Source organism: Amphiura filiformis, chromosome 13 (genome assembly GCF_039555335.1).
Source record: "Amphiura filiformis chromosome 13, Afil_fr2py, whole genome shotgun sequence".
In the NCBI taxonomy this organism is placed as follows: Eukaryota; Metazoa; Echinodermata; class Ophiuroidea; order Amphilepidida; family Amphiuridae; genus Amphiura; species Amphiura filiformis.
Window position 1 is genome coordinate 25759657 of NC_092640.1, and position 202959 is coordinate 25962615.

The 202959-nt window shown below is 36.6% G+C and overlaps 4 protein-coding genes across 4 annotated transcripts; 2 read left to right on the forward strand and 2 right to left on the reverse strand.

The window, feature by feature from the left end:
- The first annotated feature begins 8430 nt into the window (after window positions 1-8430).
- LOC140167530 (uncharacterized) lies at window positions 8431-11385 on the forward strand. The gene has a single exon (XM_072190835.1). It carries the CDS (start codon window positions 8431-8433, stop codon window positions 11383-11385), a length of 2955 nt encoding a protein of 984 aa, XP_072046936.1.
- An 18773-nt stretch (window positions 11386-30158) lies between these two features.
- On the reverse strand, window positions 30159-39995 carry LOC140168165 (ER membrane protein complex subunit 10-like). The gene is made up of 7 exons (XM_072191494.1): window positions 39882-39995; window positions 36752-36833; window positions 36117-36232; window positions 35233-35334; window positions 33372-33553; window positions 31796-31892; window positions 30159-30701 (listed from the first exon to the last, which is right to left on the reverse strand). The coding sequence occupies exons 1-7, from the start codon at window positions 39960-39962 to the stop codon at window positions 30621-30623; spliced, it is 741 nt and encodes a 246-aa protein (XP_072047595.1). The 5' UTR covers window positions 39963-39995; the 3' UTR covers window positions 30159-30620.
- A 4257-nt stretch (window positions 39996-44252) lies between these two features.
- Window positions 44253-201097, forward strand: LOC140167531 (tetraspanin-18-like). Its single transcript, XM_072190836.1, is given in 11 exon segments — window positions 44253-44539; window positions 84583-84628; window positions 128953-128998; window positions 169442-169546; window positions 172970-173179; window positions 174126-174252; window positions 174255-174322; window positions 189765-189914; window positions 190422-190505; window positions 193056-193070; window positions 193072-201097. Coding segments are annotated over 8 exon segments (759 nt in total). The 5' UTR covers window positions 44253-44539; window positions 84583-84628; window positions 128953-128998; window positions 169442-169483; the 3' UTR covers window positions 193114-201097.
- LOC140168163 (tetraspanin-18B-like) lies at window positions 47363-80007 on the reverse strand. The gene is made up of 7 exons (XM_072191487.1): window positions 79830-80007; window positions 56252-56336; window positions 54350-54571; window positions 53549-53737; window positions 53081-53203; window positions 52290-52373; window positions 47363-51549 (listed from the first exon to the last, which is right to left on the reverse strand). Exons 2-7 carry the CDS (start codon window positions 56309-56311, stop codon window positions 51490-51492), a joined length of 738 nt encoding a protein of 245 aa, XP_072047588.1. The 5' UTR covers window positions 56312-56336; window positions 79830-80007; the 3' UTR covers window positions 47363-51489.
- Window positions 201098-202959: the final 1862 nt, after the last annotated feature.

Here is a 202959-nt window from a genome sequence, read left to right on the forward strand (position 1 = left end):
AAGTAGTTATCTACTGCTGATACGGGAATTGATGAAGTAGCTATATATACTGCTGATACGGCAATTCATGAAGTAACTATCTACTGCTGATACGGGTATTGATGAAGTAGCTGTATGCTGCAGATACGAAAATTGATTGATTAGCTATATCTACTATGCCCCCTGGCTACGTCACTACGGGAACGAGTATTGATGAGGTAGCTACCTACTGCTGATACGGGTATTGGTGAATTGGTTATATCTACTGCTGATGGTAATTGATAAAGTAGCTATATTTACTGCTGATACGGGAATTGATGAAGTAGCTATCTACTGCTGATACGGGAATTGTTGAAGTAGCTATCTACTGCTGATACGGGAATTGATGAAGTAGCTATCTACTGCTGATACGGGCATTGATGAAGTAGCTATCTACTCTTGCTGATACGGGAATTGTTGACGTAGCTATCTACTGCTGATACGGGTATTGATGAAGTAGCTATCTACTGCTGATACGGGAATTGTTGACGTAGCTATCTACTGCTGATACGGGAATTGATGAAGTAGCTATCTACTCCTGCTGATACGGGAATTGTTGACGTAGCTATCTACTGCTGATACGGGTATTGATGAAGTAGCTATCTACTGCTGATACGGGAATTGATGAAGTAGCTATCTACTGCTGATACGGGAATTGATGAAGTAGCTATCTACTCCTGCTGATACGGGAATTGTTGACGTAGCTATCTACTGCTGATACGGGTATTGATGAAGTAGCTATCTACTGCTGATACGGGAATTGTTGACGTAGCTATCTACTGCTGATACGGGAATTGATGAAGTAGCTATCTACTCCTGCTGATACGGGAATTGTTGACGTAGCTATCTACTGCTGATACGGGTATTGATGAAGTAGCTATCTACTGCTGATACGGGAATTGATGAAGTAGTTATCTACTGATGATACGGGAATTGATGAAGTAGCTATCTCCTGCTGATACGGGTATTGCTGAAGTAGCTATCTCCTGCTGATACGGGAATTGTTGAAGTAGCTATCTACTGCTGATACGGGAATTGATGAAGTAGCTATCTACTCCTGCTGATACGGGAATTGTTGACGTAGCTATCTACTGCTGATACGGGTATTGATGAAGTAGCTATCTACTGCTGATACGGGTATTGATGAAGTAGTTATCTACTGATGATACGGGAATTGATGAAGTAGCTATCTACTGCTGATACGGGTATTAGTATTGAAGTAGTTATTATATCTACTGCTGATACGGGTATTAACGAAGTAGCCATCTGCTGCTGATACGGGTATTAACGAAGTAGCCATCTACTGCTGATACGGGTATTAACGAAGTAGCCATCTCCTGCTGATACGGGAATTGTTGAAGTAGTTATCTACTGCTGATACGGGTATTGATGAAGTAGTTATCTACTGCTGATACGGGTATCGATGAAGTAGTTATCTACTGCTGATACGGGAATTGATGAAGTAGCTATCTACTGCTGATACGGGTATTGATGAAGTAGTTATCTACTGATGATACGGGAATTGATGAAGTAGCTATCTACTGCTAATACGGGTATTAGTATTGAAGTAGTTATTATATCTACTGCTGATACGGGTATTAACGAAGTAGCCATCTGCTGCTGATACGGGTATTAACGAAGTAGCCATCTACTGCTGATACGGGTATTAACGAAGTAGCCATCTGCTGCTGATACGGGTATTGATGAAATAGTTATCTACTGCTGATACGGGAATTGATGAAGAAGCTATATTTACTGCTGATACGGGTATTAACGAAGTAGCTATCTACTGCTGATAGGCTCTGAAGTAGCTATTTACTGCTGATACGGGTATTATTGAAGTAGCTATCTAATGTTGATACTGGAATTGACGAAGTAGCTGCTGATATGAGTATTGATGAAGTGGTTATCTACTGCTGATACGGGAATTGACGAAGTAGCTATCTACTGCTGATACGGGTATTGGCGAAGTATCTATCTACTGCTGATACAGGAATTGATGAAGTAGCTATCTACTGCTGATATGGGTATTGACGAAGTAGCTACCGTAAAATGGGGTAACTTTGGGCACTTTTCAGAGTTTTTAAATCACTGCTTCCAAACAAAACCAATTACATTTCTAATTAACTCTTTCTTGTGACATTAGGGTTCCCTTCTACACCTTGAAGTTGAAAAAGATTTTAAAATAATTTTGTAAGGGTGCCCTAGGGGTTCAAAATAGCCTGACCAAAGTTACCCCGCATTTGGGGCAACTTTGGTCAGAGTATTACATTCCATGAAGGGAAAAAAATCAAAAAAATTGATCTCCGTTGTATATGGGCAAGTTGTTGTTTTTTGTGACATTTGACCCCTTGCAAAATTAATCAAGCACACATCCTTGCTCACTAATATCGATTTTTATACGGGAATTGATGAAGTAGTTATCTACTGCTGATACGGGTATTGATGAAGTAGTTATCTACTGGTGATACGGGAATTGATGAAGTAGCTATCTACTGCTGATACGGGAATTGATGAAGTAGCTATCTACTGGTGATACGGGAATTGATGAAGTAGTTATCTACTGCTGATACGAGAATTGACGAAGTAGCTACCCAGCAAACACAAAAACGTTTTAAATAAGTTATATTTTGGCTTTTGGTTTAGGTAAAAACGTTTTAATAACATTAAAATGTCGGGTTATATAAAGGTCATGATAACGTTTTAAAACGTTTTGTATGAAAATGCTCATTTTTGGTCAAAAATCATGATTTATTTCGTATATTTCGAGGAAATTGGACATGAGCGACTATTATTTCTTCCAAATATATTTTTTAACAAATTGACACCAAATATGACTAAAAACAATATTGCTGTACGAAAATATGACCATTTAAAAAAATATATTTGACCGACGCTGTTACCCCGCTGACCGAAGTTACCCCATTTTACGGTATCTACTGCTGATACGGGCATTGTCGAAGTAGCTATCTACTGCTGATACGGGAATTGATGGAGTAGCTATCTACTCGTGCTGATATATGAAGTAGCTATCTATTGCTGCTGATACGGGAATTGATGAAGTGGCTATCTACTCATGCTGATACGGGAATTGTTGAAGTAGCTATCTACTGCTGGTACGGGAATTGATGAAGTAGCTATCTACTCCTGCTGATACGGGACTTGTTGACGTAGCTATCTACTGTTGATACGGGTATTGATGAAGTAGCTATCTACTGCGGATACGGGTATTTATGAAGTACCGGTAGCTATCTACTGCTGATACGGGAATTGATGAAGTAGTTATCTACTACTGATACGGGAATTGACGAAGTAGCTATCTACTGCTGATACGGGAATTAATGAAGTAGTTATCTACTGCTGATACGGGTATTGATGAAGTAGCTATCTACTGCTGATACGGGAATTAATGAAGTAGTTATCTACTGCTGATACGGGTATTGATGAAGTAGTTATCTACTGCTGATACGGGAATTGATGAAGTAGCTATCTACTGCTGATACGGGAATTGATGAAGTAGCTATCTAATGTTGATACGGGAATTGACGAAGTAGCTATCTACTCCTGCTGATACGGGAATTGTTGACGTAGCTATCTACTGTTGATACGGGTATTGATGAAGTAGCTATCTACTGCTGATACGGGTATTTATGAAGTACCGGTAGCTATCTACTGCTGATACGGGAATTGATGAAGTAGTTATCTACTGCTGATACGGGAATTGACGAAGTAGCTATCTACTGCTGATACGGGAATTAATGAAGTAGTTATCTACTGCTGATACGGGTATTGATGAAGTAGTTATCTACTGCTGATACGGGAATTGATGAAGTAGCTATCTACTGCTGATACGGGAATTGATGAAGTAGCTATCTAATGTTGATACGGGAATTGACGAAGTAGCCATCTGCTGCTGATATGGGTATGATGAAGTAGTTATCTACTGCTGATACGGGAATTGACGAAGTAGCTATCTACTGCTGATACGGGAATTGATGAAGTAGCTATCTACTGCTGATACGGGTATTGATGAAGTAGCTATCTACTGCTGATATGGGAATTGATGAAGTAGTTATCTACTGCTGATACGGGAATTGACGAAGTAACTATCTACTGCTGATACGGGTATTGATGAAGTAGTTATCTACTGCTGATACGGGAATTGATTAAGTAGCTATCTACTGCTGATACGGGTATTGATGAAGTAGCTATCTACTGCTGATACGGGAATTGATGAAGTAGTTATCTACTGCTGATACGGGTATTGATGAAGTAGCTATCTACTGCTGATACGGGAATTGATGAAGTATTTATCTACTGCTGATACGGGTATTGATGAAGTAGTTATCTACTGGTGATACGGGAATTGATGAAGTAGCTATCTAATGTTGATACGGGAATTGACGAAGTAGCTATCTACTGCTGATATGGGAATTGATGAAGTAGTTATCTACTGCTGATACGGGAATTGACGAAGTAGCTACCCAGCAAACACAAAAACGTTTTAAAAACGTTTTAAATAAGTTATATTTTGGCTTTTGGTTAAAAACCGACGTTTTAATAACATTAAAATGTCGGGTTATATAAAGGTCATGATAACGTTTTAAAACGTTTTGTATGAAAACACACTACAGCAATATTTTTAAATGTTTTCAAAAAATGTGAATGTAAACTATGTTTGCAAACATTTTTGCCAAATATTTTGTCAATACTTAAATAACATTATGTTAAAATATTTGAACCCAGCAAACACAGAAATGTTCTTAAAATGTTCTTTTCAAAACCTTTTAATAACATTTAAATGTCGGGTTATATAAAGATCATGAAAACGTTTCTAAAACGTTATTGAAAATATTTTGGGCAACCCCAAAATAACATCATGTTTAGAATGTTTTGTATCAAGTTTTCAAGAATGTTTTTGGAATGTTATTAAAACGTTTTTATACCCTTTATATAACCCGACATTTAAACGTTTTCTGTAAAACATTTTTGTTTGTTGAGCAGTAGATTATCAAAAAATGTTTTTTAAGGTTATGAAAACGATTTATTTCGTATATTTCGAGGAAATTGGACATGAGCGACTATTATTTCTTCCAAATATATTTTTTAACAAATTGACACCAAATATGACTAAAAACAATATTGCTGTACGAAAATATGACCATTTAAAAAAATATATTTGACCGACGCTGTTACCCCGCTGACCGAAGTTACCCCATTTTACGGTATCTACTGCTGATACGGGCATTGTCGAAGTAGCTATCTACTGCTGATACGGGAATTGATGGAGTAGCTATCTACTCGTGCTGATATATGAAGTAGCTATCTATTGCTGCTGATACGGGAATTGATGAAGTGGCTATCTACTCGTGCTGATACGGGAATTGTTGAAGTAGCTATCTACTGCTGGTACGGGAATTGATGAAGTAGCTATCTACTCCTGCTGATACGGGACTTGTTGACGTAGCTATCTACTGTTGATACGGGTATTGATGAAGTAGCTATCTACTGCGGATACGGGTATTTATGAAGTACCGGTAGCTATCTACTGCTGATACGGGAATTGATGAAGTAGTTATCTACTGCTGATACGGGAATTGACGAAGTAGCTATCTACTGCTGATACGGGAATTAATGAAGTAGTTATCTACTGCTGATACGGGTATTGATGAAGTAGCTATCTACTGCTGATACGGGAATTAATGAAGTAGTTATCTACTGCTGATACGGGTATTGATGAAGTAGTTATCTACTGCTGATACGGGAATTGATGAAGTAGCTATCTACTGCTGATACGGGAATTGATGAAGTAGCTATCTAATGTTGATACGGGAATTGACGAAGTAGCTATCTACTCCTGCTGATACGGGAATTGTTGACGTAGCTATCTACTGTTGATACGGGTATTGATGAAGTAGCTATCTACTGCTGATACGGGTATTTATGAAGTACCGGTAGCTATCTACTGCTGATACGGGAATTGATGAAGTAGTTATCTACTGCTGATACGGGAATTGACGAAGTAGCTATCTACTGCTGATACGGGAATTAATGAAGTAGTTACTGCTGATACGGGTATTGATGAAGTAGTTATCTACTGCTGATACGGGAATTGATGAAGTAGCTATCTACTGCTGATACGGGAATTGATGAAGTAGCTATCTAATGTTGATACGGGAATTGACGAAGTAGCCATCTGCTGCTGATATGGGTATGATGAAGTAGTTATCTACTGCTGATACGGGAATTGACGAAGTAGCTATCTACTGCTGATACGGGAATTGATGAAGTAGCTATCTACTGCTGATACGGGTATTGATGAAGTAGCTATCTACTGCGGATACGGGTATTTATGAAGTACCGGTAGCTATCTACTGCTGATACGGGAATTGATGAAGTAGTTATCTACTGCTGATACGGGAATTGATGAAGTAGTTATCTACTGCTGATACGGGTATTGATGAAGTAGCTATCTACTGCTGATACGGGAATTGATGAAGTATTTATCTACTGCTGATACGGGTATTGATGAAGTAGTTATCTACTGGTGATACGGGAATTGATGAAGTAGCTATCTAATGTTGATACGGGAATTGACGAAGTAGCTATCTACTGCTGATATGGGAATTGATGAAGTAGTTATCTACTGCTGATACGGGAATTGACGAAGTAGCTATCTACTGCTGATACGGGAATTAATGAAGTAGTTATCTACTGCTGATACGGGTATTGATGAAGTAGCTATCTACTGCTGATACGGGAATTAATGAAGTAGTTATCTACTGCTGATACGGGTATTGATGAAGTAGTTATCTACTGCTGATACGGGAATTGATGAAGTAGCTATCTACTGCTGATACGGGAATTGATGAAGTAGCTATCTAATGTTGATACGGGAATTGACGAAGTAGCTATCTACTCCTGCTGATACGGGAATTGTTGACGTAGCTATCTACTGTTGATACGGGTATTGATGAAGTAGCTATCTACTGCTGATACGGGTATTTATGAAGTACCGGTAGCTATCTACTGCTGATACGGGAATTGATGAAGTAGTTATCTACTGCTGATACGGGAATTGACGAAGTAGCTATCTACTGCTGATACGGGAATTAATGAAGTAGTTATCTACTGCTGATACGGGTATTGATGAAGTAGTTATCTACTGCTGATACGGGAATTGATGAAGTAGCTATCTACTGCTGATACGGGAATTGATGAAGTAGCTATCTAATGTTGATACGGGAATTGACGAAGTAGCCATCTGCTGCTGATATGGGTATGATGAAGTAGTTATCTACTGCTGATACGGGAATTGACGAAGTAGCTATCTACTGCTGATACGGGAATTGATGAAGTAGCTATCTACTGCTGATACGGGTATTGATGAAGTAGCTATCTACTGCTGATATGGGAATTGATGAAGTAGTTATCTACTGCTGATACGGGAATTGACGAAGTAACTATCTACTGCTGATACGGGTATTGATGAAGTAGTTATCTACTGCTGATACGGGAATTGATTAAGTAGCTATCTACTGCTGATACGGGTATTGATGAAGTAGCTATCTACTGCTGATACGGGAATTGATGAAGTAGTTATCTACTGCTGATACGGGTATTGATGAAGTAGCTATCTACTGCTGATACGGGAATTGATGAAGTATTTATCTACTGCTGATACGGGTATTGATGAAGTAGCTATCTACTGCGGATACGGGTATTTATGAAGTACCGGTAGCTATCTACTGCTGATACGGGAATTGATGAAGTAGTTATCTACTGCTGATACGGGAATTGACGAAGTAGCTATCTACTGCTGATACGGGAATTAATGAAGTAGTTATCTACTGCTGATACGGGTATTGATGAAGTAGCTATCTACTGCTGATACGGGAATTAATGAAGTAGTTATCTACTGCTGATACGGGTATTGATGAAGTAGTTATCTACTGCTGATACGGGAATTGATGAAGTAGCTATCTACTGCTGATGAGGGCGCTACAATCAGCTGCCAAGACATAGGAAATTTGGTTCCTGCATTATTGAGTTATTTTACATCATTTTACACCATTATTTTCTATTCATCGTGTTGTGGCTGCTGTTTTTATGTGTTTGTGCCTCATCTTGCACCGTCATAGTAACTATAGAACTGCATCAATTGTGTAATTTTGCTGATAATCTTGCCGCTCTGACTACTAGGCTACAGAACTCGTAAGCTTTACCGTGTACACATATCTGACTGTGTTGTAGCGTATTATTTAACATAAGGGTGACATTACTATTTCCGTATCTATAAATTGGAATCCACGTACATCTATAGTGGCAATAATGTCAGCCCTGTGCAGAACGTCGTAGCCCTCGCCTACATGCTTAACATTGTGTATACGTACTTTCAATACATGACTTAATATGGCCAAGTTATCATACACACCCAGTTTCCTGAAAAGCCTGAACAATTCCAGTCTAATCCCAAGCCCCGATATCCAAGAACAATGTGATGACATCCAGAAATATCTGAAAAGAACTAAACGTGGTTGTCGGGGAGGACGCTTTCGCCAGAAACAAATCACTATCATTGAGGGACACAGACCCTCTAAAACTCACCATATGCCACGCCCCCCTTCTGTGCTGACCCCAGTTCGTCCAGAACTGACAAATCCATTACTGACTCAGAAAACTTATGATTATTCTACCCTACCTGGATTCTTCCTAACCAACACCCGATCAGCATTGAACAAAACAGATGAACTGGATATTCTTCTCCATCAGACAGATTTCGACCAGATTGACATTGCTGTGTTAACAGAAACCTGGCAGTCTGGCATGATCCCAGATGAATTCCTAGCACTGGATGGTTTTAATCTCTTCACCAGAACAAGAGCTGTCAAACGTGGAGGTGGAGTCGCAGTTTACACAAGAGACAATATCCCAGTAACTGTTTTAACTGATATCAAAGTTCCTGATGAGCTAGAGTGTATTTGGTTGTGGGTTCGCCCTTATCGATTACCACGTCAAGTATCGGGAATAGCGGTTTGCGCAGTCTACATCCCTCCTGAATCAGAACATCGTGATATGTTGGTCGACCACATAATTACAACTCTAGATGAACTCAAAATTAACCATCCTGACATGGGCATTGCCCTCCTAGGTGACTTCAATAGGACTGACATTAACCCCATTTGTCGAGCCCACTCTCTGAGTCAGGTTGTAAACAAACCAACTCGTAAGAATGCAATCTTAGACTTGATAATTACCAATGTTAAGAACTTGTACAAAATCCCTACTGTAAGTTCTCCTGTAGGTCTTAGTGACCATAACACCATCTACTGGTCTCCTAGAAATAGTAGAGTGATAGGAGGTAGAGTGCAAAAAAGAAATGTTAGACCTTTGCTCAAATCTCGTATGCATGAATTTGGGAGATGGATCACTGATCACACCTGGAAGGAGGTTCTTAATGCTAAAAGCACTCAGGACAAGACTGATGCTTTTTACTCCACTGTTAGTTCAGCCATTGATACCCATTTTCCATCTAAAGTGGTCAAACTCCACTCTAGTGATAAACCATGGATCACTCCTGAGATCAAAAACCTCATTAAGAAACGTCAAGCTGCTTTTACAGAGGGCAAAACCTACTTATGGCGTTTTCTTCGCAACAAAGTGATTCGTACCATTAGCCAAGCCAAAAAGTTCTATTATAGAGACCGTCTCCAGAACCTCAAAAACAGTGATCCATCAGGTTGGCACAAGGGCATCCAAATGATCTGCAACAAGAACAGGCAGCGCCCTATTATCTCTGCTCCTGGCATTCCCCAGAATGACGAGAAAGCAATTGCTGAAGCAATTAACCTGAACTTTGCTTCCGTTTCGCAAAGTAGGCCTCCTGTCAATCATGGCGAATTACCTGCTTTCTTGCCTTCCAAACCTCCACCTCAAATTCATGTCTGGGAGATGTATAGAGAATTGAGAAAATTGAATGCTAAGAAATCAGCCGGTCCTGATGGACTGCCAGGTAAACTTTTAAAGGAGTTTGCATGTGAGTTTAGTACCCCCGTTGCTGACATACTTAATGCATCCTTTGCTGAGAGTTATGTCCCCCAAATATGGAAGGATGCCACTATTGTGCCTATCCCTAAAGAAATGCCAGCAACAAGTGCTAAGCTCAGGCCTATCTCCCTAACTGCTCTTCTGGCTAAGGTCAGTGAAAGTTTTGTATCCAGATGGATAGTTGAGGATATTTCCAGCTCAATTGATCGTAATCAGTATGGGAGCATTAAAGGATCCTCAACTACTCACTGTATGATAGAACTTCTCGATGTGCTCTACAAGGGTACTGATAAAGCTAACACAGTCGGTACGTTGGTGGTGACGGACTTCTCCAAGGCTTTCGACTGCGTCGACCACACTCTGGCCATACAGAAGCTGTATAACCTTGGTGTTAGAAGTGAGCTCATCCCATGGATTGCCAATTTCCTCACATCCCGGCGTCATAGAGTGCAATATCAATCTGCACTATCTGAGTGGGAGACTCTTTCATGTGGCGTGCCACAAGGCACCTTACTGGGTCCCATTATTTTTATTGCTCTTATCAATGATGCTTCTGAAAATGCCAAAGCTTGCAGCTTCAAGTATGTCGACGACCTGAGCCTTGCGGAAGTCCGTCCTGCCAACCAGCCTTCTCAGATAGATTTGGATGTCCAGAGCCTGGATGATTGGGCCAACATGAACCACCTCAAGCTTAATCCCTCCAAATGTAAGGTTATGCAAATCTGCTTCAAAAGGCAGCCGCCCAACCCACCTGATCTTGTTATTGCTGGAAAAAAGCTTGAGTTGGTGAATGAAACCAAGATTCTAGGCCTTACTGTTCAGTCAGACCTATGCTGGGACTTACAAGTCAACAGTATGATTTCTAAAAGCAGTCGCAGAATTTACATGCTAAGCAGACTGAAGCGTTTTGGAGTACCCGTGGAGGACCTTGTTTCTGTGTACGTGGGATATGTTCGTCCCACTGTTGAGTATGCTTCGCCTGTATGGCACGGCAGTATCACCATCCAGCAAACTCAACGGATTGAAAGAATCCAAAAAAGGGCCTGCCGCATCATTCTTGGTTCAACATATACCTCGTACACAGATGCATTGTCCCTCACGGGTCTCCAATCGCTTGAAGAAAGGCGTCACCACCTTTGCTGTCAATTTGCAAAGAATTGTACCACCTCTGAGAAATATACTCACCTGTTCCCTTTCAACAAGAGTTCCCATGGTATGTGTCTTAGAAGATCCAGCACTTACCATGTCCCAAGGTACAGGACCAATAGATATGGTAACAGTCCCATTCCTTACCTCACAAGGCTTCTTAACCATCAGTAATCAGTGTTTAAATCATCTGATCTTCTCTTGGTTTTTCTGATGTCTGTTGACTAAGTTGCTTTAATTTTTCTGTGAGGTGGGGGGGGTTGTGCATTAGTGTTTTTCATTGGCGGTGTGTTTTAATCATGATTATGTAGCAGCATTTTTACCTAGTTTTATTACAATTTGGCTGGTCCAATCTATGTGCAATATCTTGTTTTTCATTGAATTGAATGTAACTTCATTGAATGAAGTTCTTAATGCCTGTGTTTATTTGTGTGTGAGGGCTGATAATCTGAATGTTAGAGTATATGAGCGTTGTAGAAATTCGATGGGTTGTGCGGAAGTGGGGTGTGGGGGTGTGGGGGTGTGTAGGGTGAGTCTATGTATGCACATGAGAGAGCTTATATTTGGAGTGTTTGCAGGGACGTGTGGATATAATTGAGTTTTGTGAATTTTGATTTATAATTCAATGTAAATTTAATATGTGTTTGATGTATTCAAGTGCTTCAGTAAGTGCAATTAATTTCTTTTAATAATCCTATTGAGTTTTTCAATGTAATTTTTTTATGTTATTTATGTCATTATAATTGTAATATTTCATGTAATTTGGCCTCCGGGCCACGAATTGAAATAAATTTAATCTGAATCTGAATCTGAATCTGAATCTGATACGGGAATTGATGAAGTAGCTATCTAATGTTGATACGGGAATTGACGAAGTAGCTATCTACTCCTGCTGATACGGGAATTGTTGACGTAGCTATCTACTGTTGATACGGGTATTGATGAAGTAGCTATCTACTGCTGATACGGGTATTTATGAAGTACCGGTAGCTATCTACTGCTGATACGGGAATTGATGAAGTAGTTATCTACTGCTGATACGGGAATTGACGAAGTAGCTATCTACTGCTGATACGGGAATTAATGAAGTAGTTATCTACTGCTGATACGGGTATTGATGAAGTAGTTATCTACTGCTGATACGGGAATTGATGAAGTAGCTATCTACTGCTGATACGGGAATTGATGAAGTAGCTATCTAATGTTGATACGGGAATTGACGAAGTAGCCATCTGCTGCTGATATGGGTATGATGAAGTAGTTATCTACTGCTGATACGGGAATTGACGAAGTAGCTATCTACTGCTGATACGGGAATTGATGAAGTAGCTATCTACTGCTGATACGGGTATTGATGAAGTAGCTATCTACTGCGGATACGGGTATTTATGAAGTACCGGTAGCTATCTACTGCTGATACGGGAATTGATGAAGTAGTTATCTACTGCTGATACGGGAATTGACGAAGTAGCTATCTACTGCTGATACGGGAATTAATGAAGTAGTTATCTACTGCTGATACGGGTATTGATGAAGTAGCTATCTACTGCTGATACGGGAATTAATGAAGTAGTTATCTACTGCTGATACGGGTATTGATGAAGTAGTTATCTACTGCTGATACGGGAATTGATGAAGTAGCTATCTACTGCTGATACGGGAATTGATGAAGTAGCTATCTAATGTTGATACGGGAATTGACGAAGTAGCTATCTACTCCTGCTGATACGGGAATTGTTGACGTAGCTATCTACTGTTGATACGGGTATTGATGAAGTAGCTATCTACTGCTGATACGGGTATTTATGAAGTACCGGTAGCTATCTACTGCTGATACGGGAATTGATGAAGTAGTTATCTACTGCTGATACGGGAATTGACGAAGTAGCTATCTACTGCTGATACGGGAATTAATGAAGTAGTTATCTACTGCTGATACGGGTATTGATGAAGTAGTTATCTACTGCTGATACGGGAATTGATGAAGTAGCTATCTACTGCTGATACGGGAATTGATGAAGTAGCTATCTAATGTTGATACGGGAATTGACGAAGTAGCCATCTGCTGCTGATATGGGTATGATGAAGTAGTTATCTACTGCTGATACGGGAATTGACGAAGTAGCTATCTACTGCTGATACGGGAATTGATGAAGTAGCTATCTACTGCTGATACGGGTATTGATGAAGTAGCTATCTACTGCTGATATGGGAATTGATGAAGTAGTTATCTACTGCTGATACGGGAATTGACGAAGTAACTATCTACTGCTGATACGGGTATTGATGAAGTAGTTATCTACTGCTGATACGGGAATTGATTAAGTAGCTATCTACTGCTGATACGGGTATTGATGAAGTAGCTATCTACTGCTGATACGGGAATTGATGAAGTAGTTATCTACTGCTGATACGGGTATTGATGAAGTAGCTATCTACTGCTGATACGGGAATTGATGAAGTATTTATCTACTGCTGATACGGGTATTGATGAAGTAGTTATCTACTGGTGATACGGGAATTGATGAAGTAGCTATCTAATGTTGATACGGGAATTGACGAAGTAGCTATCTACTGCTGATATGGGAATTGATGAAGTAGTTATCTACTGCTGATACGGGAATTGACGAAGTAGCTACCCAGCAAACACAAAAACGTTTTAAAAACGTTTTAAATAAGTTATATTTTGGCTTTTGGTTAAAAACCGACGTTTTAATAACATTAAAATGTCGGGTTATATAAAGGTCATGATAACGTTTTAAAACGTTTTGTATGAAAACACACTACAGCAATATTTTTAAATGTTTTCAAAAAATGTTAATGTAAACTATGTTTGCAAACATTTTTGCCAAATATTGTGTCAATACTTAAATAACATTATGTTAAAATATTTGAACCCAGCAAACACAGAAATGTTCTTAAAATGTTCTTTTCAAAACCTTTTAATAACATTTAAATGTCGGGTTATATAAAGATCATGAAAACGTTTCTAAAACGTTATTGAAAATATTTTGGGCAACCCCAAAATAACATCATGTTTAGAATGTTTTGTATCAAGTTTTCAAGAATGTTTTTGGAATGTTATTAAAACGTTTTTATACCCTTTATATAACCCGACATTTAAACGTTTTCTGTAAAACATTTTTGTTTGTTGAGCAGTAGATGATCAAAAAATGTTTTTTAAGGTTATGAAAACGATTTATTTCGTATATTTCGAGGAAATTGGACATGAGCGACTATTATTTCTTCCAAATATATTTTTTAACAAATTGACACCAAATATGACTAAAAACAATATTGCTGTACGAAAATATGACCATTTAAAAAAATATATTTGACCGACGCTGTTACCCCGCTGACCGAAGTTACCCCATTTTACGGTATCTACTGCTGATACGGGCATTGTCGAAGTAGCTATCTACTGCTGATACGGGAATTGATGGAGTAGCTATCTACTCGTGCTGATATATGAAGTAGCTATCTATTGCTGCTGATACGGGAATTGATGAAGTGGCTATCTACTCGTGCTGATACGGGAATTGTTGAAGTAGCTATCTACTGCTGGTACGGGAATTGATGAAGTAGCTAAATACTCCTGCTGATACGGGACTTGTTGACGTAGCTATCTACTGTTGATACGGGTATTGATGAAGTAGCTATCTACTGCGGATACGGGTATTTATGAAGTACCGGTAGCTATCTACTGCTGATACGGGAATTGATGAAGTAGTTATCTACTGCTGATACGGGAATTGACGAAGTAGCTATCTACTGCTGATACGGGAATTAATGAAGTAGTTATCTACTGCTGATACGGGTATTGATGAAGTAGCTATCTACTGCTGATACGGGAATTAATGAAGTAGTTATCTACTGCTGATACGGGTATTGATGAAGTAGTTATCTACTGCTGATACGGGAATTGATGAAGTAGCTATCTACTGCTGATACGGGAATTGATGAAGTAGCTATCTAATGTTGATACGGGAATTGACGAAGTAGCTATCTACTCCTGCTGATACGGGAATTGTTGACGTAGCTATCTACTGTTGATACGGGTATTGATGAAGTAGCTATCTACTGCTGATACGGGTATTTATGAAGTACCGGTAGCTATCTACTGCTGATACGGGAATTGATGAAGTAGTTATCTACTGCTGATACGGGAATTGACGAAGTAGCTATCTACTGCTGATACGGGAATTAATGAAGTAGTTATCTACTGCTGATACGGGTATTGATGAAGTAGTTATCTACTGCTGATACGGGAATTGATGAAGTAGCTATCTACTGCTGATACGGGAATTGATGAAGTAGCTATCTAATGTTGATACGGGAATTGACGAAGTAGCCATCTGCTGCTGATATGGGTATGATGAAGTAGTTATCTACTGCTGATACGGGAATTGACGAAGTAGCTATCTACTGCTGATACGGGAATTGATGAAGTAGCTATCTACTGCTGATACGGGTATTGATGAAGTAGCTATCTACTGCTGATATGGGAATTGATGAAGTAGTTATCTACTGCTGATACGGGAATTGACGAAGTAACTATCTACTGCTGATACGGGTATTGATGAAGTAGTTATCTACTGCTGATACGGGAATTGATTAAGTAGCTATCTACTGCTGATACGGGTATTGATGAAGTAGCTATCTACTGCTGATACGGGAATTGATGAAGTAGTTATCTACTGCTGATACGGGTATTGATGAAGTAGCTATCTACTGCTGATACGGGAATTGATGAAGTATTTATCTACTGCTGATACGGGTATTGATGAAGTAGTTATCTACTGGTGATACGGGAATTGATGAAGTAGCTATCTAATGTTGATACGGGAATTGACGAAGTAGCTATCTACTGCTGATATGGGAATTGATGAAGTAGTTATCTACTGCTGATACGGGAATTGACGAAGTAGCTACCCAGCAAACACAAAAACGTTTTAAAAACGTTTTAAATAAGTTATATTTTGGCTTTTGGTAAAAAAACCGACGTTTTAATAACATTAAAATGTCGGGTTATATAAAGGTCATGATAACGTTTTAAAACGTTTTGTATGAAAAACACACTACAGCAATATTTTTAAATGTTTTCAAAAATGTTAATGTAAACTATTTTTGCAAACATTTTTGCCAAATATTGTGTCAATACTTAAATAACATTATGTTAAAATATTTGAACCCAGCAAACACAGAAATGTTCTTAAAATGTTCTTTTCAAAACCTTTTAATAACATTTAAATGTCGGGATATATAAAGATCATGAAAACGTTTCTAAAACGTTATTGAAAATATTTTGGGCAACCCCAAAATAACATCATGTTTAGAATGTTTTGTATCAAGTTTTCAAGAATGTTTTTGGAATGTTATTAAAACGTTTTTATACCCTTTATATAACCCGACATTTAAACGTTTTCTGTAAAACATTTTTGTTTGTTGAGCAGTAGATTATCCAAAAATGTTTTTTAAGGTTATGAAAACGATTTATTTCGTATATTTCGAGGAAATTGGACATGAGCGACTATTATTTCTTCCAAATATATTTTTTAACAAATTGACACCAAATATGACTAAAAACAATATTGCTGTACGAAAATATGACCATTTAAAAAAATATATTTGACCGACGCTGTTACCCCGCTGACCGAAGTTACCCCATTTTACGGTATCTACTGCTGATACGGGCATTGTCGAAGTAGCTATCTACTGCTGATACGGGAATTGATGGAGTAGCTATCTACTCGTGCTGATATATGAAGTAGCTATCTATTGCTGCTGATACGGGAATTGATGAAGTGGCTATCTACTCGTGCTGATACGGGAATTGTTGAAGTAGCTATCTACTGCTGGTACGGGAATTGATGAAGTAGCTAAATACTCCTGCTGATACGGGACTTGTTGACGTAGCTATCTACTGTTGATACGGGTATTGATGAAGTAGCTATCTACTGCGGATACGGGTATTTATGAAGTACCGGTAGCTATCTACTGCTGATACGGGAATTGATGAAGTAGTTATCTACTGCTGATACGGGAATTGACGAAGTAGCTATCTACTGCTGATACGGGAATTAATGAAGTAGTTATCTACTGCTGATACGGGTATTGATGAAGTAGCTATCTACTGCTGATACGGGAATTAATGAAGTAGTTATCTACTGCTGATACGGGTATTGATGAAGTAGTTATCTACTGCTGATACGGGAATTGATGAAGTAGCTATCTACTGCTGATACGGGAATTGATGAAGTAGCTATCTAATGTTGATACGGGAATTGACGAAGTAGCTATCTACTCCTGCTGATACGGGAATTGTTGACGTAGCTATCTACTGTTGATACGGGTATTGATGAAGTAGCTATCTACTGCTGATACGGGTATTTATGAAGTACCGGTAGCTATCTACTGCTGATACGGGAATTGATGAAGTAGTTATCTACTGCTGATACGGGAATTGACGAAGTAGCTATCTACTGCTGATACGGGAATTAATGAAGTAGTTATCTACTGCTGATACGGGTATTGATGAAGTAGTTATCTACTGCTGATACGGGAATTGATGAAGTAGCTATCTACTGCTGATACGGGAATTGATGAAGTAGCTATCTAATGTTGATACGGGAATTGACGAAGTAGCCATCTGCTGCTGATATGGGTATGATGAAGTAGTTATCTACTGCTGATACGGGAATTGACGAAGTAGCTATCTACTGCTGATACGGGAATTGATGAAGTAGCTATCTACTGCTGATACGGGTATTGATGAAGTAGCTATCTACTGCTGATATGGGAATTGATGAAGTAGTTATCTACTGCTGATACGGGAATTGACGAAGTAACTATCTACTGCTGATACGGGTATTGATGAAGTAGTTATCTACTGCTGATACGGGAATTGATTAAGTAGCTATCTACTGCTGATACGGGTATTGATGAAGTAGCTATCTACTGCTGATACGGGAATTGATGAAGTAGTTATCTACTGCTGATACGGGTATTGATGAAGTAGCTATCTACTGCTGATACGGGAATTGATGAAGTATTTATCTACTGCTGATACGGGTATTGATGAAGTAGTTATCTACTGGTGATACGGGAATTGATGAAGTAGCTATCTAATGTTGATACGGGAATTGACGAAGTAGCTATCTACTGCTGATATGGGAATTGATGAAGTAGTTATCTACTGCTGATACGGGAATTGACGAAGTAGCTACCCAGCAAACACAAAAACGTTTTAAAAACGTTTTAAATAAGTTATATTTTGGCTTTTGGTTAAAAAACCGACGTTTTAATAACATTAAAATGTCGGGTTATATAAAGGTCATGATAACGTTTTAAAACGTTTTGTATGAAAACACACTACAGCAATATTTTTAAATGTTTTCAAAAATGTTAATGTAAACTATTTTTGCAAACATTTTTGCCAAATATTGTGTCAATACTTAAATAACATTATGTTAAAATATTTGAACCCAGCAAACACAGAAATGTTCTTAAAATGTTCTTTTCAAAACCTTTTAATAACATTTAAATGTCGGGATATATAAAGATCATGAAAACGTTTCTAAAACGTTATTGAAAATATTTTGGGCAACCCCAAAATAACATCATGTTTAGAATGTTTTGTATCAAGTTTTCAAGAATGTTTTTGGAATGTTATTAAAACGTTTTTATACCCTTTATATAACCCGACATTTAAACGTTTTCTGTAAAACATTTTTGTTTGTTGAGCAGTAGATTATCCAAAAATGTTTTTTAAGGTTATGAAAACGTTTTATACTCTTAATATTATACCCTTTATATAACCCGACATTTAAACGTTTTCTGACAACCTTTTATAACCTTTTGCGAATGATGTCGAAAACGTTTTGTGTTTGCTGGGTATCTATACTGCTGATACGGGAATTGATGAAGTAGCTATCTACTGCTGATACGGGAATTGATGAATTAGCTATCTACTGCTGATACAGGAATTGATGAAGTAGCTATCTACTGCTGATACGGGTATTGATGAAGTAGCTATCTACTGCTGATATGGGAATTGATGAAGTAGTTATCTACTGCTGATACGGGAATTGACGAAGTAGCTATCTACTGCTGATACGGGAATTGATGAATTAGCTAACTACTCTTGCTGATATGGGAATTGATGAAGTAGCTATCTACTCGTGCTGATACGGGAATTGATGACGTAGCTCTTTACTCGTGCTGATTACAAATCTTACGAAACCTTACTGTCTATTTAGTCAGCATGCAAAATGTGAAGTTCCAGCTGAAAATATCATTTGGTCGACTTTATAACTCTAGCACCTATACGCAGAGAGTTAAATTTACTGAGGAAAAAAGAACAAAGTATTAAAGATCAAGTAGCTACTCCCATGTCTATATGATGACTATATTATCTGATAAGAGCTAGCGGCAACTTCACGCGACAGAAAATAAAATTGAACATGATGTTATAATACTTGCGGGTATTTAAACGCCGAGTTTTTTGGATCAAGTAAATGGTTTTCACTTCTGCTATTCTCCCGAGGAGACTTAACACCCTTTTTTTTATGGGTGTCGACTGCAGACGACAGATTCCAAATTTTATTTAAACTTAATATTTTCAACATTTTACATTTTCATGACCATATTTGGAATCAGCATGAAAAATGCATTAAAATGAGTACAAACAAGACCAGTATTGGTTCAGTGGTTCTTGATATAGCCCTTGATATTTTGAGAAAATAATCTCAAAACTTTGCCTTTTTATGTTGAAGCTTATGAGCAGCACGCCAAGCATTCTAATTGTTCAATGCATAGTATCTTTACCCCAATCCACGCGCCGATTTTCATCATTAAAAAACCATTCAAAATTCCAAAGTCTGCACGAAAATACCTCAAATGAAGACTGATAAGCCATATAATATTGGTTCAGTGGTTCTTGAATAGTTTGAATAGAATAATATAATTTGTTACGGGTTTAAACCTAGTCTCCTCCGCAGCCAGTTTGGTTACGCTCCCTCCACACAAACAGTCTGCCAATGGCCACTTATAACGCCGTTTCTGATTGGCTACACAAATGTAGCCGTAGAGCTGTACATACGGGAACTTGATTGACCTCAGTCAGCTGGCGAGATGGCGGGTCAAACTTGCTCATGAATAATAAAGCAGCCGTCTAGCCGATCGACCAATTGAAAGCTTTGTTTGACGTCAAGCTGGATGACGTCGGCAGAAAACCGTTAGCGAATCAAAAAGGACCAGTTCGTGACCATTGGCAGACTGTTTGTGTGGAGGGAGCGGAACCAAACTGGCTGATGTGGAGACTAGTTTAAACCATCCTGGAAACTGAGGGCGGGCATGTTCATTGACGTCTCTATAATGCAGATGGCTCGGAGCCATTTTCACGACGCTGCCAGCAACCAATAAATCAATGACCAAGTTAACATGGTTAAGAATAATCAAGAGCGGGAGCTTTAAGTTTTTCAACAAGGAGGAGATACTTAAAATCTGTTCTACATGACGTACATCCGCCCCACCTATTGTATTGTGTCCGGGGGGGACTTCAATATAAAATGGATATAGGTGTAGGGCTGACACTTTCACAGTAAGGGGCATTCGGTGAGAGCAAAATGTCAAAAATATGGGGTCATTGAGTGAGAGCATGATTTTTGGCATTCGGTGAGAGCAAAATGTAAAAAATATGGGGTCATTGGATGAGAACATGACCCTTTTTTAGTGGAACCTTTGGTGAGAGCCGAAACAGTGCCACAGAAACCTCAGGGGCGTAGGCAGCTTTCTTGGTCAGGAGGGGCAAAATAAAATTTCGGGGCATGATACATATACAATACATTTTTAGAGAGGCTTTATTGGGACGATTTGCGCGTGTAGCGCAAACAAAAATGTATTTTGCACTATTTTCGCACATGATTAGGGTGAAAATGGCTTTATAGTGATAATGTTCGCGCGCAGCGTGCATAATTTTTATATTTTACAATATTTAGGCCATGATCGGGGTGACTTTTGGTAGAAAAGTGCGCTCCTTGCCCCTGTTCTTTTCCTTTGCCCTCCAGATTTTCTCATTCATTTTTTGTCAGGGGCACTTTTTCTTTCATTTTTTGTCAGGGGGGCACTCTGTCCCCCTTTCCACCCCACTGGCTACGCTACTGAGAAACCTTGAACATTGAATTTATAGTTCTAAATGGCTTCAAGTGTCTAGAAACGAAAATTAACGATAAATCAAAATGTATGGCCTGAAAGATACCACAAAAGTGATTACGGACCCGTCCGGGTTTTCGCCCCATTAAAAGTGTCATAAAAATAGCATTCATGTGTCCAGAAACGAAAATTAACAATAAATCAAAATGTATAGCCTGAAAATTACACGAACTTTGTGCAATTAACTTATGTCTTATTTTATGAGCAATTATTTAGAGTTTTAGCTGTAGTGATGGGCGGTACCAACTTTTACTGATACGAAAAAGTATGGGCGATACTCGCAATCCGATACTGATACCATTTTCCTTGTGTTTCACTATTATATCATGTATATTGTATTTACACCTAAATCATGCAAGCCTATTGCAAGGAAATAACAATTTTACCCAATGAATAAGTTCAATCAGACTTTTTGTACAAATTGCTAATAATGCATTATAAATGCATAAACATTTTAATGTTTTCTTTCAAATTGTTAACACAAGTTCAACATATGTTTAAAATTTTCAACTTTTTTTGCAAACAGTAAACCCATGGCTAAATCAGTTCCAAGTTATTTTACAACGATAAGTTTAGTTTTTTAAATCATCACATCTAAGCCTATACACCAATCCGAGAAGCGTTTACTGTATTTGGCCCTCTATTGACGGCAACACAGATGTACCAGAGCGGGAGATTTAATTCGTAATTCAATACTCATGATTGTGTATTGAATATCACTGTTGTGTACAATTCCCGGGTACAATTCTGTATAGCACACAATAAATAATGGATAGAACCCCCGACCTCGGGACACCGCAGTTTTACATCGGGGACACCGCAGTAATGGCGAAGTCGGATAGGTGTATAGCAGGCTATCTTTGTTTGATTAAACTTAAATATTTTGCTTGATTTGTTAGTTTTTGTGTTAAATTAACAGGCTCATATCATGAAATCATTCTACATCTTTCGCTACGAGGGTCGTTCAAAATGTTCTACCTCCATCATCGCATCTCTGTTATCCTACGTGTCAGGATATTGAAATTACCTGTGATAATACTCTTAAATCTCGGCTACAAAATAAAAGTTATTTGACGAAAATGTGATTTTTGGTTGTTTAGATATGTTGGTTAAAGCAAATACAGATTTGGTACGTCGAAAACGGTTAAAAACTGAAGCCAAAAGTTTAGTAAGCATCATATTGTAGCTTTGACTAATCTCCATAAAACTGTTTTTAAGATGCAGTTGTCCAACTCCTTACTCAGGATAAATATTTTGTTCCTAGTTGAGCTCCATGACGTGCCTCGGGACTTCAAAACAAAATAAAACACGTTTTATATGAGAAGAAATCATCGACGGGTACAACAGACACACAGATGTTAGTGAAATTTGCCAGATTTCGGCTAGACCATGTTTAAGGGCAATTCGTAATTACGTCCTTATTTTAAGCAAATGGTGCATCTTGACGTGGAAATAAGATGAACAATTTGTTAATAACCTTGTATAATGTATATACTAACAAAATACAAAAAATGTGCATAAGACTTATTTGATTTTAACCTATGACCCAATTAATACGACTTGAACCAACAAGTGCTCACCTGATCGAAGTCAACAACCTATGGAAAAGGGCCAATATGAAGGATATCCTGAACATGTATCGGTTTTGTTGTCACAAAAACACTATATCCAGTAAAACTGTACTACCTGCAAGCATTAGATATTGATTAAATTATTTGAACAAAAATAAAGCAATTTAATCATTTTCAGAAATAAATCTGTAATGATTTCCACGTAGATGTGGCATACCTTTTTAATCAAAATTATTCTTTCTTTTCAGACCGTTTCCGACGTATATCAAATCTGTATTCGCTTTAACCAACACATCTTAACAACAACAAATCACATTTTAATTAAATAACTTTTATTTAATAGCCAAGATTTAGTATAATCATGAGTAATTTCAACTTCCTAGCACTTAAGGTGGTATACACCCCTTGATAAATTTGTGACTATTTTTGCATTTTTCTCAAAAAAATAATAACACACTGGTAACAAAAGTTAGGTGTATTTATAGGGGCAAGGAATCCAGTTACTACAATGAAATTTCAGTGACTCAAGACAAGCAGTACGTTATTTATGATAAGGAAAGAGGTACCGCTAGAATGTACCTTATTTCTTAACATTATATAATGAACCACTTGTCTTGAATCACTGAAATTTCAGTGAAGTAATTGGATTCCTTGTCCCTATAATAAACATGACTTTTGTCACCAGTACGTGTGTAGTTATCACATATTATACATATTTAAATCAAACAATTTCAGAGCACAAAGACTACATTACACAAAGCATTACACTATACATATAATTATACAAGTATAACGAAAAGCCTACGAAATTAAATTGATCAGTTTGGTACATTGCGAAGTTTGAGTTCATGGCATTATCAACATGATCAAACAAAAAGAGAAGATTGGGGTGGTTACCATTGCTTTGTTAGTTGCTGAATGCAGTATGGTCATGAACAGTATGGTTAAGAACAAATCCATAGCATTATCATTTGGAATCAACAGAAGATATTTATGTCCGAAGTAGGAATATGTAGGCCTATCTGAAATAGCATCAACAATGGTTTAATACTAAGCTGGTTCACCGTACGGTCTTGACCAGGGAACTTCGATATCCAGGAATACTTGCGACTGCAAAAGGTCACGATTCACACAAGTGGTATATCATCTTTATGACCTGAATTGACAAAAAGCAAAAAGAGGTATAGTATCATTAGTTTCACTATTTTTTGTTCACGCCAGTGAACGTTAATACCACTTGCACCCACATCTCATATGCACAGTTTATCCCTTACACACTCTGTGTCTTGAATAGGTATTGCAACCCACCAACCATGTGGTTAAGAGGCTAGGAAATAATTCCTAATATCTCATACCCTCGTTTGTATGCTTTTATCTAATCCGGCTTCCCATGACAAGGGCTATTTAGCATATTTAATCTGGCAGTGCGTCTGTTCAGTGTAGGAAATTTTTAGCCTTTTTTATTAAACATGTTTGCAAACTTGGTCACATTTTTATCAATATGATAATATTAATGCAGTAAACATGTTATAAGAAATATTCTATAATAGTAGGCCTAAATCGGTTATACCAAGAAACTGAGGGATATAAACCATCTTCCTGAATACTATGGTACAGGTCACTGGCGTGGCTGTATGGTTCCGCATGGTGATATATCTCTTCTCGAACTGTGGCCTGTGTATTTAACCCTGCATGCAGCGTCATCCTCCTGTCTTAACTAAAAAAGAGCATGGAAAGTTGAACTGTTTTTTGGAGCAAAATGATATAAAATGGATAACAAAAATATTTGTTTTCAGTGAAAATTACGTCAGTCATTCATTAGGCCTACACTACAATTTTTTTTTACTCCAAAAACGTCTTTGATTTTTTAGGCATGCATGAGAATTCAGGCAGTTTTGTTGTCCAAATTTACGCATTTTTATTTTTATTTTCAGCCTTTTTAAGGCCGAATTCACGCACTTTTTCAGGCAGTTTTCAAAAAAAGCCATTCTCATGCCTGATTTTTATAGAGTGAATCCTCCCGACTATAATACACTGGAGTTTGTAACCTCAAAACTTTTGTGGCGTTTTAACGCGGTGTAGCCAAAGGGAGCCCTCGGTTCTACTTAATCATAACGATTTGTTAAAATTGTTCACACGCAAGTCAAAGAGTGCGCACTTCTTCGTACCTAGATCCTGCCTCTCAATGCAATGGTTTACAGCACAATGCTACATGGACCACGAGAATTATGAACACAGTCCCCATATTCTAGCATTTGCCTTCCTTCTTTATGTTTCACTAGCTTTACTGCAGTGTAGTGTACTCACATCTTCAAATTAGTGAAGGAAGCATTTTTATTTTCATAAAAACTCTTGCAATTCTTGAGATAAGGCCAATAATATATAAAATGTTTCCTTCCCTACAAAAAATCATGCAACATGGGGGATTGGGAATATGACACCCGCGCCCCTTCCTCTTGTGTGTCAGCTTTATTTGTCTCAATATTTGAGTGAAAACTCAGCAAGGTCATGCTCCTCTCCGACTCGCCTTAACGGCCTATATAAAGCGTTCGATCCAAGGATCTTTATACAAAGTAATAAAGGAAGCAGATAGAATTCTCGCCACTGTTGGAGCAATATATAGGCCCTACTGGTCTGCTCATTTGGAATTGGGCAAATGAACCATGAGAGAAGCTCTTCATTTGGAGGGGACTTTAAGTTGTCGGTCCCCTAGAGCCATATCCATGCGTGTATAGGCCTATATGCAGATAGGGGTTTGGGAGCGCGACCCCTGGGGGGGGGGGGGGGGGAAGGCGGGGCGCCAAAAATGATGGGGTGGCAGAAAGAATTATTAAATAAAAAAGGGTGGAAAGTTGTCAAAAATGTTAAACAATTGTGAAAAAAATTGAATTATACAATAAAAAAATTTGTTTTTAGATAGCTAGCGCCTACTATTAAGACTTATCCTTCACTTTTAATCAATTTATAAACAATTTTAATATTTTTACACTTCTGCTGGGATCACTGAATGGGACTTTAACTCTAAAATAAATAAGATACACAGTGCTACTAAATTTGTTCATTCCATTTATTTCTTATATCTCACTTACCATATTTTAAGTATTTTTCACCCATTGACACAAATCACACAATAAGTTTCAAACCGTAAGAACTTCTGTAATGGAGATAATAGACTTGGACCATATACCTTGTCTGGAAAAGTTCTTTTTCCATTGTCTAAGCTTGGACTTTGCCATAATGACGTCCCATGTCAAAACCAGACACTTTTGGGCAGGATCGTAAATGGAGAAATAGCCAAAAATCTGCTCACGGGTGAGTTTTTCACAATTTGGGTTTGTTGCGAATTCATGATGTTATTAATGTTTAAAATATTGTCTGATAGTTTCAGATCGGAATATAACTGGCATCTTGTATTTTTTTCAAGGTAATTCCTACTCTCAACATTGTCAATAATATTTTTAAAGGCCGATATCTCAATTTCCAATTTTATAATACCATAACTTACAAACTCAATATCTTCGCTTAGGAATGTCCAATTTCATTGGGGAAAACGACGTTGTGGAGTAAAATATCTCTATATTTAAGATGTGTAAAAACCTCAAAATTGATAACCTGCCCAAAAGTGTCTGGTTTTGACATAGGACGTCACATATTATAAAGCAGTATTTAACATTGATCTCTTCCTAGCAGTGCAAAAGAACTACTGCGTAGAGTGAAGTTAGAGCCATAATATACGATATCGTCGCGAGTCAAATTAATTTTGTCATTCTATACCAAAAGTTATGATATCATATTTGTAATGACAATCAGGAAGAGTTTGTCTATTTAAAATTTGCTTCAAAATCTTAAAATTGAAGATCATTGTACAAATTTCACATTCCAAATCTAAAAAATCCAAAACTTCTTACATCCAATAGCTGCCTTGAATACTTATGGTTGTGAAATGTGAAGTTGACATCTTCACTTCAATCACTGACTTGGCTTGAATTTAGGCATTCAATTAAAAAGTTTCAAATAACAAATATTCAAAATATTATAATTATGTAATATGTAAATTGATAATTAATATTCAAAAATATTAATAATTACAATGATTCACTATTCAAGGTAGCTATTAGACAAAAAAACCTAATAACACAAAAACATCCGAAGCATACCTTTACACATTTAAATGACCTGATAACCATGATAACACAAAATTTTGCTAGCACAGAAATAAAATTTGAGACCATGACAATTTTGAGTTAACAAAGTTTCACTATGAGTGTTCCATTCATATATTAGAAAAGTGGTTGCTGTACAAAAGATGTGATTTTTACTTCTTATTGCAGTGATGCTATAAAATCAATTCTTAAACACTTGAAAAAGTTCCTGCAATCTTGTTGGCTCTTACCTGTGTGATATGAGACGATATAATGTACCACGGTTCAGAGCGTCACCTCGACGCAATATGTGTGCTTGCTATTTGAAACAATCGGAGGCGCATTGCAACTATGGGACTGATCGATTCTACAGGTACATCCTTGTCAAATGTAGGATTTAAATTGGTATATTTATGACTAATATTTTTATTTGAGTTAAATTATGATGTGTCTAAGAAATGAGAATAAACCTATTGTTGTTAGCCGCTGTTGTGCATTTATCATCTCATATAACACGTATGACACCATTACTTTTGGCATTAATAAACTTGGCTTGTTCTACTTAAAATAATGATGTTGCTTGTGTTATATGAGACAAAGAAGCACGACAGAGACAATAACAATACATTTATTCTCTATACAGTGATGGTTGACCAAAGAGATTCAACTCAGAGCTCTGTGCATAATGCTATGGTAAATCAGCCATGTAGGATTGTCCCATCCAGGCCACCAGCATTTATTGGCAAAAGCCAGATATTCGCTGTGGAAGTAGTGATGTTACAGGATAAATTACCAAAGCGATAGGTCAAAATAAGTTTTGAATGTATAGCCCTGCACTATAAGCAGGCTGCATACATCACTTGATGCCTGTGTATGTGTAATCATTGATTGAATACAATACCGCTCTTTTCAAAGACCTACTCGTACAGGTGCGAGTGAAACGTACACTGACTCGGCATAATGTGAAATTTCTATAGAATTATGATCGAGGTCTTTATGCCTACTCTTTGACAATCTATAGTGCGATGTAGAGGTACAGCATACGTCTAGTGCAGGGCAATACATTCAAAAATAGTTTTGACCCATCGCTATTGTAATTAATCTGCTGATTGATTCTCGTAAAAATTTTGTCTGTGTAGAATGTTACAACACCCGTACGGATATGTAAATGGTGGAAAAAGTATATCTTTGAATGAGATTTTAAAAATCCACCTCCCTACCGTATTTTTGTTCATCCCATTACACCAATACAACCATATCTTTGGCCTAAATGTGACCGTAGCATTTACGAATGAGCCGTAAATGTCCTCAATTGTATTCTGAGTTACAGTGTAAAATGGGCATGAAGGTCGTATTCATAGGTACCTCAATTTGGTGCTACGTGTACCTCATTTAATGAGATACACGTAGCACCAAATTGAAATACCTATGAATATGACCTTCATGCCCATTTTACACTGTAACTCAGAATACAATTGAGGACATTTACGGCTCATTCGCATCTGTACGGTCACAAATATCAAAGGGTCTGATAAGGTCAAAGTTTGTATACAAAATTATTGAAAAAAGAAATAAAAGGCATCACATCTTACAAGTTCCTTGTGTATCTTCCATGCAGCAGAAAAATTTATTTCCACTATCTGTGCAGTAACAGAACAGCACCTGACTTTAAAGCCTGCAAAACATTTTGACCTGAAGAAGTCACAAGTTACATCTGATGAAAGCTCAACAACCTTTTCAATCTGATGGTGCACCAGTCGGTTGCTTGTAACATTTTGACTGATAAGATAATGAGTTTAGCTAGTTTGTTACCGCAAATTAAGAAAATGAAAAATGCTCAGTACTGTCAATATCATGCAAAACACTCTATAGATGAGTTGACCTCAATGTTTATCAACAAAGGCAAGGGACCGGTATATCGATATGCTTGAGTAAACCGCATGCAACCACTGCACTATTCAATAGACTTATAGTGATGTGGCGGGGAAACATGAGCCCTGATCAAAATATGATGCGTGCATACTGCCAGGAAAAATACAATGAAAATAGTGATAATGCATGCCCATACTGCCGGGCATTGACGTCAGGAGTCAACTCATCTATTTGAATATTCTGCTGCATATAAAGTATAAAAACTCCTAAAAAGTTTTGATCAAGATAATCAAGAACGCAGAGAGTTGATAATGTGCTATTCCAGTTGAAATCCATACACCCCTTGTGGAAGACATGACCTTCTCCCATACTATTGGAGTCACCCATTCAGGTCACCCCATTTGAAATTCACACTCCTTGTGTGGAAGATTAAGGTCATGTCTTCCATAGCGGGTGTATGGATTTCATGGCCCAATAATTGCTTTACACTTCCTGTATAACTTTACAATGTAAACAAAACTTAACCCCCTGGACACTACTGGTCATCTAACAGCATTTCTGATTGGTTGATAACTTAAAATGCTCATATCAATTGCCAATTATGACTAGGCTTGAAACTATTTATGGAAAAACGTGCACATGCACAGATCTTATTAATACCCTCCTTGATTGGTTCAAAATTAGACACAATATACATTTTGGCCAATCGGCAGGTAGTTCTCATAGGGTTAATAAGTTGTCAATCAAATTATCTATAGTCTTTGCTGAAACGTACACATTTGATAAATAGTTATTAATCCCAAAGTTACTGGCAATTGTTTGAATTATAATTAATCCAAAAATTATTGCATTACTACACCATCAGCCATGGAGGAAAATATGGAGTATTTGGGTCCTTGCTGGAAACAAGCAAAACAATTTTGCATCAAATCTCATGATAAATATGCCTCTTTATGCTGCTTCTTCAACGCAATCAGTGCATAACAACAAAGCATTTCTAACTGTGCCTAAAGTGAATTTTAAAATTCTTCTGTTGTCTGGGTACGCGCTAGTGATCATCAATCACGTAAAAGAGGCGAGATCTGCACCCCTTCTAAACAACGTCATATATGCTCGACGCACAGTATATACCACGGAAGAATGACAAAAATTTACTATAGTCTGTAGCAAGAGTTGCACACAGAAGCAGCGATTCATGGCTTCAAATGCATTCCAAGCAAAAACACAAATACCTTCAAATTTTCATCCATGTCTGGACAAAGTTGACAGTGAATCTGGATTCTCGTTATATATTCACTTTTCAACAATCTAGGCCTTTTTAACTTAAATTAAAAGTAAAAACTTTTGGAGTTAAATTATGTTAGAGGAGAAATTGGAAATTGTGATGCCTTTTTACTGTATAAGTGGTAATTTATTTTCGCGGTTGGAGCTCTAATTGCGAAAAATAAAACCCTCACGAATATATGCAATTTAATGTATTACAAGTATAGGGAAGGACTGGGCAATCGCAAAAATAACATTCGCAAAAATGTGTCTCTCACTCCAAATCGCAAAAATAACTGTACGCGAAAATTACCACTTATACAGTATATCAATTATTGCAGCATTTTGATCAACTTCCTCCACCTCCACCTCGTTGTTCGCCTCCACTTGATAACATGACAAACAGCATTATGGGTACTATGTACATCCACTGAAATGTAAAAGAAAAGAAAAAGGGCATAATTATTCATATAATATTTTGTGGGCCAGCAAAATCTTTGGCACAAGACCAAAGCGCAGAGCACAATCATAACAGGGTAGGGGACATCTTATGGCCCCAGGGGGCTTTTAATAAAATTCAGGCATGAGAATGATCATCCATGAAAAACCCTGAAAAGTTTGAAAAAGCCTGGAAAAGCATGTGAAATGAGGCTTAAAAAGACCAAAAATGGGCTGAAATTAAAAGAAAGTGAGGAAATTTGGACCACAAAAAAGCAGGAAATCCTGCAAAAGCAGTTAAATTCTCATGCCTGAAAGTTAAGGTTGAAAAATGAAGCCACATTTTGATGGGGGAGAGACATTTTCAGGACTTTTATGAAAAAAACACGGATCACACATGACCATCAAAAAATATTCAACCAATCAATTCCTGGACCTGGTGATTTGTTTATGTATTCGCCCACGCAGTGGACACCTCATTCAATATACTGTACAAGGCAAAAAAAAAAGGTTTGTCACAAAGCTTGCGCGCACGTTTGTAAAATCGCACGATTTGACAAAAAAGAAATGCAGAAATTTTCTTTATTTCAAAAATTTTTTTTATAGTTTTTCCATAAAAATACCATGAAAAAAGTCGGGAATAAAAAAAAAAAAAAAAAAATCCCATTTCGCATTTGTTTTAAATTTCTCGTGAGCAATCAAGTGAGAGCAACATGGTACACGATATTTATGAACATTCATACCATGCCACCCTCTCATTGCTGCCAGTGTGCGATTAGTCGTGTTTTTTGTTAGCGCATGTACCATCTTTCTCAACTAATTTCTGAAGAATTTTGATCAGCTGCTGAGAAAGTATGTTTATTACTACACTACCAGATTCCTATTGATGCTGCCCCAGAGGTACACTGCTGCCCAGCTACTTTATTGGTACTCCAGAGTACCTGTGTGGGTACTTAGAGTACACACATTGGAATCATGTGTACAGTATACAGTCGTACTGAATTGGTACTGCACTGGTATGCTAGAGTAGCTGGCGTAAGTGTACCTCTAGCAGCAATAGGAATCTAGTAGTGTAAGTATACTTACATATTTAGCAAAGAAAGACCTATTATCAGTTGTATTGCCTTTTGCTTTGGCTATTTTTTCTTCTTCTAATTTTTGTACAAAAGCTTGAGTGTCAGGTCTGCAAAGAAAAAAAAATCAAAATCATGAGTTATCTGAAAATACTGTGTTTGTGTATAGACTAGTACATGTCACAGCAGCTGGAGGGAGTATCCCATCATGCATTGCAGTCTATCTGCTTGCTCCATAGCAAATACATACAAGTAAGAGCCGCTTAAATATTGAGAGCTATGGATAGTTTCACAATACTTAAAAGATCATATTTTTTCAAACAAAAGTCGAAGCTCCTCTGATATAAATGAATAATTGAACGTTGAAGTGAGGCATTTTGTGTACACTTTCTATGGCATGTGCAGTTCTACTATGGTACCGCAGAGCATGATGGGATACACCTATCAGCTGCTGTGAGTACATGTATATAGTGTGGCTTTCTTTTGTTGTGACAGATAGTGTATTTTCGGTTCTCTGCTCAAACATTCAGTTCTCCACTACCATTGGGCTATTCCAGTTGAGATCCATATGCCCCCCTATGGAATACATGACCTTAATCTTCCACATAGAAGGTGTAGATCTCAAATGGAATAACCCTTCAGGTAATCCCATTTGAAATTCACACTCCCTGTGTGGAAGATTTGGTCTTCCATAGGGGGTGTATGCATTTTAACTGGAAGAGCCCATTTCTGTTGTCAGCTGTTTTTTTCTGTGCAAATGATCAGCTTTTTTCAAGTTTTTTTATTCTTCTCTCCATTTTCCGCAGCCGACTTCAGTGGAAAACACTACAGCAAACTTGTTGCCACCTTTGTCGCAATGACAAAATAAACATAGAAGGAACACAAAACATTGATCTGTATTCTGGCCTTGTGACAATCAATTTCTAACAGATCTTAACAAACAGAAAAACTAATGTAGTACACACTTTATATTTTAAGTAGCCTTACAATGCAGACAGTGCTTGGACAACAATATAAAACAAAAAATTATTCTTGGTCAAGATTTTTTTCTAGAAGAGGCAAAATGACCCTAAAAAACACACTTGAAAGAATTCCTGATTTGTTTTTCAAATTTCATGTGTCAAAATCAAACAACTGCAGCCACAAAACCGCTGTTTTTAATCTCATACAGCTGAAAAAACCCTGCTAAATATCATGGGTCAATCAGACCCGTACAGCAGGGGTTTTTTGTCGCTTAACAACTTTTATTTTTGAGTATAGGAATAACAACAAAATTTGAAATTATAGAGATATAAACTTGGGATTTGTTTTGTTTTTCATGTTGTTGTTTTAAACAAATCGACATTATGCACTTCAAGACAGTTCCATATTTAGGAACAATAGGGCTATTTCTGTTGAAATCCGTACACCCCCTATGGAAGACATTCATATGACCTTATCCTTTCACATAGGGAGTATGAATTTCAAATGGGACTACCTGAATGGGCAACTCCATTTGAAATCTATTCCCCCTGTGTGGACGATTAAGGTCATATCTTCCACAGGGGGTGTACAGATTTCAAATAGAATAACCCAAGTTATTCACTTACACTGGCCCTGGTACTGTTGTAGATAGTGACACAGTTGTGTTGAAATAATTTAAAGATGATGTTTCTACATCTTCCATATGGCAGGATCCTTCTAAAGGTACTATTGATATACCTAGTACATTATTAGCTTGGTCTAAATGAATTGTGATTTCATCTGACAGTCTTGATTCAACTAATGTACACTGAAAAGAGAAAATATTACAAAATATTATCCAAATTAGCAACTTAATTAGTATATTTTGCGACGAAAACCAACTGGAATTTGAAGACCGTCAATTGCCACCCTTCTGCCAAATCGTATCATTTATACACCTTACCAGTTCCTAGAAATTGCCACCTCAACCTCAGGCGGATGGACGGAAAGACAACCAGGGAACAGAATACTTTGGGTGGAGCCATACAAATTAGTTTTTGCCTAAGAAGCAGAACTCAGGTCTATAGTCAGGTCAGTGTGGGTACAGAATTTCAAAAAAGTGGACTTTTTTCCTCAATAAATTTGCTTGCATCCGAAAGTAGAATTAACCCCTTAAAAATTCTGCCTCATTTGAACAGTTTAACATTAAAAAAAAAGTGGTCCCTTTGTTATTTTATTTTCATAATATTGGCTTTCTTGGGTACAGTTTTACATCTTTTTCTCTGAAAATGGGGTATTTTGATAGGGGGGGCAAAACAATTGTGGAAAATTTTTTATGCAGTGCGAAGCGTTGCCCGTCAAGGCGCTTCTGCTGACGCAGGGGGTGTCTGAGGAGGATGTGCCCCCTCAGAATTTAGAAATTTTTCAAAATGAAAGCACAAATGAAGATATTTGATGCACCATTTTCACCCTTTTTAGGGTTATTTAATTATTTTCCAACCGCATATTTTTATGGATTTCATTCACGTGCCCGAGTTTCAGCCCGCTGGTATTAGGCATGGACCTACTCAATTAGTAAATCCAGCACCTTTTGGCAACACAATAAGTTCATGGTACAAATGTGCACGAAGTGAAATATGGTGGAAACGTTAAATAAAGTCGCGTGAAGCGCGAAAAAATTTGGCACTTTTTAGGCCAAAATGACCAAATATGAGGTTACTTTGGTCAGAAACCCACATACAGGCGTCAACATTGGGGAATGATTGTATGGACCATCTACCCTATCAAAATATTGGGGGATTTAGGCCTATACCCTACACCCCAGGTCGGAACTACGCCTCTGGTCGCAACGTGGTGTATGTTAAGTCAGGTACATTGTATATGATATGCGGGTTTTTAATAAATTGGCACGATATAATGATATGAATGGGGAGGGGTCTTGAGGTTGGAAATATTTCAAGTTGAAAGTCGCAATCAAGAGCATAGGCGGGAGGTAGTCGCCCCTATGATGATCACTAAAAGCGAAAAGGTCCACTTTATGAAATGTGGCGAGGGAAAAACCCATTTTTATGCTTTTTCAGTCAGAAAAGGGACAAAATTAGCCCATTCATGAGTGTAGCGAAAATGAAGTAGTTGGAAGAAGGCAAGAGAGGCCATGTGACTTTTATGGGGGAAAATTTGCTGAAAATGGGCCCAAAATATAAAACCAACAACTTTAAAACCGCGTAGGTCAGCATTCCACAAGGGGCAAGATGTCCGAAGGGGGAGTTTCCTCCTTCTAACCATGGCCAGGGAGGGGAATTGCTCCTTTTCTTCTTCTCCCGCCTCTCTTTTTCTCCCCTCCCTTTTCTCTCTCCTTCTTCTCTTTCTCTTTCCTTTTGCCCCTTTTTTGAAAATCATAGGGGGGCAATTGCCCCCCTTTGCCCCCCTGTAGCGCCGCCCTGGGTGAAACAGACCACCGAAGAATTCTTTATCTGGTACTCAAATGATTGTATTTGTGGTACTTACAGCTTTAGTAAATGTTGATACATAATTAGTCTCTCCGGGTACTTGATCCCCAATCGTAGTTGGTACTCTTATTCTGTACAAACCATTGCTTTTAGCTAATTCCTGTGAAGAAGACCAAACATAACAAAAGTTGAGATTAGAAACTGATGGTGAAAGTTCGGTAGTGATGTACGTGCATGCCGCAGTATTGAATCGCGTGTGTGAAGTTAAACGCCCCGAAGGTTCAGGGGCCCCGAGCAAAGGCGAAAATGACATAAGTGCTGATAAAGGATATGTCAAAGGGCCCGCACTGCTCCTTATCCATGGCCCCGAGGCTCTTGCTACGCCCCTGTATGAAAGGCAAAATGGAGTACCTCTAGCATTACTTCACTATGCACTCAGTAAACTTTGATTTAAATTGTGTTTATTCAAATTAAGTACCAAGTGTAATAAATATTTTTGTGGGGTTAAAAATTCGAGACTGCCTGTTAGACGGCAAAAAGCGCAAAAATTAAACCCCTGCAAAATTTCCCACTATACAGTAACCAAAGTGGGTCAAAAGACAAAATAACACTGATGTTTTTTTAACAGCATAGGAAAGACCCCTCCTTGCCTTCCTAACTAAACAAGATTTGTTTGTAGAACATAATCAATCTTTCGGGTTGATCTCTTAACATTTGCAGCAATAACTGGATAATCATTGCACTGACTGGAAAGTATACAGTGTACACATACCTCCGTCTAGAATTTCCACAGGATTCTTAATTTTATCTAGAACAGAGGCTAAAGGTTGACTCAAGTAAGGACTCCAATGACTCAAAAACTTGGAACTTGGGGAGTCGCTGGAATCCCCATTGGACACACTATGTATACATTCATGTACATTGATAATCACTACATTTTACCTTTAGTTTACGTTTCTCCCCTGCATTTAAAGCGCTTGTTTGTGTAAAAGATCCAACTCCATGCTTGAAAGATTTGAAACTGAGAACACCCCGCACAGTGAATTTACCTGCTGGCCCTGTATAAGAAAACAAGATGGAAACAAAATTGAATAATTAACTTCCATCTACATTCCTATATATGCCTCTAAACTAAACGAGAGTGTTTTTTTGTTGACAAAAGAGACAAAGGCAGACACCCTCCACCAAAACATTTAAGGGGGTACTACTCCATCTACATTCATATATATGCCTCTAAACTAAACGAGTGTGGGTTTTTTTTGACGAAAGAGACAAAAGGCAGACACCCTCCACAAAAACATTTAAGGGGGTACTACACCCCTGGTCAATTTTGTGCCTATTTTAGGGGCAAGGACTACAACTACTGCACTGAAAATTCAGCAACTCAAGGCAAGTAGTTATCCTATGGAAGATATGACCTTTTATAATCTCCCACATAGGTGGTACTGGTATAGATCTCAATTGGAGTCAGTCCTTCAGGTAACCTCATATGAAATTCACACTCCCTGCATTGAAGATTATGAAAGGTCATGTCTTCCATAGGGGGTGTATGGATTTCAACTGGAATATCCCATTACCTGTATCAAGTGAGTGTTCTACATCTAGAGTCAATCCAGAAGTGAATTCGGCTACGTCTGGAGCAGATCTTGCATCTGGATTCTGTAAGATGATTTGCAAAATTACTGTTAGCGGCTTCTTGCTACACTGACTCTATGTTTAATTCGGTGTTATGCATTACATACAGACTGCACATGTATGCATAACACAGAATTAACCCTAACCGAACCTGTGGTTTTTTTGCTGTTTGAAGGGAAAGAAGAAACGAAAAAGGAGAGAAGATGAACACGGAAGTCACTTGGTACCCCCGAATTTGTACCTCAGACCCCTAGCATGCAAAGCAGAAGGTCACCGACCTGTAGCCACAGAGATTACACTGCCCGGGCAGCGATTTCCTGGGTATATATGACTTAGGCTGATAATCTGTGGGCTGATTGCATCATCAAGTCATGTGGAATGCATGCACGCACAGTGGTTTTAATAGTGAGCTTTAGTTAGACTTGGTTCGGTTAGGGTTAAACCAGAGAACCAGGACTCCATATACTGACACATACAATAACACGGTCAGGTATGGGGAGAAACTTGGGGTATTTGGGTCCTTGCCGACGGTATGCTGAAACAAACGAAAACAATTTTGTGTTAAAATCACGCTTAAACGCATAGCGTCGCTCCTTTGATGCAGTGCATCGTGCCATGAAGCGTATCCAGTATCGCGCACATTCCGCACAACCAGGCTTCCCGTTAGTGTGCGTCATTGCGTCCAGACGCGTATTTTACAAATTTGGACGCAAGTTCACATGGCTAATCAAGTATTTTGCGTCCATGTGGACGCAGACAAAACTTCGAAATTTAATCATTAATTGATGATAAAAATAAGAAATTGTTTTATTTTTACGATAATAAAAGCCCCAAAATTTTGACCAACCTGCTAAGAATTGAAGTAAATTCTGCAATATTTGTAAATGCAACGTCGGGAAATCGTGCACTTTTTGCATGCTTTCCGTCGCGATATACTAAAATGCAGCAAACCTTTTACGAGCGCGACTACCGTGATGTTGCAAATTCGGCGCTAACAACGCGTACGGCGCACAGTTCATTCATAAATTTCCACTCAGCAACAATATATCGCCTTAGCAGCCAATCAGAGACAAGTGCGTGCAACGCAGTATATACGCGATGTATCCTTACAATACGCGCTCGTCTAAGGTTTTCTGCATTTTAGTATAGCTGTTTGATGGGGAAAGTCCCAATTGATGCAATTGTTTGTTTACAAAGCATGCTGAACTGACGACGTGCAGTTAATGTTTATTTAGTTATTTATCACAACCTGACAATATTCAGTTTTTAATATTTTAAGTTTATTTTTCATAAATAATCTACGTTTCCTTTATTAGTATTATTGTTACGATGAATAAAAGCAATTTTAAAGACAAAATCCAAATGATAACCTTTTTTGTATTATTTGTGGCAGCGCTGTTTTTGTGTTTAGCTTTTATAGCATCATCAACAACACGTGGATCGAAGTAAAAGTAAAACCCGGAAGTAAAAGTACGAAAATTTGCTAAAGATTGACAGACTTTGCGCATGTTTTTGCAGCTGTTTCGGACCATGTTTCGGACAAAAACTGATGCAGAAATGAGAAAAATTATCATTGCGACTGGAGGTGGAATATCACGGCGAAAATTTTATTTTAACAATCAACATTTGATGAGGTAGACCCGGGCCGTGTGTTAGCAACGAGGGGTTGCCGTTGCGTTTCCGTATGATTGATCGTGAATTTCAGATGGGCGCTTTAAAAATCTGTCTGGACGCAAGTTTTTTCAATCTTGTCAGCAAACTTGCGTCACACATGACGCACATTTTAAAACCCTTAACGGGAACCCTGCGCACAACACTGATGTGGTCTCGGGTGCATTTTGAGTCAAACATAAATACCCCATTTTTTTGCCCCATGGTGGTCGATTCCTGGTTCTTTGGTTTTAATTCTAAAGAATAAACTACTACTATTTTATTAAAGCTATCAGTATCAACAACAAATTTTTATCACCATTCCGTTGGTTTTAAAGAAAAGCCTTTGGGCCATAGTCCTATTTCATGTCCTGTTTTCTATCTTACGATTGACACTGGACATTATTAAAGCTGATTAAATGCAGGGCAGTTTGGGTTTTTTTCTCACCAATTCCCGGGTACCCGCCTGTTCTTGGCCTAAGAAGTTACAAAAGTTAAAAAATGGCTAATTTTTTTTTCAAAGTTGGCTTTAAGGTTGTACATTTTAATACTTTTGTTTCTATTGAACAGCTACATTGTAGCAATGCATACTAATTCAATACATGTGTCTCTGCCTGTACAATAGAACTAACAGAAGTAATTAAAATGTACATCTTTTTTATCCAACTTTGAATTAAAAAAATAGCAAATTTTTTTTTGTTCAATACCGTAATATACATGTAGGGCCTATATGTCACACACGCTTGAAAATGCATGATACTCTAGTGTAAATTGCTGTGAAAACATGTGCTAGCCTATGGGTAAAAATTCCGAACGGCTCGCCAAAAAACTATTGCCCCCCCCTCTCGGCCCGCCAAAAATCGCTTGCCCCCCCCCTCGCTCGGCCCGCCAAAAATTCTTTGCCCCCCCCCTTGAACATGCCAAATTTTTGGGATCCCAAATTCCAAACTTTAAATGGTCAAGAGGTATGTTGCGAACGCAGCGAGCAGGAAAATTTGCATATTTAAGCGTTTCCTTACCGTTTTCCTAATAAGCCATTTTTTAGAGCATTTTATTAAAAAGGCGCCTGTGGCCGTGAAAGCGTGCCAAAAATCGCTTGCTCGGAATGCTCCCCCCTCTCGGCTTGCCAAAAATTGCTTCCCCCCCCCCCTTTCGGCTCGCCAAAAATTTCTTGCCGGCCCCCAATTTTACCCTCCCCCAGGGCTCATAATTATTGCACAGCCCCTAACATGTTAAAGACTAAAGTTGCATAATTATGCAGCCATGCACACACGTACTCACTCGTCATCAACAATGTCAATGACTGTACATGTACGGTACTTGTTCTGACGATTTAACACGCCAAAGCTTATTTTTCTACTTTCTAAAACAAAACAGCCAGTGAAATAAAAGCCTAAAATATTAGATAAAGTGTACACTTACCTTTCTAGTACCGTAAATAATGCAGAAACAAGCAAAAATCGTAACCAGCGTAAGCCACAATTTTTCTGCGTAGTCCGCCATTGTGTCTTTTCCCTGTGTACGAATTCCTCTTACGTATTGGAGCACCAGTTTGTTTGCCTGAAACTGCGATCGGTTTCCCCCCCTCGCAATCAGATACCGGTATTTTTGCAAAATATAGGTCACAAAGACCCATTTTCCCTCTATTTTATCACAATTTTGTAAGTTCACCTAGGATTATTGGGGGGGCTGAGGTACGACACCAAAATTATTGAGGGGGCTGAGCCCCCCATCAGCCCGGCCCCCGATTCCAGAAGCCTGTGTATATCTACCCATTCAAAACTTAAAATACTTATATTCTAACCATAAACACCAATAAATACCCAAATTAGGGTGGGTTACCATGTACAAGTAGATGGAGGCTGCCACGGTTTTAATCAATTATTTAAAAAAAAATCAATTTGTTAGGCCCTTTTGCCATGGGAGGGCAGAATTTGCTTGAACCATAAAAATTTGCATAGCCTTTGAAAGCGTTTTTATATAAAAGGCGCCACATAATTGTGTCCCAAAAATTGCTTACCTGCCCCTCGACTTTAAAAATTGCTTGCCCTTTCGGGCTGGGCAACAAATTCTTGTCCCCCCTTTACATTTTACAGTCCCCCATATGCATGCAGGGCTCATGGTACAGCCCCTAACTTTAAACAAAAATACTTTGCATAATTTCAAAGTTAAGCAGTGACATATTAGGCCTATAGGCCTAGATTTCTTTTTGACATTGGGGAATGGGGTTGAAAAAATTTCTTGAAGAATCAGTACCTACCTTTTGGCGACAGAATAAGTTTACAAATATGAGCGAAAACTTTTGCCATGATAGATTCATATTATGCCCGGGTAAAATGGTGCAAAAGTGAAACAAATCTTGTGTGAAGAGCACACAACAAAAATAGGCACTTTTTAGGCTACAATAGCCAAAATTATGAATTTGGCTACCGTCGGCGTCTTACATTGGGGGTGGGGAGGGGTGGAGAATGATTGTATGGATCCCCCTTATAGGCCTATTATCAAAATATTGGGGAGGGGATTCATCCGCATGAGATAACCAGGGTCATAGTTAGAAGTCACTAATTATGCCCGTCCCAAGAGCAAACACCCATCTAAAATGACGGGCAGACGGGTACGTATACGGTGGCTAGCTTTATAGACACTGATAGGATCTACACCTATGAAGGGGGGGGTTGGCAATACTATATGAACCCTGTGGAAGGTAGGCCTAAATGTGTCCCTTTGTAATTATGATGCATTAGATTAGAAAATCTTTGAAACAAATTGAATAATTAAGCTATATAAATACTTTCATTTGGTATACCAGGAACAAATAAATGTGTATACATTTTAATTACATAGTGGTTGGACAATAAACAATTTTGTGTGCACTGCTTGTGCATGCATGAACAAACAAAGAACATGTCGTCCCAATCTACTTGTTGGAACATAATATTAAGTGAAATTTTGCTCTGCTTCCCCCCCTCGGCCTACCCACTGGGCTAAAAAAAAGAAAAAGCAAAGCGCGAAGATTTTGACACCATTTTCATCAAGATTGGAGCAAGTTTAAAATTTTGACTCTTTAGAGGTCAACGCTTGACCTTTGACCTTTTTCTCAAGAACGGTACATCCTTAGATTATTAATACGAAGAATAAAAATTCCTTTAAAAAAGGGATGTGGCGCCCAATGTGAGCTGGACGGGATATGGTGAATTCCATGGTGATTAGATTTGGTATTATAATGATTTTTTTAGGGAAGAGTAGAAGATGATCAAATACGAGAGAAATGCTTCATGGAATGAAGCTTTCGTGTCAATTTGCGATTATGTGGGGTGGGAGTTCTGTTTTGGGGCCGTTGTAGTGAGGATATTGCTTTGGATATTGAATATTGTTGAATTTCGTTATCAGGGCCTAGGGTATATGATGGATAACTAGAAGACACAAATAAGTAAGCTTCCCCCTAGTCATCTATACACTCATTCTTGACACACGACGAATTTCGACAAAGTCATGTAAACGTAATTTCGTTTTTCACCCGACCTCCGTCCAGAAACAATCCTGAAATGTTGAAAACTTGGGGTCGGCGCACTCATGCCAGTTTATAAGGTATAGGCTACTCTGTGTCTTTTGTAGCCAACCATGTGGCTAAGAGAGGCTAGGAAATACTTAAACTAATACAAAACAATCATACCCTCCTTTCATATCAAACAATACCAAGAAATTGACAGGCCTGTTAAATCAAGGGTAAGATCGATCGTTATTCTTCATGAAACGGGCACAGCCCATTTTATGTTATTAATTCTGCTAAAAATTAATTAATAAATAACAAAATTACGTCATAATTATGACTTTAAGTCGGCCATAGAACTCTATTTTAAACAGACAAAATAGCCATTGGGGTTTCTTTCACTTTACCTTGCTAGGAACCCTTCCCAGCAGTTAGGCATATTACAATAAATATTATTTTTGCAAATAAACTTCTGACCTTCAACACAGTCATGTCTTCCAAATTTATTCCTTTCTCTGCTGACCAGGATTGATTTTCGTTAATTAATGTTTTGTTTTTATCAGAGATAGTCACCACAAAGATACTGAGCTGTATTCAAGCACATAAACCATTAGTGATTTCATGTTTGGTCAGTGGATGTGTTGGTCAACTATAATTAATTGGTGTTGGTTTAAGGATTAGGTGCACTGTGTGCAATCACTATATTATCAATAACCTCAATTAAACAATCATAGTGCAAAATTTGACCTTAATTTGCAAAGTATGAGTTGTTGTACTCACATTTTCAAAGGTCATTCAATGAATGCACAAATGTATTGGGGTTAAAGAACTGTGCCCTGATAGATGAGCATGTTGTAGATTCTTCACACTGTAAACAACTAATTCATGTGCAAACATGTTCAAAACATACATAATTAGAATGGTCAAATGTCACCGTCTATCGGGTTCTAAGAGGCGGTAAACTGGTTTAAACCATACAAAGGTCACGGGTTATTTGGTGTTTTTATAAGTCCATTAATTTTGTATTTTAAACAAAGAATATACACACATCATTTTATCCCGTGCATATCAGAAAACAATAATAAAATAAAATCCTAGCATATTGTGGTTTTATTTCTGAGCTGGGCATAATTTTAGCAAAACAATTAAGGAGTAAATCTAGCAAGAGTGAAATTAGAAGCCTTTCACAAAGTACATGCCTATATGTGGCCCCTCCGTAGAGGGCGCCACAAAAATACCCTGATCTGGGTGCATGTGAACAGTAGCTGGGAACCCCACTATATAACTCAATCTTAAAAATGTAGTTTTTGTCATAGATCCCGGGGGCCCACCCACTATTTTGCCAGGGGGTGCTCCATACAATCATTCCCCCAATCTATGTGGATTTCTGACCAAATTAACCATGTTAACCTTACGGTTAGCCCCGTGCAAAAGTGCAAATTTTCTGGACCCGGGCCCATCTGGCCCAATGGTAAATCCGGCCCTGCACTCCATCATCAGCCCTTATTTAATAATGCTCGGGCCCCTGAACCCTCTGGGCCCCATGAACTTCGTCCACCCTGTTCCCCCGCTTGCTACGCTCCTGCCGGCTGCCCCTTAAACTCAATATAGCATGTAGACCCTACACTTGAGTTAGGTTTAAAGATCAATCAATCGACATTGGCGGCGGAAGCGTTACAATTTTAGGGAGACGAGCATAAGTTTTGTGCAGATTTGAGGACATTTGCACACGACACGCCCGGAAAAATGTCAATTTCAGACTATTTTAGCCCGAAATGAAGGTGAATTTTGCTATAGGCCTACAATGGGTGCAAAGTGCGCAAAATTGAGCAATTTTACCCAATTTTGCCCAAAACATGGTGTTTGTCGGGCTAAAAAGGCCATGCAAAGGGCAATTTTGGGGCCCAAAGTTCTTGTATAAGTTGTCCGACCAACTCGCCCTCGTTAATACTACACATAGGGGCCTATGCCTATGCTTATTAACGACATTTTACGGCACTACAGTTAGAATTACAAGTTAGACCTTTGTGTGAACATTTTACACTTCCCAGGTGAAAAGTGGAGTTTTTGTTTAATTTTTAGGGGGCGGCGACCTCCCCCCCACACACAAAAATTTCAAGAACAAAAATTTCAAGAACTATTTCTATGGCTAAATTGAAAAATGCTGTCAGATGCCCTCTGAGTCACGTCTCCCCATGATTTTCTGCCCGCATCCCTTCATCACTCATCTTTTAGCATCTGTGAAAGTCAAGTACATGAACAGGGCGAGGAGAAACATTTCGATTTTCGCTGCATATATGCAGCGCGCCATCTTCCTCCTATAAAATTCATATTATTACAAGGAGAAAACGGACTGTGTTCAAAATTGCCTTATGCCACACCCGAGCACAGAAAACGACGAAAACCGTGCAGTAGTGATTCCAAGTGAATGTTTACATCGACTGTGTTACGTTGTCAGCATATTGGATATTACACAGCGCTGCAGAGATCTCAATATTTGTGTCATTCGTGGACAAATTATTAGTCGGAAAAGCTGTATTGGAAAATTTTAACAGGATATAACAGATTGACTTTGTAGCATAATTACGAGGTGAGTAAGCTCAGCTGTGATTTATAAACTGTTGGCATTGTTTAAAGCTAAAATTAGTGTAATTTGAAATATTGTTTCTACTGCTAAAATCATCTTGTTTTGTATGGAATCCGGGACCCAGTGATCCAGGGTTGACGCATTGAAAATACTCATCTAGTATGACGTACGTGTTATGAATGGGAAAAGATGTTGCATCGTTTGATCTGGGATGTTTTGAGAAAATTTGATATTTAAGATATTGCAATGTGAATATAAGCATGGACTAATCATACCAAATTGCAAAGTCACTTTGTTTACACTTACATGCTTAACAAGTGTAAACAAACAAAATATTCTTGCCATCAACTTCAAGGGTATGTGCAATAATTATTAACCCCCTCCCCTGATAAAATGTCCAAATGCTTTTTCCTAAGCCTCTTATTGTTTAGGTGCCCTGCCATGTGTGCCGAAATTCGCTGCCCCCCATCTTCTTGGCTTGCCAAAATTGCCCCCCCCCCCATTTTTGCTGGCCAAAAAATTTCTTGCCCCCTCCACTTACCCTCCTCCCCTGGCTCACAATTATTGCACAGCTCCTATGATTGCTATCAAGATTGCATGAACTTAAGCAAGGTTGAGAACCCTGCCTTTTCTTTCAAAATGGGTGGGGAGAAATACTGGCAAATTTACGGGGAGGGGAGTGAGAGGCTATTGGCTGATACTGGGCTGATTTTACAAATTTATTGGGGAAGGGGAAGGGAAGGGGTTTAGGCCTACTGATATATCTTCACTTCTTGGATCTGCCAATGAAATGCCACAATTCCGGTTCCTGAATATGCCATGAAGCCTACACCCTCCACATCATCAGGAAACATGCAGACTTTTTAAAAGTTATAAAAAAATAATAAGAGCAATTTAGTGACCAATATAAAAGATCTATATAAATGAGGGTATAAAATTACAGGGTCTTTAGGTGAAAATTGCCTAATATATGACAAAACTATGAGATCTTTAGTTGAGACTGAAGTATTACCAAAATCTCCACATCCAGGGCTGTCAACTCTCACGCATTGGCCGTGAGTCTCACGCATTGGGTCACTTTCTCACGGTCTCACGCCAAGGTAGTATAATCTCACGCCACGCCAAGCAATTCCAAAAAGTTGACAGCCCTGCCACATCTCTCCAGATGTGATCCATAGCTTGTGAAGCTTGTGGGAGAATATTACTTCTTTCTGGGTACCCAGTGGTGCAGCTCTTGGGGGTGGGGTGGGGGGAAGGAGGGGAGGATTTTTTTTAGCAAAGTGTCACACAGCGTCTCAGTCTGTACCACTCCATTCACTTTATATAGTTCAATCATGGTTCAACGCACAGTGAAATAAATGCATCATGCTGGTATACATTCACACACTCCATTTGAAGCTCTAGATCCTTTTGACCTCTAGAGCAATTTGTATCAGGTTCAAGTTTGTTGATGCAGTCAAAGACAGTATGCATACCTCTCAATGACCAAGATGACCTTACTTCAATTGCAGACATGGCCAAGAATAAGATCTTGTTCAGAATACTTAGTTCATACCAATACTCCAAAACATGTTCCTGTGATGGGCTTATAGTAGACTGTTATATGAAATTTTCCTTCAAGAATAGGCCAATTTCAATATTTTTACTTTAAAAATTGGACCTTTGGTGACTTGTTCCTTCAAAAAAGGGCTGATTTTCAATGTTTACAGGAATTTTGATTTACATGTGGAGGGTGGGGGATGCATCATACATTTTGTGAGCGACATACCCGGGGTAATATGGATTCGCAAAATTTTCATGTTCGCAAATATCTTTTTCTAAAGGCCTATGACGGTATCAAATGTGTGAAAATTCATGCAACAAAAATGGTTATTTTCAAATCTTAAACATTTTTTGTTGCAAAAATATTGTGCCTTACAGTACAGGTTCAATCAGTGTCAGGGGCGACTTTTTCGTTGCACTCCCCCAGTTTGCTACCCCTAGTCAGGACAAAAAAAAAATCACAGAAAGTCCACTATTTTGGAATAGCCCAAAAAAATTTCACTCCCCCATTTCCCCCAGTTAAGTATTGCTGGTGCCACCAAGTTCATAAAGTTCTTTTGTATGCATACTTTTGGGTTCTTGATTTTGGATTGGGTAGGGATATAAATCAGAGTGACGAAAAATAGAGGCTTAAACATATATCTAAAAATGACTGGGAAGTGATTTCTATTAAAAGTGATGCAAATTTGCTCCCCTTCCCCAAAACATTTTGAAAAAGAACCCCTTTTCTGAAATCTGCGAGCTAGAAATGCAAACCGAGTATGCCACACATCACCGTACCCACCGTTCAGCCTTTAAAAATGTTCACAATTAGTGGGATTTAGTGGAAAGAAATATGTGGTGATGTTGTTGGGCGTTTTTTTTTTTGTGGAAGATAAAGCTATAAAATAGTTATAATAGAGGCATACAATGGGCTATTCAGAAAATAGGTGCACACCCCTATAGAGGAGTAAATTTTCAATCAAAGAAATGTCCGGTTTCCAAGTTTGCTTTCTGAAAACGACTGGACTTCCAGTTGCCAATGTTACTGGAAAAAGCTTGGAAATCCAATAAAATGAAGGAAAAATCACGGAAATGTTGAAAATGAGCTCTCATATTGAGGATTTCTGATTTTAAACTATTTTTCTGCGGATTTTTTTGCCTTTGGGCACTTTAAAAGTCTGGATTTCCAACAGTCACGACTGGACAAAAAGTCCGGATATCCGAACTCCTCTATAGGGGGTGTGCATCTATTTTCTGGAATAGCCCAATCAGTCCAGTACACTGGAACCAGTATCATAAAACTTACGTTCATCACAGAGAAACTTACATCTTCCAATTTTATTTCCAATACTTAAAAAAAAATTATACAATACATTGCATTTGAAGCATATATAAAAATACTAGAACAGAAAATGTAAACATGGTAAAGGAAAACATGAAAATGAAAATTTACTCTAGGGTTGGAAAATTTTTATTAAATAATACATATGATGAATTGTTAATCCTATATTAATTGGTATTGTTAATTATAGCGCTAAAGAGAAAACACATTTAGCTACGCTCCTACTCTCTTTATATTGTATTGGTCTAATTGGTAATTTTTTTGCTTTTTTATTTTCATGAATAAAGGGGAGGTCACAAATTTAACAGTATGCGAATATCATGATCTTCTCTCCTTTCCTCCATTACCTGAAGGAGATGGGAACCACCCTGTGTGGTTAATGCTCATTATAAAATGGGCCTTTAATGACATACGAAAGCATGGTTCCCAGTGTTTAGTTGTTCCACATTTATTCCAAGGGATGAATAAAAGAGAGGCAGATCATTTGCCCAAGTGGTTGATTTTGTTTTCTCTAGACCTGTAGTTTATGTTTATTTATATCAGTAGTTGGAAATTTACGTGCTCTAATTATAAAAATAAGATTTGTACAATAAACAATAAAATACAGTATCATTATCAAGCCTTTCAAATTCAAACAAAATATTTCCGCATTGTTTAGTTTTACAAAAAATACTGATTCTCATGCAGTTGGTTCTTTAATAGTAACTTTAAAATAAGTGTAAAAAAAGTTAGACTTTTTAATAGTATTTGTAAGGCTTGATAAAGAAAATAACATATTTAAATGCAATTAGTAACATTCTGAATTCAGTATACACTGCAAAAAGTGGTGGTAACCGTGGTAACACTTTTTAAACATTTCAACATGTTGGTTTACTTGACACATAAAAGTATTGCATTAAATATGATTAACACTATATAACACAGGGATTATCAAAGGGTGGCCCATGGGCTAAATCTGGCCCTGATATTTGGTCCATGATACAAGCGGAAAATTAAAAAACCAAAGGTGTTTTTTTGGCCTATCTTTGAAATGCATTTGTTTGGCCCCTAACCAAGTAATAAGTTGAGAACTCAGTTATAACACATTTACAGATATATAATTGGGATAATAATGCAGCATTATTTTAATTTCACCAATATCATCATGTAGAAGTGTTAATATTTCAAACACAAATACCTAAAATAAACATGTGATAGTGTTTCGAGTATTCCACACTTCTTATACTTTTATGCGTAAAGTATAGCAATAAATGCCTTATTTGTAAACAAAAGCGTTGTCCATCATTTTTTGCAGTTAAAGACCAACTTTCTGTACATCAAGATCAAGATAAACTGACACTGGGCTATTCCAATTGAAATCCATACACCCCCATGGAAGACATGACCTTAATCTTCCACACAGGGAGTGTGAATTTCAAATAGGGTTACCTGAATGGGTAAACCCCATTTGAAACCTATACACCAATTGTTCTCCTGTGTGGAAGCTTAAAAAGTCCTCCATAAGGGGTGTATGTATTTCAAATAGAGCCCAATCAACTGATTATTTTACATCAAAGCAGAACTTTTACTTTGTCAAATTAAATTCCCCCATACTGCACACACAAACAGGCATTTCCCAATATATACATAGGCCTACATAAGGCAACTATAAATTTACACAAAATATATTCCTTCAAAAATACCAGTTTTTAAACTCACTTTCAATTACAATTTGTAAATAATCAATCAGATAGTTTTGGCAATTTATTCTAAAGTAAAATAAAGTCAGTTTTACAGAAACTGTACAAAAAGACTAGTTTTTGTGCAAAATGGATAATAAATTAATGTTCATATTTTGCTTGGATCGAAATCTACTAAGCTTCATAAATGCAATTTTCATAATACATTTAAGCAAATTTCACAAAAAACTAAAAATATAAAAAAGTAAACTCACAAATAGGAACGAACACTGAACAGTGGTGGCGCCAAGGGGTCACTCCACTCAATATTGGTATTTGCACCCCCAGTCAAATTTGAAATTTGTAAAATGTCATCCCACATGCCAAGTAATTACCCCGGATAATTACCCACTAAAGTTTTCTTGCCCCTCCCAGAAAAAAGGTTGGTGCCACCACTGAATACCTGCATCCTGAAAATTCCTACCAAATTTTTACTGTGTAAATATAAACGTACCGCAGTCAAGTATTTTTTATACGCCATATATTATAGAAAGACAATGGGTTAACAGTACTACCCCTAGCACTAGCGCTCTTTCTTTTTACAGCATATTATTACTTTTATCATATATAATGTACAGCAGCATTAATACCTCCTACAAATTGACGACTCTGCAGCAGAAAGACGTATCTCCATTAGCTGCTGTGTTCACAGGTACTGTGCATATTGAATTTATGCACAGCCAATGTGGCAGCTATTGACTGTACATAAGCACTTCTGCTGTTAAGCCAATGAAATAAGGGCTATGCTATTAGAGCACAGTTTCGTTAAAGAAATTCAATTAGAAATGTTGCTTTTTGTCAGTGTTAGGGACCGAGTAAACCCGTTTATCATAATTCTTGATGAGATTATGTTGATCTAAGCTATAGCCTTTCACTGGAATGGCTAATTATGCTTAATATTCACAACCATCCAATGTTGCAAATCTTGGTAGCAATTTTGAAAAGAACTTGATAAAATAGTGTAATCAGTCAGAAAATACTTTTTTATGGATTATTTTGTAGCATTAAATGGAAACAATCACACGCCTATGCTATATGAGTTTAGTACTGCAGTATATTCTAAATTTATACAACAAAAATAATTTACAAAAAGACTGGTTAGTTACTACCATACAACTCAAAGAACATTGTTAAGTCCTTCCAAATATCCGCTGTCTCATAGGGCTGACATTACTTCAGCATGATCAATATGTAAGTGTATAGTGATGTCAGCCTCATGTTGGCAAATTTGGAAGACATTTATAATTGGCATTCTTAAAGGGGTCAGTCAAATATCAGGGTTTTTTTTACAACTGTTGCTATGACATTGACATGCAAATAAACATGTTGTGCCACCATTTGTTGACTGACCCATGCAAGAATATTGCCTATAATTTATTTAAACATTTCATTTCGATCCCCAAGCGCTTTTCAGCAGTTTTGGAGTGGATTTAATTTGAAATGAACAGTGAAAAGAACAAACTAACAACACAATGGGCTATTCGAATTGAAATCCATACACCCCCTATGGAAGATATGACCTTAATCTCTCAAAGGGGGGGGGGGTATAGATTTCAAATGGAGTCAACCATTCAGGTAACCTGTTTGAAATTCACACTCCCTGTGTGGGAGATTAAGGTCATGTCTTCCATAGGGGTGTATGGATTTCAACTGGAATAGCCCAATCTGGACGATGGCTCTAGCTTAATTTCTGTGGCATCACTTCCCCCTGATTGTTGTCCTTCTTATTTTGCATAGTTAGTACAGTATCATTTGTTAAATGTTTCATCTTTTTTACATTACAACAAATAAACAAAATGCTCACAATAAGCCAAGAGTCTCACACAAATACATACAAATACAAAAGCTACAAACGCATAAGCCAATTTTTGACCTGCAAAGTACTTTTTTGTGATAATTTTCACAAAAGTAATGGTTTTGTTTTCAAATTTGCGACTTTGTTTTTTACAGTAGTCGCATTGATCACAAAAGTGCAAACATTAATGTTCCGTGAAAATTTACACTAATATACATGTACTCTTGAAACTTTCTTCACTCACCAACTCACTCACTCTTAAAAATAAGTTTATATTCACACCAGATTGGTCATACCATATTGTTCCTAATAAACGCCTAGGGGTATGTATGTGTGTACGTAGCCCGAAAATGTGATTCCTTTGTCAAACTACCGAATCTGCAAAAAGCTTACACACTCATATGTAGTCCTAGTTTCTGATGATGTCAAAGTTTCAACTTTTTGGAGTAAGTTGTGGGATGAGGCTGTGGATTCACCTTTAAACTGAAAGATATTTTTCCAATAAGATTTTTGAATAATTTGGTGTGAATATAACCATGATATTATTATGTACAACAAGCTGACTAGTGTGTGTTTAATCATCCTCATCATCAATGTTTCTGCACAGGCAAATTGCAAACAGCATACAGAAAAGCTGCAGAGGGAGAAAAGACAAAACAAAAGGAATATTTAGATGAGCTGAACGTTAGTGTTCAAAAGATAAGATTATTACCTGCATATATATGAGACCTACCCAAAATGACTGGTAACCCATGGCATTGTTTTGGTGTTTATTGTAAAGCCTACTTCTTCCAAATGCAATATATGATCCTCGATCTTGGAATGGCCAGAATTGTTGGATCCTATGTTGTATTTGATGAGGCAGCCTTGTCCATAATCACTGAAAACTAATGGGTACCAATCTTTTTGATACACCCTGTATTCCCACAAAATGAGAGGAAAGTTGCAAATTTTGATTTTGGTTATGTCCAGAATCTTATTGTCTGGATCATAATGATATGACTTGTTAGGGTTGCTCCCTCACTTGCTTTGCAAAAGTCAACATTTCAATGAAGAATTCTTTTGTTTTCTGACAGGTACAATCATAGTACAATGAAATATCTCCTTTTCTTCCCTGGTGACTTACACCGTACATCGTACGGCATGGAATGAACGGTCCTCATTAATGGGTGATGCTGAAAGTTTGTCTGTTAGCAAATAGTGTGTAATAGTCTGTGGTAATGTCAATATCGCTAATTCTAATAGTTTTCTACCCAGTTGTTAAGCTGGCCTGCCCATTATGAGCCATCTATCTATGGGATATTCTTCCCCCTGTCCCTTGTGTTGCATGGCAACCCGGGGGCAGGGGGAGGGAAGGGGAGGGAATTAGCTTACCTCAAAGCATGCCACGCCCACAGCAGCAGCTGCCAATATCGTCTCATATTCCTCTACAAGATCTTCAAGTGTTGCTTGACAACCCTGATTTAAAAATAAAAAATGACAGAGAAACATTAAAAGCATGACAAATTTGTAACATTTGAAGTAGTCAACTCTCTAGACTTGCAGAAAGAATGACAAAAAGGAATACACCCTCTTCTTTCATCAGATGCTGGAATCTGAAGTTCTGAAAAAAGACAATCCTGCTTGTATTGTCATTAATTATTTCAACCTTGTAAATCCTGGAGGATGGGGATAATTCCCCCAATATTTGATGAGGGGAGAGGGTGGGCCAAGCAAACTTTATGGAAATGCATGTCTTTGACCAAATTTAAGTTGATGCTTGCACCATTTTAGCACAAAAAATTGCCAATTTTCATGAAAACAGCCAATTTTAGCACCCTTTACTATACATGTAGTTTTTTCCAAGAAAGTTATTCTGGGAGCCCACATTCACTCTGCTTCACAGATTTTACACCAACATCCATCCTCCAATGTCATAAAGAAATCTATGCCACTGTAGTCAGTTTAGTCAGTCAGACAGTTTCAGTCAGTCAGTGGGAGCGAAAAACAATACTATTCACTCTGCTTCACAAGATGTAACACAAACTTCCATCCTCCAATATCATAAAGAAATTTATGCCACTGTAGTCAGTTTAGTCAGTCAGTCGGTCAATCAATCAATCAATCAATCAATCAATCAATCAATCAATCAATCAATCAATCAATCAATCAATCAAGCAACTTACAGGAACATATGCTGTGGCTACAGTTCCACAAGTGCCTTCTGTGTAACCCTCTACTTGTTCACAGCAGCTATCTGGTACACCATATACATAGTCATCTTTGTCGTCTACACCACAACATTTAAACTGGATAAATAGAGAAAAAAGAAATACATTATATACATGGTGTTTCACAAAAATGGTATATTCGGAAACTTTTTTATTCTATTTAAAGAGGCATTGTCTTATTTTTCGTGTTCTGATTTCTGTCCGAGATTGAGACCTACCATTTAAACAATGTTTCCAAAATTTGAGTTGTATTGCTAAAGTGGTTTTGATATGAGAAGCAAAAATCTGTATAACAATACGCATACATAGGCCTACACTTCCAGTGTGGTTTCCACAAATCAATATGTTATTGTTCACACCATTTAAAAAAAAACGAAAAATATTTTGCATTAAATTTCACTGGATAATCAGCTCCAGACTCACCGTTTCTTGGAATTGATCCCAGGCTTCTGTAACAGTTTTGTTGACACCAGTTGCATCTTGATCGTATCCAGTTTGTAAGAACTCTTTGCCCTCTGTTGCCAGATGATCTGCAACTTCCCCACCGTAGATTGCGGCAATGATTCCAGCGGCTAATTGCGCAGCGAAAATGATCATCAAGAAGACAAAATACTGCAAAGGAAAAAAAGCATTTGATGATGATTACTACATTTTCAAATACTGTGGTGATGAATAATTACATTTGAATTGAAAAGTGAATAGGCAGAGGTGCTTATAGTCTTCATTTATTGTAGAAAATTTGTAAACCCAACATTTTGACAAAAAAGGTCCAAATTTTGGGAAGAGAGTCCACTTTTCACCAAATCGCCCCCCCCCCCTTTTCAAAATCAGCACCCCCCCAATGAAATCCTGCATACGGGCCTGATTATATAATGTCTTCTTTCACAGGGTGTGAATTAATTGGAAATCAGATATCCTGACATGGTGCACCAAAAGCAATCCTATTCCAAACCCCACCCTTCATGAGTTGAATTTCAAGTTTTATTACTTGAACCATTTAGTTTTCTGACTCACCGATATACCCAAAGACTGGTATCAAATAAACAAAAACAAATTGACAGTTCTTACAAAATTGTTGACAAACTTTAAAAAAATAAAGACCCATCCTTAATATACCAAAATGGACCTAAATAAGCGGTACTTTTTGGCCCAAAATGTGACCTTTGGGTCATGTCCCCTTATTGTTATGTTCTTTGTACCCCCCTCCCCAAGATTATTACTTACTAATGCTAATAGGCATTTACTGCTGAGAATAGCGCCAAGACATCCGCACACAGCAATCAGAAACACAAGACCACCAGCGCCTATCACGATGTACACCGCACTGCGTAGAAGTTCGTTGTCTAGGATCGCAGCTACTGTGTCAATGTCAATCCATTCTACGACATCGTCTTGTAACCCGAATATAAATAAGCAACCGATTACGACTAAACCAAGACCGCAAAGCTGTTTAGAGAAATTTAAATAATAAGAATTATAGGAAAATCAAATCAAGTACATAAAACACAAAAAAATTATAAATTGGTATTTGGATGAGAAAAAGTTTCTTTACGGCAGTGTGGATGTATAAATTTGAACCAGAATAGCTCAATGTGGACACACACATTGGACTGTCATTTGCCTCATATAATTTGGTTCACCTCAAGTTCGGTAGTGACGTATGTGCGTATTTTGCTTGCTGCAGTATCGAATCGCATGCATAAAGTTAAAGGCGCTGAATGTACACGCATGCGTTAAGGGGCGGTTACTTCGAAAATATTGATGTCACTACCGAACTTGAGCATTTATTGCTATTTTGGATCAAGTAACACTGGTAAGCAAACATGGACAACCCTGGGATGGGCACGGTGAAGTTGGCTCGAGATTCGAGATTAGACATTCGTTATTACATAATTGAATATTAACACTTTTAATTATATTTCTGCATTGATCAAGTGTACTTAAGTAATATCAGACATATTTAGACATTCAACATTTTTGGCCCAATTTTGGCCCAAATTTTGAATTTTAAAATTTCTGGGCCAACATTTTTGAAGTCCAAAATGGTGTCAAAATACTCTAGAACACTTGATCGATACATGAAAGTTGTTTTTAGGCCAAAATTCGGTCAAAAATCGAAATTTTCAAATTTTCAATATTTCCGGGCCAAAATTTTTTAAAGGCCAAAAATGGTCTGAAATTTTCTGAAATTACTCCCGTACACTTGATTGATGCATAAAAACGATTGAAAGTGTAATATTCAACGTTATAACGAATGTCTAATCTCTAATCTCGAGCCAACTTCACCATGCCCTGGGATGACCAGCATTCCTGTGTGTCTCCTATTACACAATGATTTATCATCGTGTCTTTGTATCATCATTTGACAATGTTTACAAATTTTTAGCACACAAACACATATGTGACGTGTCATGTCAAAAGGAGGCACTTTTGGGCAGGTTATCAATTTTGAGGTTTTTACATATATCTGAAATAAAGAGATATTTTGCTCCACAATGCCGTTTTCCCCCAATGAAATCGGACATTCCTAAGCGAAGATATTGAGGTCGTAAGTTGTGGTATTATAGAATTGGAAATTGAGATATCGGCCTTTCAAAATATTATTGACAATGTTGGGAGTAGGAATCACCTTGAAAAATGTCTCAAAAATACAAGATGCCAGTTACATTCCGGTCTGAAACTATCAGACGATATTTTAAACATTAATAACATCACAAATTCGCAACAAACCCAAATTGTGAAAAAATCACCCCGGGCAGATTTTTGGCTATCCATTTACGATCCTGCCCAAAAGTGTATCCTTTTGACATGACACGTCACATATCTCTAACCACATTTTGATGAAGGATTGTATTAACTAGAATGCAAGATGGCGAAATGCTTTAAAAAGGATTTTAAACAAATCATGCTAACTCACTTGCAAGGTATAACTTTCTTTGTTTGATATATGAAACATCATTTATTCCCAAGTTGCCCTGGAAATATGCATTTAATCTATTTTAAAGAGGAAGAGAGAGACAGACAGACAGAAGAGAAAAAGAGATGTGGGAAGAGAGGGAGAGAGAGAGAGAAGAAGAGGCAGAAGAGAGGAGGGAAAGAGAGATAATGTTGTGGATGAAGACTTACCGCTATGAGTAAGTTAAATACGAAGAGAGTATATTTAATACACTGTACACCGGCACCCATTTTGTTGGTTGATAATTTTCACAATCTGTAAATAAAGAAACAAAAAAGCAGTTAAACATTATGTCACACGCCTTTGATAATCTAAACAGGCATCCGCAAATAGCCGATTCACGAGAGGCGCGCAGCACTCTTTGATGGGGAAAAAATCGGGAAAATTAAAACTTTTTAAAACAAGTTTAAAGGTGCACTAACTAGTAGTTTGCTGACCAGAGGGACATGGAAGTCTGGGTAATGTAGATTTCTTTTTTCACAACTTGTGTATTTTTTTTTTCTGTAACAGCTTTCCTTTAAAGCGATTACCTCCCATCAGTAATGTGTAATAAGCGTTTAACATAGCAGTCACATGCTTGACTACAATTGTCATCAGAGCAATGTGTTAATCGGTGAAATGGGTTCCAGATGTGAGCAGTTGTCTTCTAATATGTTCCATGGAGCTATTGAAGGTCAAATACCAAACATGCTCCTCATGCATTCACATAGAGCTCAAAGCTTACAAATGTGTTGGATGTCACAAACCGCATGTGGAATATGTGTGGTGGTGATCGACATGAGTTTGTATTTCAGGAATAAATGTTCAGCATTAATTATGTAAAAGTACAATAGTTGTGAAGTATCAAATGGCATACATGCATACATTGTGTGTGTAGGAAACATGAAACATCGAAACCATTTGCCTGGCAATTAAGTCATTATTTGCGCTTCATTGCCTGATCATGAAATCGTGATTCAGAGGCTTAGAATGTGGGGAGTGCTGTGTATGAATATGTTGTTGTTGTTCTGGCGTGGTAGTGAACTTGGTCAAATTCTAGCATTGTTAGCTTTGAGAGATGCAAAATATAATACTATCTTCATAAGATAGCATGAGCTATGTACCTTCAAAAGATAGTTTTGAGCAGTTAATAACGCTATCTTCATAAAATAGCTTGAGCAGTTGCAGTTGATATTGCGATCTTCATTAGATAGCTTGAGCAGTTGATAATGCTATCTCCATAAGATAACATGAGCAGTTATAATTATACTATCTTCACAAGATTGTTAACATGAGCAGTTGATAATGCTATCTTCATAAGATAGCAAGACCAGTTGATAATGCTATCTTCACAAGATACATGTAGCTTGAGCAGTTGATATTGCTATCTTCATAAGATAGCTTGAGCAGTTGATATTGCTATCTTCATAAGATAGCAGCATGAGCAGTTGATAATGTTATCTTTACAAGATTTAGCAGTTAATATTGCTATCTTCATAAGATAGCTTGAGCAGTTGATAATGCCATCTTCATAAGATAGTAAGAGCAGGGCATAATTTAGTCGGTATCGCATCGCAGTTTGCTACTCAATCTAGGTCACTTGCGATTCATTATTTTCGATGCATCGCATATTTTGCGATGCAAAATGTTACCACTTACAAAACATGACATACTATAAACTCACCTTGTTGTCAATAAGAGCTAATAAATTGATATGTGCATGCAACAAAATTAAGTTTGTGTTAATTATTTACCATGTTTTCTTGTTATTTGCCTTCAGGGGTCATAATTTTGGCAGTATTTTGCCTTGTATTTTGCCGTGTGTGCACACAGGATCGCTATGAAAACGGCCATCTTTGTTCTTGAATTTTGCCGATGTGTTTCTAGATATATTTTTTAGGAAAACTTTTAAAATATTCCTAAAATCGGGAGGGAATTAAATCTGCTACTCAAACTTGAGAAACTGCTATACAAGTAGAATTTTGCATAGCACTTTTGCTACGCAAAATCTGATCACTAAATTATGCCCTGAGTAAGAGCAGTTGATAATGCTATGTTAATGCTATCTTCACAAGATATATGTAGCTTGAGCAGTTGATAATGCTATCTTCATAAGATAGCTTAAGCAGTTGATATTGCTATCTTCATAAGATAGCAAGAGCAGTTGATAATGCAATCTTCACAAGATTTAGCAGTTGATATCTATCTTCATAAGATAGCTTGAGCAGTTGATAACTTCATAATGCTATCTTCATAAGATAGCTTGAGCAGTTGATAATGCCATCTTCATAAGATAGTAAGAGCAGCTAATAATGCTATCTTCACAAGATACATGTATGTGTTGCTTTAGCAGTTGATAATGCTATCTTCATTATAGCCTGAGCAGTTAATGATATCTTCATAAGATAGCTGCGTAGTTGATAATGCTATCTTCATGCTATCTTCATAAGATATTTTGGGTAGATGATGTTATCTTCATAAGATATTTTGAGTAGTTGATCATGCTATCTTCATTAGATAGCTTGAGCAATTGATTACATGGGGAAACAAGTAAAATACAGACTAGACAATACGCAGAGGGCGACAACAAAAACAGCAAATATAGGCATTAGAAGTAGGTAAAGTTTGATAGCAAAAAATGGCCAGTTCCAAGGCCCGCAGAAGTGATAAAGCAGCAAAGACAACATGGGTCAATGGGGATACAAAAGTGCGCTGGAACAAGTGAACATGAGCAGTTGATAATGCTATCTTTGTAAGATAGCATGAGCAGTTGATAATGCTATCTTCATAAGATAGCCAGAGTAGTTGATAATGTGACGATTGTGATATATGTTTAGTAACAATAATGATATTCCAATGTTTGCTAATAAAAACATTTTGTTTTTCTAGAGTAATACATGTAGTAGCATAATCATAAATTATTTATTACTTTATTGCCTGACAATAGAGGTTGTATGTATGAAGTCAGAAAACAGATCTGATATACATTTGTACATGTAACAACCATGTCATTTTCTCAATTAAAATTCTGTTAGATATTATATTTTTCGGCAGAAAAGAAAGAGAATGAAATATTTATGGACTCCTTCACTTTAAATACAAGTTTATTCATGCTGTCAACAGCCAATTATTGCATAGGATTATTTATTTAGAAAGAAACCCATCCAAAAACAACACAATTTGTCCGTACATACTCAGCGTTGAATGCTGATAATTGCGTTCTTTCTTACTCGGCTCAGTTTTCTCCACCTAGACCTGTCTGAACAAGCCACAGATGGGTAGACTTAACCCAAGTCTTGTGGTAAACTCATGTTATTGTAGTATTTGACGGTGGGTAAGTTATATAGGAGATAGAAGTTCTGCTCAGTTGCGTATGTGTAGAGAGATTTGTCATGGCAGATGTTTTATAAGGGAGGGGGAAATGTTCATTTTTTTTTTCCAATTTTGAAGGATGATGTGACATGATACTGGGGTCTAAAAATACACTGCAAAATTAACACAGATCTGTATAATACAAGGTACATCATGTATATGCTCAAAATTTAATGAGTCAATTTGGGATGATTATATGTGACACGATCAAGGGAAATGAGTCGGATGTCTCTAATATTGATTTTGAGATATTGGCAAAGAAGGTGTTAAAATTCTTTTGTTTTATATTGTTTTTGGCGATTGATAAATTGATGTAACTTTGCAAAGAAAAGTCGATTCAACATGGAGTTTTCAGTTTCTGACAGCTCTAAATATCCTCTTTAGAAACATGTGTAAAACTCATTTTCGACCAGGGTTGACATGTGACTCATTCCCCTTGATCATGTATACTCAATTTCCGTGACCTGAGATATACTTCATTCAACTCCTAATAGCCATTTTGTGTGTGTTTGATTTGGTTAATGTGTAATTCAGCATTAAATGTCATTGACCCCATTTTTCTTCATCAAAACTGAGATTTTGGTATCATAAGAAAGCTTATGTTTTTCTCATTACCCCAGAAAAATTTGACACATACTTGTGATATTTTTTTTTGTTTAGATGGTGTGAACAAAAATGTGGTGAATTGTGGTAACCACACTGGAAGTGTATACATTCTAGGGGACATTAATTTTATGCATGTTTTTGCTTCTCATATCAAAACCACTGGAGCAATGAAACACAAAATTTGGAAACATGTTGTTTCAATCGTAGGTCTCAATGTAAGATAGAAAACAACATGAAAAATCGGACCATGCCTGACACAAACATGTGTACATTTGATAATTCTATAATTCATTCACAATATTTTGTGTCGAGCCCATTAAATACATTTTGTAAGTATGTGTTACATGCAGCACAGGAAAAAGATTATGTACAGCAGATTTTTTCATTCATGTAGTTTCAAATTTTTAAAGTCATTCAGGTAAATAAATGTTTGTGATTTGTTATGGCATTTAATTTTTCATCAAACCAAAAGTAAAAGGGTTTTTAAAATTGGAACCAATATACCACAGTAGACTTAATCTATCAGTTAATATAACTATTAATGCAGTCTTGATCTATCATGTGAAAACATGTGGATAAATAGAAAGATCTACTTGGAAATATATGTAGACCATCCTATAGTTACCGGCTAACAGGGTTAGAAAATGTGGGGAAACCAGCATCTCCTTGGGAAATTTGGAGAAATTCAAGAAAGTTTTGCTATTTTTGGTGCATCTTTCCTAGATATGTTTTTAGGCCTGCCTACAGGAAATTCAAATTTACCACTGGAGTATTATAGGTCTGCAAGTCTAATAACAATATGTAATACTTTGCACAAGGACAAACATGCCCACCAGTATGGCTGATTTTATTGTAGTGCAACCTAGTATTAGGCATGTCCACTAAAAATTGAAGTACTTTTAAATTGATTCAGACCTAACTTATTGGATGGGAATTGATGAAAGAAACATTTTGGCGTTTAAATAATCTTAATCGGACGTTTCATTCCAGAGATATGGCCTTTCGAGTGTCACGGTTTTATATAGGGCTGCTAGAACATGTTAAAAAGTTAAAGTCCAAAAGGAATACTAACAGAAAGTGCAACTTTAAGGTACTTTTTCTTAATGTATTTATTAACTATCTTATCTGGAACATTATATTTGCTTATAACAACATGAAAATAAGATCATCCTGAAAATTTAATCGATTTTGTTGACATACAACAAAAACTATAAGACCTCAAAACCCATGGTTTGTTTGTTGAAACCTCAAGCATGATCATAGATGGCATATGGAAAATATCTCCATAGAGGAGATGAACAATAAGTGCATTATTTCAAATGAAAAGCGGTAGTCTTAAACATTGTTCAATCTTTTAAGGTCAGCACATTTTATCTTCAAAAATTATTATATTTCATCATGGCATAAGTTTGGTAACATTAATCACTACCAATTTTGAGAAATTTGCTCCAACTCAAAGGTTATCTTTACTACATTGAGCAATACACTGTGTGCATGGAAGCCATGATGGTCCCCGGTTTTTATACTCCCTATGAAATGGACATGGTAGTGAGAAGTGCACGGGGAAGTGCATGATTTGAGATGGGCCGTGGTAGGCTTAAACATTCTTAAATTTCTTAACATCCTACACATTTTGTCTTCATAAATAGTTAAATTTTATGAGTATGTAAGTTTGCTTGTCTGATTCACTCCAAATTCGGAGATAATTGCGTTTGAACACCTGATGCACGGAATGGTGTCACTTCAACCTGTTGTAGTTCTCATCTCATTAAATTTTTCATTAAAAAAAGTTGATCTCTTCATGCAGGAAGGTCCTCTCTATTTACTGACCAAACAGGAAAAAGTTTGGTGAATGTTTTCTGGTGGAATCAGGAATTTCTTGAAACACCCTGATATAGGCCTACATTTGGATCAAAACAAGTATGTACGCCATTTAACATGCCTGAGATTTCTTGTATCGATCAGTTTCTCCATAGACAATACGTGTGTGAGTGCACGCACACAGTAAATGAAAAATCGTTCTAGTGGAAACTGTATTGAGAGTGGGCATCCCTACTAGTATATTATAAGGGGAGTGTCATTGTAAAGTTCCAATTAAAATCTATCCACGGAAAAAGCTTCAACAATATTGATAATTAATAACAGTATACAAGTAAGAGCAACATATACCAAATATATTTCACTAACGACAAACATGCCTAGCAGTGGTTTGCCTGATAGCACTTAAAAGAAATCTCAAAATATTCTACAACCTGTAGCATTCAGTGCAGCATATTGTGGTTCAAGTCTATCCACAGAATACAGCTATATTAATAGTAAGAGCGTTTATAGACGAGATACATTTGGCGTCGTCGATGAGCCAAGGTTGTTAATATCCAGTAGGCACGTTTTATAATGCCAAGCTCTCATGCTTAATGCTCTGCCTGCTAGCCATAGGCTTCAACATAAAAAGTCCAATTTATGAGATTAAAAAAAAAAAATATCAAGAGCTATTTAAAGAACCACTGAACCAATACTAGGCTTGTTTGTACTCATTTTAATGCCTTTTTCATGCTGATTCCAAATATGGTCATGCTAATTTACAATTCTGAAATTTTTGAATTTTTGAAAAATATTGAAACTTGTTGCCTGCAGTCGACACCGCGTGGAGAGAGTTAAGTTAAGGTGTCGATGACCTATTCAGATGGTTTGTAAATGAATTGTCATGTAACTTTTATGTGACTTTTCTGTGCCAATCAAAAATCTTGTAAAATAGTTGGGACCTATACATGTACACTTAATGCAGGGATTGCACAATTTTAGAGACTGTTTTTTTTACAAAATTACATTGTTTTATGAAAATATAATCTGAGATTGAAAGAGTTAAAAATGTTGAAATCAAATCAATAAATAAAAAAATTAAAAAACAAATTGGTATTAAATAAATATGCCTCGATGTATGGATATACTAATGTGAATATTAATAAATAAATGATAAATGAAATGAAATGAGCTTAAAACATGTCAGTAGCACCTGAACACATTGAGTCAAGTACATGTAATGCATGCAGGCTTTATAGCCTGATGCTGTGTATGCCATCCTCATAGCAATAGTTGCCGTGATGCGACGAATCACCCTCATGCAACTAACCTGTAGTGTTGGGATTAGCTCGTCTAAAGAACACCTAGAATTGGTGTTGCCATGGTAATGAATTATCAATCACTGTGATACCTGACATGAAGCAAAACATGCAACTTGTCGGATAATTGATTTCGAAAAAACCGGCTCACTACATGTAGGGTCCATTTTCTTATTTGTTTTACTCTTATTGCAAGATGACTCTATTTATAACTGAAAAGTTTCAATTCTCTAAATTTGCTAGGAATTACAGCATAATTGAGCTTTTTGAATGCATGAGTGTAAGATAGATATGATAGCATTGCATATGCTACCATTTTTGTACAGTACATGTACAATGTAAATGCAGCTAGTTAATGTGCAGTGCACATTGCATCTCATTTGGTGGGTATTACCGACACATTTACATTTCTCAGCAGAAAAGTTAAATTTGCTCCTATCTATTTTTCCCTGCGAGGTGTTATTTTGAGTTCAAATGATGGTACATGTATGGAGAAGTGCTGTGAACATGGATCATATTTTTCTGCCTTGGGTATGTATGTCCAAATAGAGCTGGCAATGGGGTTCAATCAAGCTTTAGTAGTAAATATATGTACCCAAACCAAACTTGAGTACCACCCCTCTCTCCTCAGTTTGTTTGAACTAGTACAGGTAGATACTACATGTATGAGAAAAATACATTCTTCTGTTCTCTATCTCAGTACTACGGGTGCAGAAAGAACCCACTTCAGTTTAATACTTATTTAGTACCACTTCAGTTTTACACTATATTTGAAAACAACTTGAAATACATTCAAAATCGTACAGTTATTTGCTTAGTATTTTGCTGAACCCTGCTTGTACATTTTAAACTTGTTAGGTCACATTCGAATCATCCGAATGTTTGTTCTTTTTAATAAACTTTATTTACTGCACTTTCTTCTATTGATTTTCTGCACATAAATACTTTTATTTGATAAGTTTTGTTGCTTCAAGATTTTTGTCATCTACATGTACATACATATTATGTATGTATACATATCTTAATTTTCTTTTCATTTGAAATGAAATATTATCCAGCAAATGATTGTTGCCTATCTGTTTTTTAGTTGTTGCTTTTTTGTGTGTTTTTTGGTGTTTTTGAAAGGCACGTAAGCCTTTTCCAAAATTATGCACTAGATCTACTTGAAATGTCCAGACTTTATACTTCAATACACTTGATAAAGTCTTGTCATAATTAAGTGGATTCAATGGTGCACTTGGAAGAAGCAGAGTTTTCAAAAACACCTAAAAAGTGGAGAACAATCATTTTGATACACCCTGTATACATGTATACATATTGTCATGTAATTATCTCTCAAAGGTGCTTGTATTGAAATCAAATGAATGAAACTTGTGATATAATTAGAGTTTAAAGGTATATTGGGCTATTCCAGTTGGCATCCATACACCCTCCTATGGTAGAAGACATATATCTCTCACACAGGCGTGTAGATTTCAAATGGTATCACCCATTTAGGTAACCCCACTTGAAATTCACACTCCCTGTGTGGAAGATTAAGGTCATGTCTTCCATAGGGGGTGTATGGAGTTCAATTGGAATAGCCTATTTTATCAGAGTGCAGATGCATTTTAATGACAGTCTTGAAAAGACTCAGCAGCTTGTCAGTGAGTTAGGCAAACAATAACATGTATACTAATTGCTTATAGTGTCATGTTCATGACAGCTTCGAAAAATAATCCAAATTCAATTTACACTGCATTCAATGAAGAAAATGTGTTTTGTAATTCAATGTGTTATGTAATATATTTTATATTCATCTAATAGATAGAGTTTCGGAATAATCTTCTTTCCTAAAATTTGATATTTTCTATGTTCATCAGTAAAAACAACATCTTATTAAGATTGGCCTTAGCTTACTTGTCATAGCAGTTGTTTGCTATCTTCTGAAGATAGCTTTAATACATTACACATCCATTGGAGTAATCTACACTTTTGCACAGGTTACCTTTTGAATTGAGGGGCTCATTAACTCCACATTGAGCAGTAGTTTTGCATGTGTGGAGTGATCAAGAATACTTTTGATATTTATATTGTTCCTATTACAAGTATTAAATGGTAGAAGTCCAATGCCAGTGGCGTACCGAGGCCGCTCCTACCCCGGGGGCTGAAGAAAATTCAATTTTGCAGCCCCTTCCTCAACAGCCCGAAAAGGTTGACCCAATATACATATAGTACCATTTTTTCCACTATTTTTTATACTTTTTCAAATTATTTTTTCCTGCCCCCTGCTTTTACCCTGGGGGCTTGCCCCCCCAAATGAATGTCCTCTAATCTTTTCCCAGTGTTCCAATATAAAATGGAATCTATTATGTACATAATGTTATTGAGCTTTGCAACAGTTAGTCTTTATGGACTTTTTTCACACATTTTATAATTATTTTTACCTTAGGAATATTCAGTCTATACTATTGGTTAGGTCAGAACTATAGGTCATCACCAATTATCAAAATTATACATATAATATTTCTATATACTTGTTTACAAGTGTTTTGTACTTCCCTCCTATTACAATCAGGGTGTATAAAATATACCGGGGTATTTATCCTTTCATCTCATTCAAGCCCACCATACTATACATTGTGTCTTCCCCACCTTTCTGCCATCACTGCACTTTGCTCTTTTATAGAGACATCACAAAATGACAAATTATTTTCATATGTGTGAACTATAATATCACAAACTGAAGACACTGACTGAGTAGGTGGGAATTTATTCATTGAAAAGATGAGCCAGCTTCTAGCATCAGGGTCCCACAGAATGCGCATTTTTTAAAAGTGTAAAGACAAAAACGATCTGCAAACCTCAAAATGTTTAATCTTATGCTATTACATCTCATGCCGTTGAAAACTAATTCATAAAAACTGCAAAAACTATCCTGATTTGCGTTACTGTTCTGGAAATTAAGCAGAGTGTATGAATCATACAGCACCATTAGACTTCTAAAAGTGACCCTCAAGAGGTGAACCTTGACCGTTAAAACATCTTAATGTGGCATCTACCAATTAAAATAGCTTAAAATGTATCTTTTAAACTTGATAAAAGCTTGGTAATATAATACAATTTGTAAACAATATAAAAGAATACATTGTGAACCAAAAATCAGAAAAAGAGAACAGAAAAATCAAATGTAACTGTGCATTCTGCAGGTCCCTTTTAGTAGTAGTAGTACTGCTCCTTAAATGGTATGTTAATTTTAAACTGAAATATCAACATTAGAAAATGTCATCTTCAATACACCTGAATAATTGATTAGCCAGTGCAATTATGATGTATATTTGCTATCACTGACAATGGTGAATAGCTAGACAGTGTATGCAGCGTTGAAATATTGTAAAGAAATATGGTTTGCTGGGGGATCCGTCTCATACGTGTGTGGAAAGCAACAGAAATAAAAATGATATGAATTCATATTGTACAACATGTAGCAGTAACACATATTTTGTATGCAGTACACACAGTAGATATTGTATAACCATCCAGTGTAAACATTTCGTAAGTTGGCCCCTGGTCAATTTTGTTGAATTTTTCAAATTTGTATCATGATGTATGTTATCCCTGGGATGTCATCAGCTTTAATGAAATAATATCATCTAACTTATGCTTCATTGATTGTTTACTTTCATGCATATTTTACACTTTAAGTTTTGAACTAGTAAAATCCAATTTGCTGATTTTAGGCCTACATGTACAATGTACTATTGTACATGTATGGGAGCTGTGGGAGGGCGAGTTAGCGCAGTAGTAGTTCCCTCGCTTTGCACCACTGAGGTCCCGGGTTCAAGCCCCGGCGCGGCCCAAGGACTCATGTGCATTTGGTTTATCCCGATCCATGCTCGCTCTCGCAGGTTTTCTCCGGTTTCCTCCTGCTTTCAAAATCGGTGATTAGTTGTTTCGTTATCAAAAACTTCCTTCACCCAATGGAATTTGGGGAGCTGCAGAAAATGGGTGGATGTTACAATCTAAGTGCGGATAGGTTTGCGCGGGGTTCGGCTGCAACTAGCCTAGTTGATGCGATCTGATTGTGATGATTCACCACGCAGTGAAATTACAGCGCTTTGAATCCTCTGGAAAAAGCGCTATATAAATTCCGAAATTTATTATTATTTATTTATGGTCACATGATGTAGTATATACCCAAAATACTACTAGGACATAATTTGTGGAACATTATGAACCTTTATTTATTCCGAAATAAAAAGTACATGGCATATGTGGGACAATAAAATGAATTCCTTCCCACCTGTCTATATTGTGTACATGTCAAAGGGATTTTCTTGTGACTATAGAAAATCCACACCCACACCAAAATCATAGCCATACAATTTCAGTTCAAACAATGACATAACTGAGCTTTTAAAATCCAAGATTAACATATTTTTTGACCATTTTCTTAGGTCTGAATCACAGCAGCTGAAGGGAGTATCCCATCATGCTTTGCAGTACTATAATAGAACTGAATGTGCCATAGAAAGTGTACACAAAATCCCTCATTTCAACTTTAAATAACCCGTTTAAATCAGGGAAGCTTAAGAGTTTTGTTTGCAAAAATATGACCCCTAAAGTATTGTGAAACTATCCATAGCTCTCAATATCTAAGCAGCTCTTGTTTATTTTTTTTTGCATACATTTGCTACGGGGCATCCAGATATACTGCAATGCATGATGGGATAGTCCCTTCAACTGCTGTGGGTCTGAATAACTATGTTATCTGGAATTGAGTTATTGAAATGACTATTGATACTTGTACAGACCATGAGAACATAATTCAGGAATTGCTAATGAAATTATCCCATGAAGTTTGTAAATAAAACTATATGTGAAACTTGAATACAGTTTCCATAGGACTTAATAATATTACCATGGATGATTTGCCATTGTCAATACCCTATCTTTGAACTTAACTCCACAACTTCATGGTTTGTTGATCAAATTGAATTTGAAGCTACATGTAGGAACAATGGAACATCTGATTGATTAAGCAATTGTGTATAGATGAAAATGACTAATCAGTAATAATTCATTTATATCATTCAGTGATCAATGGGATACCATGGATGGCTAGTTGGATACACAGAGTTGCCAAAACTGTCATTTAGTAGCCCAATTAGGCAACTTTTGAAAAATGTTCTGCTTATGACTTTCGATAATTTCCTGTCCCATAAATATCAATGGTTAAGAAAAAGATTGGGCAACTTTTCAGCATTGGTTCCCACCACATCCGGTAGTTTCCTGTCCCGTATAGACACCAAATTGGGTGACTTTTTGATTATTTGACTAACCATTTTGGCTGAAAATTACCCTGACAGCTGAACATGTTAATAGATATCCCAGTGACATGTACAAACTTTCAGTCAATGTGTTGTTGTTTGGAACATACATTTAAATTTAAATTTTTGGACTACACTCCCAGACACTACTTGTGAGCCTTTTGTACATAATGCATTTTTACTTGTTTGATTATTACAGTGAAGCTTAGTTTTGATTTTCAAAAGGCTAAGCTTGTCAATATTAGCATTTTGATGATCAATACATCTTCTCTGGTTAAATATTACAAATTTCATGTTAGCTGTTTCTAGATACAATGGACACTCTGTCATCAATATTTGAGGTTTGGGGCTTGAAATCTCATTATGCCACCAGGTAGTATTTTGACCTAAAAAAATCACAGGTCGTCTACCAAGTTGATATTAATTGTGTGGTATACATATTTTTAAATTTTAACTGATATGTCATTTTTACATTACATTTTCATGTAATTATTACATTAGAAAAAATACATTAGAGTTAAATTTTTACCAATAGAATATTGCTTATTGTATGGGCGGAGAGCCATACTTTAATTTTGTTTTGCAATATTTGTTCGCACGTTTAAGGGTTTATCTAGCCACTGTGTAGATTGAAAGTTGCAGGGTATACAGTATGTAATCGAATGAAGAAGTAGATAGATTTTCTATAATAATATGTGTTCAGGAGAGGAGATATTTAACAAAAACAAAAACACCCAAGTCCGTCAAATGCACGAATAAGAATACGTGTATAGTATAGGCCTATCCACCATTGGGGAATTGCCGCAGCTGATTAGAGTCGTTCATTTAAATGCGGTACATGATTAGAGTCGTTCATTTAGTCGCGGTAAATAACGGGCAATGGGTGTATTTTTTGTTTGCTTTTGTGCTGCTTTTGAAACACTACGCGTTAAGCTATAAAGTCGTTAATTTGTTTGCACAGACCTAGTCTCCTACACAGCCAATTTGTGTCGGGCGATCCAAACAAACATCGTGATAGCCACATACAGTCTGGCCCGAGGCACAGACTATCAAGTGTTTGTTTACCAGTGACCTTCAATAAAATCGATATTGTAGTACAAACATGCTATATACAGGGTGTCCCTGAAAGAACTGTATCGTCAGAAACTTAATTGTTTGGGTATTTTAACGCCACAACTAAACAAAACTAAATACTTGGTGTGGTTGAGCAATAAATCAGCTATCACATACTTTTTGAATTTGGACAAAAAGACGAAATATTAAGATTAGAAATTTAATAACGTGGCATAATCACTGCGCATCATAATTTTTACTTCATTTACTGTATAAAACATACATCTTTTGACTCATTATGACACCAGATTTTTTTTCTTTTTTTGAGAAACAAAAATCCTTCCAAACTTTACATAGAGCCAAAAATTTGCAAGATTAAATTTTTTATTTTGGCATAACAATTTAGGGAATTTTGTTTTTGTTTGTTAACGTTTGTTTTAATATGCAATCACTCGGGCACACCCTTTCCAACGAAAAATGAAAACTTTAATCTCAACATTTAATTTTGAGCATGGAGAAAGGAAATCATAATTTCCCTCCTGTTTCTCCCCATTTTCCCCTTCTGCTTTTCTTCTCTTTTTTTTCATTTTGCTTTTCACCTTTCCACATTTTTTCTTCTCAGACAACCCTTGTTTACCAAAAGTAATAAATTTTATTTAATTAATGACGACACAGCATTATCCCTGTCTATCCAAAGGTTTGACCTGGTTGTTAAACCGGCGCAGGCCAGATGTCAGAACTGCAAATCAAATGCAACAAGGTAGAGGTTGTAATATCGTGCACATAGCTACATATACCTTGCTGTGTATAGTGAACAGAGCACGTGTATTTTGCTCACTGGCAATTGATACAAACAGAAGGTATCAATAAATGGGACAGTATGAATGGATCATTGTCGAAGTTTATGTTGTGATGAAGTTTGGAAGTCAACATGTGCGATGATGCCAAGTATTAGGGAACAAACCAAAAGATCAATGGCGTCCTATAAACGAGTTTAGTTTAGGGGTGAGGGGTAAAATACTCGATTACGTTTGTACAAAACCATCGGTCTGAAGAATGTGTCATTATTATTATTATGTCAAAATTTTCAACATTTCATTATTACGTTTCTGGCAGGGAGGGAGGGTGGCTGAGAAATGAAACTAGTTACGTTTATAGGACGTCATCGATCTTTTGGTTTGTTCCTTATAGGGTCTACAGGGGTTTTAACAACATGGTGTATCGCCTAAACTTGGTGAGTTGTATTTGTAGTTGATGTTCTTACAGAGCTGAATAGATTTTGGGGTCATCCAAGGTCACCCAGGGTTCATCTGAGGTCAAAATGACTAAAAACTGTCATATGGGCACGAAACTTGGTGGGTATAGTCAACACTTAAGAGTAAAATTTTGGAAGGTCATTTCGGGGTCATCCGAGGTCACCCAGGGGCATCTGAGGTCAAATTACTAAAACTGTTATATGGGCACGAAACTTGGTGGGTATAGTCAACATTTAGAGTCAAATTATTGGAGGTCATTTCGGTGTCATCCAAGGTCACCCAGGGGTCATCTGATGTCAAATTACTAAAAACTGACATAACAGCATGGAATTTGGCGAGTACAGTCAACATTAAGAGTCAAATGTTTGGAAGGTCATTTTGGGGGTAATCCAAGGTCAGTTAGGGGTCATCTGAGGTCAAATGACTAAAATCTGTCGTATGGGCATGAAACTTGGTGGGTACAGTCAACATTGCTAGGAAACTGTCTATTCATACAAAAACTTCCAACACACGGCTCGGGTTGTTTTGGTAAAGCAATACCAACACCTGTTGTGAACTCGACACCACGAGGGGATATCCCATATCCCAACCCGTGCTCTGGGCATCTTGTAAAACATAAACATTACACAGCTGTGCGGCCTATTACATTTCCATATTATTTCCTTCTTTAATCACCCCACACTCCCCATCCACCATCCAGGCTTCGCCCATACAGGGTTCTGAAAAGAAACTCACATCTAAACACAACCACTACCATACCATCACCCAACAACCTTACACACCAACCGCGCATGCCGAAAACCGCGCAACCCGAGAACCGCTCTAGTTATTATTAATTATGATGTCATAAAAACTAGTGACCAATCAAATACCAAGTTGGACAGGAAGTTCTTTATACTTGCTGTCAACTGTCATCGTCATTCAATAAGTGGGAGGATGAGATGGGTTTGGCACCTTTCTGCTTTTGTTCCCGCTTTTGTCTTCCATTTCCAAGATTTAAAACAATGCATATATATGATGTGTTTTGATTACAAAAGTAGGATGACCTTAGATAATGATGATGCTGGATAGTGGATAATGACTTGAATATTATCTACATCACTTGAGCTCAGGAATGCATAGCACAAACATTATAAAGGGAATCCAGTAGCTTCCAGTTTGATGTCATAATAGTAATAATCTCTTTCCAAGGAGAAATGATCAAAAGGACAGAACTGTCGTCACTTAAATTTGGGTAGTTATAGTATTTTTATAAATAAATAAGATTAAATGCCAATTTTTTTCTTGGTCATAATAAACATGAAAATAAAGAAACTTACATCATTTCTAACTTTAGAAAAAATAATTTGTTTTATGGATTTCTCTTAGATCTCTAAACACAAAATAACCATTTTGAAATACCAAATTGATTCACTATCAGTTGCAAAATTATAAAAATATAATTAAAAACCCTAAAACTACAGATGCAATCAACCTGGGCAATCAAGGTAAATGAGCTGAAATTATTGAGATGTTGCCTAAAAAGTTCTTTAATTTCTCTTGCATGTTGTGCTTCTATAGCATGACAATATATCGCAGGAACCACCAGTCCAATTTGATAAGAGTTTCAGGATATTATATATGGCCAAGAATAGGAAATGAAATTCTGCTTTATTGAATCACATTATAATTGAACAGTGACATTCTATGACATTATATTTGAACAACATAAAAGACATGACTTGAGCTAACAAAGTACTTCAAATTCAATCTGGCAATGCAATGCAGTTTCAGTACGTGCATGCATTATTTATGAATGCTTCCTCTCTCGACTTGAAGTACCATGGTAGCTCTTCAGTGCTCATGATGAACATTTGGGGATATCTAAAATATGCATAGAGAGCTCTGAATCTGCATTAATGCAGTTTCATGTGTGGTAAGCAATTGGTAAATAGCCATTATGTGTTCATACAGTAGGTGTTGCCAAGGGTAGCAATACAAGTGAGGAGGGGACCGGGTGACCGGCCATGATACATTGGAGGGGGACACCCCGTCAGTCCGAAACACTGTCAATCCGAATCCCAGTCAGTCTGAAAAGCTGTTAGGGTTAGGGTTAACCCTAACCCTTATCCTAACCCTTACCCTAACCCTAACAGGTTTTTGGACTGACGGGGGTTCGGATTGACGGTGTTTCGGACTGACAGGGTGACCCCCCCCCCCCCATTGGAGGCTCTCTCTTGACATCACAAAATCCACCTGTTCTTTGAGGGTGCTCTAAGGCTGCTTCGTGGTGGTGCACACACACCCCTCAGGAACTGGAATCTGATCCACCCACAAGAGATCTCAAGATGTTCCTCTTGACTTGTGGTATTATGTGCCTTTATTTTGTGCAAATGACATGCAGGGGAGAAATCAAGATTCTCACTTTTGCTACTACATGTATAAAGATTGATTATCACAACATCTTGGATTCAGTGACACTTTTTTTCAGATCCAAAGTGAGGGGTATAGTGCAAAAAGGCCCTATTTGCAATAGCTGCCCTGTGTCATTTACAATATAGACCACTTGACATCATTGTTTATCAACAAAGGCAAGGGACTGGTGTATCGATGTGCTTGAACGAACTGCTACACTGTTCAGTGGCTTGTACTATATATGAAATGTAGTGGGCGATTTAAAATACACATGCCCTGAGCAAACTATGGGGGCAAAGAACAATGGAAATTGCCATAATTTGTGCGCATACTGCCGGGCAATGACGTCATATGTCAAGTGGTCTGATAGAGTGCAGAAATTGTTAAATGTCTACAATCTATTGTAGAATGCAGAAATTGTCAAATTTTCTATAAGGCAGCTCTTGCAGTAACCCCTCAAAATGCAGAACGGTCAAAGTGTAAACTTATGTGGATCAAATCTTGATGAATCCAAATGAATGATCCAGATCTTAGTGCTCTAAACTGGATCAAAAAGCATTGTGTAGACATCCTTTAGATGCTCTTCTGGGGTGTAAATATCTAGCATGAAATTTTCATGAATATGTACACCCTTGAACTTCATAGCAGCCCTGTAATTAATTAGGCACCTGGTTATGTTGTCTTGGTTAGTTTATTGTTCTGAAGCCTTTGATGAGCAGGAAAGGAATAGTGTGATTACACCAGGCTATACAATCAGGCACAGATCTAGGTTTTGTAAGGGGGAAGGACTCAGTATAAAATTTGTTCACCCATATATTTCATCAGGACCAGATGATACTGGGGGTATTCCAAATATGGGGGGTCAAAATCGGCAACTTACACCATATCTGAACAGATTTATTATATGTATAAAAGCAATGATCGGGGAAGAGGGATCCTAAATTATTCAACATTTATGGACCAGCACTTTAATTCTCGCTATTCGCAATAAGGGCGCCGCCAGCGGTTTGCGATGTAACCGTGATGTATCATGGGAAAAGGTCGACATCCAAGTCCGCGCAATACGAATATTACCATGCTATTACATAGGAACATGTGACAATATTTTTTAGTTTGTCAAAATAAAGGTGTTACACGCGAATCGATACTCAATAATACTTAATAATGTGATTTGAAATGTGCACAATTAATTTTTTCTCTATCGATTTGCGTAATACCGTTATATTGACAAACTAAAAATATTGTCACGTGTTCCTATGTAATAGCATAATATTCAGATTATGGCTGGACTTGATGTCGATTTTCCCATGATACATCACGATTTTCCCATGATACATCACGATTACATCGCAAACCGCTGGCGCCCTTATTGCGAATAGCGAGAATTGCAACCCATTTGTAATCAGAATTGACAAAGGTCATGGGGCTCCTTCACTCTAGCCCGTCTAGATAGATCCCTTACTTTGTGCTCTCACAAAAACTGCTATTATCTGAATCCGAGAACCGCACAGTTCTCAGTTTATATTGGTTTCTAACACTACACACTAAAGTATTAAAGAAGGGGCCTACATCCACTCCAGCTCCAACCCAATTTTTCTTCTGCCGATGCATCAGGGAATATACATGTTTCATAACTTCTGCACCTGTGCATGACTATGCATTTTAATTTTGTGAGTTTTCTGTATATATAAAATTTGATATTTCTGTTGAATGATTTCAAACATATATAAGGCAAAATAAAAAAATAAACATGTTTCACGTCCCCTCCCGCTTCCTTTTTTGAGGTTTCTTCAAATATATTTTTATTTTTTGAAATTCAGTTATAACTTTTCAAAAAATATGTCTAGGAAGTTGGAATGCTTTCTATAGCCTTGTTTAGATATATGAAACATTTTAGGAAGGTTTTGTGATCATTAGAGGGGGTGTAACTCTCAGAACAAGAAATAAAAAAGGGCCTCCTTCTTTTTCCAGGCATTATTGTATACGCTAAAACAGCTCTAAGTATGGGTATTTACACCAATTTTGCGATAAAAAATAGAAAATAAAAAGCCCCTCCTCCTCCTATTTTTCGAAAACCCGGACGTGAAACATGTTTTATTTTTTACTTGGCCTAATAATTGTTTCTGGGCTCTTGATTTCTGTATTTTCCTATATGCAATATACACGTACATGGTTAAATGTTTGCATTAGCTAGAAAGTGTTAAAAGCAATATATTAACATTGGGCTGTTCCATTTGAAATCTATACACCCCTATGGAAGACACACCCTTAATCTTCCACACAGGGATTTTATAGGGAGTCACCCCGGGAGTCACCAATTCAGGTAACCCCATTTGAAACCCACACTCCCTGTGTAGAATTATACTAAGGTCATGTCTTCCATGGGGGTGTATGGATTTCATCTGGAATAGCCAGCACATTGCTTCTGTATGTAGATCAATAAGATCATTATCAAATTGCTTTGTTAATAACAAAAGCTATCAAATTAAGGTATGTTACAAATGCATGAATTCTATTATCAGATTGCAGATTCCCTTTAGCAAATTGTCTTGTGGATGGATATTCAAATTGAAAGAAACATTTACGATGCCATGTTTATAATGGGTAATTTTGTCAACAGTAACATTTAATTTGCGAAGTGTTTTGTCCATAATGAAGTGCAATTCACGTCTCTCCGCATCCCTACGGATTACGAGCAGCTCAAAGCGGCGCCAAATGTACAATTCAATGCGAGTTGCTTGAACTCTACTGGCAGATGCTGTATTGTTTATCTGTGACATGAATTCATTTTTCTTGTAAAGCTTTTGACAATAAGAATTTTGAGTTCGCAAATAAGACCGATTGCATAATAGTACCTGTACATGTATGTAACAAAAAATAAATCAGAAATAGCCAAAATATGTGACACAATCAACAGGGTGGGTCTTATGTCGCTAACATTGATTTTGATTGTAGCATAATGCATAAAAGGTGCTTAAATTCTTTTGTTTCTTAATATTTTTAGCAACTGATAAATTGCCTTGAATAAAAAAGTTGTGAAAGGAGTATTTTGTGAGTCTAGCTTCCCCTTTTTATGACATTTTCAGTGATCTGTATACAATGTAGGCCACTGTGTTGTAATTTCATTGTGGTGTACCAGAACGAAATACAAATTTTACGATATTTTTACTTAACAAATTAACCTGCTAGAATTTTTGTATATAAACATTACATACTTTTTTTGTGAAAAGTGGGGGGATGAGGTGGATCATGAAATGCCCCTTTAACCTAAGCTAAAGCCCGTTTATTTTCATGGGTGTGAAACAATTAATGTAGTATTTTTGAAGGGCTAGTAAATAAGTGATGTAAAAAAAAATTAAATTTACCATGTACGTTATAAAAATGCTGGCTTTTTAAAGCTCACTAGTACCATGCATGTACAATGTACGGTGTACTGCAAAAACAGCAGAGCAAATAAAAAACACTTGAACACTTAATGGCTCAGGTTTGTACAGTGAAGGTATAAGGTGACTGTTAATTTATTAACACTAAAATGTGTGAAAATATGATATGATGTTTATGTTTATTTTTAATTAACACAAGATAGTGTTAAAAAGCACACATTCAACACTATCTTGTGTTAAAAACATAAACATCTTCACATTTTTACATGTTTTAGTGTTTATAAATTAACACCCCTATACATGTACCTTCAGTCCTTCAAACCTTAGCCATTAAAGTGTTCAAGTGTAATTTAGTGTTGCACTGCTGTATTATTGTGCTAATTTACGCTTCCCTGATTTCTAGAATCCAAGTAACAATGTGATTGTTCGCCATGCACATCAATGTTAGAATTAATTGTACATACAACATTTGGTACAATTGTTTATTTGGCTGTGAGAAAAATTAAATCCTATATCAGGAACTATAACAATAACTAATTTGATTGCATTTTCAGCATTGAAATTTGTGTTACATGTAGAAACAACTCATTTTAATAACAGGGCAGCAATTTATTCAATTGTCATTTTACATTAAAATTTAAATCTACACCAGTGGTGTGCTAAGGGGGGGGGGGGGCATGTAGGGAAAATTTGTTCCCCAATATCTTGGGCTTTTCCCCCTCCCCATTAAAATAAATGCAGAGAAATGTCCGCATTTTTGATCAAATTTATTTTGTATTTTTCAGATTCCTCACACCCCAAATCCCATTCCTGATCCAAAACAATTTCTGTGCATATTGCGATGGTGATTTTTGCATGAACTCCTTGAATTGTGGTGGATAAAACTGGACAAACTGTATTTTTCTAGCTAGACAAAATACATCCAACTTCAAGTCCATTTTGTAGAGATGTTGACTGTACATAGTACAAGTAGAATTCCCAGGTACATATGCCTACATCAGTCGTTTCTGAATGCCACAGTTCATTGGCATTGGCTAACTGAAAATCGCTGAAAAGATGGAAAGTGACGTCATATTTACTTGCCCTTCGGTACATACATTTTACATAATTATGTGTACAGACTTTTAAATATCAACTGTATTCTTAAAATATTTCCTTATTATTTTCCCTATCATTGTTTCAATTTTTGTTCATGTACAATTTAAATGGATGTACAAAATATGCAGGATTAATTGACCTTTTCGGTAAATCCCATAAGCCTTTGCGACTTGCGAGTACACCTGAGATGTCGTCATTTGATGACGCCGACTTGCAATGCGCAGTAACGATGTTCACTAAACAATGTGCGCAATCTGTGCATTGGCACAGATCGGCGTGACGACAAATGATGACATCTCGGATGTACTCGCAAAGGCTTAATGGGATCTACCGAAAAGGTCAATGGGGGGGGATGTGGACTGTCCAAAAGTGGACCAGATGGCTAGGAGATTTACTGAGACTACCGGAAGACACACCAATCAGAAAAGCCATAATATAGGCCTAATATCTGTGCAAAATACCAAAAAGCCAAGAGGAATGCCAAAAACTTCTTGGATGTCATTGATCCAAGAAGAACTGATACAAATGTACAACTTATATGTGACCATCCTCCACAACTGAGCCCGGATGTCGCCAGTGCCACTATTGAGATATGCTCCATCGAACTTAACAATAAACAATAGGAAACAAAGGATTTATTGACTGTTTTATTGATTTTCACTACTTAAATGTCAAGTACTATAGACATGATATACATCATTTTAAAGCTAATTTTAAGCAGAATATTTTGGTTGAATATCTCAAAAATGATGATTGGCGACTTCAGGGCTCAGTTGTGCTGAGGGTCACACATTATAACTCTGTCAGCTGAAGCAAAAGTTGCAAATCACACTAGCGGGCACAAAAGGAGAGGGCATACTTTGGTTTAAGTAAACCTTTGTATGCTTCCTCAGCTGACAAAGTTTACTCAAACCAAAGTATGGACGGTGTATGATGATGATCTCTTCTCTCACCCCATTAGCATTAATCAGCCTTGAAATGTGAGGGGGCATTTGGACGGAAGTGTCAAAAAGTGGCTGAAAAGAACAAATCCCCCAGGATTGAGGCCCATTCCTCTGTGCATACTTCACCCCCATAATACATGTATGTGCCTACTTTGCCACAGAATAACAAAATATATATCGGCAGTGGCTATACAGTTCATGGGGACATACATTTACATGCACTTTAGATGAAGGAGATGGGGGGGGGGGATGACTGCAAGACAAGTAATACAATGACCTACATTTGTGTTGACCTATATGTGTACTTGTTACAATTACAAGTAGTGAATTTGATACAACACAAAATTCCAATGAAATCTAGAAAGAAGACAGTGTTTTGTAAATTTTTCGAAACAGTTAGGCATATTTTGTACCAATTACTGTTTCATTGATGAATTGGAAGTTTTTTTGACAATTAATTAGAAATATTTGAAATACATGTAATATACATGTAGGCCTACATGGAGAATCAAGTAAACAGTGAGTAATCCGCAAAACTTGACAGGAAATATGGAAGATATTTTGTTTTAATACTTTGAATTATTGTTACTTGAGAAACACTATAGCAACAAGTTTGCTCACGGATGCCCTCGCGTTAGAGAATATTTCGAACAAAATTATTGCTGAAAATTAATCGGGGATACATAAACTGTGTAAAAGGATGAATTCAGGTTGACTGTTTTTTGGTACACAAACATGGTCAGGATTAGTTTGTAATTCTCCTACATGATTATAGATGACAAAACATCTTTTGTACCACATGAGTCATAACATGTATAATATTATATCATTCACTTTTTTTACATGGATCATGAATTGGTACAGATCAACTTCCATGAACAAAAAAAAAAGCCTATTTTGAGATATAAATCATATACATATATGTACATGTACATGCATCAGGAAATACAAGTGAAAGAACCAGTAGGCCTACAATATTTTGTTTTTCCAAACTTCCCTGCCATGATTCCAAAGTTCCACAAAGTTTCAATCAAATATTAAAATACATGTAATGTCCTAATTGCGTGTGTCCGGTTCATGAGAAAGAAAGACGTCAACGTGTACGTACATGTACACAGGTCAATAAGCACAGTCCATCTTGCTTGTCAAACACCAAACAGTTCTCACAACGTATGCGTTAGTCTGTTTGCATATTTACCTTACACTACAAGTAGAAAGTGGTTCAAATTATTTACCTGCTTCAAACAGTTAAAAACTTCTGATAAAGTTCACTTAGAATATGATGAAAAACTTGATGAAACTTGCAGCTACTGGGCGTAGTAGTGGTGATCTCAATGTGGAATAGAGTGTGTGAGTGTATGGGAATAATAGTTGGTAAACTGTATTGGTTCCTGGTTTAATGGCCACACCTATTCTTCTATTCAAACTCACAAGGGGGTTACACATCATTGGAAGAATCAATACTTTCCCACAATGCATTGTTCAATTCAGCACAAGCTAAGAATTAACACTTTCAACTTAGTGATTATTATACTTTTTTTCATCTAAGATTGTCAGTTGTTATTACTTGGAAATTGCACCATTTTTGTAACATTTTTAATGTTCTCAGTGGTTGTAAAATTATGTTGAAATTGGTATTGTTTAGTTGTGAACTATTTTGTAGTGGTGCATTATGGGAGCATTGAAATCAACTCTTGCTTTCACATATTACAGGTAGACTTGGCATGCAGTGTTGCTAGATGGTGAGCAAACAGGTAGAAATGAATGGGAATTAGGCACCCAAATTGGGTGGGAAAAGTTGAGGATTATTTTGCTGGAAAAATTAAGGGTGAGGAGTGATGATGATGCAGTGTAACTATGTGGAGAATTTGTGAATTAACAAATTTATATATATCTCTATATTATTAATTGACTATATAATGCTAAAGAAGGTCTTTGCTAAGTAGATAACAATATATAGTATGGTTAACAAAATTATCAGTAGATTAAAATTGATGTTTGTCAGTTTGTCATTTTATTTTTATTTTTACTAATGGTTAGATGACATCAGTGATCATCATTGCAATATTCAGGCCAGTTACCCAAAAAGTCCCATTTGCAAGCATAGCCTTGGACTGTTTCTGTTGACAGAGTATAAAATTACTTTTTTACTATCTACAGTAGATAGTAAATATCTAATAATGATCAGGGATCATTAAATGAGACTTTTAATTCTTTGCACCATGGAAATTGACTCTTTATCTACTATTTCCAGGAGATGACCTGGATCATTTGTACTTGTTCTGTGAAAATTACTACTAAAATACCTTGGCTCAGTGTTAGTGGATTCCAATTACATCCAAAAACATTATTACTTTTGTTTCAATTGAATTGTGTTAGTATTAATTGAGGGATTCATTTTTATGCATTGACAGTTTTACATGGAAATGCAATCAATATGAGGCTACACAATTTGCACAAATTCTTGGGGTGTGGGTGGCTTTTATGGTGTATGTGGGGTGTGTGTGTTATTCAGATTTTTTCCCTGAACTAACAAAAATAATACTTGGATCATTTGTACTTGCTCAGTATTAGTGGAAAATGTGAGAATGGTATTTTGGCCAACAGGCTGGCTCTTTCCTTTGCAGGATGCAAAGATAAATAATAATGGAGAGCTGACATGGCCCATGATGGGGGTGGGGGTGTTGTGGGAGGTAAATGACAATTCGGATAGAGATAGGCTTTGTTTTAACTTTTAAGAAATGCATGCAAAAAAAAAAGTAAAAAAACAAACAAACAAAGCACACACTAAAGTCACCTCCCACTTTAGAATATCCAAGAGTTGATTTCTTTTAAAATTTGCTATTTTAAATTTATCAATAAAACCATCCATGAAATTAAAATCCCATGAAAAATTGTCCCGTAGTAATGTTATTATGTAACCAAATACTTGCTCAATGGCTTTCACTTGCTATAAATACTTTTGGGTGCCTTGGGTGGGAAAGTAGTAACACTGGCAACTCTGGTAACAGATCCCACAGAAAGAATTTGGTTCTATTGTGTTTGTGTGTTGAACATTGAAGGAGAGCAGTGTGAGTCAGCCACAGTCTATTGTCTTCAAAGAAAACCTATACTTTTATTCACTCAGGCCGGTTAACACATTACACTGACTGTTGCCTTATTGAGTTAACATAATAGCTATTTGGTTTGATGATTTGGCAGTATTGTTTCATCTGCTATCTACTGAAGATAACCTTTCTGGCATTGTGTTAGTGTCTGGCATAATAAGACTTTGATTTTAAAATTGTGTTTTAATTTTAAAATTTTGGTTTGATGATTTGGCAGCATTGTTTCAACTGCTATCTACTGAAGATAACCTTTCCAGCACTGTGTTAGTGTTTGGCATAATAAGACTTTGATTTTAAAATTTTGGATTAATTTTACAATTTTGGTTTGATGATTTGCCAGTATTGTTTCAATTGCTATCTACTGAAGATAACCTTTCCGGCATTTTGTTAGTTTATGGCATAATAAGACTTCAATTTTAAAATTTTCTTGCTTAGTGTTTTAAAATGTGAATCTTGTATTCTGTAAGAATCAATTCTTTTTATACTGCAAGGTTTTGTTTGAGTCTTTGAGTATTAAATTTGTAACTTACGATCATTAATTTAGACCAGTGAATCATAACTTTACAAACTCAATCATAGCAGTAAGGGCACCTGTGACTATTGTTTCTTTAATTTTGGCATATCTCCCTTTATTGTCCTTCGTCATTTTGTCATTTGGCCGCATTGGTTTGGGACCGAATTGGCATGTGGCCGAATTGGTATGGGACTGGAAAAAAAATCATAGCAGTAAGCTTTGACTTTGTGATTCTTGGGTTCATATATCAGTCTGTGGTTCACTCATGGTCAACTGAACTGGGGATAAAATGAAAAATTTAAAAAAAACTTCTTCTACCATTCTTTTATTATTATTTATTTAGTTATTTATTAATTTTTTTATTTTTTTTTTTGGTAGGAGCGGCAATCATTTTAAAATTTATTTTCCATAGAATTTCAAAATGTATCCAATTTGGTTGTGGTCAAATTATATTCAGACTTTTATTTTGTATGATCATGGCAAGATAAAATAATAGTGGGTTTTGTGGTTCACCTACTAGTGACTTGAAGTAAACCACCCAGCAACACTTACCAGTGCAAACTAGAGACCTCTGTCACTTTCTTTTGTGAAAGGCGCACACTGCAATCAATACCAACGGATGTACTGTGCAAGAGACTAACCAACCAAGTCTATTTTGCTAGGGAGGTTCTATTGTATTGTTAAAATTCAACTAGGTGTATGTGTCAGAGGTTAAACTATATTTTATATGGGAGGATCTGTGTGGTATTGTTATGATTAACATGCAGTATTGGACCGTATACTTGTTATAGGAGAGAATATCTTGTTAAATTAGTCGGACTGTGCAATAAGTGAATATTTTTGATCCCGCTGGGATAATTAGCCTGTGCATCTTTGCTTGATTATTTTCTGTGTAAGGTAAGTAGGGAGTGTGAAATATCAAAATGAATAATTGAGTAAATGAAATTATATATTGACGTACATACATGTGATACTGTCTGTACAGATGTATTGTACGTGGAAGTTGTTTTTTCTGAATGGAATTAATAAAATTATTAACTACATGTAGGCATGCGTCTAGTGGTTGTGAAAGAAGTATGCATACCCAGGAATATGTGATCCCACCCAAAAAATTAAGAAAACAAATGACACATACAATACAGCCTTAGTACAGTGTGTTATGCTTAACATGCCCTGTGACCATGGGTGTACTAAATAAGTACTTACTTCATGTATTGTAATATTTAATCCATATTGTGTTGATGAGCTGTACAAACATGTATGCATAAGCCATGCGTAAGTCATGCATGGCAATGACTTCGGTCATACATGTTTTTGTAACCCAAGTTCCGAAAAAATAACCTCAAATCGTACTGGACCCCAACTGATTCAAACTAGGGGGCTAACGTATATACACAATATAGGCCTACATGTATACAATTTAAATTTTTGTACACTTCGCTGGGATCACTGAATAAGGCAGAGTAAAAAAATAACATGTTTCTCGTCCCCTCCCGCTTCCTGTTTTGAGGCTGCTTCAAATTTATTTTAATTTTTTTAACTCAGTCATATCTTTTGAAGAAAGATGTCTAGGAAGTTGAGCTTTGCTAATATAAAAGAAACGCATCTGGAGCTAGGTTCTGTGATCATTAGAGGGGGCTTACCTACAAGAATTAAAAAAAGGCATCCTCCTTTTTTCAGGCATTATTTTATACGCTAAATACATGGTACTTACACCTGTTTTTAATTTAAAAAAATAAAAAGCTCAGTTTTTTGGAAAACCCGGAGGAGAAATGTTTTTATTTTTACTCGGCCTAAGCCTTGAAATTGTAATTCTAGAATCCCATAAAAGTTTGCCTCCACTTCCTAGCCGAACCTGAGTTTCAACCATCTGTTTTTATGGTTGAAATGTTCAAAACACAAATAACCATTAGTTTGGGTTAGGCCTAATTGGCCATTTATCAAAAGCTTTGATGTTTATATTGAAAAGAAAGGATATTATTAATCATATTATAAAAAAAATTTCAAACTTCTTCAGTGTCATAATTATAAATGTGCAGGTGTGAACAGCATTGTTCTCTGTCTGTGAAATAATTAGTTTTTGTGAAAATATAACATAGAATTTTGTTATTTTTTTGTTTTCATACAACTTTTCATTTAACTTTTCAATGCAAACAACATAAAAGAACAAAACAAAGAAAAACAATTACAAAAACAATTTTTCGTGCATACTGTATATATAATATTATAATAAAAGGATGCTAGGATCACAAAATACTCCTTTAATAGGCAATAAGGGTTATAAGACTTGATGCATGTTAGCAAAATGTGAATATCATATTGAACTTTTAATTTACTTGATTGTTTCCTTTTTTTATTTTCATACAGTTCCTGTATTGGATAATATATAAATTCCTGCTCATCAGAAGACCAGGTAAGATGACTAATGGAAATACAAAGCTTACATGTACTTTAATTTAAAGAAGAAGAAAAGCATTATAACAACAAGGAGTCGTAAAGTAAAAAAAGTTTGGAAACTTTCCAAAATGGCTATATATCAGAAATATTTGAAATTTATATCCATATTGTTTCATATCAATACGAACATTGTTCTTTCCTATCAAAAATGACACCAAATTTGTGACCATAACTTATTCCATGGTTGAGTAACTGTCTTTGAAAGACAAGGAGGTCCCCGGTCTCAACAAAATGTGCCAGATATGCCATTGTCTGCGCCATGAGTAAGGAATATTACACTTTTTCATTAGTCTATGGTTTCGAATTGCTGGCAGCCTGATGTATCCGTCTTCTGCAGCCGTTGTTTTTTGTGGACAGCCTTTTTTGGGTCTGTCTTTGACATCTCTGGTCTGACGAAACTTGGCTTTTAGCTTGGAGATCATACTGCTGTAAACTCCAAAAGTTGCCACAACTTGATTCTGAGGTATGTCAGCCTCAAGCTGAACAATAGCTCGAGCCTTATCCAGATCTATAATCGAACCATGGTTGATTAGATCTTTCTTGCAAATGACTACTATGAAGAAGTGACCAGCAAGAGAGCAGATTGACTTGTCATTCAAAACGATATACTACAAACAACTTTTTTCATTCATTCTTTTTCTTTTCATTGCAATGAGATGAGTGCAGACAATGGTCAGTTTGGCACATTTTCTTTGAGACCTCTCTGTCTTTCAAAGATAGGTACTCAGCCGTGGAATAAGTTATTGTCACAAATGAGGTGTCATTATTGACACGAAAGAACAATGTTTTCACTGATATGAAACAATATGGAGATAGATTAAAAAAATTTCTGATATACAGCCGTTTTGAAAGTTTAGCTTTTTTTGAGGAGTTTACAAATGTATTTCAATTTTGATACAGCCTGTATACAGTGTACATGTACACACTTAAAACTACGGGGTCAAAAAATGACCCAAACGGGGTCATTTTTGACCCCAGCATAGTTATCAACTAAACACCATACCACTAACGGGGTCATTTTGACCCCATTGGTCGGGTCATTGCAATGACTACGTATTTGGGTCAAATAGTAACCCCATTGGGGTCAAAATATTACCACATTTCGGGTCAAATGAAATGACCCTTCAAAAGGGTTGCCTTATTGGGTTACTTAATGACCTCATTTCGGGGTCAAATGAAATGACCCATTTGAAAGGGTTGTTTTATAGGGTTACTCAATAACCACATTTAGAGGTTGTTTGGATTTTTTTAGTAGGCCTATGGTCATGCTGGTCCCACCAGGACATAAGTGTGTTTCTGCACAGAGAAAGCATTACATAAACAGCAACTGCAAAATGCATCTGTGTATCACACTCACACACAGTCAGTCATCGCCTATGACAGTTCACGTATTATAAGCTTACATGATATAAGCTTATAACAACTGCAGCCAAGACACCAGCCACGACAGCATGAAATTGGAATGAATCTGCGTGCATAGACAAGGGTCTATGCATCCTTGCAGTCTCACTTTTCAACTAACTTTTCATATTCCATCATGCAGACAAGCACACACGACAATCCGCTGAGCTGCACAATCAGAACAAATATGGCGGCGCTGATGTGACCACGTGAGCCGATGCACACCGTGTGTGCAAATAGTTCAAATGCAAGTCATTATAAAGTTGACAAATTTGGTAACCGGTCAAAAATTAGTTTTATTTATTAATCAACAAACATTAATTGCAGCTCATGTTTAAACTCATTTATGAATTGAGATTTTCAAAGCGGAAGATTGAAACTGATATCAATGCGCGACGGTATCGGCAAAATGACCACTAAGTTTTTGACCACGTTAAATGCGTGGCTAAAATGACCTCGTGAATGTGGTCAAATTAAAACAGTACAACCCCCTTGAAGGGTCAAAACAACCCCAAACGTGGTCAATTCAAAATGACCACGGAAAATATAACCCCGTAGTTTTTAGTGTGTATAAAGTACCATACTTACATTTGCAAACAACTTTATATTGGAGAAACTCTCCCTTCACTTTTCAGTCGTTTCTAGTGTCAGTCCCAAGCTATTTAAGAGATGGTTGCTGTTGTTCAATACACCACTTCCATTTGCTACGAAATGTTTTTTTCCTCCGCATTTCCAGTAAAAATTCTGGATTGTTCACGTAAAGAGATTTGGCTTCCTATATCATAACAGTATGGAGTAGCTAATGTTCATGCAACGTAACATTCATCAACAATGACAAAAACATCCATCGGTCTTGTGGCTGGCGACAGGCTAGCAACGACCCTAGAAACGACATAATACTTGAATTACATAATGAGTAGTGGCACCTGTTTTGTGGAATGAGCTCACATACTGCAAGCATGTTTTCCTTGTCTTGAGGAAAACTCTTTTATTTTGCATAAAATAAGAAAATAGCGGTATAAAAGCATTTAAAGCATGGATAAACCATTGCTTGGCACCAGCAGATGGGAAAAGGGAGGGGCTTGGACAGGGACTTAGCTTGGATTTTGAAGTTGCCCGTTGTTTTGAACAACAGTGCCCGTCGAAAATGGTCAAAATCGCCCAAAATGGCCTAAAAAAGTGTAAAATGGTCCAAATTTGCCATTTTCCCCCGTCTCAAATGACAATTGCCTGTCGAAAAAGACGGGCCGCTAGCTAAGTCCCTGGGCTTGGAGGGGGCACTGAGTGGCATGGGCACTGAGTGGCAGCAACGGGCATTGGTGGGAAATGTCCCCCAGTTAGAGATATTGCCCTCTGCCAGTTGCCTCAATAAAAATCATGAAATTTCATGATTTTTGACCCTCCCCCATGCTCCTGGGGAAAAATATTTGTTGCTGCACCCTGGGGGAATGGTAATCCAGGATTAAAAAAGGAGGTGGGGAGACATTAGAGGTAAAAAGTGTAAACTTCAAATAAAGAAATTTGAGAAATTGGGGGTAAATGCAAATGCCCGAGTAAACCTGAGGAGGAGGAACACACCAAATTTTGTTTGTGAATACCATGGTGAAATAAAGGAAATCAGGAATTGGCAAACTTGCTGGAAGTCTCCTGCAAATGTTATTATATCATTCGTGGATGATTTTAAAAAAATTACAAAAAAATTGTAATTGCCTGTCAATTGTGGTTGACTGAACTGTTTTCTTGTCACCAAAAGACCCCCTTTTCAAGAATTTTGACAAACTTCTGTTAATCTCTCACCAAATGACCCTGTTTTTCATTATTTTTCTTCAAATTTTGATGACTTCTTGAAATTTTTGTGTCAACTTTTATATTTTGACCCAAAATTTTTCCAGTCTCACAAAAGACCTCCCTTTTTTTGGTAAGATTTCCCCAGTCTCACAGGAAGACCCCATTTTTTTTTTTTTCTCACTGAAAGACCCCCTTTTTTGGTGTCTAGGCGCTTACCGGAAGATCCCCTAGTTTCGAACTGCTGTCCGCACATCCCCGTCACTTAAAGTCGAGTGCCCCTCCCCACAAATTTGGCATATGTCAATGTTTCATAGTGTTTTATTCAGTAGGTGCCCCATAAAATGCCACAAATCTGTAGCTTTTGCCCCCTTTCAACAAAACAAAAATTACTTGCCTCCCATTTGGCTTGTCAAAAAATCTTTCCCCACTATTAATTCCCCTCCCCCTTGGGCTCATAGGCCTAATTATTGCACATTCCCTCAATAAAAATCAATGTTAGCTTAGTTTAAGGGGCGGGGTATGAACGCTTGGACAGTATTTATTGTGGGACATTAGAGCACATCAGACATCGAAATAGAAATATTCGCAGTGTAATACACATTTTAAGGCAAATGATTAAATCATTCGTGGATGATTTTAAAAAAATTACAAAAAAATTGTAATTGCCTGTCAATTGTGGTTGACTGAACTGTTTTCTTGTCACCAAAAGACCCCCTTTTCAAGAATTTTTGACAAACTTCTGTTAATCTCTCACCAAATGACCCTGTTTTTTCATTATTTTTCTTCAAATTTTGATGACTTCTTGAAATTTTTGTGTCAACTTTTATATTTTGACCCAAAATTTTTCCAGTCTCACAAAAAGACCTCCCTTTTTTGGTAAGATTTCCCCCAGTCTCACAGGAAGACCCCATTTTTTTTGCCTTCTCACTGAAAGACCCCCTTTTTTGGTGTCTAGGCGCCACCGGAAGATCCCCTAGTTTCAACTGCTGTCCGCACATCCCGTCACTTAAAAGTCGAGTGCCCTCCCCACAAATTTGGCATATGTCAATGTTTCATAGTGTTTTATTCAGTAGGTGCCCCATGCCACAAATCTGTAGCTTTTGCCCCCTTTCAGCTTGCCAAAAATTACTTGCCTCCCATTTGGCTTGTCAAAAAATCTTTCCCCACTATTAATTCCCCTCCCCCTTGGGCTCATAGGCCTAATTATTGCACATTCCCTCAATAAAAATCAATGTTAGCTTAGTTTAAGGGGCGGGGTATGAACGCTTGGACAGTATTTATTGTGGGACATTAGAGCACATCAGACATCGAAATAGAAATATTCGCAGTGTAATACACATTTTAAGGCAAATGATTAAAAATTGATATTTTTGATATTTAACAGTACTCGAAGTAAACTTTATAAATCTGATGATTTATACCTAAAGTGTATGTACATGTAGGTGGGATGAAAAGCCGACGATCAATTGAAAATTTTGACCTTTCGTATTGAAGATATGGATTTTTTTCCCAAAACACCAAAAAAAATTAGGTCTTTTGGGAAAAAATCCATATTTATGAAAGGTCAAAATTTTCAATTGATCGTCGGCTTTCCTCCCAGTTACATACACTTTAAGAATATATCATTAGATTTATAAAATTTACTTCAAGGACTGTTATATCAAAAATGTGAAAAATATCAAATTTTAATAATTTGTCATAAAATTTGTATTATATCGTGAATTTCAAAAAATGAAAATTATTTGTTATCAGAATGACATTCTTCATATTCAGAATGCAATTCGATATGTCTGATGTGCTCTCATGTCCCACAAAAAATACTGTAGAAACGCTCAAAACGCTCATTCCAGATCCCTTAAATACCAAATCAAAACATTTGATATTTATTTTGATAAATATTTGATATTTCCACCAAGTTTGTTTACAACTCATTTAAATTTTGCTGTAAAAATATCCATAACACAATAACATAAAACCCTAAAATGGGAATTCTGCAATTTGATACCATTATTTATAGCATGCTTGCATACTAGTACACACAATAATAGGGTACTACCAAGGCTGCCAACCATGACCCTGACCATTTGAGCTATTCTGAATGAGACTATAGGAGGCACACTGCACAGTGTATTGATGTCATGGTGTAGCTGTGTGATGTGAGTGAGAGTGTACGAGATACAGTGAACTCTCTCCCGTTTATAGCATTGATGATATCTGCTGCTTTGTAAACCACAGCTTGCGTTTGCGTACTGCCGGTGGAATTATAGATCAACCCGCATCATTTTAGGAGGAATTTGTAAACCCGGTTATTAGCCTTGTGGATATATTTACACTCTAATTGTTGGGATTGCTATATTTTGCGGTTAGAAGTGGATTATCGATTCTGTGGTTTGAGGAGTCTGATTAGGAAGTACAAGGTCAGAGAAAAATGTTTGTATTTTGAGAGGATTGGTGTGTTTTTTGTGTGGATGATACAGTGTGAATAGTGATGTTGTGGTTGTGTGTGTATATACTGTGTGTATCATGCTGGTTGAGGGAAATATGTCATCAGTTTTAAAATATTGGTGAACAAAACATTGTGTTTTAAAATGCTATACATGTGTGTTTGCTTTACATGTAATGGTAGCGTACACACAATGTTAAATACACAAGGAAGTGAATCTACAATTGTATACCATATATAAATCATGATGTAAGGCAAAATAAAAAAATAAACATGTTTCACGTCCCCTCCCGCTTCCTTTTTTGAGGTTTCCTCAAATATATTTTTATTTTTTGAAATTCAGTTATAACTTTTCAAAAAATATGTCTAGGAAGTTGGAATGCTTTCTATATAGCCTTGTTAAGATACAAGAAACATTTTAGGAAGGTTTTGTGATCATTGGAGGGGGTGTAACTCTCAGAACAACAAATAAAAAAGGGCCTCCTTCTTTTTCCAGGCATTATTGTATACGCTAAAACAGCCCTAATTATGCGATTTACACCAATTTTCCGATAAAAATAGAAAATAAAAAGCCCCTCCTCCTCCTTTTTTTCAAAACCCGGACGTGAAACATGTTTTATTTTTTACTTGGCCTAATAGAGGAAATTTGATGTGTATTGTTGTGTTGCCAATGTGAATTCCAAGGTTTCCCATTATGGGGATGCTGGTTGCCATGTTGATGTGTTGTTGAAACAACCATGTAATTGTAAATGTGCATTTTAATAATCGCATTTTATTCAGTGTACATGTATAGACATGGCCACAATAAATTCAAATGCTGGTATTAAACTTGCCAGGATGGGTAGGGTGATTTCGGTGGAAGCAGTGGGAGCTAGCACATTATGTAGAGTGTGTTCACGGACATGCAGATATGTGCCACCACAGAATCCTGGGGCCTCACCCACATACGCAGAGTGAGCTTCGGCAGCAGGCCATAGTAAGCGGGCAGCAGGGGGGACCAAAGCCACGCCACTTTTTGAAAAATTTGTTTATATTTTTATTTGAATTTCAGTGGCTAAACATTTTGGCTGCCACACATTTGTGATGGCTGATGGGCTGATCCAATTTGCCAACCTTGCTGCGTCCCTCAAGACCTGGCCTCAAGAGTGCTGGATAGGGGGAGCCCCCAATTCGTTGCCCTCCACTGATGATGAGCATGAAGTTGTTGATAGTACTACTTTGAATCTTGTCAACCCATCATGCAGTGGTGAACAAAGACGTAGTTCACTGCCATTTTGCTGGAGGGCTATTCAACACATGGGCAGGTGGATCTGCCATATAATTGATCATTTCTCAAATTTTCTTTGTTTAATGTACAATTTTAATAAAGCTTAGCACTAGCAGTATCTACATGTAGAATACATTTGAATATTCCAGATTCAATAATATTTGCATATAAAACAGGATTTGAAATGATGAGTCAATACGTAATTTCTCCTTTTTATTTATTTTCCCCCTTTAATTTCCATACCGGTACTTTCATATAAATTTGTTTCTTGATTTTACTGCTGGGTGTGTATATTTTGAAGCTATAGAAAAAAACAACACTTGTAACAAAAACACATGGCATACATACATATCAAGTCTATTACAGTATTTTCATAAAAATCATTTGTTTAGCATGTTGTCCATTTAAGTGTCTGCACCAGTGGTGCATTCCACCACCCTTTCCCAAATTTGGTGCTTTTGTCCCTTCCCCCCCGGTCATAAACAATGATGGAGCTGCCACTCTGTCCAAAATTATACTTACTTTTTGCTGTTTTTGCTACCCATTGGCATCAGTGTCTGTAGGCCCCTAACAATTTTCAACAAAAAGCACCCAAAATCACCCCCTAATTGTGCGCTTTTAAGGGCACTTTTGACAAAATTTGCCCAATTGGGTGCATTGGTCTTCACTGAAAACCCACCCATCGATATACCAAAATCGCTAAAAGGTACATGTACCCCAAAACCGTGGCACATCCCTGTATACCTTCAACCAGGAGAGACCCCCTCCCCTGGGTTATGAATGTGGTTTAAAACATGAAACACCAAATCTGGGCATGCATGTACAATATACACACCCAGTAATCATGGTGATGTTTTCCAATAACCATAAAAAATAATATTATGGGTCATGCTAATATTTTTGATACATATCAGGGCCCAGGGGCTACTTGCCATAATGGGTTTTCATTTCAATGATGAACTCAATTGATCTCAGTTCTACCTTGACTCTGGAAAAAGGATATTGGTTTCACTAGGAAACATGTTCATCTATCAGGGCACAGTTCTTTAACCCCAATACAGTTGCATATTCGTTGAATGACCTTTGGAAATTTGAGTACAAAAACTCATACTCAGCAACTTGAGGTCAAATTTTGCACCATGATGAATGTATCTTTGATTGGACTAAGCCATCGGGATGAGGCTCTTGTGGTCCATAGTGTTTTGTTCAAGTTATAAAAATACAATCATGCAAAATTAGTCTTTCATTGATTGAATTAATTTAAGATGACCACTAGAGGTTAATTTTGAATTAAATTGCTAAACTGCAAATTAATATAGGCAAAGAGTAAGATGCTCATCAAAATTTGACTTGCATTATTAGTCCTACTCACTCCATCAAATTTAATATCACATTAATGTCCGCTTTATGGGGGGGAGGAGGACTAGCTAACAGAAAACTAGAGGCCATTTTTTTTATAAAAGAAATCTGTGTATTTTAGCTGTATTTCAAAATGAACTTTCCTGAAAGTGTTTGTTCATCATGTGAATGTACGTCAGCATGGTGTACACGTGGAGAGGGCAGGGAGAATCCCCATCAAACTCGTGCAGTTGCCCCCAAGTGTCAAATGTCAGAACAAAAAAATCCCAGAAAACCCACTATTTTGAGCAAAAAATGCCATGTTTTCTGTTTTTTCCCAATTTTACTTCCCCCAACAAAAAACCCAGTGCTACCACTGGCACTGCATGTGTTGGGTTTGGAGCTGTGTGTTACAAGTTCACCTTCATTTTTGTAAATGCTCAAAAATGTCTCTTCTTGCTTCATCTGATAGATATTAGATATCGTTGCATTACATTGTACCAGATGGCTAGTAGAGCCATGTACCAATATAAAGCATGCCAGTGATATTACATAGGATATTAAATTGAGTTTTGATCCAAATTTAGTTTGACGTGCAAATCTTCAGCTCAAAATGAATTGTGATGGTGTGGCTTTTAGTAGAGAACATTAAATTTTACCCATCAATCTTCCAATTTCCAACTAATTGTGAATTTATATTAAACTTGCTATTGCATTCTGTGCATAGTTTTACACATTGTTTGGCCTGTAGACATGATTTTGATCAAATTTTAATGACAAAATTTTGTTATTTGGGAATACGTTTATTTGTATTAGAAAAGGATAAAATAAATTTACATTTAAACAGAATCAGGAAAATTTTGGCAAGATTAAATTCAGATTTTCCCAAGAACAATTATGTGCGCCTTCAATGTCCCGTATATATTTATGGAGCACATTACATAAATATATTAAACATCATTATCACTGGGTGATCCATAGCTTTCAAGGTACCAAATATTCAGCATGTCTAGGGAGTTTTAAAGAATTCAAGAAGTGTGGGGGCAGGTTTACCCTTTGGTAAAGCATGTACGCCTATACTAAAATTTACCTTAAAAACTGTTTCTTATACATTGTAGGGTCTATGTTAGGAAAAGGGTATAAATGATTTTATGAAGTGCAATGGTACATGTATGGCGAAGTTGAAACCTGTTAAAATGTCTATTGAAATATATCACATGTTTGCAAAGTTGAACATTCATGTACATGCACAATATATGTACAATTCAGTTCCATGGCATTACAGGGCTGATATTCATTGTTTGTTCTCACATTATGTTCTATATTTACATGAAATATTACTTTCACCTGCAATGTGCAAACATTATTATGTATTATTCATGGTCAAAGAACATTGATAAAATCATAGCATTGTGATTCATTCCCATAGCATTTATTTTACACCTTTCAATTTTGACAGATTTCCATTTCATCTGATTAGTTGGCAATTTGGCATTTCATTATTTCATGTCAACTTTCAAATAATTATATTGAGAAATTCTTTTCAGATTTTGTGCAACTATACAATTCTGCCCACAGAATGGAATTGCTTTAGCACATTTGAAGCTTGAGCCCATATAATTATCATAAAATTTCGATAAATGTTCGATTCAGCGATTTTGTGTACATTTGCATGCTTCGTCATACATAAGGCCAAGTAAAATAAAATACATGTTTCTCGTCCCCGCCCGCCTCCTTTTTGGCCGCCGCCTCCTTTTATTTACTATTTACTATTCAAAAAAAAAAAAAAAAAAAAATCGATTTTTTTTTTTTTTTTTTTTTAAATTTTTTTTCAAAAGTTTTAAACTATACAAGCCAACTAGTTAAACACCCTTGCCTCAACCCCCCAAAGAGAATTAGGGGTGAAATTGATTTCACCCCAAAATCGGACCTATATTTAGCTTTTAAACTTAGTAAATGCATGAATATTTTAATAAAGTTTCAATTACTTTATTTTTAGCCTCATATCATCACAATAGCACTTTTTATGGCTAATTATAGGATTGTGATTTCGTTTACATTTTGGAAATTTAAAAAAATTCTAAAATTCTAAAAACACAAAAATACATTCAGTGTAAAAGCTTTTTTTCTTCTGGGTAAGAATTTTTTCTTACATTCAACAGCTTTTTTCTTGCAGGTTAGAAATTTGATAAATAGGCCCATGCATGCATTTTTTATTATGATGACCTATTTATCAAATTTCTAACCTGCAAGAAAAAAGCTGTTCCATGTAAGAAAAAAATTCTTACCCAGAAGAAAAAAGCTTTTGCACTCGAATGTATTTTTTTGGTATTTTTAGAATTTTAGGAAAAATTTAAAATGTTCAAAATTATTTGAAAGGTTTCTCTTTTATTTTGTTAGCGATAAAAATAACAATTTCGATGAAATGAGGCAAAATAAAGTAATTAAAACATTACCACATTTATGCATTTTAAAACATTAAATATAGGTCCGATTTTCGGTGAAATCAATTTCTCCCTAATTCCCTTTTTGGGGGTAAGGGCAAGGGTTTTGGATTAGGTTAAAGGTTAGTTGGGCTTGGGTGGGTGTATATGTAGTAAGGTTTGGGGGTGGGTTAGAGTTTGTGTAAGGGTAGGAAAAACATTTAAAAATTTTTTTTTTAAATGTTCGGTATTGGTTTCGGTATTGATTTCAAACCGATGTAAACCAGGAAATTTAGTATATCGAATATTGTGAAGGTGAACAAATGTACATTTTCACTGTTTCTGAATTTTGAAATATGCTTAGCAAGTTGGCTAAAAATGATACAAATCATTTATTTTGTCATACTTGCATCAGTATACTCAAATAGCACAATATCGGTGATTAAATTGTACAGCCATATTTAGCATGGCGGCCATCTTGAAAAAAAAATAGCAAAAAAACTGAAAAATAGTAAATAGTAAAGCCCTGCCTCCTCCTTTTTTGAAAAAAGTCCGGACGAGAAACTTGTTTCTTTTTTTACTTGGCCTAACTTAAGGCCCTACAATCACGTACATGTACAAAATGTATATATGTACATGTAGGCCTATATGTGTTAAAATTGTTTTTGAGTAAATTATGCATTCCCAAACATAATCATGGTGCACTTTTCATCAGTCATCTTATTTAGTTTTAAATTATGTTTAAAAACATCAACGTTTTGATATCTTCAATGATTTTATGAGCATGTTCATGCTTCTTCATAATATAGTACGTAGCCTACAATATGATGTAGTCCTATTGTGTATTGTATTCTGAGTATTGCAATCCCAGCCATGACCTTACAGGAAAACAGATGGATTTTACATCATGTAGATGTAGAGAAATGCATCTAGGCATAAATGTGCAAGAATTTTGGCATGTGTGAACAAATCCTCTCATCTGTGAACTTGAGGTGACAAGAACATCATTTCTTGGCCAAGGTTGTCATAAATTATGATGTAAAAACATGAAACTTTGAGTCAAGTCCAAGGTCGTTTTATCCCAAGGTATGTAGCATGTACTATTTTTGGCAGTCTTCCTAATCTGCATCCAGCTGAGCATGTTCAAATGTTTCCTCTAAATGCATCCACTATGGACCACAATAGCCTCATCCCAATGGCATAGTTCAATAATCTCAATTATACAATATTAGTGCAAAATTTGACATCAAGTTTCAGAGTATGAGTTTTTGTACCCAAATTTTCAAAGGTCATTCAATGAATGTGCATTATGTATTGGGGTTAAAGAACTGCCTTGATAGATGAGCATGTTGTGGATCAAACTGGAATTGTGTGTTGGAATATTTGTGGAATGGGGTTGCTGTTCCTGTGTGAATTATGCAAAATCTGTCATTTGGGAGGGTAAACATTTGGAGAAATATTTATAAAAAAAATGTTATTTTTAGATTGTTGGGACAGCACCTACATTGTAGCCTATCAAGCTCCATAAGCTTCTCCTCCCTCCACTCCCACTTTAGATATAAATTGATTAGCCCACGCCCGGTTGATAGGCATATATTGATTTTTTGTTCTGACTGAGGGACAACCAAGCGGTTAGGTTGGCAATGTGACATTTGGGGAATGCACCCCACATACGCATTCACATGTACCTCCCCCCGGGAGTCACTCCCATTGTGGCCTGTACACCATCCGCGATAATCAACTTTTGAAAAGCACCCTAAACAAGGATTTAACCCTTGGCTAAAACGACACCCTAAACAGGGATTTCATTCCTAACATCAAATTTCATACCCTAAATTTCATTTCCGCGTATTTAGTAATTGCAACTTTGCTACCCTTTTTTCTAATTTTTCATGTTTTTGACACCCTAAACGCGATACGCTGCACAGATCGTGCCTACCCACCTAAAAAACGACCCTTTTTACGCTGCTTTTCATTATCGCGATGGTGTACAGGCCACAATGGGAGTGACCCCCGGGTACCTCCCTCTCATCTCTCTACCCTGGGGCCACCACTGATTGCAGACCTGTCAAGTTTCAGCATTTTTCAGAAACCATGACAACTCTGAATGCCGGGACTGGATGTGAAGGCTTCAGAGGAATTTAGTCTTTTTAAATAAACAAGGGAAGAGGCTTATGCTTCATACACTGGAACAAGGAAGCATTCAAACATAATAAACTAGCGCACAAGATCAAATTAATGATGCTTAGGCCTAATCCTTATTCTTAATATATCAATATACAGGGGAAAGAAGAATTTCGCATCACACACTAGCACAATTAAATGTGAATTTTTTCATGAATTGGGACAGCACCTACATGTATATCATGCACATTGAAGGATCATCAAGCTCCAACAATGAAAACATGAATCTCTTTTAAATGCCAAAGTTGCATATGAAACTAGTACAAGGCCTAATGGGATTGAAACTGGTAATGTTGAACTTGAAAGCCAAAAATATATTTTGGAAAATACCATCCTGTGTGTAGGCATATAGTCCTACATATGATCAGGAAATTATTGTTATCACAGAATGAATTCTTTTATTGTAACAATGGCTTGTGATATGAACTGTACATACATTTTCTGGTTGACCTCATTCTGGTTTTGTTATTAGCACAGACAGAATTGTTTTCAGGTTCATGTGTTGCTGTCAATGTCATTTAGGCTGTGATTTCATGTAGAAATGGATTCCTTTTTATTCACAAATGCACATCAAAAAGATTTTTGAATTCTAATTATTTTGACTATTGTTCTAGCATTAGGGACCGTTCACAAACACTTGTAAAGGGGTGGGTGATGCAAAGGGGGGGGGGGGGCTCTATGCAAAAAAGGGGTCCTGAAAATTTTCATCCCTCTGAAGGGGGCCTTTTTTAAAATCACCTTTATTTTTTCACTATTTTCTATGGGGTTGGTGTACATTTTGCATGGCCAAAAAGGGGGGCTGAAAATAATTTAAGGTCTGAAAGGGGTGACCTGAAAATAATATGTGAATTTTTCTTTTTGCATCAGGCTCCCCTGTTACAAGTGTGTGTGAACGGTCCCTTATATTCAATACTTCATGATGTGGGCTTCGGGATATATTCTTTATAGAGCCCATCCCATACCATTCCACTTGTGTGTCAGTTTTACTTGTCTCTATTAGCTCCCTCTCTGATCCACCTTAAATGGCACTAATATTTGGTTTGGAAATCACTTAGCAGTTTGTTCTATATACTAGTATTTACATGTTGCCTTGGGATATAATATATCCTATGTAGAACCCATGCCATTCCTCTTGTGTGTCAGCTTTACTTATCTCTATATTTTAGTTCCCCTCTGACCCACCTTAAATGGCACTTATCATGCTAATACATGTATTTAGTTTGGAAATCACTTAGCATTATGTTCTATGGGATATATCCTTTATGTAGAACCCATGTTATCCTTCTTGTGTCTCATATTTACTTGTTTCTATATTTTAGTTCTTCCCTCTGACCCACCTTAAAAGCCACTCATATTTGGTTTGGAAATACATGTAAATGCACTGACAAAACAACTTGCTGATTTAAGAAGAATAGAAAGCCTTAATGTGTTTGTAGTAGAACCTACATTTACATAAATCAATTTAAACTTTTCAACTCTGAAACCTCCATTCTCCCTCCCAATAAATCAGTTCATGTTTCAGGTTGAATTCCTTGCTTTTACTGTATTATGCTCAGCTCAAAATCATGAAAGTGTTGGACAAGATGAAAGAAAGTCAAGATTTTTTAAGTGAACATTATTTCAAACAGACATGGTATCTTTTGGTACTTTGTAGTCGCTTGCTTCGCAGCCGAATGAAATGAATGAAATGAAATCTTGGGTTTTGCTCCTAGTACTTCGCTCTTGCAGTTTTATCCTCTCGATATTGCTTTTCGGGGCAAATATATGGTGGTGAGGTTGTTTCTTCAACAAACAATCAATACATCACTGGAGAAGGTCTCTTTTCACATGGTTTCAGTTTACTGGGTTTGTGCATTTTTTGAAAATTCAATCATTAGGGGCAATGCAAGGGTAAGATGAGAAAAATTGCTTGAGTAATGTTTCTCATGCTGGTGGAGAGACTCCTTGTAGTATTTTATCTATCAGCATCTTAATAAAATAAAAAATTCCCTTTAAAAGGGAAAGTTGGTCTCGGTCTTGTTTCATGACATTTTTATATGAAAAATGAACTTGATCATATCATATAATGTTATTTGTGTAGATTTCCATACATTTTGGTCAGCTTTAGCAGCAGATTTATTGTTTGGGCAAGGTGAAGAAAATAGCTTGAGCAATGTTTCCCATGCAGGAGGGAGTTCCTGCCTGCAGTATTTCTAGTAGGGCCTATCGGCAACATTTAAAATCAAACATGGTATTTATCTGTGTATTAATTTTGTTTGTTTATTTGTTTCATTGGTCTATGAACACATAATGAGAAATGTTCTCCAATTGAAAAGAAATTCAAAGTACAGAAGGAAAAAAAAACATTAATTTGTTTATTTTGCTGTTTGTTTGTTTTTTGCTTAAATAAATTTATTTTGATTACTATTTCTAATCTAATGACAAAATAGTAAAGTGTACATGTGGATATGAAATCTGAGTAAACGGACACATCTGATCAAGAAGCAATGGAGCTGGCTTTAACAGAAACTCAAAACCACATAACACCGTTATTATCACATAGGGCCCTACAAGGATTTTGCGGTTCTGAGGTTACTAGAAATTGAAGAGTTGCGTTTATTTTGAGGAATTTATATGCAAAGCATATTGTAAATATGTAGGGGCTACATGTATGTGTCTGTTGTTGACTTGTTGTTATTTCATTGTCAGGTCCCCCACAAAGTTCATGAAAATTGAACCCCTGTAAAGATATGCACACATTTGTAGAAAACATACAATTAGCTGTAGATGTCATTGACTTCTAGTTCTGTGTATGATGTATGATGCATATCTGTGCAGAGCGAAATATAATAGCTAGCAGAAAACTGTTGAATTATTTTATGAGCATTTTAATTTTATGATTTCCGAACAGGATTCTGATGCTTGCATCATAAACATATTATTACCTAGCTGGGGGGTTTACACCCCCCAGCTAGGTACTGTAATGCTCTCCGATTCTTCTTTACCTAGCTGGGGGGTTTACACCCCCCAGCTAGGTATTGTAATGCTCTCCGATTCTTCTTTCTTTCTTTCTTTCTTTCTTTCTTTCTTCTGGCAACAAAAATTTCAAAATGCTTCTGCTCCTACATGTTACACCATACAATTACGTAACTTGCACATATGTATCGGCTATATCCAGTGCCCATAGGGTGCAAACAGAATTGGGGTCAAAGGTCATTAAGGGGGAATTACCGGTATATAACCAAATATCTTCAAAATGCTTCTTCTGCCACATATTACATAGCACAATGATGTCACTTACACATGTGCATCGGCTTTACCCAGTGTTCATACCTTGCACACAGAATTGGGGTCAAAGGTCATAACGGGGGTAAAATCTTACAATTGCCTTATCTCGACATCTGTAAGGGGTGTGGGGCTCAAACTCAGTGACAACAAAACTCATGACCAGGGAACATTTTACAGGGGTCAGGTCAAAGGTCATGCAGAGGTCAAATTTTAGAAATGCATTTTCTGGACATCTGTAAGGGGTACAGGGCTCAAACTCCGGGACAACAAACTTAATGACCAGTGGAAAATTTTGGAACACTTTCCAGGGTCATGTCAAAGGTTAACTGGGGTCAAATCTTATAATTTCATTTTCGGGATATGTGGATGGGGTATGGGGCTCAAACTCAGTGACAACAAATCTCATGTACAGGGGAACAGTTTGCAGGGGTCAGGTCAAAGGTCATGGAGAGGTCAAATTTTTGAAATACATTTTCTGGATATATGTAAGAGGTACGGGGCTCAAACTCTGTGACAACAAACTTACTGACCGGAGGAACACTTTGGAATGCTATGCAGGGGTCAGGTCAAAGGTTACCTGGGTCAAATCTTAGAATTTAATTTTCTGGGCATCTGTAAGGAGTATGGGACTCAAACTCGGTGACAACAAACTTCATGACCAGGGGAACATTTTGCAGGGGTCATGTACCTCCAAAACACCAACATGCCCCAGCTAGGTTTGTGGTCTATGACCACCATTTGCCACTAGTTCTTTCTTCTTCTTCTTCTTCTTCTTCTGGCAACAAACTTCAAAATGCTTCTCCTCCTACATGTTACACCCTACAATTACGTAACTTGCACATATGTATCGCCTATATCCAGTGCCCATATGGTGCAAACAGAATTGGGATCAAAGGTCATTAAAGGGGCATTTTCGGTATATAACCAAATATCTTCAAAATGCTTCTTCTGCCACATATTACATAGCACAATGACGTCACTTACACATGTGCATCGGCTGTACCCAGTGCCCATACCTTGCACGCAGAATTGGGGTCAAAGGTCATTAAGGGGGTAAAATCTTACAATTGCATTATCTGGACATCTGTAAGGAGTATGGGGCTCAAACTCGATACAATAAATCTCATGACCAGGGGAACATTTTATGGGGTCAGGTCAAAGGTCATGCAGAGGTCAAATTTTAGAAACGCATTTCCTGGACATCTGTAAGGGTACGGGGCTCAAACTTGGTGACAACAAACTTAATGATCAGGGGAACATGTTGGAACACTTTGCAGGGGTCAGGTCAAAGGTTATCTGGGGTCAAATCTTTATAACTTCATTTTCTGGATATCTGCAAGGGGTATGGGGCTCAAACTCAGTGACAACAAATCTCATGACCAGGGGAACATTTTGCAGGGGTCAGGTCAAAGGTCATGTAGAGGTCAAATTTTCTAAATGCATTTTCTGGACATCTGTTAGGGGTACGGGGGCTCAAACTCCACAACAACAAACTTACTGACCTGGGGAACATTTTGGAACACTGTGCAAGGGTCATGTCAAAGGTCATCTGGGGTCAAATCAGAAATTTCATTTTCTGGATATCTGTAAGAGGTACGGGGCTCAAACATGGTGACAACAAACCTCAAGACCAGGGGAACATTATGGAACATCATGCATAGGTCAGGTCAAAGGTCATCTGGGGTCAAATCTTAGAATTGAATTTTTTGGACCTCTGTTAGGAGTACGGGACTCAAACTCGGTGAAAACAAACCCCATGACCAGGGGAGCATTTTTGGAACATTTTGTAGGGATCAGATACCTCCACAACACCAACATGCCCCAGCTAGGTTTGTGGTCTATGACCACCATTTGCCACTAGTTCGCTTTGAAGTTTGAACGTTTGATGATAAAACATTTGTGATAAAATTAGGTTTTATGCCAAACAGATAAAAAATTGTTATACTTCCTTGGCGCTAAAACTGAAATGTTCATATGTAAAAATAATGTGATTTTACAGATAGCCATGGACAAAATGCCAATTTATGAGAAAGAGTTGGGAAAATGCTGGCCAGATCACTTCCCTACCCTGATGTCAGATGTAGACATGTATGAGCTTGGCTGGGACAAATAAATGTTGCCAATAAGGTGGTGAAAAAAACCCCACCCTGCCAAGTAGGGGTGGTCAGTCAGGATTTTTTTCTGGAAGAGCTCCCCCAAAAAAAACCCACCAAAATCTGTCAAAATCAATCTATTTTGGTCAAAAAAGGGCTGTTTTTAATTTTGTATACAGCTGACAAATTCATCTTCATCAAACAAATTCATTTCTTTTGTGTGTGTGTGTGCAGTGTGAACATCTTCTGATCACATTTTTATCATAATTTATTGTATAGTAATGTAAATATTACAATTTTAATAAAAAAATGTGAAAATTTATATCAGTAAGATCAACAAGGGAGTGCTCCATGGCATCACCTGTGTTGTGGGAAAGTGTTAGAAAACTTGCACAGACATAAACATGGCTTTACTGGCAAAAAAAAAGGGCACTTCAGTTCAAATAAATATATCAGCATTTTCTGTACATGCATAAATAATGCATGCACAAAAAGAATTTTATATTGAAATCAGGGTTATAACAGGAGCCATATTTTCATTTTAGCCATTAAACCAAAGTATACTTTGATTAAACTATGTATTGTACTTCTTCTATTAATAGTGAGTCAAGGAACTCAATCACATTATTTCAATAAGTCTTGCGGTCTCGAGATCTACAACGTAGGCCAATAATAAACTGAGCTCAAAAAGAAACTTATAATTTTTCACAAGGTCATATCTTGAAATCCTGTCCATCAAATTGAACCAAAATTACACACAGATTTACTTCAGTACTCTACTCAAAACACATGTCAGTATCCAAGCAGTTATCCAACTGACACAACAGCAAAATGCACTGACGTGGGACAGCTTCCTGGACCACATTCACAGTCCAGCCCTGTTTCATGAAAAAAGTGTATGGAAAGCAGCACCGTTTTATCATCTGTGCAAGGATCTTGTGTGCATTCTGACAGATTTTTTGTCCTGGGTGCCAAATGTTGGGCTGTGAAAGTGAAGGAAGTCCAGGAAGCTGTCCCATGACAGTGCATTTTGCTGTTGTGTCAGTTGGACAACTGCTTGGTTACTGACATGTGTTTTGAGTAGAGTATTAAGGTAATCCTGTGTGTAATTTTGGTTCATTTTGATTGACAGTATTTTAAGATATGACCTTGTGATTCACAAGTTGTAAAAATTATAAGTTTCTTTTTGAGCTCAGTTTATATGAAAAAAAAAAGTTTTGGACATTTTGCCTGCATGCCATAAAAGTCATGCTCATGGGTTGAAAATGACACCCCTTTGAATATCAAGCCTTAAATACACTTATGTAGACACATACATTCCTCTTGAGTGTCAGCTTTATTTGTCTCACTAAAATTTGTGTGCAAACACTGCTACAATGTAGGTCCTGCATGACAACCCATATGAAAAACACAGAGGCATGAAACTGCATTTTACAGAACTTGTTTTCATTAGAAATATTTTGATAGAAACCATAGCCTAACCATAGACCCTGGAAATAGATGGCCTAACAAAGCATATTTTCATGTTCTGAAAATCAAATCCTTTAAAAGTACTTACAATTAGCCTAGAATTAGGCCTATAATGGGCTTACATTGGTATTGCCAATAAAAACGGGAATAATGACTTTGCGAATATATAATGTCTTTGTTGGCAAGTATTATGTCCAGTGCTTTATTTTCGAAGTACATAATGTAAAGGAACCAATTTGAAATATAAGAAGGCAAACATTTAGTACTTCCATGGTTTCATACACTTCAAAAGTTCAAGACTGATTCAGGTCAATCAAGCGGCTATGATAAAGCAGATAGTCTCACTTGTGAATGGTTGATATTCCATGAGCATAATTCATAAATGGTATTTTAATATTAAAATATTCATGAGACAGTGAATCAATAGCTGCTTGACTTTCATATTAGTGCGTTTCATGCAACGACTAATATGATTTTGTTGACTTGTAAATGAAAATCAGTACACTTGCCTTTTAATTTTTGCAATCACAATGAACTCCTCATACAGGGTCATGCATTGTACATGAAAAAATTAAAGGGTACATGCTTTGATTTTTGTCATTTGCACTACAACAAAATCATATTCAGTTATTGACCTTAAAATAATTAAAACTCAAGCAATAACATTGAACATGTGGAGAATATGGAATCTGCAGTACTGTACTGTAAAAACAAAATAGGAATAATCAGGAATTTTTGCATGATTGAATGAAATTTGGTGCGATTCAAAAGTTGCAGAGTCATAGACTCTGATCATGTTGATCACTCAAGAAAGATTGACCACGATAGTCCACTAACCACCCTGTCTTAGATTTGTTTTCTTGCGCAATATGAGATAGTGATCATAGTCGACTGAGCGCCTGCTAAATAAGAAAATAAAAGGTCCTACTTGTCAGACTATGTACATGTGTACAGAGATATGTTTGAATGGGTGTCGACCAGTCCCAGAGGGTGTCACACATGCATATTGTAGTAAGCAGAATTCTTCACACATTCGTATAAATCTTGTTGCTTTTTAATTTTACTATTAGTAGTAGTAAGAGTATTAGAGACTGGTTACCCAAAAGGCTAGAGCAAATATTGTACCGTCCAAAAAGGATTGTCAAGATGCAAGTCTTACGAAATGGCATTTCCTGAAAGACGTAAAAGTTTGTTTAAAATTGGCCTACTTGGGCCAGCTTACGAGACCGGGATGGGGGTAGTGTGAGCCGTTAACCCTCTCCTATTATGGGTCGTTGTCGAGTTCCTACGGGAAGATCATTTAAAACAAACAAACAAACATATGCTCTCAAAATTAGGGTGTGAGTGAGTCCTAGGAATTCGAGTCCTGCCTGAGAAGCCAGGGAATTTCCTGCCCGGTACCGAAATTTAAAAAAAAAAAAAAAATTAAGTTATTTATTTTTTCGGTTTTGTAGTGTCCCTGGACCTACATGTAAACCTAAATGTTAGGATCATTCATGCATTCAAATTCAATGCATTTTGATATCATTAAAGCCTTAATGTACGATTTCCGTCAAATTTTAATTTTGTTATTCTTTATTCAAAATGTTGAAATAATATTAGTAATAACTGCTGGGAAACGTTGCTGTCCATTTTAAGCTGAAATAACAAGATAAAGTGAAAGAAACCCCACTGGTTAATTTGGCCATTTAACATGCAGTGATATGGGAAGACATAAAGTCATAATTTTTAAAATTATGACTTTATGTCGAACTTTGACATGTTGACTTATAAAGACTACACATTGGCCGATTCCATTTAGGTGCAAGTTGGGACATGTGTAAACATTACAAATGTGCAAAAAAATCAGGTTTGAAAAAAATTAACCAAATTCATATTGTAAGATCGTACATTATGGCTTTAATAGAGTATGACATGAATACAAATTATCAATTTTCATATTAAAAACACAAAACATCATGCAATCTTTTATTTATTTAATTTTTTTTAGGTCAACCATGAATGATCCTAACATTTAGGTCTAGGTCCAGGCACACTACAAAACCAAAAAAAAAAAAAAAAACTTTAAAAAATGGGCCGGGACCGGGCACAAAATTACCTGAAAATCACACACCTACTCAAAATTATGACCACTCAAACATGTGGGTATATTCTTTTTTGGAGGTGTGTAGAAAAATGGGACAGTAAATAATATACCACACATGATATTATTCAAAACCTCTGGCGATGTAATAGATCAATGTCAGTTTAGCATGCACTTGGCTCTCTAACAGCAACACCAGAAAGAATTATAATCAATAGCAATTATTTTATGTTTCCTAATCAATATCCCACCCACAGTATCTGACGTAATTATTTGTTATGAATTTGAAAACACATTTAATATTCAAGGAATAATGTGGATCCATATCAAATGGATAGAGAAATACAAGCTGTGGGCTGTCAATTAGGGCCGATATTTTTACTATGAAATAAATTTATTAACATTTTTAATGCGGCCATGTGAAAGAGCAATTTGAACAAATGTCCGCAAAGTGCATAATTGTTCCAATCTTGCACATAACCTACGTTTTCATACCAATTTTTAACATGCAAACAAGCATTCAAAATCAAAGTGAGTAAGCCTGCATACTTGTGTATCACAAACCATGAATCAAATTCACATTAAAACTGATCTGAAAATACATTTTGAACCATCTTTTGTATAAAAAAAATGTATTATTTTCATGAAACAAATTTGTGAAATGGTGCCACGATCTGTATAATGAATGATAATAATAACTTTGCACCATCTGTTTTGTGGTCATTGCATGAAATTGTTGGGGTTTGTGTTGGGCCTCCAATTTCACACAATAACCAACAAAACTGAATGCTTTTACTTTTACTTTGCCTTCAGCCTTTTTTTTCCAGGTCCTATACTTGTAGGTTGAAGTCCCAATAGCTGCTTTCAAGTATGTGGTTCTTAAGTTGGTCAATAAAATCTACCCACGTAAATTACTGAGGTCCAGCTGTATGTACAAACCATGCAAGACTGAAGCATTAACGTGTCGTTGTCGGCTTGTATCAAAGATATCACGGGGGATCGTCTTCATTTTCAATGACCGCATGTGGTGTAGAGATGTTCATATTCTATTATTACAATGAAATTTGAATATTACACAAACACAGATGTGTATGTGTGATGATACAGTCTACTGTGAATCGTATGTCGTAATTAAAGGCTTTAATATACGGATACGGCCATTTCAGCCAGCCTTTCTTTCACATCTGCATCATTGTCTCGTATACATTTTGCATGGGGCAACATGTACAATAGGGAAGTAATTAATGTTCTATTTTTGAATGGATATTCATTAGTATCTAATTCCGGGTGTTTGTTTCATAGATATAGGCCTACAGTCCCATTCTCACTCAACATCATCATAATCTGCATGGGTATCAATCCGAGCTACTTTTTGACAATTTAGCTGATTGTCCCCCCCCCACATTTCAAGAAAACATGTATAACATTCCCATAGGATAGCACATGCTCGTCTAGCCTATATATTTGAATTATATTATTACCACTTTTTGCCATGTTTTTATGAGCACCATCCAAATAAAACATGTATAGCATTACATTTTACTGGGGTAATGTTATATGAGCATAACTTTTTGAACATTCTCACACAAAGTGTGAGTTTGACAATGACAGTCATGCATTATTTAACACATTATTTTGTGGCATCCATTACCTACACAAATAACACACTACCTTTCACAAGGTATTGTCGACAATGTGTCAGTATTTTTCACCGTTGGCAAGATATGTTACATGGCCCAGACGTGGCTGACTGTATGTGAGTGCGTTGCAGGCGCATACGATTAAGGAGGGTGCTGTCGGATACCTTTTCATTCCCATGGCATATTATTGATGTGAAGGAGGTATATTTAGGTGTAAAAAATTCTTCCCTTTCAGAGTTCTAGATATTGCTGACATGGGTAAGATGCCTGGGGTAAGATGTGTGCATGGTTGCTGTTGTACAAAAAATAGTGTTCTTCAACAAGTGATATTGATGTGAAAAGCGGTTCGGTAGGTGTGGCACCATATGCTAATTAGGGTTAAGGGTTAGGTTTAGGGGTCGCTTGTCTTAAATGCCACATTTACCAGCTATTCAGGTGTAAAAAGAAGGCTACTCAGGTGAAGAAAAAAACGCCACACATTTCATAACTTCACTTAATGATGCTTTGTTGCAGTGCTGTTTAGCCATTATTGTAATTTAAAATTTTCTGTTAAATGCATAAAAGATTTTTTATGCATGGGGGAGGAAATAAAGAATTAGAGAAGAAGGGGAAAGAGAAGAAGAAGAGGAAAAAGGGGGAAAGAAATGAGAAAAATGAGAAAAAGGAGAAAAAGTAAAAATGGAAGAGAAAGAAAAAAAAGAGGAAAGAAAAGGTTGTTGAAAGAGATTGAAGAGGCAGAAGAGGAAAGATAATTATATTTTTAAGAAAATTGATCTTGCCCACCCAGAGCAATGAGGCAGGCTAACCTCCAGTCCCTACTTAATATTTTGTATACTATATGCATACAACAGATTGACATGGCAATATTTCTGTACATGAGTATACATTATCAAGCAACCCATAGTCCCATCCCCATTGCACATGTATATACCTACTTTACTTCCGTAATGACGATAGCCCGGCAACATCACTCATGGAGGAGACATCCCGCATCAGGTCAATGGCCATATTACACAAGACGAGACAACACAACACGTACGCCTTATGCAAATAAACAAAGTAGCTCGCAAATGTTGTCACTCTCCTCGCATGTAGTAAAAACAATCAACGCAGATGAGTACATCATCTGTTGTAATGAGGTTGTTGATGTTAATTGAGGACAAATTTATTGCTCTGTATATATTATGTTCATCCTGCATCTTGAAGAACCCGATCCAGGGAAAAGATATGTGGGAGGGGTTATGATCAAGAGTGGTGTTAGTACTTAGCAGGTGGAAGCAGAGAGGGGGCATAATGGAATTTTAAATGGGAGTGGTTCGGGGGTCGTTGCATCCCTGGTTACGGCGTTGCATGGTCTTATATGCATTAACATTAGTGCTGTGGTCGACATGCCTTATGTCGACATTAATGTCGACGTCGGCACGTATTCCGACATGTCGACATCAAAAAAAAATTCTAAAAAAAAAATTTTTGTTTTTTTAATTTTCAACAAATATTTTTGGCCAGAAAAGCAAGTTATAGGCCCAAAATTACTTGTTATTCAAGGTTGTTTTTTTAAGAATTTTTTTTATGTCAACATACTGTCGACGTCGGTATACGAATTATATCGACATGTCGACATTAAAAAACGGTGCCGACCACAGCACTAATTAACATTGTTTGCGATATGCTGGTAGCTGGGTGTCCTCTGTTATTTTTGCATTCATGCTTCCTCATTTGCTGATGTTACAAAGGCACAGGTTGACTGTTTCCTTGTGGCAAATGAAAGTGCTCTTCATGTTGTTATGTTTGATCATGGAGGTAGTAAGAGGTTTGATATATCATGAGTATGACCTTTAGAAAATGTTACAAGTATTTCAAAGGTGTTGACTCTGGCAGTACTGGTAATCATGCTTGGCATACATATCACTCAATGGTGTCACAAGTACTTCTCTCATGTGGTGAAAATTATTTTTGACTGGCTTTGTATTATTCATGATTGGATTGGTAGTGTGCCTGACCCCGCTGATTTTTGACAAGGAGGGGGGACTTATTCTTGAATTGTATCAAGTTTGTGCAATAATGTTCGGTTTATGTTTTTGGTATGTTTGTTTTGCAAATGAATAATAGAGCAAAGAAAAATGTTGACAGATTTTAGGCAGGTATAGGCCTATACATTTGTATCAACCTGATCAACAGGTCAAGTAAGAATGAAGGCAGATATATCCTTAGCCAGCTAGGGTGTGTGTGGGAAGGGTGAAGGGTAACATCCTCCCCAAAAGGTCCTAATTTGGAAGAACATTCACACAAGAGTTTCATTAAAAGATTACGGCTCAAGTCTAAATGTAAAGGAGTGAAAAAAGAGCAAACAAGTGAAAAAATATTGCTACAGTGTTAGCTCTAATGGACGGAGTAATATCATTCTGGAATGGGAGAACAAAGAGTACGATTCACTCTTAAAAGAGTTATTTCACTTCATGGGAGCTAGTGATCACTGTATAGACAATCCAGAAGAGAGTATAATTTCACTCTTTGCATGTAAAGATTATAGGATTAGTGTCACGGGTAGTGTCAGGCTTTAGGGTTATGGCAGGGCTAGGTAGTTCCCGTATTTAAACTGTGATGCACCTTTTATAGAGTATTGTTGGAAAATCATTAAGTCCGGTTCTTACTCCACATCGCAGCGCGATGCGATGCTATAAAAACTGAAATCTGAGCCAGGTTTTACGAGCTCGGTGGTGAAATTTCTCATTGCGCGGTGGAAATTTCGGTCCGCGATGGAATTGGATTTTGTTCAACTTTATAGCATCACGCTGCAATATCGCAGCCGTGCATGCTTCTGATTGGCTGCTGGAAAATCAAGGTCGGTAGAATGACCTTAAAAGGAGATGCAGACCCCACATGCTTTTAAAACATCGCGCGATGAAATTAAAATGTTCATTTTAATTTCATCGCGCGTAGCATCGCATCGCGCTGCGATGTGGAGTAAGAATCAGACTTTATTCAGATATCAGAGTCCAGCATTAGCCTGTGTTAAGTAGAGACCACTATTGCTCTCATTCCTCCAAAAGCTTATTTGTTGCTTTCCAGTGTGCAGAGTATACATTATAGATTCCTCACCATTGCTCACATAAAGTGACAATTGCCAGCCTAATCAATCTACCCTTGACTTTTAATTTTCCTAATTTTACCTATCCAAACTGCAATTAGAAACCAATCCATCAAATACACCAATATATCAGCCTTGTCCTACATGCATGTACTATACCCACTCACAAGGATCCACAACATGCTCATCTATCAAGGCACAGTTCTTTGACCCCAATACATTTGTACATTCATTGAATGACCTTTGAAAATTTGGGTACAAAAACTCATACTCTGCAACTTGAGGTCATATTTTGCACTGTGATTGTTTAATTGAGGTTATTGAACAATGCCATTGGGATGAGACCATTGTGGTCCATAGCGACATCCACTAGGATCCCATGCATGCTCATCTTTCAGGACAAGTTCTTTAATCCCAATATGTTTGTACATTTAAATCATGACCTTTGAATATGTTGGGTACAGAAACTCATAGTCGACATATTGAGGTCAAATGTTGAGCTATGAATATTGAATGGAGGTTATTAAACTGTGTCACTGTAAATGAGGCTATCTTAGCTGACATTGTATAGATCAGTATATACCAAGGGTTAATGTTCTTTTAAGGTGACTAGTTGACCTTTGTGTTTTGATTTTTGCACTTTTTATTTATTTGTATTAAAATTAGTATTACAGGCCTATCTGTTTTACAAAAAAAAAAAAAACATTTAAAATTTACTTCATTCGAGTGCCAAGTCAGAAGACACATTATGAATTGAATGACACACACCCCTCCCCATTCTCTTGGTCAGGCTGACGTCACAAAGGGGATAGCCTTGTAAAACCAGTGTGCGCATGTGCAGTTCCCCTTTCTCGAGCTGGTTGCTATGCGCGCGCTTGTGCGAAGGGGACAATGCTCCCGGATGTCCGACCGAGTGAATATAGGATTACCAATTACCATTGTTACCCATTAATTTTTGGATTGCAAAAATGATGGATGTGCGGGCAAATGTTTTCCATACATGTTTTTATACAGCAGGTAAATATTGTATTGTACTGTCATATAGGCCCTATATGTTACACTATATTACCAAAATGTATTGTTCATTTAAGTTTAATATGCCAATATGTTGCAATTTATCAAACTGCATTTTCCAGTAAATTGTAAACTGCACTGTCCTATTATCTATTCAACAAAGGAGAAATTGTTAACAAAAGTATCATCATTTGTTCACAACAGACTTCCTTTAAAGATATGGGTTTCTTTTGCACACTTCCCCTTTTTGCCATGTTTTTATAGTTGCAAATCAGGTTTTTATAACCATTCCACTTTAAGCCTGAAAGTTCATCTGTATCTTAGGAAGATCCCTCTCAGGTTGAACTCGAAGGTGACCTGTGATACTACAACATCCGCTTCACAGGTCAATGAACTTTTACCGCCAGAAGATCAGTCGGGCTGATGATGCGTTCAGGATAGAACGTGAAAATTTCCCACTCAAAAACGTAAGTCCAGTTGCCTAGATTGTAGTTCAAAATAATTTATCATCTGTATCTTCCAATCTAGATCAATTAAATGATCTTATTAAAAAAAACCTGTAGAAATGTTTACATGATTCAGCTGCAATATAGCCTGAAATGCAAGAGGTAAATATTTACATTTTTGCATAATATGATATTTTATTCAAATAATAGAAATGTGCATCAAGATAATAGTAGCAATATTAAAAATAGCATTTTAAATCATGAGAAATTAACAAAAGCAAGATGAACACTTGACATTTTTATATCATCTTTGATTTGATATACTGGTAAATGTCATCAAAATGTGAGGTCAATTCTTAAAGATGAATGAAATGTGACATAAGCAAGCTTAAAATTGTTTGAACAAAACCAAAAGCTTTTACTCACTATTGACAACTTTTGAGTAAAAATTAAAATGTATCCAGTCTGGTTTCAAATTTTGCACTGCTGGTGTACCATCTGGTGTACATGTAGTGGGTCAAACTATAAATAGGAAACGCTAATGCTTTGTCAATGTCCTGTGTTCAAGAACAAGATATTCGTTTTATTACTAGACCATGTTACAATACAGTATTCCTCTCATGGTTACAGTATATATAATTTTACATTTTAAAAGAACACCATTTTATCCAAATATTTCAACAATGTCGCAGAGCCAAAATGAAAATAAAAATCCCTTTAAAAAGGGATGTGCTGAGCCAAGTTGCTCACACTACATGTATAAAATGGTCAAAATAATTTTGAAGTGCATATTAGGCCAAACAAAAGTTTGTTTGTCCATAGAGGCTTATGAAACAGTTGGGTCGGTAGGTCGGATTTTTTTAAAAATTTTTTTTTTACAGATATTGCACTTGAAACTGACAATTTGAAGACTGGTAAATAAGTCAAAACACACAGCACTTTACTGGTTTAACTCTTGAGATGGTTCTGCATGTTTACTATTCATTTTCTTTACATTGTCTTTCTTTAAATTTATACTAACCACTGTTTTACTAGCACATTCAACGCAAATTTAAAAAAAAAGAAGAAAGAAACGGTCGGGACCAGGGTACACGGTCGGTCGGACGTGGACAAACAAACAATTTGGTTTTTTTTGCCTTAGGATGGTTCACAAAATTTGGTGGAAAATTCATTTTTTGTGAATCTCTCAAAATCGGGCACTTGTTCCCAAATTCTGATGACTCACGTTAAGATTCCAATTCCTACATGTATACTTTTATGCTCTTTACGTTGTTACTCCTCCTCAGATTTACGTCCATCATCTTAAAAGCCCAATACGAACAATTTTAAAAGTTGGATCCCGTTGCGGGAACAAGATATTACTAGACTATGCTACAAATACAGTATTCCCCTCATGGCTATATAATTTTACACTTTAAAATAACACCATTTTATCAAAATATTTTAGCATAATGTCACAAAGCCAAAATGTTAAAAAGGAGATTAGAGCTGAGCATGATCTTATAATATCTTTTGATATGTTTTTGTATGAGTCACTTCATAAGCAATTGAGGAACCATTTCATGATTGTTTTGCCTCAGGCAACATTTGTCACAATTTTGAAGACTGGTATCTTGTCATCAGTCCCATCTGGGTATGGTAAAACCTGGGATAGATAAATTTATTATGATTGCTATCAAAGAGGAAATTTTCATGTTACATTTATTTTCTGATTTTTATGCTGCAAGTATCTTAACTTCAAAAATAACAACTTGTGTCTATATTCCTTGTGTGTATCTAGGTCAATGTCAGGAAGCATAGAATTACAAATTTTAAAACAAGTGAAACAAAAAGTGCAAAAATGAGTTGTGCGAAAAATTATTTGTACAAAAATTTCCACTTGTACTCCTGGTCAAAAAAATTTACCCCCTTGCTTTGTATTAAAAGCCACAGCAGTCCACTTTTCCCTGTAAAAAATGTTGAAAATCTGCCCTTTTTGAGGACAAATTCACAAAAGGTCTGTTTTTTAGCCTATCACTCCTGCATAATAAATACTGACTATGGAATTGTTTGCATTATAAACACAGTCAAAGGAAATAGAACACAAAAGAACTAGGAAATGCCTAAAATTGAATGCGAAATTGTGCAGAAATTACACTTTTATTTCCTCAATAACTTTGAATTGTACTCTAATATGTTTATCAACTTCCCAAATTACCGTACAAGTTAAATCATAGATACTAGTTAAATACATGATTTTTTGATGCTTTGATTTATAATGACACCGCTAATGTTCATAATGGCAAGTTACTTCCTGAATGTGAAGTAATAAAAAATGTTTTAAAAATATAGACATAGGCCTACTGTTATAAACCTGTTTTGGTTTTCGTCAAAACGTTTTAATTACATTTAAATGTCAGGTTATACAATGTAAGGTGTAAATTTTGGTCTTTACAACGTTTTGTTGTGAAAAAAACAACACTGCAACATTTCAAAAATGTTGTCAAAAATTAATGTTATTGTAAAATATTTTGGGAAACATTTTTGCAAAATATTTTGTCAACACTTTAAACATTTAGGTTTTGAGCAATATATAAAAAATGTGTTCAAATATTGAAAACATTTTATATCCTTTATATACCCATTGTAAGGGTGCCCGAATAACAACAAGGGAAAAAATGGCAAACTAGTGAGAATTGTGCTGAAAATATTCTTTTTATTTCCTCAATAATTTTGAAGTGGTGTTTATATGTAAATCAAATTCCCAAATTGCACACTAAATACATGATTTTGTGATGCTTTTGATTGATAATGGCATTGCTAATGTAGTAATGTTGATAATGACACGTTACTTCCTGATATGAACAGAAAGTGAATATTTATTAAAGTAATACATTTCTTTTCCAAACATATAAATATCTTCTATAAGCCTGTTTTGGTTTTGGTAAACACATTTTAATTACATTTAAATGTCAGGTTATATAATTAAAGGTCATGGAAACGTTTTTTTAAATGTCTTGTATGAAAAAAAAAGACACACGATACTACATTTTTAAAATTTCGTCAAATTGTTATGGTAAATTGCAAAATATTGTGTCAACACTTTAAACATTTATGTTAAACGTTTGCCAGCAATTTTTTAAATGCTTAAAATGTTAATACCATTTAAACATGTACAATGTATACCCATCATAAAACCCGCATTTTGTTTTCTCTAACATGTTTTTTTTTTGTTTGATGGGCAAACCATACATTGCGTTGTGTAGTCCTAACCTTAAGGCCAAGAAAAAAAATAGTTTGCTTGCCATCAAATGAATTTTAACAATTGGGTCGGTCGGTTGGAATTTTTGTTGTTTATTTCTTTTTTTTTAATTACTAGCAATCTCTACTGTTTGTATTAATTAAGGCTTAAAATATGAAAAATCAAACAATTTTTGTGTCAAAATGAATCAACTAACATTACAAAACAACTAAAATGTTGAACACAAGCTCTAAAACACTTTTTTTTAACATCTTCAGAATGCAAAAATTTGAAAAGAAAAAATTTCTTTCAGAAATTTCCAAAAATAGGGTCGGTATTCTTTTGTACAGTAAATAGAAAAAAACAACCTTTTTTTTTTTTTTTAAAATTAGGGTTAGTCGGTTTAGGGCAAGCAAATATCTTCTTTTTTTTTTTTTTAAACATACTCTTTTAATATTAACCCATATATGTATTCATAGGAAAAGATAGTATCAATTTTGCCTAAACATACTCTTTTAATATTAACCCTTATATATATGTATTCATAGGAAAAGATAGTATTAATGCTTTTACCTAATTTCACGTTTTCAAACATTTAGATAGAGGCCTATGTTGCAAAAACACTCAAATGCAGTATTACCCCATTATTGAATAATCTTTTGTTGTCCCAAGTTTGGACAGTCAATCATGGTCGGATAAAAAAGGTGTTCAAAAAAGAGGTTGGAGAGTATAGTTCTGAATATCTCTACGCAAAATATCCAACTTAGTGGATCGGAGACTCATTAAATAGAATGGGGCTTAGTTATTAAAATTCTGTCTGAGTTTTACCTTCGGTACATATCTTCTCTTGGGACAAGGAGCTCTGTATCATAAACCTGATAAAAAATCCATATTTTAATATAAGTTAGGATTCAATGACTTGTTGTGTCTGGAGCTGTGTAATAAGAAATGAAGACAGTGGTTCAGGTAGCCAGCTCATTTCCAAATGAGATTCCTGTCTGCAGTTTGATTACTACTAACATGGTGTCTATGTCACTAGGGTTGCAAACATGCGAATCTATTGGGACACAGTTCCTTTAGCCCCCAGTACGTTTTGTACATTATAAAATGTACACCAGTCTTGGATAGTTTGAACCAATACAATCTAGTTGAGTAAATCTTACCCAATATTGGGCAAAATTTGTAATTATTTTTTAGTTTATTATGCATTGTTTACCTATGATCCAGCAGTTTTATTCAGTTGCTTAACCCTAACACCCAAAAATACCACAAAATACCACAATGAAAAAAAATTAAGAGCATGCGTGAATCCCCGGGTCTGCGATGACGCAATCACCCTATTATTATTGTTATATGCTCACGGAATTGCTGGCCGGGCAGCAATAACCCATGTAGCTACCGGTCTGTGATCGTGTGGTTGGCATGCGGGGGTCAAAGGTTCAAATCTCGGGGTGCCAAGTGACTTCTTTGTTCATCTTCTCTCCTTTTTCGTATCTTCTTTAACTTCCGATATCAAAAAGCAGGGTTAAGTGTTAGGGTCACAGGGGCGGATCCAGGAATTTTCAATAGAGGGGGCGCGGAGCCACCGCCGCCGCCGCAGCGGCTCGGCGCTCACACAAAGTCAGGCGCCGCTCTGCAAAAATACACAGAGTTAGGCGCCGATCTGCAAAAAATAGAGGGGGCGCGCGCCGGGTGCGCCCCCCTCTAAATCCGCCCCTGGGTCAAGATTTCACTATTTATGTTTAAAATTATCTGAAATTGAAAAAATGTGTGTGATTGATGCATAAATGTCCTAGTTAAATTTTAATGCTTCTGCCACCATTGCTTGGTTGTTTCCCTTGCCCTCCTTATGAAACTAGTTTCATTTATAGGGAGGCATCAAATTATTTTTGTCTGTTCCTATTACTAAGAGAAATTATGGCATAGAAAATGTATTCAAATACGGTCATAAGGTTTTTATTTACCCATTATCTTTGCATACAGAGGAAGTGCTCCTCCCAAATGAGCTCATTACATCTCTATTATGCCCATTATTATAGATAATAGCAACCCATTTAAACAACTTAATTGATATCTAGAAATCAGACTTAATTAATCACTGGCATTGATAGCCTACTAGGAAAATTTGAAATGTTTAGTCTAAAATAACTGTAGGGGATATTTTATAAAATAATCTTTCAAATTTAAATTTGGTTCTTTGTACCACTCGCTAAGCTTTTTACCCCCTGCAAAGCAGTGTCAAAAACTGATCAGACTTTTGTTTAGAACTGTTGAATTTCATAACTGTTTTTATCAACTGGCAAATTAAAGGTGGGTGACCTGATTGACAGCCTCATCCCCAACTTTACCCTATCAAAATGCAGATTTTGATATCAGGTGAAAGGTCATATTTTTCTCATTAATAAATAGAAATTAGATGGTATATTTCCGAAAAAATCGTCAAAAAACTGTCGAATTAGTCTCAAATGTGGTACACCACATTTTTGACTAATTCAGCAGTTTTTTGATGATATCTTCGGAAATACACCGACTTGGAACTCCTTATTTCTGTATGTTAATGAGAAAAATAGGATCTTTCATTTGATATCTATTTATTACATGATTGTGATGATTATCATTAATAAAAACACTGTAGACTACCAGTTTTACGCTGTATTAAATGTCAGTAATTACATGAAGAATTAGTCGCATTTACAAGGAACATTTACGGTACATAATCTTTTTGCATGAATGCTTGAAAGGGACAACAGTTTATGTTATACATAAGTTTTAAAGAATTTGATTTTCCAAATATATCAGGTCACCTTCCTTTAACTAAACATATATTTTACCTTCCCTACTGAACCAAACCAATCTACAAACAGAAGTTTAGAAATTGACTGTTTTCGATTTGGCAGTGGCATAGCCAGAACCTTTTCAGCGAGGGTGGAAAATGGGGGAAAGCCAACTTTCAAGGGGGAAAAATGATGCAAATATTCAAGAATGGGTTACAAAGTACAAAAAATGTAATACTAGTACTTAGATTTGACCGTTAGCATGAAAATTGATTGAAGTGAAATTTGAAATTGCTACCGTACTTTATTAATTAGGCCATTATGATATTGCTGGGATGTTTTTCACTGTGTACTAATGACGTCTTAACGATGGGGGAAAGCCAACTTTCAAGGGGCAAAATTTGATGCAAATTGTCAAGAATAGGCTACAAAAAGTACAAATAAATGTAATACTAGTTTGATTTGACAGAACTTTTAGCATGAAAATTGATTGAAGTGAAATTTGAAATTGCTACCGTACTTTATTAATTAGGCCATTATGATATTGCTGGGATGTTTTCCACTGTGTACTAATGACGTCTTAACGATGGTCAACTCGTTAAGCTATTAATAATTAATGCAAGCATGCCAACCAATTCTAGAGATTATATATGCACGCTGACACAATCATTTGATTAAAAATGTATGGACGCTCATGTTTGCTTGGGTCAATAGCAATTGATGTTATGGTTAAATTTCAGTTTCAAAATTGTAAATATTTCATTTTTCAACTTTGACAGGCAGAGAATGTAATTGTGAGTACTTATAAGTACGGTACTCAAAATTGAAAGATTTTGAGTATAATGTATACATGTACATATTTATATGTAGAGTAAGAGTACAATAGAATATTTGTAACTATTCAAAATTCACATAAAAATCACAAAGAAGTTTGTGTGTGTTATTCTGATCATGCATACATGTATGTGCTACATTATGTATTTTCACCCTTTTTGCATTGGAAGCAGCAACCATCAAATAAATGACATACAAATGTATTTCCTTTGTGTATACATGTAGGTCAATATTATTTTAAAGGAAGTTTTAGTTGTAGAATTTTGTGAATGTTTCAACAGTTAAAGGCAAGATAGCATGCATTATGCATATTCAGGTCTATTCGCCAATCATACGGTCATCTCAAAACGAGGGTTCTACCCGCAAAGTGTGTGCTGCGTGTGCGTACACCTATCAAACACATGTATGCTTTGGAAAAGCTTTCTGGCATGTTGCTAGAAAAGCACCAAGAAACAAAAATGCACATTTTGTGCTTGCATTTGCAGGGAAAATTTAGTTTTGGTAGCAAGATAGCGGATTTGTGCATAGGGTGAATAGTCTGCAGAAAACCCTTGTATAATGTATCTCATCACTTTCATCCTAGTCCGGTTTTCAATCAAAGCTATGATACAAGAACCCACCAGGTCATTTGGACTGCTCAGTGCCAGAAGTGGGTAAGTGCAATAGCTGCCCTGTGAACATTTGGCAATATACACACTATAAATGTACTCATCCACAGATGGCAACTACACATGGCAGCTATTGCACTTACCCACTCCTGGCACTGAGCAGTCAATTTGTATGATTAGAAATACAGCTTGAATGGATGACTCTGTGTCATTAAAAAACTGCCCGTCTTGATTAAATGATGAGCTGCATGTAGATGCTGCATGCACTGTAGGGTATCAAAGCATCATCTATCAGGGCAGAGTTTTTTGACCCCAATATGTTTGCACATTCATTGAATGACCTTCGTATACACTGGGTACAAAATATCATACTCAACAACTTAAGGTCAAATTTTAGATATGATTACTGGATGGAGGTTAATGAACTCTGACTTGGAAGTGAGACTGTCCATATTGGCTCATAGTGATGTGTAGGCGATGAAGATATCTTACAATTCCCATAATGCATTTCTTCCATTTCAATGTTCTGTACTGATTTGCAATCCAGTTCAATATGGGTACGGATAGTGACGAATGGTATCTCAATGAACTGAGCAGATCTTGCCAATTATGCTTATTTCATGACTATCGACCCACGTTTATCCAGTCTATTCTCAACTTGAAAACAAATGCAATGTGTTCAAAGTAATAGGAGTGTCATTTGATCCCAGGCATTTGATGTTGCAAAGGATTCTGGGAAGGGTAAGATCTTCTCTGGGATGAACTATAGTAAGGCCAATGTCTTGTCAATGCCTGCTGGCTGGAATCAATTTCTTGCAGACAAACTCTGCATTTTAAGTGCTCAAATCCCCTCACCTAAACATCTCTGTGAGGACAAATTGTAGTTCCTCTTTCTGTATCTTGTAACCCCATGAGAACTACCTGCTGATTGGCCAAAATGAATATTGTATCCAATTTTGAACCAATCAAGGAGGGTATTAATAAAATCATTTCCAAATCCAAGTTTGACCGTAAATAGTTTAAAGCCTAGTCATAATTGGCAAATGAAATGAGCATTTCAAGTTATCAACCAATCAGAAATGCTGTTAGATGACTAGTAGTGTCCAAGGGGTTTAAACCAGAAGGAAAAGTTTGTCTTAGAAACAAATAATGTAATACATGCTATGCATTTTTTCTGACAACTTTAAGGAAAAAGAATGAACTGATCATACAACATATCGTCAGCCTGCTACGCGTTTTGCCTACGTCTTTTTTTGTGACTTTGAGAACAAAGTACAAAATATGGTTCAAGCATGCATTTAAACATATTTATTCACCAATCTTTGCACAAGAATAAATGATAATTATACAAATGAAAGGGAATAATCCGAAATAATAAGGATGATTACGTAACTGATGCATGCTTGAACCACATTTTGTTCTTTGTTCTCAAAATTACAAAAAATGACTTAGGCTATTAGCGTAGCAGGATGACGATATCCGATCTCATATGTAGCCATTGGTGCAGTTTTTGGAAACCAACTGTTTTTCTTGGCCTTAAGTTGTGAAACAAAATTACCACAAAAATAAGTTGTTTATAACAGTATCCTTTCCTACCTCCTACAGTTTCACTGAATGCTTCAAATTGAAATAGTAGATCAACATATTTGACTTAACTGGTGACCTCAGTCTCCATAACAGACATCATGGAAGTAGTTTATCAATAAGGCCGTCAGGTGAAGATAGCAGGACAGTGTGAGCTCACAGGGGTAGTTGTGTTATGTAAAATATTCCTTTCACATACTCCTCAGAGAATAAATTTCACTGCTAAATTTCACCACATTTGCTGATGACATTAGACAAGCAGTTAATAGACATCATAGAGATAGTTTATCAATTAGGCTATCAGGCTTGGCTATAGATGGCAATACAGATAAAGCACACATGTCTACAATGTATAACTATAAATGAGTGAATGTTCTTAGTCATCCAGTATAGTTGTAAACAGAGTTTACCTAGTTTTTGCAACTTTGCTACATTGTTGCTTCTGGAACCATCAGACTTCATCAGGCAACTGACTCGCTGAGCTGGTTATGTGATTGATGGCTAGGTATCGTCTTGAGATAAGTTAAAGCAGAGTCCCCCTTTCTTGTTTAGTGTGATGGTCGCTCAATATGCTCCCAGATGGCTTTCAGATAGTTGTGTAATATAAAATGTGACACGATCTGGTTCATGGGGGCCAAAGGCAGCAAATTTAAAACTGAGATAAAGGTAAATATATGGAGTACAAAAACAATAATATACATAAAATATACATAAAAAAATGTCATAACTTTAGAACCAAGTATGCTAGCACTTTGTTGTTTTCAGTAAATGATAGCCTATTGTATATAATGTAATAATTACAGTAACACAATTTTCCAAAATGCCTCCTTTGGCCCCCATGGACCAGATTGCTGTCACAAATACTCTTTTTACATCAGTTTGCACTCAAAAAACAAGAGTTTCTTCAGATAAGTTTCCACCAACATTTGATTTTACTGATGACATCAGGCAACCTTTAGCAGATATCATGGAGATAGTATATCAATTATAGAAATAGTTTATCAATTAGGCTATCAGCTGTAGACAGCAAGACAGGTGGTTAATTACAGTGCAATTAATGGCTACATTGTTATTGCATAGACTATAAGACTATAAACCTACCTTTCTGCAGTAAACAAATGTACATGCATATACACATATTTTGTTTTTTGATATATGCATCCTTATAGAAAATATATGGAGTTAAAATTAATAGGTAATTTATTTGACTGCTCAGGTGAGGCTATATGAAACACATAGTGAAGGTAGTTTATCAACAATACCATCAGTGGTAGCAACACAGATGGATACTAATGGTGTAAAGCACTCTTTTTGTTCATTTTCTGCCACATAATATCCCAAGCGTAGATTTTCACAAGCTTCATAACACATCAGTACAATGTTGTTTATCAATGAGACTATCATCAGTAGATAGCAACCCGTGGCTAATTACTTAAGGTTATTAATTATTTTAAACTGTTGTGATTTGGTAGTTCACAGCATGTTACGAATGGTAGTGAGCTTTGGCAAACATTACATTGCTCAATTCATAGCGAGCGTGTATAAGAATTAAAATATCACAGATATACTTTTATAGGTGCTGCGGTTCTTGAGTTACTTTGTGAAGAGGGTTGAAACAACAACACTTTTGTAAAACGTACATAACTAATTAACAACAATAAATTAAGCAAGTTTGCAGAGTATACGATTTGTAGAATGAACTTTTGCAAAACATCAAGGTGTTAATTTTCAATAATATATTGATCTAGATAATGAAAATCGATTTTTAGGTTGCTTCGACCAACAATACCTCGTCTACCCTTAATTGACTATAAACCTCCCATTCTGCGGTAGATATAAAATATTTTTGTTTTCACAGTGAAAATCCCATTCAATTTTTTTGTGGCAATAAGGTACCGGTAATTGATTTTATTGCACAGGTCAGGCTGCATGACACACTTAGTGAAGGTAGTTTATCAACAAGGCTATCAGCTGTAGATAGCATTTCATTGCATCAATCATGCCACCAATTACACAGCATTGCAGATTGCAGAGAATTTCCGTTTTTAGCAGTAATCAAATTTCATAAATATTGGATTTTACTTCACTTTATCTGGGTACTAATGTGGTGACCGTCCACTACTAATGAGCTGAAATGTTGGCGTTTTCACCTTTGAGACATCAGACATGTTAATTCTCCTCAAAATAAGCTGTGCAATGCTATATTTATGTCCCCATTGCTCGTTTGCATGATGGTATAATAAATCAGTAGAAGAGTTGCGAAATCCTATGTTTTTTATTGCTTTTGTGAAGTTTTATGGACTATATTTCAAAATATGTTCTGCCGACGCGACATTACAGCCCTTTCGTGGTGGATGGTTACATATGGTAATAACATGAATCCACGCCTAGAGTCCCTCTATGTGCAGCGTGCTAGCCATAGGCTTCAACATCATAAGTCCAAGTTTTGAGATATTTTCTCAAAATATTGAGAGCTATCTCAAGACCCACTGAACCAATACTAGGCTTGTTTGTACTCATTTTAATGCATTTTTCAGGCCAATTTCAAATATGATCAAGAAAATTTACAATTGTGAACTTGTCGTCTGCAGTTGACAGCCATGTTAAGAGTTAAAATATGCTATTTATTTAGTGTTCATTCACATGAAAAAGATTTAAGAGGACTAGGCCATGATCCAGGCTGCTGCTTTTACATGTGTGAATTACTTCATTTTCACAGAATTATAGGAGTCCACATTTTAACAGCAATAAAATGTCATATTTAATTGTACTGCTGACAGTGGAGTAGTGTGGGTCATCAGATTGGGGATTAATTTTGAAATCAATTGGGGGGGGCATGTGCCCCTTCCCCTCCCCCCGTGCCCCTATGACGCTATGCCACTGACTGCTGACATGCTCATTAGTATTATGGTGTGCAGATAATGCATTAATTACAAGTCCATATCAGTTGATGAGGACAATGCATATTGTCAAAGTACTCTATCAGCAATAAGCGAACAAATTTGCTTTTAAAATAATCATCTTTATTTCATGAACCCTAATGGATGTTCTCTTTAGCAGCTGATACCATGTTGCCTATGTTGCATTCAGTGAATGTAGTTTATCAATAATGGCTGTCAGGGGTAGATAGCAATTTACTATGGTTGTCATATCAACCAACTTATACTAAAAACAGTGTTTTTTTTACAAACAAATAAATTTGTGATAGGTGGATCATATTTTAATTGCATTTCGTTGTACAGGTGACATAAGGCTCCCTAATGCATGTGGTAAAGGTAGTTTGTCAATATGGTTGTCTTGAATAGATAGCAATTTTGTATGGTTGCGATACCATAAGCCAGCATATATTGCAAGCAGTGAATCATTCAAAACAAGTAAAACAATTTTTTAATATTTGGATCTTACTTTGTTATTACATTTCATTGTACAGCTGATATAAGGTTCTCGAAAAGTAGTTTAACAATAAGGTTGTCTTGAGTAGATAGCTTTTCATGTGGGTACTATAAGGCAACATACATAACTAGCAAAGAATTTACTGTTGCAAACAAATTAAAAAAATTAACATGTTTGTTTCATATTTTGTTATTTGTTTCTTCAAATACAGCTGATCTGACCTCTCAAATGCACTTCAAGTGTAAAGGTAGTTTAACAAAAAATTCTCAGAAGTAAAGAGCAATTTAATATGGCTAAAATAAACAACTCTTAAAAGTAGCAAACATTTTACCTTTGAAAACAAATAAACAACTTTGGCAGGCAGTAATTTTTACTGACTGCAGGCTACATAACGCATTTGACGGAAACATTTTGAGAGTTTGGTGCAAGAAGATCATAGCTGCCATGTGTCATATGTGTATGATATAGAATGCAGATTTGTCAATTGTCTGTAGGGCAGCTATTGCTGAAAGGGAGTTTCAGTTTCAGACTTTAGTGGAAGAAGGTCATAGCTGCCAGGTGTCAGATGCGTACAACATAGTATCTAACCTTGCCAATTGTCTGTAGGGCAGCTATTGCAGATAGGGGGTTACAGTTTGAGAGTCTAGTGGAAGAAGGTCATAGCTGCCAGGTGTCATTTGTGTACAATATAGAATGCAGACTTGCCAAATGTCTATAGGGCAGCTATTGCAGAAAGGGCCTTCTTGCTCTAACATCCTGAGTTTATCAATAAACCTGTTCTAAAGATGTTGATCACAGTAAAAGTTTTGTTGTCACAAAACAGCCTTTCGACACGCTCAAAAACAACATTATTTTTACCAGACAGTTCAAGTTATTCCATGCATTCAGCTGTAACAAGTAACACCAAACCAAACTGAGTTAAAGAAACAGAAAACCTTTTTTTTTATGATTTTAATCAAAACTGATATTACATTTACATTTTTGTTTTATGAAACAAAATTGTTCTCTCACTCAAGATGATAAAAAAATGAAAAATAGTATCTTTTTTTTAATTTCTTAGATTTTATCACAGAGAAACCATTTCAGGCATTGTTTTTTCTTTGTACAAGTTTAGACGAAGACTAAAAAATATTTGTGTGGTGTCAAAATTTACACTTATACCGTAAGCCTTTTCTACACCTGATAATAAATAGACTAAAAGCTATCTGGGAAAATAATATTTTCATACATGGCATCAGAATCTATATAGTCACATCAGGTTTTTTGCTTGACATCACTAATGGAGGTACGCAATAACTGATGCATGGTCACAGCTCACTGCACTAAATTATCAAGAATTTCCGTCCAGTGATATGTTTATGGTTGAATTTGTTAATATAAGGGAATTTTTAGTGAGTTTATTATTTTCGCAATTTTTCATGGTTATTTTACAGAACCGCAAAGTTAAAAAGCCACACAAATATTTTTTGAATTGGGTTTCAAATGTAGGTCTTTGAAACCACAAATTATACAAACCGCAAAACAGCTCAGAAAATTCACGAAAATATAATGCTGCTAAAAATATCTTTATGTACATTTTTAATAGCATTTTACAAGGTACCATTTTGTTTTTGAATAAACTAGACATGCTATGAAGTGCTGTAAAAGTGCACATTTTCGCACGATTAATTTTTTGCGTTTTGCCAATTTTGAACTGTTTCCCTTGTTTTTAAATTCACGATTCTAAGTTCCTTACATTGGCCTATACACAAAAGGAATATATTCGCGCATTGTTATTTTCGCGGCAGCAGCTTGCAACGCGAAAAGTGCAAAAATAAACGTAGCGCGGAAATTTCCACTTTTACATAATATACCAACAGTTCAATTTGAACTGTCAAAAACCTGTAAGCTCAATCATTTATAGAAAGAAATTTGAAACAGTGTCATGAGCATGAATAGAAATTTGCTCTGCAGTAAACTAGCATAAAAACATGGGCTCTTATAGTAGCACTAACGCTATACTTTGGGTAGACTAAACTGCCTGCGAGGCTGTGGCACGGTTATGTCCGAGCCGTAACTATGTCGTTTTAGATTAGCAACCTGCGGTGATAGAGAAGCATATAGAAGGGGAGATGTGCTAGAGGGTTCAATATCATTGTGACAGTATAGACTGGTTTGCAGACCTTGTAAAGTGTGTAGGATAAGATGTGATTGGAAAGGCTACTGGAAACTGATGTTACACCTGTATCATTTTGTGAATAAAATATTTTTTTTATATTATTTGATTTTTTTTTTAGTTTTTCAGCAAATGGGTCTTTTGATTTGTACAGGACAACAATTGCATGAAATCACAATTTTATGATATGCAACTTTTATTTATAGTCTGTATAATATACAGAGTATATCTACCTCGAGTCACCGGCACTAGCTTTGAAGTTCAGCTTGTGCTGCATTGGCTTAGCGTAGTTTTTAGCGTGTACATATGCGGCGCGTTGATCGCACGCGTAAAAGTATGTAGTTGCACCAAGTAACGCTAAGCTAATGCAGAACATGCTGAACTTCAAAGCTAGTGCTGGTGACTCGAGGTAGATATACAGACTATATAGCCACTTATTTCAGATGTACCTGATATGGTTCATGGGCTGAGTTGTGATGAGTCCTCAGATGAAATTTTGATATACATGTTCCTGCTATATGTTTTTTGAGATTCTAGATTTGAGATTTCATACAGCAGAAAATAATAAAATAAAGGGAGGAACTGAGTCCAATAAGGTCAGCAGTACGTACCCCGACCACGGAAGAATTTACATCAGGGTACGCCTTTCCTGTCACTGTCAGACATCCTCTGATTCTACTAAGAACAGTGCATTTACATATAAATGAAGTGCATCTCATGGATGCCATACCTTAATGTACAAAAAAGCCAAATAAAGGAAATGTATTCTCTAAACAAAGTGTATACCTCTAAAAATACAATAAAATGCAAAAGTAAGAGAGTTTTACCTTTCAAAAATCAATTTTAATCGCATCACTTTAAGTGCTCCATTGCGATCCCTTCATCTTACAATATGCTAATCTATATGGCAAAGCTTGTGAAGACATAGAATGACCTTTGAATTTGTTGGATACATAAACCTCATATGCCACATCATTAGGTGAACTTTTGAGCTGTGATTAGGGAATGAAAGTTACCGAACTGTGCCGTTCACAGTGAGAATATTTTGACCCATATAAGTACGAGGAGATCAGAGTCTTTGACAGAGACTACAGCAGGGAGAGTAAACCAGTATATCTTGTCCTGATGTTTAATTTGAATTGATGCTATACAAAAATAGTAGCTATATAGGATAATGCTACGCATGCAGGGTACAGACTGTGGTGGCCCAAGACATGAAGGGACAATATCTTAAAATGTCTCCCAATGTGGTGTAATGGTTATAGTTCATCTTGAGTCCAAATGAAAGATCTTGTAATTTACTGCATTTGATGGGATTTCATTGCCTGGAGTGAGCTCAGCAGAATGGTTGGTGTCATTAGCGTCAATGTTTAAACCCTTTATAGAGACTGCTGTCAGTCCAGCTGCAGTGGCGTAGGCAGGGGGCAAAGCTACCCCCCTGTCAGAAGTCTTGTCCCCCTTTTGCCCCCCTGTGGGATGATGGATGCCCTGATATTTAAGATTTTTGCTCCCCTTAAAAGTTGTCTTGCCACCCCCTGCCCTTTGCCCACCCTCTGAAAAAGTGCTGGCTACACCACTGCCCAGATGTCAACCGAAAAATCCCATATGATATTTGCTCCCACAAAACCTGGACAACGTTTCCAGAGCTTTTGTTTTCTAGTTTTGTCCTGGATTAACGTGAGCAAGCTCATATTTTCTGTAATTTTACTATGAAAACTTTTTTCAAATATGCTAAATGGTTGTAAATGTTTTCTTTTCTCATTTCAGAAGCTATAGGAGTAGAGGAACTTATTCCATTCTTATCAGGAAATTGGTAAGTTGGGTTCATCTTGATGGCCTTGTAAACATTTGAGGGCATAGTTCTGTGGACTGAAATTGACCCATGTTTACAAGGTGGCTGGTTCAAACCCTTTTCAGGGCAAGGGTGTTGTTCACTTGAGTAACACATAGCAACACAAACAGGAAATTGTCACTATCACCACAGGCGTGTCCAGTATCTTTTCCTGCAGGGGGCTCAGAGGAGATTTCAAAGTTAGGGGGGGGGGGGGCTTAATGGCTAAAATTGCCAAAAACAGCTGATTTTACATGATTTTTAACCAAGTGCGTGGGGCTTCAGCATCCAACCCCCCACCCGGACATGCCACTGATCACTTGTATTCACTGTTCAACCAATTCAATAGATTCATCAAATTGAAAGTTGGTGCTTTTTAATCTATAAAAAGCGCAGGCTGTAATATTAACTTCTACCCCGTGATCATGACATTAAATATTCTTTGACCCCGATGTATCAGCACAGAAACAAACATACAAACAAACAGACGAAACAAAATTCATACGCCCTGTCCAAAGCATCCCCCAAAGCCACAAATCATTGGTCTCCGGCCAAACCTCTTCCGATTTGACCTTTACGAGGAAACTCCGCTCTAATTCAGTTTTACAACACTAGTCGGTATTATATATTTGCATAGTTGATATACCAAGCAATGAATCCACTCTCATCATATACAAGCTTCACATGAGAATACTCTGATTTCCCTTATGGGTTCGGTTACATCTTAATTTCACAATGATTAACGTAAGATTAATGTAGACCATATTTTGTGATGGTAATGAGGCATTGTAAATTGATGAGAGGGATGCAGGATGCATGGATGTATATTTGATGCAAGCAAACATTGGGGAGGTGTAGGGTGCATGGAAGATGTGTAGTTGGAAGAATAGTACATGTCTGATGAAGTTGTATTTGCTCCACGTAGTCATGATGATGATGAATGTTAGTCGGTCCTGAGACTGAAATCTAGTGGAGAGTTAATGCTTTAGATTCTGGGTTTTAAGTTGAGCTCTTGATCACGCTGTTTGTACTCTAAACTCTTTGGAGTTCTGATAGGGTTCTGCATGGCATTATGAAAGTGAGATCAGCCAGGCGATGGGCAAAAGCACCAAGTTGTGTCCAATATTATCAATGTTCACCTCACACAAACAAACAAACATACTACTACTAGTAAACCAAATTCATGAGTGCTGTCCAAAGTCTCCCAACAAAATCATGAATCTAAGGTCTCTGATTGAAGCTCGGACAAGTTGCTGTAATCCAGTTTTACAGCACTTAACTAGTCGGTATTATATATTTGCATAGTTGATATACCAAGCAATGAATCCACTCTCATCATATGCAAGCTTCACATGAGAATACTCTGATTTCCCTTATGGGTTCGGTTACATCTTAATTTCACAATGATTAACGTAAGATTAATGTAGACCATATTTTGTGATGGTAATGAGGCATTGTAAATTGATGAGAGGGATGCAGGATGCATGGATGTATATTTGATGCAAGCAAACATTGGCAAGGTGTAGGATGCATGGGAGATGTGTAGAGTTGGAAGAAGAGAACATGATGAAGTTGTATTTGCTCCATGGCATTCATGAAGATGTTGAATGTTAGTCAGTTCAGAGACTGAAATATAATGGAGAGTTTTAAATGCTCTTCTGGAGTTTTTAGGCTGAGATGTTTTTGAAAGAAAAGATGATCACAAAATGAGGAGTGGTGTTTCAAAGAGTACTAACTCTGATCACACGATACTCTTCAACTCTTTGGAGCTCTGATGGAGTTCTTCTGGCGCTTCAGTCCATTATGGAAGTGAGATAGGCAAAAACATTCCTAAGTTGTCTTGAAAGTGCTATCCTTCGTGCAATATCACCTGGGAAAGGGAGCATTTAACACATTTTACTATAGGGTATGCTCCCTGAACAGACCTGTTTTTGGCTCTGAGCGAAGCTAAAAGGGCCTATGTGATAGCAACAATTAGAGACCCAATTCGGGCATTGGTTTTTATGCTAAGGATGTTTGTCTGTTTGATATTTGGTCTTGAAATTTGTTTCTAAATTTTGCTTATTTATTATTTAATCGATTGCACTCCAGGTAGATTTCAAATACTGTCGATAAAATATGATTTTTTGGTAAAAAGCCACGATGAACGAGTTGTTTTGTGGTACCCCGTGTGTGCTAGAGATTATTTTGGTCTGTATAATTTAAGTTGCGTAAAAGTGACGGAAACCAACGGAGGGTAATTTCTTAAGATTCAGCAGGGATTCAGTTCAGATTCAGAAGTTATTTACTATTTCATAACTTTTCTTAACTATTTCTTTACAATTTAAATAAAGAAATAGTTGAGGAATGTCAAAAATGGTCAAGAACATGTCTGAATCTTGAATAAATCTGAACTAATGAATCGGGTAAATGAATTTCCTAGTGGACTATTTTTCCTTGCGCAAGTGCACATATTTTTGTGACCTCAATTTTTGTGCAAAACACGGACCGAAAGTCATGAAAAATGTTCGTATTTCATCACACTCATTGTAGTTTTGTTAGAATATAGTTTTAAAAAGTCAATTTAATCATATTGTGGACATGATTCTGAGGGAAAATGATATTTTCAATGAGATTTTAATTTACCCCACTTCGCAATATTGAACAATTTCCGTATTTTTCCATAGCAAAAACAGTCTAAATAAATGATGTTCCACTTTGCACAACAATTTTATACTTCAGAATATCAAAGATTGATATGTTTTCTCTTGAAAAACAACATGGTTTTTAGGCCAGGACTTCTTAAGAAATTCAAGACCAAGGTTTATTTGATCGATGTTGCGTCGATGGTCCCCGATCTCGCCATGATTTTGATGTTTTATGTTTACAATCAGGAGGTCATGACCTATGGCGTATTGATCGATTCTGATCTGTTCTGATTGGATGGTCTCAAGGTCGTCACAGTTATGAATGAATAATTCACAAGGTCATTAGGGGGGTGGCAGTAATAGAAAAGGTCAAAATAATGTTGGATAATGAACATAATAATGTACATAATAATAATAATTGAATTCAAATGTGACTGAAATTAGTGGTTTCAGAAATCATTGATTGCAAGTTGCAAAGTTTCATCTTTTACTATAGGCTGTGCAATATTAATCATGACCTAAATTTTGAGAGAAATCAAAAGGAATGGCAAGCAATCAATGACAGCAGGGGGTGGGGAAATCACTTTTTTTTAAGTATTCCCTGATCAGAAGAAAGTTACAAAGATCAATTATTTGACCCGATGGCTGCTTTCGGAAATTAATAACAACTAGTAGGCCTATGGGCATGAAATTTGGTAGTTAGGCCTACAGTCAACATTTATAGCCAAATTTTTGGAAGGTCATTTCGGGGTCACCAGAGGTCATCTGAGGTCAAATTAGTAAAAACTACTGAATGGGCGTGAAACTTGGTAGGTTCAGTCAACATTTATAGCCAAATTTTGGGAAAGGGGTACAAGCAGGAGGTCATGACCTTTTGGCGTAGGGCCTATTGATCGATTCTGATATGTTCTGAAGGTCAAAATTGGATGGGCATGAAACTTGATGGGTACAGTCAACATTTGGAGTCAAAGTTTTGGAAGGTCATTTCGGGATCACCAGGGGTCGTCATGTGAGGTCAAATTGGTAAAAACTGTTGCATAATTTATGCGTAATAAGCAAAATACCTTGTGAACAGATTATCTGGAGATCCGTATGGGGTACAGTGACGTAACTTGGTGGGGAGTAGCGTGGCCAGATGTTGATTAGATTTTCAGCGCAAAATATGCTAATTAAGTACCTAATTTGCATGATTTTAAATGCGTATTTGATGGATATCAAGCAAAAAACCCTTGTGAACACCTTATCTGGAGATCCGTATGGGGTACAGTGACGTATCTTAGTGAGGAGTAGTGGGGCCAGAGGTTCTCGACCTGATTAGATTTTGAGCGTAAAATATGGTAATTAAGTACCTAATTTGCATAATATATGCGTAATAAGCAAAATACCTTGTGAACAGATTATCTGGAGATCCGTATGGGGTACAGTGGCGTAACTTGGTGGGGAGTTGCGTGGCCAGCGGTTCTCGACCTGATTAGATTTTCAGCGCAACATACTTTATCCAATTTTGTGAGGTCAAAGGTCACATACAAGGTCAAAGGTCAACTGAGGTCACCAAATCTTTTAATAATTAATTTTTAACTGTGCATCACATATCCAAATAACAGCTTGATCGGTCATGTAATTAAGGAAACATGACGGACTTTAAGATAGTCGCTTTTCATGTAAAGTATAGATAACTCGTAAAGGAAGCATCTTTCTGTTTTGATTTATTACTTTGATGAAATAGTTCTTTGGTATTGCCAACTTTGATTGCCAGAGGTTCTCGACCTGATTAGATTTTCAGCGCAACATACTTTATCCAATTTCATGAGGTGAAAGGTCACATACAAGGTCAACTGAGGTCACCAAATCTTTTAATAATTAATTTGCAACTGTGCATCACATATCCAAATAACAGCTTGATAGGTCATGTAATTAAGGAAATATGACGACTTTAAGATAGTCGCTTTTCATGTAAAGTATAGCAAAGTAGCACTTTCAATGAGTGATAACTCGTAAAGGAAGCATCTTTCTGTTTTGATTTATTACTTTGATGAAATAGTTCTTTGGTATTGCCAAATTTGATTGCAAATTTGTAAGGTGGGCCCCTGAACCCCGCCATTTAAAGCCAAATTTTGGAAGGTCATTTTGGGGTCACCAGGGGTCATCTGAGGTCAAATTAGTAAAAACTGTCGGATGGGCATGAAACTTTGGGGGTACAGTCAACATTTAAAGCCAAATTTTTGGAAGGTCATTTTGAGATTACCAGGGGTCATCTGAGGTCAAATTAGTAAAAACTGTCGGATGGGCATGAAACTTGGTGGGTATAGTCAACATTTAAAGCCAAATTTTTGGAAGGTCATTTTGGGGTCACCAGGGGTCATCTGAGGTCAAATTAGTAAAACTGTCGTATAGGCATGAAACTTGGTGGGTACAGTCAACATTTAAAGCCAAATTTTTGGAAGGTCATTTTTGAGGCCACCAGGGGTCATCTGAGGTCAAATGAGTAAAAACTGTCATATGGGCATGAAACTTAGCACAGGGGGTACAGTCAACATTTAGAGCCAATGTTTTAGAAGGTCATTTCAGGGCCACCAGGGGTCATCTGAAGTCATATTAGTAAAAACTGTTGCATGGGCATGAAACTTGGTGGGTACAGTTACCATCAGCCAGATAATCGTGCCCAGCCGATAACCGCCAAATTCATTTACCTCTCTACCAAAAGTTATATCATAAAAGCAGGCGGTCACAAAAGCAGGCGAGACTTCGTGGTTCGAGAACCGCCTTGTTACCCTCTGAAATGGCCTTTCCTGTGGTGCTAAATGTGCAAAAACCATCTGGACCCCACCGGGCACCCTTAAGGGGACCCCGCCCGTGCTGGGCAAGAGTTCCGCTCGCTATATGCTTAGCAAGTTCAGGATTTTTTTGGGTCAGCTTGTGACATCTCTGACTGTTGTATTTAGTCTGAAACTTGGTGGATAGTCACCAATTAGAGCCAAATCCTTATTCAGACTAACACTATTCTTGACATAGGCCTATTTTGATACATTTTGATTAGTTTAGACCCATTTGGACCCTTTTCCATCCAATTCCACCCGTTTCGATCCATGTGGCTAAATAGTAATTCCCAAAATTGATTGATGTATCTAAGGCCCGGCAAAAAACGAGATCTCGCTTTTCACGCCGTGATTCTCGCTATTAACCAACTATCTCGCTTTTTAAAAAAGTTTCCAAGCAGTGCACTTACTATAAAAATGTTGCTTTATGCCATAAAAGTTCGCCGAATTCCATTAAAATGCAGTTCCAACTACGCCAAAGTCCCAAATTCAACAGCATTGCAAGCACATGTCGAAATTGAAAAAGCCATGCATTACTCAATAAAAACTGACATTTCATTTCAAATGAGTTCAAGTTTAGGCCAAATATCATTATATTTATTGAATTATTGGACTATTTTGACTATAAAACATAATTCAAGGTCAAATTTTTGTCACTTTTTTCTTCGATACCGGCCGGCCGTCGGCAGGTTTATTTACATCTAAACATTGTGCTGGATGAACAATAGAGGGCAGCAATTTTTTTTTTTTTTTTTTTGATTTTTCGCATTTTCGGGCGTTTTGAAAGCTTCTCGTGCCATTTTTCGGAGGAAATCTCGCTTTTCTCGCTTTTGAAAATTTTTGATCTCGTTTTTTACTTCAAAAAATTGCGTTTTTTGCCGGGGCCTAGATGTATCATTGTATGCTCTGCAAATGAGATAGCTACCAACCGACCAGATGTACCCATTGAATGTAATATGTCACATATACTCAAATGATTTCACCTGTTGCACATTCGACTTTCACTGTCACCATAAAGCACAGAGCCACAGCGCCATTGGTGCTCTTGTTTAGAAATGCGCAGCTTGGAAAGATCCTTGGATTTACCAAAACAGTGCTGAAAGACCCTTCATCTGATATCAATATCTGCATATGCTTATGGGGTATTAAGCCCGATCCTGACTCCACTTCGCAGCGCGATGCGATGCTGCGACGCTTTTCAAACATTATAGCATCACGCGATGAAATTGAAATGTACATTTTAATTTCATCGCGCGATGTTTTAAAAGCATGTGGGGTCTGCATCTCCTTTTAAGGTCATTCTACCGACCTTCTACCAGCAGCCAATAAGAAGCGTGCATGGCTGCGATATCGCAGCGCGATGCGAAAAAGTTGAACATTGTTCATCTCCATTGCGGACCCAAATTTCCACCGAGCGATGAGAATTTTCACCGCTGAGCTCGTAAAAACCTGGCTCAGATTACAGGTTTTATAGCATCGCAGCATCTCATTGCGCTGCGATGTGGAGTCAGGATCGGGCTTTTAAGGTGGGGAGATGAAGCTGTCAATCCGGTCATCCAACTTTAACCAGGAACTAACAATAAACATGTTTCATGTCACATCAGATACATTTTAACTATACTAGCCTTGATTCAAGCCTGTATCCAACCGAAGACACATACTATATGTTATTGCCTCATCGCGGCATGTGGCACAGTTCTATGCATAAGTTATTGGTACTAGAGTATGGCAGGGTCTGACGGTGACCGATTCTATACCGATGGGCGTGGTCAAAGATACGCCGACCGAGTCTTGCGGTTCGTAAAAGTGACAGTGCCAAATGGGGAGATCATCATTCGTCACTTGACCCCCTCGATCACATCTCGCTGCCCATCCCCCTCGATTGTGAGTAGTCTTTGATAACATGGGGAGATCCGCTGGCCCATAGTATAAGAGTACGTCTTGAACAAGACTAGACAGGATTTAACTTCCATGTTTCTCTTGAAAATGATACAGTTATGATACATGCGACTTGAAAGGTCATTTCAGTAGCTATGCAACCATGTAATTACCATGATTACAGAAGCTGCTCCTAGATCATGCTCTACAACATTTTTAACTGATCCTCCATGGGTGAATGTCTCTGTCAGATTAACTTAGCAAATGTTCCGTATTTGCTTATGAAATTGAGATGAAATTATATTCCATTGTGTTTTGAACTCTGCTGGTCATAGTATTGACAAAGTAGCTCAACCGTAGGATTGTGAAGCTTGATATCTTGCAGATAAACAGAATCCACTAACATTAATGTGTCTGTAGTGTTTATCAAAGACTACTCCCATGCGAGGTGGTCGAGCTGGCGATTGGAGCGGAGCGCTGGAGTGGCGACTTGGTTTCTGTGAGTGTGTGGTCACCGGCGTGTCCAGGATCTTTACCTGCGGGCGGCTCAGAGGGGCTTTCAGAGTTATGCGGGGGACTTAAAGCCATATTATAACATTTGCTGAGAAAGACGCCCGCAATAATTTTTCAAACTTCTAATTTTTACATAATTATAATGTACTTTATTAAACTAACATACCCTGCAAAAATCAAGACTCTATAGGTGATGTAGTTTGGTCACAATCCGAGACTAATAACGTGTTTGCAGATACAGCTTTTTTGTCCTCATGGGACGGCATATAATGTACTCCATCAAATGCAGTATGTGACCTTTATTACATCGGATTCTGTTATTAACTTTTCACCTAAGCTGGGGAAATTTTCGATTGGATTACTTGTACAATAGGTAGTAGTAATAAAGAAAGATGGTCGCTCGTGTGACATTTCATACCATTGCAGGTCTGGCTGCTCTTTTTACAAGGTTATCGTAGATATTAGAGAAGGAGAGAGCACTATGGATTCACCAGTAGCCGGCGCAATTGAATGAACACAATGTGATATTATAGCGTGCGACCGTGCGTCCAGTGCGTCACACAAAAGTGAATCCAACTGACACTCCTGAAACTGTTGATTATGGTGTGCGTTGGCTCGCCAACATTTTGGCCTTCGAAATACACTCCTGTTTGTTGTGATCGAGCTACTGTATAAGTGGTAATTTTCGCGTACAGTTATTTTCGTGATTGTCCTTCCCTATACTTGTAATACATTATTGCATACATTCGCGAGGTGTTATTTTCACGGTTGGAGCTCTAATCGCGAAATTTGTGAAAATAAAACCCCCGCGAAAATTACCACTTATACAGTACTGTGTTCATTCAATTGGGCCAGCTACTAAAGCCATGGATGAACAGAATCACCTCCACGTACAGAGCCCCAGACATTCACACATAGGTATTCGCTGCCAAATGGGGATTTTGTCCTGAATTTTGAATGGACATGTTTTCTGATTTTGACAGCTTAACAGGGGTGTTTGGAGCTTAACACACATTTTACACAAATTATACGGAATTTGTGACATTAAACTACATTTTATCAACCGGGATTGATTGTTATATCACCAGAATTATGGGATAACACAGGGACATACACTCCCTCACAAAATGCATTTTGGTTATTTAATTCCAGCGTATTGAGGAACCGAGGACAATCTCCGAATGTAAAGTTTCATTTAAAAAGCAAAAATCTTTGATTAAAGCATCCACATTCAAGGTGAACGTATGTATACACATAGGCCTACACCTGACCTCTACGGCGATTATGGACATATGCAAAATCAATTTCTAACCCTGGTACTACATGTACGTATCTATAATGCAGGCTCAATACTAAAGCCAATAATGTTGATATCACCTTGCCAATTTTACCATGATTGTTTTAAACTGGGCGTGGTCCAGCATTAAATCTAATTGCAACCACCAATTTATAAAATGACCACAATATTGAAGCATGCCATATTTCCATGTAAAATATACCGCAATACTTCAGTTACCGATAGGTCATTTAATCAATTTTAATCGTTAAGCTGAAATCATTTTTTAATTGATTGGGATTGTGGTATGGATAGGATTATGCTGGAATATGGTGAATAGGGCACGAAGCAAAGGTTTGTCTTAGGCCACATTATTAGCTTTAAAATTTGCATTTGTTGCATCAGTCTCTTCGATAAATGTGTTTGATATTTTCCAAATATTTTTGAAATCATTGGGGAAAAAATGAAGTAATTCGTTTGTGAAGAGGCAATTTTAAGAACAAGAAGTGGCCCACAGCGAAGTGGCCCACAGCGAAGTGGCCCAATGCAATAAAAAGAAATCCATGTATTGCATTGCATTTTTGATGGTAAAATTTCAAAAGATGCATGCTTATTTTTAAGTTGTATACTATAGGGTTCCAGGTAGTCTTTGTTAAAGACACTTGGGTGGAGTTGAACAGGGACGGCAAAGGCGCAAACACTCAGCAGAGGGCAAAACTTATACTCCTACCCCGGGACTCCTACACATGTTGCTGGCTACATGTAGTTAGTAACCAGGCTGTGACATAGACTACTGAGGTTTCAGGCAAGTCATTGATACAAACCTTTGGGGGGGGGCTGAAAAAGTTCCGTACATTATCATTGAAAGTGAAAGCAGCAAAAATGGGAAATATTTAGTTTTAAATACATAGGTTTAGTGCTTGACATTAAAAAAAATAAGTTGGTTGATTATGTAATATAAATTATGATATAATAAATCTCATTATAATTAAAAACCTATATTTAGAATTATCCAACAAAACATAAAACGAAACAAAATAAAATATGACCTTGAGCAATTCTGTTGTAATTAAAACCTATATACACATATAGAACGTACTGTCCAACAAAACGTTGAACAAAAATTTAACAGAAGGGAAGACAATACGTTGTTGTTGACCTTGAGCGATTCTCTGCGAGATTCCTTTTAGAAATAACAAAAAAGTAATTTAGGTAGAAGCACTGCCAAGTATCATCTTTCAGTATAAGGTGAAATAACTGAGCAGGTTTAGATACATAGACAGACGACTGTTAGTGATAGTAAGCTGAGAAAAGTGCAATATATTTTACAGAGAAATGCACGCATTTACAGGGAAGGAGAAATTGTCGAAATGGCGGCATTGCTCCAAAAGACTTGTGTGATGATCGAAAACTATTTATTTGGAAATGTTGCATGCATAGTTTGCAGCAGGGACTTGCGTACCATGAAATAGAAATCATTTGTGGGGCAATTTAAATAAAAAAGATAGAAAATCAGGACATTTTTTGAAAAAAGAATTTTCACTTCTAACATAAACAGATAAAAAATCGGACAAATTGCTTGAAAATAAAATCCACTTATGGGTTATTTTTAGACAAAAAGATGGAAAATTGCTTCAGCTTCTGCATCAAATTATATTTTCTCTGACTTACAAATAAAAGGGAAATCAATATAAACCGGTTTTATTAGATGATAGTACATTAAAATTAAAGCACAGTAGGATTATAATAGCAGAATGTGGGAGTATGTGTAAACACGGGAGTATGTGTAAACATCAGGCTGTAGTGAAGATAAAAAATTGAATTTAGCAGTAAATGTCGCATCATGGAGTATTAAGCTTATAACAGTAAAATTCATGTAGAAAAACATTGACACTTTCTGCATGGAAATACATTAAGCATCCCAGGATTAGACAAAATGGCGGCGCATTTACGAATCTGCTGTATTATGGAAAGACTAAGAGGCCCTAGAGTGATTTTACCCATGCCATATCATAGGTATATTTTCAAGGAATTATGCTCAGCCGCCGGGATAACATATATCAATGACAAGAATATAAGCTTATGAAAACGATATCTTGATATGGGTAATAAAGCCAAATATATTTGCATGATATGAATGTACGGTGAAAGACGACCGTAATATCGGGGTTATTTGGCAGTTATTAGGATTGACACCGGGTGGTAAGTGGTTGATATCATCAGGCAAATCATGTTTGGAGGGTATAAACATCTTCTTAATCCTAGGAGTATGATATCTGGGTTAGTAAGGGTCATATTTTCAAGAGTTTACAGGAAAATTTGTACTTCATAAAGAGTTAAATCATGATTTTTAGGTAGAGTATGTGGAACAAAATGGACTCTAGGACCTTTTCCATTAGGGTATTCAAGTTTTCTACCACTAGAATTGCATATATATATGGGCTGGAAAATGAAACAAACTGTTAAAAAATTATTGTTTAAGGGTATCAACAGTGGCAGCACCACGGGGGGCATGGGGAAAATGCCCCCAGTCAGAACTGTTGCCCTCCCCAGTAAAAATTATGAAAATTTCCACTTTTTGCGGCAATTTTCCCCCCCTGAAATTCACTTTGCCCCCTCAATTGCCCCCCCCCCCCCAATATTCCTGGTGCTACTGGGTATCAACAGATATACATGAGGTGTATGTTTTACATTAATCATTTGTGTGATTTTGAGCATGTACATCAGTAGTATGTCCAAGTAACACTTTCATACATTGAAATAATGAATTGTATTTTGCAGTGCAAAATCAAAATTTGCCAAAAACTGAATCATTTTGGCACTGGTATAAATTGGATGGCCTCTATATAATTATGCAAACCCAAATATGGGACATTGGGTAAAAAAAGTATGATTTCAAAAAACAAATATCTAAGAAAAAATCTGTACTAAATTATCAGACTTGTTAACAAATAGACCTTTTATGAGAAAAATAACAAAATGATAAAATTAAAATATATCTAGGCCCTATAGAATCATGACTATTGCATAATCTGTGATTGCACAAGTTGAAATGTCAAATTGTGACTTGTAAACATTGAACCCATTTCCCCATGGTATAATGAGTCATGCTAGGTAGGCAATGTTTATTTATCTATTTAGCAAATCAATTAATTGGATTTTACCTGCATCAGTAGCTAATTAAGTAGTCAATTTCTTAGGGGCGTGGGAATGCGTTGACACGTAAGAAATTGATTTGTACCAAACACCGTCATATGCTACATTTATTATCGTTTTCCTAGATGCACATATTTTGATAAAACTGTTTAGAGTAAATATTTTATGAGAAGTGGATATATATACAGCAAAGCACAATAATTTCATGGCACAAAATTTTCACAACTTGAAAAGAACCATATTTTTTCCAGCATATAATCTTCGCGAAAATTTGTATGCATAAAAACACACAGTTTGCAATATGGTTACTTGGTGATTTGGATTTTGTCTCAGAGAGATTTTTTTGACATAGGCGTAGATCCTGGGGGGGGGATAAATCCCCCAATATTTTGCCAGGGGGATGGTCCATACACTCATCCCCCAATGTTGACACCTATATGTAGATTTCTGTTAGCCATTTTAGCCCCCAATGTGCCAAATTTGTGCGCACTTCGTGTGAATTTATTCCACTTTTGAACCGTATTTCACCAGTTTAGCTTCAATATGGCAAAGTTTTTCACGCTCTTTGCATGCATTTGTACCATAAACATAAACTCACTTTGTCGCCAAAAGGTGGATTCACATTACTTAAAAAAAAAAATTCCATCCCCATCCCCCCATGTCAAAATGAAATCTATGCCACTGTTTTTTGATGAAAATGAAGAGAATTCATGTTTTCGTACTCTATGTAGGCTATATATAAAGAGGGAAAAGCCACTCTTGTATATTACATTTTGTATAAATTTGAGGTATAATTTACTTGACAAGATAATGTATTGTGTGTAAATGTTGCTATGCAGGGGTGTGTTGCCTTGAATTGTGTACCGATGTGTACATAAAATGTCAAGAAATGTAAATAAAATGGCTTTTAGCTGCGTCAGTGCATAATAAAGTAGTCAATTCCAAGGGGCGTGCAAATGCATTGACACGTAAGGGATTGATCCTACCAAAGCCTTTAAAAATAATGTTAAATTGCATCAGGACAAATACTTCGTCATCTGTGTGTTTTCAACCTGCTAATATGCATTAACCCCATGAGAACTACCTGCTGATTGGCCAAAATGAATATTGTGTCCAATTTTGAACCAATCAAGGAGGGTATTAATAAGATCATCTGCAAAATGCAATTTTGACCATAAATAGTTTAAAGCCTAGTCATAATTGGCAATTGAAATGACCATTTCAAGTTATCAACCAATCAGAAATGCTGTTAGATGACCAGTAGTGTCCAGGGGGTTAAGATTGGGAAATAGTTTGTCACCTTTGTGTTTCGAAATTTTACAGTATAGTGCATATATTAAGAGAGTGTTTTTCAAATTGAAAGAAACAATTGAATTGAGTCACAGATTTTGATACTGAACAAAAAATATAGACAGAAGGCAATCAGGGTGTTGATAGTGTGTGGGTGTGTAAATTTGTAAAGCCCTGCAAATGAAGGTGTACATTGTACACCCCAAAATACCTGAAAATAGGCAATATATGTTGAAATTTTCATCATAATATGGATTTAGTTTCCCTGTATGATTATTTTCTTCTTGTTGAAATATGAAAAAAAAATGAAACGTATCACTTCATTCGACCAAAATCTCAACCATTTGATTTTTCCAAACTTCAATTTCAAATTTTATCCCCAGAAATCAAATATGAGGTATATATGCAAATTTAATGGCAAATATAGTTTTGTTCCTGCACTTGAATAAATAAAATTTTCATGAATTATTGCATGGCCTGTCCAAGTGCATGGACACGAGAAAGAAAAAAAAATCTTTGTAGTGTCCAATGCATAGTGCCATCCGTCTTCATAACATGTTGATATTGTATTTATAAATATTCTGCAGACAGTAGTTCACCAAATCTTGTGAAAATTTGAAGGAAAAAATCACAAACTTTAAATTTTAAAAGCATTTGTACATATTTACATCCACAATTTATGGTTTAACTTTTTGTATGTCTTAATTTTGAATTCTCATATCTTTTTGTTTTGAAAATTGCATTGTAATGAGTACAAATGCCTAGTATTGTGGTTCTTGAAATAGATCTGTAATGGCCATTGAAGTGTACAGAGTTGGTGAGTTATCAAGGGGAGCTAGTCAGGCTGTACATATGATTTCTTGGGGGGGGGGGACTTCCAAAAATTGAATCTTTTTGAATGAAAAGAGTCTTTGTAAAAAGAGGACCTAAACTAACACTCCTCCCTTTTGGTTCAACCAAAAATTTTGCGTTCCCCCCTCAAGACCCTAAAAAAATTTCAGGTTCCCCCCTCAAAATGCCCATCCCCCCTGTCGTAAATAACGATAGCTCCCTAAACCCCTGAAATTGACTTTTTGGACTTTTTGAACACCTTGAACACCTTATCACCAAGAAGTGAACTTTTTGTCAATTTTCTGCCAAAATGGACCTTTGTGGATGAGGAGTTGTTGCTGCATCCCCAGTATATGGGCCTAGCATGGCAGCAATCGTTGCTCTCCTCAAAAGGCATGCAGTGCATGGATCTGAGATGTTAGGCAAAGAAACAGAATATGCCTGGATTTTGTTTGCAGTTCACACAAATTAAGTCTCAAATGTTAGAATTTCCACACAAATCCTCACAAAGATTGAATTCTTGTAAATTGATTTGTATAAATCATAGTTGATTGGCATATATTTTCAAAAGTTTATAATTTGTGAGAATGATTCAGCAAAATTCTTAGCAAGAATCATGATTGATTCTCACTCTCAACATTGAACTCTAGCCCTCCATCTAGGGTGCATACTGCATAAAGCATTAGCAATGCAGCTTTTATACTCTTCTACATGTTAGAACATATTTTCTCTCATGTTTGAACCACTGTTAATCTTTGCTTTTATATTTCAGCATACTAAATGAGTAAATTGACATAATCGTGTAATGCATGGTTGGTGAACAAGACGCAAGATGAAACCATGTCTCTCTCTTGAAGCAGCGTCAAATTATATGCAAGAACATGACGGGATTTGTGCTTCATGAGTTATGCATGTTCTTGTAGCTTGGCTGGTTTCCCTTTAGAAATTTAATGACATTTCTGTGAAAATGTATTCAAATGAGGATATTGTCTTGTGATAATTTGATATCAAATGGCAATTTTCTGTGAAAAGGGTATTCAAAATGAGGATAAATGAGCATCATTTTGACTTGAAGTATCTGTAGTTTCCTTTTAATAATGTATTTTCAACTTGTCAGCAAAATAATTATAAATAATGTTACATGATCTAATCCACTCTGACCAAAGTTGGACAATTTGAAAATTGAGTATGTTATTAACTTTCTCAGTACACAAGCTTACCGATGTTGAAAAGTCCCTGGCATACGTATACTTGGTTTCAAAGTTATGAACTTTTCACATGTCCATTTTCTTATGTTTTTATTGGATTTTTGCTCCTTATTTTTCCCTATCTCAATTTCATATCAGATTGTGTCACATATAAGTATACCATTTAGCAATATTTGAATGAATGATAATGTAGTCAACTGGACTTGGAAACTTTCACGTCCAATCCTGAACGCAACATCAGCCTAACTGATCTTCTGGCGATTGAATGAAAATCTTCACAAACATACTATTTATAGTAACAATGTGGAGTGTCAAAACTGAGTACATGTATGGTAGGTCGACAGTGACTCCCTAAGCTTGATCAAATCTGATACATGCTGTGTTTATGAGAAATTATATTGAAAATCATAAACTGTACCCCACATATATAATGCAGAAGATTGTTGCTTCAAAACATTTTTAAGAAATCATGTATGAATATGGAAACGCAAGTATAGATTGAGGGCATTATTGTATTGCTGCCATGCCTCCAAATCGGCACTTATGCAATGCACCGCCTTGGCCTTTGCTTGACGTCCCCATGAAGTCTTGGATTATAAGATTATGTGAAATTATGTGCAACAAAGTGCATACATCACTGAGCTCATTTCTTGCTGAAGAGGGGATCGTATGGCGATGTATAGAGTCAAGAGCTATCATGTATAAGAAAATCATGTTTGAAGATGGCGGTCACAGCACCGTGAGCAGTCGGCAGATGATGGAGAATTTAGTGCTTCAAACTCATCCATGCTGCAAGAAGTCACTTGCTTGTAAGTAATACCACAGGGTTGAGTGTCCCTTTTCATATGAGGGGCAGGTATTTTTTTAAAGCGATCTAGTAGGAACACACATGGTTTTGCCAATGCATTTATGAAATAATTATTTCTGAGGGGCCAAAAGCTTACATTATGTAGTTATTAATAATTTGTTGCCGGTTAGAAGGCAAAAGGACTGATTTAATACCTTCCCATCCAGATTTTGCCGAAAGATATTCCTCCAATTTTGTTTGCCCCTTTCACCATCTTCTGATTGTTCCTGGTTATTATTAGTGGTGGCACTACGGGGGCCATGGGGACAAATGTACCCCCAGTCAGAACTCTCGCCACCCCCCAATTTCCCCCCAGTAAAAACCCATAATTATGACAAGTTTGCACAAAATTGACTTTTCCCCCTGCCCCCCTCAAATTCTTGGTGCCGCCACTGCTGGTTAATGGGTATATCACATTGTACAGTATGTCCCACAAAAAGGGGACAACCGTACGTTGCATGGGGCGGATGGACATGCCAAGTAGGGTCGGTCAGTCACGGAAAGCTTGAAAGATCATAATCTGAACTTTTTGGCAAACCAATTTTGAAATATATCTGCTTCGAGCAAAAAATGGCTGTTTTTCATTTTGGTAAAACATCCCATGAAACCCCAAAATCTGGTTGATAGAACAGGTTTTTTTGTGTGTGACTTAAATGAACAGTTCTCATTACTATGCAGTTCACCACTGCACTATGACCGCATACCTAATAATCAGCTCTTTATTTTCAATTACACACTAAAAACTACGGGGTTATATTTTCCGTGGTCATTTTGAATTGACCACGTTTGGGGTTGTTTTGACCCTTCAAGGGGGTTGTACTGTTTTAATTTGACCACATTCACGAGGTCATTTTAGCCACGACGAACGTGGTCAAAAACTTAGTGGTCATTTTGCCGATACAGTCGCGCATTGATATCAGTTTCAATCTTCCGCTTTGAAAATCTCAATTCATAAATGAGTTTAAACATGAGCTGCAATTAATGTTTGTTGATTAATAAATAAAACTAATTTTTTGACCGAAGTTACCCAATTTGTCAACTTTATAATGACTTGCATTTCGTAACTATTTGCACACACGGTGTGCATCGGCTCACGTGGTCACATCAGCGCCATATTTGTTCTGATTGTGCAGCTCAGCGGATTGTCGTGTGTGCTTGTCTGCATGATGGAATATGAAAAGTTACTTGAAAAGTGAGACTGCAAGGATGCATAGACCCTTGTCTATGCACGCAGATTCATTCAAATTTCATGCTGTCGTGGCTGGTGTCTTGGCTGCAGTTGTTATAAGCTTATATCATGTAAGCTTATAATACGTGAACTGTCATAGGCGATGACTGACTGTGTGTGAGTGTGATACACAGACGCATTTTGCAGTTTGCTGTTTATGTAATGCTTTCTCTGTGCAGAAACACACTTATGTCCTGGTGGGACCAGCATGACCATAGGCCTACTAAAAAATCCAAACAACCCCTAAATGTGGTTATTGAGTAACCCTATAAAACAACCCTTTCAAATGGGTCATTTCATTTGACCCCTAAATGAGGTCATTAAGTAACCCAATAAGGCAACCCTTTTGAAGGGGTCATTTCATTTGACCCCGAAATGTGGTAATATTTTGACCCCAATGGGGTTACTATTTGACCCAAATACGTAGTCATTGCAATGACCCCGACCAATGGGGTCAAAATGACCCCGTTAGTGGTATGGTGTTTAGTTGATAACTATGCTGGGGTCAAAAATGACCCCGTTGATATATCATCACCAATTAGACGTCGTTGACGATAGGATGATAAACTGATGATTGAATCAAATTGCTGGTATAAAACGTGTTGCCAATGTTATGCAGTAAACATACAATTGAGCGGGATGATGAGAAATGTTCTGCATTTTCTGAAACACAGCTTTGCTGTAATCAGGATGTCGATAGCACTGGGGACTGTGGCCTATCTTGGAATCTTGGATTTTTGGCAGGGAAATCCTCTCTGTCTACCAGTTTCATCTTGGCAACATGATAATTATGGATAGTGGATCACCTGTCATTTTTATTGTACGATTTTTAAACACAGGATAATATTATAGGAAGCATCAAACCTGCAGGCATTTTATTCATTTCATTGTGGTGTGCTGCCTAATTTCCTGTAGGCGTTGACATTGTACTCAAGTTTAACCCATCCTGTAAAGACAATTGTCGTAACCTTATGGTTTAGAAAAACCCAGTACTATCCTCTCTGGGATGGGGGAGGGACTCGGTATAAATGAAATATGGGGTTGTGTCACAAAATATTGTGTTAATTTATCCAAAATATGGGCCATAGGTATAAAAATGGGTCATATTTGCATGAACCCTCCTAAATTAATCCTGATTTTAACTCTGTAGGCATATAGACAAATTATTCAGAGAAAAGAAGACAACACTTGAGTCTACTCTATAGTCTCTTTCTAATTAATATTCAGATAATAACTTTTATGTTTAAAAAAATTTACATTCAGAACAATACCATTTAATTAATTATTATTGCCATTTTATTATGATGATGATGAAGCAAGAATGAGCTATAGCAAAGTAGTTGATAAATGGGTGGAGATGCATAAGACTGCTGCTGGTTGTTGGGAGTGGTTCAACAATATGATAATTAATTGCTTGGATGCTGTAAACCTACTGTGATGATGATACTCACAAAAGGAAACGTTTCAATCAAAATGACTGAAACAAGAGGAAAAAAATCATTAGTGCTGAGGTGACCGTGACGTGCCCTCTCTGACACAACAAATTTCCTGCAGCATGCAGTTCTTCATGCCCGACGGTGTTCACCCCCACAAGCCAGCCCTTGGCCACCTCCAAGGACCAGATGGATTTTCAGGAAATATGGATATGTTGCCCATTTTCATCTCTGTGATTTATTTATAGATGGGTTCTTCTTTCACTAGGTTATTTAAACCAGTTGTCTGAAATTTTCTATCAAATGGGCAGCGATATTAATAAGCAGTTTCCTGTACAATAATTTTGCAAATATCAATAATGTTCATATTGTGTCAGTTGGCCTTTTTTAAGTTTTGGTATTGCATATTAATACTCTCAGTTTCTATGTTCTGATTTCCTGCCGTACTTCCAATGTTTGGTTGACAAGTCCCAATATTATTGGGCTATTCCAGTTGAAATTCATACACCCCTATGGAAGACATCACCTTAATTTCCCACACAGGGGGTGTAGATTTCAAATGGAGTCACCCATTCAGGTAACCACATTTGACACACTTGCCATGCTAGTCTGGGTCTGGATCTCCCAAAACCCTCTAGTTTTCAAGTTACCTTCACTCACATACTGGAAGGATGTCTTCCATAGTGGTGTAGGGATTTTAACTAATAGTTATTAAGAAAGTAAAACCCTCTTTTGTGGTCACAAATCCGGATTTACCACCGGGTGCGATGGCTTCTCAGGGCCCTGAGCCAAGGATCCTGGGCCCCCAAATTTGAGAGAATAAAACAAATAAATCAGAAAAAGTGGATAAATTTAGTGAAGCACTGGTTTGGAATAAGAAATAGGTTAGGTGAGTAGACCTAACACATGGATCCAGATAGGTGGGGCCCTAAAATATAATCTGGCCAAGGCCCTGAAAAAGGTAAATCCGACCCTGTATGGAAGTGAGAAATAGACTAGTCTGAACTGATTCTTATCTTTAAAGACCCATTCAGTGATCCCAGCGCAAGTGTAAAAAAAAATTTAAATTGTTTATAAATTGCTTAAAAGTGAAGGATAAGTCATTCAAATTGTCATTTGGTATATTTGAAATGACAAATTTTGCAAAAAACGAAGAAAACAGCAGTACTGAAGAAGTTGAAGCCCCATTCAAATACATGTAGCTAATTTAGATACTGTCAGTATCTAAATTATAGATTTGTGTAAAATGTCTTATTTTGTCTTAAATACACGGCTTTCAGCTGAACCACTCGTATTAAAGCTATGTTAGCACATCTATCATGACAATGACAAAGGTACCAAAATCGGAATTTTTATTATTTTTACGATCGTCCGGATGAGCAAATCACTGAATGGGCCTTTAAGTTGAGGTCAATTCTTTGTTTTGATCCGGGGTAGATGTGATGCAACCGAATCTACAGAAGTCACCGCATTTACACGGGGATGCACAAAGAAGGGGAAAAACAAACTGACAAAATAAAAGGAACCAATCTATTTCTAAACGGTGCAGTAACTGCAGTCCTACTTGTAGGTATTCTTCTTTCCAGGGTCTTCGTGTGTATATGGAGCTGAAGCTCTGTACTTTCATTACAAAAAAAATTCTTAGTACATGTACTGATTTGTTATAATGATGGATGCCAAATGAGTCAAATTGTCTTATCTTGTAGTACAATTCAGTTTCAATTGGTAATTTATCTCATGGTTTGTTTAACATGATGTTGTACATTACTTTGACCTTGGTTTTGGATGGGATAATGGAATCATTCTACGCATGTTCTCATGCTTGAATTAATGCATGATATGAAACGTACATGATGAACATTAAAGTTCATGTTGGAACATAATGTTTAATTAATTTAATAAAGCCTCTGCCTTATCTAGCAAGAGAAGATATCTTGCACTTCCCACAATACAGTTCTACCCTATACTGATCTGCTATTCAGTGCAACATAGGGGACTTTTGTGGAATTTGGTAGAGCTAATCAGGCCCGTACACAGGATTTCATTTGGGGGTGCTGATTTTGAAAAAGTAGACTTTTTTCCAAGGAGGGGGGGATTTTGTGAAAAGTGGACTTTCTTCCCAAAATTTGGACCTTTTTTGTCCAAAACATAAAAAAATGATTTTTTTTGCTTGCTACGCTTGCAAATTCTGAAATTTTGGGACTTTTTGTATACTTTTCCAAATTGGGGAGGGGGGCTGGAGCTAATGGTGCGGAATATGATGTTAATGAAAATGTGTGCAAATGAAAATGCGTCCATTTGCAGCATGATCATGCATGTAGAGCCTGCAAATGAGAAACATGTAAAAATGACTTAGGCAATTAGCGTAGCAGGCTGACGATATAATGGGTCTACAGTGAAATAAAGTACACCTATCTGTAGTTCATACTCTTCATCATTTCCAATTATATGATGGAAGCATTGCTATCTATCCAAGCACTATTAATTGAATGGGTCAAATTGTTTAGATAGTCAAAGGAATTGTTGTTATTGTTTATGCAAGGTACATCACTTGCTGGGTGTGCAAGGGCTCATTAACATTCCTTCAAAAAATCTATTTACAAGACAGTTTTTTAAGTGAAATAGAAATGACAAATTAATCCAAGCATACAGAAAGTAGATACTGTGCCATGGTTGTACATTGACATAGGTACCATGCATCGAAAATGTTCAGACGCTTTCTCAACTCTTCAAATTTAAAAATAATTAAATTCAAAATAAAGGCAAATTCTTTCATTTTGATGTTTTACATTGCATCTGTGTACTTTCAGAAAAGCTTTAGTGTAAAATCTGGGTCATCCTATTCTCCGAGTTCATTTTATTCTGTATCAAAAGAAAAAGGATAGCAAACAAGGTATAAGACTAGTTGCCATGGTAACACATAAACCTACATTCTGTGGGTTAATTTTACAGTAAAATAGGCAAAGAGAGTCAAGAACTACTTTTAGCTCACATTTTATTGTGTACCAATATCATTGCATTTTTGTATCTTTAGTAAAAAATTAATTTAAAAAAGAACAGGGATAGCAAACAAAAAGGTACAAGACTAGTTGCCATGATAACTCATAAACCTACATTCTGTGGGTTAATTTTACAGTTAAATAAGCAAAGAGAGTCAAGAACTACTTTAAGCTCACATTTTATTGTGTACCAATATCATTGCATTTTTGTATCTTTAGTAAAAATTTAATTTTAATAAAAATTCCCTTTAAAAGGGAAAGCCAGCCTCAATGTAGAAGAGGTCTTGTAATTAGTTTTGGTCAATGTGAAAGGCATTTTTAGGATCACGCTTACATCTACATGACAGTCCACCAAACCATCAACGATGAGAACATGCACACTGAAACAGCAGAAAACATTAATTCCTAAATAAAACAAATATTTCTGGAATGTTATAAAAGGTGTAGGTGAATTGATGGCACAAACTTGGATGAGTTATTGGCAATGGGTACATTGTAAAGGAATCACTGTGATCTACTTTTTGTTATATAATCTTCATTTCATTTCATTTCATTTCATTTTATTTGCCAGAAAATACACATAATACAAAACAAAATTCATACAATATAAAAGTACAATACAATCATGATAAAATACATTTAAAAAAATGAAAATAATGAGGGAAATTGATTTTAAATTAAATACAATCATTAAATTTAATTAAACAATAAATTGACATTCCTACCAAAAAAATATCAACAGCAAAAAAGGGGGGAGCATTTGGGTGAGGTGTGTAGATGAACAGGATACAAGTCAAGAACACAGGGACGAACAAGAACGAGAGTGCCCTGGCAGGGAAGACCAAATAGTAGCAGAATGCCACTTTCAAGTGGTCAACCTAAAAGCACTCCATGAAGAAACAGAACAAAAGTGCATGCATGCTGTTCTCCAACCATCTCATCCAAAGGCTCCAAATCTAAAGAAAAAGAAAATAATGATATTGCACATAATAAATTATTTACATTTACATTTAGTTAAGAATCAACCAGCCAGCTGGATTGTTTAAAATGTAATTTACAGTTAGATAAAAAGCTAGAAAGACTGATATTCAACTTATCTCTAATGTGGAGAGGTAATGATTGGAATTGCACGGAAACCGGTATAAACATTATATTTGAAACAATCTGTCCTACCAAAATTGTGGTGAAATTTTGTAGTGTCAGTATGATGAGTGTTAATTTGAACATAAACAAAAGGATCCACATCATACACACGATAGAGACATTTACTGACAAAAGCTATGGCTAAGTAATGAAATCTGTTTTCAAGTGATGAAAGTCCTAGTTTTTCCAGTCTGAATTGGTAAGTAAGCTCCCCCCTAGGTGCTGGAATGCATGAACGTGCCAACCTCTTCTGAACATTTTCAAGACGGTTTATCTGACTTTGTTGATAGGGCAGCCATGCAGGAGCACCATACTCAAGAATGGGGCGGCACAGGGTTTTAAAAAGCCTAGTTAAAATAACAGGGTCATTGCAACGGACAATGCGTTTAATAAAACCAACAAGCCGAGATGTTCTAGAGGCAACATGATTAACATGGTCATTCCACTTGAGATTAGAGGAAATAATAACACCCAAATACTTATAATTTTGAACAACACTTAAACTTGAGTTGGAAATTTTGTATGAAGGAGAAGTGCCATCACACGTAACCTTTTACTTAGCCTCATGACTTTACATTTAGTTGCATTTAAACACATTGTATTTGTGGTACACCAAGATATTATATTATCAAGATCATTCTGCAAGATGGTGACGTCATCTTCCGAGTGGATGGGACTATAAAGCAGAGTGTCGAAAAAAAAAAAAAAAAAAAAAAACTGAACAAAATTGGGTAAATCAAGAACAAACAAGTTAAATAAAGGGGACCTAAAACAGAACCCTGAGGGACTCCCGATAAAACAGGCAACCAATTGGAAGAAGACCCTCTAAACTGAACACATTGAAAACGCTGATTGAGAAATGAAGAAATCCAGTGCCACATGGGGCCACAAATACCATAATTGTGCAACTTACTGAGGAGAATTGAGTGACGGACTTCTTCACATGAAATCATTCCTGTCCCGGTACATCCCTTTTAAAGGGTTTTTATTCTGAATGTGCTGATCATGTTGATTGCTAGTCGGAAACTCCTGCGAAGCTATGGACATGGCATCTTACATACTCCATTCTATAACAGTCTGCCTAGTGCCTTGTGTGTTTTCTCTTCAATCATTTTGTTGAATGTAATTTTATGAATCAAATAGTTATGTGTCATTTTATTTATAATAAAGAAGTTATTAAATTAATAAAGTAAGACAATTTATTTATCTATAAGTGCATGTCAAATGGGGTACATTGTTCAATACTATATGCATAAATTATGCCCATATTATAGCTAAGCCCTAAAAACTTTATTTTGCATCGGCAGAGCGTCGTGTGAAAAGACAAAACTGATGTTTATGATAGCAACCATTTCATCAATAACATTTTGAGTCATTTTTATCCATAAAACGACACAGGATATGATAGATAACTACTTTCACATCAATATGGTCCATATGATCACAGATTGTTGAGAATCTGTGATATGATCCGAGGATATGATGAAGATTTTGATTCTATAGATCTGTTATCAACATGATATCACGCTGTTCAGTGGTCAAGGAGTAAGGACCCCGGTCAAGGACACTGATATGACATCATAGGTGATGTCAGATTTTCTTCTGCTGACCATATGATGCTATATATATTAACTATTATTGTTACATTTAGGCCTTTAAACTTTTAAAGTCATAATTAATTAGTTCAAACATAACTTTGGTAATACTCACTGTTTTAGTTCGTTGAAGCGGCAAAACATACTTACTTTTCCTAACAAATCGAATTAAAATATTTTAAAAAAATTTAACCACAAAAAAAAAAAAAAAATCATTCCAATACCACTAAAATATAATCTCTTGAGTAAACTGACCCCAAACCTGAAACAGGTACCAGCCCCGAATGGGCTGGCGAAAAGAACAGGGATAGCAAACAAAAAGGTACAAGACTAGTTGCCATGATAACTCATAAACCTACATTCTGTGGGTTAATTTTACAGTTAAATAAGCAAAGAGAGTCAAGAACTACTTTAAGCTCACATTTTATTGTGTACCAATATCAGGCTATCTGTGTTTCTTTAGTGAAGCTTGTATAAAAAGTAGGTCTTCCTTTTTAACTTGGCCATTATGTCTGCTTCGATCTTGGTGTATATCATTGAAGTCTTATTACAGAAGTGAGGCCATGTCTGATGTGGTTTGACTTCACATAGCTTTTTACCTTGATGGTACACACTTTGCTGAATGCCTGTAGGCCTACATGTAGGTATCTTGAGTTCAGCAAATTTCTTTCCACCAAATTCATAACCCTTTGTAAACAGCATTCCCGATTCCCTAGATTTCAATCCTGTTTATCTAGAACTTCCAAGTGCCTGGAGCAGGGAAAAGATCGGGGGAGTGGGTATGGGGATGGGGGACTGAGAGTTACATAAAGAAGAAAGCAGAACTTGGCATAAGCCAGAGTTTTTGCAGAGGGAGCAAAAATCTGAAGTATCATGGTGCCCAGCATCACACATAATGGGGACGTCAATATGTTGGGGGCACTTCCCCCTTGTTTCTCCCTCTAGAAGGGTCACATTTTCAGGGTCTCTGGTTAAGCTACAATGTATGGGTCTCAAATTTCAGGCAACTCAAGAAGCAATTTTTCCAAACCTGGACAAATTTTACTTTTTCATGGGTTAATGCAACAAATGATTTTTTTTCTGATTCCAACTGCTATTGTTAATGTTAGTGAGATCATTATTTGAATCATCTTATAATTACGATGTATGAAACATCTTTAATGAGATAAAAACAATAAATACCAAATAATGATGGGACTGCAAAATTTGTTTATTTAAATTTTTACAAGAATTAATTTTAAATCAGTGTCATAATTAATCTGCAAGAAATTTTTTGCACATAGACATTATGAAGAGGTTTCCTGTGGTATAAAAACTCAACTTTTTTTGAGAAAAGTGGGGGGATGAGGCTGGGGATTATGAAAATGCCCTTTAAATATGAATATTTTATCGATCATGGATGCAATATGGGCTTCTTCTTGTTTAGTTGTGGCTTGTTGACACATCATTTTAGTGTTACCAGTACATTGTTTTGACCGTTTTTCATCTAAACCAATAAAATTGTGATGTAAACAAATCTAAATTTGGACTTATCAATGTGCCATGTTACTATGGTTACTGCTTGTTTGGATTTTGACATGGAGGAGGATTTTAAGGAAGAAAAGAAGGAAAACACAATATTTTCCTATTCATTGTGACACAACAGGCGGTGTTGCCAGAACAACTGTTGGCTCTTCCAGTTGAAATTCTTACACCCTCTATGGAAGACATGACCCTAATCTTCCACACAGATAGTGTGAATTTCAAATGGGGTTACCTGATTGGGTTACATTTGAAGTCTACACTCCCTGTGTGGGAGATTAAGGTCATGTCTTCCATAGGGGGTGTATGGATTTCAAATGGAATAGCCCAATTCAGCACCTTTGAATAAAGAAAGAGAGAAAGCTATCAATTAAGTCTCGCCCATGACATTTGGACTAATGTCTTCTTTGATTGTTTGGAAATAATGTCGGAAATATCACAATAAGAGATGACAGTCATTATGCATTGAAGCAGTTGAATACATCTTTTGTATTGTCATGTTGGAAAAAAAACATTTTGTGGAAATTTTTGTGACAAATAATTTGTCTAACACTGCTTCTTTTAATTTACGTGATAGAAATTTTTATTATGAATACTGTAGCTTGAAAAATACCATTAAAATGTATGGCTTCATTGACTAGCTGCTATTGATGGCATATGTAAAGGATATACGAATTCAGGCAAATATTTGTGAACACGCAGAAAACAACAAACACCATTTATCATTGGCAGACTGTTTGTATGGAGGGAGCGGAACCAAACTGACTGCTGTGGGGACTGAACTGAAATGACCTGTTTGCAGTTTGTTCGTTCTGAGAGTTTATTACACCCGGGTTATTACACCATTGCAAAATGAACAATGTAGATGTGACAGGCACTCAAAAATTCATTAAATATTAACGCAATTGACATGCGTAGTATTACGTACGTTTTTTGTTGTCAAAATATAAATTTGATAGCAGAATATCTTAATGTTTTATGTGAATTCTAACATATAGTCAGCCTTCCCTGGATGATGCAATGTATTATGTATGATATTTCCATTTTGATGATAACATTGTTCATACATCACTGCCAAATTTGATGGCACTACATGTAGATATGAATGTATATAGCGCAAGATTCATGTAAACATGCCAATGACATGAATCAATGTGTCCATCAGCACTGTGGCGTACTGACTGGAGGGGGAGGGACAAGTTTCCGCCTGACTTGAAATACCGAGACAAAATTGACAACAATTTGTGATGAGCGCTCTCTGGCCACAAACCCTAGATCTGTGGTTTGGTCTGTTTTAAGATTTAGATCTGCAAAGTTTTACATGCCTTGAGTGCATTTGTCTTGGGAAAGTCATTTTGGAAACATTGGTCCATATGCACAAAAACTTTAGACCTGGTCTGACTATGGAGATTAGTTCTATGGAGAAAAAAATATGTGTAGCTGCAGTTTAACTTTTGGACTTTGCTAGAAGTAAAGGAGGAAAATGAAAATCGATCTCTCCCTAATTCTAACCTCCATGGTTAGACCCGGTCTAAGGTTAGACCTGGTCTAACTTGTTTTGTGCATGGACCATTGAGATTATTCTTGGGCAAAGCAGAAGAGGGCGAAGAAGAAGGTGGGAAAGGAGGAGGAGGGAGGATGATTTTATAGGGGTCAGCTCTAGAAACATTGAGTTTATTCTTGGGCAAAGCAGAAGAGGGATGAGAAGGAGGGGGGGGGGGGAAGGGGGGAGGATGATTTTATAGGGGTCAGTTTTGGAAACATCAAGTTTATTATTAGGCAAAGCAGAAGAGGGATGAGAAGAAGGGGAAGGAGGAGGAGGGAGGATGATTCTATAGGGGCCAAGATGCTAAAGAATGAATCTTGCCCATGACTTGGTCAACTGTACATGTATGCTATACAGAGCCCAGACTACATGCAGTCTCATTACAATTCCAGAAGTTTATTTGTGGACCTTTCGTATGCACAGACAATTTACAAATACACAAGACGCATTAAGCCAACGTACGCTCGCTATGCTTGACCAGTCACGCACACTGGCGTCCATTCAATCCTGTCCCAAGAATTACATTTCCTTTCTGCAGTGCATGACTAGACTTGATATCGATAAAAGAGGCTGTAAACGCGTTCATTGTAAAATGGACTGAAGGTGATCCTTAAGACTGAACCGTTAGTCGTCGTCTTCAGATTTTTTAGAAAATTTGTGAGAGGTTCACTGTAAAAAGTAAACTTGTTGTAAAGGTTCTAAGAATTTCTAATTTTGCACAAGTTTTAGTTCAGCAGGTCTTGTTGTTCTTGAAAATTTGATCAAAAAAGTGCTAAAACTGAAAATGGTATTTCAATTGTGAACTCTTGGGTATGATATTTAGCTTGCTTTCCGCAAATTGGCATAAATTATACATCCTCGCCACATCAATTAAGCATCTTCATTTTAGCATTTAGGGAGAACACCCCGTATTTAAAGCCATATTATAACATTTCTGTAAAAAGAGATTAGTATTTTTTCCATAAAATGTTAGCTTTTATTGTCAGATATGTCCCTTTTAATTTTGAACCGATCAAGTGAGGTAAAGCAAAGAAAATTGGAATTTACTACTACTCCTAGCGCCAATGCATACACTCCGGCGGTTGTATTACCCTCTGAGGGGTGTGTGTGTGTGTCCCGCACACCATGTACTGCGTTGTGTGTTATGAACATCGCATAAACATGTTCAACTAATATTTCCATCGTAATAATAAAACAACGGTTCCTGCGTTTTTTTCAAAATCTCAGATTTTGACAAAACTACAGCACTAAAGTCTCGATTTTTGCAGAGTAGCTATCTTTTACTAAAGTACATTACAATTGTGTAAAACCAGAATTTTAATTTTTTTTTTGAAGGCGCGTTCTCCTCAGCAAATGTTATGGCTAATTACTTTAAATCAGCCCACCCCCAGACACCAAAACATCTAAGGGAAGTGATATAAATGCACCTACAGATTGCAGAATACGCATTATATTAATTTAATGGTGGTTTTCGGTATAATGAGTTAAATCATGACTGCAATCAAGAGGCTATCAATTAAACAAACATTGTGGTTTGTACAATTAGTTTATACAAGCTGATAACAGGTCCAGTGTACATGTACTTTCATTTATGATTCAACCTCTGATTGACAGTCTCAAGTTCATACAGAGTTTCTAATGAAGAAGAATAAAAATCCCTTTAAAAAGGGATGTGCAGCGAGATACATTAATTGGATGAGGTTATATACATAGTTTAGGGTAAAAATTGTTAAGTATAAATGATTGAATTATTTAAATTTAATAAAAGCATGGTAAATGTTATGAAAAGATTAATCACTTGCAATGCGTAACTTTCAAATAGCAAAAATTAATATCAAGAAATATCACTTTGATTGGTGCCCAATTTTTTGTGGGCAAAATAATTACTGGGTGGACATTCTTTGGCAGTGGGCAAGTTTAATTTACTGGATGGGCAAAATAATTTACTGGTGGGCAAATACCCACCCAATCCCTGACATAGTACCATATCTTGCTTTTGATGTAGTAGCTCATCTGTCACTGCCTTGAAGATTGTACGTATGAAAAGTCCTTCTTTCATCCCTCAAATTCACCACGTATCAGACGGATAACTTAGGATGAAGGATGAAAGTTGCATCTGAGAAAGACTTTAAACACCACTAAATTGGTGGTGATATAATGTAAGCTGGATGATAAGATAGAGGAGGGATGGTGAGGGATCAGTGACTCCAACCATTTAGATGATGACAAAGATGGTGATGATAATGAGGAGTTTGCGATAACAACAGTAACAAAGATGAGGACAATGATGGTGATGATGATGCATTTGGGGTGAAGATGAGGAAAAGAGTGCTTGTAGTTATGAATTGGGGACAATTATTAAAGATGATGATGATGATGATCAGAGGCTGAAAAATGTTTTTTTTCCTGCAAGCAATCCAGAATTTCCCTCCAGTTTTACCAAATTTCCTTCCAGTATGCCATATTTCCCTTATTTTTTTGGTCAAAAACCAAAAATTTCCCAAGAGTGAGCTTCCCGTATTGCCCACTTTTTCCTGCCATGATGATGATGTTTAACTATGAATAAATAATAAAAAAAACTAATACCGTACTGACGCGGTAGATCATTCCAGAGTTTAGCGGACAAACCCGAAAATGCATGATTGCCATATGAATGAGCAACTTATGAAGAAACAGTTCAAAGTGATTTGGAGATACATTGTAGCTTTACCAGAACGGCGATTGCAAGTTGGCTTGTAACTGGAGATGAGTTCTTGGAGCTTGATCATGGATATATCTGTAAGTGAGATGAAGACAATGATGATAATTGATGGTAACATGGTGATGGTGGCAATGTAATGTTGATGATGATGAATGTGGTAATATGGAAAAACAGTGGCATGATCGACGGGAATTATATAAATATACATAATTTTAAACATTAAAAAAAATGTTTATTTGAATGTGGTAATGTTGGCAACAACAGTGACAAGTAATTGACAGCAGTGAAAGTGATTGACTTGGTCGATAAGGATGACAGTACCTGATATTGGTAATTATATTTGATTTGATATTAAAGTGTGATAACAACGATGGTCCATAGACGAATACCCATGACAAAAGTCTCAGAACCATTTATAAATATCAATAAACATGAAGTAATAAATAAAAGTCTTTCTGTCATCGATATTAATTTCCCAAACCACAGTGCTTCAAGAAGACACAAGCCAAAATTATAAGCCACTATTATAACATCACTGTAAAGAGAAACGCTTCCAGTGACCAAGCATATAAGAATATCGCTAGGAGCGTGACATCATGACATGGCACATACATGCTGCAATGCTCACAATGATTTCTACTCAGATATATTAACCCCATGGGCACTTTCTTACAATACATCTGATTGGTTCATTACATGATTATAAACATCTAGTTACCAATCAAAAGAGAGCTCTTTGCTGAATCCCCTTCAGCAGAACTGACTTCTTTAATAAAATATCTCTGATTGGCTCAATACATGATATCGCCTTCTTTGTAACCAATCAAAATAGTTCTTCGAGTCATATATTTCAACCGGTAGTGCCCATGGGGTTAAATGAGACTTTAGTTTAATAACATCAAAAATGAAGTTTCTGTTCACCTAATTTGGCACCACTTATTTCATTTAATCAATCATGGCATTTTATGAACTGGACCACTTCTTTCATTTGATCATAGCATTTTATGAACTGGATCACATAATCAAATAAGACATAAGCCATGTTCAGACGTGGGTACTAGTCGGCGTAAATTTACACCGGCATTCCAAAGAATTTACTTAATTTCACACACACTCGTTCACACACGTTTACTCCGACTACTTTACCACGGGCTTGCAGACAAATTTAACACGACCTTCGCAGGGGACCATTGAATACTCAGAGTAACTATACAATATGATTGGGTATTATCGAAACGCCCAAACGAAATTTGTTTATTTATTGGTCAAAACAAATTGCTGCTGACAGTGTTTTACTTTTTTTTTTGTCAGCCGCAATTTGTTCTTCTGCTTTTAAATACTTTTTTCGACATTTCTCCACGCCTACCCCTTGCATCACTACTGTTTGCCCATCAACATGCTCAACAGCGAGGAGCTTAGCAGTGGCAAATAGAATTATGAACAAAGTATGAAATGGTGCTTTGATGAACATTGCATCGAGCACTATTTCCATCTTGCTTATTATAAATGGTGATCTTTCCCAAAAAGCAAACAAAAAGTCACCAGCTCATTGTGAAAGTTAACCTTACTCCGACTGGTCGTGTTATACTTGTTCACACGGGCAGTTACTCCGACCCACCAGGTCGTGTTTACGCGTTACTCCTGACAAAAGTCAGGAGTAAATTGGTCGTTGGAAGGTCGGAGGAGCTTATCACGACTAGCGTTCACACTGGCACTACTCCGACATTTCCCACAACCTTCCGCCGACTAGTGCTTACCACGACCATCCTCCGACCTTCCGCCGGGTGTAAACCCATGCGTCTGAACACGGCTATACATGGTATATTACACTGCAGTTCAATATGTTCTCTGTACTACATTCAACATGGTTTATCGTATTCGACCTAATTAGTGCTCTAGGCACTAAAATCTGTCACTTTTAGGGGGCGCTTATTAAAATGATGAAATGGTGATAGTAAGGCCTACAAATGGGGAATATGCACAAACATTCAAAATACAGTGAAGTCAAAATATGTAGTCAAAATTGATGGCTTGTATAGCCAGGTTTTATTTTGTTGGGTGCAGGAGGTTAAAAAGTGGCCGTTTTGTGAATCTTTTTCTTCCAAAAAGGACTGAATTTCAATGATTTTTACAGAAAAAACAAATAATTCCAAATTGTAGGCAAGTTCTTGCATTTCCCCTGAAATCGACCAATTCCCCCCAAATATTGTTTTAGTGTTAACTTTAGGGTAACAATTTGAATCAGGTTTAAGCATCAGGATTTATATAGAATAAGGCACTTAGAATAAGATAAGGTTTTTATAGGATTTGGTTAAAAACATTGAAAAAAAGCTCACTATACACTAAGCTTGCATCACACTATAAATTTAACAATTGAATGTTTAAAATTCAGACTCCCAAAAATGTGGTTTATTATGAGATTATACTGTGTTGTACCCAGTTTAATGGAGATAATTGTATGAGTGTACACAAACGCAATGGGTGTACCCAAACACTTTGGTGCACAGCATTTTATATTTTTGCACTTTTGTACTTAAATAGATATAGGTGTATCGTCCTTTTGTGAATTCGTCTGTGTATTGATCTGTGCGACAAAGCTTAAAATCCTGATTTAGAAAAACAAGTGAAGCAACTCAAAAATTGGCAAATGCAAAACAAAAAAAATTAACATAAATTTCCACGTTTGTGAAACATGTTCTATTTGTGTTTGCCCAGTGTAATAATGTCATGGGCATAGACTCCCTTTAATACATTGCAAAACTCACCAAGCAGAGCATGACATTTGACATCGGTAAATTGATCAACAGACAAGCGAAAATGAAATAATGGGCTCCAATTTACACACTCAACATCATGCACAGAGGCAGCTCTTAACCTAATATCATCATTCAGCTTGACTTCAAATATATACCGGTATAATAGGCATACTTCCTATAAGGGAGGTTCCTAGATTCTTGCCTAGTATCTCAAAAAATGTTACAATTTTAAATATTTTTTTTGTTGGTGGTGCACAGTGTCGACACCCTGTATTATAAAGATTTTTTCCCTGCAATGCCGTTGGTGAGCGATGGGCGATTGGTATTTCACCGAACACAAGAAAGGAGTGATATCTGATTGGCTAGAAATCGATCGCTCAGTGGTGAAGTACAAACTCATAATGTATTCAATTGAAATCAATATTCTATTATTGACACAGATAAAGAAAGTTACATAGTGACTCGATATATGCATTGTGTTATAGACTTGTGATTTAATATTCTATACAGCATCTGGATCTTAGCTGAATGGGCTACACGTGTTCCTTTATATAATTGTAATTCTCAAACAGTTGAATATATCACAATTTTGATGAACGATTTAAAAATCGTTATGGATAAAATGCAAAATATATCCACAGCAAACAGCAATCACCGCTAATTAGTGTATTGCATTTCCAGTTAGTGTATTGAAAACAAAACCTGGGTTTTACCTGACAACAAATCAAATTTTCTTGTAATGGCAACATCATATGGGGTACTGAGCATGCGCAAATCGTAAAAACATGTAGATTAGAAACTCTGTGGTATCTCATATGATAGTCATATCGTGTAAACGGTATGCTTAGCCCGAGTCGCTCGAACAAAATCGCCATGCGTAGCTGTTGAAAAATGAGAGGATTCGCCGTACTATCACGGCAATTTTTGACACGAAGATATAGGGATGATGACGCTGTGTGGTGTATAGCATTGGGGTCAAGTCAGGTCAGGATTTTTTGTTTTGTTTTTGTTTGATAGTGACACTCAGGACATGCCTTAATAAATATATAAAAATAAATTTTGGATTTATAAAGCGCCTTTCTCCAGATCTTAGAGGACTCAAAGTGCTGTAATTTCGCTGCAATGGTGAATCATCACAATCAGATCGCATCAACTAGGTTGCAGCCAAACGGCGCACACCTATCCGCATTTAGATTGTAAATACTTGTTTAAATTAACCCTAACACTGAACACTGCTTTTTGCTATCAGAAGTTATAAAGAAGAAACAAAAAAGGAGAGAAGATGAACAAAGAAGTCACTTTGTACCCCAAGGATTCGAACCTTAGATCCCTCGAGTGCCAAGTACACGATCACAGCCACAGGGGTTACGCTGGCCCAGCCAGCGATTCCCTGAGCATATAGCAGCACTTAGGGTGATTGTGTCACCCTAAGTAACAGTAACCCAGGTTACTGAATGGTTGACACCATTTGAAATCTATACCCCCTGTGTGGGAAATTAAAGTAATGTCTTCCATAGGGGGTGTATGGATGTCAACTGCATGGAAGAGCCTATCTGATCTGCAATATTGGTTGGTTGCTTCTGCTTTTCTCAAAAAAGGATTCAATTGATCGAAAAACAGAAAAGCTGAATATGCAAATGGATGTACAAAATGCTCACATGAGACGCATACTTTACTGTTGTTGTGCATAGTGGATGTTGCCATGGTAAACTCAGTAATACTAGACTATAGTCTAATCTATTTTTAGGCCAATTTTCTAGGATTACACTCAATGTGTGTATCACCTTTGTATAATATGCAGATAGGTGTACCAAACCATTATTTTTTATTTTTAGCGAAAAAACTGTTTACCAAATGCAGGGGCTATTTTAAGAGAAAAAAGTCACTGCACGTTTGCGACCTTGCAGACAGGAGTGGGCGTTGGAGCAGGGGGGTAGGAAAGCAACCCCCCATCACCACAGACCAAAACGTTAACGAGTAAAAACATGTTTTTTATGCTTTTTCGATCAAAAAAGGTTCCGTTTGCCCATTTGCAAGCGTAGCGAGCGAAAAAGTTGGGTTCTTCATACTTTTTTGGTCAAAAAAGTCCAAAACTGGGGGAAATGGTCCAAAAGTCCCATGTTTCAAAATCAACTCCCAAATAAAACCTGGACACGCCCCTGGTTGGAGGGGACTTTCTCCCTCGAGTTTTGGAGATTTAAAAAACTCACGCATTTTAGTAACTCATTTTTGACCGTATTAGTTTGGACACTTGACACTCTTGAATTATAAAGCAATGCTAAGCATAATCTGCAAACGTGAGAACAGCGCAAAACTTCGGGCACTTTTTACGATAAAATATGAGGTTAATTTGGTCAGAAACCCACATACAGTCGTGAGCAAGGCGTGAGGCCTGGGTAGTGGGGTGACGATACCTAGCGGTTCGCAAACTATGAATATAATATGCATGCGGCCCTTTGAAAAGTTTTCTAGAAACATGAGGAAAGGGGTGATGAAATCACCGAGCACTACAAATAACAAATGTTAAGTTCGTGCAGAGCGAAAATTTTACCTGAAAGTGACCATACTGTATATATAGGTGCTATTAAAGCATCCCTATTGAGTTTGTCGAATTGCATAGAAATATTTTAAGCACGCATTTTAAATTCTTACTGCATGGAATTTCAATCTCACTGCACAAACGTGCCGGGAGGCACGTTAAAATAGCCCATGACCAAATGGTTCTTTTATTTTTAGTGAAAAAAGCAAGAGGACAAATAGCATGAGGACAAAATAGCCATTTAAATTTTTTAATTTCATTCTCTGACCTTTTTATATTTTATTTTGACAAAAAATATGGAGGAAGGTAATTAATTCTTCAATAACTGAACTTAATTATTAGATAGTACAAAATGTGAATAGCTGTATTATAAAAAAAATATTGTTTGACAAAAAGCACTGAATTCACATGCAGCATTCTACATAATTTCTGATATTTCAAATTTTATTAATATATCTTATATTGTTATGTGCAGTAAAAGGAATTTTTATTTTTTTAATCATGGTATATTGTAGTATTTCCCTACAATTAAGGCAAGGCCCAGCATTGTTTCCATGGCAATATTTATTATTGCATGGTCACTGATGCATATCAGTTTTATTTGCACAAGGAGACCAGAAATAGCCAAATGGTCACATTGGGCTATTCCACTTAAATCCACACTCCCCCTGTGGAAGATTTTGGAAATATCTTCCACAGGGGGAGTGTGAATTTCAAATGGAACTAACACATTAAAAACAGCTCCATTTGAAACTCCCCTCCCTCAGGAGAAGATTCAGGTTGAATCTTCTCTCAGAGGGCATATGAAATTCAAATGGAGCTGCCTAATGTGCTCATTTCATTTGCAATTCATACTCCCCCTGTCGAAGATATTTCCAAAATCTTCCACAGGGGTAGTGTGGATTTTAAATGGAATAGCCCATTTTTGCAAGGCAAGGAGTGATGCTAAAAATGTCATCCAACTTCTTTGTGACCATGCTTCCCAACAAACTCAAAACATTTTAAACCAAACATTTTAAAGTTGTATTACCTATATACCGTAGTTGTACGAGTATAGTCCCACGTCCGAGTATATTCCCACCCCACATTTTTCGAAGAATTCCAGAAATTGTAAAAAAATTGTTTGTGTTTTTAATATGCAAAGTGATAATTTGTATTCATGTCATGCTCTATTAATGATTTCAAAATGCATTGAATTTGTATCCATTTTGAAATCATTAATAGAGCATGACATGAACAGAAATTATCACTTTGCATATTTAATTATTAAAACACAAGCAATGACTTGTATATCACCAGCGTTCGAATTTAGGAAAAATAAATGGTTGTCCCACGGACAACCAGATTACAATTTCCGGTTGTCTGTGTAAGTTTTTGGTTGTCCGTAGGCCTACAAATGTGACTTTTGGCTAGATTTATGGTTGTCCGGCGGACAACCGAATCAGTATTTTTGGTTGTCCGGCGACTTTTTTAGTTGTCCCGGGCAACCGGACAACCAAAATTTCGAACGCTGTATATCACCCAACATCTATAGGCCTATTTATTATTAAAATGTGTTGACCAAAATCAAAACACATATATGTTAAAATCATTTTTGCATTTACTGGGTTTTTTTACGTAAAATAGATATCCTCATAAGCCCGGTGGGTTCAGTCTGACAATGTGTACGCATGATGGTTCCAATTAGGGGTACTTTTCAAGAAATGTCCGCGGAATTTTCGAGGACAAAATTGTTCGCGATTGTCCAAATTAGGGGTGTTTTGGAGCAAAATTGTCCTTGAAATGAAAAATAGGGTATATTTCTAGGACTTTCGTCCGTGTTTTACCGCTACAGTTTTCGTTATTGTCCTCATTTCCCCGTGAAATAGGGGTAAAAATTCAAAAGCGTCCTTAAATGGTAAAAATAGGGGTATTTATTTCGAAAAAATGTCCTTGATTCCTCGTGATAAGGGGTTGAAATGAAAATACGTCCTCAAAATGATAAAAATAGGGAGGTATTTAGGGGCAAATTTTCCTTGATTTCGCGCAAAATAGGGGGTAAAATTGCTGCAAATGTCCTTGATTCCCCGTGAAATAGGGGTCATTTTCAAATCCTGGAACGGTCATACGTCCTACCTTTAAATACAAACTGAACCCACCGGGCCTCATAAGTTGCCCAATTGGACCACAAGTCCCATTGATTGTACATGATTTTGATTTATGATGAACTTTCTCTTACATATTATATTCACTCCACCCAATTAACATAAATTCACTGATAGTATTGACTTTGTGTATGTGGGGGTTGTTGTTATTATTAATCATGCCAAAATCAAGCTAATGTTAAGTCAATTGTATCATACATGACTCACAGAGTCACTGACTGTGTGACTGGAAGCTTGCAGTAGGCTTGGTATATATTTTGTCTATTCGGTGTATTGATCCATGACCAGAACAAACAATTCATATTTTTGATTTCTTGTCATTCAGCAAAGAAAATTTTTTTTGACGTCAGTGTGGTAGTTCAACCCAGCTGTCACTGTGATGCCGGGTTTTTGGTCAAAGTGAAATGCAATGGTTCAGTGATTTCAGCTTGAAGTATAATACATGTGTTTTAATATTTTGAGCACAGGAATTATTAAAGGTTAGTTACTACAAGTCGGACTTGGCCATCATTTCATGAAAGAACCATGATTTGATTTACTCAGATTTGAATTGATTTATTTCAACATGTTTAAGTTGTGCTTACAGTCCTCATTAACCATGTTAACAGCATTTTAATAGCATTGCATATAAATTGTGTACCCTACTTAATTTATTTTGTATATACAGCACACTTTCTGTTCAATGATGGGTACGTCATCGGGTTTGTTTCATTACAACTGCTTATATTGGACTGCATTGTTAACTGTGCTTTATTGGCTTTGGATATAGGCCTAAATTGTACAGTACAATAATAGAATGTCAGCTTGTACTTTGTAAATATATGTAATTACACCATTATAAATGAGAACAAAAGGGTAGGATTGTGATCCACATGTAAAGTTCAAGAAAATGATAAAAGGTTTGACACTTGTTTGACTGAGGTCGTTTGTTTCAGTCTTTCTTGCTTAAAAGTATATATATGTAATAAATTTTACTTTTGATTTGAACTCATCGTGTGGTTAAAGTGTTTTGTTGTTGTTGTTGTTGTTTATTCCCCTCAAAAGTGCATTTGAGTGAGAGGAAAGACAAACAAACAAATAAACAAATGCACCTTTGTCTCAAAATTAGCTATATAGTACCATATATATACAATTTTGTTAACTTAAAAAAGGAATTAGCTAGGACATCCTTTTATTGCATTGTAGCACACTGCATAACTATAGTATTTATACCACACCTCACAGGGCCCACCGTCTTCAATCGTTACAGCGCCATCCTTAATTACCAATTTTCAATTGCATCTACACTGACATAAAACCAAAACTTACATTAATTGACTAACCGTGTTCATGCCATAAAAGGAATACTGCAAATATAACTGCATCTATAGATGCCAACTGCGCCGACGTAAAACTAAGAGCTGGAAAAAAACAGTATAGACCACTTGCCATGTGACGTCATTGCCCGGCAGTATGCGCGCGCATTATGGCAATTTCCATTGTTCTTTGCCCTGCAGTGTGCGTACACAATCGTAGTCTGCTAAGGGCATGTGCATTTTAAATCGCCCGCCACATTTCATATAGTACAGGAAAGCCATTGAACAGTGTAGCGGCTCGTTCGACCATATCGACAGACGAGTCCCTCGCCTTTGTTGATAAACAGTGATGTCAAGTGGTCTATACTCCACCACGCACCCATAAATGCACTTATAACATACACCTTTAAACTCCTACACTGAAACAAGAGGGTGTTATAAACATCTCAAAAAAGTAACTAACTCCCTTAAATAATGATCATTATTCAAAAGAGGCTATTGTATTACAAATCTGTAAAATGCGTTGGAAGCAGAATTTATTTCTGCGCATTTTGACACCTCATTTGATACGATAGCCCAGAAAACAATTAAACACCGGTCAATTTAATGTAGTGAGGTCCAGATTTGAAAGTTGCACTTACATACAAATTTTTACAATACAAAAACACTCAGATATCATCATACAGATTTCCTTCCATTACACTGAATACAAAATCAATACAATTTACTGCAACTTTCAAATCTTGGGTTACATTGATTTAAATGTACGCTGTGACGTCAATATTTAGTCAATTGCTACAGGGCAAATGAGGTGTCAAAATGTGCAGGTATAAATTCTGCTTCCAACGCATTTTACAGATTTGTAATACAATCACCCGTTTTTGAATAATTGTCATTATTTAAGGGGGGTTAGTTACTTTTTTTGAGATGTTTATATAGTTACTCTGTGGTACATAGTTTAAAACTAACATTGGGTCTAAACTTGTCATTTTCCAAATATAAAACATCATCAGACTCAAATATCAATGAGATTTCATCCAATTTCTAACAAGTGTATTTTTAATTCTTTTTGTGTCTTTACAGATTTAGTGAATTGTTGAGGTTACAATATAAACACACAGAACCATGGAGGGCTGCGGAGTCAAGTGCATGAAATTTCTTCTCTTTATATTTAACTTCATCATTGCAGTAAGTCAAGTGTATTGTGTCTTTTATGTCACTGTCACAGTCCTTTACCTGATACCCCCCTTCCTTCTGCTTTTTCCTAATGTTAAAGAGTGAAAAACTCTTGAGTGAGAATAGTGAAAATCACTCCAAAAGAGTGAAAAATCCTCCTAAAAGAGTGAAAACTACTCTTTCAAAGTATGATATTTTTCTTTTTGAGCACAATGTCTCTTATATTACGCCGTGAAAGATTGCTTCCTTCACTCTGTTAGAGTGATTTTCACCCTGTTAGAGTGATTTTCACTCTTTTAGGAGTGATTTTCAACTCATTTAGAGTGATTTTTACTCTTTTAGGAGTGATTTTCATTCTTCTAGAGTGATTTTTGCTCTTTTGGAGAGTGAGTTTTTCACTCTTTTACATTAAGTGAGTAGGAGGCTAGGAGCCACTGGGCCAGTGACCAGGCATCACAGCATGAAGACATGGCATTTCTTCAAAATGTCTCTATATTCTATCAAACATGATTTCAACCACCCTCTCAGGGTCCTGGCCATCTCATGATTAAAATGCACTTCCATGATTGACCATTAAAGTTGCAATGGTTTCAATATTTTTAGTATATGAAGTATCCAAATGCAAGACATGTATGACACTCATTAAGATAGAAGCACTGCATATTGTGTTCAGCAATCCATGTTACTTTTTCAAAGGCTTTATTAATTGTTCTTTTACAAATTGCTATTCACCAGCTAAAATGACCCAGTGGATTAAACGAAAGTACCGTAATTTTCATTAAGTTCAATTTAGTCCAATTTATGTCGGAGAATTTTCTCTTCAGTGTCTAGAGCGGCCGTCGGCAAATAGCGTCACACTGCCATTTATGGCATGCAGTGCTTTAATCCCAAATGAAATAGTGGTGCACAGGAGGGTAACCAGCTTTCTTGGTCGGGGAGGGGGGGGCAAAATAAAAAATGGGACAAAGATGAAAAAAAATTCCCGGTTGCATCATTTTGACCCGGTATTATCGGTGGGATATATATATACACATACCAGCTTTTAGAGAGACTGTAAATGTTAACTACCCCCATGAAGAGAATCCTGACGATAAATGGCTCGGGAAATGGCTTTGCAGAGATTCATTTGTTTCTCTCCTTCCCATTCCCCATCCCCGCCAAAGCTATGTCCCAGGCTCCGCAGATAGTGGTTCATTTTCAGTGACATGCAGATGGACTAAAATGTGTCCCAAAGATGTTGATTTGGCATGTTTTTGCCTTAAACTGGGCAGGGGGTGTACCTGATTTTGGTTCACATGTAATTGAAAGTGATTACTTGAGAACTAGAATGAAACCATTTTCATATTACCGTACTGACGCGAGTATAGTCCCACCTTCGAGTAAAGTCTCACCCCCAAATTTTCGAAAAATTTCAGAAATTTAAAAAAAAAAAAAAAAAAAATTTTAATTTTTTTTTTAAGTTATTTTTTTTTCGGCTTTGAGTGGCCTAGGACCTAGACCTAAATGCTAGGATCATTCAGGGTTGACCTAAAAAAAAAAAAAAATTCAAGATGTTTTGTATTTTAATATGAAAATTGATACTTGGTATTCATGTCATACTCTATTAATGATTTCAAAATGCATTCAAATTCAATGCATTTTGAAATCATTAATGACATGAATACAAATTATCAATTTTCATATTAAAAATACAAAACATCTTGAATTTTTTTTTTTTTTTTTTAGGTCAACCATGAATGATCCTAGCATTTAGGTCTAGGTCCAAGGACACTTTTTTTTTTTATTGAGTAGTATAGTCCCACCCCCAATTTTGAAAAATGTTCACCCAAAACGGGTGGGACTATACTCACATCAGTACGGTAATTGGTTCTAAAACCTAATCGAGATTACATCAGTATAGCCTATAAAGCTCTTTTTTAATATAAAGCATGCAAGAGCATATAGATCGTGGGAATTCAAGGAATAGTTCTGTTATGTAGTCATTAATATCCAATATAAGTCAATGATTATGGCTGTGATCATTATATGACATATAATCAAGCATAATGAATTGGATGCCGGTGAAAATGAATATGAGATGTGACCAAAAGGAGTTATATCAGTTTTTTGATGCAAGAAGGCCCCATCTGCAATTATACAAAATGTAGCTGCCAGGTGTCATATATTCAGATTGGGTACAATATAGAATGCAGAAATGGTCAAATATTTATAGAGCAGCTATCGCAGATATTGCCGCCTTTTAATATATGGCCTATTCCTAATAACACAAAAATAATTATTGTCTCTCAAAAACAGTAAGACAAATTTTGATGGCATTTTCAATATGTTGTAGAGTGTAAAATGAACAGTAATTTAAAAGTGAAAATCAGACTCGTTTTGTTCAATTGCGTCACATTTTCCATATTTGGAATAAATTGCCAATAACCTGATCCACAACATGCTCATCTATCAGGGCACATTTCTTTAACCTCAATAAATTTATACATTCATGGAGTGACCTTTGAAAATTTTGGTACAAAAACTCATACTCTTCAACTTGAGGTCAAATTTTGCACTATGATTGTTTGATTGAGGTTATTGAACAATGCCATTGGGATGAGGCCATTGTGGTCCATAGTGCTAGCAACCTAATAACCTATCAATGATACCATTGCACTTTATGTAATATTGAACGAATGAAAGCTAGACCTTATAAAATATTAACAAAACATAGTTTCCTAGGTTCCAATGCAATGAATGTTTTGATGTTTAAATTTCTGATGTGTGTATTTTATTTATCGTTTCACGATATCCAATAATGAAAACTCAATATGTTTGATGAGGTTTAGATAAAAAGAAATTTAATTTTCTCGTTTGGTTTTTTTTTAATTGTGTGCTCTTGTTTTATATGTGATCTAGACTGCATATAAAAGTCATCAATTTCAGCCTTTCCAAAGGGCCAGTTGTATGTACATCCATGATGGCAGTTGCTATAAGAGAACAAACCAAAAGATCGATGACTTCTATAAACGTACCTAGTATCGTTCTTAGCCGACCTCCACCCTCCCTGCCAGAAACGTAATTTAAAGAAATTTTGAAAATTCTGACATAATAAATAATAATAACACATTTTTCAGACCGATGTTTTTGTACAAATGTAATCAAGTATTTTCACCCCCTCCCCTCTAAACGAAACTAGTTTAGTTTATAGGACGTCATCGATCTTTTGGTTTGTTCCCTAATCCATGACCGAATTAAAAAGACTAGTTTGTGTGTGACATCCTGTCAACCAGACGAAAATGCCATACTGCGCAGGTCAGTAACCAATCACGCTGCGCCTTTGCCATGACGTCAGAAGCAAACTAGTCTTTTTAATTCGGTCTCAAAATATATAATAATTTAGTTTGTTTTCTCTCATCACTAACCTCCAATGTTTGTTTGTGTTGTTTTCTCCAGTTATGTGGTCTTGGCCTGATCGTCACAGGATGTCTAATCCACTTTGGACTTGCAAACTGGATCCCAATCCAAGAAGTAGCCGCAGTACTGCAGAATGAATTCCTCAGAAGTGCTGTGTACATGATCATTGGTGCTGGTGCTCTGGTATTTCTCATTGCAATCTGTGGTTGTCTGGGTGCCATCTTGGAGAATAGGTGCCTTTTGGTATTGGTAAGTAATATTGAAATTGTACAATTTAAAAAAAAATTGTAATTGCTATCATAGCTAGGAGGAAAAGCTGACCATCATTTGAAAATTTTGACCTTTCGTATTGCACATATAAAATTGTTTCCGTAAAAGACCTTAAAAGTTTTAGGTGTTTTGTGTGAAAAAAATATATCTTCAATACGAAAGATAAAAATTTTCAAATGATGGTTGTCTTTTCCTCCCAGCTACATACACTTTTTAAGCACATACATTAGATTTATAATAAAAAAATTTATTAAAAAAATTAAAATTATTTGATATCAGAAGGACATTACTCGTATTCAGAATGCATGTGTCTGAATTACTCTCAGGTCCCACAAAATACTGCGCAAACGTTGTTATCTGTCCCCTTAAACAAAACACATTCCAGGCCTAACATTTCAATGGGGTTATGAGAAAAACATGAGCTTTCACTTGATTCCAAAATCTGCATTTTCATGGGATAAAGTCTAGAGATGCAGCAGATAGTTGGGTCATACAAAATTAAAGACCCATTCAGTGATCCCAGTGCAAGTGTAAAAATTTAAAATTGTTTATAAATTGCTTAAAAGTGAAGGAAAAGTCATTCAAATTGTCATTTGGTATTTTTGAAATGACAAATTTGGCAAAAAACAAAGAAAATTGCAGTACTGGCGAAGTTGAAGCCCCATTCAAATAGCTAATTTAGATTCTGTCAGTATCTAAATTACAGATTTGTGTAAAATGTCTTATTTTGGCTTAAATACACGGCTTTCGGCTGAACCACTGGCATGCTATGTTAGCACATCTATGACAATGACAAAGGTACCAAAATCTGAATTTTGATGATTTTTACAATCGTCCGGATGAGCAAATCACTGAATGGGCCTTTAATCCTAACACCATAATATTATTAACTTTGTACACTTTATCTTTTGTCCACACATTCCAGTATTTCCTGTTCTTGCTCATCATCTTCGCTGCACAACTCGCTGCTGGCATCTTAGCCGCTATCTACAGCAATGAAATCACATCATTCTTGGATAAGGAAGGCAAAGACTTCTTGGAAATGGACTACGGCAACAAGACAGCAGCCGAGATGAGGCATCAAAGCTTGCTACTAAAGGATGGGATGTCATCCAACAAGGGGTTAGTTGGTAGTCTAAATATTCTCAAAGTTCAATAATGTCCTTTTGGTCATGTTTTTTATGTTGGGCACCAATTGCGTTGCATGTGTATTTTTCAAGCGAATCACATGTTTTTACAGGTTTGGTACTATAACTTCAAAAGTTTACATTAGAACCCAATTAAAGTATATATTCTGAGAGCATATACTCGGATCATTTCAGAAACGAAACAATGGGAGTCATTATACAGGGTGGCCCATAAAATATACAGGGTGTAACAAGCAAAATAAGGATGAAAATATTAATTCAGTTAGGGGTGTCACCCCCCGACGTATATCGATAATGTAAAAATTTGACAAATGTTTAAAATAGCTAACTTAATTGCCCACCCAATCATATGGAACTTATGGCGGTCAAGTAATTCAAAATGTAGATACAGGGTTGTCAAAAATCTATCTATATTTATATAAATTTCTTCAAAACATACCTTATTTGGCACTGGAAATGCAAATTTTCATGATTGAGGTATGTACCTAGATGTAAAATAAGCTCAACAATCCAGTTTTGAAAGTTAAAAAGAATTCGACAAAGCGCTTTTGTAAAAATTGACTTTTGGACCAAAATTTAGTGTGAGGGCGCTCTTTCAGATTTGTCGCAAACCTTCTATGTTTTACTAGTTTTTAGTTTACTAAAGTAAAGAGGATCACAACCAAGGTCTGCTTAAGAAGTTTGAGCCTTTTATCATGTTTTGTTTGCCCGTAGCACCCTTTTGAATGTTCCTACATTAAATCCCTATTCAAATGCATAGAGGTCAATGAACTTTATTAGTGTAGCAACAAGTAATTAGTAAATTTTAATTGTCTAATTAACAAATACTGAGGCAATGAATGCTAAACATGATATCATTTAGCCGAGATCAAGTACAGAAACAGAAATCCATCAATAATGTTTATTGAAGATCATGTGGCGGAGGATCACCATTGTACAGCATTGTGATCCTCCACCACATGATCCTCCGCCACATGAGCCACCCCTGACTAATTAGCCTGAACGAGTTGCAGTAATTAGTACAAATGAAAATCATTAATTTTTGTTCCAGAAATTGAAAGGCCAATATCTAAGGAACAAAATAGTACCAGACAAGCTCATAATAAACATCAAATAAACGACATACATGTAAACATGTCTTGATGAGTAAGAATGCAACAGAGCCACCCTTTTTAGGTGCCCAGTATAAAAAACATGACCTTTTATCACTATGAAATCTTGACAATGAAAATCACACTGAAAAGCCTACCTCAACGCTGAAATGCGTTTTCCCATAGAAGGTCTACGCTGAAAAAAATTATCAGCAAATTTTCAGTGTATTTTTCAACAATCGGTGCTCTTGCTATAATGAGCAATGATTCTGGCTACTAATTTACATATCAATTGTGCCGATCGGCATCTATGGTAACCGTATGCAAATGATCATAAACTACTACCATATACGGGAGTGTGATCCACGCTGAAAATGCGCTGAAATTCTTCCACAAGCGCAGTGCAATCATTATATTTATTTTGATCAGAATATGATTCAACATGTTTAAGTACCACTTGACACTTCAGATTATCCCAATTGAAGCTAATTGGTGTGCTATTTATAATGTACATAATCCGTGACCGTTATCCGTGACTGTTATCTGGGACCGTTATTTTGCCTAAAGTACTAGTTTGCTTTTATGTTTAAGTTTCCCTTGTTGGCGTCGGCACCTTGGCCTTTGTACTAGCTTTCAGTTTACGTTTATCCCTATAGGCCTAATTATAAATAGTGTTGGAAATCATTTTCAAATATAGGCCTAATGATTTTAGTAAGAAATATACTTGTTCGCCACGATGAGCCATTTATATAAGCCCCTGTTATTAAAAGTAAAACTATATTTTTACCCACCCTAGGCCTATAATTATTAGTTATTTGAACTTAGCCTATGGGGGAAAAAAAAGAAAATGTTTCTTGGCTGTAATTTACGGTTTGTAAAATTATGTGGTTTTCATCTCAATACTAAAGTTTATGCGTGTACCCAGGCATCGAGACTGGGATCGAGACATTCTCAACCAGGGACTCGTGGAAGCATCGACACTACCCAGTCCAGTGATATAGACGGAGGCCAGCCGCGAAACCCCGCCAGCTGATGACCTGTAGCGAGCCTAGATAGCGGCCCGATGCTAGCAGGCCAGATAGCCAAACTCTTCAGCTCGTTAGATATATTTTCGCCCTGGTTTTTCGCCGTGTTGAATCTCCACTGCACTCTAGGAATGCTAAAATTAAATGAAAGTAGTGTCTTAAAAGGTCCTATGATGATTCGATCCTTGAACGTTGAACTAGTAATTTGTATTCGATCGACACATCGTGTAGGTCTACCCGCTTTAAAAATCAACAAGAAGTTCAACTTGAAACATCAAGGGAATCAAGTTGAAGGTAAATTTATTTTGATATTATAGACGTACTTCATGTGCAAGAATTTATCACAAGACTTGTAATTTTATAGGCCTATCTTGCACATTTCTTACCTGATTTATATTATGTGTATTGCTTTAAATCATTTCAAGACATAATTTTGTTCAGCAGTGTTTTTCGTACTTTTTGCACATGTTCCCACTACATTTTTTACAATCGTCCGATGACGGCATTTTTCTTGTCAGATACTTGTCATGCTTGTTCTCCATCTCATCATGACAACACATGCACATGGTATAGGGTCATTAATTTATCTTTTCCATTTTTCAAAGACCCTAGAGTGAATGTTGCATCGTATTTCCATTTTAAAACGTAGGCTAAGTCATCGGTTTATCTTTGGTATTAGGCTATATCCTGTCCATAAAATGGACCCGTACAAGTCGACTGATGATGATGAAAGTCTATGGATCAGTGATCCTTTGCGCGATCCATCCATGGACATTGCCCTGCACTGCAGCTCGCCTGCCCGATGCCTACCATGAGCCAAAACATCATCTTTCTTGTTGCTATTAAACCTCACACGAAGCCTCATCGGAGATATCAGTGAAAATCAGGGTGAAGGCAGCCTTTCGCCTTCGGCTGGTGTTGTTCCAAAAGTTCGCATCTCTAATATTCTGGCTGACCACACTAGAAAATTCAATTCAATGAACACAACCTTGACGACATAGATCCCGCCAGCGCCAGCGCTGGCGGGGCGGCGGGTCGCCATGGAATCCCAGTTCGGGCCCAGTTCACTATCTGATTCAGGTACAAAAATGGCTTGAAATTTTGAAATATACCCCGGGAACGAGTACACCAGGCCTCGCTTGCAGTACATATTAATAGTATTTAGCACCATGGCATGGCAACAGCTGATTTTCTCTGGAATATTGCCAACAAGCCCATATCATCGGTACATTACCATATGTATCGAGTTGTAACCATGGTAACGCCGGGCGGTGGTCTTTGTGGTCGATGTCCATACCATTGGTACGTCTCCGTGTACCATGCATGGAGTTGTAACCATGGTAACGCCGGGCGGTGATCTTTGTGGTCGATGTCTGGTATATCATGGGTTTACATTACAAACAACCCTGAACGCATACAACCAATCACAGTGTGGAAAACGAGTTCATATCACTATTATCAGGGGCTGTGCAATAGTTATGAGCCGCTGGGAGGGGATGGGGGACAAAGAATTTTTCGGATTCACTTTACTTCCAAGAATTTTTTCCAACCCCATTAGAAATGTATGCCACCATAGGCGTAGATCCCGGGTGGGGATATATCCTCCCAATATTTTGCCATGGGGATGGTCCATACATTCATCCTCCCAGAGCGTCGCGTCAAAGGGGCAGCGTGTCCCCCCATTGATTGCAAAATTTAGAAAATCCCATAGGAAAATGCCCAAAAAAGGGCTTGTGCCCCCCCCCCCAATCAGATCCGATTGGTGCCCATTTTGCGAAATTATTCCACTTTTGCAACATATTTTCACCAGTTTAGCTTTAATAAGGCACAATTTTTCATTTGTACCATAAACTTATTCTCTTGCCAAAAGGTGCTTGATTCACTATACTTTTTTCCAACCCCCCCCCCCCCCCCCATGTCAAAAAATAAATCTATGCCACTGCATGTTATACCATGGAAGTACTAGCCTTTCCATGCTTTATACTGAATTCATACTCATTGCGCTCTAATTTGTCAAATTATTATTGCAGTAGCTAGGACGGGGGAGGGGGAGGCAGGGCGCGTTGTTTCCCAACAATAATGCTGGCCAATATTAAAATATCTAGTTGTACTACACATTGGTGTGTAGCCAGTTTTTCAGAACGGACGCAGAGGCCCCCTCCGAGGGGGGATGGCCACAGACTTGCTATATTTTTTTGCCAACAGAACCCGATTTTGGGGGGCCCAGAGCTCAAGAATCTAACAAAAAAGGGAGGGAGATTGGGGTACAGAGGAAACTTTTCCAACAATTTTTCACCGCGCCTATGGGGCTGGCATTTTCTTCGGAAGGAGGGGTCCAAATTTATAAAAAGTCAGCGCCAATAAAATTGCGGCCCCCTATTTTGACAACAAATATTTAATAACTTCCCCCCCCCACCTTACCCCCTTAACATGCTTAAAACACACTATCTGTGGTCATCTTGTGACTCCCTATTCATTTTGGTTATCAAAATTTTATGACCCCCCCTTTTTTTTCCAAAAGTTTATGAGCCCCAGTTTATTTGGGACCTACCCTCTTCCGAAGAAAATGCCAGCCCCCTTATATACCAATATCTGTTTCCCCTCCCTCTCGCTGCTCCCCCTCCCATAATTCCCGACACCGTGCGGATAAACATTTTGATATTGAATTTTAAAAGTCAATATCAAAATTATGTTTACACCAGGTTTACACGCACACCTGTCTTGTCGCCGCGTTCCGTCTGATTACCATGGTTACATGCACATGGTCCCCAACCGCTCTCCAATAATTATGATCATGATGATAGGTCATCAACGGGTCAAGTATGTTATTTACATCAGGGATGTGAGGCTACTCTCACATCCCTGGTACCATGCATCGAGTTGTAACTATGGTAACGCCGGGCGGTGGTCTTTGTGGTCAATGTGTACTGTGTACAGCCGTTGGGGAACAAGCTGTGGGAAGCAATTTTACATCAGGGACTGTGCAATAATTATGAGCCCGAGGGGAGGGGTAAGAATTTTTGGCCAGCCGGAAGGAGGGAAACCCAGGGGAGGGGCGATATTTGGCAAGCCAAGGGGGGGGGGCAAGCCAGGGGTTGGCACACATTTGGGGCGCCTTTTCAATAAAATAAAAAATGCTCTAAAAACTGGGGTTTTTTTTTGTTTTTTTGCAAATTGGGATCCCAACAATTTTGGCATGTAAGGAGGGGGCAAAGATTTGTTGGCAGGCGGTGGGGGGCATTTTTGGCACACCATTTGAAAACTTTTAAACATTTTTATTTCATTAAAACCTGTTACTCGATTCATACTGCGCCCTAATTGGTCAGATTGTTATTGGGGTATCAGATTTATGATATTAATGACGGGGTGGGGTGAGGCAGTCACGTTGTCACAGTTTCCCAACAATATTGCTGGCTAATAATATGTAATGTCAAGTTAATTTGTCTACACAGTGGCGTAGCAAGGTTTTCGGGACAGAGGGGGGGGCTCAACTTGTAATTTGGTGACAGAAGTTGTGAATTGTTGACCCCGATTTTTTTTTTTCCAGAGCGCTCAAGAATCTAACAAGTGAGGGGGGTCGGTATACTTGTATATTGGTATACCAATATATCCCACTCCCCCTCCCTCTGCCCACCCACCCCCCGTAATTCCTGATACCGCGGATAAACGTTTTTCGTGCTTTAAAAAAAAATTAGTCTTGGATCAGTTTTGACACTATTACAAGGGCACTTCGTGATCCACAGCCTCATCCCCCCACTTTTCTCAAAAAAGTTGACATTTTTATACCACTGGGGCTAAGGGCAGAGGGGAGGCCATTTTTGGCAGGCCGAGGGGGGGGGGGGTAATTTCAAAATTTTACCCCCCGTGCTCATAATTATTGCACAGGCCCTTATGACTTTGGGCTTCAACTTCGTCAATACTGCTGTTTTCTTTGTCTTTTTGCCAAGTTTCATTTCAAAAATACCAAATGACAATTATTTAAAGGACTTATCCTTCACTTTTAAGCAATAAACAAATTTGTTTATACACTTTCGCTGGGATCACTGAATGGGACTAAGTGATAGTAAACAATGGTAAAGCTGTCATCCCTTACATAACGCACGCAATCATCCATCATAAAAATTGAGCGTTTGCTGGGAATTTCCGTTCTTTTGAAGGAGCACCAGTGTGATACACTTTGAATGCTTGCGTCAGGTGGTTGTGGGCAATTGGTTTCACCATTCACAATACACCAAATGACCCTAGTGATCGAATTCCTTGGCATAAAATTACATTAAAAAATATAGAAATATGTGGCATTTTCCAATATTACTGATTTTATTAAAAAATTGATTGATAATCTACATGTTAAATCATTGATCAACCTAAGTCTTAATGATCAAAACACTATAATTCTTTTTGCTTTTTTAAATTAATTTTTTGGCAGGCCGAGGGGGGGGGGGGCAAGTAATTTTTGCACACATTTAGGGACCACCTTTCAAATAACACGCCTAGAAAGGCTTAGGAAAACACTACATAAACGTTCAAATATGCAAAGAATTTTTGACAGGCAGGGGGGGGGGGGCATTTTGGCAGGTTGAGAGAGGGGGGGGAAATAATTTGACAAATTTACCCCCCCCCCCGTGCTCATAATTATTGCACAGGCCCTTTGACTTCGGCTTCATCTTCGTCAATACTGCTGTTTTCTTTGGGGTTTTTTTGCTAAGTTTCATTTCAAAAATACCAAATGACAATTTGAACTTATCCTTCACTTTTAAGCAATTTATAAACAATTTTAATTTGTTTACACTTTCGCTGGGATCACTGAATGGGACTAAGTGATAGTAAAGCTGTCATCCCTTACATAATGATGCAATCATCCATCATAAAAATTGGGCGTTTGCCGGGCATTTCTGTTCTTTTGAAGGAGCACCAGTGTGATACATTTTGAATCTGCGCCAGATAGTGACCCTTAGCATAAAATTGCATTAAAAATATAGAAATATATGTGGCTTTTTTTCAATATTATTGTTTTTATTGGCTTCACAATACACTAAAAGACCCCATTATAAAATTACATGAAATAATGAATGAAATACTAGGCGGTTACCTATTATTTGGCGGTTCTCGGCTGTCGTGATGGATGGTGAGTATTGGTGACTGTACCCATCACCAAGTTACATGCCCATATGACAGTTTTACAAATTTGACCTGTTGACCCACGGTGACCCCAAAATGACCTTCCAAAATTTGGCTCTAAATGTTGACTGTACCACGAAGTGTCATGCCCATCAGGCAGTTTTTACTAATTTGACCTCAGATGACCCCTGGATGACCTCGGGTGACCTTGACCCTCTAACCACACACACCAAGTTTGAGGAACATGGGCATGCGCATGGGTAGACTGCGCTGCATTCCTTTTTTTTTTTTGATAAACAATTCATACGTTTCCATGCATGAAACCATTTAAAATCTATGACGAAACACATCACATCTCCAGTGACTGCCCTGCCCAGAGAAAAAAGGACTGCGGTAGTTGGATATGACCTGTGTGACCCACCATATCTTAACACATAGACTCAACCTCTTTCATCCCGAATCTGAGATGAATGTTAATGAAGTAAAAATCAACGTGGGTGGTAAATCTTAACCAATAACAGATAGGCAAGCATTACATGTTTATGCATTAGCCCAACCCACTGTGTTCACTGAACCCAACCCACGTGGGGTAGCTCTATCTGTGTCATTCAGATTTCCTTTGACAGCTTAACCATCGCGTATACGTGCGCGACGTCAAGCGTATACATGGACCATGTGCAAATAATACGCGGTGGACGGCTATTCAAACGGCTTAATTTGTAAAAACCACAGGATATGTGCATAAACAGCCAAGACTGCATTTTTAATGAGGTAACATCATACCCACTATAGAGTGCATAGTTCATTTTATATTCGAAATACAGTAGACTAGTTTTCTCATGGATATCTGAGCTGTTGAATCAGAACAGGAATGATGAGTTTTCCATGGTCAGGTCAGAGAGATTAATTTAGGGAATGATAAATTAAACTAGTCTACTACAGTAGACTAGCGCATGGGGAAAATTTCCCCAATCAGAACTCTTGACCCTTCTGTAGTAAAAATCCAAAACTACGAAGAAAAGTTCCACTGTGGAAATGTTGAATACCCCCTGCTGAAATTCACTTGTCAGTGCCCCCCTCCCCCGAAAATCACCATAAGCAATATACATCATCAATTGTGTTGTTGCTTGTTTGTCATTTCTTATACCATTTTTGGTACATCCCCACTTGGTATTTTACTCCTATCAAACATTCATAAACATTAAGATTCTGACTACACCCACATGTGTTTAGGAGCCGTTTAGTCTGGTCCCCAAGCCCCCAACCACATCAACGGTGAAGTATGCCCAGGCCTCTTCTCTTTCTCTATCTGTCTGTCTCTCTCACTCACCCCCACCCTCCCTCCCTCACTGCATGCTGCATGGAAGCCGGGCATGGAAGTAAGTATTAGTGAACAAAATTAAATGACTTGGAGGGTTTCCTGCAGATCTGTTTGCTTGATTAAAATTATAAAGCTCTTTCATTTTATGAACCGTCAAAATATAAATCGTGTTTCATTGATTTTTTTTAATTGAAAATATTGTTATGGAAATCAACAAAATCACCCAAGTTCGTCGTATAAACATGCACATTTTAATATTTTACAACTTGTCTAGAATAGATCAGCAGTGGACTTTTTTTCTCTTTTCCACAGCTGGGAGTGGACTTTCTAATAGTACATGTATTTGACGTCTTTGGTGGTATTATTATTGTTTACATCAGTCATGTACTAGTATCATACCACGTGTATGCGATCTGCGCGCATGCACCACATCACATTCCAGAGTAAACTCATGAACGGTAAACTCCATACCACGTGGTACGGTTGTTGTGGTTGGCCATTGAATATTGAATTTTGTTCCGGGATTATAAATCAAATTTGGACAAAATACAGACAAATAAGGGACACACCATTAGATTCTCAGGGTGGGGGTAGGAAGTTGGGGTCGGGGGTTTTTTTTTCGTCGCCGGCGTAATAAGTTTTTTTTTTAAATTTCATGCATTTATACACAATTAGGTGGGGAAAGTTTTTTTTTTTTTGGGGAAAGTTGTTTTGTTTTTGTGGGGAAAGTTTTTTTTTTTTTTGCTCATGTAGTGGGGGAAGGTTTTTTTTTCTTCAAACAGCCTGTTTCTACTGAGCAGACGGTTGCGGGTTTATTCGAGTGTATTCGGGGTGATGCGAGGAATACGTGGTAACGGCCCCAGCAGAAACAGATCGGGTGAAGTTTAATGCGCGGTAATACGGGTGAATCCGTCAACCACCTATTGAGGTGGTTAATAGTGGTTAATGACGCGTTCACAGTAGAAACAGTACGGGTGACGATTTTGCGGGTGACACCGGAAGTTAGCCTATCACAATACAGTGTGAGCATTCAAAATTTGACCTTGAAAGGTCACAAAAACTATTTGCTGGACTTCCGCCTTCCCTACTAAATATGTGGGTAGTGAATTGTTACCCTGCATTAACAGCGCAGTAGAAACGACCCAGTGAATGCGAGAGGATTGAAATGCGGGTGAAGGTGAATTCGCGGTAATGCGAGGTGCTCAGTATAAACACGCTGAAAAACATCCTACCCCCACCCTGAGAGTCTAATGGTGCGTCCCTAACATCACAACATTCAATACAGGTTTTGTTTTTGGCTGAGCGGAGTTCAAAGCACGCAAAAATGGCGTAATTGCTTGACATTCAGGATTCCGATGCAATTTCTTCAACAAAATTAAAGATCCCGTTATAAAATAAATGTTGGCCGGAGCTGCAATCGGGTCAGTAAAGGATAGGACTTCATAGCCGTGCCATGATCTTTTTTTTTTTTTTTCTTGCATGCCTTGCTGCCCGGCTGGGTGGATCAATGAAGACCCCAGGTCTATGGTTTCTTTCAATCCTGGGGGAAGACGTGGGCTTTGGTTCACTTCGCAAATGGATCATTGGATATATAATCTGACTTGCTCGTTTAGTTCTGCAACGAAAATAAGGAAATAGAACAAGTACTATGATATCAGAAGCATGAGATGAAAGACAATGTACGGTAAATCACAGTCTATGGGTAAATACGTGCTCAGTTTGCGAGATAGGTGTTGCGGAGGTTAAGTTTCATTTGCAAAGGACTGCCTCTCAGTGGTGTAGATTTCTTTGGGGGAAGCCAGTTGGTGAAACATTACTGAAGTAGCCTGAGGTCTATGGGGAATTCTGTCTCTTGGTACACATGATAACACATCGCTTAAAAGTATTACCAAATAGCGCCAAGCCCGCGAAAATGTGAGGTTTGTAATTTAAAATATGCACACACACGCGGCGTCAACATGGGGGGGGTGATTGTACGGAACACGCATCTTCCTCCATTTTAATTCCTATTAAATATTTAAAAATACTAGGAATCATGACGAACGCCAGACAATTGATACGAAAATCTAAAATGGGGATGCGTGTATCCCAGACCCGTTTTATCTGGTTTGGTTCAATGTCATTTTATGAAGGGTTGTGTGCCCGAAGGAGACAAAACACCTGTTGCTAATTTATGCATACTCTTAAGCGTCCCCTCCAGGCCTCTCCATATGACAGGGGATTCCCGAGAAGGTGTCTCACACTCTGTTCGGACCAATCAGATTATGAGTATCATGGTGGGTCATTAGCATATGTAATTGATTGGGTCTTTTGTCCTGCGATTCAGATTGTAACGAGCTGAAAAATAAATACTTTGCCGTAAGAATGTACGATTTGAACTTACTTGTTCGCAAACCCCAAGTATACAGTCCATCTATGTAAATGTAAAATATTGTATTGTGATTTAATTGTATAAAATATTTACAATATTAACATTATTTATTATGGATCCTGGCAATTAACTTCTGGGACTGCATGTGTTGTCTTCTTCGTGCCATGACGCAAAAATCCCTGAATGTCATGAAATTACATTTTTCACTTTTACGGATTTATTAGATGTTGAATATTCCAGATTGTTTGAGATATTAAATTGTAACTATGTCATACGTGACTTTTTTTTCGTAACAATGATCCCATAATATACTTGTTATTAATATTGCCCGATTAATTAACAATAATAAATAAATAGCCTAATAGGCCTAGACAGTAAAACCAACAACACATCAAATTAATGGATCGATCGTATCATGAAAAATGATATAACATGTTGACATGTGATTGAATGAAATGATAAATCAGATGATATTTGACCATCAGGGAAAAAGATAGACATGTATCACAAAGTCATACTCGGATGATATTCACTTAGTTTTACAGATACCGAGAACTTGAGTTCCATTGCATCACGCATAAGCGTTTGCAAACTGTCGCGATGTCGGCCTGTTTTCCATGGGAGATCACTGGCGGGGATAACGGTGATCATCGGTCGGATGGCCCCGGGATGGCCCGTCATGACGGTTCATTTTTTCCCGGAGCTGCATTCAGAATAAAAGGCCAAGCATGCAAGGGGCCGGCTAAAGCAGTCACACTGGCTCTTATTATATTTTAAACTAACTTTGGCATTAAAACCCAATTAAAACTATATTTTAATGATACATAGGCCTATCATTATTTTAAGTAACCGCTGAAGAAAACCGTAAATGAAATAGTGAAATTTACGAGACTGAACTTGCGTGAGGCCTATCACTATTTACCCATAAAGCCTAGAGAATTTCTACTTCCACTTAAAACATATAAAAATAAGTCAAAATTTAAACTTAATGTTCTGTTAGGCTAAATGAATTAGCACTGCAGTTTAGCCAACCTGTACCGCATGACATAACCTTATATTGAAAAGGAATTGCCCGGCGATGTCACTCAGATGATCAACATAATAAATACTGTGGGTGTAAATCATGATCAAAAACTCAATAATTCTCAAGTGTTTATTGACAAAGCACTTGACACTTGGTAATTTCATCAGCGATACATTATCATCAAGCGTGTTATACCGTGAGAGCGCGTGTTGTACCGTCAGATCGCGGTAGCTTTGACAGTCTGCCGCCTGGACAACCAATTCTTTAGAAATGCTTAGTCGCGCTAAAAGTCGATCGATACATGTAAAAATCAGCACAATTCAGAGATACACCTTTTTGCTATGAAATTAATTTTCTCGGTCAAATATAAAGCAATATTTTTTTTTTCTTCAGTAATGTCAGTTAAAAACTTGGTGCTTGGATATACATTTTTTTTTAAATCCTGGTGTTAAAATTAAGCATCAAATTGTGTCTTTTAGTGTGATATTTTTGATTTTTATAGGCCTTGAATTAGCCTCACGAGCTTTTTACGAATTCATGTTTTAGCGTCTCAAACTAACATAGTTTGCTAAAGAAAGATATTTCCCACCTCTGTAAAGCACATCGTGTGGGTCTATATGTTATAGTTTTGTCAGAATTTCCGCTTTTGTTTTACCCTTTTTCCATTCATGATCCGAAAATGTCAAACTAAGTAAAAGTAGGCAATGGTGAGTACTTTTATCTCGAGAGCAACCAGCATAAATAGTCGATATTTCCTTTGTTGTTATCCAGGTCAATTTTTCATTGAAAGCAAATTGCCCGACCAGCGATTAAATCCCCAATTGGGTGTTCTGGTTAAACATAATCAGTAGGAGCGCTATAGGTCTGGGAATTTCTTTGCTATATTGAAGTTCTGGCAACACTATAGCCATGCCGGTATTCCTATTAAACCCAGGGATATCGATCCACAATGCTAGTACTAGCCTTTAGATTTCACGTGTTGATTTAGAAATTTTGTCAAATGACAGTGAAAGATGGTGAAATCAAAGCGGAAATTCTGACAAAACTATGATATATAGCTCACGGTGATGTGCTTTAGAAAGTTGGGGTAAATCCTTCATTAGCGAACTATATTACTTTGAAAAGCTAAAAGGTTGATCAAGAAAAAGCTCGCGTCCGAGCTGAAGCCTATAAAAATCGAATATCTTACACTAAATGACTGAATTTCAGGCCTAAGTTTAACACCAGGATTAAAAAAAAAATCAGTATCAAGCATTATAGTTTTTCCAGCCATTTACTGAAAAAATGAAAATTATTGCTTTTCATTTGGCTGAGAAAAAAATTTTTACACTGAAAAGGTGTAACTCAAAATTTTGCTCATTTCAACACCAATTTCGATCGTTTGTATTGCCTCATTAAATGACTGAGTGAGCCTTGCAGAACAAAAGAATCTGTTGTGCAGGTAGCTGACTGTTGAGTCATATACCAAACACCCAAGAAAACTCGGGACAGCTGATTTAGACCACTTAAAGTCAACACGCGTGTTGTAATACGGATTTTCAACACGCAAATAACACGGCAAAAAAATGCGTGCACGCGGTCACTTACACGCGTCAGGTACTGTAGATATTGGCCCCTACAAGACAAACAAACATAAATGAAGGAACTGAGAAAACAAAACAACAATAAATATATTTTGGATTTGTATTCATTACAAAATAAGGGTGGTGCAACAATTATGTGTACCCGGGTGGTGAATTCTCAAAATGTGCTACCAAAATTGCCCCCCCTTTGGCCTGCCAAAAATCTTTGTCGCGTTGCCCCCTATAATTCACCACCCGGGGTACACATAATAATTATTGCACCACCCCTATAACAAACAAAATAATAATAATTAATAAATGATAGACCCTGGCCTTGATAGAACCTAGAATAAAAAAAAAAAAAAAATACAGTAAACAAGAAATAAAAAATATGATATGAAAATTTGTTATGGTATTCTAAATTAAACATATAGTGGTATATGGATGGGTCAGTATATGGGTTTGGTATATCAGTGGGTGGTATTTTTGTCTTTTCAACTGGTATAGGCCTAGTCATGGGTGTCTATTCTATGTTGGTATATGCATCGGTAGTAAAAATCAGGTTTGAAGTGGTATAGCATTAGCCATGGGTCCTAGAAGTTTCATAATTTTGTAGTTTCATAATTTTGTAAATTTCTGGTCCTAGGCCTATATATATTTTTTTTAAATGTCAAGACATCAAGGCATTAATAGCTGTTATCATTAAGATAAAGCCGATGGGTTGGCACCTAGATAGCTATTAACCTTCTTTTTGAAGCTGGTCCGTTTCTTAATTCCAGGAATGTGCAGGCTGTAGATGGAATGAAAGAACCCTCAAAACATGTACAGTGTATTAAATCAACACAGCTCAAAGCTTTCTTCCATACAATGTGTGAATGTGATCTCTTAATTGGATTTACTAGTAGGCCCATTATCACTCACCCACAACTAGTGCCCCAACACTTGTTAATAGAGTGATACTTTATATTTATAGCCTCCTAAGTGTCTGTTATTACCAATGTCATGGTTGTTAACAATTTCAGTGTGATTACCAACATGTTGATTCTTTTCAGTAGATTTTCAGTGTGATTAGCCCTAGGTTAAACTTTTCTGTGATGTTTCAGTGCATTTTCAGTGTTCAAAGTTACCCTAGACAAATCTGGACCATTCTCCTCTTGCCAATTTCTGTATTGAATATTCATTACCCTCATTTGCATGGTGCATAAAAAAGGATTCGTTTTCAGTGTGATTTTTCACACTGAAATTTTTTTCAGCATATTTTCAGTGGTGGTGAAAATTTCAGTGTGATTTTCATTGTCAAGATTTCATAGTGTATAAATCATAACTCAAAAGTTCACCTCAAGTTGTGGTGTACCCAAAACATAGCAGGTCATCCTGATAGTATAGTACAAGCATATTAGGGTTAATGAACTGTGTATTGATAGATGAGCATACTTGATGTTAGAGAAGATCACAGAGGAGAGAGAAAACAGAGAGCGTACCACCAGTCAAAGTCCCCGTGTATTGTATACGGTGAGTTCTCGCATATTCATGAGGGCCGATTGTTCGATCGTGCCATGTCAAACAATCACGCCAGCGTTGCGTGCTTTCACGATTACACGATAGACCATGAAAATACGCGGTAATTGCGTAGCAGTCTCGCCTGTCGATTTCATTGAACAATCGGCCCTCATGATCGGATGATGCGGAGACTTTGACTGGTGGTACGGGCTCTGTTTTCTCTCTCCTCTGTGGAGAAGATATATTACCCTTCCCAGAATCCTATATGCAACATGATACATCACCTCATTGTTTGAGAATAGACCCGAATAAACTTGGGTCAATAGTCATGAAATAAAACATAATTTGCAAGATTTTGATGTGATTTAAATATATTTAAATGATTTTGATTGTTTCTTTTACAGTTGGAATGTTGTGGTGTAGATGGACAAGGAGATTATGCTAATAATCCTAACGTGCAGGGACTTTATCCTGATTCCTGCTGTATGATACAAGAAGAAGACCCTGACACAGGCATGATGGTTTGTGCACCAGGTCGTGATGCATACCCTGATGTAAGTAGCCGACTGTAAAGTGGTAATTTTCGCTACATTTGTTTTTAATTTTGTGATTTAGAGTTTTTTTACATAGACCTATTATTATTAAAAGAACATTATTCACATGTTTTTATTTTCATGTTAGCTGTGTTGCTGGCTCAAACATTAATGTACATTGAAAGTTCAATAAATATATATTCAACAGTTAACTTTGACCTCAAGATGTGGAATATTTCCCAACATGGAAAGGTCATTATATGAATAATGTACCAAACATATTGAGGATAAAGAACTGTGCCTGACAGATGAGTATACATATATAACAGTCCTATTCTTTGGTTCACCTCAAGTTCTCTAGTGATATGTTTTTTCGCGGTTACGTCACAGTTTGTCACATTTTGAAGATGAGCCAATTGAAATGTCTGTTGACTGTACTTGACTAAGAATACAATAATGTTGAAGTAAGCATGCATGGGCATTGCAAATACCTAATAATTGTTTTTCTATTATCATTCTTCTTCACAGGGTTGTAAAGACTCCCTCGAAAATTTGATTGTTCAATATAGTACTATTATAGGTGCATCAGCGGTGGGTGTAGCATGTTTTGAGGTAAGTTGTGGGCAATTAAGTACAAGTATGACTTATAAACCTATTTTCCCTACATCCCATCATAGGTACACTATTCCAGCCGGGGGGGGGGCACTTGATTTTGGAAGTGACCACTGGGATCTGTGAACAGCAGTTCAAAACTAGGGGTCCGTCGATGAGAGCGTAGACACCAAAAAGGGAGTCTTTCCGTGAGATTAGGAAAAAATTTGGGTCAAAATATAAATGTTGATATAAAATTTTAAAAAGTCATCCAAATTTGAAATGTTTTGACAAATTTGATGAAAAAACGGTAATTCGGTGAGAGATTATCAGAAATTTGTCCAAATTCTTGAAAAGGGGTCTTTTGGTGACAGGAAAACAAAGAGGGGGTCATTGAGTGAGTGGGAGTTCAGTAAAACAAAAAAGAGTGTCATTGGGTGATAGGGAGTCTGTCACCCATTTTAGTGAGTACGCCCTGGTATTCCAGGGTACTGAGCAGCTAGAATGAGGCGAGTGAAGTATGCTGGAATTATATCCCCTGGAATTGGCCTAGAATAGGATATAGGGATGGGATTTATTAGGGCACTCACTGATATTTGAAAGATTCCAATTCCCCAAAATGGGCTATTCTATTCAAAATCCACACTACCCCTTTGAAAGATTTAGCTAAAGTCTGCCACAGAGGGAGTATCAATTTAGAATAGAATACCAGGGGTGTGAGATATTTATTTTTCAACTTCCAGATTATTTTCTACACTTGTTGTGTACAAAAGTATGTATAACTTTAGTAATTTCAGATTTTTTTAGCTGTTCCAGACCCTCCGTTCGCCAAACACAGATATTTTTTCAAAGACACACTCTCAGGCCTGGAATACGCAATTGGGTAACTTCCATTTGAAATACTCAAGTTGTGGAAGATATAGGTTAAGCCATTATACAGGGGGAGTATGGGTTTCAAAATGATTACCTTTGACCAATTACATTTGAAGAACATACTCCCCTGTGGAAGATATTTCCAAAATCTTCCACAGGGGTAGTGTGGATATCAACTGGAATAGCCCAATGTCTTGAACATTTCAGCATATTCCCTCACATCAGAGTCAACATTCAAATTGCAATATCTTGAATTTGAATGATACAGTAGTGGCACCAGGGGAGTACCTGACCCCCGCACTCTTTGTATCCGCGGGTACTCATGCAGCGGCGTAGCTGGGATTTTTTCCAGGGGGGTGCAAGCCTGTATGGGGCGGGGGCCCAAATCCACCAAATTTCCCTGCACTTGGGGGGGCCCAAATAGAAATAGACAGGCTTATTGATCATAATTGTATGGTATTGCATATCGTATGTGGATTCCCCATCTCTCTGCCCCTCCTCTCCCCCTCTCCTCCCTTTTTTCCTCTCCCCCCCCTTTTCCTTGCATTAGGGGGCGGGGCCCAAATAGGCAATTTTAGCCAGGGGCAATTGCCCCCTCCCCGCCCCCCTCTCCTCCCCCGCAGCTCGCCACTGTACTCATGTTCATCAGAAATTTCGCAAAATATGGGGGGATTTGTGCTGAAGAAACATGATTCACAAAACACATAAAAAAGGATTCATTTGCGAAATTTTAAAAAAAGTGTTCTTCATCTATGAAGCATGTAAAATAAATGTGGATGGTCAATTATGCTCATAATATTACTTGAAATTCTTGTTTTGTTGGTCGAAATTCAAAAAAATGAAAAAACTGGTCCTAGATATTTGGATCTAGTTTTTAAAAATTAATGAAAAAAAATTTTGGCCCAAGAATTATTTTGTTAGGATGCACGAAAAAGAAGTGGGCCAAAAACCGTTATTTTTGGGATTTTGGGCCAAAAATGGCTTTTTGGCCCAAATTTGACCTCACAGATGAACTTATCAAGTCTTTGCCATTCTAAATATGTATACTTTTATATACTTTAGACCAACAATTTAGAAGTTATGAGGCCCGAAAGTTTCCATAATTCCAGGGTTCAGACCAACCTTAATAAATACTGGCCGAGTGCTGAATCCTCCAGGTTCTAAATATGCAGCTTGGAAACATTTATTGCAAGTAAGAATGAAAAATGACAAGAATGACCACAGGCCCGAGATGGGTTTGTTAACCCTAATACCAGTAAGTATCACAAATGACCACAGGCTTGGGTGCCTCCCCATCAACAACACAGGAAACACATTTGGGTCATCTCCAACCAAAACCCCCTGGCAGTGTTAGGGTTACAGAAATGGAAGCAAAAACTATTGTGGAATCCTACCACTAAGCACTCAATGTTCGAAGCAAGGAATATGCCGTATAATACCAATTTTTTGCATGCTACTCATGCACATTGTCCCAATAAGACGGCAAATCTTTAGATGTTGATGGCCACCGACTCCACCCTACATTGACTTTCCTACGGCTGTGAGTTGACCCAAGCTCGAATTTCTTAAGAGGGAAAACTGATGATTCCTGTATACATTTACTCCTGTAAATTGATGTATGCATATGATAAGTTGTTTGCATTACTACTATTATACTAACAGTATGTTTTGTTTGGTTTCTTTTTTCCTTTATCGCAGCTTTTCTGTATGCTGTTACTTAATTTGCATATGCAGAAATATCGGTGACGATGACTAGTGAGTGCTTCGTTCATAACCCACCAATCCCGTCAGATAAGAAAACAACCAAGAAATTGTCACAAATTTAATTTATTCTGTACAAAAAAAATCAAGGTAATCACAGAAATATAGAATTATTTATCAATATGTAACTCTATCAAAAGAGTTAATGGGATATTCCAGTTAAAACCCACACGCCCTGTGGAAGACATGATATTAATCTCATGCATAGGGGGTGAAGATGCAAATGGAGTCACCCATTCAGGTAACCCCATTTGTAATTCACACTCCCTGTGTGGAAGATTACAGTCATGTCCTCCATAGGGGTGTATGGATTTTAACTGGAATAGCCTGATTCACACCAGAGTATTGTTGTACCCACAAGTCATGTGACAAGTCATGTGATCTCAAAACCAACACAAAGGTACTTTTCAAAAAAACAAAAATACTAAATTAAAAAAAAATAGTTTGTACTTATTGGAAGACGATAGTGGTTGGTTCATTTCTAAGTAGAAGACATAAATACTGTGAAACTAGAGTCAGGCATAAGGATGGATCAAAAACTGCATTCATTTGTTGCTGCTTACCAATGTAAGATTACGATTTTTTGCTATTTTTGGCATTTTGGTGATATTTAGATATGAATCTATGTTTAATTATGACTTACTTTGTTTAAAAGTGGTATTACTCATAGCATAAGTTGATCCGGATTGATTCAGATCTTTGTGAGCTTTATGATTTGACTCTGCATTGAAGTGTCATAAGCCATGAAGTCAGAGCTCTTCATATGGCTTGTAGTATTCTAGATCAATCAGGATCAAATTTAATCTGGAACTTTGTGACAGACTTAATGTGTCAAGGCCATGACATTGGGCCATTCAGTACTTGCATATCATAAATTGTTCCTGTGCAGATCTAGATCAAAGAGCCACATGTAGCTTCACTATAAACCAAATGACAAGCCAATTTGCATAATTTATTCATGCAGCTAACCAATGAGATATGGTTCTGGATCCATCCTTAGAACATGTAGAGGTTGAGTCCGTGTTTTGTCAATACAGAGCATTTTTTACATAAAAATATTTCTATATATGAAGACTAGAAAGGATATTTCAGTTTTATTTTCACGTTAGTATAAACCGGTGCATTTTACATTGTAATCGATTTAGGTATATTTTGTTGTACTTTTGATGACCATGCTCATGTCCAGTAATGGCCAATGCTCATGTCCAGTAATGGCCAATGCTCATGTCCAGTAATGGCCAATGCTCATGTGCAGTAATGACCAATGCTCATGTCCAGTAATGACCAAACATCTAAAATGTGTTTATCTGTGCAACCTCTAGAAACAGGGAAACTTAATATTGATATGGCATATTATTCAGAAGCATGTATTTGTTAGTGTAAGTAAAGATATTTTGGCAGGGCTGTTCCATCTTATTTAAAGCATCAAGTGTTCCATCTATAAATGCACAGATCTTTACTTCCACTAGCAAAATATAAGCACTGTATGGTGGCTCTGAAAAGAGCCGTTTCAAAAGCCATTTCTTAAACATGTAGCATGGTCATCCCATATGCTTGTAGCTTTCTACTAATTCTTTGTATCATCTTCGTTTATACAGCTTTATATGTACAACACCAGTAGTTTGGTCTTTTTTATACAAACAAAACTATTGTCGTTATTTTTTTTTTTATATTGTAACAACTTTTTTTTACTATGGACCATGAAACTTTCTTACATGGAACACTTGTTTGTTTCTGACTTAATATTACACATTTTTGATGTAAACTTTCGAAAGATATAAATATTTAGACAAGTTTCTGTAAAAAACAAAATCCTATAGAATGCGTTGAAGAAGCGAAGTAGAAGCACATCGTAACTATGTTAAATGCGCAATTTTCATGTGGTTAATTTGGTACCAAATATATGTCTGTGCATAGCTATTGATTTGTGAAATGGAATAAAGACATTTTTGTTATGGCTCCAAAAAGAGCCATTGAAAAATGAAATCAAGATGTTTTTATGATGGCTCTGAAAAGAGCTGTTGAAAAATATGCAATCCATTCATGGATGGTACCAAATTAGCCAGAAACCTTAACCTTTCAAATGCTCTGTTTTGTGGTAGATGTTATTTGTCTTTCTACCTCTTAAATAGCTCGTATATAGTTGCACAAAAAGATCTATTCAGAAAAAAATATCAAAAACAAAAAAGAAATAGAAACTGGCATAACTAAATACAGCTTATGTACATGGCTGAGTGAAAAAATGAAATATTTGTATAAAAGTACTTGTATAATGTAGAATATTTGTATTTCTTGCAATTTTTAAGTGTTGTTAATATTTTACACAAAATATGAAAGGTCAAGTGTCAAAGGTCATCATCCATGCAAAGGTTGACAGGGAAAATATTATCTGTCTGATTCACTGGCTGGTGTGTATGAGTTGACCTCTGACCTCAAGAGGAAAAGATCAGTGTTGATTTTAAGAGGGGTCAACATTGTTGATACTTAATCTTTAATTAATTTGACCCCTGCTTTATATTAACAAAAAGTCTTATTTGCCCAATCTTTCATGAAAAACTTGGAGAAATTTTCTTTCGACATGAATGTTTGAAAAGTTATCCAAAGGTTATCCAAAGGCATGGTGATTTTATATACATTTGGCAAGCAATTATACGTTTTTTACTTTATTGTATAAGAATGATTTCTCCTTGTTTGAACACATGTCATAATGTGGGATGCACAAGATCAAGTGTATGGGAAAAAACCTTGTCATATGATAGTCATGTGACATGCATGTGATCTAATTTGCCAACCATACATTTTGTATGACCCACATTTTGATAAATGTGTGACATATATGTCATCAAGTTTTTCACATGATAATCATTTGAGACATGTGTTACCAAATTGTTTCATCATGTGATAATCATGTGGTGAACATGTGACACTTTTGTTTATAATTATATGTGTGTCTCCCCCTGTCTTTGGAATATTCACATGGTACTTTCAGGGGACCACAGTGCCTTGCTTATCTTTACAATACAAATCAGTAAAAACCTAGTCAGTATTTAGAGTATTTTTCTGATAAAGGACACAAGATATCCAAACCTATATTATCCAAAATATTGCTATTTTAGTTGAAAACTCAGAAGTAAAAAAATAACTATTCAAGGCGAATTCATGCACACCAAGCCCACTTGTAGTGACAGTGTATATTACTTATAGGGCAAAACAAACTGGTTACCATGTATATATTTTAACCAGTTGCTAGGATACATGGTTGTTGCCAAGGTAACCAGTTGCCAGGGAAATCAAGTGATGGTAGTGTATAAATTCTGCATGCGATTTAATGTAGATCAGATATGATATATGTTGCAAAGGTTTCGATTGAAAAAGATTATTCTCCAGAATCGTCACTCTGGGAGTAATCGATTTTGAGAAAAAGGATATTTTTGATTACAACGGCTCAGATTGATATAATTTGAGGCCTGTAAAAATGTATGAGTATGATGATGACTATAATAAGTCTGTTCTATGTTTCTGTGTATAAAAGTTCTACCCTATATATGCCTCTGTTAGAATGAATGTTTTTTTACCTAGATGGGGCAAGTTATATAATGTTTAAAGTATCGCTCTGTTGAAAATGGAGCTCTGTGAATGCAGTCTTTTTCCTTCAAAAAACACATGTTTAACAATGTGAAGATGGATACCTATATTGTTATGATTAATGTGCAATGATGACTTTCTTGATCTCATGGGTACTACCAGCCTCTAAGAACTATTTTGATTGGTCGCAAAGAAACCTATATAATGTATTGAGCGAATCAGAGATATAGTAAAAATAGTCAGTAGGGCTGAAGGGGCAGTAAGCTTAAAATTGGTACAAGATCTAAAAGCTCTATTTTGATTGGTTACTCAGATGATTATATCATGTAATTAACCAATCAGGGGCACTGTTAGAAAGGCAATAGCGCCCATGGGGTTAAGTCATAGACTTTGGAAGACACAGGTTTGTAATTGAATAGATATCCAGGTCTGGATTTTACTAAGGCATATATAACCATGCATTCCAAATCTTCTGTGAAATAAGGTCTACATCTTTGTCAGTCTTGATATATCATTGCCACCACAGAGTTAGGTGCAGTTCATCACTCAGTGATCGAAATTCTTCACGAAATGTAACACACAGAAGTGAGATTTATCCTGTTTCTGCCCTGTTTGGTCACTGTAATGTCTTGTTTAGACAAAATATATTTTATCCATCTTATCAATTACGCAAGCAGTAACAATTGCCGAGAAAAACATCTCAGTGCAAAATAATGAGGTCACTTTATAGCAGGTCTTTACTTAAACAATGTGTACTATGATGTGAAAAGAATCCCGCGTGTGTCAATTGTAGTATCGAGTCTTTTTTGCGTGTTATCACAAATTTTTATCTAAAACTATTGTAAAATTGTTACTCTTTCTTACAAATTATAAAATGATGAAAAAAATTTGCAAAATTGTGCATTAAAAGCTTAATCTAGGGGTTACAGAACATTCCAAGGTATACACTCATTGTGATCTAATGCCCAGGGACTCAGTTCATAAACCATACATGAATGCATATCTATGTAATTGTGGTCATTGAACTTTGTAATGGAAGTGAGAAAGTATAGTGACTGCACACAAAAAGTTGTGAGAAATTAAGCGTGAAATTTACAAACAAATATGGCACAAACCATGCCATTCTTATGTGCTGCATATTACTCTTTTGTCAGAACTCAGGTCAGAGGTCACAACAGTTATAAATTTTAACTGCCAAATTTGGATAAATGAAATAAAGTCAAGTTCCGAATTCTCAAATTCAAATTTTCTATTTTTATTCTTAAAATTAACATTAAATTATATAGTATATACCAAAAGTAAGTGTTAGCAAATCATGAAATGACCTTTTTATATCTTAGTGACCTTTGACCTATGGCATTTGAAGCTGTAAATGAAGCCCACCTTGGTGCACTTCTAACTGTTTGAATCGGTGTACATTTTTCAATTTCAGTGTAAAAAGAAGTTACAGTGTACATTTTTTCGTGAGAAAATTATGATAATTATTACCAATCTTTGCAGAATCCCAAGTTTGATACCGCACACCCCATAGGCACTACTGGCCAAATTAAATTATCAGCTTGTAAGAACTCTTTTGATTGGTTACTCATATGATTATATCATGTAATTAACCAATCAGTGGCTATGTAAAGAAAGGCAGTAGTGCCCATGAGGTTATATCAGTGGAAGAAGGTTGTCTGCATTCACCAATCATTTGATTGTGAATCATTTGTATTATACACTCAATGTCTCAATGGTTACCATGGTTACCATGGTCTATGTGTAATACTATCTTTAAGACTTGGCTTGTGATGAAGTGTGATTTGTGGTTTTTGGCTTTTTATGGTCAAAAAGGTGTATCTTTGATGTAATTTTGTTACAGTTATTGTACCATATTTCTATGAAATATGATACATGGTTAAGTTGATATATTGGGATGCACCTTTTTGTCATAAGAAATATGTCTTGCTGTATATTTGAGCATTGTTTGCAGTATATAGTGTTTCTAAATACACAAGGTCAAAGGTCATCTGTATGGGCACTAAATAAATAAATGGGCATGCACACTTCATAACTAATGTACTGGACACCGTAAAATAATGTGAAGTATGATATAAATGTGTGTATGTATTCTTGGTATGCACTGTGGGTTTTATATTATACAAAGGGAGTGTGGCAGCATTATAATATGAAAAATATGGGGAGAAGTTCAGAGGTCATAATTTTCCATGCAATGCTTTTTTTACCGAAATCATAACTGAGTCTGATTAAGTTTAGATATGTAGCATCATGCCCTCTTGTTGCAAGGTGATCCGGATCTGATTTAGACTGGGTCTGATTTGGATTCAGACTGGGTTAGGATGTTTTCAAATGCAAGAATAATTGGATCTAGATTAGATTTAGACCAGTTTTAGACTCTTGTCCCAAAGAGTCATGTTTGGATTGCTCTCAATGAGCTGATGTGAATCAGATCCAGATATGATCCATATAATACTAAGCCAACAAGAAATGAAGTGGATTTAAGGTCCGTTCATATGACGCTGCAATTGCTTTGCGATGTATTGCGTTGCTGCACTGCATCGTACTGCAAACTACTCTATTGCGATATCGGAGTAAAGTTAAATACATTTTAACTTGCGGCAAAAAGTAATTGATATATCAGCAATGCACGCACCACAATTGCAGCATAGTATGAACAGACCTTTAGTTACACAGATAAGCCTTCTAGCCTTTATCAAGCTCAGCTGTAATGATTTGCAAACAAACAAACATAAAAAGCTCATGCCTGGATGTGTGATGCTATTAAAGGCAGTGCTAGGCACATGGACATGCTACAAATTCTGAGTTTCCCAAAAGAATGCACAAGCCATTGCTTATATGCTGAAACGTTACAGTATTTTGACCCATGGTGTTAACTTGTGCGTTTTGTCCAAATCAAGTCAATGTCAATAAGGTATAGTGTACAATTCCATTACTATTGTAACATGTAAATTCCTTGATTTCCAGTAACTACTATATTACCAATATTCTTACTCCTGCATGTTAAATATTTGTTTGATCATTTATCGGACACATTTTATATCTATCGCATGTTGTATTTCTAAAACTAAAACACACTTTATGTAATAATATGGTTCATTGGTAATTTTGTAATGTGCTGTAATTCACTTGTCTAGCAACTTGTTTTCCTATTTTTTTATCAATCAAACACTTTAACAATCTTATTATCATTCCCCATGGCTCATGTTCAATTGACCCCCATGTGTATGTTTAGTGGTAAACTGTGCACTCTGGATACCATAATATCATACCTAGTTTTTGTGGTTTTGCAGAGGTGTGAGACTTTTATACAGCCATGTTTACCATTATGTTATACATATGGTGAACTGCACCCATGGGGATGAGATTTTAAGACAAATTTCAGTGGAATATGGAAAAATTTACAAAGGTGCTGATGACATGGTCTCAATAGAAAAGTTTTGTGAAATTTTGTTCTTAAAAAGTGCCGATCTTTAATTATCGTGCCCACAATGTAAAATTATACCTGTATATTATCACAAAAAAAGGAACCAGTATGCAGTGCAAAAAAAGACACTGCCTTTAAAGAAATTGTAATAGACATATACATACCCCAACAGAGTATATTTTAGAAAAAAAAAGCATATATATAATTATTTGGTGTCATATTATGTATCTTCAAAAATATTAGATCTGAAATTTAAAACAGGCTGAGGAAGTAAAAAAAAAATGAAGTGGTAGAAAAATATATTTCAAAAAAAGACATTTTGATATTGTTTAGTCATTTAGAAGTTCTCAGGAAGGATGGAAAACTGCTGGCAAAATATCTCATCTTTCAGTCAAAGGTTAAAATTAATTATGATAAATATATACATCAATGAACTTTGACAAAGGGCATGGTTAATGATTTCAATCTTAATTCTAAGCAAAATGTTAATGTAACATTGAGAACTTTGACTGCAAGAGATTAGTTTATTTTGGTTTCAGTTCAGAACATATTCAAGAGGGTGTACTTATCATAAATTGTACAAAATTCCAAATTTGAGTGCTGTTTGTATAACTTTTTAACATATTTTGTTCAGGAGTTAGTAACTCTCAACCTTGTAATACATATTGCATGTCCCAACATATTAAGGGATGGGGTATGAGCGTTTGGACAGTATTTATTGTGGGACATTAGAGCACATCAGACATATCGAATTGCATTCTTAATATGAAGAATGTCCTGCTGATATCAAATAATTTTGATTTTTTTGAAATTCGCAATGTAATACACATTTTATGGTATTTTTGATATTTAACAGTACTCAAAGTAAACTTTATAAATCTGATGATTTATACTTAAAGTGTATGTAGGTGGGATGAAAAGCCGACGATCAATTGAAAATTTTGACCTTTTGTATTGAAGATATGGATTTTTTTTTTTTTTTACAAAATAAAATTAGGTCTTTTTGGGAAAAAAAATCCATATCTTCAATATGAAAGGTCAAATTTTTTAATTGATCGTCGGCTTTTCCTCCCAGCTACATACACTTAAAGAATATATCATTAAATTTATAAAATTTACTTGAGGACTGTTATATATCAAAATGTGAAAAATATCAAATTTTAATAATTTGTCATAAAATTTGTATTATATCGTGAATTTCAAAAAATGAAAGTTATTCATGTCCCACAAAAAATACTGTCGAAACGCTCAAAATGCTCATTCCAGATCCCTTAAGTAAATCATATGAAGCAAATATAACAGATAACATGTATGTTAAATCATTTAACCTTTCTAATATAACAAGTATTTCTATTTCATCTACCCAGGTATTTCTAATTCATTTTTCAAGTAATCCTAATGATTTTGACAATTTCATATTTCCAGACACACAAGAAATCATGTGAATATACAACAAAAATTATTAAAATTCTTATATTTAAAATTTTCATACATAAGAAAAAAATGGAGTATTCTGTAACAAAATATGCTGCATGCTTCCAATTGTAAGTGAATGTTTTGCCAATTAAATTTAACAAATAATTACCCAAATTTTATTAAATAAAAAGAAGAAAAAACATTTACACCATTTCCCAACAACAAAATTTAGTTACTGTACTTCCTGTTTATAGTGTTACATAAGTTGTTGTGTGTGCACTAACAAATTTTGTGCTGTTCTAGCTGCTGTGTCACCCCTTACGGATCATATATGTATATATAGCTCATTTTTTTATGTGCACAGATACCGATATTTCATTTATTTAGGTTCCTTGTTAGTTCTTAGTTCTTGCTATTTGGTATCATCAAAATTAGTTCAAGGCAGACTCATTTAAAGTATAAATCCTCTGAATTTATTGTTTTCAGCTCCTATAAGCGCCTTTGTAAGTTAAAAGTTGCACATAATTATACCAATTACTTTGTATATTATTCAAATGCATGCTAATTTATTATTTTATAGCTTTAAAACATTACAAATATATTCTAGAAATACCAGATCATGTAACTTCATGACAACATGAGGCTTTACACAAGGCAAAGTCCAGTATCTTTGTATGTGTATATGAAGGTTGTGAACTTTAACTTGGCAGGTTGTGTAATCCTTATAATACAATGATTGGCATACAATCCAAACTGAAATGATTTCAAAGTAAAACAGAAGTACAGTCCAAAAGATTTGACAAACTTTGATGAATTTGACAAAAGCCATCATATACTGCATTTGCAGACAGTTTCACACATGCAAGTATTATGTCATTGTATATGAAAATGTTACAAAAATGTTAAAATCTTGAAAGTTTTACTCTATCATTTGACTCTTTTCATTACAATTTTACAGATCTCAATTCTATAATCATGAAAAAGTAAAATCAAAGAATTTGTCAAAAATGGTACAATCCCTGAAGTAAGTTCTTTGAAAATCTATAATTACTATTGAGTTCTATTTTGCACTTGATCTTCTATGGTGTCTATTGTACGTAGTTATGCATACTCTCATATCAGAGAGCTATTTGTGTATCGCCTTATACTGTTGTGTGTCTTTGTTGTCCAATAAAATGGTGGTTTTTTGCTTAAAATTGTGTTTGATGTGTTTATTTAGTGTCTTGATCACTTGGTCAAAATCAAATTTATGAACACCTGATATGTTCTGGATATTCTAGAACACTACAAAACAAATTTTTAACACCAAGTGTTCAGATGCATCCGAGGTGTTGTTAAAATTTAACCATTAATATTAACAAATTGAACACAAGTCTTAAAATAATTCAGAATTGA

Excerpts from the sequence above, each read along its gene's own strand:
- LOC140167530 (XM_072190835.1), top strand. The coding sequence starts at position 8,431 with ATGGCCAAGTTATCATACACACCCAGTTTCCTGAAAAGCCTGAACAAT.
- LOC140168163 (XM_072191487.1), bottom strand. The coding sequence starts at position 56,311 with ATGGGTGCCGGTGTACAGTGTATTAAATATACTCTCTTCGTATTTAAC. Across the intron at positions 53,738-54,349 it reads GTAAATGCCTATTAGCATTA|TATTTTGTCTTCTTGATGAT; the intron begins GTAAGTAATAAT and ends TTTCCTTTGCAG. Across the intron at positions 52,374-53,080 it reads TAGCCACAGCATATGTTCCT|GGTTGTCAAGCAACACTTGA; the intron begins GTAAGTTGCTTG and ends TTTTTAAATCAG.
- LOC140168165 (XM_072191494.1), bottom strand. The coding sequence starts at position 39,962 with ATGGCGGACTACGCAGAAAAATTGTGGCTTACGCTGGTTACGATTTTT. Across the intron at positions 36,233-36,751 it reads AGAACACTCACTTGATACAG|GGCCAGCAGGTAAATTCACT; the intron begins GTAATGGGATAT and ends TTTCTTATACAG. Across the intron at positions 30,702-31,795 it reads GGTCTTTCTTTGCTAAATAT|TGGATGTACATAGTACCCAT; the intron begins GTAAGTATACTT and ends TTTACATTTCAG.